At 51.3% G+C, this 265,912-nt stretch overlaps 28 protein-coding genes, 4 long non-coding RNA genes and 1 pseudogene across 80 annotated transcripts; 17 read left to right on the top strand and 16 right to left on the bottom strand.

Moving 5' to 3' along the window:
- Positions 1–8,291: 8,291 nt before the first annotated feature.
- Positions 8,292–17,789, bottom strand: NFATC4 (nuclear factor of activated T cells 4). Its single transcript, XM_077908784.1, has 10 exons — positions 17,456–17,789; positions 15,305–16,400; positions 13,531–13,693; positions 12,737–12,936; positions 12,238–12,410; positions 11,617–11,757; positions 10,599–10,654; positions 10,200–10,326; positions 9,415–9,996; positions 8,292–8,668 (listed from the first exon to the last, which is right to left on the bottom strand). The coding sequence occupies exons 1-10, from the start codon at positions 17,553–17,555 to the stop codon at positions 8,601–8,603; spliced, it is 2,706 nt and encodes a 901-aa protein (XP_077764910.1). The 5' UTR covers positions 17,556–17,789; the 3' UTR covers positions 8,292–8,600.
- A 29,016-nt stretch (positions 17,790–46,805) lies between these two features.
- RIPK3 (receptor interacting serine/threonine kinase 3) lies at positions 46,806–52,102 on the top strand. Of its 7 annotated transcripts, none has more exons than XM_077908766.1 (10): positions 46,806–47,031; positions 47,193–47,333; positions 47,464–47,773; positions 48,378–48,517; positions 48,644–48,690; positions 48,883–49,050; positions 49,162–49,229; positions 49,693–50,052; positions 50,195–50,255; positions 50,792–51,106. In XM_077908766.1, the coding sequence occupies exons 1-10, from the start codon at positions 47,012–47,014 to the stop codon at positions 50,935–50,937; spliced, it is 1,461 nt and encodes a 486-aa protein (XP_077764892.1). In that variant the 5' UTR covers positions 46,806–47,011; the 3' UTR covers positions 50,938–51,106. The 7 variants fall into 7 exon arrangements, with proteins under 7 accessions (XP_077764892.1, XP_077764895.1, XP_077764899.1 ...); XM_077908772.1 differs by having other exon boundaries at positions 46,828–47,031; positions 47,197–47,260; positions 47,613–47,773; XM_077908771.1 differs by having other exon boundaries at positions 46,828–47,031; positions 47,197–47,260; positions 47,610–47,773.
- A 168-nt stretch (positions 52,103–52,270) lies between these two features.
- On the top strand, positions 52,271–67,877 carry ADCY4 (adenylate cyclase 4). Of its 9 annotated transcripts, XM_077908755.1 has the most exons (26): positions 52,424–52,918; positions 54,152–54,349; positions 54,439–54,600; positions 55,207–55,356; positions 55,801–55,949; positions 56,029–56,140; positions 56,246–56,308; positions 56,833–56,960; positions 57,109–57,267; positions 57,527–57,659; positions 57,862–58,035; positions 60,578–60,621; positions 60,776–60,862; positions 61,078–61,147; positions 61,498–61,595; positions 62,284–62,368; positions 62,482–62,619; positions 63,233–63,343; positions 63,605–63,789; positions 63,991–64,075; positions 64,507–64,665; positions 66,180–66,326; positions 66,546–66,728; positions 66,820–66,934; positions 67,254–67,378; positions 67,648–67,877. In XM_077908755.1, the coding sequence occupies exons 1-26, from the start codon at positions 52,760–52,762 to the stop codon at positions 67,798–67,800; spliced, it is 3,372 nt and encodes a 1,123-aa protein (XP_077764881.1). In that variant the 5' UTR covers positions 52,424–52,759; the 3' UTR covers positions 67,801–67,877. The 9 variants fall into 9 exon arrangements, with proteins under 9 accessions (XP_077764887.1, XP_077764880.1, XP_077764885.1 ...); XM_077908761.1 differs by lacking the exon at positions 52,424–52,918 and adding an exon at positions 52,271–52,400 and having other exon boundaries at positions 56,029–56,308; XM_077908752.1 differs by having other exon boundaries at positions 56,029–56,308.
- A 1,569-nt stretch (positions 67,878–69,446) lies between these two features.
- On the bottom strand, positions 69,447–71,880 carry LTB4R (leukotriene B4 receptor). Of its 2 annotated transcripts, none has more exons than XM_077908776.1 (2): positions 71,723–71,880; positions 69,447–71,103 (listed from the first exon to the last, which is right to left on the bottom strand). In XM_077908776.1, exon 2 carries the CDS (start codon positions 71,045–71,047, stop codon positions 70,049–70,051), a length of 999 nt encoding a protein of 332 aa, XP_077764902.1. In that variant the 5' UTR covers positions 71,048–71,103; positions 71,723–71,880; the 3' UTR covers positions 69,447–70,048. The 2 variants fall into 2 exon arrangements, with proteins under 2 accessions (XP_077764902.1, XP_077764901.1); XM_077908775.1 differs by having other exon boundaries at positions 71,719–71,877.
- A 2,585-nt stretch (positions 71,881–74,465) lies between these two features.
- Positions 74,466–78,836, bottom strand: LTB4R2 (leukotriene B4 receptor 2). The gene is made up of 3 exons (XM_077908774.1): positions 78,445–78,836; positions 76,039–76,263; positions 74,466–75,722 (listed from the first exon to the last, which is right to left on the bottom strand). Exon 3 carries the CDS (start codon positions 75,710–75,712, stop codon positions 74,633–74,635), a length of 1,080 nt encoding a protein of 359 aa, XP_077764900.1. The 5' UTR covers positions 75,713–75,722; positions 76,039–76,263; positions 78,445–78,836; the 3' UTR covers positions 74,466–74,632.
- CIDEB (cell death inducing DFFA like effector b) lies at positions 75,647–80,890 on the top strand. Of its 2 annotated transcripts, none has more exons than XM_077908782.1 (5): positions 75,647–76,293; positions 78,481–78,625; positions 79,543–79,692; positions 79,950–80,140; positions 80,303–80,890. In XM_077908782.1, the coding sequence occupies exons 2-5, from the start codon at positions 78,494–78,496 to the stop codon at positions 80,439–80,441; spliced, it is 612 nt and encodes a 203-aa protein (XP_077764908.1). In that variant the 5' UTR covers positions 75,647–76,293; positions 78,481–78,493; the 3' UTR covers positions 80,442–80,890. The 2 variants fall into 2 exon arrangements, with proteins under 2 accessions (XP_077764908.1, XP_077764907.1); XM_077908781.1 differs by lacking the exon at positions 75,647–76,293 and adding an exon at positions 77,983–78,173.
- Positions 80,857–86,391, bottom strand: NOP9 (NOP9 nucleolar protein). 4 transcript variants are annotated; one of them, XM_077908762.1, is made up of 10 exons: positions 86,039–86,390; positions 85,184–85,642; positions 84,130–84,240; positions 83,770–83,911; positions 83,456–83,648; positions 82,695–82,835; positions 82,190–82,315; positions 81,797–82,033; positions 81,478–81,583; positions 80,857–81,140 (listed from the first exon to the last, which is right to left on the bottom strand). In XM_077908762.1, exons 1-10 carry the CDS (start codon positions 86,283–86,285, stop codon positions 80,983–80,985), a joined length of 1,920 nt encoding a protein of 639 aa, XP_077764888.1. In that variant the 5' UTR covers positions 86,286–86,390; the 3' UTR covers positions 80,857–80,982. The 4 variants fall into 4 exon arrangements, with proteins under 4 accessions (XP_077764888.1, XP_077764891.1, XP_077764889.1 ...); XM_077908765.1 differs by having other exon boundaries at positions 85,184–85,674; positions 86,039–86,171; XM_077908763.1 differs by lacking the exon at positions 84,130–84,240 and having other exon boundaries at positions 86,039–86,391.
- A 56-nt stretch (positions 86,392–86,447) lies between these two features.
- DHRS1 (dehydrogenase/reductase 1) lies at positions 86,448–94,192 on the top strand. Of its 4 annotated transcripts, XR_013385875.1 has the most exons (10): positions 86,448–86,660; positions 87,122–87,295; positions 88,653–88,796; positions 88,949–89,028; positions 90,721–90,853; positions 91,157–91,303; positions 91,837–91,906; positions 92,212–92,292; positions 92,481–92,751; positions 92,875–94,192. XR_013385875.1 is itself a non-coding variant. In XM_077908777.1 (9 exons), the coding sequence occupies exons 2-9, from the start codon at positions 87,146–87,148 to the stop codon at positions 92,615–92,617; spliced, it is 942 nt and encodes a 313-aa protein (XP_077764903.1). In that variant the 5' UTR covers positions 86,448–86,660; positions 87,122–87,145; the 3' UTR covers positions 92,618–92,869. The 4 variants fall into 4 exon arrangements, 3 of the variants coding, with proteins under 3 accessions (XP_077764903.1, XP_077764906.1, XP_077764904.1); XM_077908777.1 differs by lacking the exon at positions 92,875–94,192 and having other exon boundaries at positions 92,481–92,869; XM_077908780.1 differs by lacking the exon at positions 92,875–94,192 and having other exon boundaries at positions 92,193–92,292; positions 92,481–92,620.
- On the top strand, positions 92,875–94,771 carry LOC144320365 (large ribosomal subunit protein uL15-like). Its single transcript, XM_077908783.1, has 2 exons — positions 92,875–92,999; positions 94,261–94,771. Exons 1-2 carry the CDS (start codon positions 92,947–92,949, stop codon positions 94,691–94,693), a joined length of 486 nt encoding a protein of 161 aa, XP_077764909.1. The 5' UTR covers positions 92,875–92,946; the 3' UTR covers positions 94,694–94,771.
- A 10,800-nt stretch (positions 94,772–105,571) lies between these two features.
- RABGGTA (Rab geranylgeranyltransferase subunit alpha) lies at positions 105,572–111,658 on the top strand. Of its 2 annotated transcripts, none has more exons than XM_077908730.1 (17): positions 105,572–105,716; positions 106,027–106,083; positions 106,243–106,353; positions 106,721–106,845; positions 107,032–107,219; positions 107,462–107,665; positions 107,976–108,059; positions 108,147–108,229; positions 108,318–108,419; positions 108,527–108,632; positions 108,723–108,774; positions 108,941–109,029; positions 109,183–109,271; positions 109,374–109,490; positions 110,315–110,428; positions 110,698–110,785; positions 111,444–111,658. In XM_077908730.1, exons 2-17 carry the CDS (start codon positions 106,081–106,083, stop codon positions 111,590–111,592), a joined length of 1,704 nt encoding a protein of 567 aa, XP_077764856.1. In that variant the 5' UTR covers positions 105,572–105,716; positions 106,027–106,080; the 3' UTR covers positions 111,593–111,658. The 2 variants fall into 2 exon arrangements, with proteins under 2 accessions (XP_077764856.1, XP_077764857.1); XM_077908731.1 differs by having other exon boundaries at positions 105,710–105,808.
- LOC144320355 (uncharacterized) lies at positions 111,169–123,771 on the bottom strand. The gene is made up of 4 exons (XR_013385873.1): positions 123,350–123,771; positions 115,170–115,389; positions 114,267–114,493; positions 111,169–111,728 (listed from the first exon to the last, which is right to left on the bottom strand). It is a non-coding gene; the product is annotated as an uncharacterized LOC144320355 (long non-coding RNA).
- TGM1 (transglutaminase 1) lies at positions 111,616–126,977 on the top strand. 3 transcript variants are annotated; one of them, XM_077908721.1, is made up of 15 exons: positions 111,616–111,754; positions 114,746–115,057; positions 115,190–115,378; positions 116,361–116,609; positions 117,017–117,135; positions 117,245–117,352; positions 117,786–117,960; positions 118,340–118,478; positions 118,612–118,715; positions 120,086–120,174; positions 120,678–120,831; positions 120,939–121,220; positions 121,346–121,506; positions 121,889–122,025; positions 126,545–126,977. In XM_077908721.1, exons 2-15 carry the CDS (start codon positions 114,751–114,753, stop codon positions 126,771–126,773), a joined length of 2,442 nt encoding a protein of 813 aa, XP_077764847.1. In that variant the 5' UTR covers positions 111,616–111,754; positions 114,746–114,750; the 3' UTR covers positions 126,774–126,977. The 3 variants fall into 3 exon arrangements, with proteins under 3 accessions (XP_077764847.1, XP_077764846.1, XP_077764848.1); XM_077908720.1 differs by lacking the exon at positions 111,616–111,754 and adding an exon at positions 111,811–114,026; XM_077908722.1 differs by lacking the exons at positions 111,616–111,754; positions 116,361–116,609 and adding an exon at positions 111,811–114,026.
- Positions 126,978–129,469: 2,492 nt separating this feature from the next.
- Positions 129,470–132,816, bottom strand: LOC144320353 (uncharacterized). Of its 2 annotated transcripts, none has more exons than XR_013385870.1 (2): positions 131,358–132,816; positions 129,470–129,870 (listed from the first exon to the last, which is right to left on the bottom strand). It is a non-coding gene; the product is annotated as an uncharacterized LOC144320353 (long non-coding RNA). The 2 variants fall into 2 exon arrangements; XR_013385871.1 differs by having other exon boundaries at positions 132,268–132,816.
- TINF2 (TERF1 interacting nuclear factor 2) lies at positions 132,487–138,194 on the top strand. 2 transcript variants are annotated; one of them, XM_077908733.1, is made up of 9 exons: positions 132,487–133,055; positions 133,197–133,301; positions 133,424–133,525; positions 133,609–133,716; positions 133,803–133,899; positions 134,038–134,497; positions 134,591–134,658; positions 134,764–134,855; positions 137,162–138,194. In XM_077908733.1, exons 1-9 carry the CDS (start codon positions 132,822–132,824, stop codon positions 137,246–137,248), a joined length of 1,353 nt encoding a protein of 450 aa, XP_077764859.1. In that variant the 5' UTR covers positions 132,487–132,821; the 3' UTR covers positions 137,249–138,194. The 2 variants fall into 2 exon arrangements, with proteins under 2 accessions (XP_077764859.1, XP_077764858.1); XM_077908732.1 differs by lacking the exon at positions 137,162–138,194 and adding an exon at positions 134,977–135,195.
- Positions 135,639–143,244, bottom strand: GMPR2 (guanosine monophosphate reductase 2). Of its 2 annotated transcripts, none has more exons than XM_077908735.1 (10): positions 142,816–143,244; positions 142,328–142,448; positions 142,069–142,188; positions 138,778–138,861; positions 138,460–138,633; positions 137,618–137,699; positions 137,425–137,531; positions 137,195–137,237; positions 136,459–136,618; positions 135,639–136,257 (listed from the first exon to the last, which is right to left on the bottom strand). In XM_077908735.1, exons 2-10 carry the CDS (start codon positions 142,412–142,414, stop codon positions 136,068–136,070), a joined length of 1,047 nt encoding a protein of 348 aa, XP_077764861.1. In that variant the 5' UTR covers positions 142,415–142,448; positions 142,816–143,244; the 3' UTR covers positions 135,639–136,067. The 2 variants fall into 2 exon arrangements, with proteins under 2 accessions (XP_077764861.1, XP_077764862.1); XM_077908736.1 differs by lacking the exon at positions 142,816–143,244 and adding an exon at positions 142,617–142,785.
- Positions 143,245–143,271: 27 nt separating this feature from the next.
- On the top strand, positions 143,272–153,794 carry NEDD8 (NEDD8 ubiquitin like modifier). Its single transcript, XM_077908750.1, has 4 exons — positions 143,272–143,430; positions 152,607–152,654; positions 152,820–152,902; positions 153,431–153,794. Exons 1-4 carry the CDS (start codon positions 143,413–143,415, stop codon positions 153,525–153,527), a joined length of 246 nt encoding a protein of 81 aa, XP_077764876.1. The 5' UTR covers positions 143,272–143,412; the 3' UTR covers positions 153,528–153,794.
- LOC144320356 (uncharacterized) lies at positions 143,437–146,014 on the top strand. The gene is made up of 3 exons (XR_013385874.1): positions 143,437–144,035; positions 144,162–144,221; positions 145,248–146,014. It is a non-coding gene; the product is annotated as an uncharacterized LOC144320356 (long non-coding RNA).
- A 684-nt stretch (positions 153,795–154,478) lies between the features above and the next one.
- Positions 154,479–155,904, top strand: MDP1 (magnesium dependent phosphatase 1). Its single transcript, XM_077908749.1, has 6 exons — positions 154,479–154,640; positions 154,741–154,801; positions 154,870–154,980; positions 155,309–155,416; positions 155,508–155,593; positions 155,746–155,904. Exons 1-6 carry the CDS (start codon positions 154,604–154,606, stop codon positions 155,835–155,837), a joined length of 495 nt encoding a protein of 164 aa, XP_077764875.1. The 5' UTR covers positions 154,479–154,603; the 3' UTR covers positions 155,838–155,904.
- A 424-nt stretch (positions 155,905–156,328) lies between these two features.
- On the top strand, positions 156,329–160,627 carry CHMP4A (charged multivesicular body protein 4A). Of its 2 annotated transcripts, none has more exons than XM_077908745.1 (6): positions 156,329–156,486; positions 158,019–158,168; positions 158,256–158,433; positions 159,224–159,338; positions 159,742–159,877; positions 160,309–160,627. In XM_077908745.1, the coding sequence occupies exons 1-6, from the start codon at positions 156,330–156,332 to the stop codon at positions 160,365–160,367; spliced, it is 795 nt and encodes a 264-aa protein (XP_077764871.1). In that variant the 5' UTR covers position 156,329; the 3' UTR covers positions 160,368–160,627. The 2 variants fall into 2 exon arrangements, with proteins under 2 accessions (XP_077764871.1, XP_077764870.1); XM_077908744.1 differs by having other exon boundaries at positions 160,306–160,627.
- A 437-nt stretch (positions 160,628–161,064) lies between these two features.
- On the bottom strand, positions 161,065–164,289 carry TSSK4 (testis specific serine kinase 4). Of its 7 annotated transcripts, none has more exons than XM_077908738.1 (4): positions 163,792–164,289; positions 163,220–163,434; positions 162,442–162,835; positions 161,065–162,079 (listed from the first exon to the last, which is right to left on the bottom strand). In XM_077908738.1, exons 1-4 carry the CDS (start codon positions 164,014–164,016, stop codon positions 161,915–161,917), a joined length of 999 nt encoding a protein of 332 aa, XP_077764864.1. In that variant the 5' UTR covers positions 164,017–164,289; the 3' UTR covers positions 161,065–161,914. The 7 variants fall into 7 exon arrangements, with proteins under 7 accessions (XP_077764864.1, XP_077764866.1, XP_077764868.1 ...); XM_077908740.1 differs by having other exon boundaries at positions 162,442–162,805; positions 163,792–164,287; XM_077908742.1 differs by having other exon boundaries at positions 161,065–162,006; positions 163,313–163,434; positions 163,792–164,286.
- Positions 164,290–165,551: 1,262 nt separating this feature from the next.
- Positions 165,552–170,218, bottom strand: LOC144320350 (large ribosomal subunit protein eL37-like; annotated as a pseudogene). Its single transcript, XR_013385869.1, has 3 exons — positions 170,058–170,218; positions 169,594–169,765; positions 165,552–166,559 (listed from the first exon to the last, which is right to left on the bottom strand). The product of XR_013385869.1 is annotated as a large ribosomal subunit protein eL37-like (transcript).
- TM9SF1 (transmembrane 9 superfamily member 1) lies at positions 170,026–175,917 on the top strand. Of its 6 annotated transcripts, none has more exons than XM_077908728.1 (6): positions 170,026–170,226; positions 170,857–171,218; positions 172,071–172,692; positions 173,345–173,530; positions 174,450–174,723; positions 175,261–175,917. In XM_077908728.1, the coding sequence occupies exons 2-6, from the start codon at positions 170,874–170,876 to the stop codon at positions 175,652–175,654; spliced, it is 1,821 nt and encodes a 606-aa protein (XP_077764854.1). In that variant the 5' UTR covers positions 170,026–170,226; positions 170,857–170,873; the 3' UTR covers positions 175,655–175,917. The 6 variants fall into 6 exon arrangements, with proteins under 6 accessions (XP_077764854.1, XP_077764853.1, XP_077764851.1 ...); XM_077908727.1 differs by lacking the exon at positions 170,026–170,226 and adding an exon at positions 170,291–170,498; XM_077908725.1 differs by lacking the exon at positions 170,026–170,226 and adding an exon at positions 170,291–170,549 and having other exon boundaries at positions 170,842–171,218.
- Positions 175,918–175,938: 21 nt separating this feature from the next.
- IPO4 (importin 4) lies at positions 175,939–184,895 on the top strand. The gene is made up of 30 exons (XM_077908719.1): positions 175,939–176,324; positions 176,409–176,495; positions 176,615–176,694; positions 176,785–176,826; positions 177,261–177,390; positions 177,492–177,671; positions 177,907–177,972; positions 178,076–178,177; positions 178,259–178,342; positions 178,824–178,988; positions 179,077–179,130; positions 179,276–179,385; positions 179,680–179,788; positions 179,951–180,080; positions 180,271–180,384; positions 180,488–180,601; positions 180,834–180,954; positions 181,121–181,232; positions 181,326–181,441; positions 181,553–181,630; positions 181,706–181,763; positions 181,864–181,969; positions 182,062–182,255; positions 182,390–182,434; positions 182,827–182,952; positions 183,061–183,269; positions 183,376–183,508; positions 183,598–183,702; positions 184,360–184,429; positions 184,530–184,895. The coding sequence occupies exons 1-30, from the start codon at positions 176,256–176,258 to the stop codon at positions 184,658–184,660; spliced, it is 3,240 nt and encodes a 1,079-aa protein (XP_077764845.1). The 5' UTR covers positions 175,939–176,255; the 3' UTR covers positions 184,661–184,895.
- Positions 184,896–184,931: 36 nt separating this feature from the next.
- REC8 (REC8 meiotic recombination protein) lies at positions 184,932–191,167 on the bottom strand. The gene is made up of 19 exons (XM_077908729.1): positions 190,501–191,167; positions 190,330–190,398; positions 190,082–190,224; positions 189,921–189,996; positions 189,691–189,811; positions 188,630–188,714; positions 188,196–188,275; positions 187,847–187,979; positions 187,683–187,755; positions 187,515–187,600; positions 187,313–187,362; positions 186,829–186,972; positions 186,432–186,498; positions 186,163–186,296; positions 185,923–185,971; positions 185,612–185,678; positions 185,385–185,516; positions 185,209–185,315; positions 184,932–185,088 (listed from the first exon to the last, which is right to left on the bottom strand). Exons 1-19 carry the CDS (start codon positions 190,554–190,556, stop codon positions 184,997–184,999), a joined length of 1,764 nt encoding a protein of 587 aa, XP_077764855.1. The 5' UTR covers positions 190,557–191,167; the 3' UTR covers positions 184,932–184,996.
- LOC144320354 (uncharacterized) lies at positions 190,430–195,509 on the top strand. Its single transcript, XR_013385872.1, has 2 exons — positions 190,430–190,703; positions 195,294–195,509. It is a non-coding gene; the product is annotated as an uncharacterized LOC144320354 (long non-coding RNA).
- Positions 195,510–199,493: 3,984 nt separating this feature from the next.
- IRF9 (interferon regulatory factor 9) lies at positions 199,494–204,097 on the bottom strand. The gene is given in 10 exon segments (XM_077908734.1): positions 199,494–199,858; positions 199,860–199,949; positions 200,109–200,224; positions 201,073–201,414; positions 201,956–202,027; positions 202,131–202,209; positions 202,303–202,433; positions 202,640–202,823; positions 203,148–203,328; positions 204,003–204,097. Coding segments are annotated over 9 exon segments (1,275 nt in total). The 5' UTR covers position 203,328; positions 204,003–204,097; the 3' UTR covers positions 199,494–199,777.
- A 600-nt stretch (positions 204,098–204,697) lies between these two features.
- RNF31 (ring finger protein 31) lies at positions 204,698–215,464 on the bottom strand. 4 transcript variants are annotated; one of them, XM_077908716.1, is made up of 21 exons: positions 214,975–215,458; positions 214,742–214,888; positions 214,438–214,593; positions 214,136–214,204; positions 213,977–214,052; positions 213,569–213,746; positions 212,685–213,087; positions 212,231–212,518; positions 211,730–211,978; positions 211,429–211,614; positions 211,118–211,324; positions 209,119–209,292; positions 208,938–209,036; positions 208,751–208,840; positions 207,291–207,405; positions 207,057–207,175; positions 206,661–206,774; positions 206,454–206,511; positions 205,645–205,741; positions 204,964–205,132; positions 204,698–204,849 (listed from the first exon to the last, which is right to left on the bottom strand). In XM_077908716.1, the coding sequence occupies exons 1-21, from the start codon at positions 215,161–215,163 to the stop codon at positions 204,796–204,798; spliced, it is 3,237 nt and encodes a 1,078-aa protein (XP_077764842.1). In that variant the 5' UTR covers positions 215,164–215,458; the 3' UTR covers positions 204,698–204,795. The 4 variants fall into 4 exon arrangements, with proteins under 4 accessions (XP_077764842.1, XP_077764841.1, XP_077764843.1 ...); XM_077908715.1 differs by having other exon boundaries at positions 212,231–212,521; positions 214,975–215,456; XM_077908717.1 differs by having other exon boundaries at positions 212,231–212,521; positions 214,145–214,204; positions 214,975–215,454.
- A 666-nt stretch (positions 215,465–216,130) lies between these two features.
- PSME2 (proteasome activator subunit 2) lies at positions 216,131–219,673 on the top strand. Its single transcript, XM_077908747.1, has 11 exons — positions 216,131–216,287; positions 216,596–216,628; positions 217,040–217,102; positions 217,338–217,424; positions 217,539–217,569; positions 217,656–217,753; positions 218,533–218,601; positions 218,786–218,853; positions 219,014–219,068; positions 219,378–219,464; positions 219,556–219,673. The coding sequence occupies exons 1-11, from the start codon at positions 216,240–216,242 to the stop codon at positions 219,634–219,636; spliced, it is 720 nt and encodes a 239-aa protein (XP_077764873.1). The 5' UTR covers positions 216,131–216,239; the 3' UTR covers positions 219,637–219,673.
- Positions 219,674–220,770: 1,097 nt separating this feature from the next.
- Positions 220,771–222,925, top strand: EMC9 (ER membrane protein complex subunit 9). The gene is made up of 5 exons (XM_077908748.1): positions 220,771–221,193; positions 221,334–221,410; positions 222,265–222,334; positions 222,424–222,518; positions 222,681–222,925. The coding sequence occupies exons 1-5, from the start codon at positions 220,996–220,998 to the stop codon at positions 222,859–222,861; spliced, it is 621 nt and encodes a 206-aa protein (XP_077764874.1). The 5' UTR covers positions 220,771–220,995; the 3' UTR covers positions 222,862–222,925.
- Positions 222,916–225,705, bottom strand: PSME1 (proteasome activator subunit 1). The gene is made up of 11 exons (XM_077908746.1): positions 225,539–225,705; positions 224,884–224,916; positions 224,677–224,739; positions 224,452–224,562; positions 224,318–224,363; positions 224,118–224,215; positions 223,797–223,865; positions 223,644–223,711; positions 223,482–223,536; positions 223,317–223,403; positions 222,916–223,142 (listed from the first exon to the last, which is right to left on the bottom strand). The coding sequence occupies exons 1-11, from the start codon at positions 225,575–225,577 to the stop codon at positions 223,062–223,064; spliced, it is 750 nt and encodes a 249-aa protein (XP_077764872.1). The 5' UTR covers positions 225,578–225,705; the 3' UTR covers positions 222,916–223,061.
- Positions 225,706–228,211: 2,506 nt separating this feature from the next.
- On the bottom strand, positions 228,212–229,846 carry FITM1 (fat storage inducing transmembrane protein 1). Its single transcript, XM_077908714.1, has 2 exons — positions 229,228–229,846; positions 228,212–228,849 (listed from the first exon to the last, which is right to left on the bottom strand). Exons 1-2 carry the CDS (start codon positions 229,491–229,493, stop codon positions 228,237–228,239), a joined length of 879 nt encoding a protein of 292 aa, XP_077764840.1. The 5' UTR covers positions 229,494–229,846; the 3' UTR covers positions 228,212–228,236.
- Positions 229,847–232,799: 2,953 nt separating this feature from the next.
- Positions 232,800–241,375, bottom strand: DCAF11 (DDB1 and CUL4 associated factor 11). 5 transcript variants are annotated; one of them, XM_077908711.1, is made up of 15 exons: positions 241,204–241,375; positions 239,973–240,347; positions 238,939–239,066; positions 238,588–238,715; positions 238,247–238,311; positions 237,837–237,937; positions 237,461–237,607; positions 237,199–237,253; positions 236,556–236,624; positions 236,137–236,194; positions 235,851–236,036; positions 235,254–235,407; positions 234,709–234,861; positions 233,758–233,864; positions 232,800–233,657 (listed from the first exon to the last, which is right to left on the bottom strand). In XM_077908711.1, exons 2-15 carry the CDS (start codon positions 240,125–240,127, stop codon positions 233,523–233,525), a joined length of 1,641 nt encoding a protein of 546 aa, XP_077764837.1. In that variant the 5' UTR covers positions 240,128–240,347; positions 241,204–241,375; the 3' UTR covers positions 232,800–233,522. The 5 variants fall into 5 exon arrangements, with proteins under 5 accessions (XP_077764837.1, XP_077764838.1, XP_077764835.1 ...); XM_077908712.1 differs by lacking the exon at positions 241,204–241,375 and adding an exon at positions 240,820–240,985 and having other exon boundaries at positions 239,973–240,179; XM_077908709.1 differs by lacking the exon at positions 241,204–241,375 and adding an exon at positions 240,820–240,984.
- A 6,847-nt stretch (positions 241,376–248,222) lies between these two features.
- PCK2 (phosphoenolpyruvate carboxykinase 2, mitochondrial) lies at positions 248,223–257,935 on the bottom strand. Its single transcript, XM_077908708.1, has 10 exons — positions 257,777–257,935; positions 255,596–255,841; positions 254,948–255,132; positions 254,658–254,861; positions 254,103–254,290; positions 253,614–253,776; positions 253,127–253,345; positions 250,261–250,398; positions 249,906–250,001; positions 248,223–249,662 (listed from the first exon to the last, which is right to left on the bottom strand). Exons 1-10 carry the CDS (start codon positions 257,803–257,805, stop codon positions 249,208–249,210), a joined length of 1,923 nt encoding a protein of 640 aa, XP_077764834.1. The 5' UTR covers positions 257,806–257,935; the 3' UTR covers positions 248,223–249,207.
- Between the last annotated feature and the right edge of the window lie 7,977 nt (positions 257,936–265,912).

Genomic DNA, 265,912 nt, shown 5'->3' with positions numbered 1-265,912 from the left:
AGGCAGATGCTCAACCACTGAGCCACCCAGGTGTACCCCCCCACACTTACTTTTCTCATATACATGTATAGTACAGTTAAATTCATATGTTACATCCTGAGACTCAATGATTTTCTTTATTTGAATACAATTAAGTTTGGTCTTTGTAGAGTTCTATGGATTTTGATAATAGGGTAGTCTTGTATTTACCACCATACCATACAGAACAATTCCATTGTACTAAAAATTCCTGTGGGCTGTGCCTTTATAGTCAACCATTCCATGTTCTCTAATCATTCTCCCTGGCAACCACTGATCTGTTTATTTCCCTATCATTTTTGCCTCTTCCAGAATGTCAAGCCTCAGTCAGAAGCCCCAGTTTCATGGTATTATGAGTTTCCCTTATTTTGGCATTAAACATTCTGCACTCACGCTTCTCATTTACTCTTCTATGTCCCTGTGAAGCAGTATGTCCCAAATTGTTTCAAGCAGATATTGGGTGAGTGAAGTGTCACTAAAATGTGAGCTCCATGAGGGTAAGGATATGTCTGTTAGGTTTGAAGTTGTATCCTTGGTGTCTTGAACAGTGCCTGGCATATAGCAGGCACCAGTAAATATTTGCTGAATGAATGAATAAATGGAGATTCATATTTGTGGTACCAGCCTCCTGGATAGCCCATATGACCCTCACCTCCTGTTGTTCCCACAGTAAGTCAGGGTTGGTCTGTATAACTACAGAGTATAATGAGATGACCGAAGCTAGCTTATGAAGTTTCCACCTTGACTTCTTAGATTGCTAATGCTGGGGAAAGCCAGCTGCCATGTCATGAGAACACCCAAGCAGCCCTGTCGAGAGGCCCATGAAATGAACTGAGACCTTCCACCAGTAGCCAACATCAACTTTCCAGCCTAACTGAATCACCTCAAAAATGGGTCCTCCCGGGCAGCCCGGGTGGCTCAGCGGGTTAGCGCCGCCTTCAGTCCAGGGTGTGATCCTGGAGACCCGGGATTGAGTCCCACCTTGGGCTCCTTGCATGGAGCCTGCTTCTCCCTCTGCCTGTGTCTCTGCCTCTGTCTCTCTCTCTGTGTGTCTCTCGTGAGTAAATAAATAAAATCTTAAAAAAAAAAAAACACTTATTTTTCTTTCCTTCTTTGTTTCTTTCTCTTTTTTTATTTTTATTTTTTTAAAAAGAAATTTATTTATTCATGAGAGAGAGAGAGACACAGAGAGAGAGAGAGAGGCACAGACACAGGCAGAGGGAGAAGCAGGCTTCATTTCATGCAGGGAGCCCGACGCAGGACTTGATCATGGGTCTCCAGGACCACACCCTGGGCTGAAGGCAGCGCTAAACCGCTGAGCCACCCAGGCTGCCCTCTCTTTTTTTTAGAGAGAGAGAGCAGGCTGGCATACAGGGTGCATGGGTGTGAGCAGGTGGGGTGGCAAGGGAGGTGGGTCAGGAGGGAGAGGGGCAGAGAGCGAGGTAGAATCCCAAGTAGGCTCCATGCCCAGCATCAGTTGCTCAACCCTGAGATCATAACCTGAGCCAAAAGTCAGAGCCAGACACCTAACCAACTGAGCTACACAGGCACCCCTCTTTCTCTCTCTCTCTTTCTTTCTTTTTAATATTTATTTATTTATCTATTTATTTTAAAGATTTTATTTATTTATTTATTCATGAGAGACACAGAGAGAGAGACAGAGACACAGGCAGAGGGAGAAGCAGGCTCCATGCAGGGAGCCTGATATGGGACTCGATCCCGGGATCACAGGATCAAACCCAGAGTCGAAGACATGTGCTCAACTGCTGAGCCACCCAGGAGTCCCAATATTTATGTATGTATGTATGTATGTATGTATGTAAATCTCTACACCCAACATGGGGCTTGAAATCACAACCCTGAGATCAAAAGTCACATACTTTTCCTACTGAGCCAGCCAGGTGCCCATCCTTTTAGCCCCTTTTTAATGTTTTAGTTTCCTAGGGCTGCCATAACAAAGCACCCCAACTTAGGGGGCATAAACAATAGAAATTTATTCTCTCATAATTCAGGAGTCCAGAAGTCTGGCAGAGTTGGTTCCTTCTGGAGGCTCTGAGGGAGAATCTGTTCTAGTCCTTTATCGTACCTTCTCATGGTTGTTGGCAATCTTTGGTGTTCCTTGGCTTGTAGAAACATCATTTCAATCTCTGCCTCTGTCATTACATGTAATTCTTCTTGCCTCTCCTCTGTGTCTCTGTGTCCAAACTTCTCTTATAAAGAGAACAGTCATTGAATTTAGGGCCTATCCTATCCTTGTATGACTGTATCTTAACTTGAATACATCTGCAAAGACCCTATTCCCAAATAAGATCACATTCAAAAATACTAGAAGTTAGGACTGGAACATATCTTTTTGGGTGACCCAATCCCACCTACCACACTGAATTAATTTCTTTCTTTCTTTCTTTTTTTCTTTCTTTCTTTTCTTTCTTTCTTTCTTCCTTTCTTTCTTTCTTTCTTTCTTTTAAAATATTTTATTTATTTATTCATGAGAGACACACACACAGAGAGAGAGAGAGAGAGGCAGAGACACAGGCAGAGAGAGAGAAGCAGGCTCCATGCAGGGAGCCTGATGTGGGACTCGATCCCAGGACCCCAGGATGGCCCTGGGCTGAAGGCAGCGCTAAACTGCTGAGCCACCTGGGCTGCCCAAAAAATAAGCTTCAAAGAGAGAACAGAAAGAGCTGAAAAGAATTACTCAGAGGAGCATAAAATGTCATGCCACCTACTCACACAACTGCCACCTTGCCCAACCTTGGCCCTCTGACTTACTGCCCTGCCAGGATCCTGCCTCACTGTAGTGTTTTTTTTTGTTGTTGTTGTTTGTTTTTTTTTTGTTTTTGTTTTTGTTTTTGTTTTTTTTATGATAGGCACACAGTGAGAGAGAGAGAGAGAGAGAGGCAGAGACACAGGCAGAGGGAGAAGCAGGCTCCATGCCCCAGGAGCCCGACATGGGATTCAATCCGGGGTCTCCAGCATCACACCCTGGGCCAAAGGCAGGCGCCAAACCGCTGCGCCACCCAGGGATCCCCTGCCTCACTGTAGTAGAGATCACTTGGAAACACACAGGTCTAACTACATCCCTCAGGGTTCAGGCCCAAGAGAGAAAAACATAGAGATGCTCCTTCTAATGCTACCCAAGTTCTGAGTGACAAATCCTCATTTCCTGACCCTGGATGCTCTTCATCCAGGATAACGGACATTGTAAATATCCATCCCTTCCAGGGGATGTCTTGTCCCCCACACCCCTGAAAAGGGACAGATTCAATAGATTCTCTCAAAACATAGTCCGCTACCATTACTCTAAGAGATACACAAACGGTGGGAAAGGACAGGTTCAGTGAGCTTTCTAAAAGATCCCAAACAAAAATAAATAAATAAATAAAAATTAAAAAAATAAATAAATAAAAAAAATAAAAGATCCCAAACCCCCCAGTATGTCCCCACCATTACACAGTGTTCCTTAACCAGCTATTATAAACTTTGAGAGAAGGATCTGTGTTTGTCTCACTTATTGTTCTATCCCCGGTAGCTACCATAGAGGCTGCTGCATAGTAGGACCGTGATAAACATGTACGGATGAGGCAGCTAGAGCCCAATTAGGACTGGGACATGCTAGAGATCACACACAGAGTTGATGGCTGAGTTAGCGCTCCAGCCCAGGACCTCTTCTATCGCCTGACCCCCCAACTTAGCTGAACCTGTTTAGGTAAGCTAATCAGTAGGTAAAGCCCAAACTTGTCTTGCCTAAACTACTGCAATTCTGATCTCCCTACCATTATTTCTCCATACAGTTTTTTTTTTTTAAGATTTTATTTATTCAAGAGAGACACACACAGAGAGGCAGAGACACAGGCAGAGGGACAAGCAGGCCTCCTGCTAGGAGCCCGATGTGGGACTCGATCCTAGATCCCAGGATCATGCCCTGAGCTGAAGACAGACACTCAACCGCTGAGCCACCCAGGCGTCCCCTCTCTACAGTTTCTAAATCTTAAATCATTCAGGCATGAGCGCATGTGCACGCACACACACACACACACATACACACCTGTAGACTCTCTGACCCATCAGTCCTTTGCATGACCTATTAGAGAGCATCCCTTGTCTGATTCCTTCCCACCAGTGTGGTCTTGACCTCACATTTTAACCTTCAGGCATGACCCCTTCTCATGCCTATCTTGTTTATTCAGAAAACTCCCATTCCCTCTTGAAGACCGAGCTCGGATCCCTGGGTGGCGCAGCGGTTTGGCGCCTGCCTTTGGCCCAGGGCGCGATCCTGGAGACCCGGGATCGAATCCCACATCGGGCTCCCGGTGCATGGAGCCTGCTTCTCCCTCTGCCTGTGTCTCTGCCTCTCTCTCTCTCTGTGACTATCATAAATAAATAAAAAAAATTTAAAAAAAAAAAAAAAAAGAAGACCGAGCTCAAAATCACCTGCCTTTGTAAAATGTTCTTTGACACTCTCTCTCAAGCTCAGTTCCCAGTGTTGCCATAGCAACATGCCATTTCTGCCTCTTGGACAGTTCAAATAAAATCACCTCATTCTCATCTCTGGGGAGGAAGGCTGCCCCTACTAGTGATTGGTTTATCTGCTCCTCCACAGTAAAGCCCCAGGGTGATGCCCACAGGGTTTGGCATAGAGTAGGGGCCCTGGGGGACATTGTGAGGATTTGGCTAAGTGAGCGATGAGACACTGAGGCCACTACAACAGCTCCCAAAAAAGCAGCCAAACCCCTTTTTCCCTTCCCACATCTGGAATTTCCAGGATTTTTTTTCTGTAACTTTCCTCAAGAGAACTGAGATTATCTTAGCAGCAAAACAGCCAGGTGAGGAGAGAGATGGGTTGCAGTGTCAAAAATGTGTGTCCCGGGGCTCAGTGGGTTAAGTGTCTGCCTTCAACTCAGGTCATGATCCTAGAATCCTGAGATCAAGCCCTACATCAGGCTCCCTGCTCAGTGGGGAGTCTGCTTCTCCCTCTTCTGCTCCCTTTGGCTATGCTCTCTCTCTTTCTGTCAAATACATAAATAAAATATTGAAAAAAAAAAAAAAGAGTCTTAAAAAAAATGTGTGTGCCCTTCCCCTCCCCTAAGAACACTTTTCCAGGTGACCTCACCCAGGACAGCCCAGGCAAGATCTGTAAGAAGGGGGTGGGGAGCTGTTTTAGAGTTTGAAATGGGAAGGAGCACGCAAATGACTCTAGTCCTCAAGCATTCTTCTGTGAGTAATTACCTAGGGCACTCTTTAAAATGCAGATACCAGGGTACCTGGGTGAGGCAGGCAGTCCAGTCCATTAAGCATCCAACTCTTGATTTCAGCTCCTGTCATGATCTCTGGGTCCTGGAATCAGCCCAGCGTCAGGCCCCACATTTACACAGTCTGCTTGTCCCTCTCCCTCTGCTACTCCCCTGCTCTCTCACTCTCAAATAAATATATAAATAAAATGCTTTTTTTTTTTTTTCCAAAATGTAGATACCTGGACCCTGCCCCCAGAGAATATCATTGAGTATGTCAAAGTTTGCCTAAGAATCTGCATTAAAAACCAAAACAAGGGCATCTGGCTGGCTCAGTCAGAGTTTGCAACTCTTGATCTCAGGGTTGTGGGTTTGAGCCCCCCACATTGAGTGTAGAGATTACTCAAAAAATAGAATCTGAAAACAACAACAACAACAAAACAAAACAAAACAATTTTCCCAGTGATTCAAATGCAAGAAATCTTCAGATCACACTTTGGGAAACCCTGGCCAAGAAAATCTTTTTTGGCACCAGCTAAAGATCTGGCCTCTTCCTCTCTCTCTCTCTCTCTCTCTCTCTCCCTCTCTCTCAACTCCAGCCTCAGCGACCTGGATGTCTATAGGGATCCTGCGAAGAGACAATGAGGCAGACCCACATCAGGATTCCAATAGGAAGAGGGGTTAAGCCTGTAGAGTGTGGGCCCAGAGGGCAGAACAAGCCCCACAGGGAAGCAGACATCCGCTCAACCCAGGAAGACTTTCAAGGCAGGACCCACTGTATCACGCCCAGCTTCAGGCCTACCATCTAGTGGGAAAGCTCCCACCATCCTTGGATAACTCTAAATTCCCTGGCATGGATACAAGTTCCCTCAGAATCCAGCCCTGCTTACTTCTCCAATCCTTTAGTCTCCAGCTGTCAGAACTTAGTCTATATCCCATCCCCACCAAACAGAACCTCTCTTGCTCCTCCAAAATGTCAAGCCTTCAATTCCTTAGCCTTCCTTGTTTGCCTCTCTCCTCCAGGATTTGGCCCATTCTGGTAGCTCTGTCTAACCTGCCCGTCCCGATCCTGTCACCCTGGAATTAATTTCCTCTAACCCCACAGCTAGATGACATGTCCCTGATCTCTGCTCCTTCTATACCCCATATAGGGGATCCCTGGGTGGCTCAGCAGTTTAGCGCCTGCCTTTGGCCCAGGGCGTGATCCTGGAGTCCGGGGATCGAGTCCCGTGTCGGGCTCCCGGCATGGAGCCTGCTTCTCCTTCCTCCTGTGTCTCTGCCTCTCTCTCTCTCTCTATGTCTATCATAAATAAATAAATAAATCTTTTAAAAAAGAGAGAGAGAGAGAGAACTATTGTCTAAAAAAAAAAATTATTTACTGCATCCCCCCTCCACAACAACAAGACCTGACATACTATCTGTACAAGAAATATTTACTGGGGCGCCTGGGTGGCTCAGTCAGTTGAGCAACCACCTTTTGATTTTGGCTCAGGTCATGATCTCAGGGTCATGAGACTGAGCCTTGTGTCATGTTCCACGTTTAGTGGGAGTCTGCTTGAGATTCTCTCTCTCCCTCTCCCTCTGCCTTTCCTGCTGCTCATACTCTCTAAATTAATTAATTAATTAATTAATTAATTAATTAATTTTAAAAAGTTTTTTTTTTTTAAAGAAATACTTATCCATGGGATCCCTGGGTGGCGCAGCGGTTTGGCGCCTGCCTTTGGCCCAGGGCGCGATCCTGGAGACCCGGGATCGAATCCCACGTCGGGCTCCTGGGGCATGGAGCCTGCTTCTCCCTCTGCCTATGTTTCTGCCTCTGTGTGTGTGTGTGTGTGTGTGTGTGACTATCATAAATTTAAAAAAAAAATTTTTTTAAAGAAATACTTATCCAGTTGAACTGTTCTGTTTTTGTTTTTTTGTTTTGTTTTGTTTTGTTTTGGTTTTTTGTTTTGTTTTGTTTTGTTTTTTAAGAGACTGAATGCACCAGCCAGGCATCTTGAGCAGCAACCAGATGGAAGGGGGTGGGGAGAAGGTATCACCCTGGTTTTCTGGTCCTTCAATCCAGTGTCTGTCACACCTGCCTCTGAAAATATAGGTACTTGCCAGGCCGGACTGGACCCACTGGGCATAGAGAGGTCCCCTCAGCCTTAGGTGAGGCAAGTCTCTCAAGTACTAATTCTCTGAATATCTTTTGAGTATGGCCCCCTGCAACCAGGTCTCACCAACTTAGCCTGGTGGTACTCCATCCTTACTTCATGCCAGGCTCCAGGGGAGCAGGGCAGACAAGGTCTGAGTCTCCCCAACCCACTAGCTGATCCCATAGCCTGTCAGTTGGGGTAAACCAGGTTTCCAACCCTGGCCTGTCAGTGGTAACATGTGGGTGTACCTGCAAGAGAGGCCAGGAGATCATACAATGCCCTGAGCCAGGGCAAGTGGTAGCCAAAGCTGCTGGAGAGCTGCTCAGTTTCCAGTCTACCCCTGAAGCACAGTTCTTTTCAGGTCTTCACAGCCCCCAGAGGTGGGAGAATCCAGTGTAGATGGATCCATGCCAGCCCTCCCTCACCCCCAACCCTACTCCAAGGAGATAGGCCTGGGTGGGGCCTGAGCCCCAGGGGTCAGGGTATCTGAAGGTGCCCAGGAGTATGGTGTTCACCCTGCTAGTTGATTAACTATGTAACCCCTTTCCCTCTCTGAGCCTGGGATTTCTCCTCTACAAATGAGGGAGAGAGACTAGACTGGTGTTTCGTGATCTTGAATCAGGATTATCTGAGCGGCAGCAAGAGAAAGGAACTTGAAAACACACAAGTCCCTGGGCACCATCCCAAAGCTCCTAAAGGAATCTGAACCCACGTGGAGAAGAGGCCTCCTCCAGCCCTGGACCCCAACCTCACCCCAGCTGGGGAGTCTCTGGAGTCCCTCCAAATCTTCCCCAGCACCCCTCCACTGAGAAACTCTTTGGGATACAATCTTTAAGCCTTCTTGAGCCAGGGCTAGAGTAAGCTGCCCCATCTCTCTCTCTCCAAAAACTTCTGGAGCCTGAAGCACTAGTCAGTGAGCAGTTTATTATCCATCAAGTTGTCCCCAGCCTCCCAGCACCGTGGCCTGTACACAACTAGACACAGCCTTCACTCCAGTTTCAGTCTGTCCTTGCACCTGGCCTCGGGCCCCACTCCCATCCTAGTCCTCCATGGCAGCACCAGGCCCAAGGGCCACACCTCTGCTAGGGGAAGGGGAGAGGAAGCAAAAGCTGGAGAAAGGGGAGCCACGTTGGCCCCAAGCTTCTGGAACCACCACCCCGGGATGAAGGAAAGTGGGCAAGGCTGGGGGAAGCTGGGGTTGCCAGGCGATGCTTCAGGCAGGAGGCTCTTCTCCAGGAGGTGCAGGGAAGCCACTCAGGTCTCGGCCAATGATCTCACTCACTGTAAAGGAGGGGCAGTTGAACAATTGGGCTAGGGACTGGTTCCCTCCTTTTCCAGAGACCCCCAATCCATTCCAGGCAGGCCTCAGTCTAGGATGCCTCTAGGGTCCTCCTCCACTGGCTTCTCTTCCACTGGGCCTCAGTTCCCCCAATGTGTCTTGATATCTGGTCCCAATCAAATCTCGCTCAGTTCCATCCATGTGGGTTCCCAGGCCCCCATCCCAGCCCTTTCCTGCTGGCTTGGCCTGCAAGGTTAGGGCAGTTGCTGTCAGCAGGGCTGCAGGTGTGTGTAGTCAGGAGTAAGAAGGAGACACAAAATAACAAGGCTCCTCAACACCAATCCTGACCACAGTCACTATGTGCAAGGGAGAGCTGAGGAAGGGAAAGCATGCTTGACTGGGACCTCTGCAAGCCCCTGCCCCTCTCTGAAATTCAGTGCCTAAATCCACAAATTGAGGGAGCTATGCTAAATGAGCTGGAAAGTGCTTCTAGCCCTGAGATTTTGTGATCTGGGGCAGAGGGCAGAGGCAGAAGGGCTGGGGCAGGTTTTCCATGCACCCTTTGGAACTGAGTTTAACTGGATTCAGGTGGCCACATGCACCGAGCACTTGCCTCCTGAGACCCTCCGACTGGCCCTGAGGGACCGAGGATGCCCCATCTCTGGGAAGCCAAACTCCAGCCCTCAGCAAACATGCAGAGCAATCTCTTGCACACATTCACACTCGAAGCCCCCAGTCGCACACCCACCTTCCTCCAGCGTGATACCCTGGATAGGGACATTGTCTCGGAAGCCGCTGCCGTAGCCACCCCTGGATTTCTCCTGCTCCGGAGCCCCCTCCCCAGGGCCATAGCTTGGCCCTACCTCATTGTATCCCTCGGCAGGTGGGGGGTGAACACCACTCTGGGGAGGGAATGGGCCTTCAAGCGGTGGGGATGAAGGCAGTGGAGGCCGAAATGGGGCTGGAGGAGGGAATGGCAGCCCCAAGGGAAATGGGGAGCCCCGTCCTCCATAGGGGTCACTAGGGAAGGGCCGGGGAAGGAAGGAAACGGGAGGTGGGCGGGCACAACCTGTGGCACCCCCGGTCTCAGGGAACATCCGCAAGCCAGGTCTGTAGGACGGTGGGGGCCCCGTCTGGGGGTACAGAGGGGGTGTGCCATAGCTGAAGCCTTCTGACAGGTAAGGAGTTTCATAAGCAGGGTCTTCATGGGGATAGGAGGGGTAAGGGGGCCTGGGTGGTGAGAAGTCCATGTCAGTGCCAAAGGGGGGGCCAGGTGCTGAAGGGAAGCTGCGGAGAGATGAGTCCGGTAAAGGCTCCTCCTTGAAGATCACTAGGCAAAAGGTAAATCAGGAGAACACGCTGGTGAGAGGGCCAACTGTCTCCCCACTACAAAACCTCCAACCATGTCTCTGTCCCCAGGCTTCAGTCCTCCCGTGGCCCCTCATGATGGGGCACTGCATGTCTCTCGCCCCTGCCTCAGCTTCCCACACCCCCACCTCCCAAACCCCCACCATGGGCCATCCTAGAGCGTACCAGGCAGGAACTTGAAACTCTGGGTAGGACTGCGCTTCCTCCGCCCATTGGAGACATAAAAGTAGACCTGGACCGGCCGGGATACCCGCTTGTTGCTGTACTCGGGGACAGTCAGGGTCAGCGTCACCTGGGAAAGAGCACAGGATGAGTCAGGGAGCCCTCAGGGATCCAGGCTCAACCCAGCCCTTCCAAGGACCCAAACTCCATCTCCTCACTTTTTTTCATTTGCGTAACATCAAATTCATTCCCTAGAGATGAGCCTGCTTCTACAGTAGCCAGGCCACCTCCTCCAGCAAAGGTAGCTTCTGGACTCCATTCCCATGGGTAAGAGACATAGTTGGGAGTTTCCTGACTTCTCCCACTACCCACCCAGGATGGGTGCCCTAGTGACATTGGTACCTCATTGCTCTGCAACCGGTTCACCGTGGCCTCCTCCTCCCATTGCAGCTTTCCATCTGTGCAGGAGGAACACAGAGCTCCAGCCCAGCTCCCAGCCCCTTCCCTCTGCCCCCCTGCCATTTCTCCTCCTGCTAGAGCAGGGGCCAGACTCAAAAGTCCCCTACGGGGCCTGGCTCACAGAGGAGCCCACTGCTTGTTTATTCAATTGGATGGAAGAGGTAGCAAACAGAAACCAAGAGACATGGCAAGGCCAGCCCAGGAACCAGAGAGAGTTCATGATGGAGACAACTCTTGAACCCTCCCATCCAGCTCCAAACATCCCCTCCCATGATAGTGCTGGGAGGAAGTTCAAGGGTAGGAAAGGGTCCTAGCTTGAAGGAAGGCAATGAGATAAGACCCCATTCTCAAGATCCAGGACCTCTGAACCTGCTTCGGTGTAGTCTCAGGGTGCTATATTGAGTGTAGGGGCTGGGGCTCCTGATGGGCAAGGTTAGGGGAGATTGGTGGTTTTACCTGGACCCCTCGGTCTTCCCTTCTCCAGCCCTGCAGCTGACCTGAGGCGCCTCACAGGCTTTGTAATCATGGCTGTGCCACCAGGGCCATAACTCAGAAGGGTTTCAGGAGTGGTGAGGGTATAAGTCCCCTCTTCCCTTCTCTTTACAGCCCATCCACATGGGAGTAAATTATGTCAAAGCTGACTCCCCTTTAATAAAACGAATGTGGATTTCTTACATTTGTTCATCATCTTGAGTATTTTTCTTTTTTTTTTTTTTTTTTAAGTAATCTCTACACCCAATGTGGGGCTGGAACTCACAACTCCGAGACTAAGAGTCACATGCTCTACTGACTGAACCAGCCAGGCGCCCCTCTCTTGAGCATTTGAGATTGCTGCTATACCCATCTCCCTATGGGAATCGGGACAATGGGAAGGGCAATCTATCTGTTCTCTGTTACAGGTAAGGCTCAGCTTGCTAGTTTAGTGACAGTGCCAGAGATCTTTCACCCCGTGGGTACTCACCAGGGCCCCTCTCAATGAACACCACCTTGGAGTCTGGCAAGAAGTTGGAGCCAGTGAGCACTAGTTCCTCTCCTCCTCTCACAGAACAGGCACTGGGGCTGTATGCCTCTACCTGGGGCAGCTCCTGGGCTGAGCGCTGGGCTGCAGAGCAGTGCAGGAAAGAAGCTGGCTGGGCTGTGTACCAGAGGACAGCCTCCTCTGCAAACCCCTCCGCCCTTGGAGTAACTGCCACAGGACCCTGGAGGAATCCTCCCCAGTAGCAGACACACAAGGAAATCAACAGTGTCCCTGGGGTCACACAGACCAGGTAAGGAACCTGGACAGAGAGAGGTGAACAAGGTCACCTAAGGCCAGAGTTACCCAAACAAGTACACAGAGCCACCCAGGGACAGATGGAGGACAAGGCCACTCTAGTCCAGCCCAGAGACAGAGTGTGCAGAGGAGATAAATTAGAACACTGCCTCCACCTCCTCCATAACAGAAATAAGTGCTGAGTCCTTTTCAGGGCTCCATGGGACAGACAGGACACAGAACACGATGCAGAAGATATAGGAAGCCAGACAGACCGGCAGAGAAGGAGTGGCAAGAGACATAGAGCTGGCACAGGGCCTCTTTGCTCACAGCATTCAATGGGCACTGATGCTGTCTGCACCGAGATGACCTTCCCGCTGCCTTGGGGCACGTGCACCCGGAAGACGAGCCGCACACGTGTGTTCTTGCGCCCAATGTCTGTCTCCCCCTTCCGCAGCTCAATGTCTGAATTCCGGAGCTTTAGGATTCCAGCACAGTCAATGCTGAAGGCAGAGAGTGGAAGGCAAGCCCCCTAGCTGAAGCCAGAAGAGTGATGCCTCCACAAGAGGGAAGCCCCCACCCTTCATCCAAAGCCCTGAATGACTTCCTCTGGGAGCCTGAGGGGAGTGATTTTTCTAATCACAGGTGGTCTGTCCAAGGTGCTCCCTAGCCCCCAAAGTCCTCTTCTAGATGGTGAGAAGCCTGCAACCTCCTCCTAGAGGTGAGGTCTAGCTCTTCTGGGAAGAGGAAGAGTGGTCCTAGCTTAGACCTCATGGAGAGGGTTGGCCCGAAAGCCTGAAAACTGAAGGGAAATGAAGTGGGGACCTACTTGGCTGCCATGTTGTTCTCAGGAAGCAAGGTCATCTCCAACACTTTGGTACCACTGACAACAGCTTCATAGCTAGCCGTGGCCACCATCTTGCCGGTGATACGGTGCACCTGATAGAAGGCATGAGGCCGCAGGTTCCTTTCATCTGCAGTGCCAATGAACATCTGGAGGGTCAGTGGCTTCTCACTGTAGCCTAGGAGCTGGCAGAGGGAAGAGAGAGGCCACCCAGTTGAAATCCCCACTGTCTCATCCTCCATCCATCCCTGGGTTTTCAGTCTACCAGGGGATGAGGATGGTGAAAGATAAAGGATATCCTGAAAAGGATTGGGGGTAGGGGGTGGAGATTGGGCACCAGCTGTGGAGAAAACGTGGCCTGGAGTTCACAGTGTTATTCTTGGAATAAGGCCCAAACTGGGCTGGGCAAAGGGGAAATATCTTCCAAGAGAGACTGGCCCAACTCAACAGACAACCTAACTCCCAGTGAACTTTGGCCTCAGCCTAACCCAGCCCCCACATCTGGCACGCCACCATTTTCCAGAGTAGACAGAAGGCTGGTGTCCCATGGGAAGAGTGATGGGGGTGGGGTGGAGGGACAGAGGAGTAGAAAGTATATCCGGGTCCTTGAAATGCACCCTTCCTGCCATAACTCCAGCCCCTCCCCCAGGCCGCCTGCAGGGTCATTGCTGAGGAGTGTGGGAAAGGGCACTGCCATGGGTCAGCCCAGCTGGAGCCCATCTGCAGGGATCTGGGACTGGAGAAGAGAAAGGCTATGGGGCCTGCCCCCTGCCCCTTACCTTGACTACAGGGTGACCACCAGGGGCAGCTTTGACAGCTCCTCGGCTGCCCTCAGTCTCATAGTGGGCCCGGTGGTGGGCTCTAGGCTGCACCTCAATCCTCAGCTCCAGCTGCTCATACTGGCTGGGCAGAGGCCAGTCCAGCGGGGGTAAGGCAGAGGTCCTGGATAGGAGAAGAGCACTGAGCATCTGCAGCCCCAGACTCCAGTCAGAGAAGCACTGCGCCCAGCTCCCTGCGATGTGAGGGAGGAGGGGGTGTGGGTGTGGGAGAGAGGAAATCACAGCAGAAATAAAACAGTCCAAAAACCCAGAAGCAACGGGAGAGAGGACACAGCCCTCTCAGGGTCCCTTGAGATGAGGGCGTGGAAGATGGCACCAGGCCTGAGAATCCCTTTTTTCCAGCTCTGAGCACAAGGTTTGGGGTGACAAGGGTTCATTCATCTGGATACAGAAGTGAACCTAGACCTAATCCTAATCCCCAGACCTGGATAGGAAGAGTCAAGTAAAGAAATAGCACTTCAAACTAGAAAAGTCGGGATCCCTGGGTGGCGCAGCGGTTTGGCGCCTGCCTTTGGCCCGGGGCGCGATTCTGGAGACCCGGGATCGAATCCCACATCGGGCTCCCGGTGCATGGAGCCTGCTTCTCCCTCTGCCTGTGTCTCTGCCTCTCTCTCTCTATCATAAATAAATAAAAATTAAAAAAAAAAATTAAAAAAAAAAAAGACAAACTAGAAAAGTCCTCAGAGGTTCATCCCTTTGTTTTTTTTTTAAATAAAGAAACTGAGGCTCAAGGAGTAGAATCCAGCAGGCCAAGCAAGCCAGTGACTGACAGAAGCCAAGATTGTTTCCAGCACCTTTTCTACTAGTTGGGCCTGGATAGGTTAGTTCCAGAAATTTGGGGGTTACAGATGGGCAATTTTCCTGCATTGAGCTTGAAGACATCCTCCAGGTGGTGGCTGGCAATGTCTGGAGACACTTTGGGTAGTCACAGCTAGAGGAAGGGTGTCACTAGTGTCTAGTAGTCAGAGGCCAGGGATGCTGCTAAGTCATCTGTGACCACCACAGCCCCATACAATCATTATCTTGCTCAAAATATCAATAGTGCTGGGGGTGTGAAACCCTGCCCTACAAGAACCCAGGGGAACAGGCATTCAGGTTTTCCTCCCCAGGAAATTTTCCTGGATGGAGCCAGCTCCATCTGACATCCCAAGATTTAGGATTATTGAAGCTGGCAGGGTTCTTTGAGAGTGAAAGGAGTGCAAGAACTGCAAGAACTGCTTGTTTTCATCTGAATCCTTTGACTTGCCAGCTATTTTATTCAAATTAGCAGCTATCCTTTTAATCAATAAGTCCGGGCCCTAGAAATTAAGTGAGAGAAGGGAGACTTCCTGCCACCCGGCATAAGGCTGAAATCCAGCCAAGTTCAAGCCCAGCCAGTGCCAACACAGAGCTGGGGGTGGGGGAAACACTGGAGGCACTCCTTCTTCACCTAAGTGATCCTTCTGGGTCGTGGGAGGTTTTACCTCATTGGTCCACAGGGAGTGATTGTCCTTTTGCAAATTCTGTCTGGAGGGGGTGGGGCTTTGATTTTGTCTTGTATTGTCTTTTAATTCTCCCCAAAACCGGAAAAATGGCAGCAGTCAAGCTGTCTCAGATTCTCTTTTGAAATACCAAGGGCACAGAACCAGGACCTTTCTTGAAACCCATCCCTTGACTTTGCTGCTCCCTCAATGGGATGGCTGGAGACACAGGTGGTGCCAGGCACAATCCTCACCTGAAGATGGGGCTGTGTCCCCCAATCCGGGCCTTGGACCAAGCCAGTGGGGAAGGCACTGCCAGGTAGTCCATGCCGGCCACCTCCTTCCGAGGACCCCCGGAAGGAGCCGCAGCCTCCTCAGCTCCTGACTGCAGCTTCCCATTGCACGGGGCAGGCTCCTCAGACCGAGGCAGGGCCACCGCCTGCTCGCTGGAAGTCCGCCGGGTCTTCTGCGGGATGCTCTCCGCAGGCGGGGCTCCCACGTAGTCAAAAGGACCGGGGGAGCCGGGGTCCCGAGCCAGAGGCAATGGGGGTGGTGGAGGTGGCTCGGGCCCCTCCTCCCCCAGGCTGCCGCGGCGGGACAGAGCTGGGGAGGCTGAAGACGGGGTTCCGGAGCTGGAATAGCGGCGCTTGCCACATGGAGAGGCGGGCCGTGGGGAAGCCGGGGTGGGCCCAGGAGCGCTGAGGAGCAGCCAGCTATCCTCCGGCCCCCGGCCTCCGGGGCTCGGACCGTACAGGTTCCAGGGGTCGTCGGGGGTCCACGGCCTGGGGGAGGCCCGAGGCGAGGGCAAGGGCGAGCCCAGGCCAAAGCGGGAGGCTGCCTCGTTCAGCTCGGACTCCACCTCGTCGCAGGCTGCGTACAGGGCTGCCTCGTCGGAAGCGTCGGAGAAGAAGCTCCACGAGGACAGGCTGCTGCTGCCAGGGCTGGGGCTGAAGAAGGGGCCCCCGCCCTGGCTCCCTGTCTCTCGGTAGCCCCCAAAGCCTTCCGGCGGGGGGTAATCCCTGGGGGAGCCGTCTCCCCAGGCATCCGGGTTGTCCTCCAGCGTGGCCGGCGGGTCGGGCGTGGGAGAGATGGAGGTGATGCGGATGCTGGGGCATTCGAGAACACGGCCTCCCCCCGCCCCCCCGGAAGCCCCTCCCGGCCCCCCCAGCCTCACTGACCGGGCAGGCTGGCTCTCCCAAGTGCCAGGTGAGGGGGCCGGGCGGGGTGGTGGCGAATGCATGCCAGGCCGAGGGGGTGGAGGCCGGGGAATGCCAATAGGGGCAGCGCCATAGGGAGGGGGCTCCCCCAGGGCCAGACGGCAGCATGGCGGGGCGTCCTCTGAGTCCAGTTCTGTCAAAATGGGAAGGGAGGGGGACAGAGAGAGGGATGCCACGGGAGATGGGGACAAAGAGAAGCAGGTGAGACGTCTGGGCCCCTCGAGTGACCAGCCCTCCAAGTCCTCTATGCCGCCCCCTCCTCAGCATGGGTTCCTGGGTGCCTTTCAGAGCCACGAAGACAAAAACAAAGTTGGACCTCGAGGAGTACAGGGATCCAGACGTCCCAGGCCTTGAGCCCCTGGCCCTGGGACCCGGGGTACCAGACGGGGCGGGTCTTAAGGTGAGGGAGCCGGCTGGAGAGGGGCTGGAGCTGGGCCTGGAGGCGTGTTTAGGGAGGCGCTGGGCTGGGCTGGGGGCGACTCACACATGAACCCAATTAGCAGCGGTTCCCAAACCCCCAAACGGTGCTGGCAGGAGCCCCAGTTGCCATCGCAACGGTGGCCAAGGGGGGGGCGCCGGGGCTGCGGCGACGAGGGGAGGTGGCTCCTCCCTCGCTCCCCCCATCTGGCGGCAGGGGTGCGGCGGAGGGGATGCGGCGTGCCGGGCCCGGCCCCCGGGAGGGGGGCGCGGGCAGCGCGGATTCCGTGAGAGCCGCGGCCGCCGCCCCCGGCTCAGTCCCCGCCAGCTGCCTCTCCCTGCGGCCGGCGGGGGAGGGGGAGGGGCGCCGTGGCGGGGCCCGAGAGCTCCCCCAGCCCGCGGCGTCGGGTCCGCCGGCCCCGGGCCCGATCGCCAGCCGCAGGCTCTGCCCCCCCCCCCGCCCCTGACGGCGCCCGGGGCTCTCGCGGCCGCTCTGGCCGCCCGCACCCCATCCCAGTGACAGACGGCCCGGCCGAGAGGCGGCGCGCAGCCAACGGCACCCCCGCCCCCACCCCAGTCACGACCTAAAAAGGAGAAAGTGGTGCCCGGCCCCCAGCCCCACCGCCTCAGACCCCTGAGCCCCGCGACTCCCCTCCACCTCTCAGTCCCTCATCCTCCACCCCAGGCTCGCCGCCCTAAAATCCCCAGGCTCGGGGTCCCCGGGCCCTTCCGTCGCTGACCCCGAGACCCCCTTCCCAGCCCCGCACTAACCTTCCCCCGACCCCCCCGCGCCCAGCGGGGGGGTCTCCTTTTCCTCCCCGAACACCAGCTTAAATTCCAGCTCCTCATCCTCGCAGCTCGCTGCCCCCATGGAGCCGGCCAGAGCCCCCAGGTCCCGGTCTGGGTGGGAGGGGGGAGCTCAGGAGGCTGCCGTATCTTCACCCGTGGCTCCCTCCCTCCCCTTCTCTGAGACGCCCCCTCCTCCGCCGCTGCCTCCTCCCTCCGGACGCCCCCTCGTTATTATAGAAACTTTTCCAAACTTTTTTCCCCAAACTTCTTCAAAGCGCCCCCCCCAGCCTGTCCCTGATTGGCTGCCCGGGATGCTCCAGCCCCTCCTCCAGGGATGAGATGAGAAAACCACGCGCCCCTCGTCCTCCCCCACCCTCCCTCCCCCTGTCCTCGCTCCGGTCCCTCCCCTTAGAAAAGAGAGAGAGAGAACAAAACTGAATTGGAAAACGGTCCCTCAAGCGTGGTGCGACCTTACTGAAGCTTATTGGCCCGCACTCGCGACAATCACATCCCGCAGGGTGCACTACCACCGCGCACACCCCCAACTTGGTCTAAGTTCGGGGGCTCCGGGTCCGAGCGCCTTAAAGCGGCCACATCCGGGGCTCATCGTGTAGAGAAGCCCAGGGATACCCTTTCTTAAGTTCTAAAGAGTTGTGCAACCAGCCGCTCTCCAGGAAGGACACCTCGCCTCCCCTTTCGCTCCAGGCCTGGAGGCCCAGCGGGCTCTGGGGCTCAGAGTGGCTACGGGCTGCTCGGAAAAGGAAAAGGTCATCCCTCGCCTGAGGCCGCCCTGCGTCGGCTTTCTGGAAGCCCTGCCGAGTCAGCCCTTCCAGCCACCGTCTCTCCCCGACCCTCAAAGGTGAAGACCTTTTAGGCGTCTTGGGGCACTGTGCAAAGTCCATAGCCCCTTACTGGGCGGTGATCCAGGCCGGGCTTTACCGCTGCCCCGGTCCCAGCCACCCAGAGGGGCCATTAATTAGCCGCCACGGGAAGTCGGCTCCCTCCTCCCTAGAACTGTAGTCTGGAATGAATCTTCGATCCGATGGCATCCCGCTCCGACTAGCCTGGAAAATCCTTGCCAGGTTTTCTAAGAGCCCGGAGCCCGGCGACCGTGCGGGCCTCAGGGTTGGACACCTGTCACCTGGGCGAGGGGAGGAAGGAAGACTTGGACTGGAGTTTCCTGGAAGGGCAGGCCTGGTGGGGCCCTGCTGAGTGAGAGAGAGTTGGAGCGGAGGTTCTGACTCGGAAGCCGCACCAGGGGGTGGGAGGTACCAGGTCGCCCCCCACCCCCGGCACCAACACCGGAGGGCTACTTCACACCTCCCTAACCGGCTGCAGCGGCCTTTAACCTAAATCCCTCTAGCTCAGGGCTGCGCCCCCAGCGGCGCTCCAGACCCGCAACTCAAGGGTTAAGTCCAGGCCCTCGGGTCAGACGTTTACAAACACTCGGGAGCCGGGCGGGGACCGCGCCCGTTACTCTAATGAGAAACAGGCTCTGCCGGGCCGAGAGGAAGAGGGGAAGAGGGGAAGAGGGGAAGAGGGGAGGGCTGGCCCAGCGAGCCCGAGCTTCGCAGCGGCCGAGGCGGCTCCCCTCCCTTCCCTCCCGTCCTCCCGCTGGCCCGCCCTGGGGACCCCCCCCGCCCCCGGGGACCCCTGTGACGTGCGGAGCTGCTCCGGCTGGGAGCCCAGGACCGCGACGCTGGAGGGGGCGGGGATTAGAGGCCAGGCCGGCGGGGAGAGAAGAATGTTCCGAGGCCGAGCGGGGAGGCGGCCTGGTTTGATTTTTCTTTCTCCACCCCCACTTTGGTTGGTCTCCTCAGGTTACATTTCCCTTCCAGTTTCATCTCGGAAATAAAGGAAGGAGACCCACGAGGAGGGAGAGCAAGGAGCACCCTGAGACCCGCGACCAGCCTCCACCTAGGAGGAGGGTGCGGAGGCTGGAAGGGCACGCGTAGAGACCCTAATCCAGCGCCTGCTTCCCCACACGCCGCCCAGCGCCCCCCCCCCCCCCCGCTGCACAAGCAGACGTGCACATTCTTTTCAAATGTCATATTTCCTTTGATCCTGGGCAGCGTTTCTCCATGTGTCTGGCTCAGCTCCTGCCCAGCCAGCCACCTCCCCCTCTCACCCGCCTTTGTATATTTTCCTGGAGAACCCTCCCCTCCTAGCATCTGGAAGGCCCCGAGGGCTGGCGTCGGCACACAGAGCCCTGGCGACTCGGGCCTCGCCTCCCAGTGACTCAATTTCCCCTCTGCGGGTTTTGGGCGGGGGGTAAGGAGGGGAACAGAGGGGAGAGTTGTTGAGCGCAAAAGTGGTACGAACGAGCCTGAAGACCGCGCAGAGTGCCAAGCTTCTCTCCGGGGCGGTGGAGGGGGGCATCCCCTGGAGTCTGAAAACCCTCCGATCTGTCTGGGCTGCGGCAAAGGGATGGAATTTATGACTTCTGCAACGTCCTGCCTGTGGAAAAGCGGGTATTTGTAGGTTTAGGTTGCCCTACGCTTCTGCTTCCAGGCGACCGCAAAGACGCAACCACCCTCCCTCCGGCTGTCCCAGGTTTCTCGCCCGCGGAGCCTTTGTCCTCGCTCCGCCGCCCCCTAGCGGGCAAACCTGAGCACTGCCCTGCTATCTCACCTTGTGTTGGTGCAGCGCTCTCGGCATTCGGAGGGCTGATTCCGCGGCCTTGCTGACGGACGATATTATCTTTTTAAATACACAGATACATTCTCCTTGTAAACTATTCAAGCCATACAAAACTATATAGCAAACCGTGATAGACCACTATTTTGTATACGTTTATTAGCATATACGCACACACACCTACTCTTTTCAGGAACATGAGACCGCAGCTACAAGCATTTTCCTCCACTTGGTTTTGTTTTTTGTTTTTTGTTTTGTTTTGTTTTGTTTTTCTCCTTTACAAATGGCTTGGCGATCTTTTCCTGTCAGTACGTGTGCATCTGAAAATGGTGATAAAAGTGCCCATCTCTTTAAGGAAGGTTAGTGACAGCTAGGTCTGCGGGTCCTTTACCAGTGCAAATTCCTCCATGCCACATCTTACATAGAATCAGTCTTAGACTGGGATCCCCCCAAAAAGCTGAGCCTGAGGCCAGAATGACATGTAGGCAGTTTTTTTGTGGAAAGCCATCACAAGAGACAAGGCAGGTAGGGAATGGGAAGAGGGAAACTGGGAAGGCAGGCCCAAGGATGTGGTACTCAGCTGATCACTATCTGAGCAACTGGAGCATTGTCCCACTGGGAGCCACACAGAATGTGATTCAAGAGCCATAGAAGGGTTCCTGGGTGTCTGGGATGGAGCCCCAGAATGAGGCTCCATCCCATTCTGCCTGCCTCTCCCTCTGCTGCCCTCCCCCTGCTTTGTGCACTCTCTTTGTGTCAAATGAATACAATTTTTAATATATATTTTTTAAGATTTTATTTATGCGAGACAGAGAGCGACAGAGAGCATGAGCTGGGGGAGGGGGGAGAGGGAGACTCCCCACTGAGCAGGGAGCCCAACATGGGCCCTATACTAGGACCCTGAGATCATGACCTGAGAAGAACACAGAGCCCAACTTACTGAGCCACCCAGGTGCCCCAATAAAAATCTTAAAAAAAAAAAAAAAAAGCATAGAGAGGAGGGGTGCCTGGGTGGCTCAGTCAGTTAAGCCTCTGCCTTCAGCTCAGGTCAGGATCCTAGGGTGCTGGGATAGAGCTCCACACTCCCTGCTCAGCAGGGAGTCTGCTTCTCTCTCTCCCTCTGCCTTCCCCCTGCTCCTCTCTCTCTCAAATAAATATAGTTTTTAAGATTTTATTTATTTGGCAGAGAGAGAGAAAGCATGACCAGGGGAAGGAGCAGAGGGAGAGAGAGAAACAGACTCCCCACTTAACAGGGAGCCTGTCACAAGGGCTTGATCCCAGGACCTTGAGATCATGACCTGAGCCCATGACAGATGCTTAACCAATTTAGCCACCCAGATGCCCCAATAATTAAATTAATTAATTTAATTTAAAAATATTTATGAAAGAGACATAGGAATATTTATACACTCACTCTTACTCACCCCCCGCCATGGTCAAAAGTTGCCCCTTGAGTGTTAATTCCCTCACTGTTCCAGGTTTACACACATGTCAGAAATGGTAGATGCCCCACAAGACTACAGCAAAAGAGTCCACAGGCAAAGGCAAAAGATAGGAGCTGTAGTTGGAAGCAGATACTGTCAGGTGACACCTGCAAAGAGTTGGTTGCCACAGTAACAGCAAGAGGAAAAAGATGATTGGAGAGTATATGAGTCAACTAAGATATATCCTGTACAAGATCATTCAGTCAAACAAAAAATATGTATCAAAGCTCCTCTATGTTCGGAGGCAGTTCTAGGCATTAGGTACCTAACTTATAAACAAAGCCCCTAAGAATTGCCAATTGTCAAGCTGGAATTATATTTCTTTGCCCCCATAACTGTAAAGAAGTATCAGTTTTATTCATCCAGTATCTATCTACTTCCTTTCTATTCCCTTCATTGCCATCCCAGCCTACACGTTGGTTTTTTTCTGACTTAGACTCTCAATAACAGCATCTAAAATCAATGGTATACCTTACGTATTTGACAACTGAAGTATATCATTTTTAAAGCCCATCTCTGGGACGCCTGGGTGGCAGTGTTTGAGCATCTTCCTTTGGTTCAGGGTGTGATCCTGCAGTCCTGGGATTGAGTCCCGCATCAGGCTACCTGCCTGGAGCCTGCTCCTCCCTCCGCCTACGTCTCTGCCTTTCTCTGTGTCTCTCATGAATAAATAAATTAATTAAAAATAATAATAAAAAATAAAAAAATAAAGCCCATCTTTTCTGTAACAAATATTATTTTTAGTATTAATTACGATATGAAGAGTAATCATGGCCAGAAAAGAAATATAGAGGGACGCCTGGGTGGCTCAGTGGTTGAGCGTCTGCCTTTGGCTCAGTGCATGATCCCGGGGTTCTGGGATGGAGTCCCATATAGGGCTCCCTGCATGGAGCCTGCATCTCCCTCTGCCTATGTCTCTGCCTCTCTCTGTCTCTGATAAATAAATAAATAAATAAATAAATAAATAAATAAATAAATCTTTTAAAAAAGAAATATAGAGTATAAATTTTCTTTTATTGACCTAATATGCTCATAGTAATGCCAGTGCTATATGCCAGTAATGTGTGCATATTTCATACTGTATATATATTACAGTACAAAAAAGGAAAAAAGCAATGGGTTAATAATCATAATTATATACATATAGTTTTATTTTATTTTAAATAAAAAGGAAAAATATATATTTATATATTTACCTGTCATAGGAATAAATTATAACATTACAATTTCTGTTCCAGGTTTTAATTTTGCAAATTTGTCAATGACTTTGTAAAAACTGATCTTCCCATGTAGACAATAGAGCCAGATTTGTTCATCCGTCTCACTCAGTGGTTGATCAAAGAAAACTTTTTAACAACTTTAAATGTTTTGAGATTTACCATAAAATTCACCCTTTGAAAGTGTACAACTCAATGGATTTCAGTATATTCACAAGGTTATGCAACCCTCACCATATACATCTAATTCCAGGACATTTTCATCACCCAAAAAAGGGTGATTAGTAGTCCTTCTCCATTCTCCCATTCCCCTAACTGCCAGAAACCTCTAACCAATATTTCCATAGATTTGCCTATTCTTGACATTTTGTATAAAGGGAATCACATAATATATCAACTTTCATGCCTGTCTTCTTTCACTTAGCGTAACGTTTTCAAGGTTCATCCATGCCATAGGTATCAGTACACCAATCCATGCCATAGGTATCAGTACATTCTTTCTTATGCCTAAATATCAATTTTAAAATTTTTTGAGATTTTTCCTTACACAAAGCAACAGATAAATAGTTAGAAAAAAATGTTATGTTGGTTATTGTTAAACCCTTTTTATTTGTATATAACTTTTCACATGTTTACAACTTCTCTCTCAATTAGATGATACATACCTGGAAGGAGCTACTAACTTTTGGGGTGATTTATTATAGAGCATGTGTTCAAGCTTGAGGTCAAGGAGCTAGGTGATGATGAGATTGGGCCCTTGTACCTGAGCTTGATGCCATGATGGGATGAGACTTGAAGATTTTAAGGGCAGGGGGCGAATATGGGAGGAATGTGAATTGCTATGACTAACAGGCCAACTATGACAGACTCTATTTTGTATTTATCCCATTCAACATACCCTCCTTACAGTGTAACTGCTAGTCTTTCCACCCAGAGATGAGAGGTCTATGTTCTCCTCCTTGATTCTGACCAGGGGCTAGTAACTGCCTTAACCAATGACATACAATAACTTTCAAGATTAGGTCATAGAAAGGATATAGGTTCTGTCTGGAGCTTGATGGCTCGCTCATTCTCTCTCTTTCTCTCTCTCTCTCTCTCTCAATGTTTGCCATGTTGCAAGGACACCAGAGTCACATGCAGAAGTCACATGTATGTGGTACAGCCAATTGCCCTAGCTAAAATCTCAGTCTCAACATCGACTGCTACACGTGTGATGATTCCAGCCTTCAAGTCCCCCACCAGACACTGTGGAGCAGATAGATAGGAACCTTTATCAAACATCTATTATGTGCCACACACCATGCTAAGCTCTGGGATACAGAGATTAATAGAATATAGTTGTTGACCAATTGAAGAGTTGGTAAGAGATGGTATTTAAATAACTAGGTGCATCAATTAGAATTAGGCTTGGCTACGTATACATACAGACCTGACCTATTAGTGGCTTAAATGAGATAGAAGTTTATTTTTCTCTCATATAAAAGCTCAACAGGTAGGCACTCAAGGGCTTTTTTTTTTTTTTTTTCTTCACTCAAGGGCTTATTATGGCAGTTCCACAACTATCTGGCTTCCAAGCTCCTTCTATCTTGCTCTTCCACCATCCCTAGCATTCCACTTCATGGAAGACCCATAAAGGATTCAGCTCAAGGTCCAGCCATCATGACCATATCTAAACCAAGAAGAAAAAAGAAGAGCAGAAGAATACACACCCTCTCTGTCCCCACACCATTTATACTTTCAATTGGTCAGAATTTAGTCATATAGCCACATATAGCTGTAAGGGAGGCTGGGAAGCATATTTGTTCCAAGTGTATTTATTCCTATGTCTAGCTAAAAATGTCATGTTCTATTACTAAGGAGAATGGGGGGCAGCCCAGGTGGCTCAGCGGTATAGCGCCGCCTTCAGCGCAGGGCGTGATCCTGGAGACCTGGGATCAAGTCCCACTTGGGACTCCCCGCGTGGAGCCTGCTTCTCCCTCTGCCTGTGTCTCTGCCTCTGTGTTTGTGTGTGTCTCTCATGAATAAATAAATAAAATCTTAAAAAAAAAAAAAAAAGAAAGAAAGAAAGAAAATGGGGAGACAGATTCCTGGGGCCAATTAGCAGGCTCTGCAACTAGAGAAATGGAATTTGGGGATTATCCATAAATTCCAATTATACATATAATCTCTTTCCTTTAATACAGGATATTTTCTTGATTTACTGCACAATTATCCACATTATGTATTATACGGAACAAGTTCATCTTATAATTAAGAAGAAACAGCTTTATGAGATTTATGGTTATCCTATTTTTAGAGTACTGTCCATGATGTTGTCTAAAGCAAGAGTCTGGGACTCCTGGCTGGCTCAGCGGTTGAACATCTGCCTTTGGCTCAGGGTATGATTCCCAGTGTGGGGATCAAGTCCCGCATCTGGCTCTCTGCAAGGAGTCTGCTTCTCTCTCTGCCTGTGTCTCTGCCTCTCTCTCTCATGAATAAATAAATAAATCTTAAAAAAAAAAAAAATAAAGCCAGAGTCCTTACTCTCTAACCAGGGACACTATTCTCTTAAATCTCAGCAAGGACTTTGCTTCTCCTGAATAACCATGCAGAAAGCAAAACCGTAGACATTTAAAATGGGAGATGCTGAGCTTTTTGTGGGCTAAGCATTCACAATATAAGTTATAGACCATTATTGCAATTAATTTGATTCAATCTAAAATTATATTCTGTCAAGATTCTTAACTATAGAGAACAAACTGAGGGTTGCTGGAGGGGAGGTGGCAGGGGGATGGACTAAAATGGGTAATAGGCAGTAAGGAGGGCACTTGTTTTGATGAGTTTTTTTTTTTTTTTTTAAGTTTTTTATTTTAGGGATCCCTGGGTGGCGCAGTGGTTTGGCGCCTGCCTTTGGCCCAGGGCACGATCCTGGAGACCCGGGATCGAATCCCACGTCGGGCTCCCGGTGCATGGAGCCTGCTTCTCCCTCTGCCTATGTCTCTGCCTCTCTCTCTCTCTCTCTCTCTGACTATCATAAATAAATAAATAAATAAATAAATAAATAAATAAATAAATAAATAAAACCTTGGAAGAATAAATAAATAAATAAGTGCAAAAATCTTGCCAGCAGGGATCCCTGGGTGGCTCAGCAGTTTAGCGCCTGCCTTCATCCTGGGGCGTGATCCTGGGGTCCTGAGATTGAGTCCCACATTGGGCTCCCTGCATGGAGCCTGCTTCTCTCTCTGCCCAGGTCTCTGCCTCTCTTTCTTTCTCTGTGTCTCTCATGAATAAATAAATAAAATCTTTTTTTTTAAAAATCTTGCAAGCATAAAAAAATTTCTTAAATAAAATTATGTTCTTCCTTTTTAAATAAATTCATGATCACAAACCTTTCATGGTCACATAGAATTCCCAGATTTTGGGATGCCTGGGTGGCTCAGCGGTTGAGCATCTGCCTTTGGCCCAGGGCGTGATCTCGGGATCTGGGATGGAGTCCTGGCATCGGGCTCCTTGTGGGGAGCCCTCTTCTCTCTTGGCCTGTGTCACTCTGACTCCCTCTCTGTGTCTCTTATGAATAAATAAATAAAATATTTAAAAAAAAAAGAATTCCCAGATTTTTGCCTTAGAAATTTCTTGCAGTTCCTTCTGAGTATCATTCTTATTTACTTTGACATGTTACTGTTTCTCATCCTCTGGTTCATCCACGTCACAGGAAAGAAAGTAAGATATGGGGTGCAAAATGGTAAAGCACTCTCCCTTCTGCAAGAGGGACACGATGAAAAAAATATTTCAAAGACCATAGGATTGAGTTTTCCCAAGACTCCTAGTTCTTTTCTTATGTCCATATTTGGGGGGTGGGGGTTAAAGATTTTTTTTATTTTTAAGTAATCTCTACACCCAATATGGGGCTCGAACTCACCCCCAAAATCAAGGATCACATGCTCCACCAACTGAGTCAGCCAGGAGTCCCTCTTATGTCCATATTTGGATTGTCAAGACCTTGATCTTTTCCCAAAATCATCATTCTTACTTTCACTGCAGAATCTCTCTCTCTCTCTCTCTTTTTTTAAGTAGGCTCCATGCCCAGCATGGAACCCAACACTGGGCTCAAACCCACATCCTGAAATCAAGACCTGAGCAGAGATCAAGATCTGGGCAGAGATCAAGACTCTGACATTCAACTGACTGAACCACCTGGATCCCCCAATCACTGCAGAATCTTGATAAGGTAGAAAATTTATCTGCAATTCACCAACATGCAAGATCAGTTTCAGCATTCAGTTTATATTTGACATCTATAGAGAAAGATGCATACAACTGTGCTGTATTTTCTCCTGTGATTTCAGATGGGTGTTCTGTGTTCTAAGATTTTTTATTTATTATTTTTTTTAATATTTTATTTATTTATGACAGATACAGAGAGAGAGAGAGAGGCAGAGACACAGGCAGAGGGAGAAGCAGGCTCCATGCACCGGGAGCCCGATGTGGGATTCGATCCCGGGTCTCCAGGATCACGCCCTGGGGCAAAGGCAGGCGCCAAACCGCTGCGCCACCCAGGGATCCCTGTTCTAAGATTTTTATTCAGCTATCCAATACCATCAGAAACAAAATCAAATCCTAAAATTCCACATCCCTCATCATGTTTAACTTGTTCTATAGGAATTGCTACCTGGTCCCTTAGAATCTCATCTAGCTTGCTTTGCTAGGATATGGAAGGAGTCTCATTTCATTTTGCTCAATATTTACTTCAAATCTAGTTCCAAATGTCCCACATATTCCCTATATACAATCTTATCTACAAATCAGTGAAAAGGCTTATTGAGCAATCATTTAATTTACCATCACGGAGATACCATATTGAGGTTAAGTGCTCTTTGCACTTTGACCTGATGACTAATATCTGGTATTGTTTATCCGATACTGGAATAGATGGTTCATGAGAAACAAGATGTGGTAGACAGAATAATGGTCCCCAATTATTAGGTAAGAGTCTGAGAAAAAAATTTAACAGTCTTACAGTACTGAGAAAACAAAAATTGGAGTTCAAGACCTATCAAGAAGGAGGACCCTCACTGACACCCCAGGGTTTCAATTAGAGATACTGAAGAACTTACACCCTCACACTAAAGCTGTATAAGTAAGGGCTTCTATCAGGAGACAGAAATCACACAAGATTTTGAACCAGGAAAGTTTAATATAAAATGTCAACTATAATAGGATATTAGAGTACTGAGAGATTGGCTTGGTAAGAAGAAAAGAGAACTCTAAAGAAGACAGGAATAACAGATAGAAGAAAGAGCCATTACCTCTAAGGCTGGAATAAGTCAAGGAAGATCACCCACCCTGCCCGAAACTCCCAGGGCTGAGATTCAGACCTAACTTAAGAGAACTGTGACTCACTAGCTGGTGGAGGAGTCATTGGTGTGCTGAGATTCTATACCTTAGAACTCACTGCAAAGTTGTCCAGTCATGGTGGTGGCATGGAGCTGCTTCATCAGCTGCAATTCATTGAGAAGCCACCCAAGGAGGTGCCAGGTGAAGCTCTTGGTCACTGGGCACAGGTGCTGATTGCCTTACTCTGCAGGAGCCTGCACTAAACAAGTTGTACCTGCCACTGGAGCCTGGCCAAAGGAACACCAGAACTAGGAAAAGACCTCTTACTCCTCCAGTGTTCCTACAGCACCCTCTACTGACAATGCCTAACATTGTGCCAGCTGGCAAAAGAAATATTTACAGACTCTAACTCCAATATTGCAAAGCAGGAAGTGAAGGCTGGATTTGGAACTGGGCGTTCATTGATAATTGGCACAAAGGATAATTTAGAAATGGAAGAACCCAGACTAAGACTGAAGTGCAGCTTCAAATGAGCTTGACTCCATATTGGATGAAAGTGATTTTCCTCTATTCTAACTGCCTACCAGAAGTAAAAGAATCATCACTGAAGAAACCTAAAAGTATCCAGACACACAACTCTCTCTACAATTTTTCATAAAAAAATACTATCATTCAATCAAAAATTACCAGGCATGCCAGAAGATATCATTAAATGGCTGGAAACCAAGAGAAAAAAAATACTGAATAGAAACAGACCCACAGCTGAACCAGATATTAGAATTACAAGACACGGGTTTTGAAATAACTACAATAAGTTTGAGAAAACAAATGATAATATGGAAAAATTCAGTAGAAAAATGAAATCTATTAATAAAATGTAAAATCCAGAATGGAAACAACCCAAATGATCCTCTCTATATCTCACTTCCCATAGTAGCTGATCCATGCCCAAGTCCTACTTATTTTTTCCCATTCAGAAAAGTGCTTTACCTAATAATAATTATCTTTGAATATCAGTTATGTGTCAGATACAGTAATATATGCATCATTTATTACTGTACTATCATATCATATCATCGTATATACTTCCATCTACCTGTTGACCGTAAGTAAATACTAGCTTCCCCATTTTATACATATGGAAATTTATACAGATTAAGGAGTTTTCCCAAAGACAAACAACTCTGAAATGGTGAAACTTAAATCCCCATCCAGGTCTATCAATATGTGTTTTTCCCACTACTCTACATTCCATCTCTCCTCCCTACTTCTCTGAGCAGATGGAAACTGCTTTCCTTCCTATATCTTCAACATAATGTAGTACCTATTTCCTATTTGGTTTGTTTGTTTATTTATTTATATATTTATTTAACTTTTTTATAAAACTATATCCTATCTCTGTGCGAGCCTAATCCTTCCACCTGAGCCCCTGAAATCCACCCTTAGCTACTACTCAGGATCCGTACTCCCTCTCTTAGGGCCTGTGACTCTTCCCTCTCTACTGCAACTCCCTGTTCTCTATAGCCCCAAGTCATCCCCCTTTAAAAAAAAAAAAAGAAGAAGAATAAAAGAGAGGAATCCCTTGATCCATCTTTTTGCTTAATCTAACATCTAATAGGCCTCTTTTCCTTCCTTTATTACCAAATTTCTCGATAGTAATCTCTGCTCTATTTCCTCAGATCCTATGCACTCATTAACTCACTCAAAATGAAACAAATCTTCTCTCACAAAAGTTACCCAAGTCCTCTGCTACCAAATCCCATGGGCTGTCTTTACCTTGTTTATCATTTCTAGCAGGTGTCTCTGGTATGCTTATTACATCTCTGGATTCAGCCACAGCTGTGGTGGACAGTTCATATGAGGTCAGACACACCTTGCACTGCTAGCATCCTACCTCAAGTCTGTACCTTGATTTACATTCTGCTTCGGAGCTATATTAGTCAGGGCTTTCTAGAGAAACAGAGCCAATAGGAGTGTGTGTGTGTGTGTGTGTGTGTATGTGCGCACATGTACCTGTGTGTATTTAAATATATATTTTAGAGATTTATTACAAAGTAGTGGCTCACACAATTATGGAGACTGCCAAGTCCAGAATCTGCAGTGTGAGCCTGCAGGCTGAAGACCCAGGAAAGCTGAGATCCCAGTTTCGGCCCAAAGGCCAGCAGGCAAGAGACCTAGGAATGCTGATGGTACAAATGAAGTCTGAGGGCAGTCTGCTAGATAATCCCCTCAACTGATTAGATAACACCTACCCATATTATAAAGACTGCTTTCAGGATCCCCGGGTGGCGCAGCGGTTTAACACCTGCCTTTGGTCCAGGGCGCGATCCTGGAAACCCTGGATCGAATCCCACGTCGGGCTCCTGGTGCATGGAGCCTGCTTCTCCTTTTGCCTGTGTCTCTGCCTCTCTCTCTCTCTGTGTGACTATCATAAATAAATAAAAATTAAAAAAAAAAAAAAAAAGACTGCTTTCCTCAAAATTTGCTGATTTAAAAGTTAATCTCATCCAAAAATACCCTCCAAGTTGACACATAAAAGTAACCATCACAGGTCATTATTCCACACAATGGGAGCTTGCTCACCAACCCTCTCTGCCAAATTCTGATGCAAACACAGTCAGTAAATGTAAGGGAGTCAGTGCCCCAGATGCAATCTTTGAGCAATGTCTACAGACCTTGACGGATGAATATTCCAACACCCTCTCTTTTAGGTGGACAATCTTGGGAGGCAGTCTCTAAATTTGGAGGTTCTACTGGAATAGTGCTTCTATTGCCCACAACTACAATCTCAATAAAAAACACCCTTCTGTTGGCTTTTCCTCCTTCCCTGTCTTACTCTCTAGGTTCCCTCATTCCTGCTTCCTGTGAACCATTCCCAAAAGTCTACCTGAACCTAAAACCATGCTCAGGCTCTTTTTTGGGGATCCCCAAACTTAGATGCCTTTTCAGTAGTGGTTGACTCTGATGATTGTCTCCTGATTCTGTCCCTGCCTGGGATCCCCCACTATGCACGGTTCTTTGTCCTTTGCCCTCTTCTTTCTTCATGGGCTCTCCCTGGTTGATGCCATCCTTTTTAGGATCCCCAATCTCTGAACTTTTATTATTTTTTTAAATATTTATTTATTTATTTATTCATGATAGTCAGAAAGAGAGAGAGAGGCAGAGGGAGAAGCAGGCTCCATGCAGGGAGCCCTATGTGGGACTCGATCCCCGGACGCCAGGATCACCCCCTGGGCCGAAGGCAGGTGCCAAACTGCTAAGCCACCCAGGGATCCCCTCTCTGAACTTTTAAAATGAATAGATCTATTAAAAAAAAATAGAGGGGATCCCTGGGTGGCTTAGCAGTTTGGCACCTGCCTTCGGCCCAGGGGGTGATCCTGGCGTCCGGGGATCGAGTCCCACATAGGGCTCCCTGCATGGAGCCTGCTTCTCCCTCTATCTGTGTCTCTGCCCCCTCTCTCTTTCTGTGTCTATCATGAATAAATAAATAAAATCTTAAAAAAAAATAGAACAAAACTAACAGATATAAATGTAAAACTTGAATTCTAAAACTTGTAGAAGGAAAGAGAAAAATCACTGTGATCTTGAATTAGCAAAGGTTTCTTTCTCATTCTATCTCTCTTTCCTTTTTAAATATTTATTGATTTATTTGAGAAAGTACATGTATGCAAGTGAGGGGAGAGGCAGAGGGAGAGAATCTTCAAGCAGACTCCCCCTTAGTGTGGAGTCTGACACAGGGCTGATCTCAGGACCCATGAAACCATGATCTGAGCCAAAACCAAGAGCCAGGTACTCAACTGACTAAGCCATCCAGGCACTCCTTTTTTTTTTTTTTTTTTTTTTTAAAGGCAAAGATTTCTTATTGATAACACCAAAAGCATGATCTACTAAAGAAAGGAAAAATAGATACATAAAACATAAAGAAATTTCAAAGCTCAATAATATGAAAACAAGAAGCCCAATAAAAATGGACAAAATTTTGGCAGACATTTCCTCTAAGAAGATATATAGATGGCAAGCAAGCACATGAAAAGAGGCTCAAATTCATGAACCATTAGGGAAATGGAAATTAAAACCATAATGAGATGCCTATCAGAATAGCTAGTATTAAAAAAGAGACTTCAATATACCAAATGTTGAAAAGGATACAAAGCTGGAACTCTCACATTGCTAGTAGGCATGTAAAATAGTACAACCACTCTGGAAAACCATTTAGCAATTTCTTCAGAGGTTAAACATATATTACCATATGACTGAGCTATTCCATTCCTCAATATTTACCCAAGAGAAGTGAAAGTATATGCCCCTACAAAGACTTGTACGTGAATATTCATAGGGGCTTTATTTGTAATAGCCAGAAATTTTCTCCAGGAACAGGTAAATGATGAAGAAATTGTGGTTCAATGGAATATTATTAAAGCAATAAAAAAGAGTGAATCTTTGGTACACCCAACAATATGGGTGAATCTCAAAGTAATCACATTGAGTGACAGATCAGACAAAAAGATTAAAAATTATGTGATCCATTTTTTTAAAGATTTTATTTATTTATTCATGAGAGACACAAAGAGAGAGAGGCAGAGACACAAACAGAGGAGAAGCGGCTCCATGCAGGGAGCCTGATGTGGGACTTGATCTCAGGACTCTAGGATCATGCCCCGGGCTAAAGGCAGGCACCAAACCACTGAGCCACCCAGGGATCCCCTATGTGATCCATTTATATAAAATAGAAAATGTGCTGGCGTGCCTGGGTGGTGCAATTGGTTAAGCTTCTGACTCCTGGTTTTCGCTCAGGTTATGATCTCAGTCCTGAGGTCAAGCCCCACATCAGGTTCTGAATTTAGTGCAGAGTCTGCTTAAGTTTCTCTCTCTCTCTCTCAGCCTCTGCCCCTCCCTACCAGGCTCTCTCTCATATAAATAAATAAAATCTTTAAAAAAGAAAATGCTGGTTGCCTGACTGGCTCAGTTGATAGGGCATGCAGTTCTTGATCTTTGGATTGTGAGTTCAAACCCCACATTGGGCCTAGAGCTTACTTTAATACATAAATACATAAATGTAATTAAATAAATAAATGACATGAATGAATAAATAAATGAGTAGAAAACGTACACTAGTTTTAAGTGACAAAATGAGATGAGTGGTTGCTGGGAAATGGAGAATGTCATAGATAAATAAATGGTGTGAAAAAATAAATAAATAAATAAATAAATAAATAAATAAATAAATAGTGTGATAAATACATTCCTCATGCTAATCATGGTGATTGTTTTATGGGAATAAACATGTCAAAACTCATCACATCATACACCTTAAATATGTGCAGTTTATTGAATATCGATTCTACATCGATAAAGCTGCTAAAATATTTCTTTTTTTTGTAGAGAAAAATTTTTTATTCAAACACACAACTTAAATAATACGAAAGGAACATACCCAATTACAATAAGCAAATTGGTTTTTGTAGACATGTAATATCTTTGTCAAGCTTTCTCCAGTGTGAAAATTCCATCCAAAGATAACAAATGTAGATCTGCACACATAGTACCATTCTCAAATCAATTCCATAGCATTTGGAGAGAGATGATTTCAAACATCTCTGCTACATGAAAGCAGGAACTAAATTCTTACCTATCTCTAATAAGTTTGTTTTTTTAATAATAAATTTATTTTTTATTGGTGTTCAATTTGCCAACATACAGAATAACACCCAGTGCTCATCCTGTCAAGTGCCCACCTCAGTGCCCGCCACCCAATCACCCCCACCCCCTGCCCTGTTAAAATATTTCTTGAAACTCAATAGTCTCCCTTGATTCAAAGTCTTGCTTCCAGCTTCTATCAAAGGACCTAATTTGTTTTTTCTTTTTCTTTTTTTTTTTTAAGATTTTACTTATTCATGAAAGACACACAGAGAGAGAAGCAGATAGAGAAGCAGGCTCCATGCAGGGAGTCCAGTGTGGGACTGGATCCCAGAACTCCAGGACCACACGCTGGGCCAAAGGCAGGGGCGCCAAACCGCTGAGCCACCCAGGGATCCCCCAAAGGACCTAGTTCTTAAAGGCAAGTAGCTAAAAGAGCAGAGATCTGGGTTTAAAACTTGCTCTGCCATAAAGCTGTTTCTGTTGTTGTGGTTGTTGTTGTGGTTGTAGATTTTATTTATTTATTTGGAGAGAGAGGGAGAGCACAGAGGCAGAATGACAGGGAGAAGCAGATTCCCTGCCGAGCAGGGAGCCAGATGTGGGGTTTGATCCCAAGACCCCCAGGATCATGATCTGGGCAGAAGGCAGATGCTTAACTGATTAAGCGCCCCAGGCACCCTGTCCTAAAGCTGTTGTATGACCTTGGGCTGGTTCCTTAAATTCTCACAGCCTCTGGACAGCTTCTTTATCTGTAAAATGGGGCTAATAGTGATATGTCTCACAGATTTGTTGCCAAAATTTGAGGGAGTTAACAGAGTTCCTAGTACATCCTAATACCAGAATACAATTGGGCCCCATCTCTGAGGTAGTTAAAGTGTTTCTGCTCCCTTCCTTTCCCCTTTCCTTCCAAACAGGGAGGGATCCTAGTCATAAAGACAATCAGAGGAGAAACAATGAGGAGGAAACAGGGCAGAGGGCTTGGATTGTGTTCCCCTGAAAACAGTGCCAGAGACCAGAACTTGGGACTTCCTGCAGGGTGATCCCAGGGATCATCAGGAGGGAGCAGAAAATGTGCGTTAGAGAAGAAGAAAAGGCCAATCAACAGGTACATATTGAACTAGCTACTGATACGGAACTCAGTTCAGCAGGAGACCCTCTGCAGAACTATAGAAGGGACCTCAGAATTGACTCTCAAGGGACACCTGAGTGGCTCAGTGGTTAATGTGAAGGCCGAGAAAAATTAAGGCCATTCCACCTCAAGTTTGGCTTCAGCACAAGTACAGCCATCTTAGGCCCCTGTGAATAAGAGCTGAACTTTATAGGAAAAACAGAATGCAGAATGTCCTCAATGTCCTTGGCAGAGAATCCCATATCAGAAAGACAACAGAGCCCATGCCCTGGTAGAAAGTCCCATATTAGAAAGAGAACAGAGCTCAATGCCCTTAAGCCCCATATCAGAATGTAAACAAGAACTTGAGAAATTCCTCCACCCCTTCAGAAAATCCCCTAGACCAGCCTATAAAAAACCCAGCTGTAACCCACTTCCGGGTCCAAGTCCCTGCCCCGCTGTGTCGGGTGTACTTGGACCCAAGCTCGAGCTTGCTAATAAACCCTCGTGCGCTTGCATCGGTGTTGGCTCCTTGGTGGTTTCTCAGATTCGCAATCTTGGGCACAACAGTTGAGCGGCTGCCTTCTGCTCAGGTCGTGATCTTGGGGTCCTGGGATGGAGTCCCGAATCGGGCTCCCTGCAGGGAACCTGCTTCTCCCTCTGCCTATGTCTCTGCCTCTCTGTGTGTTTCTCATGAATAAATAAGTAAAATCTTTAAAAAATAAAAATAAATTGAACCTCAAAGGACAGGAGGCTGGGGCCCTGGCCCACAATTCTCTACTGTGTGAGCATTGTCCTCAGCATTAGCTCCTCTCTTCTCACCACACTTCTATTAACTGAGGCAGACGGGCCTGTTGCATAAGGCACTGGTAGGGTATGGGACCATCCATGCAACCGTAACCACAACTCAAATCAAAAGTGGCCCAAGGACTGCTGCTTCAGGCCCAAAGCCCACCCTCCAGTCAACAACCCGCGCTTCAACCTTGTGGAGCCCTTTGTGTCAGGCACACAACGCAAGTACCTTTCAACTAAGAAGCCCAAAAGCCAGGATTAAAGTCCTCTCTCCCCAAGACTACAGGCAGGGACACAACTGACTTCCTTAATCACTCCCTCAGGACAGAGGCCTGGGAGAAAGAAGAGAGAATACCTGAGGAGTGAGTCATTATAGGGGCCAAGGGAGGAAAGGGTGGGGCTGAGAATTTACCAGAAGAAGGAAGAGCTCTTTCACTGAGCGGTGGTTAAATCATTTTTCTCTGCTCTACAAATACACTGTGAACTAGAAATGTTCCTCAGGTTGAAAACACAGTCATGTTTATTGCATGAATGCCTACCACTAATGAAGGCATTACTGGAAATACTTTCCTGGAAATGTGCTGCATTCTTTCATTTTATGTATTTATTTTTAAATATTTTATTTTATTAATTCATGAGGGAGGCAGAGACACAGGCAGATGGAGAACCAGGGCTCCCCATGGGGAGCCCAATGCAGGACCGATCCCAGGACCCTGGGATCATGACCTGAGTCAAAAGCAGATTCTCAACCCCTGAGCCACCCAGGTACCCTGCCTTCTTTCATTTTAGCGCCACAGCAATCGGATCCAGTAAGGACTATAATTAACTGAAACTCAAGAGACGTTGAGTAACTTGCTGAATGTCAAATGGCTAGTAATTTACAGAGCCAGAATTCAATCCCAAGTAGTCTTGACCTTAGAGCATAGGCCTTTGGCCATCAGGCTACACTCAACTCTCTCTAAAAATAAATAAATATATAAATAAAGGGAACACCAGCTGAAGAAGCGATTTGAAGCAGTGGCCTGCCCCACCCCCCAGGGATGAGAGGGACTGGAGAATATCAAAATTATATCTTCAGCATTAACTAGACACAATAAGCACAGAGAGAAGGACTCCACAATAATAGAAAGTACATCATGATTGTCATATATGCGCACTCATCATTGATGGCTGCTCAGAATCTTTTTAGTCCCATCTCACTAAGATGAAATAAAAAAAGTAGAAGTTACCCTTCCCAACTTCCCCCGCCTTGGACAATCTGCCAACAGAACGCCATTCTGATGTGCTCTGTGAAGAAACAGATGACAAATGAGCAGGGATTCCATTTTGTGGGGGCAGATGGCCCTAGGGGCAGCATGGTTCTTTGTGAAATCATCATTCTCTCAGCTTTGCTAAGGAAAAACAAGTTTGTGTTTTTTTAAGATTTTATTTATTCTTTTTTTTAAATTTATTTATTTATTCATGAGAGACACACAGAGAGAGAGAGAGAGAGAGAGACAGGCAGAGGAAGAAGCAGGCTCCCTGCGGGGAGCAGGATGTGGGACTCGATCCTGGACCCCGGGATCAAGCTCTGAGCCAAAGGCAGACGCTCAACCCCTGAGCCACCCAGGTGCCCCCATCCTTTCGGGTTTTTTTTTTTTTTTTAAATTTTTATTTATTTATGATAGTCACAGAGAGAGAGAGAGGCAGAGACCCAGGCAGAGGGAGAAGCAGGCTCCATGCACCGGGAGCCTGATGTGGGATTCGATCCCAGGTCTCCAGGATCGCGCCCTGGGCCAAAGGCAGGCGCCAAACCGCTGCGCCACCCAGGGATCCCTTTTTTTTTTTTTTTTTTTTTTTTAATTTTCCTTTCGGGGTTTTATGAAGCTTCATTACACAGTCACAACAGATCAAATCATCAGCCACTGATGATGGATTCAACCTCCAGCTCATCTCGCCTCTCACAGAGGTCAGGGGTGGAACTGAAAGTTTCAGTCCTCCCATTACGTGACTGGCAACCAACCCTGGCAACCAGCCCCCTCCCTTAAGGTTATCTCAGGGCTTCCAGAACGTCACCTCATTAACATAACAGAAGACACCTTTTTTCCTCTTTCCTCACAGGAAATTCCAAGGTTTTAGGAGCGCTGTTCCAGGAATGGGGTCGAATATATTTCTTATTGTGAATCACAGTATCACAGATCTCTTTCCAAGGGGAACACTCTCCCCAAAACTCCGCTCAAACTCTGGAGTTCGTGTTGTGACTTTTCCAAATTGACGGCAGCCCAGCCCCCCAAAGTGATAGCTTATTTGCCCATACTTCCCCCTTACCCCCTCTGGTGAGGGCTGGTTTTTCCGCAGCTGGGAGCAGAGATAAGGGTGCCCCTGACAGGCAGGAGCGGCCTGCCCCGCTGCCATAAAAAAAGCATCCTCCTCTCTCTCTGTGTCTCTCATGAATAAATAAATAAAATCTTTAAAAAAAAAAAAAAAAAAAAAAGCATCCTGATCATTTTCTGTTTGTTTTTCACATCCATACAAAAGAACGAGGCCTTTGAATTTCTATGTCTAGAACTTGACAATAGGTCCAACCTAGAACTGACCAAGCGCTTTGGGAACCATCGAGTGTGAAGAAAACCAGCTTTTATCATGGTGGATGACAGCGATGTTGATAACTGCGCTTGGGTTGCGGGCGGGGGTGCAGTTCACTCAGCTAGTCTGGACTCGTGCCTGTTCCAAAGTTCACACTGTGAAGTTTGGACCTTTGCTCACAACATCCTCTCTGACTGGAATGACTTCTCCCGGGTTTACGTCTGTCAAAATCCAACTCATCATTGAACTGCCAAGGGCTAACTTGAACAAGTATCCAAGATGATGCCAGTAGGCCTTTTTAGTGACTGCAGAAGACCAAGATTTCCAGGTTAGGGCAGGTGGCAGAGGGAAGTCCTGGGGGAAAGAGGCTGAAATGTAGTATCTGTGATTTTCAGAAAGTTAGGAAATACGAATTTTAAAAATACTAACATAAAACATAAGAAAGTAAAAATCAGGGCAGCCCCAGTGGCGCAGCGGTTTAGCGCCGCCTGCAGCCCAGGGCGTGATCCTGGAGGCCCTGGATGAGTCCAGCGTCGGGCTCCCTGCGTGGAGCCTGCTTCTCCCTCTGCCTGTGTCTCTGCCTCTCTCTCTCTGTCTCTATGAATAAATAAATAAAATCTTTTAAAAAAGAAAGAAAGTGGGATCCCTGGGTGGCGCAGCGGTTTGGCGCCTGCCTTTGGCCCAGGGCGCGATCCTGGAGACCCGGGATCGAATCCCACGTCGGGCTCCCGGTGCATGGAGCCTGCTTCTCCCTCTGCCTGTGTCTCTGCCTCTCTCTCTCTCTCACTGTGTGCCTATCATAAATAAATAAAAAAAAAAAAAAAGAAAGAAAGAAAGTAAAAATCATCTGTAAACTCACCAGTCATAACTTTTTTCTATTTGTCCATTTATTTTAAAAAATATGTATTATATATTATAATATTACAAAATGTATACATATTATTATATTTTTCTAAATATATATACTGGTGTGGGAAACAAAGGCAAAAGAAAAATTAAATTTCCTTACTCTCTGCAGCCCATGGACAAGTCCTTGAAACAGGCAGAGTGAATTCCTATAGGAACTCAGCAGCCCCCCTGTTAATACTCTAAGGGCAAACGGCAATTTTAGCCCAACCCCCCAGGGCCCTGTAAACATAAAACTTTAACTTATAAAAATCCCTTTGGAAATTTCCTTTGTCTCTACTCTCCCTCCAAGATTTATGTTGACAATCATCCCCCAAGTATATGACCCACTGATATACATCTGATGGGTCTCATGACTCAGGGTTTACCAGACAGTGATAAATGACCTTTTCCTAACAATAGCTAGCGCCCTCAAAGTCCTGGAAACTTTGCTTCCACAATTCTTTAGAGACTTACGCTGTCCCCAACCCCCTCCCAACTTGAAAGTATATAATGGGCCACTCCTCATTACCCCAGTGCAGCTCTTTCTGCCCACAGGTCCCGACCCTGTGCTTTAATAAAGCCACCTTTTTGTACTGAAAGATATCTCAAGAATTCTTTCTTGGCTGTCGACTTTGAACCCTAACATCTGGGATCCCTGGGTGGTGCAGTGGTTTAGCGCCCGCCTTTGGCCCAGGGTGCGATCCTGGAGACCCGGGATCGAATCCCACGTCGGGCTCCCGGTGCATGGAGCCTGCTTCTCCCTCTGCCTGTGTGTGTCTCTGCCTCTCTCACTCTCTCTCTCTCTGTGTGACTATCATAAATAAATAAAAATTAAAAAAAATTAAAAAAAAAATTTAAAAAAAGAACCCTAACATCTTTCCTACATCATATATTATATATAAATATATACTTCTGCTTTCTCCCCAGTAAAGTTTAAATGTTCAAATCAAATGACTAAATGTTTATTAACGTAAATCTTCACATCTCCCTATCTAAAACATGGAACCATAATTTTAGCAGGTCTTTGTTGTGGAAAAAACATACATAATAAAATCTACCACTTTAATAATGCTTAAGTGTACAGTTCAGTGGCATTAAGTACATTCACATAATTGCATAACCATCACCATCTCCAGAGCTTTTTCGTCTTCCCAAACTAAAACTCTGTACTCATTAAACAGGGCACCTGGGTGGCTCAATGGTTGAGCATCTACCTTTGTCTCAGGTCATGTTCCCAGGGTCATGAGATCTGAGTCCTGCATCAGGGTCCCCACAGGGAGCCTGCTTCTCTGCCTGTGTCTACCTCTCTCTCTGTGTGTCTCTCATGAATAGATAAATAAAAATCTTAAAAAAAAAAAAAAAGTAACTCCCCATTTCTTCTCCACCCTAGCCCCTGGCAACCATGGTTCTCCCTCTATCACTAATAATTAGAATTTAATTATTCTAGGTACCTCTTGTAAGTGGAATCGTATGATATGAGTCTTTTTTGACTGGCTTATTCTACTTAGTGTAATGGCTTCAAGGTTCATCTACATTGTAGCTATGTCAGAATTGTATTCCAACATCATAGCATATGTCAGAATTGTATTCTGAGGCTAAATAATACTGTTATATGTAAATAAGCATATCTATATCCCCCTTCATTCGTGGTCACTTATGTTGTTTCTACCTTTTAGCTACCGTGAACAATGTTGTGATAAACATTGGTGTACGAATATCGGAGTCCCCACTTTCAGTTTCTTTGGGTATATACCCAGAAGTGGAGGTGTCAGTAGCAGGTCTTTGATACTTACTTGCCTTTCTTCTTTTTTAAGATTTTTTTTTTTTTTTTTTTTATTCACCGAGAGAGACAGAGATAGAGAGGCAGAGACAGGCAGAAGGGAGCCCGACACGGGACTCCAGGATTCTGGAACTCCAGGATCGCGCCCTGGGCCAAAGGCAGGCGCTAAACCGCTGAGCCACCAGGGATCCAACTAGCGGGTCTTTTATTTTAAGAGTCTCGTGCTCAACCCGCTGAGCTAGCCAGGTGCTTGTAGCGGGTCTTTTATAAGTCAATAAGCCACACCCTCCCATTTCCTTGGGTCTGATATGATGCTAATTGGTTTTGCAGTTGAATTTTGGGGAAAACTACTCTTTTTTTTTCTTGCATTTCTTTCTTTCTTTTAAATAGATTTTATTTATTTATTTATTTATTTATTTATTTATTTATTTATTTGTTTATTTGAGACAGAGAGAGAAAGGCAAAGAAGTAGGCAGTGGGAGAAGCCCGCTCCCTGCGGGGAGTCTGAGACAGGAACTCAGATCTCAGGATTGTGGGATCAGGACCTGAGCCAAAGGCAGATGCTCAACCACTGAGCCACCCAGGCTTCCCTTTTTCTTGCATTTCACAAGTTCTGTCTGAGGTAAGTTTTCTTTAACTTCTTTGTTCACAACCATTAGAAATTTCTCTAGGAAAAAAAAAAAAAAAGAAATTTCTCTAGGGACGAGTATTGGTGTTAAATTTGGTTTTCATTTATTTGAAAATATCTTTTTTTTCTAAGCCTTTGTTCTTGAAAGAAATAATTTTTCCAAAAAAAAAAAAAAGAAATAATTTTTCCAAGTATACAATTCTATGCTGACACTTTTTCCCCCTCCCTTTTATCACTTTCAGTCAATCTGGTGTCTCCTGGTTTCTACTGTGGCTGTGAGAGGTGTGCTAGGGGTTTCAGTTGTGTTCTCTTGTAGATGATCTATTTCTCCTTTCTAGCCTATGAGATTGTTCCTTGGTCTTCATGATTCTACATTTTACTGACAATGTATCTAGATGTGGATTTCTTTTTTTTTTTTTTTTTAAGATTTATTTATTTATTCATGATAGAGAGAGAAAGGCAGAGACACAGGCAGAGGGAGAAGCAGGCTCCATGCCAGGAGCCCAACGCAGGACTCAATCCCCGGACTCCTCCAGGATCGCACCCTGGGCCAAAGGCAGGCGCTAAACTGTTGAGCCACCCAAGGATCTCCTAGGTGTATTTCTTAATAGCAATCCTTTTCGGCATAAACTGTGCTTCCATATTTGTAGACTTATGTCTTTCATCAAATCTTGAAAAATCTCGGCCATTTTCTCCTCAACTATTGCCTCACCCCAACTTTTTTTTTCCCTTTCTCCTCATGGGATTCCAATTAGATAATTGAGAGATGAAGAATGAGGAGGTCTAACAATTTTTCTATCTGCTTGTCTCTTTTTGCTGCATTTTGAAGAATTTCTTCAGATTCATCTTTTGGTACACTCTTTCTTCAGCTCTGTTATTTATTTAACCAAGCATTGCAACTTCAATTTTAATATTACATACTTTTTTTTAAGATTTTATTTATTTATTCATAGAGACAGAGAGAGAGAGAGAGTCAGAGACACAGGCAGAGGGAGAAGCAGGCTCCACGCAGAGAGCCCGATGTGGTACTCGATCCAGGGTCTCCAGGATCATGCCCTGGGCTGCAGGCAGTGCTAAACCGCTGCACCACCAGGGCTGCCCATTATTACATACTTTTTAAAATTTCTTGATATTCTTTTTTATTTTTTCTAAATCTATATGGACATTTGTTATAATCTCTTCTTCCTTGCTCATTTTTTTTCTATCCCATCTTCTATCTCTTTAAACATTTCACAGAAGCTCTTTATTTAAAAAAAAAAAAAAATTTATTTAGGGGCACCTGAGTGGCTCAGTGGTTGAGCATCTGCCTTCAGCTCAGGGTCTGGCTCCCAGGTTCTGGAATCAAGTCCCACATTGGGCTCCCCACAGGAAACCTGCTTCTTCCTCTGCCTCTCTCTCTGTGTTTCTCATGAATGAATAAATCAAATTTTTAAAAAAAATTTATTTTATTTGAGAAAGAGAGAGCATAAGCAGGGGAGCAGCAGAGGGAGAGGAAGAAGCAGACTCCCTGCTGAGCAGGGAGCCAGACTTGGGGCTTGATCATAGGTCATAAGGACCCTGAGATCATGACCTGAGCGAAATCAAGAGTTGGATGCTTACTACACTGAGCCACCCAGGTGCCCCTAGAAGCTCCTTTAAATTCCTCATCTTATTATTCCAAATTCTGAACGAAGTCCTTAAAGATCCGAATCTGTTAATTTTTGTTTCTGCTGATTCTTCCTCATGGTGCTTTGAGTCCTTATGTATTTGGAAATTTGGGGGGTGAGTCTATTCTTGGCAGAACTTAATCCAGAAGCTTGGGCTGAGCATGCTTTCCTCTAAGGAGGATTCAGTTTACTCCTGCCAGATTCCAGAAGGTATTACTAATCTGAGGCCACTGAAAATTTTCAGCTTATGATTTATTGATCAAAGGGAAAGTAAAAATTCCAGCCACAGATGCTTGTAAGAGCAGATCTCACATGGAAACCAACATTTTTATTAGTTTTAACGAGTACTGTAGACAGGCTCCCTAGTAAGTTCCCTTTGTTAGCAGATGTACTTTTTCCTTTCCACTGAGAATGTAGCCCATTTGAGGTTCCGAACTTTTTGAGGAATAAGGGTGTCTCACATTTAGTTCTTCCATCTTCCTAGGCCCTATGGCTGGCTCACTGTGGTTCTTCCCCAACCTTCCATATCCCCTTCCCAGCCCTCAAAACTCTACACTTCTATTTAGTTGACTTTCTGTTTACTTACTATTTACTTTTTGTGTTGTGTTGTTTTATTTTATTAGTTTTAAGGAGATGACCTGGGGAGATTACCTTTCTTTTCTTGAAAGCTCATTAAGGAATTTTTTTTAACATGTTGGTTATGTTTTACGTAGCATTTAGGTATCCTGCTATGGGAGGCTTTTGAGAACTCTGTCATACTACTGGAAGAGAACTTTTGAAACAAATAAACAAAAATGTGATTATATGGTACATCTTGCTTTGTAACCTGCTTTTTTTCCAACTTGATATATGATGAACATCTGTCATGTTAATAAATATAGGTGTAGAGCATCATTTTAATGGCTACATAGTGATCCACTAAATAATTTATTTATAATCTTTATAATATAAATTTATCTTTTTCCTATTATTGGATATTTAGGGTTCTATTTTTTCACTATGTTAAACAATACTTCAGTGAATATCCTTACTGCTAAATTATTGCATACATATGAACTTCTTATTTCTTTAATTGTTTATAAAAGTAATATATGCTAATATAAACTATTCAAACACTAAGGAAAATGAAAATTCGCCATAATCCTTTTTGCCATCCCCTCAATTAATAAAATTTGATCTATAATTGGAATCTCTTACTCAAATGACAGATAAGAATTTGGTGGGTTGCATGGATGGCTCAGTTAGTTAAGTGTCTGCCTTCGGCTCAGCTCATGATCCCAGGTCCTGGGATTGACCCCCACATCAGGCTCCCTGCTGGGGGGGGGGGAAGTCTGCTTCTTCCTCTCCCTCTGCCCCTCCCCCTGCTTATGTTCTCTCTCTCTCTCAAATAAATGAATAAATAAAATCTTTTAAAAAAGAATTAGGAAAAATAAATAAATAAAAAAGAATTAGGGTAGAATATGTAAGAAAAGAAATCACGTTCTCTGCCCTCCCACCTCTACTACTAAGGATAGGGAACCAGAGCAGGTCCTAGGGATGGGCTGAAGGTAACCAAAGACAATCAGGAGCAAAGAACTGAAGAGATGAGAGACACCTAAATAGACTCCAAAAGCCTGGGCCAGGGCAGAGGCTCTGTAAGGGGTCAGTGGCACTAGGCCTCAAGAAAGGCCACAGTTCTGGGGTGCCTAGGTGGCTCAGTCAGTTGAGTATCTGCCTTTAGCTCTGGTCATGATCCTGGGGTCCTAGGATCGAGTCTCGTATCATGCTCCTTGCTCAACAGGGTGTCTGTCTGCTTCTCCCTCTGCTTCTTCTCCCTCTGCCCCCACCCCTCCTCATGCAATTTCTTCTCTCTCTCTCTCTCTCTCTCTCTCTCTCTCTCCCCCTCTCTCAGGAAAGGCTACAGTTCCAAATGCCAGGGATCAACTCTGTTTCACCAGCGAGAAGCAGAGGGTCTTCTCAGGCACTTACTCCAGGCTCCTCTCCATACCCCAACTTCTTTTAAATGGGTTTGGTTTATTTTGAGTCAAAAAGTAGTTCAGGCTCTGACACTATCCCCAATCCCACATTTATAGCTGCTTGCCCCCGATTGTCAGGGCCTTATTCCAATCTGAAGATACTTGCCATAAAAAAAGGTCGGTAAGCACCCTTCTAATGCCTTTCTGCCTGTTCCCCCTCAAGTGAAGCCCAGGGTCTTCTCCCAAAAGAGAATCATGAAAAGGATAGCTACCCTTTCTGGTGGCTCTGGACTCCTGACTTGACTTGTTTGAGGACCTGCTGCACTTGCCTTTATATTTTGTGAGATACCACCCTGTCTCTACAATAAAGTTGACTTCGGATGGGTTCTGTCAACCATACAGGTACAACTGAGAGCCCCCAAACCTTAAGGAAGCTCAACCTCCTTCTTTCCTCCCAATGAGTATGGACTGACCAAAGTTGTAAGGAAGCCCCAAAAGTCTTGGTTGTTTATTTATTAATTCAATTCAACAAATATTTATTGAGTGCCTACCAAGTCCTGGCTATTAAAAGAGACTACAGTCTTAGAATTCCCTAAATAGCTCCAAAATAGCACAAACTGACTCCACCAGAACTCATGGTATGGATCCTGGAGTTTCCAGCTGTTCCAGAAACCACAGTAACCCACTGGCCACTTCTGCTCCATCCAGCAGAGCCCAAGGACTGCTGGACAGAATGGAAAGTGCGTACCAAGGTGATCATCTTCCAGTGAGAGTCGGATCTGCCCATGAAGGACTGAGTGCCCAGTACAGAGAGTTTCCACACAGAGTTTCCACAACCTCCAGTCAGGCCTTGGGTATCCAGCCCAGGAGTGGAGAGTAGGGAGTGGGTAAAACACAGACATCTTTGTCTACCCTGCATCCTTAAGCCTTCTCAAGCTCCTGAGTTCCCAAAGGCCCTTGTCCAGAGTATATGTTTGTTGGGAACACATGTTAACCAGGGAATTTGCATGGAGACATTGGTGGGAGCGGAGAGGGGGAGGACAGGGATGTGTTTCCCCTCCAGTGTCTCTCACAATACCAGACACCCTTGGCTGGGCCAATTCATCTAACTGACCACCTTGCCCTCGGAGTCAAGTCACTACCAATGCAAGGGCTTGCCTTAGCTGTTAGGGACTGGACAGGAACACCGACAGGGACCTTCCACTGCACTATTAGACTCTTCACACCTTCTTTAGCCACATTCAGGGCGAGCTGGGAGGTAGCGCTGTGAAGCTCATCTGAAAATGGGAACACTTGAGGGTTCTGAGCTAGGCTTGAGGTCAGCTCCATACTGGCTTGGGCAAGTACCTGTGCCTGTTCTCTCATCCATAAAGAAGTAATAAAGGAGGATCCTTGGGTGGCTCAGTGGTTTAGCGCCTACCTTCGGCCCAGGGCGAAATCCTGGAGTCCTGCGATTGAGTTCTGGGATCGAGTCCCACATCAGGCCCCCTGCATGGAGCCTGCTTCTCCCTCTGCCTGTGTCTCTGCCTCTCTCTCTCCTCTCTGTGTACTCTCAGAAATAAATAAATAGGGGGGGGGGGCAATAAATAAATAAATAAATAAATAAATAAATAAATAAATAAAATCTTTGAAGAGGGGGGAAAAAAAAAGCCCTGGGCTAGACCAAGGTTCCGCCTAGCTTCCGCCCGCAGATGCACCCCCGGGGCGTGCAGCAGCCGCGCCCGCGCCCGCCGAGGGCGGAAGTGCTGTCGTCCCTCCGGGTAGAAGTGCGAACCGGGAAGCGGAATCCGTGCCTTGGAGCCGGGCCCTAGCCCTAGAGATTGACCCTGTCACGCCGCCCTGCACCTCTGCCACAAACGGCCCGCGTAGACTTGCACTTTCTGACCCGATGTCTGGCGGCAGGTTATGGTCAGTGGAGGGCTGGCTGCGGCTCCAAGCCTGCGACCCTGCCCCTTGGGCCCTCCGGGGGAGCGGGCTTTGTGCCGGCCGCGTGGAGCCCCGGGGTCACGGAGGTGGGGCCGGTGGGGCGTCCGCGGAGCAGCCGGCAGACCAGGCCCCCCCTCTTTCAGGCAGAGCGGTCCCCGAGCCCCCGTGGTGCCTGCCGAGGAACTGGAGAATCCCGAGTTCGTCGGCGCAGGTGGGTTCGGGGCGGTGTTCCGCGCGTGGCACAGGACGTGGCGCACGGGTGTGGCGGTCAAGATCTTGGAGGGGTGAGTGGCCGGAGCTGACGGCCTCCCGGGTCTGCCCGCGGAGGAGGGGCCGCTGTGCTGGGAGCCCGAATAGGGAGGGGACGGCTCTTCCAGGAACAGAGCGCTACTCCCACTCTTTCCTGGAATGCAGGGAGGCGATATCCAGGGAGGTGAGGGCCATGGCCAGTCTGTGTAACCAGCACCTGCTGCTCCCGCTGGGAGTCACCCAGAAGCTGCAGTGGGAATATGCCTGTGGGCCTGCTCTGCTGACTCCATTTATGGAAAATGGTTCCCTAGTAGGACTGCTGCAGCCCCACTGTCCCCGTCCCTGGCCACTCCTCAGCCGCCTGCTGCAGGAGGTGGTGCTGGGGATGTGTTACCTGCATAGCCAGAATCCTGTGCTCCTGCACCGAGACCTCAAGCCCTCCAACGTCCTGCTGGACTCAGACCTGCACGCCAAGGTCAGCCTATCCATTGCCCATCCCAGCCCCTGGACACAGAACCTGGTGCAGCCCTCTCTACTCCATACCCTCAGCATCTCCCTCTGGATACAGGGTTGCCTAAAGGTCAAAGCCCACCCAGGAGCTTTAGCCCCTACCACTGACCAACATGGTCAGTTCCACAGACACACCCACCCCACACCAGTCTTCCAAAAGACCCCTCGTTAGGACACCTGGGGGGCTCAGAGGTTGAGCGTCAGCCTTCAGCTCAGGGTATGATCCCGGGGTCCTGGGATTGAGTCCCTCATTGAGCTTCTTGTGGGGAGCCTGCTTTTCCCTCTGCCTATGTCTTCGCCTCTCACTCTCTGTGTCTCTCGTGAATAAATAAATCTTAAGAAAAACAAAAAAAGACCCATGGTTGACCTAGCCCAGGAGACTCAGACCTTGACCCAGCCCCATGAAGAGGGGACCTAGGCCTCCAACCCAAAGGCCTCACCAGTCCTACCATTCCCCTAACCGTCATAACCCCCTTTATGGCAGGAGCTGTACCTTGTGGTGGGAGAGGGGCTTCTGGAAGCTTCCTGGCCCTATCCACCCTCTACCTTCTCCTTCTCTCCCTTTACAGCTGGCAGATTTTGGCCTGTCCACATTTCAGAGAGGCTCAAGGTCAGGAGCTGGATCTGGGAAGTCAGCCCCAGTCTACCTGGCCCCAGAACTGTTGCCTGATGTAAACCGAAAGGCATCCATGGCCAGTGATGTCTACAGGTAAGGTACTCACTCCAAACACACATTCCAAATCTCTACACATCTCTGGGCTTCGAGGGAACTGCATATGGGAAAGGAGACTTTGCCAGCAGGTGGGCCAGGCCTCAGTTTTGTGTCTTCTTGCAGCTTCGGGATCCTAATGTGGGCAGTGCTAGCTGGAAGAGAAGCTGAGAGTAAGACTCTGGGCAGACACTGGGATCCTTAACTCCAGATGCCCTCCTCCTGCAAGCCTCCAAGCCCTCTTCTTCTAGCTTACCCGCTCGGACTTTCTCCTCACCTCCCTTGGACTACACTCCTTTCCCGCTTCCACGATGGAACACGTGGTCCTGAATGTCTTCTCTTTGCATCTCCCACCCCCAACCCAGTAGTGGCCCAGACATCGCCGGTGCGGGAAGCAGTGTGTGAGCGGCAGATCCGGCCCCCGTTGACCAAGCTGCCCCTGCCCAGCCCTGAGACTCCTGGCTTGGAAAGACTGAAGGCATTAATGCAGCACTGCTGGAGCCATGAGCCCAAGGACAGGCCCTCCTTCCAAGGTGAACTGGCTGTTAGCTGGCAGCCAGGGTAGGCTTGGATTGGTCGGCAGGGGGCTTCTGCCTGGGAAAGTTTGGCTCACCTGCCTGCCACCCACCTTGCCTTGTCTCCAGAATGCCAACCGATCACCGAGGAAGCCCTCAATCTGGTAAATAAGGAGATGGATGCTGCGGTCTCCACAGTGAGTATCTAGTGCCACCCCCCATTCCAGGAGCTGGGCGAGGATGGCACAACATGGTTCCCTTGGTCACTCGCTGACTCCTCACTGGCCACTGTTCAGTGTGCCTTAATCTTTGTCCCCACTGTCCCCATCTCACCACTCAGTTCCCAGGTAATAGATTATGGACCAAGATGGGGCACTTGAGTGGCTCGGTGGTTGAGCATCTGCCTTTGGCTCAGGGCAGGATCCCGGGGTCCTGGGATCGCATTGGGCTCCCCGTAGGGAGCCCGCTTCTCCCTCTGCCTGTGTCTCTGCCTCTCTTTCTCTGCGTGTCTCTTATAAATAAATAAAATCTTAAATATATATATATATATATATATATATATATATATATATATATATATAATAGAACAAGAGACTCATCCCTTAGGTTTAGGCTGGTTCTCCCACCTCCATGCCCAGAAATCTCCCCTTGTCCTTGCAGGTCAAGAAGTTCTTGTGTGAAAATAGAGGCAGCCGGATATTGTCTGCCCCCCAGCCAGGCCCAGGAGGGATAGAAACAGAAGGCCCTAGGGGGACCACAGGAAGCCATGATATCACAGCCTCTGAAATGCTAAGCAAACTAAGTCTGAAGGAGTCCCCCAGCTCTGCTCCTAAAAAATGGACAAACCTTCCTGAGACGACCAGGGCACAGGGAGATAAGGTTCAGCCTGCCCGGTTAGCAGGGCTACCTTCTGATTCAACAGCCTCATCTCCCCAAACTCCAGAGACTTCACATTTTGAAAATCAGATGGCCAGCCCCAACTTGGCTCAGACCCCAGGTCCTGGACCTGAAGGGAATCAGGTGAGACACTGGCAGGACTAGAGGATGCGCTAGGACTCCCATGAATCCTGTGTCCCTTGCTAGGGAAACTTGAGACTAAGGGGGTTGCAGCAGGGGAACAGGCCCCAGGAAGGGAAGACTCAGAGAGCTGTGTCGTTCGCAGGGGGCTAGGAGACGTGGCACCAACTGGCCTCCCAGGGCACCAGGGCCTAATCCAATACCAGGTACCTGATCCCCACTTCTTCCTTTCTCCTACTCAATTCTTCTACTGGCTTCCTCAAGACTGTATGTAGATCCAGGATACCTTGAGTAGTGGGAGGACTAGTGGCCAAATCCCCCAAACTTCTCATTTCATAAATGAAGAGACTGATACCCCCTGGGACTGGATCCTGCTGAGGTGACATAGCAGAGACTAGATGTGCCTTGGGCCTTCAGACTTGTCCCAGAATCAGCTCTGTGGACCCTTAACCTGCTGTTGTTATGTTGGTCCAGAGGGGCTCCTAGAAGGAAAGACCCAAGTGTCAGGGTCTCAGACATTAGTTGCCACTCCCTTTGAGCTTCTACAAACCCAGGTCTGAAGGGGCAGCACAAAGACCAATGCCCAAGGCCCACTTTGACTCAGTCACAGCCGGCCTGGAGACCCCATGCTTGCATTTCCCCAGGGTGGACACAAGGTGCCGCTGCCCCTCCACCCTGTGGCTCCTAATTTTGCATTTCCAATTACTTAACTCTCCCAACACCACCACAATTTCTTTTATAGGTAGCCCTATTACCATATGTGACAGCCGTGCGGTGCAGGTGGGAGACTACAACTATTTGATTATACAAGAAGGAACTGCCTTGTCCACACAAGGACAGGCACCTTGGGGCATGGGTAGAGGCTGGCAGTGGGCCTCGCACAAGTAGGTCGGAAAAGAGGACCACAAGAACCAAGAAGCCTGGAGAGAGCGGCAGGGCTGGTAGGAAGAAACATCTAGCTACTTCTTGGACTCGGGGCAATTAGCTGAGACTTTCTTTGGGGGCTGACTTTGTGCACACAGCAGTCAATAAACATAGTGGATTGTTTCTTTGTAAAGTTTGTTTGTTTATTTATTTATTTATTTGAGAGAGACAGAGAGAAAGAGAGAGAGAGCACAAACAGGGGGAGCAGCAGAGGGAGAGAGAGAAGCAGGCTCCTGCTCAGCAGGGAGCCCAGGCCTCTGGGATCATGACCTGAGCCAAAGGCAGATATTTAGCTGACTGAGCCACTCAGGCACCCTAAACACAGTGGGTTTTCAACCAAAGTGCCATATTTGGAAGCATATTTGGAAGCTTAAGGCTTAGGCCAGGGTCCAGGGGTGGAGACCCTGGTAGGAGACTGGAGAGCTGACACTGAAGGAGGCAGGAGGCAGAGGCCCTGCCTGTAGCTGAGGCGGAAGCGGGATGCTGAGGACTGGGGGGTGGGCAGTGTGGCACACAAGGTCAGGCCCCAGCTGGCGGCAGGAAGGAATCTGGGAGGCCTGGCTCCTGGGGTAGCTCTAATCTCTGGGCGGAGCACTTCCTCTAGATCCCGTGAGACCCCACCCTAAACCAAATTTTCCTCTGGGCTATGGAGATTCCGCACTGGGGTCCTGGGGGTAAGGGCTCTCCATGGGCACCGAAAGACACCACACACCTCTTGCCCTGCACGATGCCCCCAGCCTCTTATTTTCCTCCATTACAAGCACTCAACACCTCCACTCCCTCGCACCTTGCTTCCCAGGTGGAGCCCTTTGACCCTCAGCTGGTGTCTGGAGTGGAGAGCTATGGCCTGGCAGAGCTACACAGACGTGCCCCCTCCCATGGGGCTGGACGGCGCCACAGGGACAGTTCAGACCGCACAGCAGCTGCATCCAGGCTGGAGGGGAGGGGAGGGGAACGGTGGCAACCCCGTCCACCCCGACCCAAGTCCTAGTCCCCGATTGGGCCCCACATTCTTCCCTACGTTCTCATCAGCCTTTGACTCCAGCACCGCTGCATTCTCCCCGTGGCCAAGGGTTCCACTCCCATTTTGACACTTGCTCCTGCGCCCAGCCCAGCCCACCCCCTCGCATCTCCCACAGTCCCATTCCCCTTTCTCAAGGGGACTGGAGGGGGGAGGCGACGCCAGTGTTAGGGGAGACAATGAGGGAGGGAGGAGGCCTGGGGAGTCCGCCACCGCGCACGGGAAGGGGCCGGGCAGTCCGGCCGGGGAAGTGGGAGGGGGCCGCGGCGCCGGAGGGAAGCGCCTGCCGCCCGCGGCTCTAAGCCACTAGCTCCTCGGCGGCCGGGACTCCACCACCGGCCATCGCGGGCTCCCTCCTCGGCCTCGGCCTCGGCCTCGCCCAGCAGCCGCGGCAGCCTCGCGGGCCGTGAGTTTGGGCGGGGCCGGGGCCGGGGTGGGGTGGGAGGGCAGGAACCCGAAGCTCCCTTGCTTCCACCCCAGCCCGGTCCCCTCCGGAGACGAGGCTTTTGCTAGGACACCTCTGCGGGCTGGGTTTGAGGGAGGAGGAGCGAAGGATCGGGCAGGCAGCCCTCTCCAGCCAGCTGGGAAAAGGCGGGGAGGCCCCGGGGAGTGCCGGGCGATGGGGCTGGCGGCGGGGAGGCCGCGCGGCGAGGCTAGACCCAGCGAGCCAGGAGCGGCCCCGGCGGTAACGCGGGCCCCGGCGCTCCCCAGCCCCGGGTTCGCCCTCCGCCGGCGCCGGCGCCGCAGCCCCGGGCGGGGGCGAGCATGGCCCGCCTCTTCAGTGCCCGGCCGCCCCCCAGCGAAGACCTCTTCTACGAGACCTACTACAGCCTGAGCCAGCAGTACCCGCTGCTGCTGCTGCTGCTGGGGATCGTGCTCTGCGCGCTCCTGGCCGTGCTGGCTGTCGCCTCCGCCAGCGGCAGGGTGAGGGGGCAGCGTCTGGTGGCGGGACTCCTGGGGGCGGCGGGGGGCTCACTGCCGAGAGGGCGCTTTCGGGGTGAGGATCTGGGAAGAGGTCTTCTCTTCGGTGTGCGCTCTTTGCTGGAACCCAGGAAGGAAGTGCCGAGCCTTGCTAGGAAATGTAGTGGTCCTGGACAAGTCCCTGCACCTCTCTGGGCCACAGTCGCTGGGCCGCTGGGAACAGGCTGAGCTCCGGGGGCTTCTAATTTCTCTCAGGGCACTGACAGCCTTTCCGCGATCTCCTCCTTCTAGAGTGAATTCAGCAGCGGGTTTTCCCATTTTCCAGAAGGGAAATTACACTGGGCCCCGGGGGAATCCGCTTCCTGGTTTTCTCTCTCTCACGGGGGCTGTGGGGCGGCCCGACCCATAGACTCCCAGAAGACGCCTTCCATTCCACTCACATTTAGTCCCCAAATAAAGCTATTTCCAGTTTCTTTTTTTAGGAGAAAGGGGGTCTTCAATTCCATTTCTGGAAATATCCTGCTCCCAGGTTTTTTCACGTTTCGGAGGCAAGTTGGGAAAGCCGCTAAACTGACCAATTCTTGCCGGGCCACCTCGAAGCCCAGGAAGAGGTGGGGACGCAGGGCAGGGACAGCAGCAGGAGGTCAACGCCCAGAGGGCCAAAGTGTGGTGCTCCTCCCTGGCCTGCCAAGGAGAGGGGTTCCAGGTGCCCTCGGCCGCTGGGGCACTTCTTGGAGGGTGGGGGCAGGGGCTATTCCCAGCCTTGTGCCCAGAGCAGGGAATCTCCTGAGCAAATTGGCCAGGTTCAGATACACTCATTCCTAAGTGCCTTCTGTGAGGTAGGATTTTTCACTTGCTTCAGGACCCCAGGAAGGTGCTTGAATTCCTGTTTGACAGACAAGAAAGCAAGCTCAGAAAGGTCCCAGATTCACAAATACGCAATATGGGTTCTAGCCAGAGGCTCTGGGTGGGTGGCCCAAGGCTCAAGCCCTGCTGCCACATAGCGGTGAGATATAGGTTGAACCCTATGAGATAGCTCTGCAGATTCTAAACAGATTATTGGCAACATCCTATGGTTCAACCTAACCTGAATGACCAGCCCAGGTGCCCTGTCTCCTTTTCCTACTTGAGTTTGAGACACTTTTCAGAAGTGTCCCAGGGGGCTGCCTTTCTTCATCTTGGAGGAGCTCCCCAACTCTGCACTCCAGTCTTGCCGCAAGCAGCCCCTCCCCACAGGATCTAGCCTCAGACCCAGGCTTCCTGATCACTGTGCTGTGTGCGCTCGGCGGCTTCTCACTGCTGCTGGGCCTGGCATCCTGCGAGCAACGGCTACAGCGCTGGACCCGTCCCCTGTCCGGCCTCGTGTGGGCAGCGCTCCTGGGGCTGGGCCATGGCTTCCTCTTCACTGGGGGCCTGGTGAGCGCCTGGGACCAGGTGAGAGGAGCGAGTGGCAGGTGGAGCAGGGGGCAGGAGGACTCCTAGGCCAAGAGCAGCTGGCAGCTTCCCATGCCCCTCTCCCTCAGGTGTCCTTTTTCCTCTTTGTCATCTTCACCGTGTATGCCATGTTGCCCTTGGGTATGCGGGATGCCACCGCCGCGGGCCTTGCCTCATCACTCTCCCACCTGGTGGTCCTTGGGCTGTACCTTGGGCCTCAGCCGGACTCCCAGCCCGCGCTACTGCCGCAGGTGAGAACGCTGGTAGCCCAGTCTGAGCCCGGGGACGGCTGCGCACATTGGCTCCTCTGAGCATGCACCAGCCGCTCACTGAGCTGTGACTCCATTGAAGGGCGCAATGCTAAGCACAGGTACTAACACATACGCCCAGACAGTGCCCTCATGGAGCGGGTACACCAGTGCAGCATAATGCTGCAGACACCAGAAGACGCCTGGGCCCACGGGGAAGGGACTTCACCAGGGAGCCAGAGTTGTGGGGACAGAGGTGGATGATGGAAACTTCACTGGGAATATAAAATTGGAGCTTGAGTAGTCTTGTGCTGCAGCGGACGCAGAGGGAAGGTAGATGGTGGAGTGGTATTCCAGGCAGAGGAAACGTATGTGCAAGGGTTTCTAGACCTAAGAGGCCTCGTTGGTGCACAACCAAGTCTAGAGCAGGGGTACTGCAGGGGAGGAGAAGCCCCCCTACAGACTCCCCAGTGTGGCACCAATTGCCTGGAAATTCTTAGATCTGTAACTGTAGAGTCCTCCTCAACCCTCTTGGGGACCAACTCCAGCTATACACTTGAGGACCCCCACTCCCACAGAGCGTCCTCTGAGGCTGACCCTCTCCCACAGCTGGCAGCAAACGCGGTGTTGTTCCTGTGTGGGAATGTGGCCGGAGCGTACCACAAGGCGCTGATGGAGCGTGCGCTGCGCGCCACATTCCGGGAGGCACTTCGTTCGCTGCATTCGCGCCGGCGGCTGGACACGGAGAAGAAGCACCAGGTCCTTGAGCCGACAGGGGGGCTGGGCAGGACCCGGGTTTGAGAAAGGGGTTGTTTATATCACCCAGCTGGGCTCCTTAGCAAGCCAAATGACTTTGGGCAGGTTACCTGCCCTTCTCTTTCCTCCTTTGTAAAACGTGGCTACTGTGCACCTTGGAAAGTTGTGTTACGTCTCAAAAAACCTGAAGCTTGTAAAAGCACTTTTTTGATACGAAACGAAGAACTCTAACCCTGGCATTGGTGCTGGGAGTTAAGTCCCTAAATATGAATGGTGCAGGATGGGGTGCTGAGGCCCAGCTTTATGTGAAGGGGGAGGTCTGGAGGGGAGTCCTCTGGGGAGCATCTAGTGGGGCTGGAGAAGTGGGTGAGCTCCTAAGTGGTTGGAAGGCTGGGACTCCTGGCTTTAGGTTGCAAGAGGATTGATGTTCATGGTGATCTTCTCCAGGAACACCTTCTCTTGTCCATCCTTCCTGCCTACTTGGCTCGAGAGATGAAGGCAGAGATCATGGCCCGGCTTCAGGCTGGACAGGGGTCACGGCCAGAGAGCACCAACAACTTCCATAGCCTCTATGTCAAGAGACACCAAGGAGTTAGGTATGAGAAAGGATGGCCAGAGGGGAGGAGGGGCGTGGGCTGAGATCTTGACCCCAGTGATGCAATCTGCCCTCCCCAGCGTGCTCTATGCTGACATCGTGGGCTTCACACGACTGGCCAGTGAGTGCTCCCCTAAGGAGTTGGTGCTCATGCTCAACGAGCTCTTTGGCAAGTTCGACCAGATTGCCAAGGTCAGAGGGGGCCTCCCTCCCTACCCAGGGCCCTTCAAATGCTCCACCCTGGAGAGCCCCTTCCAAGGGAAACTCCTGACACCTAAGATCCCAGTCCCATTTCAGAGCCCATGTATCCCAATGGAAGATATTCCAATGGAAGTAGGAAACCCTCTCAAACAACCCCAGGTATGGAGCTGTTCACCACACATCTCAAACCTGGAGAGACTTCTCAACATCTCCACAGATGCCTCAACCACAACACCCCCAAATGTGCTCAGAACCCCCAGTGTAGGGGCCTGTGGACACTATACCGAATCTAGAGAAATTTTCATATGTTTTAATCTTAGGGAGCCCTTCCAAGGGAAATCTCTGCCCTGTACAACCTCAGCCCAGCTCAGCCCAGCCACCTGTTCAGACCCCAGGGATGCCCCCAACAAACCTAATTTTGGGTGTCCCCCAGAAAACCTCAGTCTCGAGGGTATTTTCATGTGCTCAAATCTGAATACACCTTACACATGCCAAAGCTGGGGGAGACCCACAGACCTCAGCCAGCCCCGTATCAAGTTAAGGGAATCCCTAGATCTGACCGAGTCTCCCAACTGCAAAATTCTTCAGGAATATCACATTTACTCCCACTTTTCCCAGCTGCCCAGTGCCTCCTCTGACCTCTAACCAGGTGCCCCCCTCCCCCTGCATACACACACTCCCAGGAGCATGAATGCATGCGGATCAAGATCCTGGGAGACTGTTACTACTGTGTCTCTGGGCTACCGCTCTCCCTGCCAGACCACGCCATCAACTGTGTGCGCATGGGGCTGGACATGTGCCGGGCCATCAGGTCAGCTCAGGTGGGTGGGCAGGAGGGGTACCAAGGGCTGGATGTGGGTGAGCAGCAGGCAGGGTAGTGGAAGTCCTCTTGGAGAGAGGGAAGGGTGTGGCATGCATAGGGCCAAAGGCAGCTTTCAAACTGTGCCCTACGTACTCAGGAAACTCCGGGCAGCCACCGGCGTGGACATCAACATGCGTGTGGGGGTGCATTCAGGCAGTGTGCTCTGCGGAGTCATCGGGCTGCAGAAGTGGCAGTATGATGTCTGGTCCCATGATGTCACCCTGGCCAACCACATGGAGGCGGGTGGCGTGCCAGGGTGAGAGGTGGGGCTGTAGGAACGCACAGGAAGAAACCAAACGGGCCCCTCACATGCTGCCACCCGATTCATAATTCCCTAAAATGAGCACAATCCCACGTGGAACTCAAGGGAGATCCTAGCATGCCGGGAGGGGTGCTGGGAGACATATCCTGTAGCACAGGGCCTTGCTTAAAGTCAGGCCTCTGGAAGGATCCTTGAAAAAAACTGAGAGGTTTGCAGGCCCTCCTTCCTGATTCCCCCTCCTCCCTCTTTCCAGAAGAGTACATATTACAGGAGCTACCCTGGCCCTGCTGGCAGGGGCTTATGCTGTGGAGGACGCAGCCATGGAACACCGAGACCCATACCTTCGGGAGCTAGGGGAGCCTACCTACCTAGTCATCGATCCCCGGGTAAAAGCCCAGCCTGGCCCCCAGGGGCTGGCCCATCCTAACCACCCACAACCAACAGGCCTGATCTTCTCTCCTATGCCAGAGATTGAATTCCTGGATCCCAGTGTGTGTGTTGAGGGGGAGGAGACCCCATCTTCTAGGGAGTGTTGGGAAAATGTAGAAAATGTTTGTGATCCTGACTCTCAGTCCTCATATGCCCCAGGCTGAGGAAGAGGATGAGAAGGGCACTGCAGGAGGGTTGCTATCCTCTCTCGAGGGCCCCAAAATGCGTCCCTCAGTGCTGATGACCCGCTACCTGGAGTCCTGGGGCGCAGCCAAGCCTTTTGCCCACCTGAGCCACCTAGAGAGCCCCGTGTCCACCTCCACCCCTCTCCCGGTAAGTGCACCTCTGGCATGAGCCCTAGCACTTACTGACTCCACCCCCACTGCCCTCCCAACTTCCCCACACCCACCACCCATGAGTCATTTGATGACATCTCAAGATCCTGAACTGTCTGGTTGCTCCCAGTCACTGGCTCAGACCTTTCCTTGCCCTTCTTTCCAGAGAAAGAGCAAAGATGACTGTCTTCTGAGCTCACTTGAGTTGCAAAATCCTGTAGCACTATGTCCATTGTTCCCCAACGTCCACTCTGGAATCCTCTTCCATCAGCACCACAAAGACCTAGACGACACTTCTGGCTCCAAAGCCAGTGCTCACAACCATTCCCACCAGAAAACATCTCTATCAAATTCCATTCCTGAGACTGCACACTCTCTTTTAATCCCCACTAGGATTGGGAAGGTGGTGCAAATCAGTTATTGCCCCTCCTCTCCAGCATTTGTGTCAGGATAAGATGAGATGACAGTGAAAATCTCCCATGGTCTTGAAGGAAGTCACCCTGAGCAGTCAGGGGTTGGGGAGAGAGGGAAGAGAGAAAACCAGCCTTCATTCCCCACAACAGCTGGTTCTAAGGGTTGTTGCTTGGTCACAAGCAGTCAGAACCCTCTCTTGCAGGAACTGAGGCCATGATCCAAAAGGCTTGCCCCAGGATTAAGTTTCTCAGCCTGCTTTCCTTCATTTTATCTGATCTTCCAGCCACCTTTCTGCAGATCATCCTCTCAGAATCTTCTCTACTGGGTCAACCCAGTTGGATATATGGGATGACTTCAGAGTACCCTTTCTATGATCCATCTCCCCTCCCCACCCACCTAGCAGGAAAGCAGGCCAGAGATTAGTAGACACTATGGAATGGGGGGATGTCGCAGCAGTGATTCAGGAGAATACCTAATTCAGAGCCTTAACATGGGGTAGAAGAAAGGTCAAAAGGGCTGAGTGAGCAGGAGAGAGAGAAAGAAAGAATCTAAGACCCTGCTGGCTATTGCAGGATTCCCCCACCCCCACCCCAGGTGGAGGTAGAGTAGAGGGTGGGCTTTGGTGGGAGCCTGGGGACTGTGAGACAGTGCTGGGTGCAATGCCCATGGCGAGATGCCCCCCAGAACCCACGCCAGACTCCCCCAAAACCCCACTAGTGTGCAGACTAAGAAATATCAGGATGGAGAAGTAGGAACCCCTAGTTCAAGGGTATCTCCGGAGGCAGGACCTCATCAGCCCAGAATTCACTCCTCAGCCCCTGAAGTGCCAAGCCCTCCGTCAAATGTTAGAAATCCTGAGAATCACATTAGCTTACCCTTAAACAATGGGGAACTCAGGTGGCAGGGCAGTGTTGGTGCTAGTATACACCATCCATCCATCCCTCCTGCAATTTTAAAGAACCTACTATGTGGCAGGGGCTGGGCTAGTTCTTGAGAAGACAGAAATGAATAAAACGTTTTCCCTGCCTTCAAATAACATACAGGCATCGAGCAAGATGGAGAGGCAGGCAGGTAGTTTGAAAAAAGTTGGGCTCAGACCTAGAGGCATAAATGGGCTCATACCTAGATCATCCCTCTTAATCTCCCTTTTCCTCCCCTCTCCCTCTCCTATATTCTAGGTTTGGGCTTGGGGGCCCCTGTGACCCTGTGGCCTTCATATAAGCCAGAGGAGCAGGAAAGAACAGTCACCAGACCCCTGGTCCTGGGCAGTGGCCACTGCTCTTCATTCTTTTTCTTGGGACTTGTCTCATCTGCTTTACTTGTCCTCTCGCTTTCATATCTTTGCACACAGTGCACTTTCCTTTTGGTGCTGAAAAGAATGGCTGTGACCAGGTTTGTTTCTCTTCCTTCCTCTTTCCCTTTCTTCTCCATTTTTTGTTTTCTGCTCCCACCACCTCTCAGCTCAGCCTGACCACAAGGGAGTCAGAATGTTCTGCTGCTTCACTTCAAACCAATGAGGATTTTTTGGCATGCTGGGGTGATGGGCAAGTCCCTGCCTTTGGGATTTGTTCAGTCCTTAGGGAAGATGACCACTCCTCAAGCCTATAGGGTTGTCTCATAAGTGTTAGGAACCAAGGATATAAGAGCATAAGGACCCTGGGTGTCTAAAGAATCAGGAAGAAACTTTAAGGAATAAATGTGGTTTGGGATCCCTGGGTGGCGCAGCGGTTTGGCGCCTGCCTTTGGCCCAGGGCGCGATCCTGGAGACCCGGGATCGAATCCCACATCGGGCTCCTGGCATGGAGCCTGCTTCTCCCTCTGCCTGTGTCTCTGCCTCTCTCTCTCTCTCTCTCTGTGACTATCATAAATAAATAAAAATTAAAAAAAAAAAAGAAAAAAAAAAAAAAAAAAAAAAAAAAAAAAAAAAAAAGGAATAAATGTGGTTTGACCCTTCCCTTAAGGGCAGGTGGGATTTGGTGGAAAGAGGAAGTCCTTAGAGGCAGGGGGAACTCACATCAAATACTCAAGGCCAAGGACGTATATAGACATGGAATGCCTCATGGCAGAGAGGTTTCAAGGATGCTCAGCATCTCCTCATCTCCCCCTTTGCTGTGGTCTCCCCACAGGAGAAGACGCTGGCCTCCTTCAGCCCCCAGTGGAGCCTGGACCGGTGAGGAGGCCCCAGCAACTCTGACAGCGAGGCTGTCGGCTGTCGGCTGTCGGAGTGACCTGCCTCCATCCTCCCTGGGTGGGGGGCTGCTCCTGCTTCACCCACCTACTGTTGAGAATCTCCTATGGTGACAGGTTGGGCTCTTACTGTGCAGGAGCCGTACCCCCCGGGGACTAGATGATGACCTGGACACTGGGGACGCCAAGTTCTTCCAGGTCATCGAACAGCTCAACTCTCAGAAGTATGGAGAACAAAAGGCAGCCGGGAGGGGCGGGAGGGCTGGGCCCTTGCAGTAAGGTAGAGGAGAGATGTGTTTCCTGATGTCCTGGTGGGAAGGGAAGGGCTTCCCTGCTCCCCCCAGGAAAACACACATCTGTCCATCCTCCCCCCCTCACCGTCTCCACCCTGCCCTGCTCTGCCCTTCCCTTTCCTCGCCCGCCCCCTACCTCCTACCAGACAGTGGAAGCAGTCAAAGGACTTCAACCCACTGACACTGTACTTCAGAGAGAAGGAGCTGGAGAAAGAGGTGGGTGTGGGGGGTAGCAGCGGAAAATCCTCTAACCTTAGGTCCTCGGCCTCGAGGCAGGGGCAAGCCCTGTGGACGCACCTCACCTCCCAGGTCTGCCCAGTTTGTGATCCTGGGGATGAGGGGCTTGTGTTTCTCTCCAAATGGACATCACCCTGTAAATTGAATTACTAGTTGGGGATGGGAGGGAGGAGGGCAGCTCCTTGGAGAACCTGGAGGGGCTACCAGAGACTGCACTGGAGGGTGAGGCCATGAGGCCCGGACATGCACTTCTTGCCTCAAATTGGCACCTCCAAGGAGATGGGCAGCCTTGGTGGGCCCTGTCTCCATACTGACCCCTGCCCTTCCAGTATCGACTCTCTGCACTCCCTGCCTTCAAATACTATGCAGCCTGCACCTTCCTGGTTTTCATCTCCAATTTTGTCATCCAGATGCTGGTGACCAACAGGTGAGAGAGTGCCCCAGGCAAGGGGGGCCCTGACTCACACACATACCACCAGGCTCCTGCTGGTCCTTGACCCACACTTTCTTCCTTTACCCACTTCCCCTTGGCTTCAGGCACTGACTGACCCACAGAGGAAGCGTGTGTTCTGGGGAAGCAGTGATAATCACAGCCTTCATTTTATGATCATACATCCTGTGGACTTTCTACATAATCCAAGCACTTTCACATGCCTGTCTCTAGGTCCTAACAGCTTTTCCATAAAACAGGTTCTGTTTCCATTGAGAAGCTCAAATCTCACAGCAAATGAACTTAGAAAGCAGGTCCTCATTTTTAGTTCATGGCTAGGAGGGGCTGCAAGGAGTTGTCCAAAACTCAGCTAGGTGGAAGGCCTTTGGCCTGAAGGCCCAGAGATTGACCTGGTGCAGCCTCGGCCCCTTCATGAGCCCCCTGCCCTTTCCAGGACTGTCCTTACCTCATTAGTTCCTGCCACGCCCCACCACTGCCTTCAACCCCCTCAGCTTTCCTGGATCATCAGTGTGTAATGCCTTTGTTCAGCTCAGACCCCACTGGGGGGTCAGTTCAGATCCCCAGGACTGCTCCTCCTCACATATCCCGACCCGGTTGCACAGCACCCTCCTGACACACAGAGCCTCCTCTGACCCGGCAAGTCCTCTCTCTTGTCTCCCTTTAGGCCTCCAGCTCTGGCCATCACCTATAGTATCACCTTCTTCCTCTTCCTCCTCCTCCTCTTCGTCTGCTTCTCAGAACACCTGACGGTGAGGTGGGCTAGGGGGTGGAAGCTTGGTGAGCTGGGCCCTTACCACGACCTGGCCCAAGGGATGGGGGTTCCCCCAGCCCCATGGCTAAGATTCCTGTGCTCCTTCCACAGAGGTGTGTCTTGAAAGGCCCCAAGATGCTGCACTGGCTGCCCACACTGTCTGGCTTGGTGGCCACCCGGCCTGGACTGCGAATTGCCCTGGGCACTGCCACCATCCTCCTCGTTTTTGTCATGGCTGTTACCAGCCTGGTGAGGGCAGAGGGGCCCCTATTCACCCCCATCAGGGCCCATTGGACCTGTCAGAGGTTGAACAGGTACTCCTGGATTTGGGAGAGCAGCTGGACTGAGGCCAGGGGATTCTGGCAATGTTGGACAAGTATAAAGAAAAAAAATCAATCTGCCACCTGCGTAATTGTTTATAGCACTTCGGTGGACATCCTATCTTTCCTATGTAGGCAGATCTTCATTGTGTGCTCACTCACTATGATTTTGTAGCTGAGTTTGGCTAATTTTTCAGAACTTATAATCATTCCTAAAATTCTATCCCTGAAAGACACCTTAGGAATCATCCCCCAGCCAAGTTACAGAAGAGGAAGCTGAGGCCCAGAGAGGTTAAGTGGCTGACGAGATCACACAGTGGATCCATTGGCAGACTAGTGCTCAGGACACCCATTCCTCCATCCCTGCCCACCCAGCAAGGACCCCAGTCCTGGGGCTCCCTCACCAGCCAGAAATAGCAGACTCCTCCCCTTTGGAGGAGTCTGGCCCTGACTCATCCCGAGGTCAGCTGAAACCCAGCACAAGCCACCGTTATACCCAGGTGAGCCGACTGCCCACCTCAGCTCTTCACCTCTTTCTGCAGTTCTTCTTACCGGCAGCATCGAACTGTCCTTTCCGGGCTCCCAATGTGTCCTCCGTGGCTTTCAACCTCTCCTGGGAACTCCCTGGGTCCCTGCCTCTCATCAGCATCCCAGTGAGTGTTCCTCATAGCCCTGAATCTCTTTCTCCAGAGCCTTCTTTGGCTCCTCCCCCTACCTCCTTAGTTGAAGAACATTCCATCAGGTGGAGTGGGATAGACATAAAACACACTTGATGTGTGTTTGTGTGTATGACACTCCCATCCCCCGGATAGGACCTGGGCCCTGTGAGGGCAGGGCAGGGAGCCCTGGGATATTCTCCCCCCCACACCTGTGGCATATGCCATGCCCCTTGACTGCCCTGCCTGGCCCCACAGTACTCTATGCACTGCTGCGTGCTGGGGTTCCTGTCCTGCTCCCTCTTCCTGCACATGAGCTTCGAGCTGAAGTTGCTGCTGCTTCTGCTGTGGCTGGGGGCCTCCTGCTCCCTCTTCCTGCACTCCCATGCCTGGCTGTCCGACTGCCTCATCTCCCACCTCTATCCGGATCCCTTGGACTCCAGGTGCGCACGGCCACTGGACAGGGTGCTCAGGCCCTCTGGGAGCAAAGCAGAGCTGTCCTCACCTCATTGGCCTGAAGCAACCACGGGGCAAAGGGGGAGGGTGGGGGAGGGTGGCTGAGGGCTACATGAGCCCTGGGGGTAGGGAGGAGGCCATCAGGAAGAGGCAGGGCAAGGGGCAACCCTGATCCGTGGCCTCTGCAGGCCAGGGGTACTGAAGGAGCCCAAACTGATGGGAGCTATCTCCTTCTTCATCTTCTTCTTCACCCTCCTTGTCCTGGCTCGGCAGGTAAGTCACCCAGTTCAGCCTTCTAGGGCTTCCCATATTTGTGACTTGGTCTTTCTCACCCTTTCCCTCAATCTTACATCTCCAGGGTTGAGCCCAAACGGTGTGCCCATTGGAAGCTTCTACGTGAAACTTCCTGTTCCCTTTCTTTCTCCTTAACTACCCAAGGGAGATGCCCTCAAATCCTTCCTCCCTCGTCCCTCCCACCCTAAGTCCAGGAAAACCACCCACAAGAAAGCATCCACTGCCAATTCTCCCCTAGTTTGAATCTCGTTTCAGGGGAGCCTCCTTGGGGATAGTTGCCCCTTGAGCCTTCTCTCTAGACTGGGGAGTGGTGCAGTTTGGGGCATCATGTGTTTGGGGGGTGAACACTCAGGAGCTGAGGCTCTCCCTGCACTGCGCATCTCCCCTTGGGCCTTTGGCCACCCTGCCAGAATGAGTATTACTGCCGCCTGGACTTCCTGTGGAAGAAGAAGCTGCGGCAGGAGCAGGAGGAGACAGAGACAATGGAGAACCTGACTCGGCTGCTGTTGGAGAACGTGCTCCCTGCTCACGTGGCCCCCCAGTTCATTGGTCAGAACCGGCGCAACGAGGTGACTCCCACCCCAGACTCTGAGCCCCAGATGCCATAGGGACTAGTTTCAGATGAGAGTCTTGGCCCTTGGCCCCACATCTCTGGACTCCCCAGAGCCCCTGGTGGGTCAAGTAGCTGCCTGTTCCTGTCAGATAGTGCCTCTATTTTCATGAGCTCTTAGGCTTCATCTGGTGAGCACAGAACCTCTGAGTTCTAAGTTCTTACTTAGAAGGAGCATCCTCTCCAACTCATGGCCACTCGGTGCCTTCGAGTGTTGATGGGAGTTGTGTGGAGGACACAGTCCACAGTCCATGCAGCTTTCTGGCCCTGCACTATCAGGATGGTAGCCACTAGCTATGTGTGGCCATTTACATTAAGATTAATTAAAATAGAACCTTCATTTCTGCAGCCTCACTGGCCACATTTCAAGTGGCTGAGAGCTGCTTATGGCCAGTGACTGCCATATTAGATGTTGCATATATAGAACTTTCCAACACCATGGGAATTTCCATTTGTAGATGTTAATCGCCATCCTCAAATATCGTGCTATAATCAGACCATCAGAGAAGGTCACCCACATATTTGCACCATTTTAGTTGTACCACCACCACTTCACTCTGTCTGCTATAGAAATACTCTTGGCCTCTCTTGAGGAATGTTAAAAGAAACAGGTCAGGGGCTGTTTCACAGCTTCACGCCCTCACCGGTTTCTTTCTTTCTTTTTTTTTTTAAGATTTTATTTATTCATTCATAGACACACACACACACACACACAGAGAGAGAGAGAGAGAGAGAGAGAGAAGAGAGGCAGAGACACAGGCAGAGGGAGAAGCAGGCTCCAAGCAGGGAGCCCGAAGTGGGACTCGATCCCGGGTCTCCAGGATCATGCCCTGGGCTGCAGGTGGTGCTAAACTGCTGCGCCAGTGGGGCTGCCCACCAGTTGCTTTCTGTAGTCAAAATTGGCAGTGGTTCTACATCTCCTGGTTTCTTCTCTTATTTACACTGGGACTCTTGTAACTGCTCCTGTTTCTATCTTCACATTGGCTACTAGAAAGCCCGGAGCCAGAATCTAGGACGAACAAGGACTTCGTGTCACCCATTTTGTGAACCAACCTCAAATAAGATTCCATCTTTACCAGCTTACCTTTATTTTCTCTTTGTCCCATTTTCCCTATTATTTGATCTTCCAAATAGTAGCCATCTTTGTAAACTGACTTAACACCTTTTAGCAGTAAGATATGATAGAAAGATGATACTCATTGACACCATTTCCATTCTTGAAGAGACTCCTTTCACATTGCTACAAGGTGATCCTGAGTTCAAACCCCGTCTCTCCTCGAATCATCATGAGACCTAGTCTTTTACTCCCAAGTCACACATCCCTGGGATAACCTGGCCCTACCCCCTCCCTCCTTTCCAATACTTCTTAAATACAGGGGTAAGAGTATGGACGCAGGGAGAAGGGCCCATGCAGACAGACCCACAAGGAGAGGAACGTGGCTTGCTCCCTCATCCCAGCGTCTCCCCCCCTAGGACCTCTACCACCAGTCCTACGAGTGTGTCTGTGTCCTCTTCGCCTCAGTTCCAGACTTTAAGGAGTTTTACTCTGAATCCAACATCAACCACGAGGGTCTAGAGTGCCTGCGGCTGCTCAATGAGATAATTGCTGATTTTGATGAGGTGACAACTCCAAGGGTCCCCCAGATCCTTCGTTCTGAATGCTAGAATTTCCCACCAGTCCCTCCTGCCCATTTGCTCTCCAGCCAGGAGCCCATCCTTCTCTCCCTGGCCCTGCTGCTCCTTCTCTGATCCTCTAGCTCTCCAGAAACTCTTCCCACGATCCACTCTCCCTCCCACCACAAATCCTGACCCCACAACCTGGTCCTTTCATTTCCAAAGGCCTGGGGCTGGGCTTCTGAGAGGGAGGAGGGAGAGAGCAAGAAAGCCTGGGGACACAGCCTCCTTTCTGTACAGCTGCTCTCAAAGCCCAAGTTTAGTGGGGTGGAGAAGATCAAAACCATTGGCAGCACCTACATGGCAGCTACAGGCTTAAATGCCACCTCTGGACAGGACGCACAGCAGGTACAGCACCCCTTCCTTACCTATCAGCCCATGAGGGGCTCACACTGCTGGGCCCTCACTGACCCATCTTGTGGGGCCGGCTTGTTGCTAGGATGATGAGCGAAGCTGCAGCCACCTGGGCACCATGGTGGAGTTTGCAGTGGCCCTTGGATCAAAGCTGGATGTCATCAATAAGCACTCATTTAACAACTTCCGCTTACGTGTGGGTGAGGGCCCTCCCTTGTTGGGGCGGTCTGGGACTTCCTCTTCACCTTCCCAAGCTCTTCCTCCCCTAAGTCCTTTATTAGCTACTCCCCAGCTCACCCCCAGCCCCCTCCAGCCTCCTCCCTGGGGATGGAGCATGAAGCTGCTGGGCCAGGAGCTCTGGGGCTCAGCCACTCCTTCCCTGAGCCACACTTCTCCAGGCCCTCTTTTCCTCTAAGAACTCTAGGCCTTTCACCCCAATTCCTGGAGCTTCCCCTTCTCCTGTCCCTCCTCAAATTCCGCCCACCACCCAGGGCCTCTCTTTACCATACCTCTTGTCAGGGTTGAACCATGGACCTGTAGTGGCTGGAGTGATTGGGGCCCAGAAGCCACAGTATGACATCTGGGGCAACACGGTGAATGTGGCCAGCCGCATGGAAAGTACAGGAGTTCTGGGCAAGATCCAAGTGAGGAGGCCACATTGGAGGCATGGGATGGGGGGATCAGATAAGGCCACCCCCACACTCCAGACTCACTTTTTTTTTTTAAATTTATTTATTTATTCATGAGAGACACACAGAGAGACAGAGACACAGGCAGAGGCAGAAGCAGGCCCCACGCAGAAAGCCCGATGTGGGGACTCAATCCTGGAACTCCAGGATCACGCCCTGAGCCAAAGGCAGAGGCTTAACAGCTGAGCCACCCAGGTATCCCGACTCACACCTTTCAATTGCAGGTGACTGAAGAGACAGCGCAGGTGCTGCAGTCCTTAGGCTATACCTGCTACAGCCGGGGCATCATCAAAGTCAAAGGCAAAGGGCAGCTCTGCACCTACTTCCTGAACACAGATTTGACGCGAACTGGCCCTCCCTCGGCCACCCTAGGCTGAGACTCCCAACCACCCTCTCTATTCTAAGATCCTCAATAAAAGGACTCGGGGGGCACCTGGGAGGCTCAGTCTGTTAAGTGTCCAACTCTTGATTTCGGCTTAGGTCGTGATCTCAGGGCTGTGAGATGGAGCCCCGCCGTGGGGTCAGCGCTGGGTGTGGAGCCTGCTTAAGATTCTCTCTCTCCCTCTCCCTCTGCACTCCCTTCTCCTCTCTTTAAACAAACAAACAAACAAACAAACAACAACAACAAAAAACCCGACTCTGGTACCACTGAGGCCAATTGATGTCAGAAGCTTCTCTGGTATAGCTGCGGATCACTTCCTGCTTGCCTCTCAGCAGGATGCTTCTTCCCAGGCTAAACTGAGTGTCTGTGTGTATGCAAGTATGACCATGAATGTGTTAGAAAGGAGTGATTCTTCTTCACAAGCTGAGGACTGCCTCAGCCTCCCTGCCTGATTCCAGTATTTAGTACACTTTGGAAAGATAAAGAATTTTAGCCACATGACTCAAAATAGGATTTGTCCTTTCTGTTTCCACCCACAAATATTGAGAAGGAGTAGCTAGGAAAATGTCATTTGACCTTTATTCACTCAATAACCACTAAATAAGCACCTGCTCTGTGCTTCCTAGGCAGCATGGGTGAGAGGTCTGGGAAATGACCTGTCGGGTCACTCCCTGTTTCAGCTGCTATCGTCAAACTGACCCACGCTTTCCAGCCAAGACCTGCAGACAGTTTTGAGATTCTCTTGTTCTCATGTCCCTCAGATTCCTGTCGGTGCAGGTGCTTATATTCTGTGGGACTGGAAGCTTCTATGGTTCATTCCTACTTGTTCATATTTGAGGGTTTGTGAGTGATATCTTGATACCCTAAGTTTGTTACAGATGTTGCACATGGATTCTTGTTTTTTCTCCAAGAATAGGAGAAATTCAAAAAATATACTGCTGTTACTTCTACTACCATCTTCCTAAAATGCAGTTGGAACAGAGCCAGTCTGAGGCTCTCTAAAACAACAGTCACCCCTCAGAAAGTATGACTTGTCCCTCTCACTTCTGGGAATCCTCATTTCCTAAGAGTGACCACGGTCACAGAAGGCATCGGGCTGTATTTGGGAGCAGGCAGAGTGCTGACATGCAGAATTCCAGGGCCTAAGGTCTGATGACTTTGTTCTCAAGTAATACCTCCTTGGGAGATGGAGGGAAGGAAGGCAGTGACCTAGAACATTGCCCACGGAAAGGACAAAGATGAGTAGCAGGAAGTTGGAGCCATGGTAACAGTGATATCATCACCAGCTTCAGGGGTAGAGGTCCCCAGCAGTGCCACGTGTTCTCAGAACGTCTGCTGATTCAGGGAGTCTGGAGTGAAAGCCCACGTGGGTGGTCTTTGTTGGTCAACTTCTTCAGGAGTCTGTAGACCTGTGTTGTTCTAAGTATGATCTGCAGAGCACCTGCCTCAGAATAGGGGAGGGGAGGAGGGCCTGGTTTCTGTATCTTTGTGTCCCTTCCAAAACCAAAAATCATGGGAGGCCAAAGGATGTGCCTCTCAGCCATTGAGAAGGACCCCCATAAGAGCACCCAGTGGCAACCCCACCCCCTTGCCCATCACACAGGCAGGCACCCCCAACACAGGATTGACCCAGCTTGAGACTTCTGTTTTATGTTTTATTTTATTTTTTAAAAAACATTTTATTTATTTTTTCCTGAGAGAGAGAGACAGAGGCAGAGACCCAGGCAGAGGGAGAAGCAGGCTCCATGCAGGGACTCAATCCAGGGACTGCAGGATCACGCCCTGAGCCGAAGGCAGACGCCAAATCGTTGAGCCACCCAGGGATCCCCGTTATTATTATTATTATTTAATAAAGGTTTTATTTATTTACTCATGAGAGACACAGGCAGAGGGAGAAGCAGGCTCCCTGCGGGGGGCCTGGTGTGGGCTCCGTCCCAGGACAACCGGGATCACGAGCTAAGCCCTGAGCCAAAGGCAGCCGCTCAACCACCCGACCACCGACCACCGAGCCACCCAGGTACCCTCAGACTCGTTTTAATTGCAGAGCTGCTCCGGGCCCTCACTCGCCCTCACCTGCCCCGCCCCTCCCCCCGCTGGCGTCCCCCTCCTCCTCAGGGTACAGAACCAGGTCAGGCCAACGTGGGGGGCGCTCTGCCAGGAGAAGAGCCAGAAGAGCCGTTGTCCTTCCCCCACCAGCAGCAGCAGCAGCACCAGCAGCACCTCCCAGGCCTGGTTCAGTTCGCTCATTGGAGAGGGTTGGTGGAGTCTGCGAGGGTCTCGGAGGTGCCAGGCTCGGGAGGGGCGGCGGGGCCCCTCACCGTCTGGGCCAGGGTGCCCCCGCGGCGGGTGCTGGACGCCTCGGAGCCGGTGCCCTCCAACAGCTTGGCGACGAAGCCCACGCCCGCGGAGCGCAGCAGGCCGCCGCCCGCGCACGCGTACAGCACGGGGTTCACGCTGCTGCTCAGGAAGGCCAGCGCGATGAACACGGAGCGGGCCAGGCGCAGCCACACGCCCGCTGGCCCCGAGCCCTGGCCCGCCAGCGCCCGGCCCGCCTCGGCCAGGTTCACCACGTGGTAGGGCAGCCAGAAGGCGGCGAAGGCCAGGATGATGAGCGCCACCAGGCGGCCGGTGCGGCGGCTGCGGCGGAAGCGGCGGGCCTGCAGCCTGCGCCTGATGTCCCAGTAGCTGGCCACCACCACCAGGAAGGGCAGCAGGAAGCCGGTGAGGGCCTCGAAGAGCAGATGGAAAGCCCTGAGTCGGTCGCTGGAGTACTTGGTGAAGCACACCAGGCTCTGGTTGTTCGGTGCCAGCACCGTGCGGTACATGATGACGGGGATGGCCAGCAGAAAGGACATCACCCAGATGCTTGCCAGCACCCACCAGACAACGGACTTGGTACGAAACTTCTGGGACACAAAAGGGAGGGCCACCGCCAACGAGCGGTCCAGACTCATGGCGGCAATCAGCAGGACGCTGGCGTACATGCTGACGCCGCAGACATAGTGAAACAGCCGGCAGCCAGCCAGTCCAAACACCCAGGTGCCCCGGCCCACAGAGTGCAGGAAGAAGGGGGCAGTGAGCAATACAGCCAAGTCGGCCACAGCCAGGTTCAGCACCAACAAGGCAGTGACAGAGCGCTTCCGCATCTTTACCAGGATGCTCCACACCACAAAGCTGTTGCCGGGAAGCCCCACAGCCAGCGCCACTGACAGTAGGATGATAGTCAACGGAATGACGAACATGACACCTAGTGAGGAGGTGCTGCTCACGATGTGGTGTCCGTGGCCACTGCAAGGACCTGGAGAGTGAGGGCGAACACGAGCATGAGGGTTGGGGACCAAGGTTTCCTGAGACCCTGGACACACCCAGCTTGAGTACTCTAGCCTGTCTCCAAGATCAGCAGTGTCAGTTGCCCCTCTGCAACCTCCTGCCTTCATCGCTGCCAACAGACCCATCCTCGGGGGATCTGGCTGAGCAGAAAGACTAATTTTCTAACTGGGCCATGGGGCTTCTTCCTACACACAGACCCCACTGCAAAATAGAGAGCAGTAGCAGCAGTAGTATTTCCATAACCTTTCTGCCTCCTTCCCTTCTGAGACCCAGAACAAAATGGGGGAGAGGGGCCTTTCTTACCAGGGCTGCACCCCTCAAAAGGCTAGCTTCTCTATCACTTGCCAGGCCCTTAGCCTGCTCAGTCCCATTGACTTCTTCAATCATATACCCACTTTCTCCAGAGATGCCCAGAGCCCACCAGGAATAATAGGGATGGCGAGCAGTTTGTGGATAGGAGACAAGAAGAAATCCTCCCCAGTCCTTTTCCCACTGGTCAGGCTTTCTTTGGAAATTCCTCTGCACCTTCTCTCACCATTGTATCCTGCTCTACCACTACCTCCCCAACTCCCAGGATACTTACTTACAGGCTTTGCTGGGTAGTGGTTGGAAACTGGTGCCAATCCCAAGGTCAGGGCAGAGTGGCGTAGCCTATTCCCAGATCTGCCCCAGTTCCAGGGTCCCAGCCCCAGGTCTGGGTGCTGTCCGCTAAGTCTGCCAGAGAGGAAGTACCGAGAAGCCGAGGAGGGGGAAGATACATCTTCCTGAGGGTGGGGCTGAAACTCCTAGCCCTCCCTTCACTGGGGGGGGGGGGGGATAGTCTTTGCGTTCCAGAAGAGCCTAGCAGGGAGGAAGACTCCTTAGGGGTGGGACCAGATGAGAAGAGCCTAGGAAGGTGTAGTGAGAGGAAAGAGAGAGTGAGGGGAGTGAATAGGCTCGGGTGTGGCCTTAAATGCAGGTCTAGACTGGAGAATTGGAAAGAGTAATAAACTGTGTCATACAGGAGAAGGAGGGAAGGAAGCCAGAGACAGGAAATGGACTCAGATTGGGAGGCCAGAAGGTTGGGTATCTTTATATGTTGTATAAATATTGTAGATTTTTAGATTAACAGGAAGTGTAGGTTAGACGTGTGGCTTAGTTATGGGTTTGGGTTTAGGTAACATCAGGACTTAAAGAGGACAGCACCCTGTCTTTGGCTTGGGTTCAAACCATGAGTGACTTTGGAGAGGGAGGGCTCTCTTCCAGCACTCCCACCTATTCCCTCATTTAAAAGGGTTGCTTCAATTCTAAGTCACTCAACTCTCCCTTCCCTTTGGCAGAAGCCAAAGTCCAAAGGATCTCCTTAGTATGGTACAGAATGTCAATTTCTTCCTCCTTCCCTGGCCACTTGCCCTGTGCTTGCCCATGTGGCCACTGCCACATGGATTTGAATTTAATATCTGAGCACTGAGCAAAGAGGTCAGCACGACCTCTTTCCTACCTTCCTGTAGTTGGCTGTCCAGTCCCACTGGACAGAGAAAGTAGAGGCTGAGCATAGAGAGAGGAAGTGGGGGCAGTGATGCCCCACATCTGCCCTGCCAGGAGGGGAAACCAGGAATGTGCAAAGGCAAACAGCCCCCCAAAAGGCCACTCTTCTCCTTGCCTGGAGGGAGGGCAGTTTCCCCCTTTGACCTCTCCTGCAGAAGCTAAGATCTGACAAGTCTTTCCTTTGGTCTGCCTGTGAGCCATCCTGCTTCCCTGCCAACTCTCACTTGTGAAGAGAGATGTGGCATAGAAGGATGGTCATTGAGGTCCCTTACCCTTATGCCCACTTTCTCTGCTTCGAGAAAGGCCACCACAGAGTTGACCCAGAGGCAGAGGATGTGATGCAAAGAAATGTGCCGAAACTGCAGCAAGAAGGCAGAGTTGAGGAAGGGCTCTCTGACCACAGAAGTTGTGTGAGACAGGGGCTACGGAAGAGAGGAAGTTAGGGAGCCTCTGCCCCGGCACATGAGAACAGGAAAAAGCCCCTGCCATCGGTGTCTGAGGATGAAAGTTCTGGCTTGCTGCTTCAGGGTCAATCAGAGGCTCCTTCTGATGAAAGCTGTGTTGTCTTTGCCTCCTCTAACAAACTACTCCCCATCCCCATGTCTCTCAATGGCCTTTCTTCCTCCATCTTCAGACTAGATACTCTAATCTAGGTACTAGATCCAGAACTCTAGACCGCCGCAGTTTGGGTGGCCCTGGGTGACCCTGAGGCCTGAATTTCCTTTGCTATTTCTAGGCCTCTGCCTGGGTGATGTAAACATCACCAGAGTAGAACTTGTGGTGATGGTCTGAGGGAGCACTCAGGTGACCAACCATCTAAGTTTGCCAGGGACTGAGAGGACTGGGACAAGAGAATTTTCGGGACTAAAACTGGGAAAGTCTTGGGCAAACGGGGATGAGTTGGTCACTCTAGTGACCACACCTGTGTGTGGTCATCCACTAAAAACAATCCTATCCTACATCCCCAAATGCAAAAGGGCCAGGATCCAGAACAGTCTGGGGAGCTAGAGATGGAGGCATTCCAAAAGACAGCAGCCAAGAAGTATGGAGGGTGCTGAATAACAGCTAGCAGGAGGAGCTATGGAGGAGCAATAACTTCTCCTCTTGGGAGGAGTCAAGACTTGGTGGAGAAAAAAAGGAGACAAAGGAGAGGTGGCACCTCCCTGAAAAATTCTTCCTGTCCTCCAACCATCCACACCATTCCCCAGACCTGCTCATCTCAGCCCCAAATGTCCCCAGGGTGAGCATGTGCCTGCTCCCGAACTCTGGTGAACTTTGGGAAAAAAGTTGGCTTCAGAGAGGAAGACAAATCTGACTCCCAGGGCTCCTCCCCGACAGTACCAACTGCAAGACAGGAAAGCTTTCCTTTCAAACTCCAAAGATTGTCTTTCCCCTTCCAGAGTCAGGGTTTTCTTCACTCAGCTCTTTCAGACCCCAAAGAATGGATCCTATCCTCATTCCTCATTCAAGCATCTATACCTTTCCTTCCTCTTTCTTCCTTTATTTCCAGAGTGGTTCAGTAGGTTGGCCTGAGGGAACCAGGCCACCCAGGCTGAGGAGGATAAGTCAAGATGCCACTGAAGGCTGGCAGTGCCCAGCTTTGGACTGACCCAGCGGGGAACCAGGTGGCTTCAGTACAACTCAAGCATGATGGACTACCAGTGGGGGCATGCTTAAGCCATCATGGAATGCCCCCACTCCAGTGTATTTCACAGTAGCTATTGGCAATAAGTAAGCAGCTCTGGTACATGGGCACATGGCAACCCGCAAGCACACAATACCATCACCGCTTGCAATCCCTCAGTTTGGAGGAAACTGGGCCTGCCCCAGGTATATAATTCTGCCCAGAAAGATCTAAACTGTGGCCAGAGAAGCATCCCCCAAATGCTGCAGAGTGGTTCCCTGAGTTCTGCAGGGAGGGACGATGGAAGGGAATAGGGAAGAGGCAGGCCCGGTTGTAGGGTTTGGAGTCAAGGGTCCCATCTCTGACCGTCCTTCTCCATCCCGTCCCCGGGGTCTCCACCGCCTCGGTGGCCCTGCCCCACCACTTTGAGCCGAGGGGTAGCTCGGAGCTCCATGGTCCCCTCCCTGGAGCGGCCGCCACTTCGGGCGTCTCCTGAGCCCTCAAAGAGCCGCGTGAGGAAGCCGGGGCCTGCCCGGGGCAGCAGATCCCTGGCGGTGAAGACGTAGAGCACCGGGTTGACGCTGGAGCTGAAGAAGGCCAGAGCGGTGGTTCCAGCTCGCGCAGCCTGGCCTGCGCCGCCCAGCCTCGCCAGGGCCCCTCCCGGCGGAGCCAGCGCAGCCGCCACCTGCAGAACGTTGACCGCGTGGTAGGGGGCCCAGAGCAAGCCAAAGGCCAGCACGATGGCGCTCACCAGGCGGCCCACCCGCGACCCCTGTCGCCCAGCGCCCCAGCGGGCACCCCGCAGCCGCGCCAGTGTCAAGCCGTAGCAGCCGAGCACCAGGCCGAAGGGAAGCACAAAGGCAGTCAGGGTCTCCAGGCTCAGATGGGCGGCGGCGTGGGCCGGCGACGGGTGGCACAGCTGACACACGCGGTCTCCCCACAGGTGGCGGTAGACGGCAGCCGGGGCGGCGAGCAGCAGAGCGGCCAGCCAGACGGCCAGCAGCAGGCGGCGGGCCAGGGCGGGACTGCGCAGCCGGGGCGCCAGGAAAGGCCGGGTGACAGCCAGGCAGCGCTGCAGGCTGAGCAGGCTGGTGAGCAGGACGCTGGCGTACATGCTGAGCGCGCACATGTAGTACACGGCCTTGCAGCCCGCCTGGCCCAGCGGCCACGCCTGCCCCGCCAGGAAGGCCACGAAGAGGGGCGTGAGCAGCAGCACCGCGCCATCGGCCAGCGCCAGGTGCAGCGCGAGCGTGGCCGCCAGCGGTCGCCCCCGTGCGGGCCGCCAGCCCGCCAAGCTCCACACCACGAAGCCATTGCCCGGCAGCCCCACCAGCGCCGCCAGCAGCAGGAAGGCGGTGCCGGTGACCCGCGAGGCCTTCCAGCTCAGCAGCGTTTCGTTCCCCGGGGGCCGATAGCAGGCCAACATTCTTCAGCACCTACCGAGGGGGAAGGAAAGGGCCATGGAAGGCATTCAGGGGTCGGGGCAAAAGCCCACGGTACCCCTTCTGCCAGATGAGAAGGGACTGTGTCTCCTCCTGCTTCTGTCTCTTCTGTCTAGGAGAGAAGACCCTAGCCGCAACGCAAACATGATTTCTTGGAACCCAAATCTCCTGCCCCAGTCCTGACTCCCAGGCTCTCCCTTACCTCCACCTCCACCCATTTAGCTGGGCCCCTCCTCTGGCCAGCCCCCTTCCTATGCCTGAGCTCAAAGTGAGCAGTGGGAAGTAAAGGTCCCTGAGCCAATCTACTTACCCAGCCGGGAACTAGTAGGCTCGGAGGCCTACAAGGGGCATGGAAAAGCCGAAAGGCACAGCAGCAGCAGCGGGTGAGGTGCCTACTCCTGTCAAGTTTGCAGTGTGAGATGAGAATGAGGAGCGATGAGGTGGAGCTCTCTCTTCTCAGGCCTTTCTTGGGCCCCCTCGGGCATTCTACTCCTTCCCATCACTAACACGTCCAGGCCTGTGAGAGGCCGCCTCCCTGGGAAACAGGAGAAGCTGAAGGGTACAGGTAATGTTCTCTGTGTAGGTGAGTGGGGACACGGCCGAATCCTGACTCTGGGTCATGCATCTGCACTCATCCCTCACCCACTTCTGGCCCCAGTTACCCCAACCCTGCCGCCGCCTGTTATGCTCTCAGGCTTCCCTGACCTGCACTCAGCAGAGAAGGTGACCCAAACTCAGCTTCCTCACCTTCCTACCTACACCTCTCATCTCTTACCTTAGGCCCTGCCCCAGTCATCCCCCACCCCCCTCCCCAGGGCTGTTAGTGACAGCTTCCAGTCTTGGTGCTGAGTTATGGGGGTGCACGGAGGTACAAGGAGCTTATAACCTCCTTGAGGAATCATAACACATAACCTCGAAGAGACCCTAACACCAGGCCACATCAAGATACAAGATAAGAAGAAAGGAAATGGTGCGTTAGTAGAGATATACTGACAAGAAGTCTCCTCTAGGTGAAAAGGTCAGGCAAAGCCTGGAAACGGAGAAATTTGAGGGAGACCAGGTACATTGATAAAGTTGAGGTAAGGGGAAAGACCCCTTCCCAGTCAGCAGCTGGAACTGGGGACTCCTTGGGAGCGAGGACAGTATTGTCTCAGTTTGGGTTATTTCCAAAGCACAGCCTGAATTAAGGGCGTGGGTACAGGTAATCCTGCAACTGGAAGGTCTGCTCAGGGAGCAGGAGTGAGGGAGCAGGGGAGAAGAAGGGAAAAGAAAGCGAGGAAGAGTATGCTCTTGAGTCTCTTCAGTAGGGATCAGGAAGCTCTCAGAATTACACAGAATGCCTTCCAGAAAGACAGAAGACCGGGGCATTGGTGCCCAGCTTGTATCCCCCATGGTTTGAGGGCTGTCCCAGAGGCATGATACACTTGTCAGGAGGCTGAGTAGGCTGCCACAGCTTCAGACACCTAGGCAGGAAAGCAGATTTACACTCATGTGATGGGTTCAGTCTTAGTGAGAGTCTGGGCTTCCATACAAACGTCCACCACAACTGTCGCTGAAATCAGAGATGGAACTCAAGAGCACCAAAAGTTAGTCTTAATGCCCTCAGAGGACGTCTCCCCTCTTCACATTTCCTTCATGCCCATTAAGTGGCCAAAAGAGAAAGATGAGAGAGAAAGTGCCTAATTCAGTGTGGCTACAAAGAGCAGTTCTGGAGAACAAAGCCAGAGAAATGTTGAGCCAGCCCCTCCCCTAGATCAAGGAGGAAGAAGCAGGAAAGCGGGAAGCCAGGGTCCCCGACAGGATCCTGGTGATCCTGGATCCATGGAGCACAATCCATCCTCCCCTCACAGCCCACCCTGGCACACTGCCTCACTCCTCATTGTGTCCAAGCCCTACCCACGATCCCACCCTCAGCCTGGCCCCTATACTCCCAAAGCTGCAGTTTACAGCTTTCACAGTAGGTGGCAGCAAGTACAGCACACATCACGTACATGCAGCTTCTCCAGGATTGGGAACCAGAAACTATCCCTAGAAGTTCTCTCCATAGAAAGACCAGAGATCACATCCCATCCTCTTATATAGTTCCCATTTATCCTCAGCACGCACCGCCACCAGACACACACACACACACAAGCTTCAAGTGACTTTTTCGGGGAACTCTGGGCTTCAATCCCACCTCCATGATCCCATCCAGGCCCCTCCTTCCTCTTTCCCTCCCCCTTGGACTTTGCCCTTCTTACTGGCCTGGCAGGGGGGGGCAGAGTCCGGGTTGACTCATCCCCCACCTCCCTGGGGCTGAAATCCCAGCTCTGTGACACAAAACACCACCACTATTGCACTGGAGAGAACCACCCAGCCTAGAACGCACCGGGGAGAGGCAACTCCCCTGCTCCTTCCCTCCACCATGGAGTACCTCTCAGCCCTGAACCCCAGTGGCCTGCTCAGGTGATTTCTAACCCTCCTTTCTACCCTCCAACTCTGACGATAGTGCACGGTAACAAAATTCCATCCAGCCCTTAGGAGACCCAGACACTCATGGACTACTCCCCCTCCCCGCCCTCACTTTCTACAGTGGGCCTCTCCGGCTATGGAATCACCACTCACCACTCCCACTCCATGGTTTCTCCCTCTCTCCCTAGGCTTCTCTGATCTCCAAACCTAGATCCCTCCCTAACTCTCCAAGCACCCTACTTCCAATCACCCCCATCACACTCACCAAACTCATTTCTTGACCTTTCTTCCCAACTACCAGGTCAGTATCCAATATGAGCTCTGAGTTTGGCCGGAAAGTCTGGACTTCACCTCCACCACCCCAGCGACCCTTCCGAGTCTGTGATCACAAGCGGACTACCCGGAAAGGTCTGACAGCTGCCACCCGCCAGGAACTGCTGGACAAGGTAAGTGAGCCAGATCCCTAAGTTCCTCTTGTGGGGGCAGCCAGGGGGCAAGAGAAGAGTGAGAACTTGGAGTGAACCGAAAGGCTGAGGTTAGTTACATGGCTGTCCCTCCCTCTGAGGGCAAAAAGAGGGGGGAGGGGGATGGTCAGCCCAATGACCCTGCTGTATTTGGGTCAATTCATTTCTCTTCCAGTGGGTAGAGGAAGGAATAGATGGGGGCGGAGGGCGGGTGGGGGGGGGGCAGGAGGGAGGTCAGAGGATTGGCCTTCAGAAATCAGTATGGAAAGGCAATTTGTATGACAAATCAACTTAAAGTCCTGATCCTATGAAGACTTGTTGGTTTGCTGGTATCAACCTGTAGAAAGTTGTTCGTTCTATCAAATCTTGTTTCTTCATGTACAAAACGGAAATAATGATACACCTTCCTCACAGGGTTGTTGAGAGGAGTCAAAGAGGGCCACGTATGTCAAGTGCTACGTAGATATCTGGCACTAACAAAGACTAAAAAGGTTAAGGATCATTGTTGCAGGAAACCATTCTGGAGGGCTCTCCAAGGGCAGGGGGACAGGGAGCTAGGTCACTGGAGAGAAGACTGAAGGATGGTCCTCAACAGAAGCAAGATCGCTTTTCAATTCCAAGCCAGTAGAGTGGCTCAGAGGGGAATAGGGGGAGAAGACAATAATGTGGACGATGACATTGGAACAAAGAGGAAAAAAGTCAACCCTTATTGAGGGACCCCCAGCAACTGAACAATACCAAGATCTGGTGCCATCTTAAGGGTTGGCAATTTTCTGGGAAGTGGAGTTGGGATATCCACCAGCATCTAGAGCCAACCAATGGGTGCGAGGTAGCTGGAGAGAGAGAGAGAAGCATGGCTAAACTCCACGCCTTTCTTCCTGTTTCCTGGGGCTGGGCAGGCAACAGAGGCCCTCCTGCTGAGTGGGATGCTAACATTGGTGCTGGAGGAGGATGGGACCGCTGTGGAGAGTGAGGACTTCTTCCAGCTTTTGGAGGATGACACGTGCCTGATGGTGCTGGAGTGTGGGCAGAGCTGGAGCCCCAGCAGGGTAAGAGGCCCACGGTGGGGTTGCTGTGGGCCACCAGTCCTTTACATCTTCTTCAAGCTTCTCGGGCCCAACCATGATCAGAGGTACCAAGAGAGGCGAAGAGTTGCCAGGGACACCTCATAGGGGACACACAGTCCAGGTGAGGGTGGGTCTGACCCAGTGCTGATGGGGAACAGTGGTGGGTATCCACAAGTCGGAATGCATTGCACTGATGGAGGTGCCCTACAGAGTGGGATGCTGTCATATGTGCCCTACAGAGTGGGATGCTGTCATATGGCCTGGGCCGGGAGAAGCCCAAGCACAGCAAAGACATCGCCCGCATCACCTTCGACGTATACAAGCAAAACCCTCGAGACCTCTTTGGCAGCCTCAATGTCAAAGCCACATTCTACGGGCTCTACTCCATGAGTTGTGATTTTCAAGGACTTGGCCCAAAGAAAGTACTCAGGTCAGAGACCAACATGTCATATTTCCCCATCCCCCTACAGTCACAGCCCCCCTAATTCCTGCATTTACCTATCTTATTAGGGCTCCCTTGTGGAAAATCCCCTCTATGGCCTCCTCCCAGGTTCCCCCACCCACCCAACTCCATCTTGTCTCTGCCCTTCAGGGAGCTCCTCCGCTGGACATCTGCACTGCTGCAAGGCCTAGGCCACATGCTGCTGGGAATTTCCTCCAGCCTTCGCCACCTAGTAGAAGGGGCCGAGCAGTGGCATTGGCAGCGGCAGGGTCGCCTCCATCCCTACTGAGAAGGGGCTCTGAGCTGCTCTCTGCCCCTAGACTTGTTCCAAGACACACTGTAAGGACTCTGACAGCATCAGCTTTGGAGATCTGAGGATAGTGCAGATGAGAGAACTCACCCAATTTCCCCATGGTCTTCTGACCCCACTGCAACAGGTCCCATCGGCATAAGGCCTTATACCTCTAGCCTATACCCTTTCCCGAAGAATACCGTCTCTTCCTAGCCATCTTTCCAGCTTCCCCCTTACCCTAAAAGGCCACAAACCCATCCTCAAGCATCTTGATTCCACTCTGACCATTGCTACATCTAGATTTCTTGCAATTCCTCCTGTCCCTAAGCTTCCCAGTGCACTGGATTCAGCCTTTGACTTCACCTTGAGATCTCAATTTCTTTATATCCTTCTCCCCAAAATAACAAAAACATTTCCAATAAAAATATAAAAATACTTATTATTAAGACTTTTGACTCCAACTTGAACTACAAAGGGGAAAGGACAGATATGCCCTTTATCCCTCCCCCATCAACACCTAATCCCAGATCCAAAGGCCTCAGTCTTCAAGTATTGAGTTCAAAGCCCGCCTCCGCTTGGCCACTGCCCCTTGCTGCTGTTCCCAAGCCTCTCGGCGCTTCAGGAAAGTAGTCAGTGCCACGTTTCGAGCCACATGGTGGCCAAAAGGGTCTCTTATCAGCTCCTGGTCCCGTTCTCCTGCAAATGGAACCACTCACGTGAAGTATGATCATGCAGTCACCCACCAAGCTCAAAGGGACTCTCTCTGGGTGAAGGTCCCTCTATTTTCCCTGAGCTCTGGGTTGACCTTGGAATAATTAATACCTCATTCTCCAAAGTGGGGAAGTGAGAAGGGGTAGGGGCACAGGGCTGCATACTCAGCAGAGGAGAAGGGAAGGGGAGCAGACTGCTAAGAACCCATAGCCACACCACCCTTTAGAACTGAAGTCTGCTGAATTTAAGTCCCCTCCCCAGCCACCCAGCCATCTGGAGCGAGTCAAGTTTGGAAAGGTCAGAGAGAAGTGCTGGTACTCACCCAGCTCAGCAGCAATTTCCTTCCGGGCCCCCAAGGCTGCTCCACTCCAGATGGCATCTAGTACACGACTGCCATGGCGACTGCAGGCCAGAGCCACATACTGTCCCTGCAGTAAGACAAGCAAAGTAGGTCCCCCTATGGCAGTCCACAAAGGTATGCTGGGGAGGGCAAAGGTGAAATGAAGTTTTAGAAGTTTACAGTCTGAGTCAAAAGAGTCTGGGAACTATATATTCTCTCTTTGACTCTGAAAGACAGTCTTGGGGCAAGCTCATGTTCTTTTAATGGATGTCAGTGGGGGAATCAAAACAGAAACTAGAACCTTTAGGGTCTTCAGCACACGGCGGCGCTGCTTGCGTGTCACAGAGGGACTGGTTAGGACAGCATCAAGCACGTGGGACCCAGCAGGGCTCTGGGCTAGAGTCAGAAGTTGTGGTCCCGTCAAGGCACCCAGACTTTGCAGTATAATACCAGGACTAGAGAAGTGCAACAGATGCTGGAGCAGCAGAGATCCAAGGACTGTCACTTCCCCCAGGGCCTGGGCCATGGCCATTTCCACCTGGAAGGACAGACAGAAGGAATCAAGAGGCAGCCACCAAACTGCCACCTCTGCCTAAATGAAGCCAGAGATCTCACCACCTGCAACACCAGAATGAAGGACTTTTTAATTCTCGGTTCCCAGTTAGTCACTGGCTTGGCTCCTCCCCTACCTCACCTGGTGCTCTGTGGGCACTACCCCCTCCTCCTCGAGCAGTCCATAGTACACCTCATAAGCCATCAAAGTGGCAAAGAGAGGCACACAGGCCACTTGCCGGGAAGAGGGCTCTGCACAGTGGAATGCCTACAGGGGAAGACAAAACACGATGAATTTGAGAACCAACTCCCTCATCCCTAACCCCAACTCTCTTGACAGGGGAAAGCATTCAGAAGACATGAACATGTAAGTTGCATGAGGGCAGAATCTCATCTGCCTTGCTATATTCCCAGTCTCTATACACATAATAGGGTTAAATAAACATTTAGTCCTTAAACAAACTGCTCTCTTAGTTCTGGGAGACAATTTTCATTCCAGGGCTATGAGATGGGTTTGGCTTCATTTCTCTATCTGTGAACTTGGGCATTAGACCTCCTGAGTCCAGAGATACAACCACTGAAGCTCAGAGAAGCCCTAACAGGTAGAATTTGAACTAAGGGCATAAACAGGTTGCAGGTAACATCACCTCCAACAACAGCTGCAGGACCTGGGCTTGGTGGGCCCCAACTCTGCGGCAGGCCCCCACCAGGGCAATGACCACCCCTGAGTGACCTTGAGCCAGCACAGCTTCCAGGGCAGGGCTCAGCTCCTCAAACACAGGGGACAGCTGAGGAGAGACAGAGAATGAAGAATCTTTGGCATTCTGTAACAGTGGATTAAGTTATTCAGAGATATCTTCCTCCAGAAAACAAATAAAAATGCTAGATAAGCATTGCTGATATCAGGACTTTGGTTTTGCCACATAAAGTCTAGGACAAGGGGGCAGTCTTAGAGTACTGCCTCACTTGGGGGAAGCACAAGATAAGGGGATACTAGAATTAAATCCATTCTTCTACCTCAACTCCCAATCCATGAGATCACAGGCAAGTATGCCTTCGTGCTAAGCAGTAAAGGAAAAAAGAAACTATGTCAATAGGTCCAGCACTCATACAGATTTGTAGCCAAGTACCCAGAGTCTGAATGGGCCATAGAACCTCAAGCTGCAAATCTGGATTAAGCCAGTCTCCTGCTGGTACTGGCATCTGAGAAGCCAACACAAATCCTTTCTGGGAAGAAGGCACTTTTGTCCTAAGCTCTGAGAAGCCCCCAGGAATAACCTTTCAAGGGGAATGGCCAGCACACCACCAGAGACACCGGGGCAGGCACACAATAAAATAAAGCCCAATGAACAAAGAGTAGCAGAAACAATGGAATACACGAACAGATCCAGCCCCGTTCCCAACTCACCAGCTCACGGGTAGTAATAGCATCCAGTAAACGCTGCAAAGGAAAGTTGGCAATAGGGTGTGCAGCTAGGGCCTGCAGCTGCCCCTGGAAGTGATCCTCAAAGAGGCTCTGGAGCCTCAGGGGCTCCAACACCAGCAGAACCTGCTCCAGGAGTCTGGAGCTCGTCTGATCCCGCAGAAATAGCAGTAGGGGGCTAGGGACAAGGAGAAGGTCACCAGGCAGCCTTTACTGTACATCATCTAAGACACCCACACCACTCCATTCACTTCACACAGCCTTATCAACCTCGGAGGATCCTGAGGTCCTGAACATACCTGCCGTCTGCTGAGGAGTTGCGGCTACTCAGATAACTGATCACAGCACTGCAGAGATGAGCACAAAACTGGGGCAGTTTGCGGTGTAAGATTTGCAAGGCCACTTGAAGGCAGAAGCTGGAGATCTTGTCAGTGATAAATACTGTGGAAGAGGGCAGAAATAATAAAAGCATTTCTTCCAAAATCCAGACAAACTTCAAACCTCAAGCGATAAGGTACCAGGGGCTATAGACCTAAAGGCTCTAATCAGAGTCTTCGAAATATCAAACCAGATCAGATTTGAAGAGGAAGACTGATCTAAGTAAGGGCTTTGCATGATGACAATCACCTCCAGAAAAACAGGTCCTAGACCATCCTTACCAGCAATGTCCTTCAGAAAACAAGAGCTCAGGTCCTGAAGGTGATTCAAGAAGGTTTTAGGGACCTCAAAATCAGTTGGCTTACACTCCCGAGCTGGGGCCCTTTGTGTGTCTGAAAGATCAAAAACATGTGCAGTGCTGGGATCACAGACTACCATCCAGGAGGGAAAATAATTCCAGAGATGATGAAGGGTTCAGCTCGGAGATGCAGAACACGTATGAATTATCTCTTCACATCTGGAAGACTGAACGGAGTTTTAATTTTTCGAAGGAATTTCTACCAGCTCCCCAGTGGTCCATAGGAGATAGGCCAACTCTCAGTCAGGAATTTAAGGTGTTCCAAAATCTGGCCTCATCTAAACTCTCTAACCTTATTTCCTGAAGTTTTTCAAAATGTAGGTCACTGCCTATGAGTACATCATGAAATCACTTTAGTGGATCTTGACTAGCACTTTTTCAATGGAATAGAACAGAATAAAAAAAAAAAAAAAACAGAGAGGAAAACATTGAAGTGGACTGCATATATTAAGAGTATTGTTTCTCAGGACGCCTGGGTGGCTCAGCGGCTGAGCGTTTGCCTTGGGCCCAGGGCGTGATCCTGGGGTTTTGGGATCGAGTCCCGCATCAGGTTCCTTGCATGGAACCTGTTTCTCCCTCTGCCTATGTCTCTGCCTCTCTCTGTGTCTTTCATGAAGAAAGAAATTAAAATCTTAAAAAAGAGTGTTGTTTCTTGAAGTTCTGTTTGCGTCCAGTATAGGCAAGTTCAGTGATGTTTCAAAAAAGAGAATTCTGTAAGTTGTGGTCTAACAAAAAAAGCCTGACATCCACTGCTCAAAGGAATCACCTCTCACCCCTGGCTCATTCTACTAGCTGTCCCCCCAAACACACTAACACACTGGGCCTCTGTGCGCACTAATCTTTGCTTTGTTAAGCCTCATCCTCATTTCTCTGCTAATTCTTCAGTCATGAAGAATTACTCTTCTGCTTACTCCCTTCTTCTGGACTTCCTAAGCTCTCTTCTCCTCTAGGTCCACTTCCCTCCCTCATATACTTACCAGGTGACTGAGAGCCACGGTGTCTGGCTCTCTCAGACTCCAGAAGAGTCCCTCCCAACACCTGCAGCAGAGTTCTGACCACGAAGCTGCCATGTGTGTCTCCACAGTAGAAAAGAAAATCGTCACACACCTCAGAGGCTAGTCCCAAAACCAGCTCCTCCAGGGTCTCCAAGGGTCCATCCTTGCCATCCTCCTCCTCCACATCCTCCTCCTCTTCCTTCTCTGCCAGGCTCCCCAGCAACCGAGGCAGCTGCAGCAAAGCACTTTGCAATACATGCACCCCACATCGATGACAGGCCACTAGGCGTAAACTGGGGCGCAAAGCGGCCCAGATTCGACACAGAGATTTCAGGGGACTGAATCCCAACAGTTCCTGCATAATCTCACTGCCAGTCCTGTTTGTGGCCAAGGCCAGGGCCTGAGCCTCCACTTCCTTCAAAACATTGTGCACCATCAGTTCTGGGTAGACAAGAAAAGAAATATTTTAAAGACTGAGAGGAGGATAAGGTTATGTTCCATTAGAGGCCCCTGGGTGGCTCAGGTCATGATCTCAGGATCCTGGGATGAGCCCTGCGTTGGGCTCCCTCGTCTGGAGAGCCTGCTTCTCCCTTTCCCTCTGCCCCTGCCCCACTAGTGCTGTCTCTCTTGCTCGCTAATAAATAATCTTAAAAAAAAAAAAAAAAAAAAAAGGTTATGTTTCATCAGCCGAGAGAGGGAGAAGCGGGGAGCGATGAAGAGGACATGGCAGAGGAGACTCAGTCCCTATGCCCTGGGGACCCGAGAAAATTTCCCTGCCTGTCCTGGAACTTCTGCCTAAAGACTCCCTCTCAGTCCCACCCGGCAGCTGCTCCCCACCTCGTTCTGCTCCGGGCTCGGGAGCCTCCTTGAGGGCGGACAGCGCCCGGCGGAAATACCCCAGAGCTTCGGGGCTCAGGTGCGGGTGCGCGGCGAGGGCCGGCTCCGAGCTCCCCTCCGCAGGCGGGCAGTGTGGCCGCCCGCGGCCTGGCGGGGGGCGCCCCGACCCCTTGGCCCCGCGCCCTCGTTTGCCGCCTGCTGGGACCCCGCGCCCCGCCCTGTGGGGGGAGCGCGGACCCAGCCCCATGAGGACTAGAGCCCCTCGTCCGTCCGCGAAGCCTTTCCCAAGCCACAGGGCTCCTCCGACAGCCGGGAGCGTGCGAGGCCCGACGCAGACCGGAAACGGCGGCGCGCTGGGGCGCAGCGCACACGTCACAGCCCCGCGACGGCCCCTCGCCCGGAGGCCGCGCCCCCGCTCCTGGGTCGCCCCGCCTCCGGCCGCCGTTGCCTGTGCCCGCGGAGAACCGTCCGGACCGAGCCTCTCCTCCACGTCCCCGGCTCATCCTGGGCCGCCCTCTGGCCCAGTTGCGTCACCGCGTCCCGCCCCCGGAGCTGGAGTCGAAGTTCTCGAGCCCAAAGACTTTCCGGGCTTGACGGCGCCGGGAGAGAGCACGGGCGTCAGGTAGGGGCGCGAGCTCCCTCTCCTTTGGACTCGGGGTCCCCGGGGCCTCAGGCTCGCCCCCGACCCGGAAGCCGCGCCCTCGGGCTCGGCCTGCCAGGCCAGGCCAGAGGCCAGAGCTCTAGACAGCCGGCAGCTTGCGTGGAGCTGCCGTGAGGGGCCGCCGTGCCAGCATCCCCCACCTCTTAGGGTCCCAGTATGTATCTAACCGGGGACAGGCCCACCCAGCCCCTGGGGTCATAGTCCTAGTCCCAGGACGGTCCCTTCGCAGGAAGGCAGTGGCCAACTCCTTGGCCTCCCAAAAGGGACCAACAGCCTTACCCCGGGGCCTGCACTGTTGTCCCGTTCTGAAACTTCTCTCTGCTCATAGGAGTCCAACCTTGGCTCCCCCCACCACTGTCCAGGTCACCCTTCCATATACACAGTTCGTAGGCTTTCTCTAGAGCAAGTCTTTGCTTCCACAGGTTTTCCCCCTTTGCTTGTGAGCCATGGCAGCTTCTATGAAGGGCAAGGTGTGCGTGGTGACTGGTGCTTCCAGGGGTATTGGCCGCGGCATCGCCTTGCAGCTCTGCCAAGCCGGCGCCACAGTTTACATCACAGGCCGCCATATGGACACACTGCAGGCCACTGCTGAGGAGGTGGGTGCTTCCTCTTGAACCACAAGGCCCAAAACCACACCTTCCACTGATCCCTTACCTGAAGCCATGATATTCCTCAACAAAATGTGAATACTTAAACTAGAATAAGTAAAGCCCTTAAATAACTTGAGGTCAGATCAAATTTTGCCGCTGAGTTTTATGAAAAAACTTTCTGTCTGAGACCTTCAGGGGTTTAGGAATTGCAACTGAACGGTCGTAGACCTGTGCTTTCCTCTGTTTTAGGCAAGACTTTATTGAGTTGTGTACTTCACTTGACTTTTCTACAGGATTTCAGTTAAATAAATATGTGGTTTGCCAGGCACTGTGTGAACCACTGAGGTTAACCAAGACTGGTAAAATGTCACTTCTGCTTTTAAAAGATAGGGCCCAGCAGGCAATCAGAGGCAGATGCAGAATGCTCTGGGAGCATGGGTGAGCAATTAGGAAGCAAGGAGGTAAGAGGGTGGGACCCAGAGCATGGATCCGGAGAATAGGAGGATTGGCCTTGAATAAGGAATTTTTCTTCCTGTGAAGTTAGAGGATGGGGACACATCTGTGGAGGGTGTGATAGAACGGAAAGTAGAAATAGCTGAGAGTTTTGATTTTTCAGTTACCAGGTGGGAGCTCTGGCGAGGTGACAGTCAGAGGGCTGGGACTGAATGAGAGTCACCATCGTGAACAATAAAAAAGAGACCCAACTGGTGTATCATGCTAGGCGAACCCTGTGTGCTGTGTTTCATCTCACTCCCATGCCAGATGTATGTGTCACTCTGACGTGGGACACATACATCCTTGCCTGTGGATCTGGAGTGAGGATGTGGAGGCCAAAATGGCAGGCACTCACTTTTACTGACCTTCTCTTGATCTAAGACGAAAGAATTTCTTCCTCTAAATATTTTTGTTAGTGTCAACTACAGTAGGGGTTACATGGTGAATGGTGAAGGGTGGGAGCTCAGGGCATGAGAGATGGAAATGACCAAGGACAAGGAAAAAGAATGATACTCCTGTCCCAGGAGCAGCCCCCCCCCCCACCTCCCCACCCCTGCCTTATTTGTCCCTTGCCTTCCACTAGCAGAGTTCAAGGCCTTGCGGCTGGTAGGCCTCAGTGAATGTAGATTTTAAACCTGGAATCTCAGTCCTTTGGGTCTTTAGGGAAAGGACCTAGCATTCCTGAAGCTCCTCAAACAGGCACCAGAGGGCAGTATTGCTCACCATCTTCCCTCAGCTGCTGGTCTCCATTCCTACTCTTACCCGCAGGGCCCCCCCCCCCCCCCCCATGCTGGGAATTGAAGAGAGTTGCCTTATGTCTCACACTCATCTGCAATTATAAACTCATACACCCTCTGTCGTTCACCAGGCACAATCTCGAGGGGGCCAGTGTGTGCCCGTGGTGTGCGATTCAAGCCAGGAGAGTGAAGTCCAAAGGCTGTTTGAGCAAGTGGATCAGGAACAGCAGGGGCGTCTGGATGTGCTAGTCAACAATGCCTATGCCGGAGTCCCGGTACCCTTTAAACTTTGATTCCAGCTCCACATTCCTAACCTCCCCCTCTGACCCCGGGGTCCTCATCCTGGGCTCACTGTCCCTTTCACTATCCAGCCCTCATACCTTCCTGCCTTCAGATCATCCTTCATCACACTCCCTGTGTCTTCCAGGCAATTATGAAGAACATTAACAAGGCATTCTGGGAAAGCCCAGCCTCCATCTGGGATGATATCAATAATGTTGGATTGAGGTGAGTGTTCCCTTTGTCCCACCCCAAGAGCTGAGTTCTCCTCCCTCACTCAGCTGAGGGCCTGGACCTTTCCCCATATGCCCTCTCCTTGTCCCTCTGCCTTTCCCATCTCCCTTTTCTCCTTTTTGTCCCATTTGTCTCACACCTCTGGAGAATTTCCATTCAGGTAGATCTGTACCTGAGAATATTGACTTTTACCTCGTTTCTATCATGAATTTTCACCTGAACTTGCTCTTGGCCACTCTCCTGCCTCACTCTGCACATCCAAATGCATGGCCCAGAAGGGAGCCTCCTTTTCCTCAGTAAGGCATACCACCTGTAGCTGTCATTAACAAAAATATTTAGGGAAAGAAATTCTTTTGTCTTAGATCAAGAGAAGGTCCATAAGAGCGAGTGCCTGCCATTTTAGCCTCCACATCCTCACTCCAGATCCGCAGGCAAGGGCATTCCCACGTCAGAGTTACACATACATCTGGCACAGGAGTGAGATGAAACACAGCACTCAGAGTTCGCCTAGTATGACACACTAGTTGGGTCTCTTTTTTATTGTTGGAATGATGGTGCCCTCTTGGAAACTGTACTCCGTGGATGTGATCAGCCACCTGTGGGAGTAACTAAGAGATTATCTGAAAATCTGTGACTAAAGCATTGAAGAACACCCACAGCTTCTAGTGGCAATCCCAGGGAAGCAGGATTAGAATCCAGCTGTGATTTCCAAGGTAGAAGAAAGATGATGAAGATACAGAGGGATGGTTAGCCAAGAGGCAAGAAAAGAAAGCCCAAAGAGCTGATAATTGGCAACGCCACACACTTAGCCCTCAAAAGAGAGAGGCTCTCCACAACCTGATCTCTTTTGAGTCAGAGTTTTGAACCTATAAGGCAGAGAGGCTCAGACCTTGGTCCCTGAGCCCTGATGAATTTTCCAAGATAAAGGCCACTTTGTGAGCCTTCTGGGAGTCTAGCAACACGTTCTCACACCCCCCCCCCCCACATTCACATACACATTTACTGGTTGAGCGTCTGCCTTTGGCTCAGGGCGTGATCTCAGGATCGAGTCCCACATAGGGCTCCCTGCATGGAGCCTGCTTCTCCCTCTGCCTGTGTCTCTGCCTCTCTCTCTGTGCCTCTCATGAATAAATAAATAAAACCTTTTTAAGATTTATTTATTTATTTATGATAGAGAGAGAGAGAGAGAGAGGGGCAGAGACACAGGAGGAGGGAGAAGCAGGCTCCATGCCGGGAGCCCGATGCGGGACTCAATCCCGGGACTCCAGCATCGCGCCCTGGGCCAAAGGCAGGCGCTTAACCGCTGAGCCACCCAGGGATCCCCAAATAAAACCTTTTTTTAAAAAAAGAAAATATAACTCCCTCTACTTGTTTCCACTTGGAGGGTCCTGTTTCCCATGCAAATGAAGTATTTTTCTGGTTACTGAGTATGTGTGTGCTGGGTTTTCCCTACAAAAAAGGTAGAAAGCTGAGTTTTTGCTTTGCACTCATCCATTGGTGGTTTGTTTTACAAGTGTTCCTCTCAGAAAGTGGCCTCTAGCCCTTCATTCTCCAGCTCTGCAGCCACCCCCATGTGGCCCTCCCCCAGCTGACGCAGCCACTAGAGGGCAGAGGAAGCTTCCAGGGCTACAGCAGCTAGGCCAAAGAGAACATCATTTATTCCTTCTTCCTTGCCCCACCCTCTAGAGGCCACTACCTGTGCTCGGTGTATGGAGCACGGCTCATGGTACCAGCTGGCCAGGGGCTCATCGTGGTCATCTCCTCCATTGGAGGGCTGCAGTATTTCTTCAATGTCTCCTATGGTGTGGGCAAAGCTGCGGTGAGGACCCAATAGCCGCGGGTTAGGGAGGCATCAGACAGTGATGGTACCTATAGCTCAGGAGACATAATCCCCAGTGGTCAGAGTAGTACAACCCACTGGCCCCCACGTCCTCCTCTGCCGCTCCACAGATAATTCCTCTGTCAGGGCTCTTGGGTGGCAAAATACTGGGGACCACTGACAGCTGAGACAGGGCTCCTGGGAAGGGCAGGGGCTGGGCATCCCAGCAAAAGCAGGGAAGGCAGGGGAGGAAGGCGATATGGCCAGGTACCCTGCTCTCACCCTGCCTTCTGTCCTTTACAGTGCGACAGGCTGGCTGCTGACTGTGCCCAGGAGCTGCGGCGCCATGGGGTCAGCTACGTGTCTCTGTGGCCAGGGATGGTGCAAACAGAACTAGTGAAGGAGGTCGTGGTGAAAAACGAAAATACTGACGATCCCCTGTTGAAACAGGTTGGCAAGAGGAGGGTGAGGGAGGTAGAGAATGCAGAGGACTCAGCCTCTCCATCCTCAATGACAAGACAGTAACCAGAGAGCCAGTCCTCCAGTGCCTACTACAGCAGGCTGAGCACTGGACACATGCTGTGCCCTTTCATCCTGTAAGGGAGATATCTCCATTTTACAGATGGCAAAACCAAAACCTGGAAAGATTAGAAACTTGCTCAAAGTCATGTATGCCATAAGTGGAAAGGCCTCGTGCCCTGAGGCCTCTGCTTTTGACCCCTGCACTAAACTAACCTAGGAGGTCCAGACATAGCTGACATCCCAGGATGCTTCCACTTAGGAGAGGCAGTGGGTCCTGGTGCCGGAGTACAGGGCTCACCTGAATGTAGGGAAAAGTGGTTCCAACACCTTCTAAGATTCTGAGTCCTGCAGGTACAGTGATGAGGGCCTGTCTCTCCTGGAATAGAAACTGAAAGTGGGGAAGAAATGTGGGCAGTTCACTTGGAGATTAACCGTTCACTTCTCTGACCCCTGTGTTTCAGCTCAGATCTAATTTCTCCTCTGCAGAGACCACAGAAATGAGTGGCAAATGTGTGGTGGCTTTGGCAACAGGTAAAGAGGTTGGGGACAGGTGGTAACAAGAAGGGCCTGAAGAATCTGCAGGGTGAGTCCTAGCTCAGGAAGTGGTTGAGGAATATGCCCTTCTTTTCTCTGGCTTCTGGAGACCCAAAGCGGCCCTGTTTGAGGTTTGGGAGCCTCAGGAACTGGCTTACAAGAAGTATAGGAAACTTCCTAGGAATAGGGAGAAATAATTCTGGGCACCCAAACCTGTCTGAGCGCTACCCAGTCCCATCGGGCCCAAACCTTGTCACACTGTGTCACTTCCTTGCCTTCTCAGCTGTCATTTGTGCTCACAGACCCCAATATCCTGAGCCTGAGTGGGAAGGTGCTGCCATCTTGTGACCTTGCTCGCCGCTACAGCCTTCAGGATGTGGATGGTAAGAGCTCTGGCCCAGCAGCCAGCCTGGACCTCCCTTCCTCCATTGCGTGCTCACTCCTCCTTCTCCCACACTCTCTCCCTATTCCTTCTTCCCTCACATCCCACTTGGGCTCTTCAGCCAGGGTAGAGGTGTTTATGGAGTGGGAAGTGAGGGTCTAACCTTCCTCTTCTTCCTGTGGTCCACAGGCCGCCCCATCCAAGACTATTTGTCTTTGAGCTCGGTTCTCTCCCATGCCTCTAGCCTGGGCTGGCTGGCCTCCTACTTGCCTGGCTTCCTTCGTATGCCCAAGTGGATTATGACCCTCTACGCTAGCAAATTCTAACCGTCCTGGCCTGATGTCACAACTCTGTTCTCTCTCAGGCTACATGGTATGGCAGGTCTCAGTGAAACAAGGCAGGCTCTTCTGCCTACCACATACCCTTGATAGGAAGAGAAAGCTTCCACTGTGTTTCCTGGGTGAGCCCTGGGGCCCCTAAGGGATCCCCCTTTATGCCTTAATTTTACCTGCCCCTACATTTTACTCTTTGCCTTAGTGTTAAAAAATATTCTGGGGGCTAATAAAAGTCTCATCTCTTTCAGTGAGTTTTGACTGTTGATTCTGTGCTCAGCAAAGTGTTAAGTACTTGAGAGAAAGACTACAAGATATGCAAAATGTTCAGGTCCTCAAGGAGTACCATTCCCAGGACAAAGCCCCTTTCCTCCAGGTGTGCTCATGCTCTTCCCTGTAGAGCTACCTATCTCAGGGCACCTGCCCTTTGACTGCGAGGACTGTTTCCACACCCTCAGCTGGAGAACAAGGTCCCTCCACAACCAGAACCAGGCATACTCCTGTCTCAGGACTTTCCCACCCCCTCATTCCACCATCTCTTTGGGCGATGGCTGCTGCCTTCTAGCTGGGCCTGATTTCAGGGCAGCTAGGGCAGATTCTTTAGCATTTATGATTTCCTGGCATTTGGGAGGAAAGTAGTGTCCAAATCCAAGTGAAAGGCAGAGGAATAGCTGATGGTGCTGACATACTTTCATCCTTCCTCTTGGGATGGTATCACCTGAATTGCTTCCTGAGGAACTGACTGCAAGAGCCCTATAGGCCCTGCTCCAGGGGCTGTCCCAGCCTGAGACAAGGCAGTAGGGTGTGTGTGGCAAGGAGGAGCCAAGAGCCACTCTGAGGGAGCCTTTGCAGCAACAGCCTAGATGGCCATCAGTGGAATGGGATGGCTGCTGTCAGTCAGAGGTGCAAAAATCATTTCTAATCTTTGGAAAATGCAAAGTGAGAGCTGAGGCTTCCCAAAGCTGCCATAGCATGTGCAGAGCTATGACCTTCCTGTGGCTTTTGGGAACGGCTCTGCTTACTGTCCCAGTGATGTGTTAGGGCAGTTCAGCGGCTTGTGAGTGCTGGCTGTGCTTCTCTTCCAACTCTGCAATCAGTGGTAACTTCACGTTTGTTGCTTGAATTTAGCCACAGTGAGAGTATAGAAGCCACAGAAACCAACAAAGGCTGCTAATCAGGGTTTTTATTTTTTTAAAGAGCTGGCTTAGCACATGACTAGAACTATGTACCTAAATGCCACCATTTGCCCAAGCACTCTATTTAGATCACAGTGGTCAGATATTCTTAGCACCCTCTCACCCCCTTCCACTCACCACCCAAAGTTCCTATTATCTCCTAAGGCTGGTGATGGATAGAGGCATTGCCTAAATGCAATATGAATAAGGGCTTCTAGACCTCTTGCAGCCTTCCACAGCTACCATTAGAACAAATCCTTGCTTGATGGTGTTGTTTTCTAAAGACCGCAAGGGATTATGGAAAGAATATGGGCCTCAGAGTCATGTAAATCTACATACAAATTTTGACCCCACCACTTTGGGAATAAAATGAAATAACATGTATAAAACACAAGGCAGTATGTAGCCATCTAAGTTGTCAGTTCCTCCCTTTTTTCTCTGGGCCGCCAACATACCATCCAGACTGAGGAAGACCCGGAAACTTTGGGGCCACATGAGCCATGGCCACGGCCGCATTGGCAAGCACCAGAAGCACCCAGGAGGCCAGGGTAATGCTGGTGGCATGCATCATCACAGGATTAACTTTGACAAATATCACCCAGGTTACTTTGGAAAAGTCGGTATGAGACATTACCACTTAAAGAGAAACCAGAGCTTTTGCCCAACTGTCAACCTTGATAAAGTGTGGACCTTAGTCAGTGAGCAGACACAGGTAAATGCCGCCAAAAACAAGGCTGGAGCTGCTCCTATTATCGATGTGCGATCGGGCTACTACAAAGTTTTGGGAAAGGGAAAGCTCCCAAAACAGCCTATCATCGTGAAGGCCAAATTCTTCAGTAGAAGAGCTGAGGAAACGATAAAGGGTGTGGGGGGTGCCTGCGTTCTGTTAGCTTGAAGCCACATAGGGGGAGGTTCATTAAATGCTAACAAGTGCTAAAAAAAAAAAAAAAAAAAAAAAAAAAAAAACAGTTCCTTCTCTTGACAAATATTAAAGAATGTGCGCTGCTCCAATCACCACCATTCTTGGCTTTGGGAGGAGCACAGAGCACAAGACAAACCAGGCCCTGGCCCACAAAGGACTTTCACTTCAGCCCCAGAAGACCTTAGGAGCCATCTAGATTTTCCACTGACCAGAGGAAGTGGGGGAGCTGAGGGCCCCAGGGTCCACATCACATGGAGTTAAACCTAGTGGGTTTTTTTTTTTTTTTTTTAGATTTTATTTATTTATTCATGAGAGACACACACACACAGAGGCAGAGACATAGGTAGAGAGAGAAGCAGGCTTCCTGCAGGGAGTCCGATGTGGGACTCAATCCTACCTCAGTCCTGGTCTAACTGGTCCTCAGTTGCAGGAAAACAGAGGGCAGTGTTCTTTCTGGTACAACACCCTGCTTCCCCCTAACAGGCATCAGTTACTCTTCAAAACAAGCAATAGAGTAACAGTGCTCTGAGGGAAAGAAATGTGGACAGTGAGTTTTGATTGGAGGCACAAGAGATTCAACATCTAAGAAACCCAATAACAGTCTCAGGACATTGAGGGGATTGACATTTCTTCTAAAAACTGTGTATTAAATGCCTACACTCTTCCCAGCACCATGTCAGACACCAGGAAAGACTAGTTAAGTTTGTGAGACAAGTGTCATGGCCAAGTTTACACGGAGTACCCTGAGAATACTGGAGGAAGCAACTAGCTCCATTAGAGAACCCAAGGAAGTGATACTAGCCAGAGACTTAAAAAATGGGGAAGGGGAGGCTTAATTCTTTCTTTCTTTCTTTCTTTCTTTTTTTAATTATTTCTAATTTAAAAAATAAGTGGTACATACGAAGGCATAAAGGCAGTCCTTTTCTCTCCTAGACTCCCTCATCGTCACATGAAGCACAAGCAGCTTCCAGTTCCTCTGCTCTTCTGGCACGCAAGTTCAGGCAGGCCCCAGACCCCCAACCTCGCTCCAAGCCAGCTGGCCCACTTCTGAGCTCCCAAAGCACCTCAGTACAGAGGGTAGCGGCGTTCACTCAGAGAAGGTCCAGCCTGTCCCCTCCTCAGCCCCTGCTCAGGGTGGATTCTGCATCTACAGCTCGGCGTGAGCACTCCGGGCTGGGTCAGCCTGGTCAAACGGGAAGCCCCGCGGCTGTGTGAACAGGCCCGAGCAGTGACACACATGATTGCATGCAGGGTGGGGTGGTTGGCCAAGGTGCGTATCAGGGAGGGGCCAGCACAGAGATGAGCAGGGGTGACCCTGGATGCCTGGAGGCAGGAACCGAGAGATTTTGCAGGGAAAGGCAGAGATGAGGATGTCGTAACACTCCCAGGAAAGTGAAGCCTGAAAGGAATGAGAGTTGTGTGGCCTGGGAGGCATCCTGGCTATGCTGACCTCTCCTATTTCTTTGAGTCCCCACCCTGGGTCTCCCCATGGTCATCTCATTGTCTCCTGGTGATAACTGAAAGCACTTTGAGAACCAGATCTTTGTTTTATGAGGCCTGCCTGCACCTGTCACCTTTCCCTGCCCAGGGCTGGGTACAGAGGAGGCTGCAGCTGACGCCAGATGACCAGGAAATTGAAGGGCAGGGAGAAGACTCAGCACAGGGGCCAGGGAAGGAGCAGGAGAGGATGGGCTGTGGTGCCAGGAGGAGCAATGTAAGGATGGGGGCCTGAGAGGGCTAGGCAGAAGGGTCCAGAGACAGGGCTTTGTGGAGGAGTAGACTAACCAAGTAGGTGAGGACCAGGGACCAAATGGGATGGGGGCAGGCTGTAGCAAAGTGACTTCTGAGGTTACCATGGGATCTCTGCCCAGCGATAGGGAGACCAAGGAGCTGGAGGGGCCTCAAGAAAGATCTCAGAAGAATCGAGGCCTTGGAAGACTATGGGTAGGTAGGAGCGAGAAGAAGGAAAATGGGCAGCCCTGCCCCCAGCTACTTCATCTTTATTCCCCCACTGGGCTCGGGCTCCTGTGGGGCCCTCATGTGGGCTTTTCTTTCCCCTTGCCTGAATCCCCATCCCACTCTCACATCACCCACAGGGGCCTTCAGGAACTGATGGGAACAACTCCCCAGTGACTTGTCCTGAAAGCTGGAATCTACCCCTCTACCCAGCCTTTGCTCATCTCTGTGCTGGCCCCTCCCCAACACACACCTTGGCCAACCACCCCACCCCGCATGCAACTGTGGGTGTCTGCTCTGGCCCATCCACACAGCCGCGGGGCTTCCCGTTTGACCAGGCTGACCCAGCCCGGAGTGCTCACGCCGAGCTGCAGATGCAGAATCCACCCTGAGCAGGGGCTGAGGATGGGCACAGGCTGGACCTTCTCTGAGTGAACGCCGCTACCCTCTGTACTGAGGTGCCTTGGGGAGCTCAGAAGTGGGCCAGCTGGCTTGGAGCGAGGTTGGGGGTCTGGGGCCTGCCTGAACTTGCGTGCCAGAAGAGCAGAGGAACTGGAAGCTGCTTGTGCTTCATGTGACAATGAGGGAGTCTAGGAGGGAAAAGGACCCCATTTTAGGCCCCTGGAAATGGAGGGGCCTGTGAGAAATGCTGGGGAAGAGGCAGAGGGAGGAAGGAGAGTCAGCTTGCTGCTATCTCTGTTAGCAGATGCAGACTCAGATGCACCTGTCCTCCAGAGTGAGCAGGTCTTGGCTCCCCACTCCTTGGAGAGGTGGTTGCAGAAGAAACAAGGAAAGCCAGAACTCCACAGACAATGCTGGCATCCCTAGAGGGGCTCATGCCGGTGGGAGCAAAGGTAACTCAGTGTTGGACTTTTACTTTCTCTTGAACAAAACTAAGCCAGCCAGAGACTTGCATTACGGTAGGAGCTGAGGGAGTTAGCATCCACTGAGCACCTGCACTGACCTAGACCATCCGCCTAGGTCTTACTTAATCTTTTCACATCTGCCACATGAGGTCAGGTACTGATTACAGCTTTGGAAACTCAAAAAGGCTCACAAATTTGAGGAACTTGTCTAGGTTGCAAGTTTTTATAGCAAAAGTGTCTAGCTTCAATGTATGACTCCAGAGTGTGGGCTCTTTCCCCACTGCCTCTAATGCTTGGGTTGTTTTGTTTTGTTTGGTTTTGTTTGGTTTTGGTTTGGGAGGATCTTTTCTTTTTAGCAGAGAGGGTTGGAGATTGGGCAGGATGGTGAAAGGATTCCCAAGTTCACTCAACCCAAGGATACCCTGGCCAACTTCACAGTTGCTCTTCCCTCACCTTGACCCTCTCCCTTCTTTGCCTTTGCTCCAGCTGATCTGCTCCCTAAGGTGCCATTGCCTCCCAGCCCCAGCTCCATTACCACTTGCTAGAATTGTCTTCACAGGGCCCATTTCAACCAGAAACTTCTGCCTTCTTCCATCGTTCCTTCCCTTTTCTGGGAACATCTGACAATCACTTGGCTCTTGACTAGTATCAGAGCCACAGATGTCCTCATCCCATCCCCTAGATAAGGTTGACAATCGCCCCAGGTCAGGGGTTGGATCTTGAACCCTTCACCTCTCCTACACACACACACACACACACACACACACTCACAGAAACTTTGAACCCTACAGACAGATTGGAACAGTGCCTGGAGTGTCCACACCACCCAGAGGGTGGCTGAGCTCACAGGCCCAATGGGAGCCCCATGGAGAGGGACTCCCTTCCCCACCTGGTATCAGATGTACCAGTCCGCCTATGTACCCAGGACTGACCCTCCCCACACTACTGCTCTCCATATTCCTCAGCCCTTGGCCTCAATCCCACTCATCACACCATCTCCAAAGTCTCTTTACCCCCTGTTCAGTGGCCTGGGCCTGGGAGAGGAGTGCCTGGCAAGGCTGCCAGCTGTGGGGGCCCTAGGGAACCCTGGGAGGCTGGCCAACCCAAGGCAAGTTCCTTGAATCTCAACTCCAGGCCCTTCCTGCTCCACCCCTCCCCTCAGAACTCAAACCTGTCATGAATGTGCACAGGAGACTGGCACATGGTGCTACTGCTGTCAGCACTTTTGGGTGTACTCGTTCCTTATTCAGAGCACTGAGATCCCACAGCACTCCCTGTCCCTTACCTCCCACATTACTCAGGCCTGCCCATGAGGCCTGGAGTGCAGCCACCCCTGACGACCCCTCCCTACCCAAGCTCCCCACCCTGGGATCTGAGAGTCTTGGCTCCCCTCCTAATCCCTGCCCCAGTCCAGTGGAGCACAGTGTGCATCCTCTGACCTAAACTGCTCACCATTTATTCATTCACTCTTTCATTATTCCCCAGGACTCCCACCACCACCACCAACTCTTTGTCAGTCCTTTCTTTAATTCTCCTTGGGGCACTTATAACTGGCTAAAATCACTTCTTGTATGTATTTGTTTCTACAAGGTGTGTCTCCCTGACTCAAGTATAAGCTCAATGACAGCAGGGGCGGTCTCCGTCACTGCTGTGGGGTGAGCTGTTCTGGGGCTCAATGATTGCTGCTTGATGACTGGCTGGATTGTGTAAATGTTCATTGAGCAAGCGCTGTGGCACCAGGCTAGGTGAGGGGACATGCGATCAAACCAGCCTCCTTGGGTAGTTCACAGTGAGAGTGGAAATGGGGATGCTACACCCCATAGACCTCACTGATGGAGTGGCACAGAGGAGGTGTGCAGCCAGCCACAAACCCAGGGTCCTATCCCATACTGACAGCCCCAGCCGTGAGCTCGCTTCCCTGGGAAATCTCCCCACCCTAGAAGGGCAGCTCCCCTCAACCATAGGACACATCCAGCATACACCCCTCTCTATAAGGGCATGACTGTAACCTTACACTTGCTTATACAGTTGTCCGCCTCTCTACAGTATTTTCATCATCCAGAAAGTTCTACTGGACAGTCCTACACTGGGCCATAAGCTCCATGAGGGCAAGGACTATATCTGTGTTTTTCTCAACACTATGACTCCCATGCCTGTCACTGTGTCCAGCACAGAGGACACTTAGTTGCTATCTGTTGAATGATTGAAGGGAATAAGGAAGGGGTAAGGTCTGGGCCTATCCCCAAGGAAGCAGTTCCTTCTTTCCCGGACTAGTTAGTTTGTCCCCTATGTTCATCTATCAACTCGAGCATCTAACCCTTCCTGCTCCAGGTACACACAGTCTTACCTTGTTCCACGGCTTTTTTTCTCATGTGGGTATAAAACCTCAGGGCTGCTGCCTGGCACTACTCACATTTTATATGCCCTATACACAAAGGGCCCCCTGGAGTTGTGCAATGGTGGTTGCCTCTCAGGCCCTGCCAGGCAGTGAGGTTCTTGGCCACATTCCTAACGCCACCAGTGCTCTTGATGTAGGCAGGCTGGGTCCAAGGACCTGGAGGGGGTTCCACAGCACCAGCCAAGAGGGTCCTTGGCTTCATATAGGATAAAATTCAAACTTGAGTCAGGAGGAGGTAAGAGCAGAGTTTACCTGAATAGCATAAGTGACAGAGTATGCAGATGGAGTGTCTCAGAAAAGGAGTGGGTCTCCCCATCGCTTGGGGTTAAAGGGTTTATATTGGAAAAAGGTCCAGGGCACATGTTCTTTCAGGCATCCAGGGTAGGGCCCAATCAAAGGCAAATGTCAGGTGTTATTCCATAAATCATTGAAGATAGAAGGTTTTGACACCAATGTCCACAGTGGTTTGTTTGAAGCTAATATCCTGCAACATGCTCAGGATCTGGTTCTTCTTAGATGTTATCAGGTGTTTAGGGGCCTGGGATGAAACTCAGGGAATGACTAACTTTCTAGCCTCCCTCTTGGAGTGGGAACAAAGGAGTCCTTCTTTAGTTTACTCAGATGCAAGGTGAAATATAGAGCATAAGTAAATGAAACCCATGTTTCTCTGGAAACAGAAGTGGAGCCCCCGCCCCAACCTTTTTAAAGGATTTTATTTATTTATTCATGAGAGACCAGAGAGAGAGGCAGAGACATTGGTAGAGGGAGAAGCAGATTCCCTGAGGGGGGGCCAATGTGGGACTCGATCCCAGGACCCCAGGACCACAACCTGAGCCAAAGGCAGATGCTCAACCACTGAGCCACCCAGAATCCTAGGAGTGGAGCCCTTCTACAATGGAGTCCCTTCAGCTTCCTGTCTCACTCTGAGCAATTTTAAGGCAATGCTGTCATCTTCACGACCCCCTGTGTAGTGCCTGGCTCCTGCAACAGAGGCTCCAGTTCTGGCTTGGGGAGTTTTTCCAGCTTTTCAGCCCAATTCCTGGATGCTTTCCCTGCATCTCTTCCCCCAGAAATGACAGCATGAGTCAGCACCCACTGTGCCCTCGGTGAAATATGAGGCTCTTTTGTGGGGACTTTCCCTTTGGGGTCCTTCTGTCTTTTGGGTCTGCCCTCCCCTATCATCAGTGAGCCTGATTCTTCCTTTTCCCCAGTCAGGAAATGTGCTATGGGCATATGGTGGCACTGTGGGCCACTGAAGAATCTTCCTAGCCTGGCAGGAGAAACTGGGGAGCAGAGAGAAGAGAAAAAAGTCCAAGCACTCAGGCCAAGTGCTCAAGGAACTCCAGGACTGGGGGAATCGGCAGCGTAGAGGATCTTCTTGGGCTTTCTGTCACTCTGGTCCACTGGTCTATCCCAAGGATTAGAACCTTTCAGGACTTTGGGATGGGTCCTTAAATGTCTTCTACCACATTGTCCAAAAGTGGCTTAATAACACCTGTTTGATTACCTCCCATTATGGTAAACTCACAACTCACTCATTCCATCTTTAGACAGCTTCAATTATTATAAAGTCTGTCCTCATAATGGGTCCATCTCCACTCACTGACTGCCCCCTCCTCACATTCCTCTCTACTCCCTGTATTTCTACATGATAACCCCTTTCCCATACCTGTGGCTGGAGAGTTTAAAGTAGGAGGATCAAAGCTTTACACTTTCAGTATATATGTTGTGCTTAATGAAGCACAAGTTTCACAACAAGAAAAAAAAATTAGGAGTTTAAGAAAACAAACTATAAACCATTATATATCACCAGATCCAGAACAAAAATTCCTCTTGACCTCAGTCTGGGTCAGCGCCCATTCCTCATGGGCCCCTGATCTACCCTAGCTTACATGCTGACATGTCTGTCTCACCCATGAGACCTGTTCTGTCCAATACTAGCCTCTTAGCCCCATGTAGCTGTTGGAACATAAATTAAAACTAGATTAGTAAAAAAAACAAAACAAACAAAAAACTAGATTAGTATAAATCAACTGCACTAGGCACATTTCAGGTGCTCAATAGCCACAAGGTGCTAGTGGTGACCATACTGGATTGCACAGACATTGAACATTTCCACATTGCGGGAAGTTCTGGCCTAGTAAAGCACTGTATTAAGTCTAGTTCCAGGAAGACAGAAGCCAAGTCTTTCTGGTCCTGCACCGTATCCCTGGCACCCAGCACACTCTCAGATCCAGCTCTGATCCTAAACAAATATCAAGAGATTTCATTCATGGTCACACTGCACGAGGCCTACCACCAGTGCCAGTACCCACCTCTTCTTTAGTCTCCCTGCCTCCAGACTATGGCTTCTAGCCAAACTTTGATTGGGGCCCTGACCCAGGGCTCATGATCTCTTTCCTCCCTCCAACCAGCTCCGGTCCATGACTGGCTCAGGTTTCTAGGAACAGTGTCAGTGTGTGTGTGTGTGTGTGTGTGTGTTTGTGTGTGTGTTAGGGAGTGGTTGCAAAGAAATAACTGGCACGGAAGAGGTGGTCAGCATGAAGAGAACCAGAGTTCTAGGCCTCAAGAAGCTCAAATCTGAGCCTCTAGCAATGGCTGTTCCTACCTATGCGGTGGGCAGCCACCCAGGCTTTGGTTTGAATTCTGGCTGTGTTTCCTCCCAACTGTATGACATTGGGCAAGCAACTTAATCTCTGTGAAGCCACCGTATGCATTGTTTCCTTGTTTTAAATAAGGATAGTAATACCAACTTGATATAGGCAGTGAGTATATTATTATTATTATTATTTTTAAATATTTTATTTTTTCATGAGAGACACAGAGAGAGAGGCAGAGGGAGAAGCAGGCTCCATGCAGGGAACCCGACGTGGGACTCGATCCTGGGTCTCCAGGATCAGGCCCTGGGCTAAAGGCGGCGCTAAACCGCTGAGCCACCTGGGCTGCCCGGCAGTGAGTATATTAAATAACATGTGTGGGATTCAGTTGGTACTCAGTTATTGCTTGTTCCTTCCTCGACATAGAGGGCAGGAAGATCTCTTCCTTAAACATTATTCAGATCACGGCCCTCAGACACCTGTGTGGTTCCCATCTCCCACACAGGAAACCAGATATAACTCCTGATAGCTCCCTTTGCTTTAAAGCAAGAGGCTTGTCATTAATTCCATTGTTCTTGTCTCCAACTTATCTCCAAAGGTACCTGGCTATCTACCACCCAGGTCTGTTCTCTCCCCCACCTCCACATCCCAGTACATGCCTGAAATGCCCTTCCCGCCCTCTCTTTCCTAAACCCAGCCCTCTCTTCTCAGAAGTAGATTCTTTCATGAGACTCACTTCCTTTCTCAAGCCAACTTGATTCAACCTTCCCAGTTTCAATCACTAAAAATTATCACTAATTTTTAGCTAATCACTAAAAATTATCTCATGCCTGATTTGGCCTTCAACCACCCTCTTTCCTCTTCTCATAGTGACTAGGATATAAGACTACCTGGAAAATCTGCACCTGTGGGTATCTGTGGTCCCAGGTATCTGGTTGTACATGTGAGTCTGTGTAGAGCATGTGTAGAGCAGGAAGCAAGAGCAGGTAGTGATAAAAAAAAAAAAGGAAAGAAAGAGAAAAGAAAGAAAAGAAAGAAAAGAAAGAAAGAAGCAGTTGGTGAGGTGGGAGAGCTGGATCAGACCAGACACAGGTCCTATATGGCCACTTACTACATGGATGGCCCTTAATCTTTCTGAACCTCAATGTCCTGTTTTTCATGACGATTAGAAATAATGATAATAGGGATCCCTGGGTGGTGCAGCGGTTTGGCGCCTGCCTTTGGCCCAGGGCGCGATCCTGGAGACCCGGTATCGAATCCCACGTCGGGCTCCCGGTGCATGGAGCCTGCTTCTCCCTCTGCCTGTGTCTCTGCCTCTCTCTCTCTCTCTCTCACTGTGTGCCTATCATAAATAAAATAAAAAAAAATAATGATAATATTACTACCATCACTGTTCACTGAGCCCTTACCTGATATAGGGATTATTCTAAGCTAAGCACTTTACATAGATTCTTTTATTTTTTTTATTTTTATTTTTTATTTTTTTAGATTCTTTTATTTAATCTTCACTTCAACTCTCACAGGTAGGTAATATTTTTCCTATGATACTGTTGGAAAAAGGAGATACAAAGATACAAAGTCCATTGCCCCAGATCTCACAGCTAGTAAGTGGCAAAACCAGGATGTGCACCCAAGCACCGAAGGGTCTGTGTTCACAAGTACTCTGCTTACTGCCTCCACATATAATCAATCCTGCGTGCACGCAGAGCTCCTGTCACAATGCCTGACACAAAGCTAACTAATAAGTGGTATGACTCTTTCCACACTAGGACCACAAGTACACGAGGCCAGGAAAAGTGTCTCTTTTCCTCTGTGATTCATTATAGGGCCTAGGAAAGACAGACTATATAGTGGGCACTATACATACATTTGCAGAGCCTGAGAAAGATGTGGAAGAAATATAAAGAATTTAAAGCCATACTTTCTTAAATGTGAGCTATAAACACAGGGCACATGGACACACACTTCTCACAAATACATCACATAGGCTCAGTCACATATACACACTCACTGGCCACCTTGAACCCCAGGAAGGCTCTCTAGGAAACCTTCCTGAGCTGGTCCAGGAGCCACAGAAGGCTTTAGGCAGAGATGTGATATGATCAAACCTGCATTTTAGGAAAGCTGATCCAGCAGCACAGATGATGAATTTATAATGGAGATGACAGAGTAGAGATTGGGGAAACATTGAAAAGGCTTTCAACACACAGGGAAGAAATGAGCTTGGATTCTAGTGCAGTGTTTAAGAGTTACTACATAAATTTGGGGAGAGAATAGTGCCATTCCCTATAGTAGGAAACATAAAGGCCAAAGTTTAAGAATGGATGGAATACAGTGAAACCTTTTACTTTAGGAGGCTCAGATGTCTCTGGAACACCCAGGTGACGACGTCCAATAGGCTGATGAATGTGTACATATATATGTTCATTTTTACAGCTCACAAGACATCTGGGCTGGAGACACAAGTTTGAGTGTTATCAGCTTACAGGGAGTAATTAAAACCATGACTGTGGATGAAGTCACCCAGAGAAAGTGTGAGGCCAGAAAAATCTGTGGGTCCAGGACAGAGCTCTGGGGAGCTCCGACTCCAAACGGGAGAAGGCTTGGACTTGTGAATGTTCTCCCAGGAATAGCGTGTGATGTGAAAGGGGGTGAGGAAAGGGCCCTGGCGATCACCAACATCTACGGAAGAAGGTGCACAGCGAGGAAGAGCGGTTCAGAGGCGCAGGAGAAGCCAGGAAAGGTTGTCACGCGGCAGGAAGTCGGCTACATAAAAGCTACAGACAGGAGACTCCACCCGTTCGATGTGGCAACTAGGAGGCGGCCACGGTGCCCAGAGTGATGTCAGCGGGATGGTGAGTGCGTGAGCCCCCCGCTGTCTAAAAAACTGCAGTTTGAGCAGCTGACCAAACGCAAGGCCCGACAGCTCCCACGCGCGCTGCAAAGCCGCGCATGCGCACTCGGAGGCACCAGCGGGCTAATCACAGGGCTGTGGCCTCTTGGGCGGGGACGGGCGCACGCGCCTCCCGAGCCCGCCTACTCCGCCCACGGCCCCTCCCCGGCCTGCAGAGGGCGCTGCGCCTCGGAGAGCCGGGCGTGGAGCCGCTCTAGCCTACGCCCGGGCTCGGTGGCGGGCGCCTCAGCTCCGCGCGCCCCCCAGACACCTCCCCTCGGCGCAGGTGGGTCCGCCCGCGGGGGGCGGGAGCGCCCGGCATCTGCGGGTGGGCGGGTAGCGGCAGCCCGCGGGCGCGGAGTGGTCCCCGTCGCTCAGGTGCCCTGGCGTGGGTCCGGCCCGGAGGGTCGCGCTGCGGCAAGGCGGCACGGGCGCGAGTGCCGGTCTGGGTGGGCGCCTCCTCCCGGACAAGCGCTGCGCGTCCCGGGACCCGCTCTCGCCGGGGTCCTCGGCACAGGCTCGCGTGCGGCTTCCGGGGACCAGCTGGGGGCGGGGCTAGCGGGCGGGGCTCCCGTGATTGACACTTCTCTCCCCAGGTCTCTCGGGCTTTCTCCGGACCCCTCCCCTGTCCTGAACCCTGAGCCGGCACCATGGTGAGAACCGTCCAGCCCCTCACCTCCGCATGCCCGCGGACCGCGTAGCCTCGCCTCCGTTGCCCTCTGTATAGCTAGGGCTGCGCCGTCGGGGGCTCGGGGGTCTGCCCCTGCGAGGCAGCCTGCACCCCTCCAACCCCGCCCCCGCGATCCTTGTAGCACGGGCGCCTGAAGGTGAAGACCTCGGAAGAGCAGGCGGAGGCCAAAAGGCTAGAGCGGGAGCAGAAGCTGAAGCTCTACCAGTCAGCCACCCAGACTGTCTTCCAGAAGGTGGGGCCCTTAGGGGTAGCCCCTTCTCCAGGTGGCCTCAGTATAGCACAGAGGCCAGGAGCTGGGCCTTAGAGTCAGACTGCCTGGATCTATATCTCGGTTCTATGACTTACAAGCTAAGCTGTGCGACCTTGGGCAAGTCCTTGACTTTTTTTAAGTTTCAGTTTGCTCTTCTGTAAAATGGGCCTTACTGCATAAAGTTGTTGTGAAAATTCATTGAGAGGATACCCAGAAGCCCATAAAGCATTCTGCGTGGTACCTATTGTGTAGCATGTGTTTACAGAATATTCAGGAGTTCTGATTATTGCTACTTAACCTCACAGTAGGAGAATGATTTGATCTCTGACCCTGCTGCCTGTCTTCTCAGCGCCAGGCTGGTGAGCTGGATGAATCAGTGCTGGAACTGACAAGCCAGATTCTGGGAGCCAACCCTGACTTTGCCACCCTGTGGAACTGTCGGCGTGAGGTGCTTCAGCGGCTGGAGGCCCAAAAGTGCGTAGGAGTTCAGGGCCCCAGGAAGATGGTGCTGGCCCTGCCCTGCCTGGGTCCAGGGGTAGAGGAAGAATGGGGCAGCCAGGGGTATAGGCAGAGGGTAGTGGAGGGCTGGGTGTAGAAAGGCAGAGGTGAGCTGAGGTTGAGTGCTGGAGGGCCCTGAGTCCCATTTCCCTCTGGATGCAGGTCCCCCGAGGAGCTGGCAGCTCTGGTGAAGACAGAACTGGGCTTCCTGGAAAGCTGCCTGCGGGTGAATCCCAAGTCCTATGGTACCTGGCACCACCGCTGCTGGCTGCTGGGCCGCCTGCCGGAGCCCAACTGGGCCCGGGAGCTGGAGTTATGTGCCCGCTTCCTCGAGGTTGATGAACGGAACTGTACGTGTCTGCCTGCTGATCTGCCCTACATTCTGGTTACTGGGGCCTCAGGAAGGCCCAGAGTTGGGAGGGATGGCCAGGATGGGCCTGCGAGCTGATGGCAAAGGGGCTGATGGAGACAAACCAATACCCTGTAGAACACACATGGGAGTTTCTTGAGGGCTTCTAAGAGAACTTGAGGGGTTCCAGCTATGGAGCTCCCCTTGCCCTACTTCTGAGATGTGCTGTCACTGTTCCCCTAGTTCACTGCTGGGATTACCGGCGTTTTGTGGCCGCTCAGGCAGCTGTGCCTCCTGCAGAGGAGTTAGCCTTCACTGACAGCCTCATTACCCGAAACTTTTCCAACTACTCCTCTTGGCATTACCGCTCCTGTCTCTTGCCCCAGCTGCACCCCCAGCCAGACTCTGGACCACAGGGACGTCTCCCTGAGGATGTGCTCCTCAAAGGTTAGCAGGGTCAGAGGGTGCTGGGGCAGACTATGGTGCTGTCTTTCCAGCCTTGTTACCTAACCCTGTTCCTGAACCTGCTGCTTGGGCTTATTGAGCACCTACTTTGTGCCTGGCTTTGGGGGTGTGTAAGATTCAGCCCCCGGCTGCAGGGAACACAAGTGTCCAGTGGGAAAGATGCAGCTGCTGTGCAAGGCCAGCAGATAAATGGAACCAAGGGCTGGCAGCACTCCAGGGGGAGGGTGGGATGCTGGGGTGGCCAGGAGCCACCAGGGTCCTGGCCATAGCCCATGCTCCTTGGCCCCTTCAGAACTGGAGCTGGTACAGAACGCCTTCTTCACTGACCCCAATGATCAGAGCGCCTGGTTCTATCACCGCTGGCTCCTGGGAAGAGGTGAGCAGTGGGGAAAGAGGCTGGGTCTTTAGGGTTTTGAAAGAACAGAAGAGGATATAAGGGGAGCTGAGTTTGTGTCTTCCCCAGCTGACCCCCAGGATGCCCTGCGCTGCCTGCACGTGAGCCGAGATGAGGCCTGTCTGACTGTCTCCTTCTCTCGGCCTGTCCTGGTGAGTCCTGCAGCTTTTCCGAGAAAGCATCATGGATGTGGGTCTGGTGCTGTGGGGCTGACAGGTCTGTCTTTGTCCCCTGGGCCAGGTGGGGCCCAGGACAGAGACATTGCTGCTCATGGTGGACGAGTCACCCTTGGCTGTGGAATGGAGGACCCCAGATGGCAGAAACTGGCCTGGCCACGTCTGGGTATCCCAGGATTCGAGGAGCAGAGTGGGGGGAACTGGGGCAGAGCTGGAGTGGGATAGTCAGAAAAGTGGTGAGGCTCAAGCATTTCCTTAACCCAGTGCTCCCAGCTCTGTGACTTGCCCGCCACCTCCCTCAATGACCAGTTGCCCCACCATACATTTCGTGTCATTTGGACAGCAGGCGATGCCCAAAAGGAGTGTGTGCTTTTAAAAGGTAACACAACCTCTGCCCGTTGAGGCAGCACTTTCATCCCTCTCCTGCTCTCACGGGGGCCCCCTTTCTACTACCCATTCTTGTTCTCAGGCCACCAGGAGGGCTGGTGCCGGGACTCAGCCACGGATGAGCAGCTTTTCAGGTGATGACAGAGAAGCACACAGACAAGGGGAGGGGCTCTGGACTCTGGGCATCAGGCAACTGGGCTGGGAGGCTGGGGGCTTGGGCACATGGTCTCAGACTGGATACCAGGGATGACTGGTACCCAGAGTAGACCCCATCCCCTCCCCCGCCCTGTCCATCCTCAGGTGTGAGCTGTCAGTGGAGAAGTCCACGGTGCTGCAGTCTGAACTTGAATCCTGTAAGGAGCTGCAGGAGCTGGAGCCTGAGAATAAGTGTGAGGCCCCATTCCCTACCATTCCCTGAGATCCTGCTCTTCTGAGGAGGTCCTTTTCCAGGAGGGCTTCTCGGGGAGAGCAGGAAGGGTCTCAAGAGATGGGAGCACAGGAGGATCTAGAAGAGACAGTCCTTTTCCTCACCATCTCCTCAGGGTGCCTGCTCACCATCATCCTGCTGATGCGGGCACTGGACCCCCTGCTGTATGAGAAAGAGACACTGCAGTATTTCCAGACCCTCAAGGCAAGTCAGGCCTGTGGGAACAGGACAGGGGTTGCAGGAGAGGCCCAGTGAGTGGCAGGAAGACAACTGATGGGCTTTTCTTGTCATCCGCCTCCCCCCCAGGCTGTGGACCCGATGCGGGCAGCGTACCTGGATGACCTGCGCAGCAAGTTCCTGCTAGAGAATAGCTTGCTCAAGATGGAGTACGCCGAGGTGCGCGTGCTGCACCTCGGTCACAAGGTATGGACTGCCTTCTTCCTCCTGACCTGGCCAGCTTTGGTGTCTGCTCCATGGGCTTGAGCTGAGGCACTCTGGCCTCACCGTGCCCCTGGCTTTGGCCTCAGTCTCAGGTGCCTTTCTAGGCTTTGTTCCTAACCAAGATGGCATTCATCTCCCTTCAAGCCTATCCCCCTTCCTCATCTTGCCTTCTGTCACTTGCCCCATCGTTCGTGCTACCCAGTCTCAAATCCTGAGTCAGCAGGGCCTCCTCATGCCACCCTCTTCTCTGGGACCAGTCACATCTTCATTTTTCCCTCCCAGTGAGCCCTCCTTGAAACCCCCACCCCCCGCTCCGATGCTTCTCTCCCTAGAGCAGGCCCCAGCACCCGAAGCTGGGTAACTTCCAGAGATGTTTGACAAACTTCCCGGGCTGTTTTCCTGCTTTGTAGTCTTTCCCAGTCAGTGTTTCCATTGCAGCAGTTTGGTCATATCCTTGCAGCCTTCCACTGCCCCCAGACCGACCCCCCAGACTCAGCAGGTCTGCTTCTGGCAGCGGCTGTGCCTACCCCAGCACCCTCTGCCATCCCCTGTACCTGCCTCCACTCTAGGCTGCCTCCCCCCATCCACCTGCCAGCCACCCCACCCCAGCACTCCCTCATCTGTCCCTTGTCTTTGATGCAGAGCGTGTATTGCTGAGGGTCGTAAGGTAAGCATCTCACCTGCTCTGTCCTGTCCTCGGCCAGTGCCCCCAAGGGCCTGTGTGGGACCCAGAGGGTAAGTGCCGCGTGAGCAATGGCTGGGGACCCTCCTCCAAGTCTCCCTGGGTGTCTCATCCTCCTCCCTAGGATCTGACGGTACTCTGTCATCTGGAACAGCTGCTCTTGGTCACTCATCTGGACCTGTCACACAATCGTCTCCGAGCCCTGCCCCCTGCCCTGGCTGCCCTGCGCTGCCTTGAGGTAAAGCACTCCTCCACCACTGTCCTGGGTGGTCCTTTTCCCTCTCCTCTCCCTCTGAAGTTGGCCCACCCTCCAAAGAGCTGTCCACATCTTCCCTGCCCCTGCAGGTGATCCCTTGCTTTCTCTGTCCCCGTGACCTGACCTGCCCCCAGCAGCCTTTCCCTTCACTGTAAGCTGATCGCCCTGAGCTCCCCCCTGCTTGCTTACACCAGTCCCAGGCTGACAGCTGCCTGCCCTGCCTTGACTTCCTTGCCCTCCCTGCTCCTCAGGTCCTGCAGGCCAATGATAATGCCATAGAGTCCCTGGACGGTGTCACTAACCTGCCCCGGCTGCAGGAGCTCTCGCTGTGTAACAACCGTATCCTTCCTTCTGAGGGCCCTTCAGACAGTGGGAGGGATGAGGTGCCACGCTGGGAAGGGACAGCCAGCCAGCGGGGTGAGTGGGAAAGGGGGGTCTGGCAGTCTCAACTAAGGAGAGGTAGCCTGGGGCTATGTGGGGCATCGTTGAGTTGCGCTGGTGGTTTTGCCAGGTGGGAGTGACTTCTTCAAGCTGGAGTTCACAAACCAGCGCCCTGCAGATACTCTTGGATAACACATAGTATTTTAAAAATCAAGAAGTTTTGTATTTAAAAAATCTAGAATTCTGATTTTACTTAAAAAAATTAGAGGTTAGGGAGGCCTTGCTCGGTCAGTTGGTAGAGCATATGACTTTTAATCTGAGTCTTGAGTTCAAGCCCAATGTAGGGTGTGAAGTCTACTTAAAAAAAAAAAAAAAAGAAAGTTAAAGCAGGCCTTAGTATATATACCACGCCTGCCCACCTTCTGGGCTTCCTGCCTGGCCCCATGGGCAGGGTTTGCAGTCTGGAGCCTTACTCCGTCCAGGGAAATGTGCAAGATGCCTGTCAGCCAGACTTCCAGGCAGCAGTCCCCATTCTTGAGGGAAGTTGGTGATGGGCACCCGGGAGCACGTGGGTCTGGGGGAACCTGGCACGCTTTCCTTGACTCTCCTGCCCAAGGCCTCCAGCAGCGCATGGTGCTCCAGCCTCTTGCCTCCTGCCCCAGGCTGGTCCTCCTCAACCTGCAGGGCAACCCCCTGTGCCAAGCAGTGGGCACCTCTGAGTACCTGGCTGAGCTCTTGCCTTTGGTTAACAGCATCCTTGTCTAGGAGACCCTTCTCTGCCCTTGTTCTTTAACTTATTGGGACTGAATAAACAATGGAGAGGCTCCCTCAGGCTGCTACGCTGCTGCTGCCACCGCCACCACCATCACCACCATCACCACCATTCCTTCTGCCATCTGTTCTGGAAGAGAAAGGGAGAGAGTTAGGGTGTGTCAGCTTTCTCTCACACTTTCATCTTATGTCAAATCCAGCTGTTCTTACCACGGGGAACCAAAGTCTCGGTGCTGGGGCAGAATCGGCAAAATCTGAGTTTACCTTCTAGTTGGGGCTGGGACTGGGATTGGGTTTGGGTTCAGGTTCTGGTTGGGGCCGGGCTACAAAGCAGCTGTAAGTCTAATTAGAAGGACTCAGAAAAGTTTTCCCGTGACTCCTGCCCCTTCCAGATACCTTCTGTGCCCTGGCTCATTCACCACAGCTCAGAAAGCCATTCCCATGAGGAGCTGACCAGAGTGTCCATGCTCCACCCACGGGTTACAACAGCATTTGTCCTCTGGAGTAGCATCCTGCGGTTGAAGAGCCCTCAAAAATCCTCCATCTCAGCTGGCCCTCCCAAGTGCTCAGGGATGAGATGGTCAGGCCCATTGTACTAACGAGGAAGCCGCTATTAGGGCATGCCCAAGTTTGCTGGGCTTGCGTGCCGAAGCCCCAGCTCCAGCTGTCTCTGCACCTTGGTCGGGGATTCCAGACTTGTGCCCTTTCTTCCGTGTTGATGCAGAGTGATGGGCAGAGCTTGGCCTCCACACCCAGGCACTGAGCTGGGTGTCTGCTCCCTCCCATGGTGCCCCCCCCCACCCCGACTATAAAGCCCTGAGGCACTTGAGTCTCCTGAAGGGAGGAGAGGGGAGCAGCTCAGGGGCTAGGGCACTGAGTCAAAACTGGTTAGGTGGGGAAAGGGAAACAGAAGGGGGAGAGTATGACAGGGCATTTCCCAGCTCTCTGGGAACCTACGGGGGCCCTGCCCCTTCCCATGTTCTTAGTGATGCACAGGCAGGCAACCTCAGCAAAGCCCTTTGGCTGACCCACCTGACACCTGCTTGGAATTTTGATTTGTACTTGTGCGTTCCCTGAGAGTGTTAGAGGTGGAGGTGGACTCCCTGCCAGATCTGTGGCTTGGAGCTGGGCAGGCATAGGTCAGTGCGGGTGTGAAGGGCTCCCTGCCAGGTCCTGGAGCCTCAGTCCCCACTCCCCGAGGCCCCTCCTAGCCCGATGCATCACCAAACTCTGCCCTTCCTCAGCTCTGCTTCCTTGTGTCATCTGGCCCACCCTGTTGTCACTGTCTTCTCTGCAGTGGCCCATGGGCAGAGCTAGGGCAACAGCGGGATGGAGGGAAGAGACCCCAAGCAAAGGGCCCCACCTTCCCAAAGAACTTTCAGGAGAGCCTCCCCAAAGATGCCTGGCCTCCTCTCTGCCTAAGGGCTCTCTCTCAGGGGCATCCCCGGTGTTCTCCGATGCCAGGGTGGAGTTGGGATCCACACAGGGGCAGGTGCCTGGAGCCGGTTGGTCAGGATTTCTGGGAAGAATTCCAGGCTGGAGAATCCTGGACTCCAGCTGACTGCCACCACTCGGTGAGGGGAGGGGGTGTCCTGCAGTCTAGGGAGGGGGCCTCGGTTCCCACCTGTGCCTCAGAGCCAGGGCCTGAGCCTTCACCCAGTTCCCAGGCTGGGGCTGGAAAACAAGAAGCTGCTCCTGCCCCGACTCACCCCCCAGTCCCCAGTCCAGTCCCAAACTTGCAGGGACACAGGAAGCTGGGGGCAGTTCATTCATGCCAGGGGCTGTGAAGCAGCCCGAGGTAGAAGGAAGGACAGGGGTGTGGGGGTGAGAAGATCTGGTAGAGCCGGCAGGTCAGGGGCTGGCCGGTGGAGCCAGTCTGAGGGCCTGGCTGCTGATGTCACCAGTTGGCAGCCTAGGATCCCAGGACTCCCTGGGCAGGACCAGGAAAGGGGGCCTGGGAGTGGGGAACACTGCATAGGGGCGTGGGTGGAAGGCACCCTGGCCCCTTGCCCACGGGCTTCTCAGCCAGGAGAGGGGCCCTTTTTGCACCAGTCTGGCAGGGAGTGGGGTCCATCTGTGGGGCAGGCTCACCAAAGCCTTCCACTTTCCCCTCAGCTTTGAGTCCTGACAGACCTTGGCCCCACCCTGTATCATCACATTTCCACAGTTCCTCGAAATGGGAAAGGGGACGTGCCTAGGTCCCATTTCCTGCCCCTACCTCCAGAGACAGCCCCAAGAGGCCGGCCTTTGTGTGGGGGGATGGAACAATCAGGCTCCCCCTTCTCTGCGCCTCAGCCCCGCCCTCTCCCCCTCATAAACCACGTACCGCCCCGGCCCCACACCTTCCACTTGCCAGCCGCCAGCCCCGTCCCAGCAGTCCCGACCTGGCTGCTGGACTCAGCGCTGCTGTCGCCAGCACCGCCACCAGGTGAGGCTCTGTCGGGGATGGTGGTGCTGAGCCCAGGGGGCCGAGGTCAGGCCCCAGCAAGGTGGGGTGTAGGCCAGCCCGAGCCTGCCAGCCCTGGTCAGGTTCCCAGACACAGAAGCTCTGCGCCCCGGGGACCACGGGCTCCCGCACCTGCAGCACCCCACCACTCCTGCAGCTCTGTGTGGGTGCTTGACCCAATGTGGAGAATGCCAAGGACCCCGAGTCCCACATGTCACCCACCTGTCTTCTGCAAGGAGCCTTGGATGGGGTATCTGCTAAGAATGGGTCCTAGAGGCAGGCAGCTCCTACATCCAAACTGAGTAGCTGTCAGTTTGTCAGATGGTGGGAGCATCTCCCAGGGATGGTCTGTGTTCTGGGTCCTGAGGCTGTGACAAGTGTCCACTCCTTTCTGGGATGGGTCCTTGAGAGCAGGTTTCTCAATGGGGCATCTGGTTTGGTGGATGTCACTGTGGGGGTAGGAGGGAGACGATTTCTCGGCATTGTGGGCAGTTTCTCTAGGTGAACCTGAAAATAATCTTTGGGGAGGATCTCTGGTTGGGTCTGGGGGAATCTCCAGGGCAAAAGATCATCTCAGTCTGCTGGATGGGACTGAGTCAGCTCTCTGGATGGAGGGAGGGCTTCTGTGTGTGCTGCCTGGGGCATTCGAAGTACAGGAGACCTGAGTGAGTGATCAGAGACTCACTGCTTCTTCCACTCAGGCGTGATGGATGGTCCTCGTTCAGATGTGGGCCGCTGGGGCGGGAACCCCTGGCAGCCCCCTACCACACCTTCGCCAGAGCCAGAGCCAGAGCCAGAGAGACGGTCTCGTCGAGGAGGCCGTTCCTTCTGGGCTCGCTGCTGTGGCTGCTGCTCCTGCCGAAACAGGGCAGATGATGACTGGGGACCTGAGCCCCACCGAGACCGAGGGTCTGGCTCTGGGAGGCGAAGACCCGACTCCCGGGGCTCAGATTCCCGCCGGCCTGGCTCCCGGGCCAGCGGTGTGAACGCAGCTGGAGATGGCACCATCCGAGGTGAGGCCCTCCTATCCACCTTCTCTGAGAGCTGAAAGGCCTTAATGGGGCCTGAGACTCATCCTGACATCTCTGGGGGGCCTGGGAGGCTAAGGATGGGGGCTTTGCTGACCTAGTGCCGTGGCCTTGCAGAGGGCATGCTGGTGGTGACTGGTGTGGATCTGCTGAGTTCGCGGTCAGACCAGAATCGCCGAGAGCACCACACAGATGAGTTTGAATACGATGAGTTGATTATACGCCGTGGGCAGCCTTTTCACATGGTTCTGCACTTCTCTCGCCCCTATGAATCCTCTGATCGCGTCGCCCTGGAGCTGCTTATTGGTCAGTGGGGCCTGCAGTGGAAGGGTGAAAGCCCTAGAATTGGGTGGGGGGGAGGAGGAGGCGCTGGCTAGCAGGGCCTCCCAGCTCTGGTATTAGGGTCAAAGGGATATCTTTAAGTTCCTCCCTCACCACACTCCTCACCTCTGCCAGATAAGACAGGTGCAAGCATAGGAGTGTGTTTCAGAGTGCTGGTGTCCCATTTCCCTAAGCTCCCCCTCTTTGAGCCTTCAGGAGCATCTGTCTCAAAATACTTTCTCTTCAGGTGGTCGCTGCAATCAATGTCTTATTTATTGTGGCTTCTGTGTGTCTTTCTCTCTGGGTCTGTTGTCCTTCCCCAGGGTGTGGCTGGCTCTCTCCTCTCTGTCCAACTCTATTTCTCTGTCCCCATGGCCCAGGGCAGGTGCCTCCCTCACCGCGTTGCTTGGTGGCCGTTGACTGCACAGGCTGGTGATTATGCTGCTGCCGGGGGCGGGCGACTCCTCATACCCTTTGATTAGGACCTAGCCTGGCCCACCCCAGCCTCTAATTTCCCAAGTACCCCCATCACCGCCACCAGGGATGCTCTAGGCTCTGGAAGCTACAGCCCCACGGTGTAGGCAGGGTTGGCCTTCGGGATCTGGGCTGCCGTTTCACATGGGGTAGAGGCATCTGGACCCAGCCAGGGTGTCTGTTCCTCCAGCCCAGGCACTGGGACAGTCAGACAGGCGAAGGTGATGGTGGCCTCATCTCTTCTACCCACCCCTGAGTTCAGTGTCAGGAGAACAGGTTTGGGATGTTGGACTGAGGCTCTGCCCTGGCATGCGGGCAAGCATCGGGTGGGGACAGCTGCTCTCAGTGACTGTCACAGACTAAGGTGACGGCCCAACTCAGGGACACACACACACCTGGCTCATTCACATTCTGGGTGGGGCTGGGAGAAGTCTAAGGCTCTGTCTCCTCTCCGAGAGGCCTCACCAGCTAATTGCTGCTTCCCCTACTCCAGGAAACAACCCTGAGGTGGGAAAGGGCACCCACGTGATCATCCCAGTGGGCAAGGGGGGCAGTGGAGGCTGGAAAGCCCAGGTGACCAAGGCCAGTGGGCAGAATCTGAACCTCCGAGTCCACACCTCCCCCAATGCCATCATCGGCAAGTTTCAGTTCACTGTCCGCACACACTCAGAGGCTGGCGAGTTCCAGCTGCCTTTTGACCCCCACAACGAGATCTACATCCTCTTTAATCCTTGGTGCCCAGGTGAGTCTGCTGGAGTCAAGAGCTCGGTGTGGATGGGAAGGTAGGCGGGTCAGAGTTTTCCTCCTAGAACCCTAGGCTAGGTGCCTAGGTGCCTGGCTCTAGGAGAAGCCAGCCTCCTATTGTCCTCGTGAGGGAACACAGGTCCAGCATAGTGGACTGCATGAACTGCATGACAGTTCAAGGTCATGCAGCCTTGCCTCTCCTGGTGAACGGCCCTGGTTCCATCACCTTCCTCCCACCATCTCTATCATGCTCTGTTCTCCCTCCCAGGGAGGAGGTATCAGGCTTGAGGTGTCCCCCCCCCTCCTCTGTGGACAGTAGTCCTGCAGAACTGGCCCAGGGGCAGGTGGCAGGTGGGGCCCAGGCAGAGGGCTAGAGGGGACCAGGCCTGTGTTTTGGGGACATAGAGGACATCGTGTACGTGGACCATGAGGACTGGCGACAGGAGTACGTGCTTAATGAGTCTGGGAGAATCTACTACGGGACTGAAGCACAGATTGGTGAGCGGACCTGGAACTATGGGCAGGTATGGCTGGCCAGGGCCAAGTGTGCTTGCGGGAGTAAAAGGCAGGTGGAGTGGGGTGAGGGGGGTTGCTGGCTAAGGGGTCACCTCTGCTCTCTCTCCCTCCCTCCAGTTTGATCATGGGGTGCTGGATGCTTGCCTGTACATTCTGGACCGGCGGGGCATGCCATATGGAGGCCGTGGGGACCCTGTCAGTGTCTCCCGGGTCATCTCTGCCATGGTGAGCACCCCCGTGTTTCTGAGTGCTATTATGTATCTGCCTCTCGCCTCCCCTGCCCTCTGCTCCTGCCCTTTCTGACTTCTACAGGAACTTAGCCCTATCCTCCTCTTGCAAAGGGTATTATGGGAGGGGTCTCACTCCTTCTCTTTCCTCCTTGTGTGGCGCCACCCCACGCTTCTTGGCTTTGGTCCCAGCTCTTGTGGAATGTAGGGCCAAGCCCAAAACTTGGCACACCCAGGATTCACATTACTGTGTCAGATCTGGTGGGGGGTGGGGGGTGAGGGGGCAAGACTTGATGTCTTTGGGAGGGGCGGGCAGGGCTTAGGCTGCTGGCTAGATCCTGAGGAGTGGTGGCAGGGGCAGGGCTGGGGACCACATGGGAGGTCCTGACCCTCCCCTTCCGCTCCACCCCACTCCATCCTGTCCTGGGCAGGTGAACTCCTTGGATGACAATGGGGTCCTGATTGGAAACTGGTCTGGTGATTACTCTCGAGGCACCAACCCTTCAGCGTGGGTGGGCAGCGTGGAGATCCTACTCAGCTACCTCCGCACTGGCTATTCTGTCCCCTATGGCCAGTGCTGGGTCTTCGCCGGTGTGACCACCACAGGTAGTGGAGGGACTGGGACAGGAGCAGCCTGGGCCCTACACGAAAGAGGGAGGGAATCCAGAGCCCCAACCAGCGGTGACTATAGTGCAGGGACAGATTGAGGGGGTGGTTGGTAGGCTGGCCTTAATTATCATTAATTAGTGTTAACTACTTAGGCCTAGGGTAGAGGAGAGAGAGGGCCAGGCAGGAAAAGGTCGGGCAGGTGTCCTGGCTTCCCCTAACTCCCAGTGCTCCCTGGTCCAAAGGCCTCCTGACCTCTGACCCTGCTTGGGAACCCCAGTGGCCTTGTCCCACTGCTATTCCTCACCTGATACCTCACTCACCTGCCTCCACCCCATCCCTGTGTGGGATGTGAACCCCAACCCTGGCCCTTCCACAGTGCTGCGTTGCCTGGGCCTGGCTACCCGCACTGTCACCAACTTCAACTCGGCACATGACACAGACACATCCCTCACCATGGACATCTACTTTGACGAGAACATGAAGCCCCTGGAGCACCTGAACCATGATTCTGTTTGGTGAGGCTGGGGCCAGGGCTGGGCCGCCCATCCCTGTTGAGGGATGGTCACCCCTAACACCTGGATGTGGAGAGGACACGGGGGAGGCCCTGAGCAGGTGGCTCAGACCCAGCCGCTCCCTGTGTCCATCTAGGAACTTCCACGTGTGGAATGACTGCTGGATGAAGAGGCCAGACCTGCCCTCTGGCTTTGACGGGTGGCAAGTGGTAGACGCCACGCCCCAGGAGACCAGCAGCGGTGAGCCGGGGTCCTGCCTTCTCCTGTGCCCCACCGTGGCCCCATGCCCGTCTCCCAGCCTGAGGGACAGACCCCGGGGGTCAGTGCCAGTCTGGCCTACAGAGCCAGGCCCTTTCACCCCTATGTTTCTGTAAACAGGCTTACCGGCAGCATCACTGATTGGACTTTAGCTGATTTTCACCTTTCTGTGTAACTCTTTGCCTAGATTTTCTTTATTTATGATTTATTATGATTGCTATATTGAGATGGCTCAAAAGTCAAAAGATTCAAGAGAGTTCAGTGAGAGGTTTCCCTCCCTAAGACACCCACGCTTCTCATTTGCTTTTTTGCTTACATATCCCAGAGATAATTAATTGAAGGATCCTTTGATTTATGTATAGTTTTAAAGCTAGAAAGGTCATTATAATAAGTAATACATGCCTGCAAGGAGGGAAAGAGTATAGAATTGAATAACACAAAATGTAAAATTTTCCCTATTCTCTCAGGACGCTTTTGTTTTGTTTTGTGTAAATGTCTAGGTCCCATCCCAGACCTGACACATCAGGCACTCCAGGGATAGACTGATGTGAAGAGTCTATGTTTCTGAAAGTCTGAAAATTCCCCTGGTGATGCTGAAGATCAGCTGGGATGGGGACCACTGCAAGCCTTTGTGGGACCCATGGGTACTGCTAGCCCAGAGAAGTGGAGTGGCTCTCACTAGGGCACAGAGCATTAGGTCAGCGGCAGAGCCCCTCCCGTCCCTGACTCCCTCCCTTCACACATTCTCACTTTCACCCAAGTTCCCCTCTTGACTGTTTCGTTGCTCATTTTACGTTGTATGCATAGTATGGAATGAAACCAGCGTTCAAATAGTTCGAAGAAGAAAATAGCCCCCATTACCCAGCCCTCAGAAATCATCGCTGACAACATCACCTTTTCCCCAGTGCACACATTTCTGCAAAAACTAGACCTGCTATCCACTCTATTCTCAAATAGCCCTCCCTTCCCGCCTCAACATTCCAGCTCCAGGCAGCCAGACTGTGCTCCCTGCTGCCTTCTTCCCCACCTCTCCCTTCTTCTGGGTTTGTCTTGATGCAGGATGGTCCTGACCTCGGGGGGTCACAGACAGCCAACATCCAGCTTCAGACAGTGGAGGAAGGATGTGCTGATGATTTGGTTATCAAGGCAGGCTTGTCCCACATTTAGCCCCGCCCTGATTGGCTGAGGCCCAAATCGACCTGAGCTCTTCCTTGTGCTACTTCCCTGGGTTGGACCAGGTGGCACCTGCCCCTGAGGCAGTGGGCACTGCACCTGGCTGGGTGGGCCTCTCCCCAGGATCACAGGGTCCCCTTGGCCTCCTTGGATCTTTCACTTCTGTCCTGCTCCCCCAGGGATCTTCTGCTGTGGCCCCTGCTCTGTGGAATCCATCAAGAATGGCCTAGTCTACATGAAGTATGACACACCCTTCATTTTTGCCGAGGTGAGGGCCATGCTCCAGATGCTTTCTTGGGCTGTCTGGTAGAACCACAGCACTGGTGTCAGGCCTGGGCTCTCTGGTCCTGATTTCACTGCTGACTGACTAGCTGTGTGACCTTGGGCAAGTCACTTATTCTAGAGTCTAGGTTTCCTCAACTGTAAAAGGGTGATAATAATGGCTGCTGTGCTTCCTGTACTCAGGATCAAAAGAAATAATGGGTACGAACCTGCTTTATAAGTTGTAAAGTCCGTGAAGGAGCATAAGGGATTACTGTTATTAATGCTAAAACGCACTGCAAGGACCCTCCCAGTTTCTTCTCTGCTCTCTGGCTTCATCTGGCTCAGCTTGGAAAGTCTCCCGGTTTGGCTGTGCCAGGAAGTTCCCAACCTTTGGATCCTGCCCTCCCTCCTGCTGGAGGTCAGGAGAAGGCAGCTGGGGGTTAGGCCTACACTCAGACCCTCTGGCCTGCTCATTCTTGGCTTCCACCCCCTACACTCCCCCAACAGGTCAACAGTGACAAAGTTTACTGGCAGCGACAGGACGATGGCAGCTTCAAGATCGTGTATGTGGAAGAGAAGGCCATTGGCACGCTCATTGTCACAAAAGCTGTTGGATCCAACATGCAGGACGATGTCACCCACATCTATAAACACCCAGAAGGTACCATCCTTCCAGCCTCATCAACTCTGGCCTATACCAAGGGTTTCCACTGAGCACGTGCCCACCCCGGAAGTGGCTATAACCTCACCTTGACCCTTAACCCCCAGGCTCAGAAGCAGAGCGCAAGGCGGTGGAGACAGCAGCTGCGCATGGCAGCAAACCCAACGTGTACACCAACCGCGACTCGGCTGAGGATGTGGCCATGCAGGTGGAGGCCCAAGACGCAGTGATGGGGCAGGACCTGACAGTCTCCGTAGTGCTGACCAATCGCGGCAGCAGCACCCGCACTGTGAAGCTGCATCTCTACCTCTCAGTCACCTTCTACACTGGTGTTACAGGGCCTGTCTTCAAGGAGAGCAAGAAGGAAGTGGTGCTCGCGCCAGGGGCCAGTAAGTGCTTCTTCCCCAGCCCTGCCCCACTGATGGCCAGGCATCCCATGGCCATGGGCCTGGAGACCCCAGGAGGCCGCGCCTGTGTAAGCAGGTCCTGGTGACACCTTGAGTCTCCTCCCCAGCGGAACGCGTGTCCATGCCTGTGGCCTACAAGGAATACCGGCCCCAACTCGTAGACCAGGGGTCCATGCTGCTCAATGTCTCAGGCCACGTCAAGGAGAATGGACAGGTGCTGGCCAAACAGCATACCTTCCGTCTGCGCACCCCAGATCTCTCCCTCACAGTGAGTGCTGGTTGCTGGATGTGCGGGAGGCTCTAGGGCTGAGGGAAATACTAGGGGAAGGGGCGAGAGCAGTAAGCTGGGAGAGGCCTGGTCTGGCGAGCAGTTCCAGGAGAAGGAGGTCAGAGACTGGCTTTGGGCTCTTGGGCCTGTTTCCTCATCTGTAAAATTGGATCTCATATTCTCAACCCTGCAGAAGCTTTGGTGGGGGAGCAGGTTGGAGTTGCTTCTCTGGCTTTTGTGGAGCCCCATTTCTCTCAGTGACAGAAATGTGGGACTTGGGGAGGTTTGGATGCAGAGAGTTTTCCCTTGTATGGTGGAGTGTGTGGTTCCACTGTATCTGGCGGGGGTCTCTGATGTGGAGGTGGGCCTCTTTCTCTCCTAGTTATTGGGGGCAGCTGTGGTTGGCCAGGAGTGCGAAGTACAGATTGTCTTCAAGAACCCCTTGCCTGTCACCCTCACCAATGTCGTCTTCCGGCTTGAGGGCTCCGGGCTACAGAGACCCAAGATCCTCAATGTGGGGTGAGTCTCGCCTCTCCCCTGCCCCTATCCTTTCCTGCCTCCCAGACTGCCCCGGGTCCCACACTGCTTTCTCTCTTGGTCAGGACAGTAGTCAGCCAGGACCCAGTAGGGCCAGCCAGCAATACCTCCTGACCCAGTTCAGGGCCAACAGCATTTAAGGAGACCTGCCCTGTGCCTACGGCTGGGCTGGTCCTTCCTCACTAGGGAGCCAACACTTCACTTAGGAATCTTAGCAACTCATCACCAACACGTGCCCAGCACTCAGGAACCGACTGGGCACTTGAGGATCATTATCTCCTTTGCAGACCACAAAAAACCTTTAAAGTACAGTCACGATCATCATGTGATTAAAAGCAAAGCTTTGGGATCCTGAAGACTTGGGTTCAAGTCCTAGCTCCAGCACTCACTGGCTCTGTGCCCTGGAGCAGATGACTTGTCTCTTTTAAGTCTATTTTCTTACCTGGAAAGTGGGGGGTGATAACTGTTCCGGCTCCAAAGGTGGCTGGGAGAGCTGGGTGAGATACTCATGGAAAGTAGTGTCAGCCTTGGCACACAGCATGAGCCTCTATTGGCCATTCTTATTTTTAAGTATGGCCACCATCACCCCCACTTTGCGATAGGGAAGCTGGCAGCCATCCCTCACAAGGTCTCCCAGCCCAGAAGGGGCGGACTGTGCTCTTCCCACCAGGGCACATCCGACAGGCAGGCTCTCAAGCCTATTGCTTCGTTTGTGCCATGAGGGCTGAGCAGCAGCTCCCAAGGAGAGGGCCTTGTGCCTCAGGCCCTCCACCTGCCCCCCTGGGCCACCCTCCACCCTGCCCCGGCCAGGCGAGGCTCTGAATGCAGTGAGGACACACTGAGGGCTTGTGTCCCTGGGCCTGTGCTGTCCTCTCTGACATAGACCCACACATGCTGGTGTGTCCCTCCCTGGAATAGCACAGAGGGAAAGCAGAGAAGGCCAGAGGCTGACCTTTAAATCAGACTTCTGGGGACAGGGGCAGGTACTTTCCTCTTTTGACAAAGAGTGCCTGAGGGAAAGGGGTGGCCCCTATGGAGGAGCTGGGTGGGGAAGCAGAGGGTCCCTGCCCACCCTGCCCATTCCTTGACTGGACACACAGTAGGCTCTGCCTGCTGGCGGCTCCCGCTTTTGCCAACAGACCAAAGCTGAAAAGTTGCCTTCTTGATCTTTGCCCCAGCCTTGACCCTGGATGATGCGATATGCCACAAAGGAGTGCTTTCCCCATTTTGCCCTACGTGGGTCTCTGTCACCTTAGAGAGTGCAGTCTGGGGCTCCCAGGTAGCTCACCCTACAGGCATCTCTCACCTGCAGATGAGGTCCCCCTGTTCCAAGGGAACCCCGAGCTGGAGTACCCTCAGCACCTCCACCAGACTTTTGATTCTTGCCCCTGCCTAGGAGTAAAGAGATGTGCTGAGCATGGGAAGATCCAGCCCCTCTCTTTAGCTGTGGGGCTTCTGTGAGCCTCCCCTTAACCCCTGCCTTTAAAGGCCCCAGTCTTCCCTCCAGTAAACAAGAGGGTTGGATGATGGTTTCTCAAGGCAGGTCCTCCCTGGACATTCTTTGGCTCCTCACTACTTCGAACGCAGTGTGGGGTCTACAGAACAATTGAGAACTCCAAGGGGGAGGTCCCTGTGCGGGTGGTTCAGATATATTAGATTCCAAGACGGGTGCTACTTTGCTCTGTTGGCACATCAAAAGCCGTGGAATGGAAACCCATTAAGCATAAGGTGTGCCACCCAGTGGGGTGACTGGCCACTTAATAAACATTCCAGACTTACTCCTCCAGGTGGCTGTTGTCACCGCCAAACCAGTCACCAGGGGAGGCTGGAAGTCTGTTCCAAACTCTTCTGGGGGATTTCCCTCGCAGCCTGAATCATAGTCTCTAGAATGTCTTTAGAGGGGCCTTCTGGGGCAGGTTTGACTTTGGGGAAACAGTCCGAAGCCATTTAGAGCAAAGACTAATTAATAAGGCAAGTGGACAAGGGGGTAATAGTGCTTTTTTCCATCAAAAATAGTGTTCTTTTCCATCCTCCTTGGCTGTAAAGGAGGAACAGTGTGTCTATGGGGCATTGAGGGGAGAGGGACAGAGAGAGACTAGACTGGGTGCACATGATGTACCTGTGGATTTCGGTGGCTCTGAAGAAAACTCTGAGAGTTTTTAAAAATGTTTCAAGCCTTGGCAACATGGTTGAACAAGTACATAATTGAAGGACAGTGCTCATTTGGATGTCTAATTCCTGGTGTCCTTGTCAGAGAGTTGGTTTCATTGACTGCACTCAGTTTCAGGCACATTCCAGCCATAGCAGGTGATGTGCTTGCAGACGTGGGTGTGGCAAGGTCACAGCTGACCCAAAGGCCAGGACTGGGAGGGGTCTTGACATTGCTAGCTGGAAGCTGGAAAGCAACTTCTCTTGGAAATAATGGTGCAAGTAAAGGCTTTGTTCTGAGATAGTACAGTTTGATTCTAGTCTGAATGAAGTAGACTTTGGAAGGCTGGCCTGAGCCTAAACAACTTGCAGCTTGTATTCATGGAAAAGTAGACACAAGTTAAAAATGCAGATTTGCAACCAGCCACAGCATAGCCTACCTATGAAGTTATAGATGTAATGTCCAGTTATATATTATGATAAGTCTGGATATGAGGTCTGTAACTTAACAGGTAGATCATATCTCTCTCCCCACCTTCCACTTCTTCCCTCCTTCTTTCATGGAGCTTAGAGGCATCTGCAAGACCATCTGATCCTGCCCCTCATTTTACATTCATTCCCGTTTTACAGACCAGAAAGTGAGAATTGGAGAAGTTTAGTAACTTGTAAACCACGCAGCTAACAGTGGTAGAAGAAAAGAGTACAGGTGGTCCAGAGAAGCCCTTTGGAAGCAGGTTCCAAGCTGAATGTTTTGCCCCAAGGAGAGCTCATCTTTGAAATTGGGGTGGTGGTGCCTTCTCTTGGAGGACTGAGGTGTCTGCACAGAGTCAGGCTCCAAAGAAGATCCCCAGGGTGGGCTTGGGTTGAAGAGAGGGCTGGAGGCAAGGGTTCGGGGCAGAGGCAGGGGAGGACAGATGCTAACAGACACAAGCAGGCATGATGGAAATGCAATTGTGTTCAGTGTGTAAAGCGCACAAGCAGACTGCTGTGGGAGCTCAGGGCAGGATGAGGTTCATTTCCAAGGGCAGGAGGTGCTCAAGGGAGCCCTCACTGAGGGGGTGGCGTGAGCGGGGCCTGGAACCAGCCCAGGAGCAGAGCACAAAAACAGAGTGAGTTCAGGGAGGGGAAGGAGCTGGCTGTCAGGGCTGGTGGGCAGGAGGAATGGTGGAGGGTGATGAGGCTGCACAGGCAGGGCTGAGTCAGAGAGCCTGTGTGTCGGGTTAGGGAGCTGCAGTCTCATCCCATAAGCACCAAGGAAGCCAAGCCCTCGAAGAGTTCAGTTCACTTCCAAGTGACTAGAGACTAGAGTAGAAAAATAAGAGAACATAGGAGGCAAGGAGGCCAGTTAGAAGGTTGGTGAAATTGTGACTCCCAGAGGGATGGTCTGGGACTAGATTTCCAGAGGTCCATGAAGAAGGGAGAAAATGAAGATGCTGTAGTATGTGTGTGGAGAAAATGAAGACGTTGTAGTATGTGTGTGCACACAGACACACGTATATTTGTCTCTCACAAGCACACAGGTGTTTGTCACTTTAAAGATGCCACTTGTCTGCTCTTGGGGAGAATTTTTCTTTTTCTCTGAGATAGCATCTTTTCAATGTTTTGGGGTATTAAAAATGTGCCTTCTGGTTTGGAAAGATGATCATAGCAGAGGATAATTTTTTTCCACTTTCTTTCTTGGCAAAACTGAAATTATTTGGCAATACTGTGTTGAGCCCCAGAGTCTTGTGTTTTGTTTTGTTTTTTTGAAGATTTTACTTATTTGAGAGAGAGAGAGAGAGAGAGAGAGAGAAAGCAAGAGAGCACAAGCAGGGGGAGGGGCAGAGGGAGAGGGAGAAGCAGACTCTCCACTGAACAGGAAGCCTGACTTGGGGCTGTATCCCAGGATCCCAGGAACATGACCTGAGCTGAGGGCAGATGCTTAACCAACTGAACCACCCAGGTGTCCCCAAAGTCTTGTTTTGAAGTTTCCTTCATCCTGGAAACCCCAGATGGGTTAGGGATGGATGGTGTGGTTAGGGCAGGAGCACTGGTGATAGAGAGGTGAGGGAGACAAGGCAGCAGTCTCTGTCCAGGTGTTTCTGAGGGGGTGGTAGAAGAGTCCCAGGATGACCAGAAGATTCCCAGCTTAGGCAGCTGGGAGAGTGGCTGCTGACCGGCTATGCAGAGGCAAAGGCCAGGAGGCCTTGGGGCTTAGGCTTTGTCCTGGCTGTGGGTATGGGGGTTCCAGCTGAGCCCAGAAATGCCAGAAGGGCTCCATCTCCTGCTCCTTCTTTCCTGGCTGGCCCATCATTCCTTCCTCCAAACTCTACCGCCAGTCACTCCAGGCCTATGACCCTGTCTCTCCCCACAGGGACATTGGGGGCAACGAGACAGTGACACTACACCAGAAGTTTGTGCCTGTGCGGCCAGGCCCCCGCCAGCTCATCGCCAGCTTGGACAGCCCACAGCTCTCCCAGGTGCATGGTGTCATCCAGGTGGACGTGGCTCCAGCCCCTGGGGGTGGGGGCTTCTTTTCAAATGCTGGAGGCAATAGTCCCTCGGGGGAGACCATCCCTATGGCATCTCGAGGTGGGGCTTAGCCCCTGGCCGGGAGCAATGGGACTGGAGTCAGATGAACAAGGACATTGCCTCAAGTGCACAAGTGCACTCAAGTGCCCACTGCACAGCTGCTCCCCAAAGGATCAGGTGGGGAGGCCACGGCATCTGGGGAGGGAGCCAATCTTCACTTGCACAGGGCAGCACAGATGCTAATAAACTTTTTTAATGAACTGTTTTTAATGAAACTGTCCATCCATTTGTGAGTTCATGGCAGGCCAAGGAGTGTGGACTCACAGTCTGTCCTGGGGATGCAGGTGGCATTTCTGGCACCCCTGGTTCTGAGAAGTCTGGCTGACAAGTTAAGCGATGATACCAGCTCAGCAGTTCTTGAGATAGTGCCTGCTTAGCGTCAGGACAACCTTGAGTGTTTGACTCAAGGCACCCCCCCCAGCCCCCCCAGGGTTCATCTACTGACCAAAACCCTTTGGCAGCCCCCTGGAGTGGGGTTGGACTGCCTCCCTTCCATGGCATCTACAGTAGGAGTGAAGGATCTAAACTGCCTTTTGTAGATACGTATTTGAGGTACAGATAGTCTGGAGTTCTCTCTGAACAGCAAAAACCACTTTCCAATATTTATTTTCAAATGTCCTCTTCTGAGAGTTTTCACAAAAGTAATACATGTTCAATGTTGAGAATTGAGAAAATATAGAAAATTGTAAAGAAGAAAAGAAGCCTCAAACACCACCAGGTATGGAAATTAGCTGTTAATGTTGCATTTCATATGCTGTTTCCTACCCCCCCCACCCCCCCATGCAATCTGGGGTGAGCATTTTCTTACAGCAGTAAATATTCTCCCAAACCTCATGTTTACACTGGATAGTAGTCTTGGCTTCCAGGCCATCCTCATGGCCTGCTCAGCCCCGGTGTGTTAGAGTGTCTCAGGCCTTCACCCAGGAGCTCCCCTACCTGGCTACACTCTGCCGTGGCGAGCCCTGCCAAGTCTCATGATTTTAAGGACTACTGGGTCCCCAGATTGTATCTGTTTTCTTTGGACTTCAGTACTTGCTTATCTACTGCTCTCTCAGCATGTCTACTGGATATCTCATAGACGCCCCATGTATTGTGTCCAAGATTGAATTCCTGACTTCCTCTAGCATATCCTCCCACGGGCTTCCCTCTATCAGCAAATGGCAACTCCATCTTTCCAGGTTTCATGGGCCCCAAAGCTTGGAGTCATTCTTGACTTCTCTTACATCCCATATTGATTCTATCAGTGAATCTTGACGGTCTGTCTCCCGTACAGAGATGTCCAGCATCTTCCACTACCAGCTACTAGAGCTGCCTTCAGCTCTCACCTGGATTGCTCCCCAGCCTCCTGATCACTTCCCCCACTTTCACTCTTGCCCTCTAATCCTCTGCTCTGCATGTAGCAGCCAGAATGGCCAGGTAAATCTAATTGAGTCAGTCCTCCGCTCAAAACCTTCTACAGGCCTGGCCCCTGCTTTTCCTCCTGGAGGAGCACAGCCCCCAGCCTACAAGGCCAGCTCCTCCCTGTTATTCAGGTCTTAGCTCAGGCTACCTCCTCAGGGAGCTCTTCCCTGGCCCTCAATCTGATTTGTTTTCCTGCCCCCTGGTCTCTTTAGCTTTTGTCATCCTATCTTTTTTCATGTCCTGCCTAGCACTCATTGTTTGACATTGGAGTATTTATTAAATTGTCTCCTTTCTCCGAAATGTGAGTTCTGTAAGAACCGAGACCTTCTGTGTCTTGTTCACACCCTGGTCCCAGGCCCTAGAATGGGGCCTAGGGCTGAGTGGCATAAGAGATGTTTGCTTCTTGGGACGCCTGGGTGGCTCAGTGGTTGAGCAACTGCCTTTGGCCCAGGGTGTGATCCTGGAGTCCTGGATCAAGTCCCACATCGGGCTTCCTGCAAGGAGCCTGCTTCTCCCTCTGCCTGTGTCTCTGCCTCTCTCTCTGTGTCTCTCATGAATAAATAAATAATCTTAAAAAAAAAAAAAAAAAGAGAGATGTTTGCTTTACAATTTAAAGGCAACAGCTCGGGGCACCTGGGTGGCTCAGTGGTTGAGCGTCTGCCTTTGGTTCAGGTCATGATCCCAGGGTCCTGGGATGGAGCCCCCTGTTGGGCTTACAGCTCAGTAAGGAGCCTGCCTCTCCCTCCACCTCTGCCCCTCTCCGTGCTTGTGCTCTCTCTCTCTCCTGCAAATAAATACTTCTTTTCTTTTCTTTTCTTTTCTTTTTTTTTTTCTTTTCTTTTCTCTTCCTTTTTTTTTCTTTCTAGATTTACTTATTCATGAGAGACACAGAGAGAGAGAGAGGCAGACACAGATAGAGGGAGAAGCAGGATCCGTGCAGGAAGCCTGATGTGGAACTCGATCCTAGGACCCCGGGATCACAACCTGAGCCAAAGGCAGATGCTCAATCACTGAGCCACCCAGGTACCCCACAAACAAATAAAGTCTTTAAAAAAAAAAAAAAGAAGAGTCAAATGTTCAACCAACTGAGCCACCTGGGCACCCTCCCTTTTTCTTTCTAAATAAACAGAAGATAGTTTTGGTTTTAAGAAATCCACTAGAGTTGCCCTCTTGGTTGCTGCTGCTGGACTGATGAAGCAGTCATTGTCTGAGAGTCTTGGTGACCTGTTTCGGTTCTCCTGGGACACCTGGTATACAAAGTTGATCACTAGGGAGGTGGTATATTCTTTGCATCAGTAGCTCAGGGTTTCCTGAGTGTAAAGAACCAGTATTCTCTTTAATTCCTTCTGCCCCAAGATTTAAAGTTGGGGTCACTAGTGTGGACTCTGGTAGCTTCAACTGAGGCCTGACAGGAGGGAAGGGGACCATCCTAGGCTTGAGGGTCCCTGAACCCCCGCCAAGTGGGTTTGATTTGGCCAAGCCTATGGCTAATGCTAGAAGCTCCTGCAGCCCCTTGGCTCAGGGAGCAAAGGCTGGACCTGGGTGTCGAAGCCTGGCAGCTCATGTACCAACCTTTGTGGTTGATTTTCTAAGAGGACATGAAGTGGGTGGAAGAAGTATAGCAGGCCCTGTGGACCGCAGAGCTCTCCCCCAAATAAGCATGGAAGCTGGAAGGCTGGCCCTTTTGGATGCAGTGCTTGGCAAATTCTGAAAGAAATAAAAACACCAAAGATTTTTATTTTCCCTATGATAAGCCAGGTGGAGCTAATTACAAATATAAAGGCAAAAATGCATGAGATGTGACTTACAAATGTTTCCTAGATTTATGGATCATAGTGGTTGCACTTTCTTTTAAATAAAGTTTTTTTAAATTTTTTATTTTACATTTTTTTTTAAATGTTTATTTATTTATGATAGTCACAGAGAGAGAAAGAGAGAGAGGCAGAGACACAGGCAGAGGGAGAAGCAGGCCCCATGCACCGGAAGCCCGATGTGGGATTCGATCCCGGGTCTCCAGGATCGCGCCCTGGGCCAAAGGCAGGCGCCAAACCGCTGCGCCACCCAGGGATCCCTTTATTTTACATTTTAAAAATAATGGCTACCTTCAGCTGTTCTAAGGTCCACCCTGGAAAGGGTGTATTTGTCCACAGTTGGACCAAAATTTTACAGGAGAGACTGACTGGCAGGATCCAGCCATGGCAGTGGCTAATGGACCTATCCCTTTGCCCGTTTAACAAATATTCAGTGATGTGTGCCAAGCAATGGACTAAGTGCTAAAGCACAGGACAATGCTAGTTCTTGCCCTATGGAAGCCTGCAGTCTGCGAAAGAAACAGAATAACTACATGAAATAAAGTAGGGTAAATAGCTCTGAAGTTTACAGTAGAGGCATGTGACCTGGCCTGGTGGTGGTGGTTAGGAAAGCTTTCCCTAAATAGGTGACCTTGGAGGAGGATATCTAGGTAGAGGAAAGGGAAGAGATCACTGCAGACAGAAGGAATAGCCTGTGCAAAGATCCTGTGGTGGGAGGAAGTCTGGAAGAGTAAACAAGACTGAAAGATGATGTGGCTAAGGCAGAGAGAGCAAAGGGCAGAGTGTAGGAGCTGGAGTTGAGGGGCACAGGCCACACCTTGTGGGGCCTCATAGGCCAGATTAAGGATCTCTGTCTGCCTTAGAGCAGTGGGAAGCCTTTGAAAGCTTTGAGGAATTGGAGGTGACAGGACCAGTTTGTGTTTTGGATAGATTGCTGGGCTTGTAGTATCAAGAATAGATCAGAGCTGGGTTGGTGTGGATGCAGAGACCCAGACTGGAAGGCAATCATAGTCATTTATGCTCAAGATGGTAGTTGGGGCCAGAGCGGTAGTGCTGGGGACAGAAGTAGAAAGCTTGGTGGAACATCTAGGAGACAAAGTTCACAGAACTTTGGGAAGGACAGGATGTGGCAGGGTGGAGGGCGGAGAGGAGCAGTAGTAGGAGAAGCCCCAGGTTTCAGGTTTGTAGAGCAGCACTGATTGGGTGCCATCCGGGGATGGAGGGACAGGGGTCCCTCCCCAGAGAGAGGAAACTGCAGGGGAAGGTGATGCTCAGAGACACACAGTCAATTTTCCTTTGGGTGACTTGGAGGATTCGTTTTGGTCTGACTGAAACTGTTCCCTTAGCTCAGGGTTCTTCCAGCATAGTCCCTAGACCACTTACATTCAAATCAACTGAGATGTCAATAATTCAGGTTTCTGGGTGCCTCACAAACCAGAATCCCTGGAACAGAGGCCAAGAAGTCTGTTTTAACAAGCTCCCAAAGGGTCGGCTCCTATGCATGTAAGAATTGAGGACAACCACCTTCTATTTTTCTTCTTAGCTGGACTTTTCCCATGTTCTCCCTCCCAAGACCCTTCTTGCGCCCGCAGCAGCCATGAGATTACCTGGCCAAAGTTCTAAGCTCTGACTGACCACTTGTCTTTTTGAACCTATGAATGTAACAAGGCTTCAAGACAAGGGGCTCCTAAGACAGGAGAAAGAAGGCTGAAAAAGGAGCTGGTTGTGTTAGCTGTAAATACACAAACAAGATGCTGCATGTACAAAAAGGAACCAGCTGTCCCCTGGGGTTTCCCACTCAGTGGGGGTGACAGACATGTAAAGACTGAAAATACAGGGACACCTGGGTGGCTCAGCGGTTGAGCACCTGCCTTCCGCCCAGGGCGTGATCCTGGGGTCCGGGGATCAAGTCCTGCATCGGGCTCCTTGCATGGAGCTTGCTTCTCCCTCTGCCTGTGTCTCTGCTTCTCTCACTTTATTTATTCCTCTCTCTCTCTCTCTATCATAAATAGATAATAAATAAATAAATAAATAAATAAATAAATAAATAAATAAATCAAACACCAAGTTAACCACCTTCTTTATTTTCTCAAACTCTGTACCTCATTTTTTCTTTAAGATTGTATTTATTCATTCATGAGACACACTGAACTAGAGGCAGAGACGCAGGCAGAGGGAGGAGAAGCAGGCTCCATGCCGGGAGCCCGATGCGGGGCTCGATCCCGGGTCTCCAGGATCACGCCCTGGGCCGAAGGCGGCGCTCACCCGCTGAGCACCCAGGGGTCCCAAGTACCTCATTTTTGAAAGGCGGGCGCCCTCTCCTGTTTCGCGAAAGGAACAGTTGCTTTCTTACGGGAAGCCGACGCCGCTCGGAGGCTCCGTCCAAGGAACGGAACCGCAGTGGCTCAGACGACGGGGCAGGGGCACGGCAGGGCCTTCGCTTCCCAGACCAGCAAGTGGGGCGGTACCGGGGCCGGGCCTCGCGGGCTCGGCGGGCGGGGCGGGGCGGGGCGGGGCGGGGCGGGGGCGGGGCCCGCTGTGGAGGCGTCGCCTTATGACGCCACGCCGCGTCCCCCCGCCGGTGGCCCATTGGCTCTCCGTTGCCGCCCTTTTCCGGGGCAGGGAAACTGCGGCAGAGCCGGAAGCGGGGTAGCCCTCGGGCGCGAGGGGGCGGCGGCGCGGCCGAGACCCCGGGCCCCGGGCCGGCTGGCTTCTCCTCCCAGCCGCCCGCGCGCGCTGAAGGCCTCCAGGACTCGGGCGCCCCATGGGCGGCATCGGATCGCGAGCTTCCCGGCGCGGACCGCCGGAGCCCAGCCACTGAGAGGCACCGGAAGCCTCGCGCGGAGGATGGCGGCCAGAGGGACAGCCCCGGGGGCGGAGCCCGCGGCCACGGCCACGCCCCCGGGGGCCGGTCCCGCCGCTCTGCGCCTCGCCGCCGCCGCCTGCTGGCACGTCGTGCGGGGTCGCTGCGTGGAGCACTTCCCGCGGGTGCTACAGTTCCTGCGGTCGCTGCGCGCTGCCGCCCCCGGTTTGGTTCGCTACCGCCACCACGAACGCCTGTGTATGGGCCTAAACGCCAAGGTATCGGACCAGGAGCAGCTGGAAGACAGAAAAGGGCGGGTGCGAGAGGACCTGATGAGGTCCGACCACTTGGGGTTGGGACTGGTTGGAAAAGGGCAGCTGGCCCCAAAGCGCAGATTGTGAAGTTAGTACCCTTCACAGGTAGTGGTGGAGTTGATCCTGCAGGGCCGGCCGTGGGCCCAGGTTCTGAACGTCCTGCACCATCATTTCCCAGAGTCTGGACACGTAGTGCGGGACCCCAAAGCTGTGAGTAACCCCTGGAACAAGCCTTATTCCCCAGTTAACACTGGGTGCCACGATGTTGATTCTCCTTCCGGCCACTGGGTCCTGGTGACCCTAGACTGTCCGCTTTTCATTACGCTCAACAGACAAAGCAGGATCTGAGGAAGATCTCGGAGGCACAGGAGACGTTTTGCCAACAGGTGAAGCAACTAGCAGAGGCCCCAGTGGACTTGGCTTCCAAGCTGCAGGTGAGACTGGCTGGCTGGTTTGGAAGCTATTATGCGGTTAATTTTCCTAATCCTCCTCTGACCTCCTTTTCTCCCCACTGCAGGAACTTGAACAAGAGTATGGGGAACCATTTCTGGCTGCCATGGAAAAGCTGTTTTTTGAATACTTGTGTCAGCTAGAAAAAGCACTGCCTGCACTGCAAACACAGCAGGTTTTCCTGGGGCAAAAAGAAGGGCAGTGCGTGGGATGGTTGTATCAAGGACTGTGGTCTTCATGCCTCTCTCCCTCTGCCCACAGCTTCAGGATGTGCTGAGTTGGATGCAGCCTGGAGTTTCTATCACCTCTTCTTTTGCCTTGAGCCAATATGGTGTGGACATGGGGTGGCCACTTTCAGGTACTAGGGAACTTGAGGGTGGATTGTTTGGCCTGAAACCTTTTGAGATGGGCTCTTGGAAAGGTTACATGGACCTGAGGCATAAGAAACCAGACTGAATTGTGTTTCTGTCCTAAAGAGCTTCATTTTCTTTTCCAGAGTCCTCCGTTACTGACTCAGTGAGCATGACAGAGCCCACGGAGCAGAGTCCTCCTCAGCAACCAAAACTGGCACTTCACCATCCTTTGCCAAAAGCCAGGCCTGGCCCATACCTTCCTCAGGAACCAGCCTCAAGGAAGCACCCAGTACCTACAGCTGGCTGCCACTTTAATCTGGCTCCTCTGGGCCGGCGAAAAATCCAGTCCCAATGGGCATCCACTAAGGGAGGCCATAAGGAGCGCCCCACAGTCATGCTGTTCCCTTTTAGGAATCTGGGTTCACCATCCCAAGTCATATCTGAGCCGGAGAACAAGGAAAAACATGGGATGCACATGGCAGATCCAGCAGGTGCTGTGGGTACGAGAGCAGCTTCCACTGGAAAGTCTAAGAATCTGTCCCCAATCCTGGGGGAAAGGATTCTGAAGAACCCAGCTGACCTGTTGGCTTCAGAGCAAGAAGAGTGAGTGGAACAGTTGCTTCTCCCTACCAGCAGCACATTCTTTGCCTGCTTTCCCCTCACCTCTCCTTTCTTCTTTGCTTGCTCCCCCTGCAGGAATTGTTTGGTCTGCCCAGCGGACCCCCTGAGACTTTCACTGTCCCCTCCTAGGGCCAGGAAACCAGGTAAGTATCCTGAGTCAGGACTGGGTCAGACAGCCTCCTCTCTTGGGGACTCTTGAGGGTCTGTCCCCCTAGAAGGGTGCTTTGACTCTGGTTTCCTTCCTACAGTGTGTCCTCCATCTCTGTGCAGCTCTGTCATTACCATAGGGGACTTGGTTTTGGACTCTGATGAAGAAGAAAATGTCCAGAAGGAAGGAAGGGTGAGTAGGAAGGCACAGAAAGCTGGGGGAAGGGGCTGAGCAGAACCAGAGAAACCCACCAAAATATGGAGGGCTCAGGGACTGAGATGATGATAGTATTTCCCTGCTCCCTTCTCTGCAGGAGTGTCTGGAAGACTTTCAGAAGACAAAGTTTGACACCTTGATTCCCACCTTCTATGAATACCTCCCCGCTTCTGGCCCCAGTGCCATGTCTGTCCCTTCCATGACCACAGGGACAAGTCCAGACACTTAGGATAGGATGAGAATTCCCTCTGCACCCTGCCTGTCTCTTTCCTCAGCTCTATACACAGTTTTAGTGGGAATAAAGTGGAATCCCCAAGCGTGGTACCTGACTGCCTTGCTAAAAACTCTGTAATCCCTGTTAATCTAAATTTGGATTTGTTAAACATGGTCTTGGTGTGAGGAAGGGCAGTGAAGGCTCTTACCAAGTTAGTGTAGGTCATTCCTTAGAATTGGCCTCACCAAGGCTGGAGGAATCCCTTTGCCTTAGCACTTCCCCCTGGAAAATGTTGTTCACGTGTGCCAAGAAGGGTTGATAGAGAAATTTCCCTTTGCTATGCTAGAAATTGCTGTGTGTCATGATGCCAGGATGTACTTTGTAAACTCTCATGCCGCCAGACTACCCGGGAGTGGTGGCACTAGGATGGAGATACTACATGGAAAATGTGCTTCCTGTCCTTGACTCTACTATGCCAACTCTGCTTCTATTTGCCCTGGAACAGCACTCAGATGCGAGGCTTGTGCAGAAAGATCCAGAATCTCTTTAAAGTCACTGAGGTCTCTTTATTGAGATATTTAAAATGCGTCAACACTTCTGAGCTTTTTAGGTATTCAAAGCTCCTATTTAATGAAGCTCATTACCAAAACATCATTTCAAGAGCCTAACTCTTCCGGATCAAAGCCACATTAAACACCTAGATAGGAACCAGCATCTTTTCCTTTTAATAATCTTCAGGATGCTGGGTCCCCAGTGTGCATTTGACTGTCTTCATTTTCTTAGCTTGGCTGCCTCACTTCCTCCCCAGTGTGTGCCCTGGGCATTATGTGTGTACAGAGTACAGAATTACTGCAGGAGCCCTCAGCAGTGAGACAACTGGAAATGACTGAGTGATAAATAGCCATAGTAGTTCGGATGGGTGAGGAACCCACTTGGGAGGTGCTAGTGCCTTGAGAGGGCACAGCTGCTCAGGTCTAGCTCTCATCACTGAAGATTGGATTCACCTGCTGGGTGACCCGGATGAAGGTGGTTCTCCGGCTCAACTCCTTCAGTTTAGCTGCTCCCACGTAGGTACATGTGGAGCGGATGCCTCCAAGGATGTCTCGGATGGTATGTTCCACATCCCCTTTAAAGGGCACCTCCACCGTCTTTCCCTCTGAGGCCCTTAGAGGAGGAAAAACTTTCTTACCTTTTCCTTTTGGATTCATAAGCCCAATGGCTCTTCCCTGGTCTCTGGCATTTACCCCAGTTCACCGCTTTTCCTCCAAGAATCGTACCGTGCACCTCCCAGCAGCCAGGACTTCTGCCACCACCCTCTTGGTCACACTTTACAGGAACCCTCAGCTCCTGGACCTCTGCACATACCTGTACTCAGCCACTCCCCCAGCATACTTCTTCATGGCCATTTCAGAACTCATCCCATAAAAGAGCTTGTACTTCTTGCCATCTCTCTCAATGAGCTCACCACCTGATTCACTGTGCCCAGCCAGCATGCCACCCAGCATCACAAAGTCAGCTCCTGCCCCTGCCAGCATCAAGAAGGGGGGAAAGAACTGAATCTGGTCCGGGTGCCCACATGCCCACCCTCAGAAGCAACTCCCCAAATTCTCAGTCCTATCAATGAGTATAACATGTTCCTGGTTTTGTTTCCCTAGCTGACACACAACCCACACAAGCCTGGTCTGCTCTGGCCTCTACTCCTCAGTGGGCCTGATTTCTCCCAAGAATTTAAAAGGAATCTGGAGATTCCCTCCCTGGCTTCTGTTGTTGTTGTTTTTTGCTGCCTTTGCCATTTTGTTTCTTTTCACTGTGTGCAGCCAAAGCTTCAAGTGTCCCCCAGGGGCAAAGGTTTCTAACTTTAGTCCAACAGTCTGGGGATATTACAGATGGACCTGGCCTGCACTTGGGAAGTCTCTATCAGAGTCTCAGGATTTCTCTTGCTGGCTTGCCCCAGGTGACACTACAGCTTCAGGGTTACTGGTTCATATTGTGAGAGAATTTGAATGGCTTTCTCGGCCTCCCCAAGCCTGATCCTTGATCCTCAGAGGTGACTTATCCTCTTCTACAGGACTCTCCCTCTGTGCTCTCCCAACATGCTTACCGAAAGCCTTGGCCACATCCCCAGGACAGCTGCAGCCTCCATCCTGCAAAGTAAGGACCACTAGGAAGAGACAACGTGGATTTCCCAAGCATTCTGAGCAATGTCCCTGCAGCCCACCTCAAAGCCGACAGGAACCCAGGAATCCTGAGCCACCGCTACCACAGCTTCCACACCCCGCAGAAAAGAAGATGTTTGGCAGCCTTGTACCCTACCCTGCCCTTGGGCCTTACTGAAATGATGTGGCCCTTGAGGCCATGAGCAGCATCTGCACACTCCATCACTGCACTGAGCTGTGGGTACCCCACTCCAGTTTTCTTCCGGGTGGTGCACACAGAGCCTGAGAAGAACGCAATGAGAATGGTGAAGTGTTCACAGGCGTTTGACACCAGACAGGTAGCCTTTGGCACCCAGTGAACCACTTACCTGGTCCGATTCCCACTTTGATGATATCAGCTCCAGATAGGATCAGCTCTTCCACCATCTCTCCTGTTACTACATTCCCTGCCTGAGACAAAGCAATCGAAACAGGGCACTCTGAGGGTTAAAAATGAGAGGGGAGGTTGTGTGCTCTCATACACGCCAAGCCTGAACCATAACCTTCCAACATTACTACAAAGAAGAGTACCTAGGTTCCCTCTACTGGGAAAGGACTGCTTCCCAAGCTGAGGTAAGGGGGTGAGTGGCCAGTGTCACTGTTGCACTAGGGGTAAAGCTGGAGCCCAACTGGACCAAGGGCAGAGCTGACTTACGGTAGATTATCTCCCTGTTCTTTCCAAGAGACCCAAACATACCTTGTCCTTATGCAGTTATGCCATAAAATCTCTGACTTCAGAGAAAGGAAAAGACATAGTAATGTAAGCTAAATACCTATCTGCATAGCTGTATTTACTTTGTATAGACAGTACAGAGAGGCCCCTTGAGGCTGTGGAGAAAACGAGGCCTTGTCATTAGTCCCCTAAGCTTGTAAAAAAAATAAAACTCTTCCATGCAACCCTTTTAATATGATTCTAGTACATGTCCGCTTCAGTAGGCAGATGAATATATATCATAGATATGTACAAGGCATGTGTTGAGGGACAGAGATAACTGCACTAACCAATCTAAACATTTTAAGCATGGAACCATGGGTTATCACCCAGTGACATGATTCAGTAGACTAGGAAAATGGTAATGCAGCACAGGAGAAATGAACTGATGTAACAAAATGGGAGTGTCAGGAAGGAGTGAAAGGAGGAATGTACCAACTACGGGTAACAGAAACATACCATGATGGTGTGTTCGGGGAAGCGCTTCCGCACATCCTTTACAAACTCAACAAAGTGTTCAGAGTAGCCGTTTGCCACGTCCAGGCATATATATTTCACCTGGGGAATAGCTTCCAGGATCTGTTCCAGCTGCTCAAAGTCCGAAGAGCCTGTGCCTGAGCTGGCAGCTAAATGCTATGAAGAAAACAGGGCCACTGCATGTCACAAATGACCCAGTGAGCAGCCAGCAGAGGAAGGTGAGGGTTTGTCCCCAGGAAGCCAAAAAGAGATGCTTGGAAAACTGGGATAAGGAAGGGATCAGGAAAGGACCAGCATTACCTCAAGACAGTCAGGATTCTGGCTAGCAAATTCTTTCCACTGCTGGAGGCTGTAGTGTTTATGGACAGCTGTGAAGAGGGAGAACTGGGGAGAAGAAAGAGCCATCAAAAAGGAGAGAACTTCACTAGCATCTCTTTTGCTAGAAATAGACCTTTATAGTATTCTATTTGAGGAGAAATAGACTGAAATTTGGAAAACAACTTGAAGAAACTGCTGGTTGCGCTGGAATTTTAGTTTATTATTCTCCCTACAAATACCAGTAGGGCTTTATACCATAAGCCAATGCTTGTCCAACACTAAGTACTAAGTCATCTGGATTGGATTTTACCTATCTGCACATACAGGGCTTCTGATTTAAAAGGTAACAAAGAGGACAACCCAGGTGGCCCAGCGGTTTAGTGCCACCTTCAGCCCAGGGCGTGATCCTGGAGACCCGGGATCGAGTCCCACGTCAGGCTCCACAGCCTGCTTCTCCCTCTGCTTCTCTCTCTCATGAATAAATAAAATCTTTAAAAAATAATAAATTAAAAAAAATTTTAAATGGTGATAAAGGGGCATCTAGGTGGCACAGTTGGTTAAGCATCTGACTTGGTTTTCGGCTCAGGTCATGATCTCAGGGTTGTGAGATTAAGCCCCATGTTGGGTTCTCTGCTCAGCACAAAGTCTGCTTGAGATTCTCCCTATGTCTCTCCCACTCATGCTCGCTCACTCGCTTGCTCTCAAATCTTAAGAAAAAAAAGGTAACAAAGGCAAGCTGTTGGTGCAGTGGGACAAGCAGCAGACAAGAAAGAACCATGAAGAGGCTGGATGGAGCCAGTGTCTGCTTGCACTGATTCAGCCCCTCCCCCTATGGCAACCTAGTACTGAATTAACCTATTTGGTATCTTCTGGTTTGTTTACTGGCAGTAATTCAGTGAGTCTAAATGCTCACAAAAAATAAGGCCTTAATGGAGCCCATAAGGTGCTACCCTATTCTTTCTCCATGTCTACTGGGGTAAAGGACAAATTTTTTTGGAGACATGGACAACCTAAAACGTCCATTTCTATGTACTTAAGTCAAAAAAGTTCAAGGATACAATTAACTCACCAGATTTGTATTCTCTAGGTCAACAAACTGCAAAACAATATCCCAATACTTTGAGAAAGGCACTCAAAGGCCACTGTTAATGAATGAAAATTTTAAATGAAATATTTAAAAATAAAAAATAAAGATTTTATTCTTAAGTAATCTCTACACCCAAGGTGGGGTATGAACTCACAACCCTAAGATCAAGAGTTACATGCTCCACTGACTGAGCCAGCCAGGCACCCCAGTGCTTGTGCTTTATTTTTATTATTATTTTTTAAAAGATTTTATTTATTGGGGATCCCTGGATGGCTCAGTGGTTGGGCGTCTGCCTTCGGCCCAGGGCGTGGTCCTGAAGTCCTGGGATCGAGTCCCACGTCGGGCTCCCTGCATGGAGCCTGCTTCTCTCTCTGCCTGTGTCTTTGCCTCTCTCATGAGACACACATACAGAGAGGCGCAGAGACATAGGCATAGAGAAGTAGGCTCCCCGCAGGGAGCCCGACGTGGGACTCGATCCCCAAACCGCTAGACCCTGGGATCACACCCTAAGCCAAAGGCAGACACTCAACCACTGAGCCACCCAGGCATCCCACTAGTGCTTGTGGTTTAAAAGTGCAGGCATGCAAATAGACAAGAGCGGTTGACAGAGATAGCTCAAGTCTTCCAAATGACAAATCCAAGGAAGTCAAGTATCAGCTAGGAGTAAGGAAGTGATATTGCTGTACTCACTCATCAACACTACCTAGCTAAAGCTGGTACTGGATTTGCTTTCTCAGCAACATTCTGCCATCAATATGCTGATATACACACAAAAAAATCACGAGGTCAGTAGACCTTGGAGATATACTGGTATAGTGTGACATGATGAGCACATCCAATTACATACCAAGCTAGAGATCTAGGAAAAAATATTTATATTTTTATATATTTTTACCTTATTATTACTGTGAAATTTGGCTATACCTCTAAAATCTATTTTTTTTAGCATTCATCAGCGGTACTGAAAGCCAGTCTCAAAGCATTAAGACAGTCCCCAGAAAGTCCACGTATTATTCCAGCACGTTTATTTTTTTATTTTTTTGGTTTTTTTTATTTATTATAGTCACACAGAGAGAGAGAGAGAGACAGAGGCAGAGGGAGAAGTAGGCTCCATGCACCGGGAGCCCGACGTGGGATTCGATCCCGGGTCTCCAGGATAGCGCCCCGGGCCAAAGGCAGGCGCTAAACCGCTGCGCCACCCAGGGATCCCTCCCACACATTTGTTAATGCTGAAGTCAGATTCACTATTCCTCAACTCTACTGGGCAGAGCAGGTGGACAATGGACGAGAAGATTCCTAAGCAGCTAGTGAATTGCAACAGCAATAAAGTACTAAAACTGTATAACTATCAACCTCAGAGAAGTGACAACAGACATTCCACAAAGACTTACAGCGATCAAAAAGAGAGAAAGGATGATGAAGTCCTTAAGGCTAACACAGCCTTAAGCAGCAGCAGAATCCAACAATGAGGGCTACATGGATTAACCAGAAGAATGCATATGTTCTTTGAGTGCCCACAGTATCTATCTACCTTCTCAGCTACAAGTATAGAGGCAGGTAATATTACTGACAGGAGCAGCATCTTCTATTTTCAAAGTGAACAATAACCTGTACATAAGAAAAACACATTCCATTTTGGGCACATCCCAGCAACTCCCAGAAACCTAAGACTTAAAGAAAAGGAAGATTTAAAAAAAATAAAAATTGAAAAAGGATAGTAGACATGAAAGAAAATTAACAGCTGCTTCTCTAGGATCTTCTAGCTACGAATTTTTGAACACTCAAACTGTATTTAGTTTCTGACTAAAACAGTGGATATTTTGTGTCCTAGACAACAGTGTTAACTGGAGGGATGAATCTGATTTGGAGGGGATGATCTGGGAGGTAGGAAAAGTTGGCAGGGTATGTAAACTGTTGGACAGGAGAAAAGGAAAAGTTATGTTTATGTATCAGAAAAATGGGGCAAAACTTAGCTTTGAATTTTATTAATTCACATGTGCCTTTGAGCTTACCAGATAAAGGGCATCAGTATTGGAGAAAATGGATAAAATGGATAAAAGTAAATTGGAGCATCCTAACTTACTTGCCAGATAGCTGACTTGGGATGGGGATGGGGATGCAAATACCTCTGCAGTCGGCCCACACAACTGGTCATCAGTGAGGAACCTACATAAGGGAAGTCCTACCTTACAGAGAACCTTGGCCATCTCAAAGGTGCCCACAGTATCCATGTTGGCAGCAATGATGGGGATCCCAGTGTACACCTGCTTTGAGTTCCGAAATGAAAAGGATCTTGTGAGATCCACCTGCAGATATGAACAGGAAACAGCATTTCATCCATCAAATAAACGAGTATTGCAGGAGGACAAGAACCAGGAATCATTCTCAGTCCTGGCATACCAGGAGCTTGGGGTCAAGACAGTGCAACTAGAAAAGCAGGCTCACCTCACTTCGAGACTTAAGGGTACTGCGTTTGGGCCTCAACAAGACATCCTTGAAGTCCAGTTTGATGTCACTGTCGATGTGAGGCATGGTGGGGACCTTGGGGTAGCAACAGATCTGAAAACTGGAGAAAAAGTCAGGTGTGGGCGGGGATCTGAACCAATCTCCCCATAGGCCTTAATGCTAATGGCATGGCTCATCTTTCTCCTCGCTTAAATTATGGAAGATCAGGGCATTCGCTGAGGCATGGTCCCTCGTCTGTCACCTCTGATCTGTCCTTGGTTACAATTACCCGTGGTATTTCCGTCCCAGGTACTATTTGTTGGGGAGAATTAGGATGGAGTCGTGAATGACCCCCAAAATGTGCATTCCTTGCCCCCACTACTCTTCCTTATACCCTTTCAAAGACCAATTCGGGGTAAGATGATTTTGGGGTGAGTAGGAATAGGGGGCGTATTCCCACAATTAGTTTCCGGAATAGGGGTACTCACTTCCTGTCGCCGTGGCCCGGGCGGCAGTTGACCACAGTAGCCCTTGCTTAGCAACTAGCCTCGTGCAGCCCCGCAGAGCCTTGTGGGCCGTGCCAACACGTTCCGCTAAATGCGGGCGGTAAGGATTAATTGGAGAATCCCGGTTTCGGCAGCGGCAGTGCGCGGTCTTCTGGGTAACAGGGTTCACACACCGAGTTTGCAGTCGGATCCGAGGGGCGGAAGACTACGACTCCCAGGGTGGAGCGGGTGGAGCTGTCCCCTGGCATGACGGGAGAAGTAGTTCGTTTCGACCCCGCTTTCCAAGCCCCGGCTCGCTAGGGACTCTAAGAATCGCGGAGGCGTCATCTCTGCTGTAACTAAACCGCCGCCTTCTTTTTATTTACGACACCACTAAAACGAAACGCGGGAAAATTCCTGAGCTTTTCGGGAACCCGGTGGAAAGAAGTTGGGGGGGGGGGAAGGAAGGGAAGGGGTGGAGCCAGGCAGTGACCCGGAAGCAGAAGTGACTTACACAGGCGGATTGCTGGGGAGCGGCAGCGGCGACCGCAGCGGTGGAAGCAGCGAATTATCTGTGTGCAGCTCCAAACTGGGAAGAAGATGCTAATTAAAGTGAAGGTGGGAGCACCTCCAGCCTTGCCAAGACGCTGTGGTACTGGGCTGGCCGCTGTGCCTTGCGGGAGAAGCAGGGAAGGAAAACCACGCCTTTCCCGAGCCTGGAGGGTGCTGACAGCCTCAGGGTTCCGCGCGAGGGGTGATGGGAAGTAGCCCCCCCAAGAGGGCTTTGAGGGCTGGGGACCCCCCCCCCCCCCGAATACCGGGTCGGGTCCTGCTTTCTCACCAGGACTGTGCCATGACCCAGATGGAGGCGGCCTTTGTCTGGGGTCTCGCTCTCCTAGAACCCCCACGGTCATAGAGAAGGCCAAGCAGCAGCCTGGCTCGCCTTCTCGGATTCTTGGAATAAGCTGTAATCTCCATTCTGCATTGCCCTTCTTACCTGCTTCTCCCAGCCCCTAACGCAACTGCTTCCAAGCACGGCACAAAAACGTTAGCCTGGGGAACCGAGGGCCTCTCAGGAGCTAGACTGTAAGCCTTTGCTGGCTGTCGCCAATGTGCGGTGTCTCAGCCGGCCTTCAGGAACCAAAGCTGGGAGTGTGTTCAGTCAGCACCTGCCTTTCTGAGCCGGGCCTCCTGGACCAGCCTCACTTCCTTGACTGAGGCAGGTTAGTTGTCCGTGCCCTGGTTCTTGGTACTAGTAGCGTTTCTTACATCTCCATCTCTCCCGTGATTCTTCACCAATTCCCAACTCTCATTAGTCCTTTCTGCTATTGCTTCTTTCGTACCTACAGACCGAGAGAGAAACTAAAAATTGACGCAGTGCAACATTAGTTTGACCTTTTTACTGCTGAGTAAGTTTGTTATTTCATCAGCTCTTTAGTATACTTACCATGCTTCACAGCCATTCTTAACCTCTTCAGTCTTTCTAACTCATTTCTTAGCTGAGGTTTGAGGCCAAAGAGCATGTTAAAAATCATGGTTTTTCAAACTTTGATTAGACTAAAAGTCACTAATTGCGAGATCAATTCAGTGGGTCTCAAGCAACATTAAAAGAAAGAAAATAGAAATATCAGGATATTCTGTGAAATTTTTGTTCTCGTTATATATATGTATATGTTCAATATATATGAAACACGTTTGTGTTATTAGCCTGTATGTAATTCTTAGTGTGAGTCACTGTCGAAGTCTGAGAAACACTAGAATGCTTTTGAATATGGATTCTCACATCCTCTTAGAGGTTATTAGTCATGTTCAGGGTTTTGTAAACTTCTAAAAATCTCAACCTACAGTAAGAAAATCTTACTAATGTCCCGTACAAACACAAAAAACTTACCATATGTGGTAATGCTCTGATATTTCCAGTTCCATTCTAGGTAGATTTCATAACTCACTGATGGATTGAGACCTGCAGTTTAAAAAAAACCACTGCGTTCTGGTTGGGTTTTTCACTTTAAACGTGCACAAGAATCACCTGGGGATTTTGTTATGCTGATTCTAATTCCGTGGGTCTGCGGTGAGCCGTGAGAGTCTGTATTTCTAACATGCTCTTGGGTGATGCTGGTGCTGCTTGTCTGGGGACTACTACTAGATTTTGTCTCTTTGAATCCATTTTTTTTTAGTATTTCTCTAAAATTATAAGTCTCCTTTCCTGAAACACTTTTCTTTGTGCCTCCACAAACAGGTTTCTGTGTCCTTCATCTTTTTTGTTAACTGCATTTTTAAAAATAGGTTAAATGCAAACGAAAGCAATTAGTTAGCTCTTCTTTACTATAGGTTTTTTTTTTTTTTTACTATAGGTTTTTATTAGCACAGTTCCTTTGTGAATTCTTCAACTGTCATCTCCATGTAGCTAATTTTTCCCATATCTCTTTCTGCAGTCCTTTACAACAAAATCTCTCCTGATTTGTCTTCTCTTGATGTCTCATCTCTGAGAAATTAAATACATCATCTTCAGCCTTAGGCCATCTTTCCAATACTCATCTCATACTGATCCTGTCAATCTACCAGGTATCTGGAACCCAATTCTTTAGAGTCATTGTTCACTTACAGAACCTAATTTTTCCTTTGAGAACTTCTTTTTTACTTGACTTTCTTTCCATTCCCATTACCCTTATTCTGGTCTAGGGTTTCATTAATTGATGTCTTTATTTCTCTGTAATACTTCCAACCAGGTTTTCCTACTATGTATCTCCTACTATGTAGACTCTAAAGTTCAGAGTCTAAGCTGAAAACATGGCATACAAAAAAAAAAAAAAATCAGCATACAGGTCTTCTTTAAATTTCTTTCTCTTCTAGCTCAGCGGTTTAGCACCTGCATTTGGCCCAAGGGCATGATCCTGTGGTTCTGGGATCGAGTCCCACATCAGACTCCCTGCGTAGAGCCTGCTTCTCCCTCTGCGTGTGTCTCTCTCTCTCTCTCTCTCTCTGTATGTGTGTGTCTCTCATGAATAAATAAATAAAATCTTTAAAATTTTTTTTCTTTTTTTCTTTTCTTTTCTTATTTATTTGCAAGCGCATGCAAAAGTGGGGGGAGGAGGAAAAGCCAACTCCCCACTGAGCCAGGATCCTGGGATCTGACCTGTTCTGAAGGCAGACGCTTAACCAACTGACCCATTCAGATGCCCCTTCTTTAAATAATCTTTTTTATTTTAGTACTCCTTGACCCCACATCCTGCATCAGGATCTAGAACATTTTCCCCCATACCCTGTGAAAATCCCATAGGTTAGTTTTGCTTGTTTTTGAATTTCATATAAATGGAGTTAAAGGATATGTAATTTTATGTCTAGTTTCTTTCACTCAGCATTGTGTCCGTTGTCGTATCTGTGTAGTTCCTTCTTACTGTGTAGTATTACATTGAATGACTATCACAATTTGTTTAGCCATTCTCCTGTAGATGGACATTTGAGTTGTTTCCTGTTTCTGGCTATTATGAAGACGGCTTCTATGAACATTGTTATACAAGTTCTTTTGTAGACATATATTTTCATTTCCTTTGGGTATATACCTGTTAAGGGAATTACTGAGTCATGTGGTAAATCTATGTAAATTTAAAACATACTTCCAAACAGTTCTCCAAGGGGTTGTACCATTTTACATTCCCATTTGCAGTGAATAAGCATTCCAGCTCCTTTATATCCTAGCTAATTTTTAGTCATGTCCTTTTTATTTTAGCTATTAAACTAGGTGTGAAATGTTAATTTCATTCAGGCTGGTTTTTTTTTTTTTTTTTTAAGGTTTTATTCATTTGAGGGAGAGCATAGGGAGGAGCAGAGGGGGGAAGAGAAAGCAACACTACCTGCTGAGTGGTGAACCTGAGGCTGGGCTCAATCCCAGGACCTTGAGGTCCTGACCTGAGTCAAAGGCAGACACTTAACCGACTAAGCCACCCAGGAGCCCTTCATTCAGATGTAAACTGATGTGATTTCACCCACCATCGCGCTTTGGCATTATACCTTGTGTTTGGGTAGTAATATTCAACATGGCATTTCCTTTTATACTGGTTCTATTCATTGTATGCCTCACTGTTTCTTGGTTGTAAATCTTTACTTGGAAAAGATCGTTGGTGGGCACCTGGGTGACTCAATTGGTTAAATGCCTTCTGCTCAGGTCATGCTCCCAGGGTCTCCGGATCAAGCCCCATGTTGGGCTCTCTGCTCAGCAGGGAGCCTGTTTTTCCCTCTCCCTCTGCCTGCCGCTAGCTCCCTGCTGCTTGTGCTTTGTCAAATAAATAAATTAAAATCTTTAAAAAAAAGAGAAAGATTGTTGGCAAGAGCTGGATCACTTAATTTCTTTTATATCCCCTCTGGTGCCTAAAGCAGTATGTTGGGTTTAGGTTCATCATTGACTTGCTAAACAGCATTGAATGTATTCCAAAGTCACAGTGACCAGATATGGGGGAAGAAACGCACTAAGACATATCAAGAGTGTCTTTTAAAATTGTCCAATTCTTTGAATTTTAATTATGTACAATTTCAAACATATACAACAAGAGAGAGGAGGATATAAAGCACCTCATATCCAGCTTCAAAAACTATCACCTCATGGCCAATCTTAATTATATTCACTAACTTTCCTTATCTGATGTTTTTTTTTTCTTACCTGATGTTTTAAGAAGCAAATCCCTAATAGCATAGCATGTGTTATTTGTATGTATTTAGTATTTATATGTAAAAAAAGGACTTTTTTTTCTAAAGTAACTATAATTATCACATCTAAAAGATTAAGTGAGTTCTCACTATCCTCAAATGTATCCCATTCTCTCATTTGTTTTGTACAGTTTGAATGTGAGTCCAACTAAGATCCATATGTTGCATTTGGTTGATAGGGATTTTAAGTGTTTTTCAAAAAACCTGTAATTCCTCCTTTTTCCCCTTTTTGCTGAATAAACTAGGTGGTGCGATAGAGTCTCCCACAGTTTGGATTTTGCTGATTACATTCCTATGCTGGCTTTTTTGTTTTTAAAGATAGATTTATTTATTTATTATTATTTTTTATTTATAAAAGAGGGAAGAGAAGCAGGCTCCATGCCGAGAGCCCAGTGAGGGACTTGATCCCAGGACTCCAGCAGACGCTCAACTGCTGAGCACCAGGCCTCCCGACTTATTTTTAGAGAGCGAGAGAAAGAGAGCGGGAGCAAGCACCGCACAATCCCAAGCGGACTCCCTGCTGAGCAGGGAGCCTGAGGTAGGGTTCCACCTCAAGACCCTGAAAATATGACCTGAGCTGAAATGAAGAGTCGGATGCTCAACCGACTGAACCACCCAGGCCGCTCTTCCCATGTTGATTTTTAATATATATTCCTTCAGTATTTCCTGTTGATTGGTAATAACATCTAGAAGCTTGATTTGTCTTTTGTATGTGTTCTTGTGAGAATCATTTATAGACGGTGGTATGGTATGGAGTTCTGTTAACTTGTTTTGCATTCTATGATGTTAGTCATTGCCTAGGTCTATTATAATTCTTTGGTGATTACAAAATGGGGATGTCTAATTTTATTGTTACTTCTCATATTAGCTGGAATGCTCTAACGGTACCTATTAGTCACATGGGCTATTGAGTGCTTCTTGACAAGTTGCTAGTGAGACTGAGTTACCTATTTTTTTTTGTATTTAATTTTACTTATATAAATATAAAGCCTGAGACTTTATTTAGTCAGTGAAAAACTTAAGTATGCTTGGAACAAGTTAGGTATGTAAATCTACCTTTTCAATTGTAAATTATGAAATTTAAATACAGATCAGGTGTTTCAGATGAAAATTTACCATCTGAATTGAGACATGCTTGCAAGTATGAAAAGCACACAGAAATTTGAACATTTGGTTAGAACAGAAGAATGCAAAATATATTGTTTTATATTGATTATACGTTGAATTGATAATATTTTGAATATATTGGGTTTAAGAATATTAAAGTTAATTTGACCTTTTAAAAATGTGACTGCTAGTATATTTAAAATTGTATGTGTGGTTTGCGTTACATTTACATCTCTTGGACAGTGCTGCTTTACAGAATCATTTTCTTATACTCTCATCAAGGACATTGTTCTAAAAATAATATTTTTCTCATTACAATGTATCCATGATATTAAAAAAAAATGAAAAATACAGAAATGCACAAGTGATACAATTAAAAGCATCCATAATCTCACAACTCAAGATAAAAACATTCATGAATATTATCTTTCCAAATTTTTTGAAACCATATGTATGGATACACATGTATTTTGTGTTTTTTTTTTTTAAACAAAATTGGACTTATATCCTTATTCCACACATTATTTGAGGATTATGTAATTTTCCCTCTGTCATAATTTATTTAACCCTCAGTTGTTTGATATTTAGGTTGATTGTAATTTTTCAATACCAAAAGGCTATAATGACCATTGTCATAGATACACTTTTTAATAGTCATGATTATCTTCCTGAAAGTGTTGTTATGGGGACACCACTTTGCCAGATTGTTCTTTGGATATATAAGCTTCTACAGTCAGAAACAAAGGCCAGTCCTTAGAGTTTTAAATTTTACAAACCAATATTTTTTTTTTTCTTAATGTCATTAGGTCCAAGCATCCTAGCCTTGGGAGAGCAGTTCTCTTTTAGTCTTTTTTTTTTTTTTTTTTTTAGGGTTTTATTTGAGAGAGCGCATGAGTAGGAGAAGGGGCAAAGAGGAGAGGGAGAAGCAGACTCCCAACTGAGCAGGGAGTAACAATGGAAGCAGGACTCAATCCCAGGACTCTGAGGCCACCAACTGAGCCAAAAGCAGACCCTTAACCAACCAAGCCACCCAGGCGCCCCTCTAAGGGTACTTAATACTCTTTAAAATTTCTTATTTTAAATCAGAATGAGTATTTGTTTATTATAAATGTCATGGAGTATATTGTTATTAGAAATTTTAATAGTGCAGATAAAGGGAAAGTTACCCTTGATAAACCCTCTCCTCAGTGCTACTTTCCTCAAAGATAATTATTGTTACAGGAGATATGTATGCTTTTAATCCCTTTTTCTATGCAAATACATATGTATATAGCTACAAATGGAAAATGATACTTAATTATACATTCTTTAGATCTTTCTGTGTTAGTGTACAAACTGTTGCTAATAAACACTTCATTCTGTACCATAGTTGAATAGTTTATTAATAGGCACTAGGCTGTTCCTCATGGTTTACAGTAAACCTGTTTTTTTTTTTTTTTTTTTGTAAACCTGTTTAATAAACACGTTCTTCTTGGGATATTTGCTCAAGTTTCAGGTTTTTCCTTTAAGTTAGTTAATCTAGAAATAGATTATCTGCTTGAAGAATTTTTGCATTTAAAGTATTAAGATCAGGGCACCTGGGTGGCTCCGTTGCTTGTCTGCCTTCAGCTCAGGTCCTGATCCCACAGTCCTGGGATTGAGTCCGGCTTAATGCTCCTTGCTCAGCAGGGAATCTGCTTCTTCCTCTGCCCCTCCCCACTGTGCACTCTTTCTCACTCTCAAAATAAATAAAATCTTTTTAAAAAATAAAGTATTAAGATCAATAAAGTGAAATAATTTATGAATGATACAGAATTGCAAACTTTTCATTTTGTCTGAAAGGGCTTAAAGAAAACACCGTATGTTGTTTCTATCATTCAGAACTCTTTTAGTTTTTATTTATTTTTAATTTTTAGAAAAGATTTTATTTTAGAGAACATGGGGAGGGGCAGAAGGAAAGGGAGAGAGAATCTCAAGCCGACTCCTAGCTGAGCACAGAGCCTGACTCAGGCCTCCATCTCATGACCCTGAGATCATGCATGACCTTAGCCCAAATCAAGAGTTGAAAACTTACCCAACTGAGTCTCCCAGGTGCCCTGAATATATTTTTATGAAAAATCTCACTTTTGCATTTTTCCCATAAATTGTCACACAGCCCAGCTTGGGTTGGGGTAGAATCTTGAGAATCACTGTTGTAATTTATTCTTTTGCACCCAAATAAAACTAAAGGAGTTACTCTTGGATCTAAAAAATATTTAAAAAAAAATTTTTTTTTACTGAACTGATTCTCATGGTTGAGAAATTAGGTCCTAAGTACTTCATCATGCTGATCAATGTGAATACCATAAGTAGAAACCATATGTTATTTTTTTAACCTATCACAGCATACATTGGGTCCCAAAACCAGACCAGTGAGACTCAGGCAGTACTGCGTACAGAGCTTTAAAAAAAAAAAAAAAATGGGCACAGGCATTGGGACCAGAGAGTGTGTTTGGGTCTACACTCTCCTTTTGATTTCATAGGCATGCTTTTTAACTTATCCAAGCCCCATTTTCATCTATAAAATGGTAATAGTGATAGTACATATCTCATGAATACTTACAAGGATTAAATATATGGATGCACTTAGGGGAGTTTCTGGCTGTTGGAAAGTGTTAATTAAATGTTGGCTGTGGTCATAATGTAATCATTTGTGTGCTTAGCCCTTTCACAAATACTCATCATTTATGTGTCAAACTGCTTTGTGCTTAGATTAGGAAGATGAATTTCTGTTTTTTCTGAAGGTCGGAGTGTAAATTAGAGGGTTTGACACTTAAACAACTAGCAATAGGTATTAAAGTGCGCTGGGAACCAGTCATCAATTCTAAAGGGTCCTTGAACATTTGGGAAAGAGTGGGGGAGGGTATGGGAACAAGGAAAACAGTAGAAACAAAGAAATATTCCTAATCAGGCTGGTGTGGTCTGGATTACTGTAGACTGGTGCAGATAGAGCTTTAAGAGCAAGGATGAAAAAAAAAAGCAAGGGTGAATGGGAGATTAAATTAGATGAAGCACAACATTTTATTATTATTATTTAAATTTATTTATTCATAGAGACACACAGAGAGAGAGGCAGAGACACAGGCAGAGGGAGAAGCAGGTACCATACAGAGAGCTCTACTTGGGACTCGATCCGGGGTCTCCAGGATCACACCCTGGGCTGCAGGCAGCGCTAAACCGCTGCGCCACCAGGGCTGCCCGAAGGACAACATTTTAAAGTATACAATCAGTGTAATTATTACATGTATTAGCAGCTTTTAGCCTGTGGAAGAAGTCAAGACTAGAGCTGCAATTTAGTACTTAGGTAGAAGTCTGGAGAAGTTACAGGAGAATGGAATATTGAATTTTAGTGTTACTTAAAAAGCTGGGACGCCTGGGTGGCTCAGTCATTTAAGTGTCTGACTTCATCACAGGTCATGATCTCAGGGTCCTGGGATCAAGCCCACGTTGGGCTCCCTGCTCAGTGGGGAGCCTGCTTCTCCTCCCTCTGCCCCTCCCCCTGCTTATGCTTGCTCGCTTTCTTCAAATGAATAAAATTTTTAAAAAACAACAACAAAAAGCTGGCTAGGGGTGGTCTCTGGTGTCCCTGAGAATTTGAAAAATTATATGTTAATTGCTAGCTTTAATAAGGAAACAAAAGTGTCCTGATTCAAAGGCATGCTGTCCTTAGGACATCTCTTACTGCTATCTCATCAAAGGGATGCCAATATTCTCTTGGATTCTAATAAGGTGGGGTGGGAAGATGGGGGGGGGGGTAAAATGGTTCACAGCATCTTGTCCTATCAAAACTGTCTACAGCCTAAAAGTGTTTGATAAATACAGGTATGGGTCACATTCTTCAAGCAGCTTTGCCTCGAACATGCTTCTCTCAGAAGTTGTAGATCCCCAGAGACCAGAGCAGGGTGTTTTATCTAGAAAACTTGTATGTTAGGCTGTAGGACTCATAAAACACTTGCCTGTTTCAGACGCTGACCGGAAAGGAGATTGAGATTGACATTGAACCCACAGACAAGGTAATATATGGCCAATACTTCATGCCTGTCTCCCTACTTGCACATTTGTGTGGATATGCTGATGAACTCAGTCCTTTTCCCTCTCATGCTATCTGCATAGCTCTTGTTCTTTCCACTTCCATGGTTCTACCCCTTAGCAGTCCCTGATTACTTGTACCCCTAAAGGTGGAGCGAATCAAGGAGCGTGTGGAGGAGAAAGAGGGAATCCCCCCACAGCAGCAGCGGCTCATCTACAGTGGAAAACAGATGTGAGTTTGACATGGGTATGAGGTGTGGCAATATTACGTGAGGTTGAGGGAGCAAATACTGGAGGAGGAGCCTCAGATCCTTTGAAGCCTATGAATTCCTTCTCAGAATAAGATTTTTGCAGACATAAAATACATAGATTTACAAAATTATATTGAGATACAGTTCTCAAACTACTAAAAACAAGTTTGTGATATAATATGCAGTTTATTAATACATTAAGATCTAATAGTGGGTCTAATTACCATAATTTTGACATTTTCAAAATATTTACAAACAGTTGTAATATGATATGAAAATAATTTCTGTTGTTAACAGGTGGCTCATGTTGCTAATACCACTGTGGGTTTTTTGCCTATGTTCACAATTAAAAATATCAAATGTCAGTTAAGGGTTAGTAAAAATAAAGATGTAATTTTTTTTTCTCACCTGAGTTCATAAACCAGGAAAAAGACTTAAGAAACCCAGTGTTAGAATCCTGTTCTAGATGGTATTTCTAAGGTCTTTTTTTTTCCCCCCTCTTCCTGCAGGAATGATGAGAAGACAGCAGCTGATTACAAGATCTTAGGTGGTTCAGTCCTCCACCTGGTGTTGGCTCTGAGAGGAGGAGGTGGTCTTAGGCAGTGATGGGCCCTCCCTCCATTTTACCTCCTTACCCTGTCGCTCATAATGAGGCACCATATATCCTCTCACTCTGTGGGATACCAGAGCCACTGCCCCCTCTCCTGGATGCCCAGTCTTGTTTGGTGGGAGACGGTGAGGACCCTAGGATGCAGTGTTCCTGGCCCAAAGGGCCCTTGCTGGCTATTGGGTTTTAGTTTGCAGTCCTGTGTGCTTCCCTCTCTTACGGCCATGTCCCTAGTTGTCAATAAAATATTTCCTAACCTCCTGGAATCTTTCTTGTATTGCACAAATGTGACTGAAATGGGCCCCGTTCACACTCATTTACACCTCTGAAGAAGTAGGACAATGGAGGGGAATGTGCCCTTGGGGTGGGGATTATCAGACTTTAGGAAAGTCCACTCTAGGTGGTCTGGAGCGGGGTTTACTAGCTCAGGAGATCTAATTACACTGGCACCTCTTCCCAATCCCCTAAGTGATTTCATGCTGGTAGCTTGAAATTGGCCACAAGTGGCAAACAATGCAAACTGGTTGTTACACATTTACCAGTATACTACTGATGTGGGAGGTAGAAACCGGGACAGTGACTCCCATTGTAGCCCTACTGGACATTCGGGCCTGATTCAAGAAGGGCTTCAATCAAGGGCTTTACGAACACTACATTTGTTGTGGCTGTGTTGAGTGCTGCTCAGGGCTCTGGGTGCTATACTTGCAGAGAGGCCGATTTGGAGAAAGGTTGGGGAGTGACAAGCTCTGGGTCACTTAGGTCTCAACTGGTAAGATAAAGTGCCAAAGGCTCCTCTCCCTGGCTTCACTAGTGTAGCCCCTGCGGCCAGGCTGGGTGGAGAGGAGAAGTAAGGAGGCCGGTGCCTTGGAGGGGCCGGCCCCGGGCCGTGGCGCCAGCACTTTGCCGCGGTCCCTCCCCGCTCCCCCAGCAGAAGGCGCTCCGGCGCGGTGTCCAGGCCGACGGCCGCAGCCCCGCGCCGCGCCGCTCTAGTCGCCGGTTCTCGGAGGCAGGCGGGGCAGGGCCGGCCGCCGCGAAGAGAGCCTCGCCTCGGAGCGCGCAGCCGGCCGGCCGGGTCATGGCGCGGCTCCCGAAGCTGGCGGTCTTCGATCTCGGTGAGCGGACGGGACTGGGGAGCTCTCCTTCTCCAGACCCCGGCCGCAGCGCCCGAGGCCTGCGCGCTCCGAGCCTGAACCCGCCTCCGTCCTCCCGCAGATTACACGCTCTGGCCGTTCTGGGTGGACACGCACGTAGACCCCCCGTTCCACAGGAGCAGGTGAGGCGGCGCTGGCGGGGCGGGCGGCGGCCGGGCGGGCCGCGGCTGAGCGCGCTCTCGCCCTCCAGCGACGGGGCCGTCCGGGATAGGCGGGGCCAGGCCGTCCGGCTGTACCCAGAGGTGCCTGACGTCCTGCAGCAGTTGCAGGACCTTGACGTGCCCGTCGCGGCCGCTTCACGGTAAGGAGAGCCCCTGAAGAACGCCGCCGGCCTCGCGCCGGGAGACGCGTGCGGGAGACGTCTCGCGGAACCCGGTGGCTGCAAGAACCTGGGCCGTGCAGATTTGCACCTGTTTGCGTATCTGCCTAAGGTACCGTCTCCGGTGCCTTTTGTTTATTAAACATTGGCCCAGCGCCGCCTGTGTCAGACGGGGACGCTAGGGAGTTGAGTGAGGACCGAGGATGCCTACCAATCCCAGAAAAATAACAAGTTGATTTCCCCTTGGTTCAACATAACTTGGCTTGCAGCCCAGGCCTTCCGGATCCCATCTATGACACTTTTTTTGTAGGACGGGGGAGATCGAAGGGGCCAACCAGCTACTGGAGCTCTTTGGCCTTGACAGATATTTTGTTCATCGGGAAATCTACCCAGGCAGCAAGGTCACTCACTTTGAGAGGTATGTGGAGGTAAGGGTAGGAACGGGGAGACCAGAGAGGAGGAAGGAGCTAAGAAGCCAGCGTGGCCCTTCCCTGCCCCTCCTTGCACAGGTTGCAGCAGAAGACTGGAGTTGGTTTCTCCCAGATGATCTTCTTTGATGACGAGAAGCGGAATATCGTAGACGTCAGCAAACTAGGTACTGACTGAGTGCTGAGATTAGCCCTTTGGGGGATGAGGAGAAAGGGTTACTATGAGGGGTTAGGCAGGTAGGCACAGGATGGGTAGTTTGCATGATAGCCTTGGGTGAGAGGACAAGGCCTGATGAAATGTGGCTTATTTTCTTTCTAGGAGTTACCTGCATTCATGTCCAGAATGGAATGAATCTTCAAACCCTAACTCAAGGACTAGAGACATTTGCAAAGGCCCAAGCTGGGCCCTGAGATCCAGGCCTGTGGATGAGCCTCATTTGAGCATAAAACTGAAAGGAAATCAGGAAGGCATTTTCAGGTGTATTTGTAAATTATTAAAGTATGTTTGTGTGCGACGGAAGAGAGCTTCCGGCTTGTATCTACTTTTCTAGCGTTGTAGCTGGCATCTGGCATCTGTTATCGGTTATCCGGAGGGGCCAAGAGCAGAGCTGGCGGCATTAGGCTTCATCGGGGCACTCCCGACTGTGACCCCCTTGTGCTCGCCCGGTCCGCACCCCGTTTCCTGAGCTCTGTCAAGCGCCTGAAGAACTCTTCCACTGGCCCCAAGTAGTGGAATCCACGATTCTGCACACTCCCTTCCAGGAAAACAAACCTTGTGTGTTGGGGTCGGGGTGGGGGCGGCCTTTTTACAGCCCAAAGTGAAGCGGCCGCTTTAAGGGGAGTGGGTGGGTTGGGGTGGCTCGGGTCACGTGGTAGAAGTGGCCGGGTCGGCTCCAGTTGATGATGTCGCGGCGGGGCCCCAAGGAGGGATTGGCCCAGGCCTGCCTGAGCGCTGAGGCCGCACCCTCCCGGGGGCAAGGCGGAAGTGGCGGGACGCGGTGGGGCGGAGGCGGGCCCGCGAGGGTGGACATGAGTGGTCTCGGCAGACTCTTCGGGAGGGGTGAGCCGGGGCGACGCTGGTCGGCGGGAGGTGCTGGCCGCGGGGCTGTGGGGGAAGGCCGCGGCCCCGGGCGGTCCCGAAAACCCCGTCCGCGGCCCAGCGAGGCCTCCTCACGTGGCAGGAGGCCCCGCCTTGTCGGGGAGCCTGGCTCTGGCTGCCCTCCCTTCCCCGCCCCCCGAGGGAAGAGCGGGGGGCCGGCCCGAGACGTGGATGGACGCCCCCCTGTTGAGGCTGGGTGGGGGATGAGTCCCCGGCTATCATCATCTAGCCCTTCCCGAAGCACTAGTGCACCCTTTATGCCGGCCAAGGGAATCTGAGGTGATGAAGGATTGCCTGCTTAAAGCTCCTGATGGGGGACAAACAAAAACTGGCACGCGCAGTGTAGGGTAGCAACTCCATGGCGGGGCTGTTCCTACCAGGGAAGCGCCGAAGCCAAGCAGTGTGGGGGGTTGTGACCCAGAAGGCTAGAGGTATGCTTGGTGGAGAACTGAGATACTCTAGGGAGAGGTAACTGCAGGAGAGAGTCTGGTGTATTTGGGGGAAAGGAGTTCTGGCGCCTGTGCGCGGGCGCGCGCGTGCTAAAGAGGATGGAGAGGGACACCTGGGGGGCTCAGTCGAGAGCTGGCCTCCCCGCCTCGGGCTCAGGTGGTGATCCCCCGGTCCTGGGGTGGAGTCCCTCATCGGGTTCCCTGCGGAGAGCCGCCTTCTCCCTCTGCCTGTGTCTCTGCCTCTCTGTCTCTCATGAATAAATAAATAAAATCTTAAAAAAAAAAAAAAAGAGGATGGAGAGGTAAACAAAGGCCAGACCAAGAAGGGCCTTGTATGTCTCATTAGTTTTGGATTTTATCCTGTAGAGGCAATAGAGTGTGGAAGGATTTTAAGCAGGCAAAGGCCATCCTTTTCTTTCTTTCTTTCTTTTTTTTTTTTAATTGTTAGAAGTACAGAAAAGGAAGGGGAAAATTGAGATCAGATTTTTTTTTTTTCCCTCTAGTCCCAGTACTTTATTCAGTTTGATCCTGTGGAGTCAGGACCTTGGGCATCTCCTAGGACAGCAAATGGAACAGTGATTATAAAAACAGATCAAACTCTTGTTGGGAGATGATAACTGGGAGGCTGTGCATGTGTAGGGACAGGGGGTGTATAGAACTCTATGCCTTCCACTCAGGTTTGCTTTGAACCTAAAACTGCCCTGAAAAACAAAGTCTATTATTTAAAAAAAAAAAAAAAAAAAAAAAAAAAGCCTAGAAATTACTTGAAAGGCAGCTTGGAATAGCAAAAGAATACTGGATTTGGAAGTCATAGTACCACCTTTCGATTCCTCCTCAATTCTTACTGGTTGTGATTCTAAACAAAAAAATTTAACATCTCTGTAACTTTTCATATGTGTAAACTGAAGATAATACATTCATTGTAGAGAGTCATTTTGGGATTCATAATAACACAGTGAAGTGCCTCGCACACATTATGCACTCAGTGACTGGTGGCTAATATTTTTCCTTCACATAATATGGGCCTGCTTGATTGGACTCCAGGGAAGAAGGAGAAGGGACCAACCCCTGAGGAGGCAATACAGAAACTGAAGGAGACAGAGAAGATATTGATAAAGAAACAGGAGTTTCTGGAGCAGAAGATTCAACAGGAGTTACAAATGGCCAAGAAGCATGGGATCAAAAATAAGAGAGGTAATGGGGGAGAGGTGCCAATGGGGCGGGCCTAGGTGGGAAGCAAGGGATTTTTGGTTCTGATGTTCAGGGTGTGGGCTGGGTCAGCCGCCCTACAGGCTTTGCGGAGGAAGAAAAGATTGGAACAGCAGCTGGCACAAACCGATGGGACATTATCCACCCTGGAGTTTCAGCGTGAGGCCATTGAGAATGCCACCACCAATGCAGAAGTGCTTCGTACCATGGAGCTTGCTGCCCAAGGCATGAAGAAGGCCTACCAGGACATGTGGGTACGGGGGGAGGGAAGCAGGGGATCCAGGCACTGGGGAAAATAGATTGGTATTATAATTTGAATCTTAAAACCTCAGAATGTGAATTTACAGTATAGATGGCTATGACAGCTAGACCTTGGTCAGTCTTCTTGCTTCCTGTAAGATCTCTGCTGGCCAAAGCATTACAGGGAGGAAAGATGATTTTTCTAATTTTTTAAAAATTTAAAAAAATATTTTTATTTATTTATTCATGAGAGACACAGAGAGAGAGAGGCAGAGACACAGGCAGAGGGAGAAGCAGGCTCCATAGGGGGATCCCTGGGTGGCTCAGCAGTTTGGCGCCTGCCTTTGGCCTGGGGCTTGATCCTGGAGTCCTGGGACCGAGTCCCATGTCAGGCTTACTGCATGGAGCCTGCTTCTCCCTCTGCCTGTGTCTCTGACTCTCTCTCTCTCTCATGAATAAATAAATAAAATCTTAAAAAAAAAAAAGAAGAAGAAGAAGAAGTAGTAGCAGGCTCCATGCAGGGAGCCTGATGTGGGACTCGATCCCAGGACCTCGACCACTGAGCCACCTAGGCATCCCGATTTTTCTAATTTTAAAGATCTTCAGAAAGGGCAGTGCAGCCTGTCTTCCCCATTGTGGCTTCTTGCCAATTTTCAGGCCAGCCTTGTCTCTCTGTACAATTTCCCAGGGATCTCTTCTGATACCCATGGATTTATCAGTCTGAGGCCACAGACAGAAGGGGAGATGGGAGAGTCAGGAGGGTTGTTGCCTGATTTCTTGACTGTATACCTTGTTTTCAGGGACATTGACAAGGTGGATGAACTGATGGCTGACATTACAGAACAACAAGAGGTGGCCCAGCAGATTTCAGATGCCATTTCTCGGCCTGTGGGCTTTGGAGATGTTGTAGATGAGGTGATTGAGAGTGAGGGGTCAGGGAATATGGGAGAAAACATGAGACCAGCCAGAAGGAATACTCAAGAGAATCATGGGGCAAGTTTGGGGGATGTGGGGCACTCCAAAAGTGATATATTTTTGGAAGTAGAAATTTCCTTTCTTCATTTTATTTTTTTAAGTGTACTTATTTATTTTAGAGAGAGTGTGTGAGAGCATGGGAGGGGAGGGGCGGGGGGAGAGAGAGTCCTAAGTGGACTCTGCTGAGCTCAGAGCTCGACATGGGGCTCAGTCTTATGACCCTGAGATCAGGGACTTGAGATCACAATTTGAGCTGAAACCAAGAGTCGCATGCTTAACTAACTGTGCCACCCAGGAGCCCCTCATTTCTTCATCTTAAATAATTTTGTTGTTCCATATCCAGGATGAGCTATTGGAAGAGCTAGAGTTGCTGGAGCAGGAGGAATTGGCTCGGGACTTGTTAACCGTGGGTGACAAAGAGGAAGAACCCCCCGTTGAACTGCCCAGTGTACCCTCTACACATCTGCCTGTGGGACCAGGTACTCGGGGCTATACTATTATCTCAAGGACTTGAGGAGGTGGGATAGATATGGGAAAAGGCTATTCCATTTATATCCTGCTTCAAAGGAACCAAGCAGAGAGGGCTGCTGCTACAGTTGCACAGGTTGTTGACTGCATAAGGGCACCTGGCTGAAGAGGAATGAAGACCAAATTCCAGCTTGTGCCTCACTCAGCAAGCTGTATACCTCCTGGTATAGGGCTGCAAGTGCTAGGAGAAAGAGGCCCATTCTCCTAATTTTACAGGGTGCTCTGGGAATTAGCAGCAGCCCAGCAAGCAGAAGGACCACACCTCTAGCTTCTTTGCTAGGGAGAGAGAACCCAAGGGACTCTCAGGGTTATAGCAGGGGATTGTTGAAGTTGCTAAGGTCCTAACACTTCTTTCTTTCTCTGGGTATCCTTGTCAAAGAAGCTCCCGAAGCAGACGAAGATGAAGCAGCACTTAAGCAGTTGGCTGAGTGGGTATCCTGATAAGTCTGGGTTGCTTTTCCCGGCACTGCCTTCATTGGTCTCTTTTCCTTAAGTGCCAAGTGCTAAGCTAAAGGATCCTAGCCTGTTGGGGAGGTCCTGCTGAGCGGTGATAGTGTGACCCTGCCTGGAAAGGGGTTGTTGCCCTCCCCTTCTTGGCCCAACTCTGAAAAAGGATGTTGGCGCGAGAGGAGCCCCCAGGCCCCCTTCTCCTTGATAGCAGTCATGGTGCCCTCGTTCCCAATAAAATCGGGCAGATGGAACTGTAGTGCTTACACTGCCTTGTCTACATCTGAAACCCTTCCCTGGCCTTTGGAGCTTTGTTTCAAGCAATGAATCACAGTGGGAGTAAGAAAGGAAGTAATGAAGTGTTGGAACAGAGAAAAAAATGGGCGTTGACAATATCTTGGCCCACTATGTTCTAAGTAGGTACTATTTCATCTTTCAAGTTGGCTTGTCCTAGAGCTGCCTAATGCTGAGGCTAAGCACAAGTATTATTTATCTTAGAACTGTATAGAACTGTCTCTGAGTCCTCTTTCATTGCTTTCCCTCAATCATGCCTCTGCCAAGATAGCCCCATGATTTACTACTCATTTTCCTTTTGCAAAGCCCATTTTTAGGAAAGGGAGGGACAATATGGGGATAAAGGAGCAACTGGCTTTCCTTTACTCAGAACCCACGGTTCTGGCTTGGTTTGAACTTTTTTTTTTTTGAGATTTAGCTATTTATTTTGAGAGAGTACACACGTGCATAAGCAAGAGGGGCAGGGGGAGAAGGAGAGAGAACCCCAAGCTGACTCCCTACTGAGCACAGAGCCTGATGCAGGGCTCCATCCAACGACCCTGAGCTTTTGAGCTCAGGACACTCAACCTGAGCCACCTGCGCCACCCATGCGCCCTTGTCGTTTGTTTCTAAGAGCACTAATTGAGGGGCCATGATTCACTGGGGTTTTTTCAATAGTAAAACAACTACTTGGAGGAGGGAGCAGGAACCAAGATACATCACACATCTTGATACCCCTGATATTTGTTCTTCAAAGAGAATATTGCCATCCCTTTGGACAGTAAACAGAGATAGAGCCATAACCAAACAGCAGCCAGGGCCTCTACCCCCCTACTTGAACATTTAGAATGCACACAGATACAAAATAGTGAGCATTTCCTTAGCCAGAATAATGAAGCTTCCCAAAAGTGGGCATTCATCCCAGCACCCTCTCTCCCATGAGCTGCATATGTGCTACATTGTGAATTACCAAGTGGACTTCACAGGTGCCAATATGGCTGGTTCCAGACTGGTTAGAAATCCACCTCTTACCCTCAGTAGTGTTTCTTGCTAAGGTTCCCCTGAGGAAAGAATGTCTTTGACCCCAGCTAGTAAAACTAAATCAGAAATAGATTTATAGATTTTTAGCCCCAGACCCTCCCGCTTTGCTCCTCTCTCAACCCCCTTTCAACCACTTTTAGGTGTTGATTTCCAAGGATTGGTGCCGATTAGGGGTGCTGGGGGGTTGGCACATGGCTTCAAGCAGCCTGATCTCATGGGTGGGTTGCTCAGGCTGGAACTTGAGCACCCAAGGATCCTTGATGATGTCCAGGATGGTGGCACGCTTGGTGGCTTGGCATAGTGTCTGAAGGACCAGGTTCTAGGGCAGAGGAGAGAGAGGTCTTGGCTGAGCTTGCCCCCCATTGTGCCACACAGGCAACTAGCTGTTGGACCTGAGAGAGAAGCAAGATAGCCCATCACACCACTCTGGTGAAAGGGGGTATGGCCCTGATTTTATCTTGAAGAGCCTGGCATTTATCTCCTTGGAGGAGAAGGGAAGGAAGGGTTCCCTGGGGGAAAACCCTTACATAATCCCCTCCTGGCCTAAAGAGACAAGAGGCTGAAACCTGCTTATCCCTCACACCCCCAGGGGTAGCCCTTTAACTCCCTCCCCAGCAACTACTCTAGGGTAGGGGCTCAAGTGTGAGATTGCTCTGGTGGGGAAGAGCTTCCCCCAGGGTGGGGACGCCTAGGATGGGTATTCCCTCCCTGTAGGTTATCCCCAAGGCCTCAGCCCGCCTGGGGGAGCCAGCACCTTGCACTCCTGAGAGATGGAGTAGTTAGATGGAAAAGTGACCTCCTTTTGAGTCTCTTTCAGCAGCTTCTTGAGATTGGTGTCATCAAAGGGCAGCCGGGCGACCACTAGAGTGTAGAGGATGACGCCCATGCTCCAGGTGTCAGACAGAAAAGGGTTGTAGGGCAAGCCCAGCAAGATCTCCGGGCATGCGTAAGCAAAGCTGCCACAGTAGGTCTGGCTGAGGTGCGTAAAGCAGTTCATTTGGCGGTAAGAAGGGCTACTATGCATTCTCTGGTTAGAAGGCACCATCTTGGCGAAGCCAAAGTCTGAGATCTTCACGTTCTCCCGCTTGTCCAGCAACAGGTTCTCCAACTTTAAGTCCCTACCAGCAGCAGAAAGGCTGGGGGTCAGGCTGGGAAGAGGGCTCAGTATTAGACCGGGAGCTGAAGGGCCAGGGGTCAGAGGCTAGAGGTGGAAAGGCAGAGTGGGAGAGAGGCACGGTCATGAGGACACAAGGTAGAGAGGGAGGAGCCGCGGAGTTGTGAGCAGAGCCGCGAGGTGAGAGAGGAGGGTACCTGAGGACCACTGGGGCTCATCATTGTACTTCATAGAGTGCCGTGCTCACAGAGGGCGCTACATAAACATTCTTGAGCAAAGCATTACAATAGAGGGGATGAATAGGCCTAGATAACCGAGGAAGGTTGAGGGAGGGGAAAAAAAAGGGAAGAAAATGGGAGACATGCATGATACCCCCTTGAGAGCCCAAAGGCCCCAGCCTGGGTGGCCGTGCCCTCACCGGTGCACGATGCCCTTGCTGTGCAGGTAGGCGATGCCCAGGGTCATCTGGGAGAACCACTTGCCAGCAAGGGGCTCAGAGCAAGCCCCGTACCGCTGGATCCACTCGAGGACATCACCACCCTGAGCCAGCTCCAGAATGATGTATACTCGGGATGTGGTTTCAATGGCCTGATAGAAGTTGATGAGGTACTTGTGCCGCAGGATCTTCATTACCTGGCCCCAGAAGAGGGATCCATCAAACCTAGGAAGGGAGAACCCTGGCTGTGCTCCCAGCCCTCCTGCCATCCCACTGCTAACCTACTTAGAACCATGCAAAAGGATTAAATTCCAGAGAGCTGGTGGGCTGTGGGTGAACCCTATGCTTTGGACTTTTACTTTGTGAGGGCCTGTGGGTGAATGGAAAGAGGTTGAATTTACATGGAGTCCTTTTCCTGCTGCTCAGTAAGACATTCAGCCCTGATTGTGGGGGAGGGAACAGGTGTGCTGGCTCCTCCCCTTCCTGACCCTACCCTCTTCTGAGAAGTCTTTAGCAACTCAGTATGAGTTCCCTCTTCCAGCCCCCTTTCCAACCTGTATCTCACGGGGCAGGAACTTGTTAAGATAGTCCTCAGAGGCCTTCTTCTTTGAGATGATCTTGACAGCCACCATGACCTTTTGCTTTGTGTAGTAAGCTTCGTACACCGTCCCATAGGAGCCATTGCCAATGACCTTGCCCATCTCGTAACCGTACTCCTCCATTACAGAGCGGTAGGCAGAGGGGGTTGGTGCTATCTCCAAGGTGTCTCCCTTCCCCATGGTGTCAGGCTTGCTGAGAGCAGGGAACTTTGCTACTTAAAAGCCTATTTATCTGCTCAGAAAGCCAACCTTGAGCTACTGAGGGCTAGGATACCAAAGTAAAGTTAGTCTCCAAATGCTTGCCTATATAGTCACGCGAGTCTGGGGTGCTGGGCTCAACTCTCCACTAGGAACGTGGAGGGGGATGAAGGGAGCAGCAGTTCTTTTTTGTTCCCACTAGCTGTTGTTACTTCTTTCTCCCCCTGGTTACGGAACTCCCAAGGTCCTGTGTTCCATATACCTCACAATTCACCTTCTTTGTGCCCCTGGCCATGAGGCTTGAGAATGAAGTGCACTGTGGAATATATTCCTGGAGGCAACCTCTGCAACCTGGTGAGATGCCCGCCCCCCTGCCCCGGCCAAGATCTAGTCCCTTCAACCATCCACGTTTATGGAACACCCACTGTGTGCCAGGCAGTGTGCGAGTACTGGGCCAAAATAGCCCATAACGCCAACAGAGACCCTCTGCTCCTAGAGTGTATTCTCCAGCATGAGAAACACGTGTGAGGATATTACAGAGACTTACAAGGTGTTGGAGAAGCCTATTCTAAGGAATCTTAACCTTAAGTGATTTTTTTTTGTTTTTTGTTTTTTCTTGGCTTAAAGCAACCGCCTTTTTTCTTTTGCAAGTTGAGGTGGGCTCAGTGGCTGGTTCTTCTGGTGGCCTCATCTTAATTGGGATGGCTTGTTTCTGCTGTATATGGTCTCACTATCCAGGGGACTAGCCAGAGTTCTTTGACATAATAGCACTGAATTTTAAGAGGAAAAAAAAAGAGAAATTGCATGGTCACGTGAAGCCTAGACTCCAAAGTTGCAAAACCTCACTTCTACACCTTTATACAAGTAAAGACAGTTACAGGGTTACAAGGATCTCTCAGATCGAAGGGGTGTAATAGACTCCACCTGTGAACCCTGAAATGCATTCTTGTCTTGCTTTCCATGACCCTAAGTTCTATAGTTTTACTCCTATCCTTCTAGCCATTCCTCAGACTTCCCTGGAGCCTTATCTTCTTTATCTGTCCCTCCATCATATCCTGAAGGTTCTACCACAGGCCTTATTTCCTCAAAGCTTTATGTCCTCCCATTAGGATCTCACCCATTCCCAACATTACATCAATGCTGACTGCTCCTAATCTCATCTCTATCCCAGATGTCCCCTGGAGTTCCAGCACCAGTTGCTCACTGGACAGCACATGGACATGTCTTCCCCAAGTATCTTAAACTCACCCTGTCCAAAACTGAACTCTTTAGGTTCTTGCTCTAGACTTTCTCTGTTAAGTTCTATACTCATTGCTTCAATTTACACACCCAGGTGTCATCCTAGACCCTTCTGTCTGCCTTAGCCCCTACATCCAATCTGTCACCTCTTCTCCCTCCTAATTATCTTTCATAATACATTCTGGGATCTCGGAGCAGCTGCCACTGTCTTAGGTCAAACCTCCATCAACCGATCACTCTAGCAAGCTTTCTGCTCCCCTCAGGTCTTCACCCTGAACTCCAAGGCATAACACTGGTTTTATTCCCACCTAAAACAATTCATTGCCTCCCCTTTCTCCTCAGGATCAAGTCCAAATTCTTTTTTTTTTTTAAACCAGAACATTTATTTTGACTAATCGTTGAAATCCTTAAGATGAACTGGATGCTGCAACAGCTGCCCTCTTGGGCTTAGGTGTCGTTCCTTCACAGAATCCATGCCTGAATCTGCGGTATACAATTTTTAGGTGCTTCATTCTACCAGTCCCAGTGGTATTTCGTTTTTTAGCCTTGGCACTCCCAGTTATACTTTCTCTTCCGCTTGGCAGGGTAGCCACACTTGCCGCAGGTGGACTTCTAAAGGTGGCAGGCCTTAGAGCCATAGTGGCGGCACGACGTGTGCGTCTTATTGCGACGCTTTCCAAACGATGATGTCCCCTTCGTCATCTTGTTTCCACGGCCGACCCCAAAGAAAAGCCCAAATTCTTTTATATGGCTTCAACATCTCTCCAGTTTTATCTCTTAACATACATGTAATGCTCCAGCCAAACAGAATCACTTGTCCTTCACTGCTGTTCCCTCTGTCTTGGCGGACCCTGACTCTCCCTTCAGGGCTTAGCTCTGAGCTGTTTTAAGGACACCTTTGCTGACCACTCAAACCCAAACTGGATGTTCCTCCTTTCTGGGTAATCCCAGAGCCCCTGTACTTTCTCTGTCACAGCATCTAACGTAGTGTCTGTAATTGTGTTTTTTTCTGCTTGCATATCTCACTGGGGCTGTAAGGGAGGTCAACTGACCAGAAGAGGGAGATGAAGTCAGAGATTTGAGAAGAATGGGTTGTGGAGAAATGGAAGAGAGCTCATCCGGAAAATGAGCAGGATCACTGGGCAGCATTGGGGGGTCCAAATGAGGTTAAAAACACAATTTATAGACACGTGATTTTAACACAGTGTTAAGATTCTTTTTAGCATGTTGGGTATAGGTGCTTGCATATTGGCCAATGAACCCAAGATGAAGGTTTCTCTTGGCAGCTGGGAAGAAAGAATAATGGAAGAGAGGCATCAAGAACACAGGCAAGAATGTAGTTGAAATGATGCAATACAGAGTCAGCTGCATGGGTTAGAAACAAGCTAGAAAAAGTCCAAAGGGACAAAAGGAGGGGTTGCAGGTCTCGGTGAAACGGAAGAACAAGTTTGGAGGGAATGAGAGGACAAGAGATTGTGGTCTCTTGATAGAGGGGTTATCTGGATTTTTTTTTTTTGTTTTAAAGATTTTATTTATTCATGAGAGACAGAGAGGCAGAGACACAGGCAGAGGGAGAAGCAGGCTCCGTGCAGAGAGCCCAACGTGGGACTCGACCCCGGGTCTCCAAGGGTCATGCCCTGGGCCGAAGGTGGTGCTAAACCACTGAGCGCCAGCCCAGGCTGCCCAGTTACCTGGATTTAAAGACTATGTGTGTACAGGGTGAGGGGGGGTACGCAGGGGAAAGAACAAGAGAAAAATCAGATTTCTTTTATTTCTATCTCTCCCCCTCCAAAATAAACAAACAAAAAACCTCAACTCCATTTATGGAGTTTGGTATGGTATGGATTATGCCATAGGCTACTGGTAAATTCCTATCTGACAGCCTGCTGCTCCTGCTGGCAGGATGGTTTCAAAGTTTGTTAGAAGCTAAATGTACATTCTCAAACAACCAAGATAAGTTGTCCAGGGCACACCATGGTAAGGAGGCCCACCCAGCCCGGCCCATCTCCTGCTCCTCTGGATAGGTAGCTGGCCCCTGGAGAAGTAGGTAGCTTGGTGGCAGTTCTGTCCCTCATCACGTCTAGGAGGTAAACCAGTTCATGCGCGAAACGTGTATTAAGCTGCCTGCTTTATACAAAAGCACTGCTAAGTCCTAAAGATATCAAGATGGATAAATTATAGTCTTCTTGTGATACTTAGTAATTAACAAGGAAGACAGACAAATAAGTAAAATAACAGTACAGTGAGATTAAGAGTGCTATAAACAAAAACTGGAAGATGTAAAGGCAGGCTTTGTGGAGGAGGCATTTGCACTGTTCAAGAGGAGTCTCTGGGCAGGTAAGCAGGGAATGGTAGACTGGGCAGTCTAGGCAGAGGGAACTATATAAGGCTTGCAGGCTTGAGAAAACATGGCATTCAAGATTCATTTTTGTTTGTTTAAAGATTTTATTTATTCATGAGACACACAGAGAAAATGAGGCAGAGACATAGGCAGAGGGAGAAGCAGGCTCCTTGCAAGGAGCCCAATGTGGGACTCGATCCCCAGACCCAGGATCACACCCTGGGCTAAAGGCAGATGCTCAACCACTGAGCCACCCAGGCATCCCGGCATTCAAGATTCTAATCTGAATACAGGAAGGGTTCCAAAAGGTAAGGTACCTGGAGAAGTAGTAAAGATCCAGGTCTGACAGGCCTCATATACCACGCTTTTTAGAGTTTATCCTATGTACTCATGGTCAAATTTTGGTTAAAATTATCAAAGTCAGGGATCCCTGGGTGGCGCAGCGGTTTGGCGCCTGCCTTTGGCCCAGGGCGCGATCCTGGAGACCCGGGATCGAATTCCACATCGGGCTCCCGGTGCATGGAGCCTGCTTCTCCCTCTGCCTGTGTCTCTGCCTCTCTCTCTCTCTCTCTCTGTGACTATGATAAATAAATTAAAAAAAAAAAATTATCAAAGTCAGAGCCTGTTAAAAAAATAATGATGCCCAGTCACCCCCTCCTCTAAGATCCTGATTCTGGTGGACCTAGGTGTCTCTGTTTTGTTTTTTAAAGATCTTGTTTATTTATTCATGAGAGACAGAGAGAGAGGCAGAGACATAAGCAGAGGGAGAAGCAGGCTCCATGCAGGGAGCTCGATGTGGGACTCGATCCCAGGACCCCGGGATCATACCCTGAGCCAAAGGCAGATAGATGCTCAACCACTGAGCCATCCAGGTGCCCTGGTCTCTCTGTTTTTAATAAGCTTCTAGCTGAATCTGATGCACACCAAGATTTGAGAGCCACTGTTGCAGGAAATAATATATATAGTGTGTGTATAAATATGAATCTTTACAGCAGCAGAGTGGAAAATGGATCCAAGAGCGGAGGTGACCAGGAGACTAGCAAGGTGGCTTACTATGGTAATTTAAGTGAGAGAGGATGGGACCTGAACCAAGGCAGCCAGGGAAGGCAAGTATTTGGAAGATATTAAGGAAATAAGCAGCAGGGGGCCAAATGGCAATGATCCAAGGAGGCTGGGGAGTGGGACCAGGGAGTAAGTGAGAAAGGGTCCCAGATTTCTGGCTTCTTTAAGTTACTTTTATAATTACAAAACTCATTGGTTATCTAAAAAACTCCCATCTCCTACTTCCTGGAACCTCACCTCCTCCTCCGCCAGGGAGGTGGGTTGGGGCAGAGAGGTCAGAAGTGGGTAAATGGAGGACTTTTCAGGCCTGAAGCCACTTGTGATTTTTCCCTTGTACTACTTTCCCCAGGCAAAGGGAACCTTAAGTCTCCATACTTACATGCTGCCCCCACGTGGCCAAACGGAAGTCACTGCCCCTGGGTCTGATCTTCGAAACTCCCCTAAAGGCTCATCCCCTTAAAATAGCGGAGACGGGACAGCCCCAGTGGCGCAGCGGTTTAGCGCCACCTGCGGCCTGGGGTGTGATCCTGGAGACCGAGGATCGAGTCCCACGTCGGACTCCCTGCATGGAGCCTGCTTCTCCCTCTGCTTATGTCTCTGCCTCTCTCTCTCTCTGTCTCTATAAATAAATAAAAAAGAAACCTTTAAAAAAAAAAATAGCGGAGGCTCCCCACAGGGAGCTTCCCCATCTGCCTGTGTCTCTGCCTCTCTCGGTGTCTCTCATGAATAAATAAATAAATTAAAAAAAAAATAGCGGAGACGGACAAGTGTAAACTTTTCCAGGACAGGATATTCTGCAATACAAAATTCCCAAACACATAACGGATAAACACGAACAAAAACATCGAAAGTGTCGAACGTATGCCACGATTCTTAACCTGAAAGTAACAATAAGCGTGTCGGGCTGCCCAACTCACCGGATAAAAGGGCTGACACCCTGTTTGCGTGCCTCAGCACCAGACCTGGCTCAGGCTTGCCATCTTCGAACATGGGACGGTCATTACATGAACAGGAAGGCCTCCGGTGCAGCCTCGGCAAGATGCTCTTATTTACGTATTTACTTTCCGGCGGGAGGCCTTTCGTGACGGGCTGGGAGAGAAGCAGTGAGGTGAGATCCAGACTCCAGGACCCTTGCCTGGACTGTCGCGCGGTCCTAGCACAGTGACGCCCCAAGTCTCAGCCCCGCCCGGGTTGGGGGCACGGGCCGCCTCCCAGAGCTCGCCCTCGGCGGTCGGTGGCGAGCCCCATTGGTTCAGCCGGCAAACGCTCCGGGGCGTCCACTAGATGTGGGCCCAGCCCCCACCCGGGCTACGGCTCCCCGGCCTCCGCCCGTGCCCAAGTCTTGCCAGGGACGGGCGGGCGGTCTGGCGGCGACTCTTACCCCGAAGGGTCGTCCGCGTCCTCGCAGCCAGGCCTCGGCCGTAGCCCCTGCCGGAGAAGCGGTGGACCGAGCGGCGCGGCGGCCGCAGCAGCGGGGGCGTGGTCGCCTCTAGGCTCCGGGCGAGGAGCTTCCCGCGGGGCCGAGGACCCCTCCCGGTGAGGCGGAAGTGGTAAGACTGACGTGTCCTGGGTCGCTCTGCAGATCGCCGGGAGGGTCCCCCGCCGCGGGGCGGGCTAGCCGAGCCTTGGGGGCTCTCCAGAGCTGGGCCGGGCTCCCGGCTGGAGAAGGCTCGTCCGCGAGCACTTCCTGGGCCGGGTGTGGTGTCCCGCGCGGTGTGGCTCCGGCCGCTGCGAGCAGGCACTGCGGCGGCCAACCCCGGGGTGGTCGGTCGTCAGGTCCTCTCCCGGCCGCAGCTGGCGCGCCGCTCTCGGGGAGACCCGGGTAGGAGCCCAAGGGCAGCTACCGGCCGCGGAGGCCAGCCCTACCCGTGTGGTGAGGACCCCGGGGGTGCCGCGGGAAGGTGCCCGAGGTGCGAGGCCGCGTGGCGTTGCCATGGAAACAGGCTGGGGCGCGCGGGAGGTCCCGGGCAGGCGGGCTGCTGGACGGGGACCCCGATCGACAGGATGAGAGAGCAGCGGAGAGACAGCACTGTGTGGGGGTCGGCGGAGGCGCCTCTCGAGGGAGGGTTGTAGAGGCCAAGGGGAGAAATTGGAGCCATGGGGCTTCTTTTCGAAGGACCTGACCTGGGGCGTCCGGAATTGATCCCTGGTTTTCATAACTGCAGGATTCCCCCAAACAGGTTCCACCGCCTTAAGGATGACAGTCCTAGGGCCCCCGCGGAGTTGGAGCTGCCAGTGGCTGCCATTCCTGATACTGCTGCTGGGCAGAGGCCAGGAGCCACGGGTGGAAGGTGTGACACACTACAAGACCGGTGACCCCGTCATTCTCTATGTCAATAAAGTGGGACCCTACCACAACCCTCAGGAGACTTACCACTACTATCAGCTTCCGGTCTGCTGCCCTGAGAAGATCCGTCACAAAAGCCTTAGCCTGGGTGAAGTGCTGGATGGGGACCGAATGGCCGAATCTCTGTACGAGATCCGCTTTCGGGAGAATGTGGAGAAAAGAATTCTGTGCCACATGCAGCTCAGTTCTGCCCAGGTTAGCCACTCCACATTGGCGAGCACTTAGCTCTCCCTCCCAGGAACTAATAACCGTGCCTTACAATTTATGGTTTTATTTTTATTTTATTTTTTTTTAAAAGACTTTATTTATTCATTCATGAGAAAGAGAGAGGCAGAGACACAGGCAGAGGGAGAAGCAGGCTCCATGCACCGGGAGCCCGACGTGGGATTCGATCCCGGGTCTCCAGGATCGCGCCCTGGGCCAAAGGCAGGCGCTAAACCGCAGCGCCACCCAGGGATCCCCAATTTATGGTTTTAGACCACCTCTATGGAAATGGGCTGACTTGATTTCTACAACCCCACTGGTAGGCAGGACAGGTGATATTATTTGTATTCAGTTGAGGAAGAAACATACTTGCTCAAAAGTGACTTCCAAGACACATGGATATTGAATTGGAGAAGTGATACTCGAGCCCAGGGCTCCTGACTCCAAGCTGCTCTGTTGGTAACAAGGTCCAACTGTCACTCCTGCATAGTTGCTTCCTTCCATACCTACCTCTTGGCTTTCTTAACTAGCTCCTTTACACTCTTAGGGCACTTACTCTTTAGTCTACCCAGACCTCCTTACACCTTGCCTTTCTCCTTTTTCTACATCTTTTGCCCGGACATTTGGCAATGTGTGGAGCTCATTTTGATTGTTACCACGGGGGGTGGGGGTAAGGGGCTGCTATTGACATCTAGTGGGAAGAAACCAGGGATGGTGCATATTACAATGCACAGGACAGCTCCCCACAGTAAAGAATTATCTGGCCCAAAATGTCAGTAGTGAAATCTTTCTCTAACCCTATGGCTGGGAGGCTTTGTCTGACTCCTGACTTGCTCTTTGTAGGTGGAACAACTGCGCCAGGCCATTGAGGAACTCTACTACTTTGAATTTGTAGTGGACGACTTGCCAATCCGTGGCTTTGTGGGCTACATGGAGGAGAGTGGCTTCCTGCCTCACAGCCACAAGATAGGGCTCTGGACCCATTTGGACTTCCACCTAGAATTCCATGGAGATCGAATTATATTTGCCAACGTTTCTGTGAGGGATGTCAAGCCCCATAGCTTAGATGGGTTGCGACCTGATGAGTTCTTAGGCCTCACCCACACCTACAGTGTGCGCTGGTCTGAGACTTCAGTGGAGCGTCGGAGTGACAGGCGCCGTGGTGATGATGGTGGTTTCTTTCCCAGAACACTGGAAATCCACTGGTTGTCCATCATCAATTCCATGGTGCTTGTGTTTTTACTGGTGGGTTTTGTGGCTGTCATTCTTATGCGTGTGCTTCGAAACGACCTGGCTCGATACAACTTGGACGAGGAGACTACATCTGCAGGTTCTGGTGATGATTTTGACCAAGGTGACAATGGCTGGAAAATTATCCACACGGATGTCTTCCGATTCCCTCCATACCGTGGTCTGCTCTGTGCTGTGCTTGGTGTGGGTGCCCAGTTCCTGGCCCTTGGCACTGGTGAGGTGATAAAATTAATCAGGGATTTCTCTCAAGGGGTAGAACTAAGGAGGTGGTTTGTTCTGGAAAGATCTACAGATCTTCTCTTCTGTCCAAGGTGAGGGGCAGACCTAAGGGGTGGTGTGGCCTTAGACAGGATGTGTACAGGGTCACCTGGGTGGCTCAGTCGGTTCAGTGTCCAACTCGATTTCAGCTCAGGCCTTGATCTCAGGGTCGTGAGTTCAAGCCCTGCTTTGGGCTCCATGCTGGGTGTGAAAGCAAATTGGAAGAAAAAAAAAAAAAAGAAAGGGTGTGTATATTCCTTTTTTATCTTTTTTATTTATTCATGAGAGAGACGGAGAGAGAGAGAGAGAGAGAGAGGCAGAGACACAGGCAGGGGGAGACGCAGGCCCCACGCAGGGAGCCTAATGTGGGACTCAATCCCGGGTCTCCAGGATCATGCCCTTGGCTGAAGGCAGCGCTAAACCGCTGAACCACCTGGGCTGCCCAGGTGTGTATATTCCGTTGTGGGTTTGCCAGACAACAGAATTAGGGGATACTATACTGTCTTCCTGGAGACTTTAGGTCTGGGCGAAAGGGGTCTGATTCCTCTGAAGTTGCCAGAAAAACGACAGGTGAGACCTGACACAGGCTTTCCACTACCACCCTGCAGGCATTATTGTCATGGCGCTGCTGGGCATGTTCAATGTGCACCGTCATGGGGCCATTAACTCGGCAGCCATCTTGTTGTATGCCCTGACCTGCTGCATCTCTGGCTACGTGTCCAGCCACTTCTACCGGCAGATTGGAGGCGAGCGTTGGGTGTGGAACATCATTCTCACCACCAGCCTCTTCTCTGGTGAGGACTGCCCTTTCCCTGGTGGGCTGGCCTGGTGGGCCGACTGAGGAGCTTAGAATACATTGTGGAACCTGGGACAAAGTTAGAGTAAGGCTCTAAGGGAATAAAAATGGGCAAAAGAAACAAGAAAACCATGCAAAAGACAAGAATGCATTCCTTTTGCATAGTCACAAATTAAGTCCTTAAAATGTTCTAGCATGGTAAGCATCCAACGTAGCTTTATCTCATTTAATCCCCACAGTAACCCTTTGTGGTAGGCAATATTGTCCCCATTTTACAGATGAGGAAATTGAACTTCATGCTGGTTAAGTGATTTGCCTGAGATTACTCTCCTAAAAGGGAGTGAAGCAAGTTTCAGACCCACGCAGTCTGTCCAGAGAACCTGTGTTCTCGACCATTATTAAGAGTGAAATAATACTCCTTCTGGAACTTAACTTTGTGATACTCCCTCTTTAAAAAAACCTTTATTTGGAGGTGGCTACCCGACTGTAGCCTTACAAGCCAGGTTGTCTTCTCAAAGGCAGTAATGTGCATTCTGAAGCTTTTTGTGTTCCCAATCCTAACTGTCTGATTTATATCCCATCACATTTATGTTTGAGCCAGGGCTTTCTGAAAGCAAGGCCTTAATCCAAAGGAACGTCTCATTCTAGGAATCACTGATGCCACAGCAGGATAGGCCCTTGGAGGCAGGTGGATTGTGTTACTCTTAGATCACCATGTAACAGCTGCCTTGATCCTTAATGATAACAGATGGGAGAGGGGATGCTGGTAAGATAAGGAACAGGAAACGAGGTGTGGAAGGGTGAGGTCTGCCTGGGAACAGGATGCTTCACCCATCTCCTGTTAGGTCTAATCTGAGTGGGTAGCCCCAGGGGATGTAGCTCCTGCTGACCCACCTTCTGGGGGCCCGTCCCTGCAGTGCCTTTCTTCCTGACGTGGAGTGTGGTAAACTCGGTGCATTGGGCTAATGGTTCGACACAGGCTCTGCCAGCCACCACCATCCTGCTGCTTCTGACGGTTTGGCTGCTGGTGGGCTTTCCCCTCACTGTCATTGGAGGCATCTTCGGGAAGAACAATGCTAGCCCCTTTGATGCACCTTGTCGCACCAAGAACATCGCCCGGGAAATCCCACCGCAGCCCTGGTACAAGTCTACGCTCATCCACATGACTGTTGGAGGCTTCCTGCCTTTCAGGTATCCTCCCTTTAGGCCATGGCCATCACTCAGGTTCCTGGCTTTTCTTTCCCCAGTACCCTAACCCAATAAGAATGATAATCCCTGGTTCAGCTGTACCATTTAGAGATCATTAAATGGGTCCTCCTTGCTCCAAGCAGGACTTTAGCTTGAATTAGTTCAAACAGATGAGGCTGTCTCACTTAGAAAGCTCTCCAGAGACATTGCTCCTTCCACCACCTTTCTGGTTTCTGACATTAGTGTCCACAAGCACCATGTGGGGCTTGAAGCCCATATGATTGCTCATTCAATTTGTTGAGTACCTTTAGTGCCAGGCGAGTAATACAGCAGAAAATAAAACGGACAAGATCCTTGCTCTCAACAGATTAGGGAAGGTATTCTTGAGATGAACACAGCTAGTCATGGTTGGAGGAGTCCCCAACAAGCCAGGAACTCCAGGGCAGGGAGTGGAGTGGACCCACTTTTCCACAGTGCCCCGGTAACTGTGCTGGCAGCACACAGCCCTTTAATGCTGTGTATTGTCTCTTCTCTTCACAGTGCCATCTCTGTGGAGCTGTACTACATCTTTGCCACAGTATGGGGTCGGGAACAGTACACTTTGTATGGCATCCTCTTCTTTGTCTTCGCCATCCTGCTGAGCGTGGGGGCTTGCATCTCCATTGCACTCACCTACTTCCAGTTGTCTGGGGAGGATTACCGCTGGTGGTGGCGATCTGTGCTGAGCGTTGGCTCCACTGGGCTCTTCATCTTCCTCTACTCAGTTTTCTACTATGCCCGGCGCTCTAACATGTCAGGGGCAGTACAGACAGTAGAGTTTTTTGGTTACTCCTTACTCACTGGTTATGTCTTCTTCCTCATGCTAGGCACCATCTCCTTTTTTTCTTCCCTAAAGTTCATCCGTTATATCTATGTTAACCTCAAGATGGACTGAGTTTTGGGTGGCAAAACTGTTGCACTTCTCTCCCATTCTTCACGTCCAGGGGCCCATTGATCTCTTCTGATTGAGTGGCTGAATTGTGTGATGGCATTGCTGCCTTCCCCTTTGCCCTTTGGGCCTCCCTTCCCCCGGGAGGGCCTGGAATTACAAATCTCTATTATATAAGGAGTATATATTTGAACTTTTTAAGTTGCCTTTAGTCTTGGTCCTGATCTTTCTTTTTACAATTATCAAAATAAAATTTATTAAGAAAAAGGGTCCTGTAGTTGGAGGGTTTGGTCTGGATATAGGAATTCGAGGCCTGCCGTTAAGGGCACTGTTCCCTAGAAAGCCCGGTCGGCCGCGGAATGCACGGAACGCGAGTTCTCCGCGGCGCTTGGGACTCTCCGCTGGGGGAACCTGCACTGCCAGGGCCCGTGTCGGCGGCGCAGCGGGCGGAAGTGGCGAAGCCGGAGCTCCGAGTGGGAAACGAGTCGAATCACCCTGGCGACGGGAGGGGCCCGGAGCAACGCCTTTTCCGCCGGAAGTGGGTTTCAGGCCTCCACGTGCTGTCCCTCCCCCCTCCCGGCCCAGGAGCGGCGGCTCGGCTGCTGCCATGGAGCCTGCGGGCCTGGAGCAGCTCCTGCGGGAGCTGCTGCTGCCGGACACCGAGCGCATCCGCCGGGTACGGGACAGGCGGGGGACCCGGCCGGGGCGAATGGGAGGCGGTGGGAAAGGCCCGACTCTGACCCCCGGACATCTCCCCCAGGCCACCGAGCAGCTCCAGACCGCTCTTCGCGACCCGGCCGCCCTGCCCGCCCTCTGCGACCTGCTCGCCTCGGCGGCCGACCCTCAGGTGAGGCTCCTGCCCCTCCCCGCCAGGCGTCCCCATAGTACGCCACCGGTCAAGCCCCGGCTTGCCCCCTGCTCGGCACCTTCCTGCCGGACCCTCACAGGCGTGCTTCTTCGCCTCAGATCCGCCAGTTCGCGGCTGTGCTGACCCGCAGACGACTGAGCACCCGCTGGCGACGGCTGGCGGCCGAGCTTCGGGAGAGGTGGGCGGGGCCGGGGCGGGGCCGGGGCGGGGCCGGGCGGAGGCGGCTGCTGGGCGGCCCAAGTACCCACACCTGCCACCTGTGTTCCAGCCTCAAGTCCCTAGTCCTGACCGCCCTTCAGAGAGAGACTGAGTAAGTGTCTACCTGCCTCTTCTGGGGATCCTGACTGACTCCAGGCTGAGACCGCTATGGGTTTCTGCCTTGTGTTTCAGCTCCAGGCAGGGCCTGGGGAGGGGAGAAGATTTCAGTTCTAGACGGAGAGTGGAACAAGGATTCTAAGATTGTGTTGAAGAGTAAATTTCATGAGAGTGGGCCATGATGGTCTCCCAAACCTGAATCAGAAAAATGTAACTGAAATTCAGTGTGAGACTAGGCTCACCAGATTACATACCCACCTTGCTGCTGGTCTCCCCATGAGCCACCGTCTTATGTGTCCCAACTTGGCAAAGACCCTTGCCCACACTTGGAGGTTTCTGTCCTGGCCACCCCATGGAGACAGGCCCAGTGTGTGTTGGGAGGGTATTGGAGGGTGATTGAGGGTGGGGGGGAATCTCTCCTATTTGCAGGCACTCTGTGAGCCTTAGCCTGGCCCAGCTCTCAGCCACCATTTTTCGAAAGGAAGGCCTGGAGGCCTGGCCTCAGCTCATGCAACTTCTTCAGCACAGTACCCACAGCGCCCACATCCCGGAGAGAGAGGTATGAGCACACGGTTGGTGGCTGGGAGGGAGGGAAGGAGGAACTGAGAGACTGGATAGGCCATATAAACTTTTTTTCTCTCATCCCCTATACCTGGACAGATGGGGCTTTTGCTGCTAAGTGTGGTGGTGTCCTCCCGACCTGAGGCCTTCCAACCCCACCACCGGGAGCTCCTTCGGCTTCTGAATGAGACCCTTGGTGAGGTGGGCTCTCCTGGGCTCCTCTTCTACTCCCTGCGCACTCTGACCACCATGGCCCCTTACCTGGGCACTGATGATGTGGTGAGATGTGGGTCCTCACCTTCCCTGGTTCTCTGGCCTTGGGCTCCCATGTCCTCACCCTTGCAGGATATAGAGCTACTTGAGATTCTTTCCTTGCCATTTGTCCTCCCTAACAGTTGAGAAGGGATACTGTGGGTGGCTGTACCTGGGCTCCTCCTGTGTCCAGGCTTTGAGGAAGCTGCCAGCTTTAGGGGCCTGAGATGAATGAGCATCCGTTCTGCTTTCTGTCCTCTAGCCTCTCGCACGGATGTTGGTGCCCAAGCTCATTGTGGCTATGCAGACTCTGATTCCTATAGATGAGGTGAGAACATTTAAGCAAGAGCTCTGTTGGAAGGAGAGTATAGGAGCACACGCTGGTCCACTAAAAAAGAGCATGGTAATCCTATAACTTGTCTGTCTGGCAGGCAAAGGCCTGTGAGGCTGTGGAGGCCCTGGATGAATTGCTGGAATCCGAGGTGCCCATCATCACCTCCCACCTCTCTGAGGTCCTCACATTCTGCCTGGAGGTGAGCCAGGGATGAGCACCACCTCTGCTGCTTGCTGGGAATTTCCTTGCTTCTCTCTGATTCAAGTTCATCTCTGGGCAGGTGGCTAGAAACGTGGCTCTGGGTGATGCAATACGCGTACGTATTCTCTGCTGCCTCACTTTCTTGGTTAAAGTCAAGAGCAAGGTAAGTACTTTCTGATGTACATTACCACACACCCGTTTCTACCCTCTGCCTTACTCCTTGGCTTTCTGTTCATCTCAGGGGTATGCTTAAGTATTCAAAACTTGATCTGGCCTCACCCCACCTCCTGGCTGGGAGTTTGGGAGTCTTCCTGCTTGGACCCTTTGTGGCATAGGAGGCTGTTTTCTTTTTCTTTCTTTTTTTTTTTTTTTAAGATTTATTTACTTTAGAGAGAGAGCCATTTGCACACTAGCGGGGGGAAGGGTCAGAGAAAGTGGGAGAGAGAATCTCAAGTAGACTCCATGCTGGGCATGAAGCCCAAGGAAGAGCTCAATCTCATAACCTTGAGATTATGACCTGAGCAAAATCAAGAGTTGGATGCTTAACCTACTGAGCCTCCCAGGAGCCGAAGGTTAGAGTTTTTAATGTGACTCCCATCTCAGCAGCAGATTCTCAGGGACACCGTTCCCCTTTCCCTCTCAAGGCCTTACTGAAGAATCGTCTCCTGCCGCCCTTGCTACACACACTTTTCCCCATTATGGCTGCCGAGCCTGCCCTGGGCCAGCTGGATCCTGAGGACCAGGATTCAGAAGAGGAAGAGCTGGAGATTGGGCTGGTGGGAGAGACTCCCAAGCACTTTGCTGTACAGGTGAGATATGGGACATGGGTAGGGACGGGGTGTTAGGTAGCTGTGGGGCAGAGGTGGAGTCCTGCAAAGTCTTCCTGTCTTTTTTCAGGTCGTGGACATGCTGGCACTACATTTGCCCCCTGAGAAGCTCTGTCCCTTGCTGGTAAGTGTGGCCCTGTCCTTATGGTGCCCTTCTCCCCAAGTCTTCTGACACTCAGGATGTTTGGGCCCTGGCAGATGTGGAGGGCCGGTTGCTGTGGGGCTGGGCAGACCTGCAGCAGGGTTTCAGGAGAGTACTATTCCCCTAGATGCCCATGCTGGAAGAAGCCTTGCGGAGTGAGAGACCATACCAGCGTAAGGCTGGGCTCCTGGTGCTGGCTGTACTGTCCGATGGAGCTGGTGACCACATCAGACAGAGGTGTTTCTTCCTTTGCCCTGGATTGAGAGCAGGCTGTGGGGAGTACTACCACATGGTCCGTGGTGGTCCTGGTCTTGTTGGAACTTAATTATCAGAAGCATTTCCCCTCAGTCTCAAGTGCCTTGGTTTGAAAGATAATTTAAATAGGCACCTCAGCTATAGGGACCAGCGGGTGGTGCCTACTGATTGATGACGGAGAAAGCCTTGGTTTCCTCCGGGGAAATGAGGAGGGCTTAGCCTCAGGCTTTCTGGCCCTATCCCTCAGATTGCATCGTCTTGTTCCACCCCACCCAGACTGCTGCCCCCACTGCTGCAGATCGTGTGCAAAGGCCTGGAGGACCCATCACAAGTGGTGCGCAACGCTGCGCTCTTTGCCTTGGGCCAGTTCTCGGAGAACCTCCAGGTCAGTGAGGCTGAATGTTGGTGGCCACTGTGGCAGAGTCCCCACCCATCTCCAGGACCAGCTTCCCCTCAGCCTCCTCTCTTTAGCTCGCCCTGCCACCACTAACACTTAAGCAGGGCCCACCCCTGGTCAGCTGACTCGGAGCCTCCTTTCTCTCCCCAGCCCCATATCAGCAGCTATTCCGGGGACGTGATGCCCCTGCTCCTTGCCTACTTGAAGTCAGTGCCTCCCGGGCACACAAACCACCTTGCAAAAGCCTGCTATGCCCTGGAGAATTTCGTGGAGAACCTAGGTAGATTGCAAAGGAGGAGACAGAGCTAGAGCTCTGGAGGAAGGCGGTGGGACATGGAACCCCCTGAACCACTGTCTGTGGTAGGGAGAGGAACCCTGGGCTGGATGGTAGAGGTCAGCCCAAGGCACAAGGGGGTGCTTAGAATGTAGGAGACCTCGTCTAGGTGTTAGAGGAATGCCCTTTCCCACAGGTCCTAAAGTGCAGCCCTACCTTCCCGAGTTGATGGAGTGTATGTTACAGCCTCTGAGGAATCCCAGCAGCCCCCGGGCCAAGGAGCTGGCCGTGAGCGCCCTGGGGGCCATTGGTGAGGAGCAGGAGGCAGGAGGCTGGGTACAGGGTTTTCCCAGAGCCTGTGGCAGGTGGTCCCATTGATCCCCACTCCAGCTCTGATTCTATCTGTCCCACAGCCACAGCTGCCCAGGCCTCCCTACTGCCCTACTTCCCCACCATCATGGAGCACCTGCGGGAATTCCTGTTGGCAGGCCACGGGGACCTGCAGCCTGTGCAGATCCAGAGCCTGGGTGAGTAAGGGGCTCTTAGGCACGCTGCCCGGTGCCGGAGAAGGGCCGAGGCGTTCCTGGACATCTACTCCAGGGTGGCACAAGTATCTTCTCTTCCCAGGATACCTAAGAAATAGGTGGGATTCCTGAATCACCCGTGAGCTGCGGACTTTAGTCTCCCAGGTCTTGGCCTTGCACACGTCTGGCTTGTCATCATTGCATCCCAGTACTAATCAAGCCCTTGCCTCCACAGAGACACTGGGGGTGCTGGCTCGAGCAGTGGGGGAGCCCATGAGGCCTCTGGCTGAGGAGTGCTGCCAGCTGGGGCTGGGCCTGTGTGACCAGGTAGACGACCCTGACTTGCGGCGCTGCACGTGAGTGAGCCCTTTCCCTGACTCTGCCTCCTACCCCTGCCTGCTGGATCCACAACCCTAAGCCCGGAACCCAGTCCTCTGTTTCTGGACATGGGTGTCCCCGGGGTTCCCTGTTCTGTCTGGCTGTGACAGGCGGGACTGTACAGCCTTCACCTGCCTCCACCAGGTACAGCCTGTTTGCAGCTTTATCAGGGCTCATGGGTGAGGGCCTGGCACCCCACCTGCCACAAATCACCACCCTCATGCTGTTGTCACTACGTTCCACTGAGGGCATTGTGGTGAGCTGGGAGCTGGTGGGCTGGGTCAGTTGGGGAAGGGCTGCCCTGGGGTGACAAATGAGCCAGAGTCCCTGCTGTGTCTCTTTTGCCCAGCCTCAGTACGATGGAAGCAGATCCTTCCTTCTATTTGATGACGAAAGTGATGGGGAGGAAGAGGAGGAGCTCATGGACAAGGATGAGGAAGAGGAGGAGGACTCTGAGATCTCAGGGTGCGGAGGGGTGCCCTTCTGGTCAGAGGAATGCTGGCTTTGGGCGAGGGCCCCGTGACGGACCTGCCCCCACTGGTGCCTAATCACTGCGGCCTCTCCACCCTACTGTAGGTACAGCGTGGAAAATGCCTTCTTTGATGAGAAGGAAGACGCCTGTGCTGCTCTAGGGGAGATCTCTGTGAATACCAGGTAAACCTCGGCCCTTCCTGATCCCGGGAGCCCCATCTGGGAGCTCCTGCCACATGGCTGTGTGTCTGTCCACAGTGTGGCCTTTCTTCCATACGTGGAGAGTGTCTTTGAAGAAGTATTCAAGCTGCTGGAGGTGAGGGGGCTGGTGGATGGAGTGGGTGGGGTCCAAGGGCAAGGGGCCCTGTGTTAGCCATGAATGAGGCAGGCCCTTCCTGCCCCTCCTCGACCCACAGTGCCCTCACCTGAATGTGCGGAAGGCGGCCCATGAGGCCCTAGGGCAGTTCTGCTGCGCACTGCACAAGGCCTGTCAGAGCTGCCCCTCCGAACCCAACACTGCAGGTGAGCAGGGGATGCTGGGGCCTCCGGAGACGGGGGATGGCTGTGGGATAGGGGTAGGACCTGACCGGGGTCTCAGCCAATAATGTCCCCAGCTCTGCAGGCTGCCCTGGCCCGGGTGCTGCCGTCCTATATACAGGCGGTGAGCGAGGAGCGTGAGCGCCAGGTGGTGATGGCTGTGCTGGAGGCACTGACTAGCGTGCTGCGAGGCTGTGGGCCCCTCGCACTGCAGCCGCCTGGGCGCCTTGCTGAGCTCTGTGGCATGCTCAGGGCTGTGCTGCAGAGGAAGGTGAGTGGGGTGGGTAGGCTGCGGGGCAGGGAGGCGGGACAGTCAGAGGCTACAGGTCCAGCTTCCCCCTCCTCCCCTCTCAGAGATGAGAAGGGCCAGGAGAGCCCAAGCTGAGCCAAGGACCCTTCTTGCAGACAGCCTGTCAGGACACTGATGAGGAGGAGGAGGAGGAAGACCAGGTGAGAGCTGCGAATCCGGACTGTGGGACCAGGCTGTCTGGGTAGTGTCCCCAAGGCAGGGATGGACAGGGTACCTGGCCTTGGCCTCGGGGAGCCAGAACTGCTAAAAAGTTGGTAATGGCTCTAAATGAGGCACCCCTGCTCCCGCTGAGGCAGTGGAGATTCAGGAGAGGCTTCCTGCAGGTGGGGGTCCGGGTGGCTGGGACTGAGAGCGGGGAGAGTAGGTGCACCAGGAGAAGCAGCTGTGCTTCAAACAAGGCCAGCCTGGAAGGGGCCAGTCCTGTCAACCAGGGGCAACCCCTGGGGACCACCTGTGGCAGTAGCAAAGCATCCGGGAGGTGCCACCATTGCAGAGCCAGCCCTGGTGCTCTAGCCCCTGACCTGGCCCACAGGCTGAATACGATGCCATGTTGCTAGAGCATGCTGGAGAGGCCATCCCTGCCCTGGCAGCCGCCGTGGGGGGAGACACCTTTGCCCCCTTCTTTGCCAGCTTCTTACCATTGCTGTTGTGCAAGACGGTGAGTGCTCTACGCTCTGCCTTCAAACCCTGTTCGGCCCATGCACCCTGTGCCCAGCCCACCACTCTTTCCCAGTCGCAGCCTGACTTGCACTCCTCCCCGCACCAGAAACAGGGCTGCACGGTGGCAGAGAAGTCCTTTGCAGTGGGGACGCTGGCAGAGTCCATTCAGGGCTTGGGTGGTGCCTCCGCCCAGTTCGTGTCCCGGCTGCTCCCTGTGCTATTGAGCACTGCCCGGGAGGCAGACCCCGAAGTGCGGAGCAATGCCATCTTTGGGCTGGGTGTGCTGGCAGAGCACGGCGGCCGCCCTGCTCAGGAGTATCCTCGGCTTACAGGAGGGGGCACAGGTGGGGTTGGGAGTATCTCTGGGGCTCGGGGATGGAAGATGTCTGCCCATGGGCCTGTTCCTTGACTGTGGAACCAGATACTTCCCCAAGCTGCTGGGGCTTCTGTTGCCCCTCCTGGCACGGGAGCGCCATGATCGGGTCCGTGACAACATCTGTGGGGCGCTGGCCCGCCTGCTGATGGCCGGTCCCACCAGGAAACCAGAGCCTCAGGTGAGGGCTGCAGGCATCCAGCAGGGCATGGAAACTGAGGGGGGTGCAAGGGTTACAGAACAGGGGGCCTGAGGCATGTCTGTGTCCAGGTGCTGGCTGCCCTGCTGCACGCCCTGCCACTGAAGGAGGACTTGGAGGAGTGGGTCACTATAGGGCACCTCTTCAGCTTCCTGTATCAGAGCAGCCCTGACCAGGTAACTGGGAGGGAGCTTGACGCTCCAGCCAGAGGTAGGGTTGGCCTCCCTTGTAGTTGATGCGGAGTAAGTTTAAGCTGCCCTCAGACACTTTGTCATTACTCTGCCAGGGTTAGCAGCCAGGGCTGAAATGGGAGGGGAGGGGCCTCTTCTCACCTCAGTGTTTTTCCCCAGGGAGGCTCCATCCTCCCTGGCCATTTGCACCCCCTGGTATAACTTCCCTAGGCTGACTTCTTCCTGCACCGGGGTTCCTTCAGACTGTGTTCCATGGAGCATATATATCTCTGGGCCACCCCCATCCCTTCCAATCAGAGCAGCTCTGTTTTCTGAATGAGATTTGTCTGTGCCAACCAGCAAGGTCTGGACTCGGGTTCCATCAGTCCTGTGTCTCGCACCTTTAGAGACTTGTGATGGTGGACCTCCCCTGAGTGTCTGAGCTTCTTTGGGTCTAACCTGCAGTTATCTTCGGTCACAATCTGGCCCCTTAAAAAAAATATCCCCCCACGTTTCACGGGTCCTTCTCGGCTTTCTCAGTTGTCTTGGATGTGAATCAATATCACGCTATAAGTATCCCCAGTGGGAGGCCCTGCCTCAACCCTGGTCCCAGGACCTAGGGGAGCTGGCGCCTGAGTCAGCCCCCCTGCCCCACCCCCACAGGTTGTAGATGTGGCTCCTGAACTCCTGCGCATCTGCAGCCTCATTCTGGCTGACGACAAGATTCCCGCAGGTGAGGGTGGCAGTCGTGGGCAGGGCCGGGGGGGGGTGGGGCAGCTAGGGGTCTGGGGGCCAGTCCTCCCCGGATCTCTCCCTCTTCGCTCTCCACCCAGACACCAAGGCCGCATTGCTGCTGCTCCTGACGTTCCTGGCCAGACAGCACACTGACAGCTTCCACTTGGCACTGGGCTCGTTGCCTGGTGACAAAGCTCAGGAGCTCCAGGCTGTCCTGGGCCTCACCTAGACTGGGTGCTGAACCAGGCCAGAGGGAACTGAGTCTGCCAGGCTCCGGGCCTGGCTCTCAGGCCAGTTTCAGCATACGCCTTACCAAAGATTCTGGGCCTCACACCCACTTGGAATCTCAGCCCCAATTTGCTGCTTCAGGAGGGTGTCTCTGGGTTCAATCGGTTATGCCGCGGACAATACAAATGGATTCTTGCCATCCTTCCCTAATAAAGGCAGTTCAGTTTGTGCTTGAACAGTAGCTCCGAGAGCAGGAAGCATAGAGCTACATGTTGAGAACAGAGGCAGGAAGACGTAGTTTAATATAGCCAATTTCCCGGTGGCTTTATAATTAGTTCTAACCACAATGGAATCGAGGCCCCAGCCGGATCAGGAGGCGCCCATATGGTTTCTCTTGCTCCAGGCGAAGGATCTGTTGGGCTGCAAGCACTGGTCAAGAGAAGAGGACGGGGCCAGTCAGGGGGGGAATCTGTGTAGCGGCCTCTGGCCTGTGTGTCCTTGCCTCCCTCCCTCCCCCCACCACGTGCACACGCACGCACACACACTCACCCAGAAGCAAGTAAAAGACCCGGGCGGCCATCCAGCGGGGGCTGAAGGGGGACAGCAGGCTGCTGAAATCAGGCTCCCTGTTGGCCTGCAGCTCCTGGGCTACAGCCCTGGGGGGATCAAGAGCAATGAGCTGAAGTCCCCGCCTGGGCCCACCCTGAGGCACCTTTCCCCATCACCTGTACACGGCCTCCAGCGACAGCAACTTGGGCTCCGGGGGCAGCTCCAAAGGCAACTCCAGGGGCATTTCAGGGACCTCAGGCACCACAGGCAACACAGGGGCCTCTGGCTGCTCTGCCTCAGCCCAGGCCCTGGGAGAAAACAGAGGAGTCAGTGGAGCTAGGAGGGAGGCAGGCTGTGACACTGACAAGGGCCATACCCAAAGTCACCTGGGTGGGTGGCTTACCACCGTTCTTCCGGGGGGATGAGGCTGGCACGGGACTTCTCTTCCTCAGCCGTTTCTAGAGAGATCTCTATTGGGAAGGTAAGATCCCAAGGGGGTCTGCTGAGATCTGAGTGGTCAGGGACCTTGAGGCCACTCAGTTGAAGTAGCAGCCACTGCAGTGACTTGTTCAAAGTACACAGGTAGGAGAAACTGTTAAAGAGATCTAGGCCCCCTTACGTTAAATGCTTCCTCTAGTAAAAACCATCAGCAGTTACGGTACCAGCTTCCTGGGACAGTGGCTGGGGTAATGGTCCCCTCCCCCAGGTGCCTACCTGAAGACAGCATGAGGGGCCCACTGGGCTCCTGGGCCTCTCTCAGGACCTGGGGATGGGAGAAAGAGAACTAAGTCCCCAAGTGTCACAGAGGCACCCAGGCAGGGTGACGCTGGCTTGCACTTGGGGATAGGACCTGGCGCCACTGGCCTGGGGGGTGGGAGGGGCCCAGAAGGCAGCCTGCTGGAACTCAAGAGGGAGCCGGCCCTGAGGGCACCCCTCCCCAGGGTGTGCAGTTACCTCGATATCACTTGGGGTTTCCATCCTCTTTTCTTCCTCCTCAGGCTCCGGAGGTGGCCTTCGCCTGAGTGCTCCGAGGGGTGGCTGTGCACAGTGGGTCCAGAGAGCCAGCAGTTCTGGGGGCAGCCAGCCAGCTGGGGAGGGAGGAAGGGAGGGAGGGCAGCAGGGATGAGGTCTGAGGTCTGAGGAACACAACAAGCAAGGAATATGGGTTCAACTCCCCCCCCCCCCCCACACACACACACATGCCAGCTCCCACCATTCCTTACAGTGAGTCGGGGTTTGGAATAGCTCTGTGGGGCTTCTGATGGTCCTCTCCAGAGGCTGCACCTTTGGCTGTAAGGGGGAAGTGGGGCAGAGCCAACTCAGAAGTGAGCCACTCCTCCCTGCCCCTTCTCCACCTCTTTGCAATTCATTGTTCCAAGGCCTCTGACCTTCCAAGTGTCAGGCTTCTGCCCCTGCCTGCCCTGCTCACTGCTTACTGGTGCCCATGGATGGGCTATGTGGGTCACTGAAGGAACATGTGTAGACCTGTAACACGTGCTCTCTGGGGATGGATCCCAGTGCAGCCTCAGAGATGAGAAGCCCCAGTATGCATGGCCCCAGGCCCTCCCTGCCTGCCTCCCTCCCTTCGTCCCTCCCCTGCAGAACCTGGGCCGCACTCACACACTCCCAGCAGTGGGCTCTGGTTTGCAGTTGTTCCTGGAATTTCTCCCGGGAGATCTGAGTCTCCTTGTCCCAGAACAATAATTGGCGGCGGCGGCGACGAGCGGGTGGGATCCTAGGACGTGGGGGCACTGGAGGCCGCCTCTGAGTGGAGAGGGGAGGTGGGGGCAAGAATACCCATTACTCCTTTTCCTGCCACATTGGCCGACTATGAAACAGGCCCCACATACCCGCTCCGCAGGCACCCTGGAAGAGAGCTTGGGCAGGGCCTCAAGTGCAGCTCTGACCTCACAGGAGGGGACCCACCTGGGAAGTGCAGGCTGGACAAAATGGAGCGTGGGCGGGGGCACCTTTTACCATTCGCACAAAGACCCAGGTTGGCTAGCAGTTGCCTAGGGCTTGGGGCAGCTGAGTAGGGATGAGCAGCTCTGGGAGCTGTGAGAATAGGGCAAAGGGGGAGAGAGCTTGGAAGGGCACTACTCACCTCTGGGCTGAGGGGGGCTGGCAGACGCAGCTCCAGAGGAGGGGTCACCTCTGCAACAACATTCTAGGTCCCAGATCTGCAACACCCCTTCACCCCGGCAGCCACCCAGGCAAGAAGCTAGAAGGCCTCCCTTCAGCAAGGTGGAATCCAGGGCCCTTGGCTGCAGTAGCTGGGGAAGGCCCCAGGCAGGATGGGCACTCACCAGTAGGTAGGGCCTCGGGCTCCCAGCCTTCTGGCTTCAGCTCCTCCGAGACCAGGACAGGAAGTGGCTCTGCAACCCCTTCCACCCTGAGGGAAAACGGGCAAGAGAAATGAGGTCAGCCCTCTCAGCACAGACCCCCTAGCTGGCCCAAGGGGGTGTTGCCCTTACAGTGTGAGAGCTGCAGGTGAGAGTGGGGGTACTTCGGCCTCCCCCTCTAGAGCCCGGGGCTCCTCCTTGGATACTGCACAGAGAAAATCGGGGCTTAGAGCGCAGAAGAGCAGACATGGGAGCACTACTGCCCCCGCCCGGCCTGCCCGTGCCAGGGCGCTGACCATCCACTGGCGGAGGGGCCCTACGAGGCCGGAGAGGCCTGCCTAGTCGCTCCTCTAACAAGATAGCTTCGTCTTCCTCGGCAATCAGCAGGTCCAAGTCTCGGCGGCTGATCTCTGGGAGGTCCTGTTCACCCTGTCAAGAGAGGAGGAGTAAGGAGAGGGAATGCAATTCCATTTCTGGAAAAGGCAGTAGCTCTAGGAGATGGGGTGTGAGAGGTGAGTGGCAGGAGGCCTGCTGAAATGGAGACAAGAAGGCAGGACTCGGGGGGCAGACAGGGCCGGGTAAGGTGGGCTGAGCCTCCAGAGGCAGGCCTTAGGCCTGAGGCTCTGTTGCTCGGGGACAACTCACCTCGATGTGCAGCATGCGGATTGGCTCCGCCTCCTGGAGGGTGATGGCCTCTGGAGACAGCACAGTGACCGGGATCCTGTCTGGAGGGGCAGGAGAGTCACACCAGGCCCTCTGCTTCCTTCCAGATTCCCACACCCATGTGGTAAGGCAGAAGCATGGACTCTGGAATCAAGTCAGCCTGGGTTCTGGTCAGGTTTGGGCCGGTCACTGGCAATCTGCCCCTGCCTATGCTGTTTAACCACTACGGGCCTCATTTTCCTCCTCTGTAAAATGGGGTTAAGAATTCTGATCTCACAGGACTCTTGTGAGGCAGAAATAAGGTGACAAAGTGCCCCTCACAGGGCCTGGCTCTTAAGAGAAGCTGAAAGATGGTCATTTCTTCAGTTCCTGGGCCTTCCTACGCCTCTCCTGGGAAGGAGGCTCTCTCTGCTCACCTGGCTTCGGAGGCTCCATGGGGACTTCAGGAGGGGCCTCCTCAAGAACTTTCTCTGGGGTTGCAGCCTCTAGGAGGTGTCGAATCTTTGGGGAGGAAAAAGGAAGGGTTTATCTTCAGCCTGTTTTCCTACTTCCACCACCTTATTCAGACAATAGATTAAGGCTTCGTGTTTAAGCCTTGTGACATGAGCATGCGCTGAGCTCACTCGCCATTTGCTCTTGCCTCCCGTTCCTGCCCCATAAGAACAGTTTTTCTGTGCAGGAAGCACTGCATCCTCATGTCAAGTGTTGTGGGGTATAGAGGAACAGAAAAGACATTTGAGCTTTAGTAGCTTATAGTCTAAGAGGAAGATCAGTTCATATAGGACCCCAGCAAGAGTCCACACAAAGGGTGAAACAAGCCCCTAGCCAAGTGCTCATTTCCAAAACAACGTGTGGGCCTGGCCAGGGAGAACGCCTCATAGAAAGGGGTGACATTGGAGCCAGGTCTGCTACGGATACATATGACTTAATACAGAACGAGGGTGACCAGCACAGGCGTGGAGAGCCGCTTGTAGTGGGGAACCGCTGGAGGCTCTTTTTTTTTTTTTTTTTTTTTAATATTTTACTTATTTATTCATGAGAGACACACACAGAGAGAGGCAGAGACATGGGCAGAAGGAGAAGAAGGCTCCATGCAGGGAGCCTGACTTGGGACACGATCCCGGGACCACACCCTGGGCTGAAGGCTGCGCTAAACCGCTGTGCTACCCGGGCTGCCCTGGAGGCATCTTTGAAAGAAGAAAGTAGCTGCTGTCTTAAGCTGTGGAGGTGTCAGGGTGTGGACAAGGAACAAGGACAGGAAACCCAGGGCTAAGAGATGATAAGGGGCTGCATTAGAGCCTTGGCAGTGGGAACTGTGTGGAGAGTACTTGAGACAAGAGTTGCCTGGAGGGTGACCTTGAATAGATGAGTGGAGCCGTCTTTGTTGGGAGGGGTCCACCATGACAGCCCCCCAGCGTTAGACGGGCACAGGGACAGCACTCCCCTTCTGCACTGTCAACTCATCGGTGAGGCCTACCTGAGGGATACTGAAGGGGCTGGGAAGTGTGGGATCCACAGACATCAACCCAAAAAAGGGGTCTGGAGCATCTTCCAGGGTCTCCATCATGGCCAGGTGGTTAGGAAGCAGCAGGCTGGGTCTGAGAGAGAGGGAAAATGTGGGCTGTCAAGCACTGAGGCAGAGGGCTGACTCCAAGCAGGGAGGTCGCACACCAGCGGCTGAGTGGTTCAGGCCCCCGGGGCACTCACAGGTCAGTGTCCACCATATCAATGCGGATCTGCAGCTGGGCACGGTGCAGGCGCTCCAGGATGTGCTGGATGTCCTCTGTGGGCAGGGGTGGCAAGGTGGAGCGCATGCCTAGTCCAGGGCCACTCGGCTTTGCCCCATCTCCGAGCCTTCCCAGCCTTACCTACGAGGTACTGGCATTGTTGAGAGTAGACCCGGATCACGCCGATCTGCAGCTGGGCTGACAGATACAGGGAGAAGCGGGGCCGTGGCTGGCCAGGCTGCGGGGGCTGAACTCGTACCAGCACATAATCCAGGATTTCCTCACTGCGGGGGACGACGCGCCCTGGTCACGCTGCGCCACCGGCCCGCCCCTCCTCCCCTGCCCCGCCCGCTCAGGCCAGGCCGCTCCTCCCCTTCCTCCGGCCTTACCAGGTCTTCACCACGTTCACCTTCAGATACTCGCGCTTCACCAACCGGCTGCCGCGGGTCGCTGCCAGCCTGGGGGCGGGGGGCGGGGGGCGGAGGAGGGGGTGGATGGCGGGGGCAGCGCGGGCTGGGGCCCCTGGGTGCCCCTCCCGGCGCTCACGGCTGGGCCCTTACCAGATGGTGGCGAAGCAGCCAGTGTGGCGCTGAAGCACGTTGGGATAGTAGAACATCGTCCCACCGGGCTTTCACCCTCGTCCCCACCACTCCTCCGCTGGATCTCGGTCTCGATCCGAGTCCTTTGTGGCACTGGGCTTCCCGGCAGCGTCGGGGCAAAGGCTTTGGAGAGGCGGCACCCCGGGTGGCCCCCAGGACGCCAGGTAAAGGAACCGACGTGCGGCGGGGAAACAATTAAGGCGAGGAGGCAACCGAGGCGCGGACTGCACACACGCCGGGGGGGCCGCCCCCGCCTGCCGCCCCGAGTGGGTTCACACGCCGCGTGGCTGCTTCGAACTTACTGGGGCCTTCCGGGTCGGCGCCAGGTGCAGAGCTCCGAGGTGCGGGCTCCGAGGGCGGGCGGCGGGCCTCCGCAGGGGCGCGGGCTCCGGGGCTCCCGGGCTCCCGGGCTCCCGGGCCTTGCACTCCGCTCGGGCACCTGCAGTCCCGGCGCGGCTAGATCCCGCCGCAGGGGGCGCGCGCTCCGGGGCTGGGCGCCTCCCTCGTCATTAGATGGCGGCGGACCCCACAACAGCCAATGGGGAGCAGGGATGGGCTTGGGGGCGCTCTGCTCCAGGACGCCGAGCAGCCCACTTGGCCTGGAGGCAACCCGGCTCCTGGCGGGCAGCGGCCAATCAGAAGGAGCCCACGTGCCGCGCGGGCCATTGTGAGGTGTCCTGACCAATGGACTCTCGTTCTCGCCTCTGGTAACAAGGGTTCCTCGGTGGCACTTCTCTGCTGACCAATGAGCGAGGAGCTCGTCCCAGCCAACCCCCCCCCCCCCCCGCCCCCCAGCCGGCTTGGTAACAAGGGGTTTCAACTACTAGAAAAGGTCGGGTCATGCCCGGGGCAACTGCCCCGCCCCATTCTGGGCGCCTGACCTGAGGTCAGACCTCGCCCTTTCCCCTGAAGCCCACCCAGGCCCAACCAAGCACCGAAGATCCAAGATCGGTCCGCCTCTGCGCGCAGCCCTGGGCAGGCGGAAACGGTGTGCGGTGGGCTTGAAGCCGCCAAGATCAGTGGGGACGAAGTCAGATCTCACAGGAAGCATGCTCAGTCATTTGCTAAACTTGAACAATTTTAGCATGCCCATGGGCATGCCCTGCCCGGCTGTTTTCCAGCTCTGACTGTTCTGGCTGAAGCAGACCGCCCCTTTGTGCGATGCTGGGCATACCTCTCTGCATGCAAAAGCCATTCGGCTCAAACCACTGTTTCTCCCTGCGCCTCCTGCCTTTGTACAGCCTCGTGTTTGGCCTAGGATGCCCCTCCCAGCCTTGACCCCAGGGCTTGCTTCTGCCTCTGTAACACTCGGCTCTTACTGCGGCTGAGCTGACCCTGTATTATTTTGTTCCTTCAGTCTACAAGCTTTTGAGCTTGAGATTTTTTTTTTTTTTCTTTCTCCAACTGCTTCCCGGAACCTAGGCAGTAAACATTTGTCAAATACCCCAAATTTACAACCACGGAAAGTCAAAGCTGACAGATTTCCAAATTTAGTCCTTGTAAGCTTTACAGGACTTGCTTTTACAGGTGAGAAAACAGGCCCATATGATGGTTTTTCCCAGACCACAAAGCTTCTTAATGACAGGCTGGTTGGGAACTCTGTTCCAGTGTTTATAGTACCTATTCCATGATGCTTGGCTAGATTAGTTTCTAAATAATACAAATTGTTTCAATCACTGTACATATATCAATGTTTATAAATTCACATGGGGCCACAAAGATGACAAAGGGGGCATCCACCCTTAAGGTACTTAGAACCTAGTGTAGGAGATAAGAAATAGAGTAATGTACTTATCCATCCCTCTGTTCAGCAAGTATTTATGATGTGCCTATGTGTCATGTACTCCTCTAGGCACTGGGGATAGGGCAATGAACCAACAAGTCCCTGTTCTTTTATTTTTTTTTTTAAGATTTTTATTTATTTATTCATGAGAAACACAGAGAGAGAAAGAAGCACAGACAGAGGCAGAGGGAGAAGCAGGCTCCATGCAGGGAGCCCGACGTGGGACTTGATCCCGGGTCCCCAGGATCACGCCCTGGGCCAAAGGCAGTGCTAAACCGCAGAGCCACCCGGGATGCCCCAAGTCCCTGTTCTTATGGGTTAAGGAAGGAGAGATGATAAGCAAGTAGACAAATAGAAATATGTTAAGTGCTGACCAGTGCTATGAGAACAATGAGGCAGCATAGAAGAATAGAGAAGAGTGAGCGCTGCTGTTTACGTACGGTGCTCAGGGAAGCCCTCTCTGACGGAGAAGGCAAAAGCACCCTCCTGAAGGAAGGATATTTTACACGAAACCCCCCAGCAACTGCAAAGGTCCTGAGACAGAAATATGCTAAGTTCAAGGAGCCTGGAGCAAGAATGACAAGGGGTGATGTTAGAGAGGAAGATAGGGGTCACATCACAAGGAGCACAGAGGCCACTGTAAGGATTTGGGCTTTTACTCTGTAGGAGTCAACAGCTAATGGAGGGTTTTGAGCAGAGGAATGACATGAGATTTATGTGTTAAGACAATCTCTACTGTGTTGAGAATAGGCAAAGGTGGACAATAGTGGAGGGAGAAAAAAAGATGTAGAAGGAAGGATAAAGAGATATGACAGTAGCTTGTTCCAAAGTGTTAGTGGTGAAAGTAGAGAAAAGTGGTCAGATTCTGGATAGATTCTGAAGGAATAAGGGGATCTGCTGATGGATTGGATGTGGGGTTTGGCAGAAAAATGGAAGAGGACACTATAATCATAAATGGAACAATCCAACCAGAAAATAAAACAATTGTAAATACTTATGCACCCAAATACATGAAGCACTTAATAACATATAAAGGAAGTAATCAATAGTAATACAATAATAGTAGGGGACTTTAATCCTCGCTTACATCAATGGACAGGTCATCTAAACAGAAAGTAAAGAAACAGTGGCTTTGAATGACCCATTGGACCAGATGGATTTAACATATATATTCAGAACATTCCATCCTAAAACAGCAGAATATACATTCTTTTCAAGCACACATGGAATATTCTCCAGAATAGATTACATATTAGGCCACAAAACAAGTCTCAACAAATTAAACATCGAAGCCATGCCATGTATCTTTTCTAACCACAACACTATGAAACTAGAAATCAACCATAAGAAAAAATCTGGAAAGATCACAAATACATGGAGATTGAATAACATGCTAGTAAGCAATGAATGGGTCAATGAAGAAATCAAAAAGGATATCAAAAAATACAGACACAGGCAGCCTGGGTGGCTCACTAGTTTAGCGCCGCCTTCAGCCCAGGGCCTGATCCTGGAGACCCGGGATCAAGTCCCACGTCAGGCTCCCTGCATGGAGTCTGCTTCTCCCTCTGCCTGTGTCTCTGCCTCTCTCTATCTCTCTCTGTGTCTCTCATGAATAAATAAATTTAAAAAATCTTAAGAAAAAATACAGACAGATGAACATTAAAACACAACAGTCTAAAATTGTTGGAATGCGACAAAAGAAGTTCTAAGAGGAAGACATAGTAATACAGACCTACTTCAAAAAGCAAGAAAAATCTCAAACCTTATACCTAAAGGAGCTAGAAAAAGAAGAACAAAACCCAAAACCAATAAAAGGAAAGAAGTAAGGAAATAATAAAGATTAGAGCAGAGAGATGTCTTGGTGGCTCAGTGGTTGAGCATCTGCCTTTGGCTCAGGTCTTGATTCCAGGGTCCTGGAATCTAGTCCCACATCGGGCTCCCCACAGGGACCCTGCTTCTCCTTCTGCCTATGTCTCTGCCTCTCTCTGTGTCTCTCATGAATAAATGAATAAAATCTTTTTTAAAAATTTAAAAATAGGGATCCCTGGGTGGCGCAGCGGTTTGGCGCCTGCCTTTGGCCCAGGGCGCGATCCTGGAGACCCGGGATCGAATCCCACATCGGGCTCCCGGTGCATGGAGCCTGCTTCTCCCTCTGCCTGAGTCTCTGCCTCTCTCTCTCTCTCTCTCTCTCTGTGACTATCATAAATAAAAAAATAAAATAAAATAAAATAAAATAAAATAAAATAAAATAAAAATTTAAAAATGGATAGATCAATGAAAGTAGGAGGTGGTTCTTTGAAAAGATCAACAAAATTATAAACTGTTAAAAGCTAGACTAAAAAGAAAAGCATTCAAAATCGGAAATGAAAGAGGAGAAATAACAACCAATACCACAGAAATACAAAAGATCATAAAAGAATATTATGAAGACTTATATGCCAACAAATTGGACAACCTAGAAGAAATGAGTAAATTCCTAGAAACATAACTGAGTCAGAAGGAAATAGAAAATTTGAACAGACCAGTTATCAGCAATGAAATTCAATCATTAATCAAAAAACTGTCAATAAACAAAAAGTCCAGGACTGGATGGCTTCACAGGTGAATTCAACAAAATATTTAAAAAAGAGTTAATACCTATGCTTTTCAAATTGTTCAAAAAAAAAAAAAAAATAGGAGTACCTGGATGTCTCAGTTAAATATCTGCCTTCATCTCAAGTCATGATCCCAGTGTCCTGGGATCAAGTCCTATGGCAGGCTCCCTGCTCAACCTGCTTCTCCCTCTCCCTCTGCCTCTCCTTCTGCTTGTGTTGTCTATCTCTGTTGAATAAGTAAATAGAATCTTAAAAAAAAAAAAAAAAAGATGACAGAATGCTTCCAAATTCATTGTATGAGGTCTGCATTGTCCTGATACAAAAAACAAACAAAAAAAGAAAACCACAGGCCAGTGATTCTTCTTTTTTTTTTTCAGGCCAGTGATACTGATGAACAAAGATGCAAAAGCCCTCGACAAGATATTAGCAAACTGAATCCAATAATACACTAAAAAAAAAAAATCATTTGTCACAATCAAGAAGGATTTATTCCTGGGTTGCAAGTGTGGTTCAATATTTGCAAATCAATCATGATGTGTCATATTGTTAAGGATAAAAAACATATGGTCATTTCAATAAATGCAGAAAAAGCATTTGACAAAGTACAACATTCATTCATGATAAAGACCTTTAACAAAGTAGATTTAGAGGAAACATACCTCAACATTATAAAGGCCATATATGTAAGACCTACAGGTGACACCATTTTCAATGGGGAAAAACTGAAAGCTTTTCCCCTAAGGTCAGGAAAAGGTAAGGATGTTCATTCTCACCACTTTTATTCAACATAGTACTGGAAGTCCTAGTCACAGCAATCAGATAAGAAAAAGGAATAAAAGGCATCCAAATTGGTAAGGAAGAATTAAAATTTTCACTATTTGCAGATGACATGATACTATATATAGAAAACCTTAAAAACTCCACCAAAAAACTACTAGACCTGATCAATGAATTCAGTAAGGTCACAGGATACAAAATCAATGTACAGAAATCCATTGCATTTCTATACACTAATAATGAAGCAGCAGAAAGAGAAATGAAGAAAACAATCCCATTTATAATTGTACCCAAAATAATAAAATACCTAGGAACGAACCTAACCAAAGAGGTAAAAGATCTGTACTCTGAAAACTATAAAACACTGATGAAAGAAATTGAATATGACACAAAGAAATGGAAAGAGATTCTATGCTCATGAAGTGAACAAATATTGTCAAAGTGTCTATACTATCCAAAGCAATCTACAGATTTAATGCAATCCCTGTCAAAATAGCATGAATCCCTAGCAATAGTAACTTTGAAAAACAATATTTTTCAAAAAACTAGAATAAACAATCCTAAAATTTGTATGCAACCACAAAAAAACCTCAAATAGCCAAAGCAATCCCAAGAAAGAAAAGCAAAGCTGGAGGCATCATAATCCAGACTTCAAGTTATATTACAAAGCTGTAGTAATCAAAACTGTATGGTACTGCCATAAAAACAGACACAAAGAGGGATGCCTGAGTGGCACGGTTGGTCAAGCATCCAACTCCTGGTTTTGGCTTAGATTGTGATTTCAGGGTCCTGGGATTGAGCCCTGTGTCAGCTCTGTGCTCAGTAAGGTGTCTGCTTGAGAGTCTCTCCCACTCCCTCTGCCCCTCCCACACATACTCTCTCACTCACTCTCTAAAATAAGTAAATAAATCTTTTTTTTTTAATTTTTATTTATTTATGATAGGCACACAGTGAGAGAGAGAGAGAGGCAGAGACACAGGCAGAGGGAGAAGCAGGCTCCATGCACCGGGAGCCCGACGTGGGACTCAATCCCAGGTCTCCAGGATCGCGCCCTGGGCCAAAGGCATGTACTAAACCGCTGTGCCACCCAGGGATCCCTTTTTTTTTTTAAATTTTTATTTATAAGTAAATAAATCTTTAAAAAATATAGACATGTAGACCAATGGAACAGAATACAGAGCCCAGAACTAAACCTACAATTACATGATCAATGAATCTTCAACAAAGGTGGTAAGTATATGAAAAGGGAAACAGTCTCTTCCACAAATAGTGGTGGGAACATTGGATAGCTACATGCAAAAGAATGAAACTGGAACACTTTTCTACACCATACATAAAAATAAACTCAAAATAGATTAAGGACCTAAATGTGAGACTTAAAACCATAAAAATCTTAGAAGAGAGCACAAGTAGTGCTCTCTGACATCAGCTGTACCATGTTTCTAGATGCATCCCCTGAAGAAAGGGAAACAAAAGCAAAAATAAGGGATGCCTGGATGGCTCAGCAGTTTAGCGTCTGCCTTTGGCTCAGGGCATGATCCTGGAGTCCAAGGATCGAGTCCCACATCGGGCTCCCTGCGTGGAGGGAAGCATGGAGGGATTCTGCTTCTCCCTCTGCTTGTGTCTCTGCCTCTCTGTGTCTCTCATGAATAAACAAATATAATCTTTAAAAAAAAAAAAACGCTATGGAGACTACATCAGAATTAAAGGCTTTTACACAGTGCAAGAAACCATCAACAAAACTAAAAGGCAACCTACTAAACGAGAGAAGATATTTGCAAATGATATATCTCATAAAGGGCTAGTATCCAAAATATATAAAGAAGTTATGCAACTCAACACTAAAAAATCCCCAAATAATTCAATTAAAAAAATGGGCAGAAGACATGAACAGACATTTCTCTAAAGAAGACAGACAGAGGGCAGCCACGGTGGTGCAGCAGTTTAGTGCCGCCTGCAGCCCAGGGTGTGATCCTGGAGACTGGGGATCGAGTCCCACATCAGGCTCCCTGCATGGAGCCTGCTTCTCCCTCTGCCTGTGTCTCTGCCTCTCTCTCTCTGTCTATCATGAATAAATAAACAAAATAAAAAAAGAAAAAAAAAGAAAAAAAGGTTACAAATAAAAGCAACTTTTAGCAAAAAAAAAAAAAAAAAAAAAGAAGAAGAAGAAGACAGACAGATGGTGGCCAACAGCTACATGAGAAGATGCTCAACATCACTCATCAGGGAAATGCAAATCAAAACCACAGTGATCTATCACCTCGCGCCTGTCAGAATAGCTAAAATCAAAAACACAAGAAAAAAAAAAAAAACACAAGAAACAACATGTGTTGGTGAGGATGTGGAAAAAAAAAGGAACTCTGTGCACTTCTGTTGGGGATGCAAACCTGTGCAGCCACTGTGGACAACAGTATGGAGGGTGCTTAAGAAATTAAAAATAGAACTACTATATGATCCAGTGACCACTACAGGGCATTTACCCAAAGAATATGAAAGCACCAGTTCAAAAGGATATAGGCACCCCTATGTTTATAGCAGCAGTATCTACAAGAGTCAAACTATGGAAGCAGCCCAGGTGTCCATCGATAAAGAAATGGATAAGTAATTATACACGTGAAACTAATTTGACACTGTATGTTAATTATACTGGGATTAAAATTAAAAATAAAAGAAAGAAGATGAAGTTGAGGAGGCAGCAAGGGCACAGGAGGGATTCTAGCAAGCAGAGGGACTCTGGAGTTCGAGTACCTGAGCACTCAGTACCTGCGTTCTTCCCTGGTAATGCAGACGCCTGTTTGGGCTCTTGGCTTCTCAGGAGGACGATGGGCAAGACTGAATGGGAGGAAGATCCAAGGAGGCAGGCAGGAAGCTCAAGGGCAGCACTGAAGTTTGTCAAACATGCCAGTAGGAAGATCCTTGAGGGTCTAGGCGTCTAGGTTTTGATCACGTAGGTGAACCAGGCAAGGCTTCCAAGAGCAGCCTGACAGGAAGGAGTCTGGTCTGGGAGCCTCTCTTCCTCCAATCTGGGGTCCCCTACAGGAAGAGGGGAGCTGGAGGCTGCAACATCAGCTAAGTGGTGACTTAGGTCTGGACGCGAGTGGAGAGATTAAGATGACGAGTGGCCTTAAAGAGGAAGAACTTTTAGTTTGGTGGCAAACCCAGGGGGTAAGGGCTCAGAGGGGCCAGCTGACCTGGAGCCCTCAAATCTCAGTGAGCAAGTGTGGGTGACGTTGCAGCCTAGGCCAGATGGTCTTCTATGGGGCTTAGGTAGAGCAAGGAAAACAGTTTGGGAGTCCCTTCCATTGAGAGGATAGCACCCCATGTGTTGGGAGAAGAGGTGCCAGGGCCTGGTCTCCCTCAGCACAGGAGGCTCAGCAGCTCTTCCCTCTGATTCTGCCGCCCATTCCAGGCCCCAGTGCTTGTAGCCCAGAATTTGAGGGCAACTTCCAAGTTCACCTGTTCATTTAGAACTCCTGCCCAGAGTCCAACCCTAAGCCTGTTGTAAGGCCCGAATCGGAGGCCTTAGCCAAGAAGAGAAGAGCCCAGATTTTTCCGCGTGAGGTTGGTGGCTACAGCAGCTGTAGGCTGTGCTCTTCCGGGTGGCTAACCTCTCCCCTCTCCCCAGGCCCAGAACCCACAGAGCCCAGACAGCGTCCTAGCCAGAACCTGCCGGTGGAGGAGATGAAAAGGGCCCAGAGAGGTCAGCAGGAAGAGAACCCAAGTACTCACTCTCACCTTACATCTCTTTCACTTCCCTGTGACCCCTGCTACCTTTTCATCCCAACAAAGCAGATACTGACTCCTCTTTCAAAAAATTTTATTTTAAATCCCTAGTGAACATCTAAGAAGAAAATGTAAAGTGCTTGGCTTTAGGACTGGGGGAAGAGGGAAAGGTCCCCTGAGTTCATACCATTTGGACTTTCCCAGGTCAGTTCCTCAGAAATGAAAGGTGTATCTCAAAAAAACAAAAACAAACAAACAAAAACAAAAAACAGGGGGTATAAAGATCATCCTTGAGTTCTCCACCAGCCGGGTACATGAGCAGTTGAAGGACGCAGCTGTCAGAGACAACCACGGAGAACTGTCACCGAGGGAGGCAGGCCAACAGCGTGGAGAATGAGTCTCTTTCAAAGCAGATAGGAGGAAGAGAGAGGAGAGGAGGAAGCAGGGTCTCCCAGGCTCTGCAGCAGGGACACGGCAGCTGACTGCTCCTCTGGAGTATCTTCCAGTAAATGTCGGGCAAAGGCCTGCTCCATCTGTGCCAGAGAAGGTGGGGGAGAGCTTGTCAGGAGCACAGCCAAGAGCAGACACTACCCTAGGAGGTCTTCCCCCCAGGCCCCGTCTCCTGCTGGAACCACCCCAACACACGCCCTCCAGGGGCAGGCTAGCCTACTCTTCCCCTGCCCTGAACTCACCTGCACTGTGATGAGGCTCTTTGGGGTACGGCTGGGGCCGGGGCTCTCCTCCCAGAAATTCAGTGTCACCTGGAACTCAGGTGGGGGACCCAGGCCCTGGAAGTACCTGACCAGGTCTGATGAAGGAAAAAGGGTTAAGGGCTAGAAGAAAGAGAAGACAGGGGCCACAGGCAGGGAGGGGACCGAGAGGGGCCCACCATGGACAAAGACGGATGGCTGTGGGGCCAGAACTGGAGCCGCAGGGTTGTGAGGCGGCTGCCTTATGCCAGGAGGAACGGTGGCAACTAAGCTGCTACTCCCATGTGCAAACAGCAAAGGGCGCCCCTTCCTCGAGTAATACTTTGAGGTAACTGATTTTTATACGATCTGCAAGCTCTCTGCTGGAGAACTTAAGAGTCCTCCTGGCAGCCGGGTCTGCTTGACACAGAGGTGCCCCACTCTGTTGCTGGCTCACCGCCCCCCCCCCCCCAAGGGCACCCACGGCCCTGGAACTCTCCCGTTCTGTGTCCCCTACACTCCTGGCCAGATTTACAGGTGAAGGGAGGCAGAAGTAGAATTCCAGAAGTGGATGGGAGAAGAATGACCAGAGGAGCTGCCCGGAGTGTGGCAGGGCCGGTGAATAGGTGGAGGGTGTGTGTGGGAGCCTGTGCGGGAGAGGCCCAGCAGGCACACCTCCCATCACTGCATGCTGCCAGGCGGGGGCAGTCCCCGAGACGTGACATGTGTGCTGAGCTCCACCTGAGCCTCATCTTCCGAGGCCTGGACTAGGGAAGGGTGGCTGCCAGACAGCTGCCAGGGCGGAGCACAGGGCCCCACAGGATGTGCACGGTGCAAGGGCAGGGTGCCACACATCAGCTGTGATGAGGGATCTACTGGCAGAAACACAGGGTGGTGGCAGAGCCTATCAGGTCCCAGGGCGGGGCTACAAGGAGCCAGGGGCTCAGCTCAGCTGGAACAGCCTCACCTCTGCAGAAGTGGGTGGTTCTGAAGAGCTCCACACACTCATTGCTGGGCAGCAGATGTGGGCCTGGGCCAGGTGGGGCCTGGGGTGCATTCCAGGAGACGGGGATGGGGCAGAGGCGCTGCACGAAGAGGCCCCGGGAGTTGCTGGCTACCAGGACACCCCTCTCGATCTGGCTCAGCAGGCGCTGGGTGGGCTCTGGAGGGTCAGGCTTGGGAAAGACGACCTGCTCCATCCCGCACTGGGAGCCGGAGGGCTCGGCCACAAGGCGGCAGTCCAGGCTCTGCACCTGGGCTTTGCCCACCATGCGCCCACTGTAGATGAAGGTGAGCAGCAGCGAGTAGTCTGTGGACAGAGAACCACCAGCTGCCCCTGTGCTTCACCTGAGGGGTCCGCCTGGTCAGCCCCAGGGCCTGGGGGATGGAGGGGCTCCTCGAGAACCCCACACCCTCATTTTGCTGATGAGAAACGTGAGGTCCAGCGAGAGAAGCCAAGGGAGGACAGGGGTAGCAGCTTCATCTTCTGAGGCCAGGGGCCACCTCCTCATCTGCCCCATCGCCACCCTCACCAGCCTAGGGACCTCCTGCCAGACTTTCCTATCACCCAGGGCCTTACAGTTTAGGTCCCAGAGCCTGGGTCTCTGCTTGACCCCCAGAATTAATGTCTCAAAGTGGATTTCCTGGGAACAGAGTGTAGAGAGGGTATTTTTGAGAATTGAGCTGTGTTTGGAGTCTGGCCAGGTATCCTGCCTAGAAACCAGTGCCTCTGTCTGGGCAAGGTGGGCCCGGGCTGCTATGAGCCCTGCCAGACACAATGATGCATGCATGTCCGCAGGGAGACAGGCGGGGGGGACAGGGCGCAGGAATGAGTCAGAAACGCCACGTACCTGAGCCCGGAGGGGGCAGAAGCTCCAGTGACACCTGATCTCCTTGGAAAGGGGCTTCAGCGGTACCTGTGCCTAGAAGGGAAGCAGCGGTGTGCATCGCTCAGAGTAGGACTGGGGACTCCAAGGGCCAGAGGGTGCAGTGTGGGGGGACGAACAGAGGCGGGGGACGTGGTACCTTCCTGGGGCTCAGGGCTGCTGTTGCTGCTACTCCCAAAGTTTGAACGGCTCGTTCCCCCATTGGCCCCCACCTCCTCCTGCAGACACAGTATCTATGGTTGGCCCACCTCTCCCCTAGTTACAGTCCCTGCCCTCAGGCGCCAACCCCCCCTTCCTACCCTTGCTCTTACATTTCTGAAGGGGTCCACAAGCAAGGAGGGACTGGGAGCACCATTCTTCACGGTCCCCTCGTCCTCCTCCCTTTCGGAGGACACAGAGCTGTGATGTCGCTTTGATGGTGATTTCTGGGTCCCAGGCTGGGCTGTGGAATATTGTGGAAGGGGAGAAATGGCAGAGCCTTAAGTGGGTACAGAGGGTAGGACAGGAGGCCGTGGAAGGATGGGCAGGCCCAGGAAGGAGAAGCTAGCAGAGCTCGCCAAGGACAGTGATAGGGCAGAGGTCCCAGCGAGGGGCTGCAGAGAGGCAGGTCTGCTGCTGCTAGGAGGGGTGGGGCAAGGGGACACCCACCGGGGAGGGTCCCGGAGGGCAGCAGCCGATACACCTTGTAGGGCTCAGCTCCGTCCCTATGGCCGTTCTCAGGCACCTCCTCAAATTCAGGACTCTTGTTGAGTGCACAGCGCAGCCGAGTCTTCCAGATAGCCGGGCCTTCCATGTCCCCTTCCTTATACTTCCCCTTAAATATGGCCCACGCCTTCAAAACACAGGAAGTCAAGCAGAGACAGCATGTTACACACCCCGGCTGACCCCCTACTTGCACCAGCATCACCAGGCAGACGGGCCACCCGAGCATCTGCACAGAAGGGCCGGCGCTCAGGTTTATGCTCCGCTACTGCCCTCTTGAAATCCTTCACAATGTTGGCATTTTCGCCATGCACGGGATGTGATGATCACGCAGCTGGTTCTACCCTCCCATCTCCCCTTTATCTGAAACCCAGGCAGACACAAGTCCTTGGGGGTGAGAGCTTCAGTGTATACCCCACCCCTCCTTTGGAGGCTCCAGTTTCCGCGCTGTCACCTTGAAGAAGGCGGCATCCTGGTCCTCACGGAAGTCCTGTTTGCCCGCATGCTTCCAGGGGATCCGGAACATGGTCTTGGCTGCGTCGTCCCAGCACACCCCCGGGAACTGCCCGCTCTCCACCTGCTCCACCACCCAGTTCCGCAGCTTTCGGGTGGAGCGTGCCCTGCCTGAAGCCATCCTAGGGACAAGAGTGGCAGGTGGCATCAGTGGGACTGACGCTTTGGGAGGGGATGTCTGCCAAGATCCTTACCACCGGGGTTGGATTCTGGCAAGGGACCCCGGAATCCCATCTATCTTTTGCCTGTAGACCTTTCTCAAAAATTCTGAGGCTGAATGGTGAGGTTTGTCCCTTCACTAGTAATGACAAACAAAACAAAACAAAACAAAACAAAACAACAAAAGACACATCTCTTTTAACCTCCCAGGCTGTGACATCTGGGAGGAAACTCTACACACTGGTACTAGTTTTAAGACTTTCTGGGGAAATCTGTTGTGTGGCAGAGAGCTCTCTTGGTGTGGCTCGTGGGGACCGGCCCGGTCTCTAGCCCAAGCATCTGCAGTGGCAGTATATGCTTCTGAGATGCCTGCCTCAATGGTCCCTCACCCACTACCCCCCAACAACCTGGTCCTTGACCCCCACCCTTCCCCTATAGGTAGGTGGGGCAGGGCTGCGGCGGAAGTGGGCAGGGCCAGAAGGCAGGAAAACAAACGGGCAGCCAGAGCTGGGCCTCTGAACAATCTAGCAGCAGGGCTTCCTGCCCTTTACTTCTAGGGCTGGGGCCCCTGACCCCTGGTCAGCCTCTCACTCAGGCCAACTCCCACCCCCCACCCCCCACCCCGGCCCCGGCTCACAGGCCATCTGTAGATTCCTGTTTCACAGAGGGGCCCCAGGAGACCCCACTCCCAACTCTAATCCGGACGGGCCTTCCAGCTCTAGACCCGGGCTGACCTCCACTCTCGGCGGGTCTTACCTGCGCGGCCAGCTGGCTGTCCCAAGATGCAAGCTGCCCTCGGCCCGGCACCCTCCAGATCTCTCCGCCCCTTCCTACAGTCCCCACCCTAAGTTTCAGTTCTCCAGGCGCCGCCGCTTCTCAGAAATCACGTGGTCCGAGCTGCAGGGCAACCGCGCGCCACCAGGGGGCGGCAGCATCCGAGGGCCCCCACCGCTCCCGTAGACCCGCCTGATTGCCAGCCGCTGCCGCTTCCCAGGGAGGCCAGGATTCTGGAGTCTGGCGGGAGGCCTCTGGCTAGCCCTCTACCACCCGTGCATCTGTGTTTACCCCCTCGTGCCTGCCTGGTGCCTGGCAGGTGACCTCAAATATCAGCTGGATTCCATGAAGGAACAAAGGACGCTGGGGAGGAGAAAGCCCAGGCCGGGTGGCTGGCTGGGGACAGCCTCCTTGGCCATCCATGGTGTCAATTCCTTCCTGGCCCTGAGTCCAAGGAGGGTCCTGTGGTGGGCTGCAGGCGGCCCTTTCAGCAAAGCTCTCTGTTCACCCCCTTTCCCTGGTGCCCCAGATGGTGGGGCAGAAGAAGACCACCAAAAAGCCTGGGCAAGGAGATGCCTCTTTATTGGTGCTGGAGCTGTTCCTGAGGAGGTTCGGCCTTGAGACACTCATGAGGATCCTTGCCTCCCTCCACCCCACTACTTCCTCCTGCGAGGGATACTCTGTCCCAAGGGCACCTCTTCCATCAGCTTCTGCAGGAGGAGAGAGAAAATGATAACACTGGAAGCCCAGAGCTCAGATGCAGGCTGGACAGAAGACTTGTAGAGTGTGGGTCAAAGGCGAGGCTGGGGGGAGGGAGGCTGTACCTGTAACAAGCGGGCATGGTAGGCAGGGGCATCCTCCCCTGCCACTGGCTGAGGGCGCACGTGCAGGTAGCGCTCAGCAGCCGTCTCCAGCTCCTCCACCTCATATAGGGTGGCTGGGTCCAGTGAGTGCGCGTTGATGAGGCTCACAAGATACTCTTTGTAGTGTGCCCTGCAGAGATGACAGGGTGGAGTATTTGTTCTTCTGTTTGGCTAATATATATATATAATATATTTATTATATATGTTATATATATATATATTTTTTTTTATTCATGAGAGATGCAGAGAGAGAGGCAGAGACACAGGCAGAGGGAGAAGCAGGCTCCATGCAAGGAGCCCAATGGGGGACTCGACCCTGGAACTCCGGGATCACACCCTGGGCTGAAGGCAGATGCTCAACTGCTGAGTGACCCAGGGGTCCCTTATTTGGCTAATGTTAACCAAGTGTGCCCCACACCTTGCTGGGCACTGGTGTACTCAGACAAACAGGACCGGGGACTCTTGCCACTTGTAGTGGTGGGTACTATCTCCCTGTGTGCACTGCTGGCTACTACCTAGCCACGCCCTTGCCCAGAGAGACCCTCTCTTACTTCCCCTGCAGGACCTACTACAGCCAGAGATCCCCTTGACTACCCAGGTGTATCCTCCTGCCCCCAACTCCATGCCGTGCCTGACACTCACTGGCAGAGGCCAGCATGGCCAGCTGGAGTCTCCTTGCCACAAGCTTCATCCCGGAACCCATTAGGGACTTCCTTCTGCTCCATCACTCGGCAGCCACCTAAGGATAAGGGAAGGAAGGGACCCTTGTATTGGGAGGAGGTGACTGACCACAAAGCCCCCAGAGAAGAGGGGTATGAGGCATGGGAGACAGGCTTCAGGGAGGGGACTGCTCTAATGGTGTTGGGGTCAGAGAGGAGTGGGTACTTAGAGACACCATCATGGGAGACCAACTCTGACACAGAAGCAGAGGCCCTGCTTTTATCCAAGCTTGGTTTTGGTCCATAATCATGTACCCTCTTTTTTTATTGTCACATACTCTCAAGACAACTCTGGACTATGAGCCTTTGTGCCTGGTTAACTCATGCTGTGAAGGCCTTATCTTATGGTAATAAGGGGTGGGGTAGATTAGAACCATATGTAACATCTTTCATATGGTTGCCCTCATGGAATCTAAAACAGTGCAACTCCTGAGTCTCATTAAATATTCCTTGAGTTAACTAATGAATCATTATCCTTTGGGAATGGGAGAAGAAAATCAGGATTAAGTGCCAAGTGCTTGAATATGGCCTCAAGTAAACAGCCGAGCTACAAAGTAGGGGTCTTACTCCCATGTCACAGACGGAGAAACCAGACCCAGTGAAATTAACCTGCCAAGAAGCCACAAGTGGGCACAGGCCAAGCTCTGAGCATGGACCCAAGCCTCCCCTTTACCCACAACACAGTGGGAGCCCGCCCTCACCCCCTTCTCTGAGGCCTGTTCAGACACTCACCGCCAGGAACTGCCCGGGCCCCTGCTGGGGGTTCTGTGTTGAACATGACATTATTGTCCTGAGGAGGGGCAGATGGTTGGGCGTTAGGTTCCCCTTGATGCCAGCCTACTGAATTGCCCAGCCCAGAGCCTTCCCTTTCTTGCCACCCTGTGCTTGGCCTTCTACCCTGGGCAATCTGCAAACCCAGCGTGGCTGGCCACCCCTGACCTGTAGCAGCTTCTGGAGCCGGAGAGCAGTCCAGTCCCGCAGGTAAAAGAGGCAGTCTCGTGGGTGGTGGCCATGCAGGGACTTTTTCACCCTGCAGTTAGGGTCTGGACATTTCTGGCGGAAACCCATATGGGAGAGGGGAAGTTGGAGACGGTTGGGGTCCTGGCTTCTCAGAACCCCTGTATGAGGGGTGTAGGGAAGAGGGGGGGAAGATGGAGACATTGGAGGCAAGCAGGCAACCAGAAGGGGAGAGGGAACAGAGAGAGGTGCTTTACACCCCCACTGGCCTCCCCTTTTCTTCCCCTAGGCTACTCCTTAGTGCCTTTGCCCCTCACACCCAATGGCAGCATCCCTCCCCCGCCCCCCAATCCCTTCCATCCTCTCCTCCAGGCTCACATTCTTGGCGTAAAAGGCATTGTAGCAGCCGCTGCAGAACTGGTGGCGGCATTGGGTGCAGTGAAAGTGCATGCAGCCTCCTCGGGCCAGTGCATACGAGAACTTGCACTTGGGGCAGTCTGTAAGGAACAGCAGGTCAGGGCTGGTGCTGCCACTGCTCCTGAAGGCCTTTGGGAAGAGAGCCTCTGGCAGTAACAAATGACTGGGCAGACAGGCCCAGTGGCACATCCTTACCGATGCCATTCTCCTGAAGATACAGGGCTAGGCCCTGGGCCTGGTATTCGGGGTCATTGTTGCGTTTCCAGTTCTGGAAATCCTCACAGCTCCGGCCTCGGTGCTGCTCCTCCCACTGCAGGAGGGAAAGCAAGCTTCGCATGAAAGCTCCTCCCTGGGCCCTTCCCAAGGACCCCGCCTCTCATACCTTGTGGGCCCTGGCTTTACTTTACAGCACTGTCATTCACTGTTTGCTCCAGTCTTAAACTGAGGGGCCAGGCTTGGTTCTTTCACCTCTTTGTACTAGCACACATTCACCGGCAGGTTGTATTTCCACCCCCCTAAACCCACCTCAGCCCTGTCCCCTTTTCCTTCATCCCTGCTGTGGCCACCCTACTCCAGGCCAGGTCAGGTCTTGCCTCGGTTACTGGTGTCTCTACCTCCACTCCTGCTCGCCTGTGGCCATAGTGCCTTGGAGAGCATAAGGCAGGCAGCTTCAACAGTATGGCAGTGTTCTAGATCTGAGATTCAGTGATAGGGTCTTGGGTGGTCATTTTATTATTGTGTTTTGTAACACAGATGTAACTTTTTGGCATTAGAAGTTAAACTTTTTAGGGATCCCTGGGTGGCGCAGCAGTTTGGTGCCTGCCTTTGGCCCAGGGCGTGATCCTGGAGACCCGGGATCGAGTCCCACATCGGGCTCCCGGTGCATGGAGCCTGCTTCTCCCTCTGCCTGTGTCTCTGCCTCTCTCTCTCTCTCTGTGACTATCATGAATAAATAAATAAAATCTTTAAAAAAAAAAAAAAAAAAAAAAAAGAAGTTAAACTTTTTAGAATATGTGCCGTCAAAGTGAGCAATCAAATGGCAAACTTTTTATTTTATTTTTTATTTTTTATTTTTTTAAATGGCAAACTTTTTAAAAGGCAAATGAGATAGTATCACCCCTTGGTTAGTCTTAGAATAAAAGGCAAATACCTGCCTCACTTGGCCTCACAGCCTTTCCTGATCTGGCAGCTAGCTCCTCTCCAACCGCCTGCCACTCTCACCCTTGCTCTTGGGGCTCCAGCCACACAACACTTTTTCTGACTTTGGACTTTCCACATGTTGTTCTTTCTGTCCCGAATATCCTTTGCATAGTTGGCTTCTTCTTAACTTTCAGGCCTGAGCTTAAATTAAACCGTTTTAGAGAAGACTTGTCTGACCTTTCCATCCTAAGTAGGTGTATTCTGTTATTCCTAATCTGAGATTCCTGTTTTCATTATAGAACTTATGCTATGTGTACTCAGGCTCTCTCTCTCCCTCACTGCCTTTCTTGCCTTCCTTCCCCACTCTTCCTCCTCACCTTACCTTTCACCCTCCCTCCCTCTCTCCCTCCTTTCCTGACTACTGTGAGCTCTTTGACCCCAGAGCTCACATCTGTTCCATGCTTCAGCATACCCCGAGTCTGACAAGTTACTCTGAAAGGATGAATGGGCCTCACCTGGCGCTTACAGCGCACACAGAAGGTCTGGTGACACTGGGGACATGTTGCCTCCAGCTGCTCCCGTTCATATATGAAGCCAAAGGAGCACTGTGGGTACAAGAGTATAAAGCTACCTGAGGCCTGATCTGGCCCCCTGCCCTCCTCCCTGCCCCCTCCAGTCAGCTCCCCTGGGCAGGCCACTTACTTGGGCACACCACAAGAATTTGGGGTCCCGCATGAGCACACCCTCAGTCAGCTTCTTGTGAAACAGTGCATAGGCATCTGGCTCCAGGCTCTCCCGAAGCTGGGGACAGGATGCAGAAGTGGTGGGTGGGCAGGGTTCCTGTTCAAAGCCAGGGCACCCGGAGTCTTAGGGACTGCAGTACCTGGATGTCAAGTGTAGAAAAGTAGCTGAGCAACTGCGTGTCATCGGTGAGGTCAGGGCGGCCACAGGCGGGGCACACCATGTCTGTGATGTGTTTCTCCTTCAGGGCGATGGTGAAGTGCTGGCGGAAGCAGTCGGGACAGATGGTGCACTCACAGGAAGTCAGGGCCTGCATCTGTAGGAGGAGGCAGGGGGAGGAGGGGGTCTGAAGCCACAGCTGCCAGCAGTGGGGAAGGGGCAGTAGCCAGGTGTCTACTGGAAACCAGGGTCTGATTAACAACTGGCCAATGTGGCAACCTCCAATAAGTGCTTAGCAGGCAATCTGAATGTCTGAAGACTGTGATGGAAGAAAACAGACAATCCTGAGGCCTCAAGGAAATGGAAGAGTGCCCTCCAGAGGCATTCATGTTAATGGAAAGCAAACAAACAATATGTCTGAATGGACAAAACTAGAAATGGAGAACAGACTGGTTGTTGTCAGGTGACAGGAAGAAGGGAAGAAAGCTGCAGCCATAGAGGGGTTGTACAAGAGGGTTACTTTAACGGTGGTGGAACAATCTATATCTTGGTGGTGACATGAACCTATAAGCAGAATAAAATAGCACAGAGCGGGATCTCTGGGTGGCTCAGCGGTTTGGCGCCTGCCTTCGGCCTGGGGCGTGATCCTAGGGTCCTGGGATCGAGTTCCACGATGGGTCCTTGTATGGAGCCTGCTTCTCCCTCTGCCTGTGTCTCTGCCTCTCTCTCTGTGTCTCTCATGAATAAATAAATAAAATCTTAAAAAAAAAAAAAAAAAGGCACAGAGCCACACACTCATCCGTGTGAAAAATGAACAAGGTCTGCAGTCTAGCTCATGTGGTACCAGTGTTTACTTCCTGGTCTTGATATTGTACAGTAATTATAGAAGATGTCACCAATGGGAGAAGGGGGGGGTAAAGAGCACGCAAGACTCTATACTATTTTTACAACTTCCTGAGAATCTACAATTATTCTAAAATAAAAATTAAAACATAACAAAATAAAAATTAAAAACAAAAAACAAACAGAGCCAGCCTAACTAAATTCGACTGTATCTGGCCCACACACTGCCCTTCTGGCCTAGAGTAAGCAGTGGTCTGCTCCGACCAACCACTTATTTGATGATGAAATTAAAGAATTACTGGTAATTTTTTTGTTGTGCCAATGATATTTGTGGCTGTGTTTTCAAAAACTTCTACCTTTCAGAGATACAGCCTGAAATATTTACATGTTGACTAGAGGATGCCTAAGATTTGCTTTGAAAATATATTTTTTTAAAGATTTTATTTATTTAATCATGAAAGACACAGAGAGAAGCAGAGGCACAGGCAGAGGGAGAAGCAGGCTCCATGCAGGGAGCCCAATGTGGGACTCGATCCCGGGTCTCTAGGATCACGCCCTGGGCCAAAGGAAGCGCTAAACTGCTGAGCCACCCAGGCTGCCCGCTTGAAAATAATTTTGGAAAAAAAAAAAAAAGAAAACAATTTTGCGTGTGTAGATGGAATAAAGATTGGCGACATATTGATAACTGCAGAAGCATGGTGATGAATACATTGGCGGGGCATGGAGGAAGAAATCCTACATTTTGTGTTTGAAATGCTTCATGGTGGCACAGTAAAAATAATGGTGGCCAGGGACACCTGGGTGGCTCTGCAGTTGAGCATCTGCCTTTGGCTCAGGTCATTATCCCGGGGTCCTGGGATCAAGTCCCACATCGGGCTCCCCGCAGGGAGCCTACTTCTCCCTCTGCCTGTGTCTCTGCCTCTCTATGTCTCTCATGAATAAATAAACCCCCTAAAAAAAATAATAGTGGGGGCCAGGAGGTGGTTTATTCCTGCCCCTCCCTTTCTAGATGCCATCAGGAGCACATGGGCAACCGCAGAGTAGAAGACAGGGCCAGAGACAGGGGCTGACATGGAGCAGGGTGCAAAGGGAACAGTGTCATTCTAAGGCCAGACACAGTAGGGGATGGATGTGCTTACCCGGTTGCGGGGCAGGGCCCAGCCACACACGGCACACTCCTGGGCAAGCAAGCGGCGCAGGAAGGCCCGGTCCTGGCTGTGCCTCACAGCTTCCACCACATCTCCCAGCTCATAATTCCTGGGTGTCTCCTGCAGCAGTGACAGTGCCAGCTCTGCTCGGCCCCAGCTGGGGAGGGCGTAGACTGCCAAAAGCCGTCTGACCAGACTCTACAATGTGATTCGAGTACAGGAGGAAGAAGTGGCTGTCAGACCCCAAGAATCCTACCCTCACCCTTCCCCCTGCTCTTCCAAGTGGATTCTCCTCCTAGTACCTGCTTATCTGGCCCATCCCAGGAAGGAGTGGGATCAAGGCCCTTGTCCCAGAGGCGCTGATGGAAGGGCTCTAGGCGCTGGCGCTGTAGTTCTGTCAGGGCCCGTGCCACATCACCACCATGTTGGAACAATGCTTGAAGAGACCCCTCCTCAGGCCCAAAGCCCAGGGACCGGAGTTCCTGCACCTGCGAGTTGTGGGTAGAGAGGAGTGAAGAGGGAGATGGCAAGGAAAAGAGTGTGAGAGGTTCTGAGACCCATAGTCCTCAACCCTGTCCACCCTCCTGCCAGCATAGCGGGTACCTTCCTCCGCCGGGCCCTCACACACTCTTCCACAGCTTCATCAAGATTGCCATGACGGTCCAGCCAGGCTTTCCGGGCCTCCTGACAGGAAAAGGCACCCAGCCCCGGGTCCTGCTGTCCTGCCAGCTCGGCCACCATTTCCAGCACGTAGGGCAGCTCCGAGCGCAACCATTGCAGGGGCACCTCAGTGCCTGAGTACTGTAGAGCTGAGAAGACCTCCTCTGGACAGGCACCTGCAGCTTCCCCTTCCTAAGGTACAGTCCCACCCGGACAGATGGCCCATCAGGAAGGACACCCTCCAGCCACCCTCAGCCCGAACCACAATGCTGACAGCGATCATGTCAGCAGTACATGGTATGATATTTGTCATGTGAGAAGTGTTCAGTAAGAGGCAGCTGCTGCTAACAACAGCAAGTTTTGCAAGAACTTGTATTAATCCACTGTAGCTTTTCCCTTCCCCTACTAGCTCAACCCTACCTCATTCCAGGCCTAAATCCTCACCCGGATCTTCATCACTAGTTGGAGACCTTCCTCCCGCATCTTGTCCTGGCGCTGCTTCTCAGGGTCCCCACAGTAACCGGGCAGGGGGGCACTGAGGCACCGTGGAGGCCGTGGCTCAGGAAGTCGCTCTTCCAAAGAGCTGGCATGGAGCTGGGGGGCCTGCTGTACCAGGATGGGGCTGCTGGTCCGGTTGCACATAGCACACACCCAGCCAGGGCCCGAGTTGCAGAAGGTACAGTGAATACAGTACCAGACTGGAGGCTGGGCAGAGGAGAGCAAAGTATCCCCCTGCTGGGAAGGCAAAAAGTATTACCCAATTGAAGGCTGGCTGAGGCCCAAATGTAGGGAGCTGGGGGGAAAGACACAGAGGAACTCAAGAAAACAGGAGAGGAGGAAATAGAGAATGGCCTGGGTGGTGACAGGTGCAAAGAAAGAGCTGTAAGGAGTAGGTTACCTGAAGGGGCTGCAGGCAAATGCCCGTATCCCGAGAATCCACCACCAAGCTAGGAGGCTGAGCCAGCCGAGGTCGCTCACAGATGGCACACAGCACAGCTGCTGCCTCATTCTCAAAGGTGCAGCTCTGGCAGGCCCAGCGACCCCGTGCAAGCTCAGGTTCTAGGCCCCCAGTTCCTTGGGAACCCTCAATCCCCAGCCCCAACCCCTTACAGCCTCGGGGCCGATCACAGGCCACACAGAGCACTGCCCAAGATTCATTTAACATGGCACAGGCAGCACAGTGCCAGGGCAGACGGGCATTTGCAGGATCAGGGGAAGCTTTCAGGGGAAGCACAAGAGAGCTGTCTCCCAGGGCCAGCAGGGATGCTGACTGAGGCCGCAGTGGAGCTAAGGCAGGTAAGCTGTAATGAAAAAGCAGAGGTGGTCTGCTGAGGGGCCCTGGTGCCTGGGTCCCTCTTTCCCGGGCATCCCTCGTTCTCTGTGGGACAACACAGACCCTGTCCCTTGCACATGCTGTTTTGTCTGGAACACTCCATACCCACAGCCTATTCAACACTTAAATTATAACTTAAAGCTCGTATCTTGCTGATGGATATTCCTAACTTGGGGCCTGACCCATACTAGGTGCTTAGAAATCCTACTGATTGAGCTAGTCTTTTAGGCTAGGTTCCTCCTCTTCCTATCTTATTTGCACAACATAATAACCTATCTTGCTGTGACTGCTACTTGCTTGATATGTACCTCTGTGACCTCTTGGAGGGCAGTAACTGGCTGCTTGCCTTCTATTAAGGTCTTTAACGTAGAAACTGACGTATAGTAGATATATATGTAACTCTTAAATTCTCTCAACTTCACTCCTATCCAGAAGAGAAGATCTCTCACCTGGGAGTCAGGTGGGTGGTTTGGGAGCCCCCCGGCAGGGTCTGACGGAGGTGATGGGCACGGGACGGGTGTCCATGGAATAGGCGATCACAAGCTGGACACAAGGCCTGTTTACAGGTTGAACAGTGCAGTGTGCCTGGGGCAGAACCACAGAGGAAGCAGGGACCAGGAGTGGAGCCTGGAGAATAGGAGAAAGAAAAACTGAACATCTTTCTGAAAAAGATCAAGTTACATCTGAATTTGCTGTGAAAGGGAACAAATCAGACTACTTTTCAACATATCCAGACCCAAGGAAACAATTTTAATCTCTTTTAAAGGGCAAAGAAGATAAACAGAGGAGGGCCTCAAATTTCCATCAATATAGTCTATTAGAAACCGCTCCCACCCCCTTCATAGGACCAACGATACCTGGGGCAGAGGGTGTGGTGAGGGGGCCAGGAGCAATCTCTCTCAGTAAGGGGGCAAACTCTGAGAGCTGCAGTATCTGAGAAAAAAAAGGGCAGGGCAACTGTGTGTCCCAAAACCCCTTTCCCCTTTGGTCATAAGGTCTTAAAGCCCCATCTCTACCTTCCTTACATCATCCTCAACCTTGTCTTCCAGCAGCTGCTCCAGTGCTTGTTGTCTTGGGTGAGTATTCTGCAAACAAGGTATGAAGCATTCCTACCTGGAACCCTAGGACAAGGCCCTCCCTCAAAGCCCTGGTCTCTCAACATCCACAGGAAGAAGAGTATGGGAGTTCCCAGGTTGCTATGGGGACTATGCCCATGGTTCAGCAGCATGAAGGGCCCCAGACTGCCTCTGGGAGTGAGGGTGGGCTCCCCAGATCTGGTATTTAAGTCCTCAGGACTAGAGACACTTCAACATCTCACCTGTAACAGCAGGCTGAGCTCTGTCCGAAGCAGCAGTACTTCTAGTGTGACTGTAGCTACTTGGTGCTCATCTGGCTCCTCCTGCCCCTCAGGGAAACTCAACCCATCTGGCTGCTCCTCTGTGTAGCCATACAATCGCAGAACGTCCCGGCCCCCCTACCGCATATTCAAACCAGTCACCCACCAAGCCCCCTTCTCAAAAGGGCTGGACCCCTCCCCATTAAGCACAGCCTCAGGCTCTTTCTAACCAACCCCCTAGCCCAGGCCAAGTCCCCTTCTCCCATAAGGGGCCCAGGGGCTTCACCTGCACAGCATCCACCGTACTGCGAAAGACAGGGTTATTGAACTTGACCCCGCGCCAATACCGGGGCCGCTGAGGGCTGAGAAGGTTGCGGCCATATTTCTCCAGGATGTTCAGGGCCGTGGACAGGGTGTTGAGGTAGTTTCGGGGCTGGGAGCAGTCAGAGAGCGGAGAGCTGTGAGTCCCACCCTGGGCGCAGCTCCCCTGGCCTCCTCCCGAGCGGGGCCGGGCCTCACCTCCCCATGAGCATTGCAGCGGACCAGGCGTGCGGCGTCCAGCTGCAGGTAGCGGGCCGCTGGCGGCAGGGATGTGACCAATAGCGGCCGGAGCTGCTCTACGGAAAACACCTGCCCGGAATCCTTCCTCAGGGCGCTCGACAGCTCCTCGCGGGCCGCCAGGAAGGCCCGCTCCTCCTCCCCCGGCATCCTGAGACAGGAGTCAGCCCCAGCCGCGTCGCCCGCCGGGACCTGGCGCAGGCTGCGCGCGGCTTGAACGCCACCCCTCCCGCCCGGTGTCCGGCGTCGCGGCCCGACTCGGTCGGCAAAGCCGCCCCAGGTCACCCGGGCCACGGTCACTCCTCGGCCCCGGGCCCTGCGCCAGTGTTAGCCGGGAACAGGAAGTACTAACGAAGAGGGCGGGATTGCGACCTAGTTTCAGGGGAAGGGGAGGGCTTTAAGGTTAGGACAGGGTGGGGGTCGGGCAGCGAGGGGGCGTGGCCAAGAGGGAAGCCAGGGCCCAGCCAATGAGGAGGCAAGTGGTCCCTGGCTCCGCCCCCAGAGCGCCTGGGCCGCGAACGCCGAGCTGGCGCTGCCCCGCCTTGGTGCCCGACGGCCCCAGGCGCGGGGTCCCCTCGTTTCCCTCAGGGCCTCCTCTGTCTAGAGCAGTCGGCCTCGCGCCGGTACCCACCGGGGAAGCCCCGTTCTGCCGGGACTCAGCTTTGGCCGGTCTGGGCCCTCTCAAGCGAGTCCTGGCCCTTCCCTAGTCGGTCTTGAGAAGGCAGAGCGCCCTCCCGGAGGGACTCCCTGAGACTGCTCCCTTCCACGTCCCTCCTCGCCCTCCTCAGCCTCAGGCCCTCCCTCCCACTGCCACTCTGATCCCCCTCGGGCCCCTCCCTGCAGTCGGGCCTCCTAGGGGGAGCCCCACCACTCAACACTCCCTTTCCCTACTCTCCAGCCCCTCCCACCCCAACTCTGGACTTTCCTGTGACCGCCTTTACCTCTCCCTGGAAGCCCCTCCCCTTCTCCGAGGGGCAGCCCCGGCCGGGTTATCCCAGCGCCTCCCTCGGACAGCCCCTGGGCTTGTGACCAAGGCCGCGCCGCCTCTACTAGTCGCCGCCGCTGGCGGAGAATGACTGAGGGGCTGCCTGCCGTTGGCGGCCTGCCAGAGGGAGGGGGAAAAGAAGGAAGGGGGCGGGGCTGAGGGGGGCGGGCCTGGACTTGTGGAGTGAAAGCGAAAGGCCGGCGGCGAGCCTGGAGACCCAAGATCTCGCAACCGGAGCAGCATGGCCAAGCCTTGTGCGCTGCGCCTGAGCGGGGAAGCCCGCAAACAGGTAATGGGGGATCGGGAGGCCAGGAAAGGGCCGGGGAGCCCTCCTGGATGGAGGCCAGGCTGGGTACTCCAGGGGACCAAGGCCGGGCCAGAGAACTCGACCTCTCCTTAGTGCTTTCACTTCTCCCGGCGGGGATCCCCAGATTCTTGCCTTCTGGCCGGTCTCTGCACTGAGCCTGGGCTTCCAGGGAGATCTGGCTTGTGGTAGGGAGGGCCTGAGCCAAGTTGGAGGGCATCCGTTTGTGAGTGGGATCTCACTCTTGACAACTGAGACCCTTAACCAACATCCGGGTACTGCTCTCTGTGCAGGTGGATGTCTTCAGGCAAAATCTTTTCCAGGAGGTAAGTCTTCTAGATTCAAGCGATTTGACTCGGAATCTTAGACTAGTACTTGAGGGCAGAAACCTCTCAGAGTGACCCCCAAATCCATCCTGGGCCCTACTTCCCTTATCAAACCTTCACCCAAGGCTCCTAATTATTGATCTCTACCTTTAGTTTGACTCCTTTTAATATTCTCTCTACTTCTGCCACTTCCTCTCCCCTCTTTTGGTGTGGAGTGAAAAGGTGTGGCCCCAAAGTCCTAACCTTGGTCTGCCACTTCCCAGCTTGGGCAAGTCCCTTCACTTCTCATGGCTTCATTTCCTTATTTGTAAGTATTAGAGTCAGTGATTTACGAGGACCCTTCCAGTCCTACTTCTCAGACACCTCTGGAGCATCTTCCGAGATTTCCCACCCTTGCAATGTAACCCACAGGCAGAGGAGTTCCTCTACAGGTTCTTGCCACAGAAAATCATACACCTGAATCAACTCTTGCAGGTGAGTGGTGGGGACTCCTCCCACCCCATCCCAAGGCCTCTCTCCTCTCCACCCACCCCCTCTAGCTAACAACTGGGCTCAGCATGCAGAGAACAGTTATGAGTAGTGGACTGGAAGCGTTAGGATGGTGTGAGGCCTGAGCCTGGGCAGAGGGTGGGTGGGCTGCTTGGAGGGAAGGCTGTGACTCAGAATGAGAGGCATAGGCTGGGCCGCCACTGACAGGAGCTCTGTGCAGGAGGACTCCCTCAATGTGGCTGACCTGACCTCTCTCCGGGCCCCGCTGGACATCCCCATCCCAGACCCTCCACCCAAGGATGATGAGGTGAGGCACTTAGGATGCAAAGCTCAGACTATAAACCAGGTGGAGATGATGGGCCTCCAACCTCCCAAGACTTTCCTGAAGCTACTGTCCCCCCCCCTTTTTTTTTTACCTTAGATGGAAACAGATAAGCAGGAAAAGAAAGAAGGTAAGAGAGGAAGGGGTGGCTGGGGAAGAAGAGATGGCACATTGACTGCTAGATGAGAAGGGGCCTGAATGCCCTTTTTTTCACAGTTCCCAAGTGTGGCTTTCTCCCTGGAAATGAGAAGGTTCTTGCCTTACTTGCCCTGGTTAAGCCAGAAGTCTGGACTCTCAAAGAAAAATGCATTCTGGTAAGCCTGGGGACTGGGAGAAGGAGAAAGGGAAGACAAGCCAGGCCAGGCCCTCGTCTCCTTTGGAGATGCAAGTCTTTCACTCAGGGACCTGTTTCTGAAATAGGAAACTTCCTCTGGGCTTTGGGTTTGGATACCTTGGGTTCTCATTCCGCTAGACCTCTGATTTCACAGTGATATCCCTGTAATCAGAGCCTGCTGTGTCCACCTCCATATTGTCAGAACCCACCTCTGTACTAGGTACACAGTGCAGGTGTTGTGCCATCATGAGTTGGTTTAGAGCCTGGGTCCTAGGGGCACCTGGGTGGCTCAGCAGTTGAGTGTCTGCCTTTGGCTCAGGTTGTGATCCCGGGGTCCTGGGATCAAGTCCTGTATCGGGTTCCCCTCGGAGAGCCTGCTTCTCCCCCTGCCTATGTCTCTGCTTCTCTCTTTGGGTCTCTCATGAATAAATAAATAAAATCTTTAAAAAAAGAAGAAAAAAAAAAAAAAAAAAGCCTAGGTCCTAGAGACTGCTTGGGCTCAAATCCTGAGTCTATACTTACCTAGCTGGTTACCTTAGGTAAGTTTCTTGGACACTCTGTGACTCAGTTTTTTTTCATCCTTTGAATATAGTAAGAACATGTATCTTTAAAAGTTGCTGTAAAGATTAAATGAGATCTATATAGCGCAGTGCCTGGTACAGTAATAAGTCCTCAATTAAATATAGTTATTAGGAAGTGGCAGCTAAAAGGAAAAACCCAGTAAGTTTGTTGAATGATTCCTACATGATCATAACTCAGGTGATCACATGGATCCAGCACCTGATCCCCAAGATTGAGGATGGAAATGACTTTGGGGTGGCAATCCAGGTAAGAAAAGGGTGTATGAGGACATTGAGAGCAGGGAGAGACTTAGGGAGTGAGGGGTAGGAACTAGCTATGATCTGGGAGGAGGAGGAAGTTGGTGGGTGAAGGAGGGAGGAGAAGAAGTGTTTTTCTTGCCTCCCATCTCTCTCTCTCTCTCTCTCTCTCTCTCTCTCTCTTTTAATCACAGGAGAAGGTGCTAGAGAGGGTGAATGCAGTCAAAACCAAAGTGGAAGCCTTCCAGACAACCATTTCCAAGTGAGGGCAGCTGGAGGACCAGCATGGGTGGCTGCAGGGACATTTCTTTGGGGTTTCCAAAGCAGGGCAATCCTATCAGAACAATGGGGAGCCCTGGAAAGGGTCTGAAAGAGTTCTCTCTCATTACCCATTCTTGTGTTTATCCTCTTGCTTTTGGCAGGTACTTCTCAGAACGTGGGGATGCTGTGGCCAAGGCCTCTAAGGAGACTCATGTAGTGAGTAGATAGTCATCAGCCTTTTAGCTGAGGCTGGCTGGGGGTGGGGCAAGGAAGGAGGGGCTAGAGGTCTTCTTTGTCTGTTTTCTGACCTTCCCAATATGGAAAATATTAAGCCAAGAGCATTGGCTCAAAAAACTGATTTGGGATTCCAAAACCTTGACCCCATTCTCTGCTGATCCTGTGGGATTCCATTTCTTGGTGCTGAGAAGGGGCTCATCCTCAAGTTACCTATTCCCTATATGAGGAAACCAGATTAATGTCCCAACCTCTCATGGGGCTGACTCAGCTTTGCCTCCCACATCCCAGATGGATTACCGGGCCCTGGTGCATGAGAGAGATGAAGCAGCCTATGGGGAGCTCAGGGCCATGGTGCTGGACCTGAGGGCCTTCTATGTGAGTATAGAATAAGCCCCTATGGGAGATGGTTGAGGGGGATAGGGGGAAAGCCAAGAACCTGACTGCCACCCTTCTGGCTTTCTTCCAGGCTGAGCTTTATCATATTATCAGCAGCAACCTAGAGAAAATTATCAACCCAAAAGGTGAAGAGAAGCCATCTATGTACTAGTTCAGGGAAAAAAATAAATGACCTATGATTATGTGGATTACCTCTGGTGTGTGTCATTTGTTCAGAAGGCATTTATTGTCACCTATGTCCAGATACTGAATGTGAATCTACTGGTGGGAAAGAGAGGGGATGCCATGACAGCAAAGATGAACGGGAAGCCTGTCCTGTTCTTCTTTCTTAAGAAAGAAGTCATCGTGAAGAACAGAGTGGAGATTGTGACATGTCATGACAGCCATATAGGTAGCCTGTATTTGGGGATTTCGCAAGATCATTTCCATCTGGGGGGGCTCATGAGTGCTTCCTGGAAGAAGTGGCATTTGCACAGACCTCTTATAGGAATAAGCAGGCTTTGGACTGAAAGCTGAGCAAATCTGGAGAAAGCTCTGGGGCTGAGATCAGGGAAAGAAGAAAGAACACTCATCATCAGCTCAGAGCAAGCCTGAGTGAGGTTTTACTGGGAGAATTATGGGTGAAAGGTGGGACTCCTTCTCAAGAGCCGACAAGGGCAAAAAAACACTCCCAAGACACTGTGTTGAAGGAAATAATATCGCAGGACATAAAGGGAAGGATGGGTCTGTAAATTTGTTCTCTTCCCCCCTCCTTCAGCCAATTACCTCTTTTACTTCTGCAGAGACTACATTAAGGAAACCAAGGGCCATATATCCTGGGTGGCAAAAGTAACACAGCTCGTTAGCGATGGAGCTGGCCTACAGTACAAATCCACTCATCCTATAGTAGGAGCAAGGCAGTCCGCTTGGTGCCCAGGTTCGGAGACCCGGCGCCCTGGGACACCCGGCGCCGGGCGCGCGCTCCACCCTGCTGGCTTTGCTGGGCCTGCGGGAGCGGCGGCACAGGTATCAGACGCAGCCGTCCTCAACCCTGGGCCGCAGTCCAGTAGCCTAGCCAATCCGCGTGCGAGCGGTTCTCCCTAGTTTTCTGCGGTTCGCGGGAGACAAAGGCGGGGCAAGGTTTGGAGGCGGCCGATGATTGGGCAAAACGAGAACCTTCGAGCCTACCAAGGAGCACCATGTGGGCGGGGCTCCAGAAGCGGGCGCTGCTCTGGGCAGCCGGCTCGAGTGCCCCGGGTCTCGCGCGGATCTGGGGCCGCCCCCTGGGGGCGGGCGGGGGCGGGCGGGGGCGGGGCTCCGCGCCGCAGCGTGCTTACCGGGCCGCCTACGTTCCGGGCCAGTGGGGGCCTGGGGCCGGGCGCCGGGACCCGGGTCCCCCGGAGCCGGCGGGCTGTCTTCGGCCCGAGTCAGCGTCACTGCCGAATCTAAGCTGGGGGGGAGGGAAGGGGCCAAGGAAGGCGCCGGGGCGCTGGAGGGAGCTTCGCGGACGCGAGCTGGGGCCTCGCTCGCCATGGGGGAGGTGGAGATCTCGGCCCGGGCCTACGGGAAGATGTGTCTGCACGCCGCGCGGTACCCGCACGCCTCCGTCAACGGGCTGTTGCTGGCGCCCTCGCCGCGGTCGGGAGAATGTCTGTGTCTCACCGACTGTGTGCCCCTGTTCCACAGCCACCTGGCCCTGTCCGTCATGCTGGAGGTCGCCCTCAACCAGGTGCCGCCGCTGGACGCCCACCGACCGCCGCGAACCCCCCTAACACCCTTAGCCCAAGCCCATCCCCGGCCTTGGCAGCAGTGCACACCTCCAGGGCGGGCCGCACGATTGAGTTTCTGATGGCCCCTTTCCCACGGCAGGTGGATGTGTGGGGCGCGCAGGCCGGTCTGATAGTGGCTGGGTACTACCATGCCAATGCAGCTCTGGACGACCAGAGGTGAGTGGAGTAGCCGGAGGCAGAAGGCTAAGGGTTACGGGATGAGGGATCGAGAGAACTCTTGGTCATTCCTTCCATTTTTCCTTCGTCACATGCTTAGGAGCAGGGACTAGATCCACCAGGCATTAGGCTGGGTATGAAGGAGCTCCCTGGAAGAGCTGTGGTGGGGGTGGGGAGGATAGCTGTGTATCAGTACAAGCTGGCACCTGATTTGAACTGAGGTGGCTGGCCTGGCCAAGTGCTAAAAGAGCACAGAGGAAGCCCAACCAGTAACTTTTGGGGGGAAATTTTTCCTTATGTAGAGAAACAGTTTTCTACTTTTGTATTAACCACGTATCTGGATCAAATTATACAGTTTTGTAATTTGCTTTTCCCTCTTCAGTAAGTATCTGCCATCTTTCCATGTCTACACCAAAAAATTTATCCTAATAGCTATGTAGTATGAGTATGGATGTACTAGGATTTATTTAATGCCTTAAATATTGAGGTTGTTTCCCTTTTTTTTTTTTTTGTTAATACACTGTCCAATCATTACAGTAAATTCTTTATAATTGGAATTTCTGGGTCAGCATACGTATAATATACTGTTTAAATTTGGGTGGCTATGCCAAATTACCCTCCCAAAAGATGACCTTTGATTTTCACCTTGACTAGCAGTCCCGAGCACCTGTTTTCCACTGCACTCAAGCATTAAGTAGTTATGTATGAAACTTCTAGCAGGTCTGACCCCCAAGGCCAGCTACAGGGAAAGGCCATCATGGTACCATCATCGAAGAGATCTGGGAAATCCAGCTCAGATGGATAGGGTCCACCCATAGTCAGCTCCTCACTCCTCTGATCTTCCCTTTACACAGTGCTGGGCCCCTGGCCTTGAAAATTGCTGGGCGGATTGCAGAATTCTTCCCTGATGCAGTCCTTGTTATGGTGAGTTTTGGGTTTCTGGGTGTGGAGTTGGTGAGAAAGTAGGAAGGGGGATCCTTGAAACCCTCACCAGCCTTTCCTTGTCTGCACAGTTGGACAATCAGAAACTGGTGCCTCAGCCTCATGTGCCCCCTGTCATTGTCCTGGAAAACCATGGTCTCCGCTGGGTCCCCAAGGACAAGAACTTGTGAGTGCCCCACTCCCTCCACCTCTTCTTGGAAACCCACAGCTCCTGGGCCTCCTCTATCTTTGATCTTGCCCCAAGGGTCCATCTCTAGATGCTAATCTCTGCCAAGTGTCTGGCCCCACTGCCTGCTGAGTTTGACCTCCACGGGGGTTATTATTTCAGAGTGATGTGGAGGGACTGGGAAGAGTCACGGCAGATGGTGGGAGCACTCCTGGAGGGCCGGGCCCACCAGCACCTTGTGGACTTTGACTGCCACCTTGATGACATCCGGCAGGACTGGACCAACCAGCAGCTGAACACCCAAATCACCCAATGGGTTGGTCCCACCAATGGAAATACCTGAGCCAGGGCTGGGGGGTGGGATGGGGAGGGTCAGGATCTAATAAAGAGGTTGGGCTGAAGGACAATGGTATGACTATTTATTGTGCCTGGGAGGCGAGGGGAGGGAGAAGCCTCAATGGGCTGAAGTTGGGGAAAGTCTGGAGTCCTCAGTAGAAGATAAGATAGTCTCTGCTGGACCCATTACAGAATGAAAGGAGGCTCTCAATAGATCATTCCTTTTGTTTCTCCCCTGGGCTTCTTGAGCTTCTCAAAGTTCTTCAAGATGATGTCATATAATACAGCCTACAGGGCCAGAGAGGAGTGGGGGTCAGCCACAGGCCCCCAGTGGCTCCGGTGCCCCATATCTAGCATTATGGAGATGCTAAGCTCTGTCACCTTTCACCCCCAGCCTACAGGGTCAGGGAGTAGGTGGCCTGGGAAAGCTGCCTCTACCCATCCCTGCCCTCACTTCCTCACATAAGCATTGCGGATCTCCATGACCATCAGCCGGATGTCCCGGTACTCTGCCTCATCCAGCTCGTGCACCAGCTGCCGATAGTCACCCTGTGGGAGAGCTGGGTCAGGCCAGACTTCAGATGCATCCTTCCCCCACCCATGTACCCTGACTTAGGCCTCACCTACCACATGGGGCTGCTTGGCTGCTTTGGTCACAGCATCACCCCGCTCAGAGAAATACCTGTGGGAAGTAGAAGGATATGGAGTGGGAGAAGGAAGAGGGAGCCCAGGGCTCTGTGCAAGGCAAAGGCAGAGTGTGAATGCAGGTGCCGGTGGGCAGTCACTCACTTGGAGATTTGAGTGTGGAAGCCTTCCAGCTTGGTGTGAAGAGCGGTCATCAGCTCAAACACCTTCTCCTGGGGGAAGAATGCAACGGGGAAAGTGGAAAGCATCGTGGACTGGAGCAGTAAGAAGGGCAGAGGAGTGGGGTAGCGCTCTCACCTGGACAGCCACTCCAAAATTGTTTCCATCTTCAATCCGAGGTATCTGTAGCTGCAACCAGGTGGTGACCTGGGAGGAGGGAAAGGCATCAAAGCCACATCAGCTCCCTACCTAATTTCCAGGTTCCTGTCCTCTGCTTCCCTGCCCACAGTGGGTGAGGGAAGTATGCCAAGTCTGTCCTAAGCCCCAGGGCCTACAATTTTGGCTGCATTTGCTGTGCTCTCCGGCTCAGGCCTTGCTGGTGCTAAGTTCTACCTAGCAGGAACCAAGGAGGACAAAGGATTTGATCTGAAGCCTAGAGATGGAATTGGGAGGGCTCACCAGGTTGAGTTGCTCAATGACATCCTTGATCTCAGGCTTTAGACGCTGAAGGAGGACCACAATCTTCTCATTGCAGTTCACTGGGCCACAGGGAGGACCTAGGCAGTGGGCAACGGGGTCAGTCACCAGGCTGGGACTGTGTGAGAGCAGGGAAGAGCTCCTGGGAAGTGAGACTCAAGTCCCTTCATAGTGGTTGGTACCTTTGTCTTCATCTTCCCCTTTCTTCTTTTCATCTTTTTCTTCCTTCTGCAGGGAGAGAGGAGCTCTTGGGAGTCAGGCTGAAGGCTGATTTTCCCCATGATTGGGCCCCTCCTCCCAGCTCTTCCCAGCTTGCCTCCTGCTGTTTCTTTCGTTCCTCTTTCTCTTTCTCCTTGACTGGATCGGGTACTGGGATGTCCAATGGGGCCTTCAGATTGCTCAGGTTGGCTTCATTGAGAGCTGGCTCCTGGTGCAGGGTGGGAGGAGGGCTGGAGGCAAGGGCATCCCTCTCACCTCGCTCTGATGGCCCCCCAGACTCTCCCCTTGACCCCTCTCTTTAGCTTTTTGCTGCCCCTAATACCTTTAAAAATGCATCCAACTCAGAAATCTTCTTGGGGAAGTAGCTCCCCAGCAGGTTCTCTGTCTGTGTGTGAGGTGGGGTAGGGGAAAACGGAGGTCAGAATCAAATATTCTTCGAGGCAGTGAAGCAGGGCTGACACTGCCCAGCAAGGAAGGGTTGAGCAGTGGGCGTTAGGTAGGGGTGGGGTGCTGATGGGGCAGGTCTTACCTTGGTACACAGGTCTTCACGGAACACGTCCACCTGTGGGACACAGGCAGCCCTTCACACACCTGGCTTTATGGCCAGTTCACTTGAGGACCGTTCCCTTAGGGTTTTGAAGGGCCTGACCTGGGGACGGGTGGAACGCATCCCGTGGGGTTGGGGAGGGTGAAGTGGATCCCCGTGGGGCTGGATGTGGGGGATGAGAACATTTCTGGTGGTGAAGGGCGAATGGTCCAAGTGAGAACAGATCGCTCCGGTCTCCTGGGCTGTACAAGGAGGGGTGTAAGAGCCTCTGCGACTGGGGCAGGGACGGAGTGCCTTGTGGAGTGGCCGGGGGCCCTCCCGTGGGAAAGGCCATGAGGTGGCGGGGCAGCTTCGCACCCCGTCCGTGTGTGGCCCCGGGCCCCGCGCCAGCGGACCTCCCCTCCACGCCAGCTCTCCGCTTCACCGCACTCCGCTGGACCTCGGCCGCCGGCCTCTCCCGGCAGGCGGACCTCGCCTGTCTCTCCCGGGGCACAGGTGCTCCTGGCACCGAGCCTCACCGGGGCTCCCACCGACCTCGACCCCGACCCGCGACGGGGGCTGGGGCCGGGCACGACGCCTGCAGCCTTTCGGAGCCACGCCTCCCTAGCGGGCCCGTCCTCGAACCCGCAGCGCTCACCTTGGCTTGGGCTTCAGGCTGGACCCTGAGCGTGGCCATAGCCGGGGCGGGGGGCCTAGCGCCGCACGAGACGCGGAGCGTGCACCGGGAAGAGAAAGCGAAAGCGGCGCTCGCCGCCCGCTCGGCCTTCCTGGGGAGCGGCGAGCGGCGGCGCCGGAGGGGGCGGGGCCAGCCCCCGAGCCGGGCGGGCGGAGGGCGGCGGCAGGCCGGGCGCCCCCTGCCGGCCGCGAGGAGCGCTGCCACCGCCTCCTGCGCCCCGGCCCGCCTCCCCTCCCCGCCCTGCTCTCGAAGCCCAGCCTCTCCCTCCCCGCCTCCTCGCTTCCCGCCTTTCGTCCCCAAGCCTACGGCCACCACCCCTGCTACTTCTTGCTTCGCCTCGCCTCGCCTCGCCTCGCCTCGCCTCGCCTCCCCACGCACCGCGGCCCCGCCTCCGGGAGCCCGTAGGCCGGCCACTCGGCCAGGGCCCGCCTCCCGCCTCCCACCTCCCTGCTCCCGGACTCTGGTTCCCTTGTGTCCCTGCTCGGCCTGGGACGGTGATAAGCCTTATCTGGCTCCTTTCCATCTTTTCTGGCCTCCCTTCCCTAGCCCTGGCTCCACGGGCATCGTCTGACCCATGCGGTGACATTCAGCCGCTGTCACCTCTTCAACCCAGGCCCCGTCAGCTCCCTCCTGATCCTTATTGTGGATTACACCCCTCTCTACTCTCCACACAGACCTCTCCAGCTTAAAGCTCTTTCCCAATTTCCTGTTTACCTTAGAATGAAATCTAAAGGGCTTTCCTGGCCCAGAAGGCTTGCCTGGACTGCCTGGCACCTGTTCTCCTTCAACTTCACTTTGTACTGCTTTGCCATTTTCCTTACACTTGCAAATAACCCGGCCTTCCATTGTTGCTTAAACCTGTTGTGTCGTGTATCACCTTCATTCCTGCCTCAGGCCTTTGGCCTTACCAGTCCCTTGGCCTGACACACCCTTTCCCTGCCTGGAGTTGTCATTAGGTTCTCAGCTCAAATGTCACCTCTCCAGAGGTAACTTTCTCCATCATCCTTTATAAAGGATCTCCCTGCCAAGTCTCCATTACAAACCGACCTGGTTTAGTACATTCATAGCACTGAGCTCTCTACTATTAGCTCTCTACTATTACTATTTAGTTTGGGGAGGGGGGACATAGTGTGGTTTAGACCAGGGTTTGACAAACTTTCCCTGTAAAAGGCCAGATAGTAAATATTTTAGGCTTTGAGGGCTCTATGGTGTCTGTAGAAACTACTTAACTCTGCCATTAGAGCAGATAAATAGCCATACCTACCTAAATGAATTAGCAGGGTTAGGTTCTATAATTTTTTTTTTTTTTTTTTTTTTTTACGATAGTCAGAGAGAGAGAGAGAGAGAGGCAGAGACACAGGCAGAGGGAGAAGCAGGCTCCATGCAGGGAGCCCGACGTGGGACTCGATCCCGGGTCTCCAGGATCGCGCCCTGGGCCAAAGGCAGGCGCCAAACCGCTGCGCCACCCAGGGATCCCCAGGGTTAGGTTCTAATAAAACTGTCTATGGACCTTGGAATTTTAATTCTGTGTAATCTTCACATACCATAAAATATTATTCTTTGTTTTTTTCAATCATTAAAAATGTAAAAAACCTTTCTTAACTCTCAGGCCATACGAAGTCTGGCCACAGGAGGGCTGTAGTTGCTAGTCCTTGGTTTAGAACACAGATGATGGACCCATACCGCCTGGGTTTCTAATTCTGGCTTTAATATCTACTAGCTGTGAACAAGTCACTTAACCTCTGTGCCTCGGTTTTCACAACTGTACAATAGGAACACTACCAAACCCACCTAATAGTGTTGTTATGAGGACTAAATGTCTTGGTTTATTTGAAGAACTTGGAGACACTTAGAACTCTGCCTGACACATAGTAAGCACAAGAGCACAAGAGAAGTGTGTGCTATTATTTGTGAGTTAATTATCTGCTTCCCCCGCTAGCCACTAAGCCCCCAAACAGCAGAAACCTTGTCTTTCTTATTCCTTTTTTTTTTTTTAAGATTTTATTTATTTATTCATGATAGTCACAGAGAGAGAGAGAGAGAGAGAGAGAGAGAGAGAGAGGCAGAGACACAACACAGGCAGAGGGAGAAGCAGGCTCCATGCAGGGAGCCCAAGTGGGATTCGATCCCAGGTCTCCAGGATCACTCCCTGGGCCAAAGGCAGGTGCCAAACTGCTGCGCCACCCAGGGATCCCATCTTTCTTATTCCTAAGGCATGGGAATTATGCTTGGCTCAAAAAATACCTGTTACGTGAATGTGTCCAGGCAGGCAGGCCCTTAAGGAAGGCGGAAGAGGGATTCAGTGGAGGAAGCAGAAAAAACAAATCAACCAGGCTGGAGATGAAGCACCTGCTCTATGGGAGTGCTGCCCATATCCAAAGGGCACTTTTATCTGCTCTAGCATTGCCATTCCTTGACATCGGAGGCCCCCCAGAGAGGTTGAAGTCTGCAAGGACTGGGAGACTTGAAAGGATACCAGGAGGGATGGAGATCAAACATAAGGAAGGACATTTATGGTCACTAACAGCAAGGAATGACCGAGGAACTGAAACTGCCTGACTCCCTTCTTACCCTTCCCACCCTTTTTGAGCCCTCCAACCCCCCTCCCAACCAAATGATGAGCAGAGCCAGAGCTAGGCCTGATTTGCCTTTATTTCCTTCAGTTATGCTTGCGGCTGGAGTGGGGCCGAGGGAAGAGCCCGTGGCCCGGGCTCCCTGGAGACCAGGACTGATGATACCAGCTGCCATAGGTGAGGTACCAGGCAAAGGTGCCAACCGCGGCACCCACCACCTTGTGAGTGTACTGGTGGAAGTAGATGACGGTACAGAGCAGCAAGAAGTTCCAGAGGCCCAGCAGCAGCACGTTGAGCAGGAAGACAAGGCGAAGGGGGGCCCCGGCTGGCAGCCCATGGGCCAGATACTTGGCGAACACTGCGGCTTCCTCGGCCATGAGCAGGCAGCAGAAGGTGAGCAGGAAGGTGTGGGAGGAGACCGTGTAGCCCCGCCACTGGTGGCCAGCCGCCAGGCAGCTGCGGCGGTCTGGAAGCTCGTGGAGCAGCAGGCCCTGGGGCAGAGGCTCGAAGCAGGAGCCGGTCAGGTCCTCGATGAGCAGGAAGGCCCGGCCGGCCCCCCGCCACACCGCTGCCCCCACCACCAGCCGGCTCAGGTGCCGGGCAGTCACTGCCACACGCCGAGTAGCCAGGAACACCACCAGCAACACGAAGCCCCCCAGGAAGGTACATGTCCAGCCCCATGCTGAATTCACAAACTTTCTGTGGGCACAGAAGAAGGGAGACTAGCTACTGAGACCCCTCCGCCCCAGCTTCCACGCCATCTGTGTTCCCACGCCGCTCCGTCCCCAGTCCTACACAGTATCACCCGTTGCTCCCCCCCTTCCTCCCCATCCACTTAAATTTTGTCGGCTCCTTAGAGGTCCATTCATCCTTCCCGGAGCCACATTTGCTCTTCAGCCCTGCTTCTGATTTCCCCTGTACCCCATGACTCTGTTCCCCTCCCCCCACCTCCCAATTTCTCCTCAACCACCTAGCCTATTTTTAGTGTCCAGACTGGCAGGAGGACAGAAACCTGGAGGTGGGAGCTGGGATCCCAGAGTGCAGGGAGCCGGCGCCCACAGCCTCCAGCGGACTCACATGTTGAAGAAGTTGCCATGGCTGGCGAAGATAGTCCGAGGGTTGACATGGAACTGCAGAAGGGGCCCAAAGATGACCACTGCTGCCAACCAGGCATGGTAGAGGCGCCGTAAGCAGGGGCTGCCCAGGAGGCGGGCGGCCTGTTCACTTCCAAAGTACAGCAAGGCAGAGGCCACCCAGAGCAGCACCTTGACCAGGCAGCCCAGCAATGCCCGGATTCGGGCCCCGGCCCCCAGCCCTGCCCCCACTGCCGGCCCCCGCTCCATGTTCCCTCCCTCCCCGCTAACCGCCTGCTCTGCTGGGCAGCTGAGGAGGGGCTGATGGGGCCCCCCCTGGACAAGGACAGGCAGTGACAGGTGTGGCAGACACAGGGCAGAGCCCTGTTGGCAGCTGGCAGGCGGGGGAGAGGGGCGGGGGGCAGAAGGGGCCAGGGTGGAGGGCTGCCACGTCAGCAGGGTCCTAGCTTTGGATGTGTGTCCTGACAGTGGCCTGTGTCCTTTCCTGTTAGCCCTGTGTCCCCACTCCAACCATGTTCTGGTTCATGTCAGAGGGCCAGGCCTGCTGTTCGCTGTCCTGTCCACAGCCTTCCTGGGTCTCCCTGTCTGTTTGGTCAGCTGGTCACTCCCACCCCACCCCACCCTTACCATGTTTGCTCCGCAGGGAAATCAGGGGTCCTGAAGATTCAAACTAACCAGACCTTGGAAATTATTTAAAAAAAAAATCTGTGTCTGCCTCATCATCAGTGTGATCCGGCTCCTCTCCTGAATTCTGAGGGCAAGAGCCTGCCACTGCAGGATGCACAAGGTGGCCGTGCACGGTACTGCGTCCAGCTCAGGCTGGGGAGGCACATCGGCAGGGGTATCCACTTAGGTGCACCGGACCCTAGGGCCTTGACCTAGCCCCAGGCCCTGTCTGGTGTGAAGGGCTCTGAGGGGCTAGTTTGGCCCTATGCAAACCATGGTGGTTATGCAATGCACAAGCCATCAGATCTAAGATGGGATCACTCTTTGGTATGTTTATTATGACAGCCAACAGATGAAGCTCAAGTGTCCTGTGGAAGGCGTACTGTATGAGAGATGGTGGTGGCCCAGGTTGGACTTTCAGAACCCCAAAGATTAGGCTTACTGCCACATGATGGGGATTGGGGTGGGGGAAACCCTACAAGGGAAATCCCCAGCTTGGAGCCCATCAAAACCTTAGGTGTGTCCTCCAACTGGTTACCCTGGGTCCTGAGCCCTACATTGGCCTCCCAGCCTGACCCCTGGGGCTAGAGCCACAAGTCAGAGAGCGACCTACCCAAGGGATGTCCCTGTCATTCAGTAACTGAGATCCCTTTTTGCTATCCTTCCTCATTCCTCAGAATTGGTGGGATTTCAGAGCACAGTAGAGGCTCACAAAGTAGTGAAAGGAATGAGCAAGCAAGTACCCGAATCCTGAACTGTGTGACTTTGGGAAAATCAACTAACCCTCCTTGGTCCTCAGTGCCCAGATCCATAAATGGATCAAGATGGATTAATCAGATTCCATCTAGATCCTAAAGCCTAAACCTCAACATAGTCCCTGTTTATGGACCCTAATAGGAAGACCTAAAGAACCCCTCACATATTTTTAAGTTGACAAAAAATTTTTCATTGTAATTTTAAATAGTTGCACAAGACATAATTTCCAATTCTATTTATCTATCAATCAATCAATCAATCAATCATCTTTCCATTCATTCTTTTAAATATACCCAATGGAAGCTAATACAGTGATTATATATCTTACCACTAACCATTTTAAAAAAGTGACAAAATCTTAATAGTCAGAAATTATATTTCTACTAGACTTCCCCCACAGAATCTATCTGAATGTTTTTATGCCTGAGTCTTTTATTGATCACACTTCTCTGCCAAAAAAACAATATATATAATTTGAAACTTAATTGTTTTAAAAAAAGATTTACCCGTTTATTTTAGAGAGAGAGCCAGCACACAAGCAGGGCGAGGGGCAGAGGGAAAGGGAGAAAATCCCAAGCAGACTCCCTGGGAGCTCAGAATCTGAGCTGAAGTCTAGAGTTGGCCTGCTTAATCAACTGAGCCACCCAGGTGCCACTAAAACTTAATTTTTATTTTTTTTATTTTTTATTTTTTTTAAGTTTTTTTTTTTATTTATTTATGATAGTCACACAGAGAGAAAGAGAGAGAGAGAGAGAGAGGCAGAGACACAGGCAGAGGGAGAAGCAGGCTCCATGCACCGGGAGCCCGACGTGGGATTCGATCCCGAGTCTCTTTTTTTTTTTTAATAGTTTTTTTTTTTTTTAATTTTTTATTTATTTATGATAGTTACAGAGAGAGAGAGAGAGGCAGAGACACAGGCAGAGGGAGAAGCAGGCTCCATGCACCGGGAGCCCGATGTGGGACTCGATCCCGGGTCTCCAGGATCGCGCCCTGGGCCAAAGGCAGGCGCCAAACCGCTGCGCCACCCAGGGATCCCTAAAACTTAATTTTTAAATATTTCCTGTGATCATAAGGCTCTAGAAGTTAAAACACTTTTCCTCTGGATATAGTTCTCATAATACATGTTAGTAGTACAAAATGTGTAATTAGTGTAGCAAAGATTTTACACATTGTGATAATTAATAATAAACTAAAATTGTATTGGAAATGCATCTCTTAATGAGAATGGATGGTCCTTGGGGCCTTGATTAAAGGCTTTGAGGATACTAATAATTTTAATTTGCTTCTAATTTTAGTGCGCTGGAGGTAATACTAAGGTTCTGGGTGAGATGGATGGCATCCCTGGGTTAAAGTGGCAGAAGGGGAATGAAGTGGGCCAGTGGCGAGGGAGACTGGGATGGCAGTTTCACATGAGGCAGAGCAGTCAGAGGAAAGAGAACACATGGATACTGGGCAGCTGGACAATCTATTCTTTTAAAACAACCTATTTAGCCATAAAAGAGGTATCCCTTTCACCCCTTGTTGTGTTTTTCAGAACCCCTGGAGGTGTGCACCCTGGTTTGGAAATTGCATTAGGGATAATGAAATGTCATGGGGACAGATGGATCAGAGCTGCATATGAATCCCAACCAAGTTCCCTACTGACCATACCATGGGCTTGCTCAGGGTCATGCTGCCTGACCTGTGCACACTGCCATTTGCACACTTTTACTAAAGGCTGGCTGTGAGGGTAGGTGAGGTCCCGAGTGTGAAGCACCAGGTGAGGCCTGGCATCAAAACCCATAGGTTCTCTCTGGCTCTGGGCTACTTCTTCTCATAGACCAGACTGGTACCAAGGCCAGCCCCAGAACAAAGCTGATGTGGGTGTTCCAGGCTCCAATCTAAGACGTGCTTACTTCTTGCTATCTTGATTTCTACTTGCTGGAAGTTTCTGAGTTCATTGAGGAAGCTGTTGCAGAGTTCAGTTAACAAATGATTCTGGTATTTCTCTTCATCTTGGGGGCATCAAAGGGGTGGTTTTTTCCCCACAGAGAAACATATCTGAAGGTTCTGTTAAAACTACTTTCTTGAAGTCAGGGGATAAAAGGCCTCAGATAGGAAAAAGAAAGAGTGAGACAGAGACAGACACTGAGCCTGGTTCCCACAGAGAGAATTTATTGAGGGAGCCAAAGCCTTTACTGAGAGGACGAAGGAGTCCTACTTCAACATCCCTCCTTGATACTGCTGGCTGCCAACATGATGGAACAGTCTGGGAAGGGAAGGCCTGCCCTGTGTGGGGCCACTGGGAGCCTCTCACACCACAGCCTGTCCCACCCTGAAGACCCAGACAGAGCAGGAGAAGACATAATTCCCACCCCAGCAGGGTGCTGAGGATGCCTTCCCCAAAAAGGCTAGAGCTCTAGCCTTCAGGATCTCTGGAAGAATGGCCAGGACGCCTGGCCTTCTGATTGGCCAGTCTAATCCTCAATATGAAGGACAGGGCAATAGGCCCGGCTGACAGCTCAGTTCAGACCTGACCTCAGGCATCTACTCTAGGAGCTAACACTTAACATCCAAACATGATTAAAAACACTCAGGACAGTTCTCCTGCTGACAAAGGGCACACCCCAGATAATGGCAGTCCTGCTGGACCCTGGCCAGAGATAGAGACCCTAGCCAACTGGGTGTGAGCATGTGAGGAGTCCACTCCGCCCCTTGGGGAGGATCTTCCAGGGCTCAGCTAGGGCCCCCAAACCTGGGCTTGTGTTTCCCCCATCCAATGCCAGTGAGTCCCCAAAGATCTCCCGGAAGGGAGAAAGGCAGGAAGAGGCAGAGAGCTTGTAAGAGGCTCTCCGTGTACGGGGCTGGAGATGAGAATTACTGGGGGGAGGAAAAGGCTGTAGAGGGGTGGGACACCGGGGCAGGGGCACTGGGGGGTTCCTCAGATTCTGGCATGTCGTCCTGGAAGTACTCAGCCTGGCGGTACTGCCACAGACGCAGGTTCCCGTCCCACTGCAGAGCAGAGGTGACAAGAGTCAGGAGATGCTGCCCCGCCTAGGTCCAAGTCCCAGACATGCACTGGTCCCTGCCCCCCAAACCCTTGTAACCTCACCGAACTGCTGACAATCTTTTCCTCAAACGGATGCCAACTGACGTCACGCACACAGGCCTTGTGGTTGGTCAGCTTCTTCACGATGCGGCCGCTGAGGAGGTCATACACTGTCCAGGGAAGGCCGGAGTGGAGAGGGGCTGCCAGAGTACCTTCCAAGCACCCCTCATAGTTCCTCATCTGCACTACTTACCTATCTCTTAGGCAACTTCCCTGCTTTCATAGGGGAGCAAAGCCCACACCAGAGGGTGCTCTAATTCCTCAGTTTCTTTTCCCTACCTTGGGCTGAGAGTATGGTCCAGCAGAGCTTGGGTATCTCTCCCTGGCCCCTAGCTAAATGTCACAGGGTCTACACTAAGAAAACGCAACATGGTTCTAAAGCTCTTTACAGCAATTTTCCAAGAAACCCAGAAGACACAGAAGGCATAACCAAAGTGAACAATGGGCCATCTGCAGACATCTGAATTTGCTCTTCCCCATCTGGATGGAGGTGCATCATTCTCTCTTTCCCAGTGGGTCTCTATCCGAGTGCCTCCCTAAGTATGGCACTATCCTAGGCTCCTTATAAGCGGTGGGTGTGTCTGTGTGCCTTTCTGTACGCTCTTCTGGCTTTAGGGGCTGCACATCCTTTACTTGGAACTGCTGTCTTTTTGTCTCTGATCCCCCCTCCCCCACCTTTCATATGTAATCTCTTTAAAAAACAGAATTGCATATATTTCTGGCAATCTTTTATATTTACTGATTAGAATTCTATGTTCCCTTTCTTAATTTAGAATGCTGATGAATATAAGGTTCTCTATTTCTCTGTTTTAAGGCTGACCTGCTCCAGGCTAAATTACATTTCACTTGTAGTCACCACTGGGCTTTTTACGGTGGTCACTGGTGGTTACAGGTGAAATGCCAGAGAAACATTCTTGCCTTTCCCAAGGCCCCCTGTCCTGACACAATCCTTACCAACAACTTTGCCAGTAGAGCAGCCGCTGTAGATAAACTGCTGGCCCGTACTATGGATGGGGGAGAATCGGCAGCGGATGAGGGTGTGCAGCACCCCATGGCCCCGGTAGGTCATCAAGGAGCTGTCCCCTGGGAGCTTCAGTTTCCGCCAGGCTGGGTAGGGATGCACGGAGAGCCCGGAGATTAGGGAGTCTGGATCTTCCCTCACCCTTAGTCCTCGGCAACAATCGATACTCACAGATGACTGCCTTTTCAATCCCCAACTGATGGCTCTTTCCCCACCTAATATTCCCCCAGGTGGCTCTGCTGGTTGTGAAAACACTGAAATACTTTTGTATTAGTTGGTTCTGAGTGATCTCCAGCCTCTTGCCCCAACTCTCCGCACAGTTGGGCAAAGAATTAATGTGTGGCGAAGGGGATGGGGTTTCTCCAGGCCATAGTTAAATCCACTGTGCCCCTGTTAGGTCTTACCAGGGGCTAAGTATTGGAACTTCCACCCCTGACTCTCCACTCTCCAGGTGTCAGCTTCTACCTTCCACACTCACCTTTTTTGGGCACCTGCTGCCAGCGGTAGTCCCAGTTTTGCTGTGTGGCAGCCTGCCGTGAGGCCTCCATTCCTTCCCGACTAGAAAAGCGTCGGATATCCCAGAGCTTGATGGTCTGGTCTTTGGAGTTGGAGATGAGATAGCGGGCATCACCCTGGGAATCCCCAGATGGATAACAAGGCATCAGAGCTTGCGAATACTGGTGGTTGTGTCTGTCTAGCTCTTCTCCAGGTAAAGGGTAAGAATGCCAGTCCTTTGACTTAGCTTGCCTCTTGCTTCATCCAGGCCAGCTCACTGCTGGTTTTCTACCACAGAACCCACCCCCTGGCTTGGTTTTCCCTTCTTTGCCCCAGGCACTGGCTGGGCCTCCCATTCTATCCTGGATTAATGGTCTTCTTTCCTTCTACAAAAAGCCCTGCCCTGCTCAGGGCTGGTGAATACAGAAGGATCTCGTGTTTCTTGGCTTAAGCCCTTCCCTAAACTCCAGCTCTTGCAAACCTTAACTAATAAGGAGCTCGGTGAGTCCCTACACCAGGCCACTGTGACATGCTCCCGGACAACTGTAACCTGGATGTGCAGGTCTGCTTCACTGCCCACCTTACTGTCAATGAAGGTGATGCCATCCTGGTGCCCAGCCAGTGCGCCCACAGGTTTGGGGTCGTCCTCCCGCATGGTGCGTCGATCCCACACTTTGCAGATGGCATCGTCACCCCCAGAAAACAGGATCTGAGAGCTTATGTCAGCAAAGGCCACTGCATTCACATCATCCTCGTGGGACTCAATCTAGGGGATGAAGGAAGCCAGAATACCTAGGGCCTCTTGCTAGGTCTTCTAATAGGGCCAAGGACTGGGAGGCAGAGGCTCTAAGTCTCGAGAGCAATACCTGAAGGGTGCGCCGGTTCTGTTCTCGATCAAAGACATATAGGCAGCCGTCATTTGCCCTGAAAGGGAAGGGATGAAGAGGGTCCTGGGGCCAGAACCAAGAGAATCATTGTTATGTATGCTCTGGAGAGTCTCTCTTGCAGAGTCCTGCTGAAGGGAAAGCCCCAGTCTCTATACGCAGGAGGTGGGAGAAAAGTTAGCTATGTTTGCAAGGAGGTTTGAGACCTTTCATTTCATGCTGGGGAAATGGTGAGCAAGAGGTGAAGTAGCTCTGAAACGCTGACCTTGGAGAAAAACAGGCTGGCTGCTCTCCACAGCTGCCTGGATAGCTGTGTCCAGTAGTCTCTGAGACAGCAGAGCTGGCCTCTGGGAGTACTCCCCTCTCCCTGATCAAGGGCTGCATCCCCTACCGATACTCACCCTCCTAGCACTTCCCGTCCATCGGAGGAGACAGCAATGGAAAAGACAGCAAAGCGACGCTCATCTGGCCTAAAAAGAAGCAGAGAAGGAGCTGGGTGAAGTGGGCCTCCTTCAGCCTCTGTTAGTCTACACAGAATCTAATGAGGGGGGATCCCTGGGTGGCGCAGTGGTTTAGCGCCTGCCTTTGGCCCAGGGCGCGATCCTGGAGACCCGGGATCGAATCCCACATCAGGCTCCCGGTGCATGGAGCCTGCTTCTCCCTCTGCCTGTGTCTCTGCCTCTCTCTCTCTCTCTCTGTGACTATCATAAATAAATAAAAATTAAAAAAAAAATTAAAAAAAAAAAAAAAAAGAATCTAATGAGGGTTGCAAGGTGTACTTCTAAGGGGAAAAAAAAGTCCTGCCAATACGTCCCAGAATGTGAATTACCTCCATGAGAACCCTAAATAATCCTACAACCATCTATTTTACCCTGGTCCTCTGGCTGACAAGGATAGGTGCTTCCCTCCCAGGAATCCACACAGAGACACTTGCAACCAGTGTACTCTTCCCTCAAAGCAGGAGTTCCAGTTCAAGAGGTTTGCTCCTGGAGAGCCTTCCTTGAGAAGTTTCTGAAGAGTCTGCCCAAAGAGGGAAGCCAGTACCTTAGATCCAGGGCAGTGTGTGTGTCTCCCTCCCCGTAGATGTTGCAGATATGAACTAAGAGAGGCAAGAGAAACAAGAATCTTTCAGGGCTGGGGGAACTTGGGTGGAAGTGAAGTTAGGCAGGAGACGGAGCAAAGGGCAAGGATGTGAGACCCTGGGAGTGATTTTCCCGGGAGGAGGCATGGAGTCCTGGCACAGAGGACATGGACATTTGGAGAGGTCCAGAGCTGGAGAGCCAGTGGAAGTCTGGGGCATACTCACTGTAATCAGACCAGCTTGAGTATAGGAAGTGATTCCCATCAGGGGTGAAGGCCACATCTAGGACGCTCCAGCCTACATCCCGGGCCTTGATGCTCTTGAATTTATGAAAGCGGCCATACCGGCAGTCATATAGTCGGATCGTCTGGTCTGGGGAAGTAGGAATCAGGCAGAATTAGGGAACCCCCTCCTGGCATCCTCTCTAGATCTGACCTCTCTTCCTCTGTACATCTGTGGAATCTTCCCTTGATCATGGGAAACATGTTCTGGCCAAGCATCCCTAACCCAGGGAGTTCCTTGGGCCTGGGTCCTTCTAGCCTCAGTCAGAGGGTATGCTCCTTGTTCCAGGGCAGTTTGCAGGACCAGGGTCTGGTGGTACCTTGGCAAGCAGACATGAAGATCTGACCATCTTTGCTGTAGATGCCACAGAAAGCCTTCTGAGAGTAGGTATCAGTGAAGCCCAGATCATTGGGCAAGAAGCTGGAAAGCAGAGGCAAAGTGAAGGTAAAGGGAGCTGAGGAAGAGGAACGTCCTGGTTAGCAGAATCCTAACAGTGAGTGTGAGTACAAGGGTGGACTTCCCTTTTGCCTTGGGGTACGATCCCTTTTCTTTCATTCATTCAATCATCCTCTTAATTTCTATACTCTTCCAGTTTGTTTACCCTCAAGCTTTGATCCCATTCAACCTAACTTTAATATCCCTGAGCATCCTCTAACACCTGCCTCTTCAAAGTTTAGGGGATAAAACCTATCTGGCTCTTAGAGTCTCTCCACCAAGCCCCATACTCACTGAGACATCATTCGAGACCGTTCTCCAAGGGAGAAGCTTCCCCGGTGGCAGAGGCCCCGTTCTCTCTAAAGGAAGGGATTGGGGAATATTGCTAGCAGAAACAGAGGGCCACTTCAGCCGCACCAACCCCCCTCCTCCAAAGATATTGCTCTTGCTGCAGAAATGGACACCACATACACAAGTATGTCCCACCAAACTCTGATGCAGGCTGGCTAAGAAGTCTCCAGCTCCAGCACTTCAGGCTTCCTTAGAAGGTTTATTTCCCTCTTCTCTAGGGCAGGCAGGGCTCTGGCTACCTCAAAAGTCCTGTGGCCAGGCTGGTTGGAGGTGGAGAGGCCTACCTGGTGCAGCATCTGAGGAAAGGTGTGCTCCTGTGCTGCCCGCCTAAGCCCCAGCCGCCCTGTGGCCAATTCCACTTGCGTCTTGATCTCATTGCATTCCAGCTCCCGGGTGTCAGGGGTTGCATCCACTGTGAGTACCAAGGAGAAGTTCCATCCTAGGTCATCCAGTCCCAGGACTGTCCTCCAGCCCACTTGATGTGGCTGAATATACTGGGGTTACAAAGACTCCCTCATTCCCTGAATCATCCCATCTTCTTTCAATTTAACCTACTGTTCTTGCAAAAAAACAGAAAAAGGGTTTTCTAATGAAAGTCTTCAGATGTTAGTGTCTCAATCTGCCTTTCCTCTTACCAGGTGGGTTGTATCGGTCCCCAAGACGACCATCCCAAGCACTGTCATGCTCTTCCTCTGAGTCCGAGAGGGCCTGGATGAGTTGTAAATTTGCTGCACCTCCTCCCTGCACCAACCTCACTTGGCCTCTGTGGAGAGATGCCCATGATAAAAGGGAGGATCTGTTCCCCAAACCAACTAAATTCAGAGTCAATGGCTACTCAGCTCTTAGATCACCTGCTACTCAAACCCTCGTACTGTCCCCATGTTGTAGTTTGAGGTTGACCAGACCTTGGCTGTTACTTTCAGTCTCCTATAAGATACAGTAGGAAATGAATCTTCATGCTTACAGCAGGAGTAGAGAACCCCAACATTCCATGGAAGTTGACACACCTACTAAGTTGACTTCCTAAGGAGCTAAAAATTCTGAGAGCATTTCCTTCTGAGCCTCTGCCTGAGGAGTCCATCACAGAACACAGTATTCTGAAGGGATCCCCGAGCTTGTCTTCTTCCCCAAGGAGCCACAGCTAAGAAATGGAGCCAGTGGCACACCTTTCCAGTCAATTACTGGTGGTGGTCACTTTCCTCAAAGCATTCTTTCCTCAAGAACAGGGTAAGAGTTAGGTTAATTTAAACTTGTTTTTCAAGTAAATCCACATGGCCTCATATCACATGTCAGCAACTTCTTGAAAGTTCAACACCCACCTCCCCAGCTCTTCTCTTTACCCTTCACGTCACTCCTTTTCTATCATAGCAAGGTTTTTATTTTATTTTTCACTTACTTGGAAAATGGATTCCATTTGTGTAGTCTTAGCTAGAGAGGCTCCCCAACAGTCCCCTCAAACACAAAAGCAAGTCGTCTTCATGACCCTCCCTAATTAAAAACAACTCTTATTGGGTGTTGAGCTCAGTGCCTGAGTGTCCAGAAGGGAAGCTCAAACAGAACAGCTGGTCTGGGCTAATCTCACTTCCTATTCTTTGTAACCTCCCTGCCTGGAGTTGGGATCAAGGGACTGTGGTGATCCCTGGTGGGGACACATCAGAGGGTAAGTTACCTGCGGAGGAGATAGGCCAGTACCTGGGCCAGATCCACATCTTCATCCTCCTCTTCCTCTTCCTCGCTCCGACGCAGGCTAGCACCTCTTCGGGGCAAGCCCTCGGAGGGGTCTCCGGACCCAGTTCCTGCACTGCTGCTATTCCGTGATCCCATCTTCTGATCACAGCATCATTAGGTCCTGTGCAGGGACTCCTCCTGTCACCTCCTTAGGTTCGGTGAAAGCAAAGCCTGCTCTAGAAACACCAGGGTTCTCCCGAGATAGAACGGTAGCTATCTCTAGGAGGGCGACCCTTCCTAGGGATTGAAATCTGTAGGACAGATTCTCTGTAGCCTGTGACAACTCCCAAGGCTTCAGGAACACAAACCCCCAATTCTGTGAAGCAAAAAAAAAAAAAAAAAAAAAATCAGAGCGTGAAGCCTAGGGCGCTACCCTAGCTCACCAATGAGAATCCTTTGAAGAGGAATTTCTCAGTTTTCTACCTCAAACTCACCTATCAAAGTCCCTGGAGGGGTGGGTGAATTCCCAGGTAACCTCTTTGGCCGACCAATCAAAACCCCTCGCGGAAGAAAGCGCCTCATTAGCTTATCTTATCTAACCAATCAAAAGCCTTAGGGCTCTGAGACCCCCCGACGCCCCCCTTAGGAACCAATCAGAGCGCTCCGTTGCAAAAGCCGGCAGCATCGACAACCAATAAGGTTCGAATTCGACTTAACACCCCCTCCTTTCTCGCCTCACGCCCACGTGGTGTGCCGGGGGTGTGTACGCCAAGTGGGGGAGGCAGGGAGGAAGCCGAGAAGCCCCTCCCACTGGAGCCGGGGTTCCTGCCCCGCGCGAGACCACCCACCAGCCAGGAGCGGTCGCAGGACCCGCAGCGGCTCGAGGCCTTGTTTACACCGACTGAGGCCGCAGCCTGGCCAACCGCTCTCCGTCACGCGCCTCCTTCGTCACGCATCTCCCGGCTGCCCGGCCGGCGCCTGCACACGTCACGCGTCGCCCCTGTCGGCCCCGCCCCCTTGGCCCGCTAACTGGACGGCGGAGCGCGGCGACTGCTGGATGGGCGGGAGAAAGTGGGCGAGCGCTGGGGGGGGTAGGGGAGGAGAGCGCGCCACCGAGGAGGGCGGTCGCTCGGGGTTGGGAGGAGTAAGTGGGGAACGGCTGCTTCCTGAGAGACGGCGGAACTACGCTTAACGGGTGACGGGCGGGGCTTAAGAAGTCGGTGCTTCGCTACCTGGAGGTGTCTTTAGCGAAAGATACAATTTGCTGTCGGCCCCTGACGTTCTTTTGGCTTCACAATTTACAGGCGATCTCTCAGGGCCTCCCTTTCTCCTCACTCGCCGCCCCCACCCCGGCTTCAGCCTTCCTTTCTTTTTGTTGGCTGCAGCTTCATTCGGCTTTGCTCTAAGGGGTGGCCAGTGCCTTTGGGGTGTGCTTACGTCACAGAGGGAGATCCGGGCCTCCATACCCTCTCTTCCGGGATCCGGGAGCCTTGTTTTGTGGGGACTGCCCTTTCTAGACCAGCCCTTAGCTGCTTTGGCCACTTTTTAGACGATCCCTGGCTTTTCTCCGCGGTCTTTGCAGACGCTCCCTAATACTAGCCAGGGTCTCTAGGGGCCTTTCCGGTTCAGTCTGTTTCCCTCAGACTCTCCTCGGCTCTCCGGGATTTGCAGACCTTCCCTAGATGGTCGGTCTTCGGCTGGCCTCCCGGCCCGGGCGCCTAGTCCGGGGAGTGCCTGAGAGCCGCCTCCTTCCCCTCCTCTGGGTTGATGAGTAACCCACTGAGCCCAAGGCCCGGACGTGCCACGTCTCGGGATCCTCTCCCAGGCAGGAGGTCGAGTGACCTCGCGGCGCCGAGTGCAAAGGCCCTGGTTCCTAGCTGCACGGCAGTCCGCATTCTCTGGGAAGTGTTGCGAGCTCACCTAGGGCCTCCCCGAGCTCAGGGATGGGTGCGAGGGCTCTTAGCTGCCCCTGGGCCCCCCTGCCTCTCAGTGTCCCTAGGAGGGCGAGGGTGTGGTCAGACCCGGGCGCTTCTTGGCCTCCAGACAGGTAGAGCCGAGCTTATCATCTCTGATCACTAGAGCGGCCACGTATGGGCGTGCGATCTGTACTGGGCTCTACGCTTCCAAGGGCCCCGTGCTTGGTTTAATGTCCTGCTATCGCCGTCTTATTCTTAATTTAAAAAGTTTTTTTTTTAAGATTTTATTTACTCATGAGAGAGAGGCAAAGAGGCAGAGACACAGGCAGAGGGAGAAGCAGGCTCCATGCAGGGAGCCCGATGTGGGACTCGATCAGAGACCCCAAGATCACGCCCTGAGCCCAGGGCAGACGCTTAACCCCAGAGCCACCAGGTGCCCCAAATTCTTAATTTTTTTTTTATTTTTTAAAAATTTACTTATGATAGTCACACAGAGAGAGAGAGAGAGAGAGGCAGAGACACAGGCAGAGGGAGAAGCAGGCTCCACGCAGGGAGCCCGGCGTGCGCCCTGGGCCAAAGGCAGGCAGGCGCTAAACCGCTGCGCCACCCAGGGATCCCACCAAATTCTTAATTTTTGAACAAGCACTCCGCATTTTCATCTTGCTCTGGGCTCTACGGGTTATGTATGTAGTCGGTTCTGCCCGTTACCCACCTCTCATTGTCAGGTAACTTACTATTAGTTTCCCTGTGACATTTACTGAGGCCTTAGGATTCTGTGGTTTCTGGGTTATCCGGACTGGAAAATCTGAAATCATTAAAACACACACACCTCACAAAAACTTGTATGCCATGGGAAATTGTGCAAGTTTCACTGGTAGGTTTTTTGTTTTTGTTTTTTTAAAGGTGGTGGTCAGTTCCTCTGGTGACATGTTGTGATGGACGCAAAAATAATATGGTTTCAATTCCCCATTCAAGAGGTCTAGGGGTATCTGGGTGGCTCAGTGGTTGTTGGCTCAGAGAATGATCCTGAGGTCTTGGGATGGAATCCTGCATCAGGCTCACCATAGGGAGCCTGCTCCTTTTTTTTTTTTTTTAATAAATTAATTTTTTATTGGTGTTCAATTTACCAACATACAGAATAACACCCAGTGCTCATCCCGTCAAGTGTCCCCCTCAGTGCCCGTCACCCATTCACCCCCACCCCCCGCCCTCCTCCCCTTCCACCACCCCTAGTTCGTTTCCCAGAGTTAGGAGTCTTTATGTTCTGTCTCCCTTTCTGATATTTCCCACACATTTCTTCAGGGAGCCTGCTCCTCCCTCTGCCTATGTCTCTGCCTCTCTCTCTGTATCTCTCATGAATAAATAAATAAAATCTAAAAAAAAATCTAAAATATTCAGATTCATTATATCATTAAACAAATAATAAAACGGGGAAGGCCTTGCATGAATTAATGACAAAGGTGTAGCATGAACAAAGCATCAGGATTAATGTTTTGAGCACTTTTGAATTCCACAAAAAAGAAACAAAAACTTGTTACACTCATCTTCTAAATAATGCATTTCTTGATTACCTCTTCCCTAGCCTCCGCCTCTCCTTACAAACTCAGTTTAAAACTGAAATAGAAATTCAGACCTTTGAAATATAGAATTTGTATATTATTGAATAAAACATTAAAAGTCATATTTTTAAAAATCTGAAATTTTATGACCAAAATGAGTTTTAACATGAAGATAATGCTAAAGAATATAGGATTTTATCTCTGGATCCATAGATTGATTTCTGTATGTAAAAGATTTTTAAGCTTTTGAACTTGTCACCTGGGGATGCCTGTGTGGCTCAGCGGTTGGGTGTCTGCCTTTGACTCAGGGCGTGATCCCGGAGTTCCAGGATTGAGTCCCACATCGGGCTCCCTGCGTGGAGCCTGCTTCTCTCTCTCTCTGTGATTCTCATAAATGGATAAATAAAATCTTAAAAACAAACAAACAAAAAACTTGTCACCTGTGACTTATATACTTTTTAAATATATGAGCATTTATATCTTAGAATATACTACATGTCCATTGAAAGAAAATAGCATTTCTTTTAAGATAATTATAATTTTAAAAATAATTATAATTAAGTCATTCTAAGAAACTCTATTGGCCTTCTCTGTCATGATTTTGAAATTTAGCACTTTGCTTGGTGACTTTTTTTTTTTTTTTTTTTTTTGCTTGGTGACATTTTGTAAAGTGCTTTTCATTTGGGGCAGCTTCTGCTTTCCCCAGCTACACCTGAAGCCACTTAAAGCCACAGAGGGCTTTTCTACCCTTAGGTATTTTAGGACCTGTTCTAGTGATTGCTAAGTTGATTTTCTCTCTGACCTTCCTTTGGCTGTTTCTTGCTCATTAGCATCCCCACTAGAGGGCGGGCTAGGCTCGAGAGGAAAGAAGGAGAGCAGATTTTTTTTTTTCCCTTTCCAAGCTAACCCCGTCCTCTCTCCCTTACCCCACCTTCCAGCTTGGCAATTATACAAAGCTCCTGGGACACTTGTCTAGCTCTGGACTACAAAAGGGAAAGTTTTGATGACATGTGTTTATACATTATCTTCTTGTAGCATGCTGTGTAGAAGGAAAGGGGGAAGTATGCTAATTTACCCAGGACTTAAAATCTATTGAGTATAAAGCAATTGAGTAATTATGGGCTTTCTAATACTCTCATGTTCTGTGTCCTTGAGAACCAGAATTTTTTGTGTGGCAGAGGGGAGGTACAGGTGTGGTACAGAAGTTAAAAACCCTTTAGCCAGGGAATTTGAGTAGGATATAAGTATGAACTCTTGAGGTGATTTACTGTCTCTATCCTTTGAAAAGGTCTGAAAACAATGACCAGTCCCGTAGCCATGTACACTCCTACCACTTTGATCTTAAAATACCATTTCCCATGGAAAGCAACCAGAACTTGAAGAAGTGGCTGATTCCACGACTGGGGTGGGAAATGTATAAGATGAATGTGGAACAACTCATCTTACCAGTTAGCAAGAAGACAGCAACCACTATCAGAGTGATGGCAGAAGGACTCAGAAGCCAAGTTCTCATGGCCAAAGTTGGGACAATTTGAGCATTAAAATGATAATTTAATAAACGTTAAGTATGTTTAAATCTATGAGGTTCAGGAGTGGTGAGTAGCTAAGTTGGTTAAATGTCTGCCTTTGGCTCAGGTCATGATCTCAGGGTCCTGGGATCATAAGCCAGGTCAGGGGAGCCTACTTCTCCCCCTTCTACTCTCCTACTCCCCGCCTGCTTATGCTGTATGTGTGTATGTGTGTGTGTGTGTAAAGCTAATTGTTCGCCCTTTTGCAGGTTGATAGGAAACCAAATCATTATATTGAAGTTAGTAAATATGGGAAAAGAATCAGTTATCTTGCTGTTTTTTATAAACTGTACCTCAGGGTAATGAACTAGATGAAGGGATGTCATTTTTTTTTTAAGATTTTATTTATTCATTTGAGAGAGAGGGAATTTATGAGCAGTGTGGAGGGGCAGAGGGAGGGGGAGAAGCAGACTCTTCCCCTGAGCGGGGAGCCTGATCCCCCTCCCCAACCTGGAGATCATGACCTGAGCAGAAGGCAGACACATAACCGACTGAGCCACCCAAGTGCCCCTGAAGGGATGTCTTTTTGTAAAAGTATTCCATCTATTATGACAGAGTTTGAATATAGCTGTTTTGAAATCCCTAGTAATTTAATGAATCTAGACATTGAGTTTCCGAGTCTGGATGCTTCAATGGTTAAATTGAGGGAAAAGAAAGGAATGGAGGGGGAGCGTGGAGATTGAAAGGCATGCCTTCAAAGGCATATGAAATTCTTAAAAATAGGCAAAGCTGAAGTATAATATCTAGGGATCCACATTTGGGTGATAAAGCCACAAAAATAAAATTAAAGGACGTGATTATCATGCACCATAAGTATCCATTTATGCCAAGGAGGGGCTGTGATGAAGGTGAAGGGGGCTGTGATGTCGGGGGAGGGGTGGGGGGCTTTGGGTGTCTGCAAAGTTCTGTTTCTTTCTCTGGCTGATGGTTTATTTATTTATTTATTTATATTTTATTCATTCATGAGAGACACACACACACACAGAGGCAGAGACACAGGCAGAGGGAGAAGCAGGTTCCATGCAGGGAGCCTGATGTGGGACTCGATCCTGGGTCTCCAGGATCACACCCTGGGCTAAAGGCGGTGCTAAACCGCTAAGCCACTCGGGTTGCCCTGGGTGATGGTTTAAAGGGTGTTCACTTTTTCTTTTTCTTTTTTTTTTTTTTTTTAAGATTTTATTTATTTATTCATGACAGTCACACAGAGAGAGAGAGAGAAAGGCAGAGACATAGGCAGAGGGAGAAGCAGGCTCCATGCAGGGAGCCCGACGTGGGATTCGATCCCGGGTCTCCAGGATTGCGCCCTGGGCCAAAGGCAGGCGCCAAACCGCTGCGCCACCCAGGGATCCCTGTTCACTTTTTCTTAAGTTTATGAAGCTATACCTTTGTTTTTCATGGTTTTTTGTACGTGTGTGTGTGAGATTATTTAAGTAATTTCTTTTTTTTTAAAGATTTTATTTATTTATTCATGAGAGACACAGAGAGAAAGGCAGAGATATAGGCAGATATATTGCGGCACTCAATCCCAGGACTCCTGGATCACGACCTGAGTGGAAGGCAGATGCTCAACCACTGAGCCACCCAGGTGCCCTACCTGTGTTTTATTTTAAAAAGATTAGGGATGCCAGGCTGGCTCAATTCAGAAGAGTGTGCAACTCTTGATCTCATGGTTGTGAGTTGGAGCCCCACATTGGGTATAGAAATTACTTAAATGGGCAGCCTGGGTGGCTCAGTGGTTTGGTGCTGCCTTCAGACCAGGGTGTGATCCTGGAGACCCGGGATCAAGTCCTGAGTTGGACTCCCTGCATGGAGCCTGCTTCTCCCTCTGCCTGTATCTCTGCCTCTCTTTCTCTCTCTGTGTCTCTCATGAAATAAATAAAATCTTAAAAAAAAAGAAATTACTTAAAATGAAAAGGTTACTTAAAATGTGTTAACTATGTTTTATCATGTATCTGCAGCTGCAAGGCACGCAGCCCAAGTTTATTCTAATCATCAAAACCACTTTTAAGACTAGTACCTTCATATCACTTAGCATGTGGATACCAGGAGGGGCCTGGAGCCCCACTTCCCTGCCTCTTTCATAGAGGGACTTATTTCCAAACCTATTTTCTTTCTCGCCTAAATATTATTTACATTGCTTATTTTCCTCGTAAACTGAGGAGTCAGCAATATGTGATAGAGGCTTATAGGGTCTACTCCAATCAGTACAGAGCGGAAAAGTGAGAGCAGCTAGCATATAGCCGATGATTACTCTGTGCCAGGCATAGTTCTGAGTGCCTGGCTCCACTGACCCTTTGAATCCTCCTAACAACACTGTGAGGTGCAGGCACATCTCCATTTTACAGATGAAGAAACTCAGAGCACCGCTGCCCAGACTCTACTGTGTGCCTAACATCTATGTTATGCTGCCTCTGATCCTATTCTCAGTTACCATATGCTGCTCATGAAGCTGAGGATTTGGCTGTATATTTTTAAGTATAATAGACTCCATTACTAACCATGTTTTAGCACGTAATCCACTCTGACCTTAGATTCTTTTCTTTTTTTTTTTTAATTTTTATTTATTTATGATGGTCACACAGAGAGAGAGAGAAAGAGGCAGAGACACAGGCAGAGGGAGAAGCAGGCTCCATGCACCGGGAGCCCGACGTGGGATTCGATTCCGGGTCTCCAGGATCGCGCCCTGGGCCAAAGGCAGGCGCTAAACTGCTGCGCCACCCAGGGATCCCCTTAGATTCTTTTCTGCTTACACATGGTAGCTATTGATTGGCTGTCCTCTATGAAACACTTAGTGTTTCCTCCTCCAGTGTTTTCTTTGGAGGCAATTCCCAGTAACTCCATTATATTTGTTGAAGTTTATTCTCATTTTCTGGGTACAGATTTCCATCTTCCCAAACTTATACCGTCACTCAACCTGATTCAGATCAGAGGTGAAGTTATCCCTTAGCCGGTGCCCCTGATTTATGGAGGATCATCGCTTTCTTTGTGGTTTCCCTCTAAAGCTGATTTCTGAGGATTTAGGCCAAGGCCTTGCCACTTCAACTATGGTGCCCAGATCAGCAGCATCAGCATCAATTAGGAGATTGTAAGAGGAACGGAATCTTCTGGCCACTTCAGACTTGCTGAATGAGCATTTTATCCCTAGGTGATTCATATGTACTTTTAAGTTTGAGAAGCATGGGATGGGGGACATCTAAAGTCCTTCTAGTTTTTTGTTTTAGATATTATTTATTTATTCATGAGAGACAGAGAGAGAGAGGCAGAGTCACAGGCAGAGGGAGAAACAAGCTCCATGCAGGGAGCCTGATGTGGGACTTTATCCTGGGTCTCCAGGATCACACCCTGGGCTGAAGGCGGCACTAAACCGCTGAGCCACCCGGGCTGCCCAAGTCCTTCTAGTTCTACAAGTCTGCTGCTGCTATGAGAGATGTCTATGCAGTTACTCTTTACCCTGGCTCTACTGTTCACTGTGTGGGCTTGGACAATTACTTGACCTCCTTGGGCCTTTGTTTCTTCCTCTGTAATGTGGTACTTGCTTCAAAGTGTTGTTTTGTAACATGCTCGGAACAGTACCCGGCACATAGAAGGTACTATAGAAGTGTTAGCTGTCTTAATATTGAATACGTTTTCATGTATGCTTTGGGAGTCCCAATTTCAGGTCAGGCACGAGGAAGAACAGGTTTAACAACTGACAATGGAACTGCGGGAATGGGGTTATAGAGGCTTCTGTATCTCACAGAAGGAGATCAAGAACTTTAGGCCTAGAAGCTAGACTGAGCAGCTCACAGAAGCCCCATCTTTTTAAGACCTCGGAACATAGAGTTGATGTGCCTTCTCCCAGAAATTCCTACATCTAAGGCCCAATGGCAGAGCTGCCTGTGAGGTCCTGGAAACCACGAGGCTGTGCCAGGCCAGGCTGCCTGCCTGGAGGGCTGCAAGACGACTGTGAAATTGATGTTAGAAGCCCGTGAAGACAGGCAGGAATGAAAACAGCAAGAAAGTTGTGGAAAATAAATGAGCATCTTATTGGACAGAGTGCCAGAGGAAGTCTGTGGCCTGGTTTCATGGCACCCAGATGTCAGTTATATCAAATTACTCATATTTTCTGCAAGCCTGGTGGCTCTCCTATCCCTAGATGAGGGGTAGGAAGGGATGGGGGATGCTGTGCTTTCTTGTTAGCCTGGAGCCTCAGGTCACATCCTGCGCACACGTCCCTCCAGGGCCTCCAGTTCAGCCAACACCTCTTTAGGTAGATCCTGATTGACCTGCTCTGTCAGGTAGCTCCGAATGTCACGAACCTCCTGTTCCCAGAAGTCCTTGGGGAGTGAGAACAGCTGGGTGGTGTCTACAGCTCCCAGCCCACTGAGATCCAAGGCGCCTTCCTTGGGTACCAGCCCGATGGGCGTCTCTTGGGCACTGTCCTCTCCCTCTAGTCGCCGGCAGATCCAGTCTAGCACCCGAGCATTCTCTCCGAAGCCTGGCCACAGGAAGCGGCCTGCCTCGTCCCGCCGGAACCAGTTGACGTGGAAGATGCGGGGAAGCCGGGCCCCCTTGCGCTCTTCCATGCTCAGCCAGTGTTCCAGGTAGCGCCCAAAGTTGTAGCCAAAAAAGGGGCGCATGGCAAATGGGTCGTGCATGATGATCTTCCCTGGGGAGGGGAGCAGGGCAGGTAAGGAATCTGTCTTGTTATCGGAGAAGGCAAGGACACCCTGCATCTGGCTGGAGGGAGTCGCGAAACTTTGGTGGCTCTGGAATCTCCTCAGAGCAGGGTGGACAGAAGGGATCCGGAAAAGAGACACGTGGGGAGGGCAGGCAGGAGGAAGGTCTGGCTCAGGAAGGGTGAGAAGCAGCAATGTGGGTACTCAGAAGAGGGGTATGAGAGGGCACCCACCTTTGTGTTCTGCCGCTGCAGTGGACTCCGAGCGCATGGCACTGCCCACAAACACCCCGTGGCGCCAGTTGAAGGCCTCATATACTAGGGGTACTCCTAGAACCCAGGGGAACAGGGTCACAGGTGGCTTTTTTCTTTGGACCCTCACTCCATCCCTACTGCTGATCTTGACTCCTGGCCTGGCTCTCCTAGGATCTTTGCCATCCCATTTTTGAATCCCATGCCTCCCCCTAATTTTGCATTCTCCAGGGGACAGCTCTACAGCCAGAAAGCTACGGCTGGCAATCCAGGAAGTACAAGAGAGAGGCGGGCCCTAAAATGGAGCCAGAAGGCATGAAGCCCACACGATGCTTACCTTGGGGTCTGCGGCCTCCAAAGATGATGGCATCGATGGGGACACCTTCAGGGGCTTCCCAGGCCGGGTCCATAATGGGGCACTGGCGAGCCGGGGCACAAAAGCGAGAGTTGGGATGTGCACAGGGCTCTTTGTCTCCTGGCAGGGGAAATACAACCACTATCACTTCCAAGGACTTATCCACCCCCAACACACATTTACTTTTGCATGCACTCTTGCACAATTTCCATTTGTGTTATCAATTCCCTGCAAGCCGTTGTTGTGGGAAGGAGGAGGGAGAAGGGAGTCAGGACATGTCCCCCAAAAGATCAGGTTATTTACCTATAATGATGCTGCCAGCTGAGCTATGTGAGAAAAAGTGGGTGAGGAATTGGGGTTTAGCAAGACACTACTGTTTATGCCAAGCTATAGCTACTTGGCATTGACCAGTGCTCAAAGGAATGGGCTTAGCTAGTGGCAGAAGGTTAGAGCGGAAAATTTATCCCAGAAACAATTTATTTATGGGATTATTATTTAAACAAACACTCAAATCTGAAGCAAAAACTGAGACTGTCAGATCAGCATTTCAGACCACTGGCTTTCCATCAGCAACTAGGGGAAGATGGGATCTTCTGAGATATCAAAATGTAAATTCATTTTGAAGCTAGCAGAATTCTGGTGATTTCCCTGGGTCTGCTCAGACCCAGATGGAGCGATAGGGCTTGGAGAACTCAGAGATAACCTGAGGAACAGAGGTCATCTGGCCCCTTCAGGTGCCCTGGAGAGGGGATGGACCAAGTCAGTGGCATATGTACAAAGCAGCACCATGGGGACCCTGAGTGGACACGGTGTCTTCTCTGCTGGAGGTTGCTGGTCAGCCCTGGGGGGACCAAGGGAGTTCTAGAGCCAGTCCCCTACTCCCACCATGTCCCCTTCCCAACTCCCAGCTCCTGCCTCCACTTGCATGTAAGAGCCTCTTGTACTTCCATCAACCCCCAATTCAGGTCCCTGGCACAGGGTTATTCCGGGAATTACAGCTGGACACAACACGCCCTACTTATACCCCTGAATCTAGAGATGATGAAAGGGTTGGGGAATTAGCCTGCAGGGAAGTAGGAAAGTTTCTTGGGTTTCTCTGTTGGGTGGGGAGGCCTGGGAGGGCTTAATGATGGTGGTGGATAAAGTGAGGGGTGATTAGATAAGGAGGGAGCATGCTCAGCCAGCCCAGCAAATGTGAATGTAGGCTTCAGCGACCACAAGCATGTCGTCCCCAGCAGGCACTTGTTTGCTCCCTTCCCTAGCTCTCAGGGCTCTCTGGCTGCAGAAGGTCCACAGGGCAGGGGTGGGGGAGGGGCAGGGCTGCGAGGCTCCAGGGGCAATGACAGGGTTGAGAGACTAGCTTTTAGAGAAGAGGCTAAAGAGGGACGCCTGCCTGGGTGGCTCAGGCCAGGCTCCGTGGTTGAATGTGTCTGTCTTCGACTCAGGGCATGATCTGGGTCTGGGGATCTAGTCCCACATGGGGCTCCCTGTGAGTAGCCTGCTTCTCCCTCTGCCTGTGTCTTCTCTTCCTTTCCCTCTGTGTCTTTCATGAATAAATAAATAAAATCTTTTTTTTTTTTTTTTTTTTTTTAAAGAAGCGGCAAAAGAACTGGTCTGATTTCATCCAGAAGATGGACAAACAGAAGACTGGGTTAATGGGTTGTGCGTGTTAGAGGGATGAGGAAGGGCAAGGGTAACAACACAGACCTTTATTTATTATTATTATTATTATTTTAAAGATTTATTTATTATTTTAGAGGGGGGTAGGGGCAGAGGAAGAGAGAGAGAGAATTTTTTTAAAAAGATTTTATTTATTTATTCATGAGAGACACAGAGAGAGGCAGAGACACAGGCAGAGGGAGAAGCAGGCTCCATGCAGGGAGCGACGTGGGACTTGATCCCAGGACTCCAGGATCATGCCCTGAGCCAAAGGCAGATGCCCAACCACTGAGCCACCCAGGCGTAGAGAAAGAGAGAGAGAGAGAAGAGAGAAGAGAGAGGGAGAATGAGAGAATCTTAAGCAGACTCCCTGCTGAGTGCAGAGTGGTCAGGAGGCTCAATATCATGACCCTGAGATCATGACCTGAGCCAAAATCAAGAGTCGACCACTTATCTGGTGAGTCACCCAGGCTCCCCAACACTTACCTTTAGACAATGGTTGTTATACAGAGGATGGTGGGAACCAAATGGCAGGGGGAGGGTCAGGTTTCCTCCTTCCTAATGGGTCAAACTTTATGGACTGTACTTTGAGCCCAATTCCTTGTGTAAAAATACTTTTTTAAAAAGATTTTTAATTTATTTATTCATGAGAGACATACAGAGAGAGGCAGAGACACAGGCAGGGAGAGAAGCAGGCTCCATGCAGGGAACCTGACGTGGGACTCTAGTCCGGGTCTCCAGGATCACGCCCTCGGCGGAAGGTGGCACTAAACTGCTAAGCCACCCCGGCTGCCCGGTAAAAAATTTCAAAGCAGTCTTTGCCTTTCCTTTTTTTAAAAAAACATTCCGGCTTATTTTTATTGATAATTTGCTATGTATTTGGCACTGTGCTAAACCCTTTGCATGCATATTAGCTTTAGGAGATAGGTACTTTGGTAACTACCTCTATTTAACTGATGGGGTCACTGACGCTCAGGAGGGTAAGCAACTTAGCCAGATCCCAAAGCCAGTACTTAATGGAGTTGGGATTTGACCTGAGATCTAGTTTGGGGTTGGAAACTGGGAATATTCATAACTTCCTGTGCCTCCCAGAGGTCCTGGAGGATGGCTGCTGGTTGTGGAGAAGGCTTTTATATCATCAAGGTACTGACCCGGGGGGAGGCTGTCACAACTCTCCCACTCCACTTACCAGGTTTCCAGGGTTTGCCCAGCCAGGAGATCACGGTGACACCAGGTGGAAGGGGCTGGTCAATGCCCTCCCAGTATACTCCACCATCGCTGGTCTCAGCCACATTGGTGAAGAGAGTGTTACTCTGGATTGTGGCCATGGCATTGGGATTGGTGGTGGCAGAGGTACCAGGGGCCACCCCGAAGAAGCCATTCTCAGGGTTGATGGCCCGGAGTCGACCTGTTAGGAGGAGAAGTGAAAGAAAAGAAGGACCAACCAGGAAGGGTTGAGAGGTGCAGCCATGGAAGGTTCTGTTCTGCTCCTGCTTGCCCTGAGCTGGCCCCCAGATCTGATGGGGAGATTCTGTCTCTAGGTGGCTAGACTGCTGCCAGGAGGTACGGAGCAGGTCTGCCAGAAGCAGTGGAAGGGAGACTCTTTTTTTTTTGAAGGGAGACTCTTACACTCTGGTAAGAGCCAGAACTGCGACTATGATCCAAGGGCCTCTCACCATCACTGTCAAACCTCATCCAGGCAATGTCATCCCCCACACACTCCACTTTCCAGCCCGGCAGTGCTGGCCGCATCATGGCCAGGTTAGTCTTGCCACAGGCACTGGGGAAGGCTGCCGCCACATAGCGCTTCTTCCCCATCGGGTTCGTGATACCCAGGATCTGTGTGTTGGGGAGAGAGGGAACGAAGAGGTGGTCACCAAAGGTCAGTTATGGTCTGCACAGAAAGGACAGCTGGGGGTTATTAACAGGGAGGACAAATGTTTATTTGCTAAACAGGTGCCAACACCTCACCACGGGGCTGGGGTGGTGGCAAGTCAGAGCCCCCTCAGTGTTCAGCAGCCTGGGACCAAAGCTTCAGTCATTTGGGCAGAATCCCTGCCTACCAGCCTGGCACCTGGCAGTGGGGAGGTGAGGCTAATGCTGCCAGCCAGGCCCCACCCCTGCCCTGTTCCCTGCAGCTGCCCAGATCCTCACCAGGCCCTCACCAGCATGTGCTCTGCCAGCCAGCCCTCATCCCGGGCCAGCCGAGAGGCGATGCGAAGGGCAAAGCACTTCTTGCCCAGCAAGGAGTTGCCACCATAGCCGCTGCCGAAGGAGACGATCTCTCGCTGGTCAGGCACATGGCCAATCAGGGTTTTCTCTGGATTGCATGGCCACTGGCTCCCCTGCTCCCCTGGGGGACAATGGGGTCATAGAGCTGGCTGCTGGCGAGGGCATCAGGGACTGAGGTGTTAGGGGCTGGAGGGATCGGGGTTGGCAGGAGAGACACTTAGGAGCAGTGGTGGTGCCAATGAGGGCTAAGGCCCTCCACCTCATAATATCCATCAGTTCCCATGTCCCTGTTTTGGGACGTGGACAATTGACTTTTCTCAATCTTGTGCAAAGTGCTCTGGCAGTACGGCATCATCTCCAGCCCAGACCGCTGCCCTAGATTTTGGGAATTAGGTATTTCACGAATTAGGATGGGTACAATCTGGAGTTCCCTCCGAGTGCAAGCAGGTCTATGTAAGTGCAAACACTATGTAAGTGCAAACACTTACCTTGCCCAGTCAGGGGCTGGCCCACCGAGTGCAGACACTTGACAAAGTTGCCATCTCCTAGGGCCCGAAGCACGGGCATCCCCAGCCGGGTCATAATACGCATGCTTGCCACCACATAGGCTGAGTCAGTGAGCTGCACCCCAATGCGGGACAGTGGGGAGCCCACGGGACCCATGCTGAATGGAAGCACGTACATGGTTCGGCCTGTGGAAGAAAATGCCACCTGGATGAGGGGTTCTAACCTGTTCGTACCTTCAGTGCCCCTGGTTCTGTGTCCCTGCCCAGGTTACCCTGCATGCAGCCCGGGAATCTCTCATCCACAGCTTGCTGGAACTCAGCTGGGGACATCCAGTTGCCTAGTTGCCCACGAGCCCCATCGGCGGGGAGGGGCACTGTGTCCCGTTGAGAAGGAGTTACAATCACCGTCTTGCTCTCTACTCGTGCCACATCCTTGGGGTCTGTGCGGGCCAGCCAGCTGGGGGAGAAGGGTTATCAGGAAGATGTGGCCAGCCGAACTCCCTCATCCCCAGATCCAATCTTTCAGGTCCCACTTGGACTCTAGGTCTTCTGTGGGCCTGATTTCTTTCCATCCATTTGCACCTCAGTTGCTTCCTCCAGATTTTATCCCATCTAAGGGGGTAGTTCCCTCCGCCCAGCCTTCTAAAGGTCCTTAGTGAAAACTCTCTGAACTTGGGGGAGAGAGAGAGAAAAAAAAAAGGTACAGGTTTTTACTTGTGTCAGCTGCTCTGTTTAATGTAAAAATACAGACCAATCCCACTAATTCCTGATTCTGTTTCTCCCAGAGGTCCCATTCTTGCTCATTTCATTGGGATGGTCTCGTTAACTTTGATTTTGTCTTGGTAAATCAAAAGTGGCCTCGGTGCAAACAGCTGCCCCTGCCCCCACCTCATGGGTGGGTCATGGGGCTGAGGGCTTACCAGTTGTCATACTTGGGGAGCTTTCGGATAAGTCCCTGCTTTTCCAGCAGGGTCAGCGTGGCAGTGTTCTCACTCTCAGAGCCATCACAGATGTGGATGCCCTCTGGTTGGCACAGGTGGGCACTGCGTTCCACAAAGTCTCGAACCCCAGCAGGCAGCTGGCCCAGATCTCCACTGAGTACCCGCAGGGTCTGGATGCTGCGCCAGGATGACCAGCCCCAGGGGCTCAGCCCAGGCCAGCTAAGCCTGCAAGACAAGAAGCAGAGAGGTGGTGAGCAGGGTGTTCTCATGGAAGATGGGCGAGTCAAGGGGATAGGAAGCCTGATGGGTGCTAGGGAGTGTGCAAAAGCGTGTATATCATGGGCTTTGTGAGTCTCAGCGAGGGAGTCTCCTGTTCAGCAAGGGACAGGTATTGCCCAATGAGAAAAAGGGCACATGCCTGGCGGTATGGAGCATGTGTGTAGGCATGCTGAGGTTATTGCTGGCTTAGCCCACGCCCACGTTTAACTGTGTCTGGTTGGATGTCGGAAATGAGGAGGTGCCCCATGGCCCAGTGTTGATAAGCTGTGCCTAGGTGAGTTTCATGTGTCTCGTATTTGAAGGTCTCATCCCTGTTCTTCCCATTCTCAAGTACAATTTTTATAAGTTAAAAAAGCAGCTATTTTTACTTTTTTTTCTTCTGGCGTGTATGCTATAAGACTGTGAAAGCCTCAGCAAAGGACCCAGTCTTTGAGTTGGATAGTCCCAGGTTTCTAGATTAGGCTCTCTTGCACAGAGAGTGAATAGCTGGATATTGAGGTTTCAGGCATCAGAGCTAGGGCTCCCCACCTGCTCATCTGGCCAACAAGGGTTGCATAAGATGTTGCCTTTGGGTAGGTGGGTTGAAAGCTGACTGTTGGGGAATGTCACTGGCTAGGGTTCAAGCCCATTCCCAGGAGGGCGGGGTCCCTGTTGTTTGTCTCTTCACAGGGAGAGGGAGAAGCAGGGTCTGCTCTGATTGGCCTGGACCCAGGGTGGAGTAACCCAGAGAGCAAAGGCCACAAGAGGGAAGTTGCCCTCCTCCTATGCCAGGGCCTTGCCCACCAGAAACTGCTCCACACACTGGACTGCATGCCCCTGTCCTTCCCCTCAGAGGGGAAGCCTAGAGAGCTTCGGGTGTTAGTGGTAGGAGGGAACATCAGACTGCAGAAAGCTCAAACTCAGAGGCTGTCAGCCTAGGGGAGGGAGAACAGTCACTCAGACCATGGATGTGGGAGCCAGAGCCTGCTTGGAGGGGGACCCGGGCTGGCTTCCAATGGAGAAAGCAGGATGGAAACCCAGTATGGCCACAGGGGCAGAGGATGAGGACTCTTGGAACCTGGAGAGTTATTCCTGACCATTAATTTCAAAGGCACCCAGTCCTGGGGAGAGCTTCTCCCCACAGGGGGCCTGGCTCAGGAAGGCTCTGGTGATGTTCCCCCACTCCTCTCCAGTCCCCTAAGTGGGACCTTCTCCTTTCCCTCTGCTCCGAAGACCACCTACAAGGGCTGGCAAAGTGGAACCAGCTGTTGGAGAGATATGGGGTCAGTTCAGACTTTGGAACAGATTCTGGGGAGAAGGGAGGCTACCCAGGAAAGATGGGAAGCTGTGAAAAGGTAGAGGGCCAAGGGGCTCCCGTCCTGGACAGGGGTTGAAGCCAGCCATATACGAATTGAAGGCAGCCTGTTTCCCTCCTGCCCTGGCCCCAGGTCCCTTGGCTGCACCCGGCTTCCCTCCAGTTCGCGGGAGGCTGGGAAATGGAGGTTTACCTTCTACCTTCTTTGGGGAGCTCTGAGCTCAACCCCCCAGGGGTCCATGCACCCCTGAGCCCAGGGCCCTCCCGCTTCTGATCGCAACTGAGGCACAAGAGTTACCTCTGCACAGGAAAGGAAGAGACGAGGAGACAGGGCTTAGCGGGGGCAAGCGAGCAGGGGGAGGAAGTTCTAAGAGCGGCAGACGGAGACCGCGCGGTCAGAGACCAGCAGAGCAGGGAGGGGGAGCAGGGGACGGAAGCGGGGGCGACCCGGAGCGGCCGAGGCCACCCCGGTCCCCCGCGGGCCGCCGGGCGCTGGGAAGCACGCGTCCCCCGCGGAGGAGGCGGCGGCGGGCGGGCAGCAGAGCGCGGCGGGAGGTGCGGGTCGGCCCCGGCTGGGGCTCACTCACCGCAGGCCGGGGCGGTACACAGCGGCCATGGCACCTGGGCGGGGGCTGCGGGGTGGCCACGCGAGCCGCGAGGACCCGGGGAGGTAAGGAAGGCGGGGCGGGAGCGGGCGCCGCGAGCGGGAGCGACGGCCCGGCGGGAGGCGCTTAAGAGGGAGGCGGGCGGGAGGCTGCGGGGGCGGGACCCAGCCCGGCGGGCGCGACCCTCGCTCCGCGGGTCCCGGGCCCCAGGCCCGCCAGGCGCCGCCCCACGCCCGCATCCGAGCCCAAACCCGTCCCTCCCATTGGACGGCGGGCCCCGTGCCGGCCCCGCCTCCGCTCCGCCCCGCCCCGCTCCGCCTCGTCCCCTGCACATGATGTAACTTTGAGGACTCTTGCTCCCGAGCTGGGGCTGGGAGCCACTGGGGTGGCACACAAGCCAGGAACGAGGCGAGGCGTGAGGCCAGGGCAGGGGCCCAAGGAGGCTGGAAGTCCAGAAGCTGGGGGTTGGACATTGCCTTTTCCCTTTTCCTGGGGACTGGACACTCTGAGACCCAGGCTTTTTTTTTTTTTTTCCAGGGCCCCAGGGCTAAGGTTCCATAACCCCATATCCCTGCTGCTTCTCCTGATGAGGTCTCTCTTCTGCCTTCGCATGAAGTGGTGGTGCCTCTCCCCCCAGAGTCTTTCCTTTGGGCCTCTGCCCTGGCTGTTCTTGCCACACTCTCCCGGAGAACAAATCTGTCCCACCCAACCACCACCATCAAGTCCTTAGGTAATTTCTCAAGTCAGGTCTCCAACTTGAGAGCACTGAGTATCACCCCAAACGCCATAGTATGTCAAACTCAAACATGTCTATGGTAGGCACCTGCCCAGCATTGATTCCCCCTTTCTGGTAGTAGCACCCTGATGTTCCTTTGGGGAACCACCTCTTCAGTCTCTGTGATCATATGGGTCTCCTATGGGTAGGCTCTCAGTTTGGCCAATTTGTATGTCCCTCACTTTGGCCACAGCGATTGGGAATGTTCAGGGATGGGCATGAGTTCCCTCTTGGGAGCTTTTGCTGTAAACTTTCAAAATGGGCTCTCTTTCTGCTGGGTTTGCTGAGCTGGTAGGATATAAACCTAGGTAGGATAGGATATAAACCTAGGTAGGATATAAACCAGGTAGGATAAACCTGCTGGGTGTCAGCTTGGCACTGCCCTAGATGGAAGGCAGCCTGGAGGAAGTAGAGCAGAGGGATGGAGAGCTACAGTTCCCTGATTTCAGTTATATGAGTCAACAAATTTCTTCTCTCGCTTAAGCTAACTTTCAGTGGATTTCTGCCATTTGCAACAGAAACAATCCTGATTCTCAGGCTTCTCAGAGTTTTGTGCTAGAATAAGTGGGACAAGGAGGGCTGGCCTCCAGCCTTAGGCTTGCTGTTGGCTCTCTATCTCTTCCACCCAGTCTGCATCCTGGACTCAACCTCATGTGTATATATTTGGGATTCTTTCCTCCAGTTCCTATATCCAAACTCTGTCCACACCTACTCCACTTCAAACAGCTGCCTTCTTGTCCACCTTTTGGGCTTAAAGCTGTGCATGCCAGTGGCAGCATGGATCTGCCGAAGGCCATCACCTCTTCCATAATCCTGCACCTGCTCTCATGCTTCCCCATCTCAGTGAATGGTACCAGCATCTAGGCAGTTGCTCCAGAGGAACCTGAATCAGTCTAGGCTATTTCTTCTCTTCCAGAGCCAATCAGACACCAGAACCTTTGGATCTGTACTTCCTAATTAGCTCTCAAATCTATGTCTATCCCCATGGCCACTGGCTTAGTTCAGGGCTTACCTCTCACCTGGCTTCAGGTGATATTTTCCAAGCCACCTCTTGGATGCCCGCCTCTCCAAATGCCACCTCACTCCCTCCCACTAAGCTACCCTCCAAACTCCGCATGTAACTTCACTTTGATGAGTTAAGAGAAAGAGGGATAATGTTTATTGTGTGGCCACTAGATCAGATTCTGTGCCAACAGCTTTACACGCATCATTTCATTCAGTTTCACAACCTTAGAAGAAGTTGTCATCTACTCAATGTCACATAGCTGGTCATCAGAGAGAAATGGAATCTGAATCCAAGCCTTTCTGACTCTTCTTACCAGGTTACTTTTTTCCCTTCCAATCCTATAGTGTCCCCTTGATTTATCATTTTAAAAAAAGTGAGATCATATCACTTTCAGGCTTAAAATCCCTTCGAGGCTTCCTACAACGTGGCAACTGATACCCTTTGTAATCTGGCTCCTATTTATCTAGCATTATCACTGCCACCTCCCTACTTGCCACCTCTCCCACATACCCAGCTGCAGTTTCCAGAGCACTTCTGTGAACCCCTTCAGCTGTTCAGATTTAAATTAAACATTCCCTCCTAGGTGAAGTCAGTTTGACTCTTAGAATTAACATCTATGTCATTTGTGTTGGTTTTATACTGTATACATACCTCTGTTTTTGAAATTCTCACACTTTACTATAGTTGCTTTTGTATCTCTATAATCCTTACTCAAGTGTTAGTTCCTTGAAGGAAGGACCCACATTTTAGTCTTGTTTTTATCCTAGTTCCTAGTAGAATGGCCTGTAATAGGCAGCTAATAAATGCTATTTGAATAAAAGAGTAGACAAGTCTCATGTTCCTGAAGCTCCATTATATCCTTCCTTCCTTAACTTTAGGGGCTCCTATGAAGGTTTCCTTATAGTGTTGATTCCCTTTATTTGCTACACTTTTTTTTTTTTTTAAGATTTTATTTATTCATGAGAGACAGAGACATAGGCAGAGGGACAAGGAGGCTCCCTGTGGCAGCCCGATGTGGGACTCAATCCCAGGACACTGGGATCGGGACCTGAACCAAAGACAGAGGCTCAACCACTGAGCCACCAAGGTGCCCCTATTTGCTACACTTTTTTATGGTTCCCTGGCCCACCACCCAGCCTGGTCAACCAGTAGGCCCAGTGTTCCAGCCACACCACCACCAGGGGGCAGGGTGTGACCAGCTTTCCCCTGGTCTGCATTTTCTCTTCCCCAAGGCTCTCTGGGTCTGGCCCTTGGATGCTGTGGTGTGCCACCTAGATTCCTTCTTTAGGATCCAGGTATTCATTGTCCCAGCCTTGGAGCATTGGCTGCTAATGGCTCACAGCTGAATACATCCTGTGGCCGAAGGGAGCAGTCTCACCAAATGTAACACCCCTTTCCTGGGGCAGCGTGTATCCAAGGACTGATTGATGCAGAAGAGGACTGGTCCTCCCCAGAAGACTTCCTTTCTCTTTTATTTATTTAAAAAATATTTATTTATTAATGAGAGGCACAGAGAAAGAGGCAGAGGCATAGGCAGAGGGAGAAGCAGGCCTACACCTCCTGCCCCACTCAAAGGCCTGGTCCCCTTTCCTCAGTTTGGTCCATCCAAGCTCCAGAGCTCCTGTGGGATCAGCTAAAGCCTCTGTGCAATTGCAGTGCATTTCTGCTTTTCCTGCTATCCAGTCCTGTTTTTCTCTCCGCTTTTAAAAGTCACCCCCCCCACCCTGCCCCGCAGGGAACCACCTGTACACAAGCTTCCATCTCAGAGCTTGTTTCCAGCTTAAGATATCCTCCAAACTCAACTTGGATACTGCATTAGCCCCCTAATCTGGTTCTGATTCCGTTTTTCCCTCCTCTACACTAAATCCAAAATGAGCTTTTCAAACACAATCTGATCATGTCACAGTCCTGCCAGAAATTCTTTAGTAGCTTCTTTCTGCTCTTAGAGCTCAGGGGCACCTGGTGGCTCAGTGGTTGAGCATCTACCTTTGGCTCAGGTCATGATCCTGGATTCCTGGGTTCAAGTCCTGTATTGGGCTCCCCACAGGGAGCCTGCTTCTCCCTCTGCCTGTGTCTCTGCCTCTCTCTCTGTGTGTCTCTCAGGAATAAATAAATAAAATCTTAAAAAAAAAAAAAAAGCCCAAATCCTAAACTTGGACTGCAAAGCTCTGCTGGAGTGAGTGGGAGGCGAAGGGAGGGAGAATCTGAAGCAGACTCCACACTGAACTGACACACAGGGGCTTGAACCCATGAAAGCAAGATCATGACCTGAGCTGAAACCAAGGGTCGGTTGCTTAGCTGTCTGAGCCAGCCAGGTACTCCCTTGCGTTTAAATATTTAAAGTGTAGAACTTATGCTAAGAAACTGTTAAATAGGATCCCTGGGTGGCTCAGCAGTTTGGTGCCTGCCTTTGGCCCAGGGCGTGATCCTGGAGACCCGGGATCGAGTCCCACTTTGGGCTCCCTGCATGGAGCCTGCTTCTCCTCTGTCTGTGTCTCTGCCTCTCTCTCTCTGTGTCTCTCATGAATAAATAAAATCTTAAAAAAAAAAAAGAGAAACTGGTAAATATGTTCTATTCTTCTACCTTGATAGATATATGCATAATGGTCTGGAATTTAGTTCAAATTTGAATTCAGATTTGGACTTTATTCAGAGCCCTAAGAATTCTACAATAGAATGTGGTGGTGTGGGGAGAAGATGTGTTTGGCCCCTGGCCTTTGGGCCTGCTTCTTTTCTCAATCCTGACACCATCTTGTACTGTGAGGGGCCTCATGTGCACACATGTAGACCTCTCTGTCTACATGTCCTAATTCTGTCTGTGACCTCCTGCAAATAGTCACTGTCAGCCAGCCTTTGGTTCTGGAGATGTGTATACCAGTAATGTGGTCCACTTCTACAAGGGTCAACCCAGGAGAGAGGTCCATGTGGACCCTAGAGGTAGGTAGGGAATTCCTGGGTATTTGGGCCATAGAGGTGGGCAGGGGAGGCCTGAATTCCTCACCCCAAGGGGTGGGACACAGCCAGAATGGAACCTTCCAAAAGCACAGAGCCCAGGGTAGAGACCACTCTTGTCTGGGCCTAAGGGCAATAAATTGATGTCTTCCTGTCTCATCAGGCTATACGCTCCACGAAGGCAGGGCAGGTGTGAGTCTGATTTACCGAGGTGTCCCTAACGCTGAGCACAATGCCTGGTGCTTGGGAATCCCTGGGTGGCTCAGTGGTTTGGCGCCTGCCTTTGGCCCAGGGCGCGATCCTGGAGTCCCGGGATCGAGTCCCACGTCAGGCTCCCTGCGTGCAGCCTGCTTTTCGCTCTTCCTGTGTTTCTGCCTCTCTCTCCCTCTCTGTGTCTATCATGAATAAATAAATATAAATCTTTAAAAAAAACAAAACAAAACAAAACAAAACAATGCCTGGTGCTTAGTAAACACTTGTCAAATGAACATACCAGGTAGACCAGGAAGAGGTTTGAAGACCTGAATCCATTACTGAAAATCTAGATACCAAAAGCCAGAACTTGTACGGCTTACAGGGTCTTATGACTCCAAAAAGGGAGTATGGGACAGAGGAGGTTAGTGATGGCGCCCTGGATTGCTGGCTCAATCTCCTCTCCTCCCTCTCCATCTTGTACCCCAATTCTCCCGGCACTTCACTTGACTGGCCCTCTTCCCCCATTGTCCAACATCCCTCTGTTTAGATATTTTTCCTTTTGTGTCCTTTGGCCACTGTGCTTCCTCTGTGGCCTGACCCTCTGTCTGTCTGTTCCTCTGTATTTCTTTTAAGTTCTTGGTCCCCAGTCTTACCTTTCCTCTGTCCCTTCCTTCTATCACCATTGCTCTTCTGGTCCCTTGTTCCTATCACCCCTCTCATGGCCCCTCACTCCCTTCTTGGTCCTCCCCAGAAGACTTCCTTTCTCTTTTATTTATTTAAAAAATATTTATTTATTAATGAGAGGCACAGAGAAAGAGGCAGAGGCATAGGCAGAGGGAGAAGCAGGCCTACACCTCCTGCCCCACTCAGCGAAGCTTCCTTGCCTCCCTTCCTCTCCTCTGTCATCTCTGAAGTCCACCTGGCTTCATCTTTTTCGCTCCCATTTCCCTGTCCCCAGATGTCTTGGTGTGTGCATCTCCTAGGCTCGGGTCAACCCCCACCAAGATGGTCCATGAACCACCTTCTGGGGCCCCACCGATTGCCACGGCATCTCCTTTCTTTGCCCTTGCTTCTTTTTCTTGGCCCAGCCCTCACATCCCGGACACTTTTCCCTAGCCAGTGGCACCTTGTCTGAGCCCTGAGCGGCTCAGCTAGCCTGAGCTTGTTTAGTCTGACTCTTTGAGCCCGTTAGCAGCTTAGCACCTCCCCCCCATCTCTCCTTTGAGCTGTCCAGTAAACAAGAAGATCAACACAGACCTGACAGCTGCTCAGGGGCGAGTGTCTGGCTGGGGCCAGGCATGAGAAAGGGGCTGCATTCAACACTTCTTCAACTCAGGAAGTTCTGGGGGCCTTTCCTGGGTATATGCTGCAAAGCCACATTCCATGGACGAGTGTGTCTGTCTTCTCTGTCTTCATGATCTCCATTCCCACTTTGTGATATTGTCCCCAGGCCCTGGTTCTTCTGCAAAAAACAGCGAGATCCAGGCAATTACACTGAGAAGCCTTATTACTTAAATAGGGACAATGGTCTCTGCTCCACACAATGCAGGACAGATGTGGGAAGAGAATGATGTCTTCTGATCTAGGTCTTCTTATAGGTGTGTACCTGTAAGCATGGTAAGAGGGACCCCCCAACCCCCCCCCCGCCCCCACAACACACACAGAGGGAAAGCTGCATTAGCTGTAGGTATTCTGTAGACCAGTGGTTCTCAAATTTCAATGTTCATCAAAGTTGCCTGAGGGCTTATTAAAACACAGATTGTGTGTGTGTGTGTGTGTGTGTGTGTGTGTGTGTGTGTTTCATCCCCAGAGTTTCTGATTTAGTAGGTTTGAGGTAAGACCAGAGAATATGCATCTCTAGCAAGTTCCGAGGAGATGCTGCTGGTTGGGGGAACCACACTTTGAGAACTACTGCTTTAGGGCATCTGAATCCACCAGCTATTCACCCAACACCTAAGGCATGAACAAGGTTAATTTTTATAACCGATCATCCTTGGGGCCGATGGACACCCAGGTCTCTCTCTGACTTAAGACAGAGGGCCCGTTAACCCCACGGGAATGGTTGAGTATCTTCACCAGGTAGGGAATAACCATTAACTCCTAGAGTTCTATTCTCATACACACCCTGTTTTAAACAGCTTCAGACAGGTTTAAACACCTCCTTAGCTAATTCCTAGCATCCCCGTTCCAACTTCTACTCAGGGATGAGAGCTCTAAGAGGTGTTAGGGGATTAGGCTGAAAATGTAGGTCACCCTCAAGCCATCTGGGAACCAGGATGAGGAGAAGGAAGATAGAGGGACAGAGACACGCAGGGAAAAGGCAAGAGGAAGCAGAGGGCGTGTGAGGGCAGTTACAGAAGTGTCTCGGATGGATTGGTGGTGATTAGATTTCAGTGTCCTGAGGTGGCCCGGAAGGAAGGAGCAGAGATCCCCACTCTCCCCCACTCTCCCTTCTGCTGCCCCTTTTCCTGAGCTGGGCTGCCTGTCTCTCCAGTGAGAGTGGGAGAGGCTGAGGACTGGGTGGCCAAGTCCTGGACATTCACCGTGGGGATGGTTGCCTGTCTTTCGGATACAATAGCTGTGAGGGGTATGTGGCCAGTCACAGTGGGAGTGAGGCAGGGGACAGAAGTGTGCGGATTCCTGAAAACAAGAAACAGTCCCAACTGGCTAGGTGAGAAAGAGTGGGTTCAGGACTGCTCGTACTCCTGCAAACACTGCCAAGGTGCTGCAGAGTGTTGGAGGGTGAGGGCACCAGGAGCTTCTCTGGCCCTCTTTTCCAGTCCCAGGCTCTCAGTTGCTGAGGGCTGAGGGTGATGTTCACCCGAGGGTGGCTGGCCAGGCCAAAGCCGCTCTCTGTACAAGGGAACTGGGCACCTGTGAGAAGGACCATCAGTGAGGAGCTTTGTTGGGGCAGATGCCCTCTTTCCTTCCTTGAGAATAGGCATACTTGTCTTCTCCCCTCTTCTCATTGCCCTCAGCCCCCCAGGCCAATGAGATATGCAAATGATCCCCTTACCTCATTGGCTAGAGGCCTGAGGACCACGGATGACCTCAGAGCACTGGCCCTTTAAGAGAGCCCTGTGGGCTTGGTGCCCTCAGCGCCTTGTTCTGAGTGCTGAGGCACCAGGCCCTGCTCAATGGGGTCTCCAGTCTCTGGGGAAGCTGTGCCTGCCTGACTCTGACATTGACC

This window comes from Canis aureus, chromosome 9, assembly GCF_053574225.1.
Source record: "Canis aureus isolate CA01 chromosome 9, VMU_Caureus_v.1.0, whole genome shotgun sequence".
NCBI classification, from domain to species: domain Eukaryota; kingdom Metazoa; phylum Chordata; class Mammalia; order Carnivora; family Canidae; genus Canis; species Canis aureus.
This window is presented reverse-complemented; position numbering and strand designations above follow the sequence as displayed.

Bases quoted from the DNA above. Each gene is read 5' to 3' on its own strand.
- TGM1 (XM_077908720.1), top strand. From the start codon at position 113,858: ATGGAACAATCAGGCTCCCCCTTCTCTGCGCCTCAGCCCCGCCCTCTC. The intron at 114,027-114,745 runs GTGAGGCTCTGT...TCTTCCACTCAG, and splicing joins GTCGCCAGCACCGCCACCAG to GCGTGATGGATGGTCCTCGT. The intron at 118,479-118,611 runs GTGAGGCTGGGG...GTGTCCATCTAG, and splicing joins CTGAACCATGATTCTGTTTG to GAACTTCCACGTGTGGAATG.
- NFATC4 (XM_077908784.1), bottom strand. From the start codon at position 17,555: ATGGGGGCAGCGAGCTGCGAGGATGAGGAGCTGGAATTTAAGCTGGTG. The intron at 13,694-15,304 runs GTGAGGATTGTG...TCTCCTATCCAG, and splicing joins GGACACAGCCCCATCTTCAG to GACCTCTGCCTTACCCCCGC. The intron at 10,655-11,616 runs GTGAGTACCCAC...CCTCCTGCACAG, and splicing joins GTTCATTGAGAGGGGCCCTG to ATGGAAAGCTGCAATGGGAG.
- PSME1 (XM_077908746.1), bottom strand. From the start codon at position 225,577: ATGGCCACGCTCAGGGTCCAGCCTGAAGCCCAAGCCAAG. The intron at 224,917-225,538 runs GTGAGCGCTGCG...TGTGTCCCACAG, and splicing joins AGCCTGAAGCCCAAGCCAAG to GTGGACGTGTTCCGTGAAGA. The intron at 224,364-224,451 runs GCAAGCTGGGAA...CTCTCCCTGCAG, and splicing joins AACGAAAGAAACAGCAGGAG to AAGGAAGAAAAAGATGAAAA.
- ADCY4 (XM_077908752.1), top strand. From the start codon at position 52,760: ATGGCCCGCCTCTTCAGTGCCCGGCCGCCCCCCAGCGAAGACCTCTTC. The intron at 56,961-57,108 runs GTCAGCTCAGGT...CTACGTACTCAG, and splicing joins GACATGTGCCGGGCCATCAG to GAAACTCCGGGCAGCCACCG. The intron at 60,863-61,077 runs GTATGGAGAACA...ACCTCCTACCAG, and splicing joins GAACAGCTCAACTCTCAGAA to ACAGTGGAAGCAGTCAAAGG.
- LTB4R (XM_077908776.1), bottom strand. From the start codon at position 71,047: ATGTTCGTCATTCCGTTGACTATCATCCTACTGTCAGTGGCGCTGGCT.
- PCK2 (XM_077908708.1), bottom strand. From the start codon at position 257,805: ATGGCCGCTGTGTACCGCCCCGGCCTGCG. The intron at 254,862-254,947 runs GTAACCTGGGCA...TTTCTTCCACAG, and splicing joins ATTCCCGGGCTGCATGCAGG to GCCGAACCATGTACGTGCTT. The intron at 249,663-249,905 runs GTGGGTGCCCTC...TCCCCTCCCCAG, and splicing joins TGCAGCGGCAGAACACAAAG to GGAAGATCATCATGCACGAC.
- PSME2 (XM_077908747.1), top strand. From the start codon at position 216,240: ATGGCCAAGCCTTGTGCGCTGCGCCTGAGCGGGGAAGCCCGCAAACAG. The intron at 216,288-216,595 runs GTAATGGGGGAT...CTCTCTGTGCAG, and splicing joins GCGGGGAAGCCCGCAAACAG to GTGGATGTCTTCAGGCAAAA. The intron at 217,754-218,532 runs GTAAGCCTGGGG...ATCATAACTCAG, and splicing joins TCAAAGAAAAATGCATTCTG to GTGATCACATGGATCCAGCA.
- NEDD8 (XM_077908750.1), top strand. The intron at 152,655-152,819 runs GTAATATATGGC...GTACCCCTAAAG, and splicing joins ACATTGAACCCACAGACAAG to GTGGAGCGAATCAAGGAGCG. The intron at 152,903-153,430 runs GTGAGTTTGACA...CTCTTCCTGCAG, and splicing joins ATCTACAGTGGAAAACAGAT to GAATGATGAGAAGACAGCAG.
- FITM1 (XM_077908714.1), bottom strand. From the start codon at position 229,493: ATGGAGCGGGGGCCGGCAGTGGGGGCAGGGCTGGGGGCCGGGGCCCGA. The intron at 228,850-229,227 runs GTGAGTCCGCTG...CTGTGCCCACAG, and splicing joins CATGGCAACTTCTTCAACAT to AAAGTTTGTGAATTCAGCAT.
- LOC144320365 (XM_077908783.1), top strand. From the start codon at position 92,947: ATGTTCAGGTCCTCAAGGAGTACCATTCCCAGGACAAAGCCCCTTTCC. The intron at 93,000-94,260 runs GTGTGCTCATGC...CATACCATCCAG, and splicing joins ACAAAGCCCCTTTCCTCCAG to ACTGAGGAAGACCCGGAAAC.
- NOP9 (XM_077908762.1), bottom strand. From the start codon at position 86,285: ATGGGGCTGGGTCCGCGCTCCCCCCACAGGGCGGGGCGCGGGGTCCCA. The intron at 82,836-83,455 runs GTGAGTTGGGAA...GTCTCTCCTCAG, and splicing joins CTATTACTACCCGTGAGCTG to CTGTCCCCTGTGTTTGAGGA. The intron at 81,141-81,477 runs GTGAGTACCAGC...TTCCATTTGCAG, and splicing joins GGAAATTGCTGCTGAGCTGG to GAGAACGGGACCAGGAGCTG.
- EMC9 (XM_077908748.1), top strand. From the start codon at position 220,996: ATGGGGGAGGTGGAGATCTCGGCCCGGGCCTACGGGAAGATGTGTCTG. The intron at 221,411-222,264 runs GTGAGTGGAGTA...CCCTTTACACAG, and splicing joins GCAGCTCTGGACGACCAGAG to TGCTGGGCCCCTGGCCTTGA. The intron at 222,519-222,680 runs GTGAGTGCCCCA...TTATTATTTCAG, and splicing joins GTCCCCAAGGACAAGAACTT to AGTGATGTGGAGGGACTGGG.
- CIDEB (XM_077908781.1), top strand. From the start codon at position 78,133: ATGGAGTACCTCTCAGCCCTGAACCCCAGTGGCCTGCTCAG. The intron at 78,174-78,480 runs GTGATTTCTAAC...CCCAACTACCAG, and splicing joins AACCCCAGTGGCCTGCTCAG to GTCAGTATCCAATATGAGCT. The intron at 78,626-79,542 runs GTAAGTGAGCCA...GGGGCTGGGCAG, and splicing joins GCCAGGAACTGCTGGACAAG to GCAACAGAGGCCCTCCTGCT.
- RABGGTA (XM_077908730.1), top strand. The intron at 107,220-107,461 runs GTACGTGTCTGC...CTGTTCCCCTAG, and splicing joins CGAGGTTGATGAACGGAACT to TTCACTGCTGGGATTACCGG. The intron at 110,429-110,697 runs GTAAAGCACTCC...CCTGCTCCTCAG, and splicing joins CTGCCCTGCGCTGCCTTGAG to GTCCTGCAGGCCAATGATAA.
- IPO4 (XM_077908719.1), top strand. From the start codon at position 176,256: ATGGAGCCTGCGGGCCTGGAGCAGCTCCTGCGGGAGCTGCTGCTGCCG. The intron at 180,385-180,487 runs GTGAGGAGCAGG...TCTGTCCCACAG, and splicing joins GAGCGCCCTGGGGGCCATTG to CCACAGCTGCCCAGGCCTCC. The intron at 181,764-181,863 runs GTGAGGGGGCTG...CTCGACCCACAG, and splicing joins AAGTATTCAAGCTGCTGGAG to TGCCCTCACCTGAATGTGCG.
- MDP1 (XM_077908749.1), top strand. From the start codon at position 154,604: ATGGCGCGGCTCCCGAAGCTGGCGGTCTTCGATCTCG. The intron at 154,802-154,869 runs GTGAGGCGGCGC...CTCGCCCTCCAG, and splicing joins CCCCCGTTCCACAGGAGCAG to CGACGGGGCCGTCCGGGATA. The intron at 154,981-155,308 runs GTAAGGAGAGCC...CTTTTTTTGTAG, and splicing joins CCCGTCGCGGCCGCTTCACG to GACGGGGGAGATCGAAGGGG.
- GMPR2 (XM_077908735.1), bottom strand. From the start codon at position 142,414: ATGCCTCACATCGACAGTGACATCAAACTGGACTTCAAGGATGTCTTG. The intron at 142,189-142,327 runs GTGAGCCTGCTT...TCATATCTGCAG, and splicing joins CCCTTAAGTCTCGAAGTGAG to GTGGATCTCACAAGATCCTT. The intron at 137,532-137,617 runs GTAAGTGGTTCA...CGTTCTTCTCAG, and splicing joins CAAAGTGGGAATCGGACCAG to GCTCTGTGTGCACCACCCGG.
- RIPK3 (XM_077908766.1), top strand. From the start codon at position 47,012: ATGTCTGGCGGCAGGTTATG. The intron at 47,774-48,377 runs GTCAGCCTATCC...CTCCCTTTACAG, and splicing joins ACTCAGACCTGCACGCCAAG to CTGGCAGATTTTGGCCTGTC. The intron at 49,230-49,692 runs GTGAGTATCTAG...TTGTCCTTGCAG, and splicing joins TGGATGCTGCGGTCTCCACA to GTCAAGAAGTTCTTGTGTGA.
- LTB4R2 (XM_077908774.1), bottom strand. From the start codon at position 75,712: ATGTTGGCCTGCTATCGGCCCCCGGGGAACGAAACGCTGCTGAGCTGG.
- CHMP4A (XM_077908744.1), top strand. From the start codon at position 156,330: ATGTCGCGGCGGGGCCCCAAGGAGGGATTGGCCCAGGCCTGCCTGAGC. The intron at 158,434-159,223 runs GTGGGTACGGGG...CCTTGTTTTCAG, and splicing joins AAGAAGGCCTACCAGGACAT to GGACATTGACAAGGTGGATG. The intron at 159,878-160,305 runs GTACTCGGGGCT...TCCTTGTCAAAG, and splicing joins ACATCTGCCTGTGGGACCAG to AAGCTCCCGAAGCAGACGAA.
- REC8 (XM_077908729.1), bottom strand. From the start codon at position 190,556: ATGTTCTACTATCCCAACGTGCTTCAGCGCCACACTGGCTGCTTCGCC. The intron at 188,715-189,690 runs GTAGGCCTCACC...TCCTCCCCAAAG, and splicing joins GCCCCTTCAGTATCCCTCAG to ATTCGACACCTCCTAGAGGC. The intron at 187,363-187,514 runs GTGAGTGCCCAT...ATGTTGTTGCAG, and splicing joins GCCCGAGGCCCTACCTACTG to AGGTGACCCCTCCTCTGGAG.
- TM9SF1 (XM_077908728.1), top strand. From the start codon at position 170,874: ATGACAGTCCTAGGGCCCCCGCGGAGTTGGAGCTGCCAGTGGCTGCCA. The intron at 171,219-172,070 runs GTTAGCCACTCC...TGCTCTTTGTAG, and splicing joins TGCAGCTCAGTTCTGCCCAG to GTGGAACAACTGCGCCAGGC. The intron at 174,724-175,260 runs GTATCCTCCCTT...TTCTCTTCACAG, and splicing joins GGAGGCTTCCTGCCTTTCAG to TGCCATCTCTGTGGAGCTGT.
- TINF2 (XM_077908732.1), top strand. From the start codon at position 132,822: ATGGCGGCCAGAGGGACAGCCCCGGGGGCGGAGCCCGCGGCCACGGCC. The intron at 133,526-133,608 runs GTGAGACTGGCT...TCCCCACTGCAG, and splicing joins ACTTGGCTTCCAAGCTGCAG to GAACTTGAACAAGAGTATGG. The intron at 134,498-134,590 runs GTGAGTGGAACA...CTCCCCCTGCAG, and splicing joins TTGGCTTCAGAGCAAGAAGA to GAATTGTTTGGTCTGCCCAG.
- DCAF11 (XM_077908711.1), bottom strand. From the start codon at position 240,127: ATGGGATCACGGAATAGCAGCAGTGCAGGAACTGGGTCCGGAGACCCC. The intron at 236,037-236,136 runs GTATTGCTCTCG...TTCATCCCCTAG, and splicing joins AGAACCGGCGCACCCTTCAG to ATTGAGTCCCACGAGGATGA. The intron at 235,408-235,850 runs GTGGGCAGTGAA...GGGGATTCCCAG, and splicing joins TCACCTTCATTGACAGTAAG to GGTGATGCCCGCTATCTCAT.
- RNF31 (XM_077908715.1), bottom strand. From the start codon at position 215,163: ATGCCGGGGGAGGAGGAGCGGGCCTTCCTGGCGGCCCGCGAGGAGCTG. The intron at 208,841-208,937 runs GTAAGTGGCCTG...TTGTACCCACAG, and splicing joins AATTCTTGTGGTGTGCCCAA to TGCTCCTTTGGCTTCATATA. The intron at 205,133-205,644 runs GTGAGTGTCAGG...TCATCTCTGCAG, and splicing joins GGCCATGCTGGCCTCTGCCA to GGCACACTACAAAGAGTATC.
- TSSK4 (XM_077908737.1), bottom strand. From the start codon at position 164,016: ATGGGGAAGGGAGACACCTTGGAGATAGCACCAACCCCCTCTGCCTAC. The intron at 163,435-163,791 runs GTTGGAAAGGGG...TTCTGGGGCCAG, and splicing joins TCCTGCCCCGTGAGATACAG to GTAATGAAGATCCTGCGGCA. The intron at 162,007-162,441 runs GTGCTGGCTCCC...CCTCTGCCCTAG, and splicing joins CCATCTCTCAGGAGTGCAAG to AACCTGGTCCTTCAGACACT.
- DHRS1 (XM_077908777.1), top strand. From the start codon at position 87,146: ATGGCAGCTTCTATGAAGGGCAAGGTGTGCGTGGTGACTGGTGCTTCC. The intron at 88,797-88,948 runs GTACCCTTTAAA...TGTGTCTTCCAG, and splicing joins ATGCCTATGCCGGAGTCCCG to GCAATTATGAAGAACATTAA. The intron at 91,907-92,211 runs GTAAAGAGGTTG...TTGTGCTCACAG, and splicing joins TGTGGTGGCTTTGGCAACAG to ACCCCAATATCCTGAGCCTG.